The sequence below is a fragment of the Ambystoma mexicanum genome, chromosome 1p, assembly GCF_040938575.1.
Source record: "Ambystoma mexicanum isolate Mex_15411 chromosome 1p, UKY_AmexF1_1, whole genome shotgun sequence".
In the NCBI taxonomy this organism is placed as follows: Eukaryota; Metazoa; Chordata; class Amphibia; order Caudata; family Ambystomatidae; genus Ambystoma; species Ambystoma mexicanum.
This window is the reverse complement of record NC_090921.1, coordinates 34,394,633-34,648,040: the sequence shown is the minus strand read 5'-3', so window position 1 is coordinate 34,648,040 and position 253,408 is coordinate 34,394,633. Positions and strand designations below refer to the sequence as shown.

The 253,408-nt window shown below is 48.5% G+C and overlaps 2 protein-coding genes across 2 annotated transcripts; one reads left to right on the top strand and one right to left on the bottom strand.

The window, feature by feature from the left end:
* Positions 1-77,157: 77,157 nt before the first annotated feature.
* LOC138581320 (mucin-12-like) lies at positions 77,158-102,015 on the bottom strand. Its single transcript, XM_069652600.1, has 20 exons — positions 101,838-102,015; positions 93,521-94,180; positions 92,338-93,459; positions 91,539-92,198; positions 91,249-91,488; positions 89,886-90,965; positions 88,384-89,403; positions 87,405-88,244; positions 86,995-87,354; positions 86,183-86,944; positions 85,384-86,043; positions 85,094-85,333; positions 83,731-84,810; positions 82,229-83,248; positions 81,250-82,089; positions 80,840-81,199; positions 79,598-80,428; positions 78,887-79,306; positions 78,537-78,836; positions 77,158-78,125 (listed from the first exon to the last, which is right to left on the bottom strand). The coding sequence occupies exons 1-20, from the start codon at positions 102,013-102,015 to the stop codon at positions 77,158-77,160; spliced, it is 13,641 nt and encodes a 4,546-aa protein (XP_069508701.1).
* On the top strand, positions 96,012-242,484 carry LOC138565351 (uncharacterized). Its single transcript, XM_069642972.1, has 4 exons — positions 96,012-96,199; positions 115,568-116,520; positions 139,071-140,114; positions 239,735-242,484. Exons 2-4 carry the CDS (start codon positions 115,599-115,601, stop codon positions 240,370-240,372), a joined length of 2,604 nt encoding a protein of 867 aa, XP_069499073.1. The 5' UTR covers positions 96,012-96,199; positions 115,568-115,598; the 3' UTR covers positions 240,373-242,484.
* Positions 242,485-253,408: the final 10,924 nt, after the last annotated feature.

The window sequence follows — 253,408 nt, the reverse complement described above, 5'->3', positions numbered from 1 at the left end:
CTCTGATGCTCTGAAGTTCCTCTCCCTATCTCAGAATGCTTTCTCACCCAGAGAATACATTGAGGGGGAAAGGTTAGGGGATGTGCCTGCCTCACACTCTATCTGACTTGGCCTTCTTTCTCTGATGCTGTGAGGTTCCTCTCCCTATCTCAGAATGCTTTCTCACCCAGAGAATACATTGAGGGGGGAAGGTTAGGGGATGTGCCTGCCACACACTCTATCTGACTTGCCCTTCTTTCTCTGATGCTGTGAAGTTCCCCTCCCTATCTCAGAATGCTTTCTCACCCAGAGAATACATTGAGGGGGAAAGGTTAGGGGATGTGCCTGCCACACACTCTATCTGACTTGGCCTTCTTTCTCTGATGCTCTGAAGATCCTCTCCCTATCTCAGAATGCTTTCTCACCCAGAGAATACATTGAGGGGGAAAGGTTAGGGGATGTGCCTGCCTCACACTCTATCTGACTTGGCCTTCTTTCTCTGATGCTGTGAGGTTCCTCTCCCTATCTCAGAATGCTTTCTCACCCAGAGAATACATTGAGGGGGGAAGGTTAGGGGATGTGCCTGCCACACACTCTATCTGACTTGCCCTTCTTTCTCTGATGCTGTGAAGTTCCCCTCCCTATCTCAGAATGCTTTCTCACCCAGAGAATACATTGAGGGGGAAAGGTTAGGGGATGTGCCTGCCACACACTCTATCTGACTTGCCCTTCTTTCTCTGATGCTCTGAAGGTCCCCTCCCTATCTCAGAATTCTTTCTCACCCAGATAATACATTGAGGGGGAAGGTTAGGGGATGTGCCTGCCACACACTCTACCTGACTTGCCCTTCTTTCTCTGATGCTCTGAAGTTCCTCTCCCTATCTCACAATGCTTTCTCACACTGAGAATACATTGAGGGGGAAAGGTTAGGGGATGTGCCTGCCACACACTCTATCTGACTTGCCCTTCTTTCTCTGATGCTCTGAAGTTCCTCTCCCTATCTCAGAATGCTTTCTCATCTGGAGAATACATTGAGGGGGAAGGTTAGGGGATGTGCCTGCCACACACTCTACCTGACTTGCCCTTCTTTCTCTGATGCTCTGAAGTTCCTCTCCCTATCTCACAATGCTTTCTCACACTGAGAATACATTGAGGGGGAAAGGTTAGGGGATGTGCCTGCCCCACACTCTACCTGACTTGCCCTTCTTTCTCTGATGCTCTGAAGTTCCTCTCCCTATCTCAGAATGCTTTCTCATCTGGAGATTACATTGAGGGGGAAAGGTTAGGGGATGTGCCTGCCACACACTCTATCTGACTTGGCCTTCTTTCTCTGATGCTCTGAAGTTCCTCTCCCTATCTCAGAATGCTTTCTCATCTGGAGATTACATTGAGGGGGAAAGGTTAGGGGATGTGCCTGCCACACACTCTATCTGACTTGGCCTTCTTTCTCTGATGCTCTGAAGTTCCTCTCCCTATCTCAGAATGCTTTCTCACCCAGAGAATACATTGAGGGGGAAAGGTTAGGGGATGTGCCTGCCACACACTCTATCTGACTTGGCCTTCTTTCTCTGATGCTCTGAAGTTCCTCTCCCTATCTCAGAATGCTTTCTCATCTGGAGATTACATTGAGGGGGAAAGGTTAGGGGATGTGCCTGCCACACACTCTATCTGACTTGGCCTTCTTTCTCTGATGCTCTGAAGTTCCTCTCCCTATCTCAGAATGCGCTCAGAATGCTTTCTCACCCAGAGAATACATTGAGGGGGAAAGGTTAGGGGATGTGCCTGCCACACACTCTATCTGACTTGTCCTTCTTTCTCTGATGCTCTGAAGGTCCCCTCCCTATCTCAGAATTCTTTCTCACCCAGATAATACATTGAGGGGGAAGGTTAGGGGATGTGCCTGCCACACACTCTATCTGACTTGACCTTCTTTCTCTGATGCTCTGAAGTTCCTCTCCCTATCTCAGAATGCTTTCTCACCCAGAGAATACATTGAGGGGGGAAAGGTTAGGGGTGTGCCTGCTTCACACTCTATCTGACTTGGCCTTCTTTCTCTGATGCTCTGAAGTTCCTCTCCCTATCTCAGAATGCTTTCTCACCCAGAGAATACATTGAGGGGGAAAGGTTAGGGGATGTGCCTGCCACACACTCTATCTGACTTGGCCTTCTTTCTCTGATGCTCTGAAGTTCCTCTCCCTATCTCAGAATGCTTTCTCACCCAGAGAATACATTGAGGGGGAAAGGTTAGGGGATGTGCCTGCCTCACACTCTATCTGACTTGGCCTTCTTTCTCTGATGCTGTGAGGTTCCTCTCCCTATCTCAGAATGCTTTCTCACCCAGAGAATACATTGAGGGGGGAAGGTTAGGGGATGTGCCTGCCACACACTCTATCTGACTTGCCCTTCTTTCTCTGATGCTGTGAAGTTCCTCTCCCTATCTCAGAATGCTTTCTCACCCAGAGAATACATTGAGGGGGAAAGGTTAGGGGATGTGCCTGCCACACACTCTATCTGACTTGCCCTTCTTTCTCTGATGCTCTGAAGGTCCCCTCCCTATCTCAGAATTCTTTCTCACCCAGATAATACATTGAGGGGGAAGGTTAGGGGATGTGCCTGCCACACACTCTATCTGACTTGGCCTTCTTTCTCTGATGCTCTGAAGTTCCTCTCCCTATCTCAGAATGCTTTCTCACCTGGTGAACACATTGAGGGGGAAATGTTAGGGGATGTGCCTGCCACACACTCTATCTGACGTGCCCTTCTTTCTCTGATGCTGTGAAGTTCCTCTCCCTATCTCAGAATGCTTTCTCACCCAGAGAATACATTGAGGGGGAAAGGTTAGGGGATGTGCCTGCCACACACTCTATCTGACTTGCCCTTCTTTCTCTGATGCTCTGAAGGTCCCCTCCCTATCTCAGAATGCTTTCTCACCCAGAGAATACATTGAGGGGGAAAGGTTAGGGGATGTGCCTGCCACACACTCTATCTGACTTGCCCTTCTTTCTCTGATGCTCTGAAGTTCCTCTCCCTATCTCAGAATGCTTTCTCACCCAGATAATACATTGAGGGGGAAAGGTTAGGGGATGTGCCTGCCACACACTCTATCTGACTTGCCCTTCTTTCTCTGATGCTCTGAAGGTCCCCTCCCTATCTCAGAATGCTTTCTCACCCAGAGAATACATTGAGGGGGAAAGGTTAGGGGATGTGCCTGCCACACACTCTATCTGACTTGCCCTTCTTTCTCTGATGCTCTGAGGTTCCTCTCCCTATCTCAGAATGCTTTCTCACCCAGATAATACATTGAGTGGGAAAGGTTAGGGGATGTGCCTGCCACACACGCTATCTGACTTGGCCTTCTTTCTCTGATGCTCTGAAGTTCCCCTCCCTATCTCAGAATTCTTTCTCACCCAGATAATACATTGAGGGGGAAGGTTAGGGGATGTGCCTGCCACACACTCTATCTGACTTGGCCTTCTTTCTCTGATGCTCTGAAGTTCCTCTCCCTATCTCAGAATGCTTTCTCACCCAGAGAATACATTGAGGGGGAAAGGTTAGGGGGTGTGCCTGCCACACACTCTATCTGACTTGGCCTTCTTTCTCTGATGCTCTGAAGTTCCTCTCCCTATCTCAGAATGCTTTCTCACCCAGAGAATACATTGAGGGGGAAAGGTTAGGGGATGTGCCTGCCACACACTCTATCTGACTTGCCCTTCTTTCTCTGATGCTGTGAAGTTCCCCTCCCTATCTCAGAATGCTTTCTCACCCAGAGAATACATTGAGGGGGAAAGGTTAGGGGATGTGCCTGCCACACACTCTATCTGACTTGGCCTTCTTTCTCTGATGCTCTGAAGTTCCCCTCCCTATCTCAGAATGCTTTCTCACCCAGAGAATACATTGAGGGGGAAAGGTTAGGGGATGTGCCTGCCACACACTTATCTGACTTGGCCTTCTTTCTCTGATGCTGTGAAGTTCCCCTCCCTATCTCAGAATGCTTTCTCACCTGGAGAATACATTGAGGGGGAAAGGTTAGGGGATGTGCCTGCCACACACTCTATCTGACTTGGCCTTCTTTCTCTGATGCTCTGAAGTTCCTCTCCCTATCTCAGAATGCTTTCTCACCCAGAGAATACATTGAGGGGGGAAGGTTAGGGGATGTGCCTGCCACACACTCTATCTGACTTGCCCTTCTTTCTCTGATGCTCTGAAGTTCCTCTCCCTATCTCAGAATGCGTTCTCACCTGGTGAATACATTGAGGGGGGGAAAGGTTAGGGGATGTGCCTGCCACACATTCTATCTGACTTGGCCCTCTTTCTCTGATGCTCTGAAGTTCCTCTCCCTATCTCAGAATGCTTTCTCACCTGGTGAACACATTGAGGGGGAAAGGTTAGGGGATGTGCCTGCCACACACTCTATCTGACGTGCCCTTCTTTCTCTGATGCTGTGAAGTTCCTCTCCCTATCTCAGAATGCTTTCTCATCTGGAGAATACATTGAGGGGGGAAGGTTAGGGGATGTGCCTGCCACACACTCTATCTGACTTGCCCTTCTTTCTCTGATGCTGTGAAGTTCCTCTCCCTATCTCAGAATGCTTTCTCATCTGGAGAATACATTGAGGGGGAAAGGTTAGGGGATGTGCCTGCCACACACTCTATCTGACTTGGCCTTCTTTCTCTGATGCTGTGAAGTTCCTCTCCCTATCTCAGAATGCTTTCTCACCCAGAGAATACATTGAGGGGGGAAGGTTAGGGGATGTGCCTGCCACACACTCTATCTGACTTGGCCTTCTTTCTCTGATGTTCTGACGTTCCTCTCCCTATCTCAGAATGCTTTCTCACCTGGAGAATACATTGAGGGGGAAAGGTTAGGGGATGTGCCTGCCACACACTCTATATGACTTGGCCTTCTTTCTCTGATGCTCTGAAGTTCCTCTCCCTATCTCAGAATGCTTTCTCACCCAGAGAATACATTGAGGGGGGAAGGTTAGGGGATGTGCCTGCCACACACTCTTTCTGACTTGCCCTTCTTTCTCTGATGCTCTGAAGTTCCTCTCCCTATCTCAGAATGCTTTCTCACCCAGAGAATACATTGAGTGGGAAAGGTTAGGGGATGTGCCTGCCACACACTCTATCTGACTTGGCCTTCTTTCTCTGATGCTGTGAAGTTCCTCTCCCTATCTCAGAATGCTTTCTCACCCAGAGAATACATTGAGGGGGGAAGGTTAGGGGATGTGCTTGCCACACACTCTATCTGACTTGCCCTTCTTTCTCTGATGCTGTGAAGTTCCTCTCCCTATCTCAGAATGCTTTCTCACCCAGAGAATACATTGAGGGGGAAAGGTTAGGGGATGTGCCTGCCACACACTCTATCTGACTTGCCCTTCTTTCTCTGATGCTGTGAAGTTCCTCTCCCTATCTCAGAATGCTTTCTCACCCAGAGAATACATTGAGGGGGGAAGGTTAGGGGATGTGCCTGCCACACATTCTATCTGACTTGCCCTTCTTTCTCTGATGCTGTGAAGTTCCTCTCCCTATCTCAGAATGCTTTCTCACCCAGAGAATACATTGAGGGGGAAAGGTTAGGGGATGTGCCTGCCACACACTCTATCTGACTTGGCCTTCTTTCTCTGATGCTCTGAGGTTCCTCTCCCTATCTCAGAATGCTTTCTCACCTGGTGAACACATTGAGGGGGAAAGGTTAGGGGATGTGCCTGCCACACACTCTATCTGACTTGGCCTTCTTTCTCTGATGCTCTGACGTTCCTCTCCCTATCTCAGAATGCTTTCTCACCCAGAGAATACATTGAGGGGGGAAAGGTTAGGGGATGTGCCTGCCACACACTCTATCTGACTTGGCCTTCTTTCTCTGATGCTCTGAGGTTCCTCTCCCTATCTCAGAATGCTTTCTCACCCAGAGAATACATTGATGGGGAAAGGTTAGGGGATGTGCCTGCCACACACTCTATCTGACTTGCCCTTCTTTCTCTGATGCTCTGAAGTTCCTCTCCCTATCTCAGAATGCGTTCTCACCTGGTGAATACATTGAGGGGGGGAAAGGTTAGGGGATGTGCCTGCCACACATTCTATCTGACTTGGCCCTCTTTCTCTGATGCTCTGAAGTTCCTCTCCCTATCTCAGAATGCTTTCTCACCTGGTGAACACATTGAGGGGGAAAGGTTAGGGGATGTGCCTGCCACACACTCTATCTGACGTGCCCTTCTTTCTCTGATGCTGTGAAGTTCCTCTCCCTATCTCAGAATGCTTTCTCATCTGGAGAATACATTGAGGGGGGAAGGTTAGGGGATGTGCCTGCCACACACTCTATCTGACTTGCCCTTCTTTCTCTGATGCTGTGAAGTTCCTCTCCCTATCTCAGAATGCTTTCTCATCTGGAGAATACATTGAGGGGGAAAGGTTAGGGGATGTGCCTGCCACACACTCTATCTGACTTGGCCTTCTTTCTCTGATGCTGTGAAGTTCCTCTCCCTATCTCAGAATGCTTTCTCACCCAGAGAATACATTGAGGGGGGAAGGTTAGGGGATGTGCCTGCCACACACTCTATCTGACTTGGCCTTCTTTCTCTGATGTTCTGACGTTCCTCTCCCTATCTCAGAATGCTTTCTCACCTGGAGAATACATTGAGGGGGAAAGGTTAGGGGATGTGCCTGCCACACACTCTATATGACTTGGCCTTCTTTCTCTGATGCTCTGAAGTTCCTCTCCCTATCTCAGAATGCTTTCTCACCCAGAGAATACATTGAGGGGGGAAGGTTAGGGGATGTGCCTGCCACACACTCTATCTGACTTGCCCTTCTTTCTCTGATGCTCTGAAGTTCCTCTCCCTATCTCAGAATGCTTTCTCACCCAGAGAATACATTGAGTGGGAAAGGTTAGGGGATGTGCCTGCCACACACTCTATCTGACTTGGCCTTCTTTCTCTGATGCTGTGAAGTTCCTCTCCCTATCTCAGAATGCTTTCTCACCCAGAGAATACATTGAGGGGGGAAGGTTAGGGGATGTGCCTGCCACACACTCTATCTGACTTGCCCTTCTTTCTCTGATGCTGTGAAGTTCCTCTCCCTATCTCAGAATGCTTTCTCACCCAGAGAATACATTGAGGGGGAAAGGTTAGGGGATGTGCCTGCCACACACTCTATCTGACTTGCCCTTCTTTCTCTGACGCTGTGAAGTTCCTCTCCCTATCTCAGAATGCTTTCTCACCCAGAGAATACATTGAGGGGGGAAGGTTAGGGGATGTGCCTGCCACACACTCTATCTGACTTGGCCTTCTTTCTCTGATGCTCTGAAGTTCCTCTCCCTATCTCAGAATGCTTTCTCATCTGGAGAATACATTGAGGGGGAAAGTTTGGGGATGTGCCTGCCACACACTCTATCTGACTTGGCCTTCTTTCTCTGATGTTCTGACGTTCCTCTCCCTATCTCAGAATGCTTTCTCACCCAGAGAATACATTGAGGGGGAAAGGTTAGGGGATGTGCCTGCCACACACTCTATCTGACTTGGCCTTCTTTCTCTGATGCTCTGAGGTTCCTCTCCCTATCTCAGAATGCTTTCTCACCTGGTGAACACATTGAGGGGGAAAGGTTAGGGGATGTGCCTGCCACACACTCTATCTGACTTGGCCTTCTTTCTCTGATGCTCTGACGTTCCTCTCCCTATCTCAGAATGCTTTCTCACCCAGAGAATACATTGAGGGGGGAAAGGTTAGGGGATGTGCCTGCCACACACTCTATCTGACTTGGCCTTCTTTCTCTGATGCTCTGAGGTTCCTCTCCCTATCTCAGAATGCTTTCTCACCCAGAGAATACATTGATGGGGAAAGGTTAGGGGATGTGCCTGCCACACACTCTATCTGACTTGCCCTTCTTTCTCTGATGCTGTGAAGTTCCTCTCCCTATCTCAGAATGCTTTCTCACCCAGAGAATACATTGAGGGGGAAAGGTTAGGCGATGTGCCTGCCACACACTCTATCTGACTTGGCCTTCTTTCTCTGATGCTCTGAAGTTCCTCTCCCTATCTCAGTGTCATGATCCCTGCTTCCAAGGGGTCAGGACTTGCCCCACGACCTTGGAAGCAGGCCCATGACTCTGATCCCAGGAACCAGCCAGTCCCTATAGGGACCCTCTGGACCTTGTCCTGGCGCCAGTGGCGCCAGGCTCATTATGGTGACTGGTCCCGGCACAGGAAGCGCCGGGCTCATATTAGATAAGAGTGCTTGGTGGACCTACCTGTAGCAGACCATGCTGCTTACTTACCAGCTAACTGGTCTCCTGATCCTTCTCTGCCTGGAACTACCTTTTCTGTCTGGGTGGAGCAGGAGCCACTCCCTGGAAGCAGAACACAGGAACTCTTCTAGAAATCTGGAACTCTTTTCTTACCTGGGTGGGGCCGTGGAAGGAGACGCCTAAGCACTACAGAAGGCTATTTAAACCACACCCGATTGGTTTCACGTGCTTCGCGTTATTCTGCATCTGCAGCAGGACGCTCACCGTGTCAGCTCCAGGAAACCTCCAGCTCCAGATCCTGTTAACACGAAATAACCTGCTGGAATCCAACCTTCAGTCTTCTTCAGTCTTCTGCAGCTCCTGCAAAACAAAGGCACAGGTTAGGCTAAAGTAAAGGCAGCGAATCTACTTACCTAATCCACCGGCAGCATCCAAGGCGCCTTTTTCTGCCTTTCTCTTCCGGCATCCGACATCTGCAAAGAGAGAGAACATCGGTCAGTAATATTCAACTACAAGTTCTGCTTACCTGTGTTACGCCCGTTCCAACTCAGCTCGCGCTGCATTCCGGCACCTGCAAGGCAAGATACATCGGTTAGTAACGCTTAGTTACAAGACTGCTTACCCGTCGCTTTCAATCTGTTCGCGCTGCACCTCTGCACCTGCAAAGACAAAAGAGACATTACGGAGCATTCTCCAGCGCTAGTGCAGTCTTTCTACTTACGTGCCATTAGAAGGATAATCTTCATCGTCACAGCATCGGAAAAGGGAAAGACATAGACTTTACAGACTTAAGACTTTTGAAAGAGAAGAGAACAATGCAAAAGGAACTTTAATACTTACAAGGCACGCTCGTGCATTAACGGCGTCCTCGCTCTCAGCAAATCCTCTGCTATCAAGAGGCAGAGCTCGCATCCAGTGAAGCAACTGGATCCAGCGCCCCTGCACAAGACGCAGGATGGAGAGCCCGGCATTTACCTATATAAGGTAAGCGCAATATCAACCCAGTTCCACGGGGAAAGAAAGGGCGAGAGGGGCTAGGAACTTTCCGAACCTTCCAAACACTAATACCTTGGTTTACCCTTGCAGACATCTCGCTCTTCAGCTTAATCTGTCGGTGGGAAGGGGGCCCAGTCCGGGAGCAAAACGAACCCTGCGCCTAACACTGAAGACAGTATCCTCGCCAGATCAAGACCTGCGCCTCCGGGGGAACCAGGTGAGCGTTACAGAACGCGAAGCCTTACCACAAAATTCCCGCCCAGGCGCAATGGAAACCTCAGACACAGACCAGTTGGCCCAATTACTCGGGGAGTTGAGGGCGGAAGTACACGCTGCACGTCAGGAAACAAATGCCCTAAGGAGGGAGTTAGTGGTCTCCAAAGAGCGAACAGACGATTTGGCTAGACAATTGCTGCACGCCCAAGCTGGACAAACTCCTCTACCAACCCCAAGTGGGGGCCACGCTCCTCCAGCTTCCTCAAATCCGGTACAAATCAATCTACCAGGAAATATACCTTTGGCTCCGCCCGAACGCTTTTCAGGTGATTCAAAAAGGTTTGCTGTGTTCTTCAATCAATGTCGCTTGCACTTTTTGTGCAGACCCGCCGCTTTTCCAATGGACCAGGCTAAAGTGGCCTTCGTGCTCTCTTATCTCAGTGGCAGTGCCGCAGATTGGTCTGTTCCTTTAGTGTCTCAAGATGACCCCATTCTCCATAACTTCCAGGACTTCCAAGCCAGTATGGAGAAACTGTTCGCAAGGCACTATCAGGGACAGGCCTTGGATAATGAACTTCTTTCACTACGACAGGGCAATCAAGATCTTCTGACTTATATTGCATCATTTAACAGACTAGTGGTGGAAACCGGATGGCCGGAGGATAAGAGGATCACACTGTTTTACAGAGGTCTGCGTGGGGAATTAAAAGACGTTCTGGCTCAAGTGGTAAATCCTCCACAAGACTGTTCCGAATATATCGATCTGGTAGTGCAATTGGATCATCGACTACAGAATCGGAAAGCCGATCGATCCAGATTTGAAACCCGACCTTTTTCAAGGCCACAAAGTTCTACGAAAGGAACTGATTCCGTGGAACCCATGCAAATAGGGGGTGTAAAAGGACCTTTAACCCAAAAGGAGAGGGAAAGGAGGAGACAACTGCAATTATGCCTCTATTGCGGAAACTCAGGGCACTTTCTTCGAGATTGTCCAGTGAAGCCCAAGAAGAAGATAGTAGGGGCGTCTGATAAGGGTACCGAGAATTCTGAGCCGGGAAACGACCTCGCCCGGCAAGTGTAGAGGTCCGCTTGCCAAGCGTTAAAACCAGTTCTTTGACCTTGCATTTCATCATGCCCATGGTCCTCGTGAGTCCTGAACAACCTAATCGTATGCATGCCATTAAAGCATACATTGATAGTGGCGCAATCGGGAATTACTTGGACTGTGAGCTGGCCGCCAGGATGAATCTGTCTCTTTGTCCAAAGACGGTGAAAGACGTCATTACCACCGTGGATGGGACGGAAATAGCTTCCGGACCCGTAACTCACACCACCATGGAAGTAACATTAGTAAGCCAAGATGGGCATCAAGAGAAGATCGTGTTTGATGTGATCAAGGCCCCTCAGTTTCAAGTCATCTTGGGAGTTCCTTGGTTGGAGAAACACAATCCTCAAATTGATTGGCGAGCAAAGACAATCCGGTTTCCAGAATGCGCTTCTACCTGCTACCCTCAGCTCTCCGCCAAACTAGCTCCAACTGTTTCTGAGAGTCCGCAACTGCCTCCTGAATACCAGGAATTCCAAGATGTCTTTCGGAAAGACCAAGCTAATTCTTTGCCTCCTCACAGATCATACGACTGTCAGATAGACCTGATTCCCGGATCCACTCCTCCGTGCAGTCAGATTTATGCCCTTACTGAACCTGAAAATCTCCACCTAAGGCAATATTTGGACCAGTACCAGGCTAACGGATTCATCCGTCCTTCGAAGTCCCCGGCCTCCTCAGCTCTGTTCTTCGTGCCAAAAAAGGAGGGAGACTTAAGAACATGTATAGACTACCGTGCCCTGAACCAGATTACAGTTAAGAACAGGTATCCATTGCCATTGATCCCAGAACTACTTGACCAAGTCAAAAACGCCTGCATATATACTAAGTTAGACCTCAGAGGAGCCTACCATTTGGTGCGAATAAAGGAGGGCGATGAATGGAAGACGGCCTTTCGTACCAAGTATGGACTGTTCGAGTATCAAGTGATGCCCTTCGGGTTGTGTAACGCACCGGCCGCATTCCAGTTCTTTATGAATGACGTGCTCCGTGAACTCATTGATGTGTGTGTAGTTGTATACATTGACGGCATTCTGGTTTATTCGTCCTCTGAGGCAGAACACCGAAAACATGTAACCGCAGTACTGGAGAGGCTCCGCAAACACAAACTTTTTGCAAAATTAGAGAAGTGCGTCTTTCATGTTACTGAGGTCGAATTTCTGGGATTTATTTTGTCACCTAACGGAGTTCACATGGACTCGAGGAAAGTAGATGCAATAATCAAGTGGCCCTCACCATCATCTGTAAAAGGGGTTCAAAGTATGTTGGGCTTCGCCAACTTCTATCGCAGGTTTATTCCAGACTTTTCTCGGGTAGTCCAACCCATTACAGCTCTCCTCAGAAAAAACAAACGTTTTGAATGGTCTACCGAGGCAGAACAAGCCTTTCAGGAGCTAAAGACTAAATTTACCTCCGCCCCGATTTTAAAACATCCCCGCCCGGAACTACCTTACATCGTCGAGACCGATGCCTCCAGCCTTGCTATGGGAGCAGTGCTTTCACAAAGAGATCCAGAAACCAACCAGTTGCACCCCGTGGCGTTTTGGTCTCGTAAATTATCAGCCCCAGAAATCAATTACACCATTACCGATAAGGAACTGTTGGCTATTAAGTCCGCCTTTAAGGCCTGGCGGCATTATCTCTTAGGAGCCCGACACACAGTCACTGTCATTACTGACCATCGTAATCTACAGTATCTTAAATCAGCCAAAGCTCAATCCTCCAGACAACTTCCCTGGGCATTATTGTTTGCCGAATTTGATTTTATAATCACCTACCGACCAGGCAATAAGAATGGTAAAGCGGATGCCCTCTCTCGAATCGGAGTAGAGGAACACATGGTTAACCCTGAGCTCGTACCTATTATTCCTGAACAAACAATCCTGGGTTTGATCAACATGCAATCCATTGAAGAAATTGAAACCCAGGTTAAACAACTTGTAACTCCAACGGACATACAAAAATGGCAGCTTCAGGGGGAAGACTTCACAGTAAAGAACGACTTATTATACTTCAAGGAACAACTTTATCTACCCTGTACCAGCTTACAAAATCAAGTCATCTCTTGTTATCACGACTCCTTAATGGAAGGACACCCGGGTATGGCCAAGACCTCGGAAAAGGTCAAGCGTCACTTTTGGTGGCCATCTTGGAGAAAAGACATCAGAAACTTTGTCATGTCCTGTGGAGTGTGCGCCCAGAACAAGAGTCCTAAGGAAAAACCAGCAGGCCTCTTACATCCACTTGAAATCCCACCTCATCCCTGGCATACCCTTTCCATGGACTTTATCACCGACTTACCTCCCTGTTCCGGATACAATACAATCCTGGTAATCGTAGACTTATTTTCAAAAATGGCACATTTCATCCCACTAAAGGGGTTACCGTCAGCAGCAATCCTGGCTCGAGAATTTCTTGAAAACATCGTTCGGTTGCACGGCTTTCCTTCAGTTTTAATCTCAGACAGAGGAAGTCAATTCATCTCCCACTTCTGGCGGAGTTGCTGTCGGTTAGCTCAAATTGATGTAAGGCTTTCCACCAGTCACCACCCACAAACCGATGGTCAGACCGAAAGGACCAATCAGACTTTGGAACAGTACCTATGCTGCATGCTGCAACAGGCAGGAGGAACTTGGAAGGACATCCTTTGGATAGCCGAGTACGCTTACAATAACTCAGTCCACTCTGGAACCGGAAAGACCCCGTTTTTTCTTTTGTATGGTAATCATCCTCGAACCTCTAACCTGGATCCACCTCAGGATCTTGGAACACCAGCAGTTGACCACCTACATTCAACCATCACCCAAGCCTTCAAGGAAGCTACTACCCACCTTCAAAGGGCCAAGGAACAATACAAGAAAGGAGCAGATCAACATCGAAAGGAAGCCCCTCAATACCAAATAGGAGATCAAGTCTGGTTATCCACCAAATATTTACCCCTAAAGGGACCACGCACCTTTAACCCAAGATACCCGGGACCCAACTCTGTTACTGCCATAATAAATCCAGTAGCGGTCAAGTTGGATTTACCCCCTCGCATGAGAATGCACCCAGTCTTCCATGTTTCACTACTAAAACCAGTTCAACCAGAAACCCGATTGACTAAATCTCCTGAACCTATCCTAGTTGACGGAGAACTTGAGTTTGAAATCAAAAATATCCTGGATTCCAAGATCTCCAAATCAAAACTACACTACCTGATTGACTGGAAAGGCTACGGCCCCCAAGAAAGATCTTGGGAACCTGCAGAACATGTACACGCACCCCGACTAATCAAGAAATTTCATCGGACATTTCCTAACAAACCAAGACCTCCGGAGAAGTCAACCTTGGGAGGGGCCTTGAGGGGGGGTGCTGTCATGATCCCTGCTTCCAAGGGGTCAGGACTTGCCCCACGACCTTGGAAGCAGGCCCATGACTCTGATCCCAGGAACCAACCAGTCCCTATAGGGACCCTCTGGACCTTGTCCTGGCGCCAGTGGCGCCAGGCTCATGATGGTGACTGGTCCCGGCACAGGAAGCGCCGGGCTCATATTAGATAAGAGTGCTTGGTGGACCTACCTGTAGCAGACCATGCTGCTTACTTACCAGCTAACTGGTCTCCTGATCCTTCTCTGCCTGGAACTACTTTTTCTGTCTGGGTGGAGCAGGAGCCACTCCCTGGAAGCAGAACACAGGAACTCTTCTAGAAATCTGGAACTCTTTTCTTACCTGGGTGGGGCCGTGGAAGGAGACGCCTAAGCACTACAGAAGGCTATTTAAACCACACCCGATTGGTTTCACGTGCTTTGCGTTATTCTGCATCTGCAGCAGGACGCTCACCGTGTCAGCTCCAGGAAACCTCCAGCTCCAGATCCTGTGAACACGAAATAACCTGCTGGAATCCAACCTTCAGTCTTCTTCAGTCTTCTGCAGCTCCTGCAAAACAAAGGCACAGGTTAGGCTAAAGTAAAGGCAGCAAATCTACTTACCTAATCCACCGGCAGCATCCAAGGCGCCTTTTTCTGCCTTTCTCTTCCGGCATCCGACATCTGCAAAGAGAGAGAACATCGGTCAGTAATATTCAACTACAAGTTCTGCTTACCTGTGTTACGCCCGTTCCAACTCAGCTCGCGCTGCATTCCGGCACCTGCAAGGCAAGATACATCGGTTAGTAACGCTTAGTTACAAGACTGCTTACCCATCGCTTTCAATCTGTTCGCGCTGCACCTCTGCACCTGCAAAGACAAAAGAGACATTACGGAGCATTCTCCAGCGCTAGTGCAGTCTTTCTACTTACGTGCCATTAGAAGGATAATCTTCATCGTCACAGCATCGGAAAAGGGAAAGACATAGACTTTACAGACTTAAGACTTTTGAAAGAGAAGAGAACAATGCAAAAGGAACTTTAATACTTAAAAGGCACGCTCGTGCATTAACGGCGTCCTCGCTCTCAGCGTCAGTGTTGTGCCCTTTGGTCGCCCATAGACCACAGTAATTGTGTTGTGCCCTCTGGTCGCTCATGGACCACAGTAATTGTGTTGTGCCCTCTGGTCGCTCATAGACCACAGTAATTATGTTGTGCCCTCTGGTCGCCCATAGACCACAGTAATTGTGTTGTGCCCTTTGGTCGCCCATAGACCACAGTAATTGTGTTGTGCCCTCTGGTCGCTAATAGACCACAGTAATTATGTTGTGCCCTCTGGTCGCCCATAGACCACAGTAATTGTGTTGTGCCCTTTGGTCGCTCATAGACCACAGTAATTATGTTGTGCCCTCTGGTCGCCCATAGACCACAGTAATTGTGTTGTGCCCTTTGGTCGCTCATAGACCACAGTAATTGTGTTGTGCCCTCTGGTCGCTCATAGACCACAGTAATTGTGTTGTGCCCTCTGGTCGCTCTTAGACCACAGTAATTGTGGTTTGCCCTTTGGTCGCTCATAGACCACAGTAATTATGTTGTGCCCTCTGGTCGCCCATAGACCACAGTAATTGTGTTGTGCCCTTTGGTCGCTCATAGACCACAGTAATTATGTTGTGCCCTCTGGTCGCCCATAGACCACAGTAATTGTATTGTGCCCTCTGGTCGCTCATAGACCACAGTAATTGTGTTGTGCCCTCTGGTCGCTCATAGACCACAGTAATTGTGTTGTGCCCTCTGGACGCTCATAGACCACAGTAATTGTGTTGTGCCCTCTGGTCGCTCATAGACCACAGTAATTGTGTTGCCCATGTCCATATATACACCATACAGCCATCTGTCTGCGCCCTAGGATCACTGCAACTTAACACTTTATGCCTGACCTCACACACTAGATAACAACATAGCAGACCTAGCAGTTACTCTGCCTGCACTCTACCCAAAACTATAACTCCAGCCATCATTCTAGATACAGGATGCTCACACATTATACAATGCTCCTTATACTATCCTATCTAGTATACCTGACCTCCTCACTCGCCCCTTGGGAACGTCTCACCATGTCGCCTCCTACAGCAATCACAACACAACGATCCACTACACAATGTAACATAGCTGACAGAAACCTAAGACTACGAGCAAGACTACCCAGAATCTTTGATCCACTCATCAAATACGAAACTAATACCATTCGAACCAAAAAGGAACCCACTCGCAAACCATTCACCCATAACTACATTAAGTATAATAACTACCAAACAAACAAAGAAACAAATGCCCCTCCTAATGCCGCAATAAATACTGCTACACACCCTAACCACACACCGAAAATCAAAGGAGCCTTAATAAACGCTAGATCCTTAGTCGCCCACGCCATAGAAATATCTGAAATTATCTTGACAGAAGACTACGACTTCCTAGCCATTACAGAAACTTGGCTGCATGAGGCATCAGGCCCAGCACTATCCCTAGCTGTGCCCAACAATTATACTATCCTCAGATCGGATAGGCGCGGAGCTCGAGGTGGCGGACTAGCCATCATCGTCAAAACTAAACTTGGGATGAGACTCACCCCCTCACCAACCATTGAATCCTGTGAGATAATGTCCACCAAGACACCCACAGCTAACTCACAAACTCTTAACCTTCACTTGATATACAGACCTCCAGGTCCTATCAAGAACTTCATAGAAGACTTAACTACCATCCTATCAGAAAACCTCAAAGATACTACTCAATCAATACTACTAGGTGACCTCAATATTGGCTTTAATGATATCAACGACTTACAAGCCACAGCAGCTTCCAACACCCTAACAGAACTGGGTTACACACAAAGAGTGCTTGAGCCCACCCATATCAAAGGGAGAACCCTTGATTGGATTGCTGACCACAACTGCAATATAGCCAATCTCTCCATCTCACCCCAAATCTGGTCAGATCACCATCTAATTTCATTCTCCTTGGACACTACCACCCCCAAACTACAACAACCGTGTGCACCTCCTGCACTTACCAGAAACAAAAAAAACATGACATTAGACAAACTACTCCCCGGCATCATGCCCACTCTGGACGCCCTACCTGACAACCTTAACCCTAACAGCCTAGTGGAAGAATTTAACAACATCATGAACAAAACCCTTGACAACATCGCACCACTCAAGCTCAGAAACAGCAAGCCTAAGAGCCACCTGAACAACTGGTTCACCCCCCTCTTAAAAAATCTAAGATTAGAAAAAAGGAAATGGGAAAATACGTGGAAAACTAACCCCAGTCCAGAAAATAAACTGAAACTAGTCAACATCTCTTCTCATTATAAAAAAGAAATCATCCTAGCTAAACAAGAGACCTACAATAACAGAATCACACAAGCTAAATCAAATACTAAAGAACTGTTCGCCATACTCAGAGAACTGGAAAACCCAATAACACCTCAAGATAACTGTCTCAAAGACAAAAAGTGGTGCTCTGAAATCCAGCAAGCCCTCTCTAACAAAGTCCGAAACCTTCAAAAGAAAATAGAACTAAAACGCGAGACCTTAGCACCCAATATATTACCGCCTATTAAGACACCTCCTAACTCCAAACCCACTACGCAATTCCACTTTTCCAAAGTCTCCATACTAGAAGTAGAGAAAGCAATACTCGGTCTAAAACCGTCCAACTGCAAAGGAGACTTATGTCCAGCACAACTCATCAAAGATGCCGCACGAGATCTAGCACCATTTATCACTAAGTTAATTAATGCCTCCTTTACCACAGGCATTATCCCCAGTAACTTAAAAGAGTCCTGGGTGCTCCCACTCTTAAAAAAGGCTACTCTAGACCCCACTATACCCACTAATTATAGACCTATTACTACGGTTCCATTCCTCTTGAAGATACTGGACAAGGTGGCATACATCCAAATCCAGAACTTCCTGGAACAAAACCAATTATTAGGCTCCCGACAATCTGGCTTCCGCCCTCTTCACGGCACAGAAACTGCACTGATTGACCTGAAAGCCCAAATAGACAAAGTACGAGATTCTGGAAAACCAGCACTCCTCCTGCTACTAGACCTATCGGCCGCTTTTGATTTAGTGGACCATAAAGTCCTATGTAACCACCTAGATTCAGCAGCACACTTCTCCACTGAGGCTATAGCATGGATACAATCCTTCCTTAGTGACCGCACCATGAGGGTTTTCTCACCTACAGCAGCGGCAGACCCCATCCCTATTACCTGCGGTGTGCCACAGGGATCATGCGTTTCACCAACGCTTTATAACATATTCACTAAGCCCCTGTTTGATGATTTGGACCATCTGGGTATCACGTATACTAACTATGCTGACGATACCCAGATCCTCCTCCCACTCACAGGGGTTTACGAAAAAGATCTAGCTATGGTGAACAAAATATACAGTATCGTTCAGGCATGGATGGCAACCCATGGCCTATGCCTGAACGATGATAAAACTGAGCTTCTTATCCTAGGCACCGCACCCCTCATCAATAAACTAAGTACAAATTACTCTTCCTTCACCATAGATGGGAACTGCATACAAGTTGCCAAAGAAGTTAAAACATTAGGGATCTACCTTGATTCTACCTTATCTTTCTCCAAACAGGTAAACTCCCTAGCTTCCTCAACAGCCTACACATGTAAGCTCATTAGAGCAGGGAAACAATTCCTTTCTCAGCACAGTTGTCTAACACTAGCCAGAGCCCTTATCATTTCTAAACTAGATTATTGTAACGCACTATACATAGGAGCCACTAAATCCATCATCAACAAAATCCAGATACAGCAAAATAAGGCCCTCCGAGCGGCATTGAACATCCCCAGGAGAGAACACATTACAGCAATAAGAAGGAAACACAAATGGCTCTCCACCCATGAGAAAATCAGACTCAAAACTGCATCTCTCACACACAAATCTCTACATAACAAAGCCCCTCAATACCTAAAGGACAGGTTCACTAGATCACACCCCACAAGACAAACCAGACTTGCCTACACCAATCGCCTACAAGTACCACGCTTTAAACTGACCACCATAGGCGGAGCTAGCTTCCCAGTCAAAGCTGCTCAATTGTGGAACGAATTACCCACTACCGCAAGGCTAGAATGCTCTTTTTCCAAATTCAGGCAAATTGTAATCAACTGGCTAACGACAGTAACTGCTAATTGAACCTACGATAATGCTTACGCCTGTTTGCTACACAGCATCTGCACCATACGATTGTAAACCTGTATTGTAAACTTGCACCTGTAACTGGTATTCTCTGTAACTTGTATCTGTAACCTGTAACCTATGCTCTAAGCTGTACATATTCTTACTTTCTGCGCCCTTATACCCCAGGGTCCGGTGCGCATAATAAATACTAAACAAACAAACAAACAAGCAAACAAGCAAATCCTCTACTATCAAGAGGCAGAGCTCGCATCCAGTGAAGCAACTGGATCCAGCGCCCCTGCACAAGACGCAGGATGGAGAGCCCGGCATTTACCTATATAAGGTAAGCGCAATATCAACCCAGTTCCACGGGGAAAGAAAGGGCGAGAGGGGCTAGGAACTTTCCGAACCTTCCAAACACTAATACCTTGGTTTACCCTTGCAGACATCTCACTCTTCAGCTTAACCTGTCGGTGGGAAGGGGGCCCAGTCCGGGAGCAAAACGAACCCTGCGCCTAACACTGAAGACAGTATCCTCACCAGTTCAAGACCTGCGCCTCCGGGGGAACCAGGTGAGCGTTAAACTCAGAATGCTTTCTCACCCAGATAATACATTGAGTGGGAAAGGTTAGGGGATGTGCCTGCCACACACTCTATCTGACGTGCCCTTCTTTCTCTGATGCTGTGAAGTTCCTCTCCCTATCTCAGAATGCTTTCTCACCCGGAGAATACATTGAGGGGGAAAGGTTAGGGGATGTGCCTGCCACACACTCTATCTGACTTGCCCTTCTTTCTCTGATGCTCTGAAGTTCCTCTCCCTATCTCAGAATGCTTTCTCACCCAGATAATACATTGAGTGGGAAAGGTTAGGGGATGTGCCTGCCACACACGCTATCTGACTTGGCCTTCTTTCTCTGATGCTCTGAAGTTCCCCTCCCTATCTCAGAATGCTTTCTCACCCAGATAATACATTGAGGGGGAAGGTTAGGGGATGTGCCTGCCACACACGCTATCTGACTTGGCCTTCTTTCTCTGATGCTCTGAAGTTCCCCTCCCTATCTCAGAATGCTTTCTCACCCAGAGAATACATTGAGGGGGAAAGGTTAGGGGATGTGCCTGCCACACACTCTATCTGACTTGCCCTTCTTTCTCTGATGCTGTGAAGTTCCCCTCCCTATCTCAGAATGCTTTCTCACCCAGAGAATACATTGAGGGGGAAAGGTTAGGGGATGTGCCTGCCACACACTCTATCTGACTTGACCTTCTTTCTCTGATGCTCTGAAGTTCCCCTCCCTATCTCAGAATGCTTTCTCACCCAGAGAATACATTGAGGGGGAAAGGTTAGGGGATGTGCCTGCCACACACTCTATCTGACTTGGCCTTCTTTCTCTGATGCTGTGAAGTTCCCCTCCCTATCTCAGAATGCTTTCTCACCTGGAGAATACATTGAGGGGGAAAGGTTGGGGGATGTGCCTGCCACACACTCTATCTGACTTGGCCTTCTTTCTCTGATGCTCTGAAGTTCCTCTCCCTATCTCAGAATGCTTTCTCACCTGGTGAACACATTGAGTGGGAAAGGTTGGAGGATGTGCCTGCCCCACACTCTATCTGACTTGGCCTTCTTTCTCTGATGCTGTGAAGTTCCCCTCCCTATCTCAGAATGCTTTCTCACCTGGAGAATACATTGAGGGGGAAAGGTTAGGGGATGTGCCTGCCACACACTCTATCTGACTTGGCCTTCTTTCTCTGATGCTCTGAGGTTCCTCTCCCTATCTCAGAATGCTTTCTCACCTGGTGAACACATTGAGTGGGAAAGGTTGGGGGATGTGCCTGCCCCACACTCTATCTGACTTGCCCTTCTTTCTCTGATGCTCTGAAGTTTCTCTCCCTATCTCAGAATGCTTTCTCACCCAGAGAATACATTGAGGGGGAAAGGTTAGGGGATGTGCCTGCCACACACTCTATCTGACTTGCCCTTCTTTCTCTGATGCTCTGATGGTCCCCTCCCTATCTCAGAATGCTTTCTCACCCAGAGAATACATTGAGTGGGAAAGGTTGGGGGATGTGCCTGCCCCACACTCTATCTGACTTGCCCTTCTTTCTCTGATGCTCTGAAGTTCCCCTCCCTATCTCAGAATGCTTTCTCACCCAGAGAATACATTGAGGGGGAAAGGTTAGGGGATGTGCCTGCCACACACTCTATCTGACTTGGCCTTCTTTCTCTGATGCTCTGAAGTTCCTCTCCCTATCTCAGAATGCTTTCTCACCCAGAGAATACATTGAGTGGGAAAGGTTGGGGGATGTGCCTGCCCCACACTCTATCTGACTTGCCCTTCTTTCTCTGATGCTCTGAAGTTCCCCTCCCTATCTCAGAATGCTTTCTCACCCAGAGAATACATTGAGTGGGAAAGGTTGGGGGATGTGCCTGCCCCACACTCTATCTGACTTGGCCTTCTTTCTCTGATGCTCTGACGTTCCTCTCCCTATCTCAGAATGCTTTCTCACCCAGAGAATACATTGAGGGGGAAAGGTTAGGGGATGTGCCTGCCACACACTCTGTCTGACTTGCCCTTCTTTCTCTGATGCTGTGAGGTTCCTCTCCCTATCTCAGAATGCTTTCTCACCTGGAGAATACATTGAGTGGGAAAGGTTAGGGGATGTGCCTGCCACACACTCTATCTGACTTGGCCTTCTTTCTCTGATGTTCTGACGTTCCTCTCCCTATCTCAGAATGCTTTCTCACCCAGAGAATACATTGAGTGGGAAAGGTTGGGGGATGTGCCTGCCCCACACTCTATGTGACTTGGCCTTCTTTCTCTGATGCTCTGACGTTCCTCTCCCTATCTCAGAATGCTTTCTCACCCAGAGAATACATTGAGGGGGAAAGGTTAGGGGATGTGCCTGCCTCACACTCTATCTGACTTGCCCTTCTTTCTCTGATGTTCTGACGTTCCCCTCCCTATCTCAGAATGCTTTCTCACCCAGAGAATACATTGAGGGGGAAAGGTTAGGGGATGTGCCTGCCTCACACTCTATCTGACTTGGCCTTCTTTCTCTGATGCTCTGAAGTTCCTCTCCCTATCTCAGAATGCTTTCTCACCCAGAGAATACATTGAGGGGGAAAGGTTAGGGGGTGTGCCTGCCACACACTCTATCTGACTTGGCCTTCTTTCTCTGATGCTCTGACGTTCCTCTCCCTATCTCAGAATGCTTTCTCACCCAGAGAATACATTGAGGGGGAAAGGTTAGGGGGTGTGCCTGCCACACACTCTATCTGACTTGGCCTTCTTTCTCTGATGCTCTGACGTTCCTCTCCCTATCTCAGAATGCTTTCTCACCTGGAGAATACATTGAGGGGGAAAGGTTAGGGGATGTGCCTGCCACACACTCTATCTGACTTGGCCTTCTTTCTCTGATGCTCTGAAGTTCCTCTCCCTATCTCAGAATGCTTTCTCACCCAGAGAATACATTGAGGGGGGAAAGGTTAGGGGATGTGCCTGCCACACACTCTATCTGACTTGCCCTTCTTTCTCTGATGCTGTGAAGTTCCCCTCCCTATCTCAGAATGCTTTCTCACCTGGTGAACACATTGAGGGGGAAAGGTTAGGGGATGTGCCTGCCACACACTCTATCTGACTTGGCCTTCTTTCTCTGATGCTCTGAAGTTCCTCTCCCTATCTCAGAATGCTTTCTCACCTGGAGAATACATTGAGGGGGAAAGGTTAGGGGATGTGCCTGCCACACACTCTATCTGACTTGGCCTTCTTTCTCTGATGCTCTGAAGTTCCTCTCCCTATCTCAGAATGCTTTCTCACCTGGTGAACACATTGAGGGGGAAATGTTAGGGGATGTGCCTGCCACACACTCTATCTGACTTGGCCTTCTTTCTCTGATGCTCTGAAGTTCCTCTCCCTATCTCAGAATGCTTTCTCACCTGGTGAACACATTGAGGGGGAAAGGTTAGGGGATGTGCCTGCCACACACTCTATCTGACTTGGTCTTCTTTCTCTGATGCTCTGACGTTCCTCTCCCTATCTCAGAATGCTTTCTCACCTGGAGAATACATTGAGGGGGAAAGGTTAGGGGATGTGCCTGCCACACACTCTATCTGACTTGGCCTTCTTTCTCTGATGCTCTGAAGTTCCTCTCCCTATCTCAGAATGCTTTCTCACCTGGTGAACACATTGAGGGGGAAAGGTTAGGGGATGTGCCTGCCACACACTCTATCTGACTTGGCCTTCTTTCTCTGATGCTGTGAGGTTCCTCTCCCTATCTCAGAATGCTTTCTCACCTGGAGAATACATTGAGGGGGAAAGGTTAGGGGATGTGCCTGCCACACACTCTATCTGACTTGCCCTTCTTTCTCTGATGCTCTGAAGTTCCTCTCCCTATCTCAGAATGCTTTCTCATCTGGAGAATACATTGAGGGGGAAAGGTTAGGGGATGTGCCTGCCACACACTCTATCTGACTTGCCCTTCTTTCTCTGATGCTCTGAAGTTCCTCTCCCTATCTCAGAATGCTTTCTCACACTGAGAATACATTGAGGGGGGAAGGTAAGGGGATGTGCCTGCCTCACACTCTATCTGACTTGGCCTTCTTTCTCTGATGCTCTGAAGTTCCTCTCCCTATCTCACAATGCTTTCTCACACTGAGAATACATTGAGGGGGAAAGGTTAGGGGATGTACCTGCCCCACACTCTATCTGACTTGGCCTTCTTTCTCTGATGCTCTGACGTTCCTCTCCCTATCTCAGAATGCTTTCTCACCCAGAGAATACATTGAGGGGGAAAGGTTAGGGGATGTGCCTGCCTCACACTCTATCTGACTTGCCCTTCTTTCTCTGATGCTCTGAAGTTCCTCTCCCTACCTCAGAATGCTTTCTCACCCAGAGAATACATTGAGGGGGAAAGGTTAGGGGGTGTGCCTGCCACACACTCTATCTGACTTGGCCTTCTTTCTCTGATGCTCTGACGTTCCTCTCCCTATCTCAGAATGCTTTCTCACCCAGAGAATACATTGAGGGGGAAAGGTTAGGGGGTGTGCCTGCCACACACTCTATCTGACTTGGCCTTCTTTCTCTGATGCTCTGACGTTCCTCTCCCTATCTCAGAATGCTTTCTCACCTGGAGAATACATTGAGGGGGAAAGGTTAGGGGATGTGCCTGCCACACACTCTATCTGACTTGGCCTTCTTTCTCTGATGCTCTGAAGTTCCTCTCCCTATCTCAGAATGCTTTCTCACCCAGAGAATACATTGAGGGGGGAAAGGTTAGGGGATGTGCCTGCCACACACTCTATCTGACTTGCCCTTCTTTCTCTTATGCTGTGAAGTTCCCCTCCCTATCTCAGAATGCTTTCTCACCTGGTGAACACATTGAGGGGGAAAGGTTAGGGGATGTGCCTGCCACACACTCTATCTGACTTGGCCTTCTTTCTCTGATGCTCTGAAGTTCCTCTCCCTATCTCAGAATGCTTTCTCACCTGGAGAATACATTGAGGGGGAAAGGTTAGGGGATGTGCCTGCCACACACTCTATCTGACTTGGCCTTCTTTCTCTGATGCTCTGAAGTTCCTCTCCCTATCTCAGAATGCTTTCTCACCTGGTGAACACATTGAGGGGGAAAGGTTAGGGGATGTGCCTGCCACACACTCTATCTGACTTGGCCTTCTTTCTCTGATGCTCTGAAGTTCCTCTCCCTATCTCAGAATGCTTTCTCACCTGGTGAACACATTGAGGGGGAAAGGTTAGGGGATGTGCCTGCCACACACTCTATCTGACTTGGCCTTCTTTCTCTGATGCTCTGACGTTCCTCTCCCTATCTCAGAATGCTTTCTCACCTGGAGAATACATTGAGGGGGAAAGGTTAGGGGATGTGCCTGCCACACACTCTATCTGACTTGGCCTTCTTTCTCTGATGCTCTGAAGTTCCTCTCCCTATCTCAGAATGCTTTCTCACCTGGTGAACACATTGAGGGGGAAAGGTTAGGGGATGTGCCTGCCACACACTCTATCTGACTTGGCCTTCTTTCTCTGATGCTGTGAGGTTCCTCTCCCTATCTCAGAATGCTTTCTCACCTGGAGAATACATTGAGGGGGAAAGGTTAGGGGATGTGCCTGCCACACACTGTATCTGACTTGCCCTTCTTTCTCTGATGCTCTGAAGTTCCTCTCCCTATCTCAGAATGCTTTCTCACACTGAGAATACATTGAGGGGGAAAGGTTAGGGGATGTGCCTGCCTCACACTCTATCTGACTTGGCCTTCTTTCTCTGATGCTCTGAAGTTCCTCTCCCTATCTCACAATGCTTTCTCACACTGAGAATACATTGAGGGGGAAAGGTTAGGGGATGTGCCTGCCAAACACTCTACCTGACTTGGCCTTCTTTCTCTGATGCTCTGAAGTTCCTCTCCCTATCTCAGAATGCTTTCTCACCCAGAGAATACATTGAGGGGGGAAGGTTAGGTATAGTGGTGAGTGTAGGTGTTCACTCAGGACCAAGATAAGCAGTTACGAATCACACTAAAATGCAATTAATACTCACAGTGAAACCAGGGTGTGCAGTCCTGTGCATTTAAGAATTATATGGTGAGCGGGGCCATAGGCGACCAAGAAATGCAGTGCACAATGCAATTAAGAATTACGGGGCAATCAGCATGCATAGGGTCATATGTCACCAAGAGGAAACTAAAAGAAAGAAATAAAAGGGGCCATCATGTGTGATCACTGGTATGGGAACCAGGACAATGTGAAGCAGAGCTGGGCCAGTGGCCCTGCCAGGCCGGTACAGGGCAAACATGACCCACCCTTGACTTTGGCAGCCCTCTAAACCTGTTAAGATTTACAGGAGACGTATCGCTCATCTTGCCCTCATTTACAGGGGGCCACCTACTGGGCTCACTTCCACCAAACTGCATGCCTTACATCATAATGCTTAACACACCCTCAATTTGGAGGGTACCACACATCGTGGACTCATTTCCCCTTCACAGTAAACAACATGCCCCCTTTTGCTCCACCCTCCTTTGTCACCCAGTACATCACATACTCGTTTTCAAGGAATTCAATGGGATCACTCAGCAAAAGCATCTTAATATAGCCACCTAGAAGACTCATCAGGTTCAGCAGATGGATAAACTATATCTGTTGCAGCACCGCCTGTATTTTACCTTGGACTTTGGTGCCTTGTTGCACTTCGCTGCATGGTCGGAGCATTTATACAGCTTTGGGTGTTGCATACAGAGATCATTTATTTTGTAATAATATTGTAAAACCCCCTGTCACACAGTGCCCCACTGTTCATTTCTGGGTCACCTCCAATCACTGAAAGGTCCAGAGCAACAGACCATTAAAGATCGACAATAATTAATTTCTTATAAATACATCCTATTGATATTTATGCTATTTAATGAACTAATAATGCCACGACAGTTACTTCTGCTATGTACCTTGAGGGATTCACACCCCAGCTGATCCCCTGTGCCAAGTCACTTGGGTTCAACATCGACAGACAACTCACGTTCAGCACATAGCAAGGAAGATGCAAACCGCCTGATACCAACATTCCCTCCTTCAGAAAATCCCTTCATCACAGAAAACCACTGCAGATCCGCTGACCAATCCTTGGTCCTCTGCTACCTAGATGGTGGCAAAGCCCTTTTGGAAAGCCTTCCGGCGACTACCCTGGCACCCCTGAAATGTCTCCTGCATGCTGCAGCAAGATTCATTAAAGGACTCAGTAAATTCTAAAATTCTACCACATCACCCAACCCTCATCTAACGGTACTGGATCCCACTGCAAGCCTGTATCATCTTCAAATCCTGTTGCATCATCTACAAGGCTGTCAACCTGAAGTCCCCAAGCTACCTCATTGAGAAAGTCAGCATCTCCAGCGGCTTGTGATCCACCAGAAATAAGGAAATGTGCAGACTTGAATTAAGACAGCGGAGGACAGAAGGAACCAGAAGACAGGCCTTCTCTGTATACACCCCATGAATCTGGAACCTTCTCCCCGTCAATATAAGACTTCCCCCATCACTTCTAGAGTGTTGGAAAGAGCTCAAGACCTTCTTCTTCAAGGAATGGCTCCTCCTTAACACCAAGGTCCACACACTCTGCACTCCGCACCCTACCTGAGACATGGCGATCTGCTCCCCACTGCCTCCCACCCATGCTGCCAATTGCCCACCCTCCCCTATTTTTTCACTGCTTGCCCCATTGTGTTCTTCCCACTATGATTGTAAAGCACTCTGATGCTTCCCGAAGCCAGGTCTGTGCTCAATAAATACCCTAATAATAATAATAATAATAATAATAATAATAATAAAATGCATTAACATGCTTAAGGGTTCTGTGCACCATAAAAGCGCCCAGGACTGTCTCTGTGTATGAGGGAATGCTCTGATTACTTACTGGCAATCTTCATTACGCCTCGTCACTCTATCGCATCCCAGTCCTAAGAAGTGAAGATAGCCCACCTTCCCCAAAGAACTCCCTCTGAAATGTGTAATTGTGCCCCTCCCTCCCGTCCCTTAATGGGGTAGACTTACTCACAATCCTGTTACATACCAAAGAAGTCTGAGCTATCGAGCACCCAAAGAAGGAAGAGGTGGGTGCATTTGATGAGGAAGAGTGACTAGGTGCAGTGAAGATTACCAGTAAGTAATCTGAGCATGAACCCGACATCCTCTGTTCCTCACTCCAGCCCAAACAAGGGAAATGCAGCAAATACTAGTGATCTCCCAGAATACTCCCCTCAATAGGAGAGACACACATTTTCTGGGACACCCAATGTACCTTTCTTTTTCTATAAAATAGATCAGGGAGGATCCAGAAGCTCACATAACTCCAAAAGCAAAGTTATTATCAGCTCAACCTGCTGTAATGAATCCTGTGGTGTCGTGACTTCTCCACGAGGGGAGGTGATGCTGCTACCTGATAGTCACCCTGGGGGTGGTACTCAGCAGGAGGATCTCATGGGGAGGGATTCCCCTTCTGGGATACAGAGAGGAAGGACACAATGGTAGAATGCAGAATTTTGACCCTCAACTAAACCCTAATAATCCTACCTTAGACCCCAGTTCCTTTACAATTACCCCTATTTATGTCCATCTACCCCTCTCAATAATACTGAGACGAGGGAAAATGGAGACCACCCTCATAGACGATCATGGATAGAGACTGGCACTAGGAGGAGGCGCGAACAATGATGATCACCAACAAGGACATGATTGAGCAGTCTTGCTTTTTGTGGAATTCTGCAATAAAAACCAAAGAGGGACTTACCAACTTGTCTAGCCCTCCCTGAAGGAGCAGCGAGAGTGGACATGGTATGACAAAGGAAGAGGAAGCAGGCTGGGATGTTGGAGAGGGATCCGAGAGGTCCAAAGTCAGTCAGAGAACGAGGGACAGCACGGCCGTCAGGCGGACGGGGGCTCCAGGCGTTCCTAAAACCTAGGAGATTCTGGGAAAGAGAACTGGATGACTGGGAAGAAGTCAGAGAATGCAGAGTCGCCACAGCATAGAAGAGGTTCACGGAAGCCTCAGGGACCCAGCGGCTGTTAGCAGACTCCCAGGAGAAACCGGAACCTCCACGGACCACCCACAATGGTACGTGGGTTGCCAGAAAGGCATTGGGGATTGTGATGAATCCTACAAGTCCCTCACTGTGCCCCTGCCTAAAGTCTCCTCCCAGGTGGGCAAGGAAAGGCAGACGCTTCCTGATTCTGACCCTGGGGGTGGTGCTCACTAAACCCCCGCCTAAAGTCTCCTCCCAGGTGGGCAGGGAAAGGCAGACGCTTCCTGATCCTGACCCTGGGGGTGGTGCTCACTGTGCCCCTGCCTAAAGTCTCCTCCCAGGTGGCCAGGGAAAGGCAGATGCTTCCGGATCCCAATCCTGGGGGTGGTGCGCACTGTGCCCCTGCCTAAAGTCTCCTCCCAGGTGGCCAGGGAAAGGCAGACACTTCCTGATCCCAATCCTGGGGGTGGTGCGCACTATGCCCCTGCCTAAAGTTTCCTGCCAGGTGGGCAGGGAAAGGCAGACGCTTCCTGATCCCGATCCTGGGGGTGGTGCGCACTGTGTCCCTGCCTAAAGTCTCCTCCCAGGTGGGCAGGGAAAGGCAGACGCTTCCTGATCCTGACCCTGGGGGTGGTGCTCACTGTGCCCCTGCCTAAAGTCTCCTCCCAGGTGGCCAGGGAAAGGCAGATGCTTCCTGATCCCGAATCCTGGGGGTGGTGCTCACTAAACCCCCGCCTAAAGTCTCCTCCCAGGTGGCCAGGGAAAGGCAGACGCTTCCTGATCCCAATCCTGGGGGTGGTGCTCTGCGGGAGGATCATGGAGGAGTAGAAAAGGCCCAGGGGAGTGAGTGGACTCCGTGGGATGAGACACAGTATTTGTCTTCCTCTGGGGAGGATGGATTCACAATACCCAAGTATCTAATGGCTTGTTGTAATAACCATCTTGCTGTTGCGCAAGATAGATATGCATATAAATAGGGGAGAAATCAAAACCCTAAAAATGAAAACCTCCTTAACACCGAAAAGGGCCACTGAAAGGATATTTGGGAATAACATCAGCGTAAAGGAATTGGCTTTCCCAATTCAATCAAAGCCAATGTCTAACTCTTCTGCTGTCCCTTTTAAGAATATTATAAGGAACAAACTAAGGTTTAAAAGGAAAACAACGAAATTAGAAACTCTGATTTTATTGTTGGGGACTTCAAGTCTCACAATTCCCTAAGTACTGGGATGAAGAAGAGGGATGACGAGGGGCAAAGTTGCAGGAGTGGTCAGTTCATTAGAGCAGATGAGCCACACCTGAGGGAGACGGAGAGGCTTAAAAGGCCCCCTCAGATGCAGACCATAGAATTGGCATTGTTGGTGGAGAGTAGAAGAAGTCATCAGCAGAAGCTGGTTTTTGCTGGCAGCCCAGGGAGAAGCTGGAGGAGCGAGAAGACACCGGGACTATTGCTCGGTAGATATCAACTGCCGATTCTGAAATGGTCTGTGCCTCCAGAATTCTGAAATGCAGCGGTCACACAGTGGTAAGCGAGTTGGATGAAAGCTTTCCCCCTTGGGACCTGATCTGCAGAGGTGGTGCAGCGGGAAATGTGCAGCAGACTGTGTCAGGTAGCTGACATGCACCTGTAGACCTCGGGAGCAGGGGACATGTGAGAGTGGCATGGATGAAGGCAGACTTAACAAAGTGGTTTGCTGTTTCATTTGGAACCACAACAGCTGAAGTCCTGTGATCAGCAAGGGGAACAGGGTGCACGTCTGATTCAGTGAGTTCACTGCTTGTCAGTGACCCCGGAGCACTTTGTCCCCGCTCGCGTAGAGATTGCAGGCACACCCATGAGTAAATTGCACTCATGTAGAAGCAGCATTGATAGAAAGAAGCAGCAGTCACATGTGACTGAAAGTGAGTCACACGTTACTGATACATATCGAACTATTGTAAAGCAGCAGCAGCAGTATTCCTTTGTGAATAGAAGTGATTTCCAAGTTGGTTTCAAACATCAAACCATGGAAAAGCAGCAAAACCATTGCAAATCAAAGCTCAATGATTGTAATTTTGACAGTGTAAAGGCTGTGGTGGCAGATGAGCGAAGAGAAGGAAGATATTTAGGGAGAGAGAGTTGGAGGTATTGAGGCCCCAGAAGGCCTTGTGGACAATGCAGAGGGTTTTTAACTTAATCCTCGCAGCCACTGGGAGCAGGGGAGTTGCTAGGTCTGGAAAAGACCCGGGGCTAAGCTGATGTCGGTACTGTTGGGACTGGGGGCTAGCTAGTCTTTTGGCTGTAGCTCCTGAGATTCTATCCGGGGCTACAACCAAAAGATCAGGGGCTATAGCCCCCTTACCCCCCCTAGCAACGCCCCTGACTGGGAGCCAGTGCAGAGATTTCAGTCCTGGAGGGATACGATCCCTGGTCTTGAGGCCAAGGAAAAGTCTTGCCTGCCGAATGGCACCTCCCCAGGCAAAGCAGCTGCTGCATTGAGCAGGTGAGCCCACAGTCTCTGAAATGCTTGCCGAGCCTCTGTAAGGGAGAGGAAAGGAGCTACAACTCCTCCGAGCTCTGTCCGCTCTGTTCTTCACCGCCAGGGCTCGGGTACACCAGTTCACCGTCTTGCTCTCCTCCGGCCCGTGCCTGCAACGCCAACAAGCAGCACGGGCCGGGGAGGCGTCTAAATAGCACGCGACAGCATGCGTATGCGCATACTCCGAAATCCCATGTCATCATGGGAAACATAGTTTTCTGAGTCCTGTGGCCCAAAAATAGCCCTGCTGAGCTCTGCCAAGCCCCCTTTTCCTCAATTACCCCCTCCTCCAGGGCCCTTCCCAGGACTCAGCTTATCCAGATGAGCATGATAAACAGTCTTACCAAGCGTGGTGCATGCACTGACTCTGAAGGCTCCCAAGAATCGTCTCCTGGACCACAGCCCACCCAGGAAATCAAGTACCAGGGTTTCATGTAGCACCACTTGGAATCCAGGTGCACCTCAAACTCCTCCTGACCATCCCGCATCATGTCCGGAAACATCTGTGTAACCATATCAGGAGCTGCGGGTTTAACAAAGAAACATGAAACACAGGATGGACCCTCATATGTGAGGGCAGACGCAAACTAACCGCAGTCTCAGAAACACATTTTACAATTGTATAGGGACCAATAAAGCGAGGCAAAAATGTATGATACCCAAACAGCTTGATGTGTTGAATGGACAACCACACTCAATCCCACACCATATACTTGGGACTGACCCGTCTCTTCCAGTCGGCATGCCTCTTATAGGCCACCTTGGCTATGTCCAAATGTTGGCGTGCTCCCTCTCATATGCCTAGAAACTCCTGTGTACTTTTCAAAACTGCAGAAATCTTATTAAAAACGGGAACCTCCTCTGACAATATCTTACAATCGTGTCCATATTAAAAGCAGAAATGTGGAGACATTCCCAGAAAATCATGCTTGGCATTGTTATAACAAAATTCTGCCAGCCACAAAAACCGGATCCAAGATGACTTGCCATATGCCAGAAAACACCTCAAATATTGCTCCATCGTCTAATTAACTCTCTCGGTCTGCCCATCCATCTGCGGATGCTAGATGGTGGACAGGGCACAGTAAATTTCGAGCAATTTACAGAGAGCATGCCAAAACCGTGATGTAAACTAGGATCCCCGATCGGATACCATGGCTCTTGATAACCCGTGCAATCTCACCACCTGTTGCAAGAACGTCCTGCACTTGGAATACCTTCACAGGGAGTAACATGGGCTTGGTTAGTCAAGTAATCTACCATCACCAGAATGGTATCAAAATCCCCATCCTTGGCCAGTTCAGTAACAAAATCCATAGAACGGCATGCCCACGGTTCCGCAGGCATGGCTAGCAGTTGTAACATCCCTGCCTTCCTCAAATGGTCGACCTTGGACCACACACAGGTGTCACAGTTTGCTACATACTCTTGTGCATCGGAAGATAAGCCCTCCCACCAGAAGTACCGCTGCACCATGCTCCAGGTTTTCCTAACCCCGGCATGGGCCGCCATTCGGGACTTGTGGCACTAAAACAAAAGGGCTTCCTTCTCATCATCTCAGTGGGGAGAAAAAACGTTCCCTCCTGATAAGGTAATCGTTCCCGAATGCATCTTTCTCTGTTTACCTTCACTCATCCCTGCCACTCCTTTCTTGTGAAACTCCTGTGTACCTCACCGAGCACATCCTTAGTCACTGCCCCCACAATCTTCTCCACCGGAATAATACACTGCTCTTTCTGACATTGCCCGCCCATATTCTCCTGTCTGGACAGTGCATCTGCCTTTCCAGTACTCCTAACCGCACGATACATGACCACAAAGTCAAATTCCTGAAACAATTGGGACCACCATAACTGCCGGGAGCTCAAGGTTCTTGCTGATCTTAAATATTGAACATTTTTGTGATCCGTGATAACTACCACAGGATGCCGAGCCCCCATCAAATAGTGACGCCACTCCTGAAATGTCACTCTAATGGCTAGGAGCTCCTTATCCATAATAGCATAGTTCTGTTCACAACTTGTCAATTTGCGTGAAAAATAAGCCACGGGATGCATGATGCCCTCCTCATCAGACTTTGACAAAATTGCCCGATGGCCATATTTGAGGCATCCGTCTCTACTTGAAACGGTTTCTCAGGATCAGGATGACGTTGTCAAGACGTGGTCTTCCGGTGGATTATAATACCTCAGTCTCCAAGAACCAGTCAGAGACGTAAAAGCTTTCCCTGACCGGTTATTGGAGCCACAGGTGGACTGGAACAGCAACACCAAAGCTTCAGGCAGCGAAAAGAAAAGAAGTGTTTGTTACGTATAACGCTAGTCCCAATCCAACACTGGGGTTATGCATGCAACAGGACCTACCTAGCCAGAAACCCAGGGCGACAATGAGGGCGAGGAGGAAGAGGCCCCAAAGCAGGGAAGTCCTGCCTCCCAGGAAGGTGAGGTGCAGCTGACAAAGTTTCAGCAGTTGTCTCTTTGATAATGTCCACCCGAAAATCCAATGAGGAGCAGTTCAAACCAGAGTTCCTTAGAGTATCCAAAGATGAGCCGGTTCACCAAGTCCAAAGGAATGTCCAGGAGCAGTCCTTAAAGAAGGCCAGAAATCCAAAAAAACACTAGTACTGCCAATAATCAAAAGGGTTAAGCTGAAGCAATCCGAGTAACAAAGCCATGGTCAGGGAATACCAGACAGACTGAAGCCAAAACAGAAGGTCCGAAAATTGCAGCCAAAAAACACAGCTGAGAAGCAAGGAAGTACAAAAGGGCTGGGCTTTTATGCTGGGTTTCCTGGTTTCGTGCGCTCACGTGACCGAACAGCGATCACGTGAGCGGAAGCTGGTATGCAATAATAAAATCGCCTTTACAAAAATCACGGCAAAAATGCTGTGGTTTGACCTGGTAAAGGTGTACCCCATTATACCATTTAAGGGGAGCAGGGGTTGCGGGAGTGTCCCCCGCTCCTCTTAAATGGTATAATGGGTTTGGAAGTTCTGGGGGGGTGTCAGGTAAGGACAAAGGAAGTGAATATGGCAAGGGAAGTGTGCACAAAATCACACAGTGAATAGCTGTGAGTCAAACAACATGCACACAGGAACCATGTTGACGTAGCATCTTAAATATTGTTCAAGAGTGCCATTGAGTCTTTCGGTCTGTCCATTCGTTTGTGGGTGGAAGCCTGATGAGAGAGCCCGTGCTATCCCTAACTGATGACATAAGGCTCTCCAGAATTTAGAGGTGAATTGACCCCCCCTATCCGAAATGATTTTAGCAGGTAGACCGTGTAGGCGAAAAATATCTCGGATAAATACTTCCGCCATTTCAGATGCGGAAGGTAGACCCGGAAGAGGGGAGAAGTGGGCTAACTTGGTGAGGGAATCCACAGTAACCATTATGCAGGTGTGTTCTCGAGATGCTGGCAGTTCTACAATGAAATCCGTGGATATCTGCTCCCAGGGTCTTGAAGGTAACGGAATCTGCTCAAGAAGACCTATGGGTTTCTGGTATTGATGTTTGCTGCGAGCGCATGAGACACAGGACTGTACATGTCTTCTGACATCGGCAGAGATTTCAGGCCAAAAGAATGATCTTCTGACTAGATCTTCAGAGTTTTTTATGCCTCGATGCCCTGCCGTCTTATGGCCATGACACCATGATAAAATTTGACGGTGCAGATCGTGTAACGGAATGTATAATTTCTTGTCGACAAATACCAACCTATCCTTCTTTACAACCTTATACTTGGAGGTTATAAACTCAGGGAGCGGTAATCGTTCATTGGCAGCCTTGACTTGGGAGAGAAAGGTCACTGTGGCTCCGATAAATACTTGATCTGGGAAGAGCTTCTCCTTGACCGGAGACAGGGACCTTTGGTGTTCCATCGACGGGAAAGAGAGTCTGCAACCACATTCTGAACACCCAGGAAATAGGTAATTTCAAAGTCGTACTGAGCAGAAAGGTGAGCCCATCGTGCCTGTCGGGCATTGGTACACTCCATGTTCTTTAAAGATTTCAAATTCTTATGGTCCGTGCGTATGGTGAAAGGACCTACTCCTCCTTGAAGAAGATGCCTCCAGTCCTCACAAGCCAGTTTGATGGCTAGAAGCTCTCGCTCGATCACAGAATAATTCTTCTGACTGGGTTTTAGAGTCTTGGAGAGATATGCTACAGGGTGTTCCTCTCCTTCATGCTCTTGCAGTAGAACTGCTCCCACCGCATCAGCTGAAGCATCAGCTTCCACTATGAATCTATTGGTTTGATCAGGTTGCTTCAGTATGGGGGCTGAACAAAATGTTCCTTTTAAACATCTGAAAGCCTCTTCCGCTTCCACAGACCATCTGAAAGGTAATTGGTCTTTCTTGAGGAGAGAGGTGATGGGAACCACTGTAGAGGAAAAGTCCTTGATGAAGTTGCGATAGAAGTTGGCGAATCCCAAGAATCTCTGAACCTCCTTTATGGAAGAAGGAGAAGGCCAGTCGGTGATTGCAGAAACCTTCTTGGGATCCATCTGAACGCCGTCGCTGGAAAGTATAAACCCCAAATAAGGAACCGAGGATACTTGAAAAAGACATTTACTAGGTTTGACCAATAGATGATTATTTTGTAGGCGCCTGAGTACTTCATGTAGATGAGTGGAATGTTCTTGGACTGATTTGGAAAAGACTAGAATATCATCCAGGTAAATGATGACCGAATGGAATAGTTAGTCAGAAAAGGTCCGGTCCATAAACCGTTGAAAGACCGCAGGTGCATTTACCAAGCCAAAGGGCATTACCCTATATTCGTAGAGCCCGTACGGGGTTCTAAAAGCGGTCTTCCATTAATCTCAAGCACGGATGCGCAGGATATGATATGCGTTCCTCAGATCTAGCTTGGTAAAATTCACTGCCCCTTTGACTGCCTCAAGTATGTCTGATATTAGGGGCATGGGATATCTGTCTCTGATGGTGACCTTGCGATAGTCAATGCAAGGCCGAAGCTCCTCCGAATCTTTCTTCGAGATAAAGACTAGACAGGCCCCAGCTGGTGATTTGGAGTGTTGAATTAAGCCGTTCTTGAGCTTGGCATCCAGATACTGTCGAAGAACAGATTTCTCTTTGAGGGACAAGGAAAACATCCTACTAAATGGTACTAAAGCCTCGGGAATAAGGTCAATAGAACAGTCCTCCAGGTGGTGGGGGCCGGAGGGGGGATCATGTTCCACCTTCTCGACAAACACTTGGGAGTATTCCGAAAATTGAGGTGGAACCGAGTGTATGGTTCGAATAGGAGACTCTAAGGTCTGCAAAACCGCAGTCTGATATCTTTGAGAAGCCAAACACGACTGACTGCAGTAGGAGGAGAGAAAACTCAGGGTATTGGTGGCCCAATCGATTGTTGGATTGTGACGATGGAGCCAAGAGATGCCCAAAATTATGGGGAAGGGAGCTGCCCTTATGATATCAAATGACATCTCTTCACTGTGATCCTGAATAGCAACCTGGATGGCTTCAGTGGAGTGGGTGACTTGGGAGAGAAAGGTCACTGTGGCTCCGATAAATACTTGCCAGAACAGAGAGGAGCCAGAACAGAGAGGAGTGCCATCCACTCCTTCTACCTTGAGGGCCTCTTTATTCTGGACTTGTTGGATACCCATCTTGCTGGCCCATACTGTGTCCATAAAGCTTCCCGCTGCACCACAATCTAAGAGAGCCAGCGTGCCAACCGAATTCTGCCCCCAAGACAAATGCAGCGAAACCACCATTAAGCGAGCATCTTCATTCTGGCGGGAGGGGGTGATAGACAAGGTTACATGGGACCCTTATTCACTCCTCGAACCGTGGTCCCATTTAGGTTCGAGGCACCGAGTTTCCCAACCTTCTTTGTGGGACATCGGGACAATCACGAAGTAGATGAGAGGCAGATCCGCAATACATGCAGAGGCCGGTTTCACAGCGTCTCTTTCTTTCATCCGGAGTGAGCGGCGCTCTTATGGTGCCGATCTGCATGGGTTCCTTTTTAGAGGAACCTGGGGGAACAGTAGGAGTTCCTGAAGGACTGGGAAGACTGAAGGCCCCTCTGGCCTTGTTCTTTTCTTGCTTCCTTTCGTTGATGCGATGCTCAATCTGCAGAGTGACTGACAACAGTTCCGAGAAAGATGCCGGACGAGGAATTCTCACAAGTTCGTCCTTAAATTCCTTCTTTAGTCCTCTCCTGAAGATGTTAAATTGGGCTTGTTCCTGCCAATTAGCTTCTGTGACAAGTTGTTTAAACTTAGTGATGTACAATAATAGATCCATTTGCCCTTGATGGACCTCCAACAATTCTTCACAAGCCATATACCTGACTTCTGGCCTTTCAAAGGTCTGTTTAAACTTTTCAAGGAAGGCACTCCAATCCCTCAAAATCGGATCATCTGCTGTAACCAAGGGACTCGCCCAGGCTTAAGCGTTCCCTGACAAATTAGAAACCAAAAACCCGACCTTACTTCGATCGGTAAAAAAAGTAGTAGGCCGAAAGGCAAATTGTATGTTACATGCCTCAATGAATTCCTTAAGTTTCTTAGAAGAACCATCATACTTACCGGATGACAGTGGCACTGGAGGAAGATCCGTATTGCGGGATTCACGAGTCGCCACTAACTGTCGGAGTATGTTGTTTTCAGCCTTGATGTTCTGTAACTCCTGATTTAAATTTCGCACTTCCATATTCAAGGACTGCACAGCCGCTACCAGCTCTTGGACCTGTTCGGCAGTTGCCATTACAGGATCTTTCGGGCGTTGCAAGCTGTCAGGTAAATCGACTTCAATCTCTGAATAATTTGTCTCTCTTTCTCACCTGAAGAGGGTGTGGGGGAAGCTTTCTTCTTCTTCTTTTCTCTCACTGTTGATTTCTTTTTATGCAGGTATGGCCGACCGCGGAACGACGCCAGAATGGTTACCGGAAGAATATCCGGAAACCAGAGGCCCCGGATCCGCAGCCGCCTGAAGGGGAAAAAGCCACAAAGGCAAAAAACCCCGAAGAGCACTGGTATGTCGATGAAGTTCTTCCGGACACACAGGTAAGCAATAAATCCATGAACAAAACTGCTCCACTCCGTAACTGTGAAATGGAACGTGAGAGAGGAGGAAAGAGTGGAAATCCAGGTAAGTAAGGAAGGGCCGGGTATGAGCCAGACCAAGGAGCCAGAGAGCGCGAGCAAGGCCGAGAGAAGCCAAGAAATAATGAAAAGTCCCCGTAACACGGGGGTAGCGAAAGGGAGGCAAGAAAAGGGGGGAAAGGCAGAATGCCAGAAAGGGGGGCTAACTGAGAACAAGAGGAAAAACTCACAGGAGCGCTGGCAACGAAGGAGAAAGGCAAACAGTTGCAACGCGACCGCCGCCGGGAGGGAACTGCTGAAAAGCCGGCAGCGGCGGCCATGACAGAAGGAAAGACTAGACTGCTGAACACACTGCGGTACAACATGGTGGAGCAATTCTATGGCGGCTGCATCGCCATTGGTCCCATACCCCCTCACATAGAAGGGGCGCATGACAGTTGCCTACCAGAGGGCCTTTGAACCTGCAGGTTTGGGAATAGGGTGGGGGTTAGAGTAGCCAGAAGGGAATTTAGGAAATGTTTGGCTATCTTGATTTTCTGTGGGGCTCTGTTTCCTTCCTGTCCCCTACACTTCCTGCGGAGCAAGGTACTCAGAGTATGATGCAAGAAGAGAAGGGTCACTCGTTATATGGACAGAGATTGGAACACTTATTGGAAGTGAGGTGAAGATAGTGATTCCAAGGCAGAGGCAAGCTCTGTCCCCTAACCATCGCCAGGGATCATTGGGGGCGACTGCTATTTGGACCAGGCCCTGTGACTCACTGTCATGCGCCCAGGCTATTGGTGCATGTGGCACCAGTGGCGACTACACCGCCATTGATTGTTCCATCACGTTGCCATTACGTTCTGCGGTGGCGTTCTAGCCTTTTCCCAACATGGCTGCCGCTGGGAGGTACTTGTTCCAGGTACTCCCAGCAGATGGCGCGTTGCAACCGCTAGGATATTTTTCTCCTTTTCGGTTTACACGCTACCGGTAATTTCCTTTTTGTGCTCCACTTCGGAACGGCTTTTCTTGCACTTCCCGACCGGCTTCTATCCGGCCGTCTCCTCTTTGCGGGTCTCATCCCGGCTCATTCTCCGTTTTCTCACTTTCCTCTCTCTCACAGAAGTTCCCTCTTCGGTTCTTCCCCTTCTGTTTCTCCTATCAGCCTGTCTTACCTGCCTGCTCCCCGGCCTTTCTCTCTCTCTCGTTCTCGCCGCACTGCGGCTCTCTCCCTCAGCGGCACCTCCTTTCTCTCCAGCGCGTCTCCTTGTGGGTTACCTCCACCAGGACAGCGGTCAGGATCGCACCTCCCATGCTGCTGCCTATAGTGGGCTGCTTTCTCCTGCTGGATTTAGGAAACGTCATCTTGTCCGGAGGACCACTAACCACTGTGCAAATAAGGACTCCCACCAATCATGTCCGCCGGACTAGCATGTTTTTTTTTGCCTCTCGGGGTTTTTCCCTGTTTCAAGCCTTCTCCAGGAGAGGAGTCACAGGGCTGCAGCCTACAGACAGCCACTTTGGCTTCCTCCCGAGGTAGGCCCGTTCTTCATAAAACAGAAAAGGACTACCTTTCCCAGCGACGCCTGGTTCAGGACGACTCTTAGTCAAGTCCATCAGTTGAGGAGGGGGTGGAAGGTAGCTGGTCAGGGGAGGACAAGCAGGATTTGGACACTTGGCCAGCTGCATTGGAACCAGGCTCATTGCTGGAGGTAAAGGAACTCCTGAAGATGCCAGCTATGTTCCCTGCACTGGGAATGAGGAGTCACCTTGCCCTGGATTATGGCATAATAAAGAAAGTGACCTCTGGCTCTCCCTGCTTCCCCAAACTGCCTCAACACCGATTCGCGCACCTACAATATCGTCCTGGCTAAAGCAAGGTAACTACTAGAGTCATCATTGTTCTTGACGCTGGAACCTCTTTGCATCTCCGTGCTTGCTTGACGCTGATGCTGAAGCTCTACCATAACAACCAAGACGCACTGAGACTTCCGGCACCTCCATCTCAACACTGCTGCCTGTTCGCCATGTTTTTGGAGCTCCCACCAAACGCTGCTGAAATATCCCAACGCTTTGTTGAGGAAGCTAGGCCGCTCGTCACCGAAGTCCAGTCTCCACACCCATTTCCATCGAGTCTCACAGAGCTGCCGGCCAACAGAGCCTGTTGACACAGCATCTTCAGGTTGCAAGCCGTTGCTGAACTTCACTGCAATGTGGGAACTGGCAGCATCACTCCGACTCGACACATGCCTGGTGTTGTCGCGCCACCAAGAACAGAATAATATACTTTTGAAAGGTCCAGACCAGTTGCCATCTGTTGGGACCATAGAGACTGATAAGCCAACATTTTGCTACTTTTTCAAAGACACATCCTTTCTACAAGATGACATTGTTACAGTTTCTGGCCTATTCACCCAGAGTGTCTTTGCATCTACTACATCCCTCCATATAGGTGAGATTTTGTTACAGTTTTTCTAGGCAGTTAATTGCATATTGGTTTATTTTGTGAAAGTATACATGTATTAATACCTTGATTGTCTAAACAAAAAGGGTAGCCCCCAAGTGGACCATTTTAGAAATCTGATTTGGTCAAAGTAATAAACCAGGCATTAAATGAAGTTAACGGCTGTAGTGGGCTAGGACAAACATAAACATATAAATCTGACATGAGCTAAACAGGCATGTACACATTTTGCCCTTTTGTTTATAAAATCATATGTCCTACATGAACTGGGGGTATTTAAGTTCCCCAAACAAAAAAAGGAAACCAAAAGATGATTATGACAGCATATATGAAATTTGTTCTGTTATGTACAGCAATATATACCGTAAACTAGACATAAATAAATCACTGGAAGAAAATACAATTTCCACATGAAAGACGTATGTCAATGTTAATCTTAATGTTAAAGGACATTTGTACCGCGCACTATCACCACCGGAGTGGTCCCCTGGCGCTCTTTGGATAATATATATTTTATTAAAACACAATGCCTGGCTGTTCTTCCGTTTAGAACAAAGCTAAACTTAGACAGAAGAATTCAACAATTTGTACATTTTAGATCCATTTCAGGAAATTAATCTGAGAAGGAGGGGGGGTATTCAGGGAGGCTCAGGCATGGCTGGACGTTAGTAGGTAAGTTGATATCCGGCCTTTAGACACATCCCAGGTCTATGTCCCAATAATGAGCAAACCACGGCCTAAAAATATAGGGCGTGTAGGATGTTCAACATGGATGTTTCCGCATGACGGTGGAGTGGCCGCCTTCTTCAGGACCCCAAGGGAAGGTATGGAGCGTATGTGAGGTAATGAGTAGCTGTCCCACCAGATGAAGGTAGGCACTCAATCTGAATGGAGATAAAATGGTAGCTGCGCGATGATCCACGTCTGGGAGGCTAAGTCCCAGGAGGCATCTGAAATCAGACTCAAGAGGAAAGATGGCATACGTTGAATGTCCTCTGAGAGATGCGGTAGAGAGAAAGATGGGACACGTCACGGAGCAGAAGCGGTCAGGAGTAAAGCATGGCCACTCCGATAGTGCAGGCTGAACAGCTAACATGCTTGCGGCGTACAACGTATCACTGCAGTTGCATTTGTTCCAGACCGGATGCCATCTGTCAGGACCATAGAGACTGATAAGTCAACATTTTGCTCCTTTTTCAAAGACATATCCTTTATAAAAGGTGACATTGTTAGTTTCTTGCCTATTTACCAAGAGTGTCTTCGTTCTACTGCATTTTCTCCCTAGAGGTGAGCTTCTGTTACAGCTTTTCCATGCAGTCAATTGCATATTGGTTTATTTTGTGAAAGGCCAACAACCAAAAGACCTGCCTCCCATTGCACCCACCTGAGCCCCGACGTTGGGAGGGCTGGAGCTCACCCAGCAAAAATGAAGCAGTTACCCTCCGTGAAGTCTGCCCCCTCTGATCCAGGCGGATCAGCGTCTTCCACTGGATTCAGTGCAGCAAACTGTGCTGTGCTGCCTCACAGCCAAGATCAGCATCGCCGTCTTAATACCCCGTCCAGCGACCCCATCACCTGTAATCAGATGGTAATATTCACTTGTGTGTACGTCTTTTGCCACGAGGAGCCCTTCCAAAATGGCCACCGCCATTTGTTGACGGACATTGCCTAGCAACAAGGGCTGCGCTCCGATTGGCCTGCCGTGGAGATTTACGGCAGCCACAACACCGGATGGCGCCAGCCGGCCTTACTACGAAGGCCGTCTGCAAAGGCTACCTGCCTGTCCAAGCCTGTCGTTGCCTGAGCCACTGAGTTCCTGAGGACCAGCCACGCTATCGGTAAGAGGCAACACTGATTGCCATGTCCTGCTCCTAAATTCATCGATGCCTAAGTAAATACCCACACTGCGCTACCATTTGCACCCCATGCTCTCTATCTTAAAAACCTCCATTGCGCGCACCACTGCAATGGGAAAGTCGTGTCGGCTCACAAACTGTACCAAATCAAAAGGAGGACTATTTTTAGGGTAATGCAACTGTGTGTTGCCCAGTCTCGTATTCACACTAATAATAACACAGTTATATCGATTTGTAGAGAGTTTTTCAAAGAAAGGCCAATATGCCTAATTGCGCTTTCCGAATAGTCTCTTTTTGCACTTATGGTGTGCTAAAAGACACATGCTCTACCACCTTGGCTTTGGCATGTGTTGGCTGCCCCCCAAAATGAAGATAAACATTAATTTTATTAGGTTTTCTCTGGGTAGGCAGGTGCAGATACAGATAAGTTAAAATTGTGAAGAATTTTCTTCAGCGAAGGTCTCTCTTGAGGTAGGTCACCTCGGATCGAGAAGGGGTCCCTGGATACTTTTAACAGGGTAACCTCAAATGGAACAAACAAAAACTGTGCGGTACGTGTTCTGCACTAGGTTAGAGTCGTTCTCTTAGCCGAACGGTTTCTGTGGTGCAAACTGTGACAGGCACTAACGGATCGACACCCGCTCCTTTCATGCCGAAAGATTAACACTGCCTGACCCCAATCACCTGTCTATCCAGCGATTTAAACAATCCACAACGCAGAGTGCATACGCCACCCGTGTCCCTCAACTTCCACGCCCTCAAAGACTAACCAAACTATTTGTAAAGCCTGCACACATAAGCCCTTCCGACCTGTGCACGTCAACATCTGCACTGCATCCTTTCTTAATAGACTCGCCTACTCGCAGTTACACACAAGAACATACGATCGATCTATCACATTTACAGTCTACCGCTTTGTCAAACCTACTCAGTACCACGCCGTCACTGCTACTTATTCCTCCAAGTTGATCCGCACCATTCTTAAACGAAGGCAAGACTACTACACAGCCTACTTCATCTAAAACAAATTTAAAATATAGCTGCTGCACAGAAATCTCCATTCAAGTACACAAGGTACTTGCAGTTCCAAAATGGCAGACCGTTTCCTTACTGCCTACTACAGAGCCTCCTGAGGCTCTAGCACTCACCACCGATAGGCTGCCGTTCCTACCTGATCGCCCATTGGCCGCTGCCAGGCAAAGCCGGCCCTCACCTCTCAAGGCCCACAGTAACAAGGCCAGCACCTGTTAGATGCCTGCTTGTACCTGTGTCTGCCTTCTGCCATCTCCCCTGTCTGTCACACACCAGGTAATTTATGAACTCTCACTGCACTAACATTGCGGCATAACGCCTAGTTACATGTCCTTACTGCCTTCTACTACCACGCTTGCCTGCAGTACATTAGAAAACAGCATACAGAGCGAAATAAACTTTTCATAAACTTTGCTCATTACTGAATGGCTTTAAAATTGCCCATTGATTGCCTGCCTAGCAAACTTCATCTAGTATGTTTGAAACTGTCCTGATTAATGGTCACATGAGTGTTTTGCATTCAAAGTATCCTTGATTTTGCTCGACTGCTATTACTACTGCACTCAGAGTTAACTGCATTCAGATTGCTATCACCTGTTTGACTTCTTGGCCACACTAGCAACTACAATAGCAATTTGCACTCAGAGTATCCAAGACTCTGCTTGTCAAATTTAGATGCACTCTGAGGTAGGCATTTTAGTCGCCGCTGGGATTGTCAAATTTAGATGCACTCTGCTGTATGCATTTTAGTCGCTGCTGGGAATGTCAAATTTAGATGCACTCTGCTGTATGCATTTTAGTCGCTGCTGGGACTGTCAAATTTAGATGCACTCCACTATATGCATTTTAGTCGCTGCTGGGATTGTCAAATTTAGATGCACTTTGCTGTATGCATTTTAGTCGCTGCTGGGATTGTCAAATTTAGGTGCACTCTGCTGTATGCATTTTAGTCGCTGCCGGGATTGTCAAACTTAGTTGCCCCTTGCTATCTGCTTCCCAACATGTGCACCACCAAGACTTGCCTTATAAACACATTCTGTTCCCTACTCTGGACTCTTCTAACCATCACCACAACAACGGTCCACACTGAATCCACACCTTGCAACCTGCAAGGGGGAAACACGTGACTTAGAGCGAGGCTGCCTCGTCTTTATGACCTCAAAAACAAAAGAACTAGACCATCACGTTCTATATCAACTCTAACTGCTTCCCACCCTAACCCTTTTGCCCTAGCTGCAGAAAGGCGCCCTAAAATACAAACAGACTTTCTCCATAACAAGAAGAGACCCAACCTTCCCAATCCTAGACTCATCCAAGATAAAATCACAACCCCTACCTTATCAGGAGCCCTTATCGATGCGAGGTCCCTCATAGCACACAATATGGAAATTGCCGATATACTTGCCATGGACAACCTAGATCTTCTCGCTATCACTGAGACCTGGCTCCATGATGCCACAGGTCCCACACTCATGATTGCCATACCAGACAACTACAACATACTAAGAGTCGATTGCACCAACTCTAGGGGAGGTGGCTTGGCCATCATCGCCAAAACTAAGTTAGCTGTAAGACTTACCCGACACCCAGCTATTACATCTTGCGAACTTCTTTATGCTAAAATACCTATCTCCAATAACAGTACACTAACTGTCCTTCTGGTGTACAGACCACCATGTCCACTAGGCAACTTTGAGGATGACTTATCCAGCCTCCTCACTAATAACATCAAAGATTCCACCCAGCTCCTATTACTAGGTGACTTTAACTTGGGATTCAGTGATAATGAGGACAAACAGGCCCACTCCATCCAATCAATCTTAGTCGATCATGGCCTTACCCAAAATGTTTTAGCCCCTACACATACAAAAGGACACACATTAGACTGGATAGCCAACCGAAACTGTGCTACTACCATCTCTAATATTTTAACACAAACCTGTACCGATCACCACCTCATCTGCTTCTCATCCACTATAGAGCCTCCTAAATTAGATAACCCGCAAACAGTACCACCTATGCCAACTAGAAGTAAAAAAGAAATTACGGCTGAAAAACTTCTCCCACTCCTCCTACCAGCTCTCACTGCCAGCGATATTAACTCTGACCCTAATACGCTAGTTGAGGCATTCAACAACACTATGTCCAAAGCCTTGGACATAATTGCCCCTATCAAATTACGTAAAAGTAAACAAGAATCTCATCTCAACTCATGGTTCACCCCTCACCTCAAAGAACTGCGAATCCAAAAACGTAAACTCTTAGCTATCTGGAGGCATACACCCTCAGATGAGAATAAAACTCTACTCAACAACCTCGCTAAAAAATATAAGAAGGAAATAATCCAAACCAAAAAAGACACATTCAATGAGAGAATTACTAAAGCTAACTCTAACTCCAAAGAACTCTTTTCCATCCTCCAGGAAATGGAAACCCACAGACAATATCCCCAAGGACAAACAATGGTGTACCAGTATCCAAAATGCATTATCTAATAAAATCACAACCTTACAATCCAAAATTGCAAAGAAGAAAGCATCCTTGAGTTCCACTGGAACACATACTACCCATTTGACAGATACACCTACAACAGTTATACAGAGCAACTGAAAACCATTCAGATTTACCAACATATCCATTTTGGAAACTGAAAAGGTGATATCATCCTTGAAACCATCTAACTGCCAAGGCGACAGTTGCCCAGCACAGGTTATTAAGGACGCAGCTAGAGATTTAGCACCCTTTGTCTCTGAAATAATCAATGCCTCCTTTAGATCCAGTACTGTACCCACAAACCTCAATGAATCCTGGGTACTGCCTCCCCTTAAAAAACAGACCCTCAACCCAGCTATCCTTACCAATTATAGGCCCATTACGACGGTCCCATTTCTCCTTAAAATCATTGACAGAGTAGCATAACTCCAGATCCAAAACTATCTGGAGAGTAACCAACTATTAGGATCACGCCAATCCGGATTCAGACCATTACATGGCACTGAAACGGCCTTAATTGACTTTAAAACAGAAATCGACGAGTTGAAGGATAAAGGTAAAACAGCTATGCTCCTCCTCCTTGACTTATCGGCGGCTTTTGACCTGGTGGACCATGCAGTGTTATGCAACCACCTAGCGTCTGCCGCCTATTTCTCAAGCGAAGCTATAGCCTGGGTACAATCCTTCCTAGCCAACCGTACAATGAGAGTGTTCTCCCCCCTAGCCTCAGCGGACCCAATACAAATCACCCGCGGCGTCCTACAAGGTTCATGTGTCTCTCCCACAATGTACAACATCTTCACTAAGCCACTCTTCGACACACTTGACAGACTGAGGGTAACCTATACTAATTACGCGGACGACACGCAGCTCCTCATACCACTATCTGGCAACTTTGTCGAAGACACAGCTCTAGTAAACAAGATGTACCTCCTCATTCAGGCATGGATGGCCTCCCACGGCCTCTGCCTGAATGATGACAAAACACAGATACTGATCCTGGGTTCCGACTCTAACCTCAAAAAAAGTAGCCCTAATTATCTCGCCTTCAACATAGACGGCAATATAATCAAAGTGGCAACTGAGGTAAAAACACTGGGTTTCTACCTTGATTCCACTCTATCCCTCAAAAAACAAGTCAACTCCTTGGCCTCCTCCACAGCTTACACCTGTAAATTAATCAGGGCCTGCAGACCCTACCTCTCCAAAACCAATTGTATCACACGAGCCAACGCCCTAGTAATGTCTAAATTGGACTACTGCAATGCCCTATATGCAGGTGCCAATAAAACTATCATAAACAAAATGCAAATACTGCAGAATAATGCTCTTAGAGCTGCCTTGGACATACCCCGCAGAGTGCACATATCCAACATCAGGAAAGACCATCATTGGTTAAAAAATTGTGACAAAGTCCTCCTCAAGACGCTATCTCTCACCCATAAAGGACTGAACAATACTGCGCCCCCATACATCTCGGCTAGACTGACCAGAAAATCCTCTAGTCACCACACTAGAGCCTCCAACCACTTCCTACTTGAAACTCCAAGATTCAGACTAACAAAGGCGGGTGGAGCAAGCTTCCCTGTTAGAGCTGCCCGTGCCTGGAATGCTCTCCCTACTGCATTGAGAGCTAATCTACCCTACTCTAGATTTAGATGTAATGTGAAAAGTTCGCTCTGGACCAATGACGACCAACGAACTGATCCCCTGCTCTAGGCCCGGATCATTGCATATAATTACCTTGAACTTCTGAAACCGGACTATAGACTATCTCATTGCCCCTTGCGATGTGAGGTCGCCACATCTTGTACCTCTTGTATATATGTTTTGGAAATATGTTACTAGCACATGTAATGTATCCTCTGTATGTAACCTAATGTCATGCCCGCGCCACTGGCGCACGCTTTGGCAACCATCATGGACTACTTGGTACTCGTCTATCCTCCTAATACTCCTTGAACAACTCCTTTTCATGCCTTGGTCTTTTATTTCCATTTGCTCAACTTTGGTTCTTTCTTATTTTATTCAATTAACTACATTTACCATAATGCACCTGGCTGCAGTCCTCAATTCCTGGCTATTCTCATTCATCGTTATTGGGACCACAATCCCCAGAAGCCCTAGCGGCCAGCGCTGCTTCCACCTGCTCAGGACCAGAGAGGGAGGAGGCAGATTGTCTTCAGGTGTGCTGCTACAGGTGTTGTCAATTAGCCTGCCTTAGAACAGGGCAGGGCTGTATATAAGCAGCTGCCTGCAGGAGCACAGTGTGTTGCATCTTGAGTTCTCCCCGCTCCTGTTTGCCTTGACCCTTTACTTTGTATGCTGTTCCGTTTGCTGCATTATCCTGTTTTGTTCCAGTGCCCTTTCCAGGCTCCCTGCCTTGCAGCCGATCACGCTCCGCTGCCTTCTACCTACAGCCCTTGTCCTCTGGGCTTCCTGCCTTGCAGCCTATTACAGTCCTCTGCAGCCCTCTACAGTCAGCGGCCCTGCTCCTCTGGGCTCACTCCTTGCTGCCCTGCTCCTCTGGGCTCCTTGCCCTGCAGCCTGCCTCACTCCAGCTGCCTACAGTCCTTGTCCTCTGGGCTCCCTGCCCTGCAGCCTACCTCACTCCGGCTGCCTACAGTCCTAGTCCTCTGCAGCCCGCCTTGCAGCCTGCCTCACTCCGGCTGCCTACCGTCCTTGTCCTCTGGGCTCCCTGCTCTGCAGCCTGCTTCACTCCGGCTGCCTACAGTCCTAGTCCTCTGCTGCCCGCCTTGCAGCCTGCCTCACTCTGGCTGCCTACAATCCTTGTCCTCTGGGCTCCCTGCCCTGCAGCCTGCCTCACTCCGGCTGCCTACCGTCCTTGTCCTCTGGGCTCCCTGCCCTGCAGCCTGCCTCACTCCGGCTGCCTTCAGCCCTTGTCCTCTGGGCTTCCTACTGTGCAGCTTGCAACCTTCTGCTGTCTCCAAGCCCTTGTTCCCTGGGCTCCCTAACTTGCAGCCTGCACCTCTTTGCTGCCTACAGCCCTGCTCCTCTGGGCTCCCTACCTAGCGGCCCTATTCTTTTGGGCTCTCTGTCTGTCGCCTACTACTAATCTCTCTCTGTCCTGTTCTTCTGGACTCCCTGCCTTTCAGCCTACTACAGTTCTCCGCAGTCCAATACAGTTTGCCTGCACCTAGTGCCACTCTTGACTGCAGACCTGCTTCCTACTTTGCAGCCTTCTGTTTTCCTGACTGCTGCTCCTTGCTCTCTTCCTTGAGTCCTCTCTACTCCACCTTAGGTTAAATATTTCAGTCTAACTGCCTTTCCTTCATTTCCTTCTGCTAGTTTGCTCATTGACTTCCTTTTCGCTGGATATTTCTGTTCTTGTCTTCTCATGTGTCTTATGTAATCCCTTTGTACAGAGCTTGCCTGTTGGTTTCCGGCAGGCAACCTCTGCCCCTTCCTTTGTCGCGTTTTCAGTGTTACAGACACCCACTGCTGTTGTTCCCAGCCATGAGCATACAGCGTGGGCCTCTGTTATAGCAATCTGTGCAGAAGGCTGGAGTTTCCTAAGGTTCGTGGAAAACTCTTTCCCATTTCAGCATGCACCCCAAGAGGGAATCCAGTTTGTTTGTACCTTTGTATCTTTTGCCCCTTTTGGCTCACAGCTACTGTTTCCTACTCTTCTTTCTTGTTGAACTTCCTGCTGTGTGTGCTTATCTGCTACCTTACTTCAGCACAGCCACCCAAACCCTACCTGGGTACCCTGTGCCACTCTTGACAGAGTGCCATTCCTGACAGAATGCAAGACCTAAACGATTCTTGTTCCATAGGCAGGAAGGGCACACACAGACCAAAGATGCTTTCTTTTCGGTTCAGGAAACCTCTGCAAAAATCTAAAGTTTTCTTAAGGAATGCACACAAAAACCATAGTTTAAAAAACAGACTTGCCCTAGTAAACAAAGGTTTACAAGCACAGTACTACACTCACTGGCTCGCTGACCCTTCCATGTGTAACTACTATGACATTTGCAACTATGATCCGCAGTCTCTATCTATAGAAGAGCTACAGCAAGAAAATGAATTCCTGCAGATTTTGTTAGCCCAACCAGTGGAAAACACTCATGCGGTTTCTGGCATTTCTTCTGATACAACATTCGACATTCAGCCGGTACACAAACCTTGTATTCCTTTATCCCAGGCTACTCGGTCTCAGGACCAATGTCGTAACACTGCTACAGCCAAGGATATTGCACTCATTGTGGCAGACTCTCAACCAGAGTACGCTGTTGCCAAAGTGATATGCTCAAGATCAGCTTGGCAAGCTACACAACCTCCCCTGACTGCTGTAAACACTAATTTAACCGGACAAGGCATTCAGTATCCTGAGGTTAGTCCAGCTGGTCCTGGGTACAAAAGACCAATACTGACCATCGGTTGTCTTAATGCTTCCCCAGTAACTACTAACCATGATAACACTAAGGTCAGTCTTCCTATTGCAACACCCGAATTTTCTGCTGCACCAGATTCTGAAGCTGTAGAAAAGGCTAATGGAACATATCTGTTACAAGAACAACTCTTAAGCCTTAAAAGACAAACCGAAGACCTCTATGATGAATTTGTCTATCTGCATTATAAGAATCTAGCTAAGGGACGCAATTTACCAGACCATCTGACACTATGTCCAACACCCGACATTCTGTCTTTAGAGTTTAACAGATTAAGGCCGTTACTGGTAACACAGAAGAGGATACAGACTTATACAGAGCAGTTGGAAGACCTGAACTTGGCATATACATACCAGTTAAAGCTTGACACCGCTCATTCACTTACTAGCCACAGTAACACAGGCTGTCGTTCAGATAGTGAAGCATGGACTCCTCCAGTGGGCCAGATTGCTCACACGGCCATTACACCAAAGATCAAGTGTAATCATCTGACTGGACATTCTGCTGAGTCAAAGGATTGTTCCATTCTTGCCCTTGATGTCAGTCCTTTACTCCCACTTACAGCCTCTACTGAAGTGACCAGATCTGAGATGTATATTGCTTCTATGAACATTGGCACTCCTGACCAGGAGTCAGATCCTGAAACATACCCAGTACCTGTCTGGAATCCAACTTTGCCTACTGTCAATACCCCAGATCCATGTATCAACTTGGGCACACAAGACTTTACAGGCCAGCCTTCGGAAGGCTTACCCTTTCCTGGTCCTACATCCACCATGCTACTTGTTACAAGATCTGCTAGCCCTATCTCTGCTGCTCCCCCTGCTAGTACTCTTGAATCTGCTACTGATGCCTCAACTCAGATCACTCCTACTGCAGTCGAAGCACCCCCTTCCTCTCTGCCTGCAAGGACAGTACATGTTGCAAAGCCAGTTAAAAGTTCTCCTATTAAGGCTACAGCTCCGGTAGATCCTGTTGGTGCCTCTGCAGCACCTAAACTACCAGTCACGACGCCATCAGTCTCAGTTGCGTCCCTGTCGGCTGGTGCTCCTGTGACACCTATACTTCCAGCTGTTACAGCATCTGAACTTCCTACTGCCATTCCTGATCTTCCTGCAACTCATGGTGTTCCTGCAACATTTGTTACTCCTGAAGTCTCTGTCGCAAATCTGCATGTTGCCATTGCTGCTTCTGACTATTTGGACGACCGTCCTAGAGCAACCAATTCAGCTGAATCTCTGGTTCCACCTTTCAGCACTGTACCATTGCCAGTCCTAAGGAAGACCACTTCTTTCAAAGCAATATATGCCATGGAGTCTGCAGCACATCTCCACAGTTCCTCAGTTCATGAACGCACTGTTGGGTTTTTGGTCCCTAAGAAGTTGTCTTTTCTGAATTATACCTCAAAGGTTCGAAACATTGGTAATGTCTCCTCCCTTCAAGACTCTCACCTTGCAGCATTAAACAGTTTTTGGTGCTTCATGATGTGCCTTTTTGGTATAAGACTCTCTCGCGGTGTGACAGGACTTGGACGTGCTCTTCTTGTTGGTCAGTCTTCAGGGGGCCTGGAGAGGGGCATGGAGAGGGGCATACTGTCATGCCTGCGCCACTGGCGCACGCATTGGCAACCATCATGGACTACTTGGTACTCATCTATCCTCCTAATACTCCTTGAACAACTCCTTTTCATGCCTTGGTCTTTTATTTCCATTTGCTCAACTTTGGTTCTTTCTTATTTTATTCAATTAACTACATTTACCATAATGCACCTGGCTGCAGTCCTCAATTCCTGGCTATTCTCATTCATCGTTATTGGGACCACAATCCCCAGAAGCCCTAGCGGCCAGCGCTGCTTCCACCTGCTCAGGACCAGAGAGGGAGGAGGCAGATTGTCATCAGGTGTGCTGTCCCAGGTGCTGTCAATTAGCCTGCCTCAGAACAGGGCAGGGCTGTATATAAGCAGCTGCCTGCAGGAGCACAGTGTCTTGCATCTTGAGTTCTCCCCGCTCCTGTTTGCCTTGACCCTTTACTTTGTATGCTGTTCATGTTGCTGCATTATCCTGTTTTGTTCCAGTGCCCTTTCCGGGCTCCCTGCCTTGCAGCCGATCACGCTCCGCTGCCTTCTACCTACAGCCCTTGTCCTCTGGGCTTCCTGCCTTGCAGCCTATTACAGTCCTCTGCAGCCCTCTACAGTCAGCGGCCCTGCTCCTCTGGGCTCACTCCTTGCTGCCCTGCTCCTCTGGGCTCCTTGCCCTGCAGCCTGCCTCACTCCAGCTGCCTACAGTCCTTGTCCTCTGGGCTCCCTGCCCTGCAGCCTACCTCACTCCGGCTGCCTACAGTCCTAGTCCTCTGCAGCCCACCTTGCAGCCTGCCTCACTCCGGCTGCCTACCGTCCTTGTCCTCTGGGCTCCCAGCTCTGCAGCCTGCTTCACTCCGGCTGCCTACAGTCCTAGTCCTCTGCTGCCCGCCTTGCAGCCTGCCTCACTCCGGCTGCCTACAATCCTTGTCCTCTGCTGCCCGCCTTGCAGCCTGCCTCACTCCGGCTGCCTACAATCCTTGTCCTCTGGGCTCCCTGCCCTGCAGCCTGCCTCACTCCGGCTGCCTACCGTCCTTGTCCTCTGGGCTCCCTGCCCTGCAGCCTGCCTCACTCCGGCTGCCTTCAGCCCTTATCCTCTGGGCTTCCTACCGTGCAGCTTGCAACCTTCTGCTGTCTCCAAGCCCTTGTTCCCTGGGCTCCCTAACTTGCAGCCTGCACCTCTTCGCTGCCTACAGCCCTGCTACTCTGGGCTCCCTACCTAGCGGCCCTATTCTTTTGGGCTCTCTGTCTGTCGCCTACTACTAATCTCTCTCTGTCCTGTTCTTCTGGACTCCCTGCCTTTCAGCCTACTACAGTCCTCCGCAGTCCAATACAGTTTGCCTGCACCTAGTGCCACTCTTGACTGCAGACCTGCTTCCTACTTTGCAGCCTTCTGTTTTCCTGACTGCTGCTCCTTGCTCTCTACCTTGAGTCCTCTCTACTCCACCTTAGGTTATCTATTTCAGTCTAACTGCCTTTCCTTCATTTCCTTCTGCTAGATTGCTCATTGACTTCCTTTTCGCTGGATATTTCTGTTCTTGTCTTCTCATGTGTCTTATGTAATCCCTTTGTACAGAGCTTGCCTGTTGGTTTCCGGTAGGCAACCTCTGCCCCTTCCTTTGTCGCGTTTTCAGTGTTACAGACACCCACTGCTGTTGTTCCCAGCCATGAGCATACAGCGTGGGCCTCTGTTATAGCAATCTGTGCAGAAGGCTGGAGTTTCCTAAGGTTCGTGGAACACTCTTTCCCATTTCAGCATACACCCCAAGAGGAAATCCAGTTTGTTTGTACCTTTGTATCTTTTGCCCCTTTTGGCTCACAGCTACTGTTTCCTACTCTTCTTTCTTGTTGAACTTCCTGCTGTGTGTGCTTATCTGCTACCTTATCTCAGCACAGCCACCCAAACCCAACTTGGGTACCCTGTGCCACTCTTGACAGAGTCCCATTCCTGACACCTAAGCTTAAGTATTCTTGCTACTGCTGCGCCCGGCTACCCCTGGGTTTGGAGCGCATTATCAAATAAAAAACTAAACTAAACTAAACTATACATGTTTTAATACATTGATTGGACAGCCTTTTATTTTGGAGTAGGTGTACTATTGATGTTTGAGTTGTAAGTGTTCGCACATTCACAGCCACCTTAAGAGTTTAAGCTTCAACAACCCCAAAGATCAGGCAGCTAAGTCCCTTAATACTGCTCTCTTAACACTAGGGTTCTCCAACATCATCTCCAAACCCACGCACTCTCTAGATCGCACTTTGGACTGGGTAGCCCAACACAACTGCCCCCTCTCCATTACCGCTAATGCACAGGTACCGTGGTCAGACCACAATGTTATTCAATTCAACATTACCTCCACTCGGAAAACCCACCATACCACGCCCACTCGTCCACCAGCGATTACCAGAAGTTGTTGACGGCGGAGAGACTACTTCGACACCTTCAAGTCCCGGCCTTCAGGCCCCCCTTCTCCAATGATCCTGAGACCATAGCAATATCATACAACACTGCTATTAAACTAGCAGTGGACACCATTGCGCCCCTCAAAGCGCGGAAAGCCAAACCCACCATGCACAACAATGCGTGGTTCACTGATGGCCTCCTAGAACTTTGTTCCACAAAGCGTGCTGCACTTTCCCACTGGCAAACTATCTAGTCAGAAGCAGCGAAGCAGAACTTCCAACTCCACTCTAAAATATACAAAAAAGCTATCACCCAGGCCAAAGCCACATCTTTCAAAGGAAGGATCTTGACAGCCAAATTCAACACCAAAGAAATCTTCTCCATTTTTAGAGACCTTAAAACCCCCTCCACCCGCCCTCAGAACATCACCAAAGACAAAACCTGGTGCGATGAAATCCAAGCAGCTATGCTTAACAAACTGGATGCCCTACAAGCTAAAATCCAAGCTACTCAACTAACCATGACCAACCCCCCACTCATTGAACCACCTTAAGATCGAGAGTCCACCCCCTTATTCTCTTTCAAAGAAATTCAGGAACAAGATAGTTTAGTTTAGTTTAAATATTTGTAATGCGCGCCAGACCAGAGGGTATCAGGGCGCAATAAGCATCAAGAGGATTGTTCAGCTTTGGTTACATTGCTGTGCAGGTGCAGACAGTTATACAATTTATACAGGAAGAAACTTAAGTGCATAGGATTACATGTTATGAGAGAAGGCAGTTGTTTTTTATTTAAGATCAGTTGGTTTGGTCATGAATAATCATGACCTTTCAATATTTACAAAGAAAATACATTATATTCATTTCGATCAGATACATTAAAATAAAAAGGAAATAAATTCATTACATCCATTTCCATCAATTACATAAAAAAAGAAGAAAGAAAGTTCTCATTCCAGTTTTAAAAACCATAAAATAAAAACAATTTCATTAGTTACAAGTTTGATCAATTTTCCCTTTACAATCTTGTTTTCTTTGAAGAAGGTATTATTACCAATGTATTAAATTTAACAATATGTCACAAATGTGTCTTACATAGAGTGCCTGTAATGAGCCAGAGGTCGGTTTTTTATAAAATAAAGATGTTTTCCAAGTCTTATTGGTCACTAGGGCATTCTAGTCCTGTACTAGAGTTGGGAGGATTATGCAACTAACTATGATTTTCCCTTTCAGGCCTAGATGGTATAACAAGTTAAGTATTGCATACCTAACAGCTTTCTTTGTTGTATGAAAAAGCAGAAGCCACAAATTGTCACTTGTCATAATACATTGACCTTCAAGCAGGGGTTTAAGGTGCAAGATTATTTGTACACTTGTCATGATACATTCTGTGCATAGATGTTTAAGTGATTCGGTAACAGTATGACAAAATCGGCATTGAGCATCGTTGGGATCAATCAGTTTTCTTCTGCTTAGAATTTCTCTGGTAGCCCAAAGATTGACAGGGTAATTCATAGAATTTCGCAGAAAAGTGTCGCAAGCGGCTGGCGCAGAGTGTCCGCGTGCGATTGTCTGCGCCAGGCACGTGCGCTAAAACCGATTTCCGCGCACAGCGTATTCATGGATTTTAGGCTCCCAAACCAGCCGTGGCGCAGAGTATCGCAGCGACCCTGCAGCAGCGCCAGTAACGCCCCCAAGAACGCCCTCTCGCAAGGAAAAGCCATCAAAATCGCTAAATCATCGCAAAGGGCTGCGCTAACCCTGGACCAGTCTACAGGGCTGCCAAACAAGGAACGCAAAGCGGGTAACGTGCATATCAGGGGTACGCGTGAAGTCATACACGCGATTAGCCAGGGTACGTGTATTACAGGGGTACGCGTGAAGTTTTACACGCGATTAGCCAGGGCACGTGTATCACAGGGGTACGCAGGAATTATCACACACGATTTGGCTGGGTACGTGTATTACAGGGGTACACGGGAAGTTCTACACGCGATTCGGCTGGGTACGTGTATTACAGGGGTGCGCGGGAATTCTCACATGCGATTTGGCCAGGTACGTGTATTACAGGGGTGCGCGGGAATTATCACACACGATTTGGCTTGGTACGTGTATTACAGGGGTGCGTGGGAAGTTCTACACGTGATTGGCCAGGGTACGTGCATTACAGGGGTACGTGGGAATTATCACACGCGATTTGGCTGGGTACGTGTATTACAGGGGTACACGGGAAGTTCTACACGCGATTCGGCTGGGTACGTGTATTACAGGGGTGTGCGGGAATTCTCACATGCGATTTGGCCAGGTACGTGTATTACAGGGGTGTGCGGGAATTATCACACGCAATTAGGCTGGGTGGGTCCTCACAGGTGTTCCCTGTACACCCTCCACGGCCCCTGCAGGCAGCCCACAAAACAGGGGACTACCCTGCACACCTGCTCATGTCTCCCACCACCCCCACCCCCCACCATCCAAGGGGGAACCCTCCACCAGGCCCCCATCCATGTCTCCCACCACCCCCACCCCCCAGCAGTGCAGGGGCACCCTCCACCAGGCCCCCACTCATGTCCCCTATAACCCCCACCCCCCCCGCCACCAGGGGCACCCTCCACCAGGCCCCCACTCATGTCTCCCACCACCCCCCACCATCCAGGGCACCCTCCACCAGGCCCCCACCCATGTCTCCCACCACACCCACCCCCCAGCAGTGCAGGGGCACCCTCCACCAGGCCCCCACCCATGTCCCCTATCACCCCCACCCCCCCGCCACCAGGGGCACCCTCCACCAGGCCCCCATCCATGTCTCCCACCACCCCCACCCCCCAGCAGTGCAGGGGCACCCTCCACCAGGCCCCCACTCATGTCCCCTATCACCCCCACCCCCCCCGCCACCAGGGGCACCCTTCACAAGGCCCCCATCCATGTCTCCCACCACCCCCAGCCACCAGGGGCACCCTCCACCAGGCCCCCACTCATGTCTCCCACTACCCCCACCCCCCAGCAGTGCAGGGGCACCCTCCACCAGGCCCCCACTCATGTCCTCTATCACCCCCACCCCCCGCCACCAGGGGCACCCTTCACAAGGCCCCCATCCATGTCTCCCACCACCCCCACCCCCCAGCCACCAGGGGCACCCTCCACCAGGCGCCCACTCATGTCCCCTATCACCCCCACCCCCCCCCGCCACCAGGGGCACCCTTCACAAGGCCCCCATCCATGTCTCCCACCACCCCCACCCCCCAGCAGTGCAGGGGCACCCTCCACCAGGCCCCCACTCATGTCTCCCACCACCCCAGCATCCAGGGGCACCCTCCACCAGGCCCCCACCCATGTCTCCCACCACCCCCACCCCCCAGCCACCAGGGGCACCCTCCACCAGGACCCCACTCATGTCTCCCACCACCCCCACCCCCCAGCATCCAGGGGCACCCTCCACCAGGCCCCCACCCATGCCTCCCACCACCCCCACCCCCCAGCAGTGCAGGGGCAGCCTCCACCAGGCCCCCACTCATGTCCCCTATCACCCCCACCCCCCGCCACCAGGGGCACCCTCCACCAGGCCCCCATCCATGTCTCCCACCACCCCCACCCCCCAGCAGTGCACGGGCACCCTCCACCAGGCCCCCACTCATGTCCCCTATCACCCCCACCCCCCGCCACCAGGGGCACCCTCCACCAGGCCCCCACTCATGTCTCCCACCACCCCCACCCCCCAGCATCCAGGGGCACCCTCCACCAGGCCCCCACCCATGTCTCCCACCACACCCACCCCCCAGCAGTGCAGGGGCACCCACCACCAGGCCCCCACCCATGTCCCCTATCACCCCCACCCCGCCGCCACCAGGGGCACCCTCCACCAGGCCCCCATCCATGTCTCCCACCACCCCCACCCCCAGCAGTGCAGGGGCACCCTCCACCAGGCCCCCACTCATGTCCCCTATCACCCCCACCCCCCCGCCACCAGGGGCACCCTTCACAAGGCCCCCATCCATGTCTCCCACCACCCCCAGCCACCAGGGGCACCCTCCACCAGGCCCCCACTCATGTCTCCCACCACCCCCACCCCCCAGCAGTGCAGGGGCACCCTCCACCAGGCCCCCACTCATGTCCCCTATCACCCCCACCCCCCGCCACCAGGGGCACCCTTCACAAGGCTCCCATCCATGTCTCCCACCACCCCCACCCCCCAGCCACCAGGGGCACCCTCCACCAGGCGCCCACTCATGTCCCCTATCACCCCCACCCCCCCCCCCGCCACCAGGGGCACCCTTCACAAGGCCCCCATCCATGTCTCCCACCACCCCCACCCCCCAGCAGTGCAGGGGCACCCTCCACCAGGCCCCCACTCATGTCTCCCACCACCCCCACCCCCCAGCATCCAGGGGCACCCTCCACCAGGCCCCCACCCATGTCTCCCACCACCCCCACCCCCCAGCCACCAGGGGCACCCTCCACCAGGCCCCCACTCATGCCTCCCACCACCCCCACCCCCCAGCATCCAGGGGCACCCTCCACCAGGCCCCCACCCATGTCTCCCACCACCCCCACCCCCCAGCAGTGCAGGGGCAGCCTCCACCAGGACCCCACTCATGTCCCCTATCACCCCCACCCCCCCGCCACCAGGGGCACCCTCCACCAGGCCCCCATCCATGTCTCCCACCACCCCCACCCCCCAGCAGTGCAGGGGCACCCTCCACCAGGCCCCCACTCATGTCCCCTATCACCCCCACCCTCCCGCCACCAGGGGCACCCTCCACCAGGCCCCCACTCATGTCTCCCACCACCCCCACCCCCCAGCATCCAGGGGCACCCTCCACCAGGCCCCCACCCATGTCTCCCACCACACCCACCCCGCAGCAGTGCAGGGGCACCCTCCACCAGGCCCCCACCCATGTCCCCTATCACCCCCACCCCCCGCCACCAGGGGCACCCTCCACCAGGCCCCCACTCATGTCTCCCACCACCCCCACCCCCCAGCCACCAGGGGCACCCTCCACCAGGCGCCCACTCATGTCCCCTATCACCCCCACCCCCCCCGCCACCAGGGGCACCCTTCACAAGGCCCCCATCCATGTCTCCCACCACCCCCACCCCCCAGCAGTGCAGGGGCACCCTCCACCAGGCCCCCACTCATGTCTCCCACCACCCCCACCCCCCAGCATCCAGGGGCACCCTCCACCAGGCCCCCACCCATGTCTCCCACCACCCCCACCCCCCAGCCACCAGGGGCACCATCCACCAGGCCCCCACTCATGTCTCCCACCACCCCCACCCCCCAGCATCCAGGGGCACCCTCCACCAGGCCCCCACCCATGTCTCCCACCACCCCCACCCATGTCTCCCACCACCCCCACCCCCCAGCAGTGCAGGGGCAGCCCCCACCAGGACCCCACTCATGTCCCCTATCACCCCCACCCCCCTGCCACCAGGGGCACCCTCCACCAGGCCCCCATCCATGTCTCCCACCACCCCCACCCCCCAGCAGTGCAGGGGCACCCTCCACCAGGCCCCCACTCATGTCCCCTATCACCCCCACCCCCCCTGCCACCAGGGGCACCCTCCACCAGGCCCCCATCCATGTCTCCCACCACCCCCACCCCCCAGCAGTGCAGGGGCATCCTCCACCAGGACACCAACTTCCCTGGCACTGAAGCTGGTGCCCCTCTGCCTCCTTGGCCGGGGGTTGCCACTGGTGCCAGATGTTGTAGTGCCCGACATGGCAACCCCAGAGGCAGGAGTGGGTGGGCAACTGGGTCCTGGGGCTGGGCTGTGGGGCGACGGAAAAGCAGTCGGGAGCCTTTGGTTCCAGCAGGGGTGGTCACAGCAACAGCACCCCTGGCTGATGTGCAGGCAGCAAATGGCAGGGCACGTGGGCAGCAGGCAGTCAGGCAGCAGCAGATGGCAGGTGGGAGCGTGCTCAGGGCTCTGGGGGGCAGTAATTTGGCCTCCTGGGCAGGAGCGTGGTCTTTCGTGTGTGAACGCGTGGACAGCTTGATACGTAGTGAGTGATTTTGCACGTGAAAATCCCACACGTCTGCGTGTAAATCGATGAAAGGCCCTTAGCGCGTAAACGCGTATGCGCGTCTATGAAGTCACGTGCACGCGTAGGAAAAGGTTGCGTGACACGTCCGAGTGTCAAAGCGTGTTATTGGTGGAAATAGCGCTACACGCAGAAGTGTCAAAGCGTGTAATTGGTGCAAATGGACCTACACGCAGAAGTGTCAAAGCGTGTAATTGGTGCAAATGGACAACACGCAGAAGTGACAAAGCGTGTAATTGGTGCAAATGGACCTACACGCAGAAGTGACAAAGCGTGTAATTGGTGGGAATGGGCCTAGCACGTACACGCCGCGTAAGTGACGCTGTACGTGTGGGCCTGCATATAAGGTACGTGTAGAACACCAATTCCTTGTACTGCTTTTCGTGGAGAGCGAGTGGGTGAATTCTGTACTTCTTGTCGTTTCACACGCGATTTACTTCACTGCGTTTCAAGTTCGTACTCCCTGTTACCTCTGACAGCTTTTTCTATTTTTTCTCTTGTACTGGTTTACCTGGGCCTGTTCCCTCAAACAGTGTTCCCTTCTACTGTTGTCCTGTCTCCTCAGACAGCGTACATATCTTCTTTTGGCGGGGGTGTTGCCAACCAAACGCGCTCATTTTTCACGCTCTTTTACCTGGCAGACGGTGAGTCACGCACGTATCTAACATCTGTGCTTGCCCCGTGTGTAGCCTACCCCTTCAGAGGTCATTCTAGGCTGCGTGTGACACGCATACGTTCATTCTTGTGTTACTGGGTGCCACAGCGTAGTGCAGGTTTTTCTTTCTGCACACGTGGTCTAGGAGGGGTTGCGTGCACGTCATCTCCCTTTTTTGGGCCTCCTGTGCGTTGCGTGACCCGTCATCTTTCCCCAGGGGTTACATTCAGCCTTGCTAGAGCACTAGGGTACAATTACCATCTGGTACCCAACCCCTTTGACCCCCAATTGCCCAGGACAATAGTCTACATCCACTCCCATACGCACATTAACATCAGTGCCATGGCTGGGAGGCGAGGATTCCGTAAGGGTGGCAAAGGTGGAAGAGTCACAAGTGGTGGCCGTGGTGGATCCGGTAGGGGACGTGGTCGTAACTTGCAGGGTGAGCCTGTCCCCCCATGTGTGGAGGACCAGTCACGGGCACCCATAATCCCTCCCCCTCCCCCCCTCCCGTTTAGGCTGATGTGGCTGACACCATCCATGCTCAGCCCTTGTTGGACCAGCCCATTGTGGCACCAGACCTGGCTGACTCCATGGCTGACTTCCAGGTCAGCAGGGCTACGACACGTGCGCTGGTGCACGTTGATGCCATCATGCCACGTGGATCTGGGGCAGCAAGGTCATCTGCTGCACCAAGGAGGCAGGGCGGAGAGGCTGCAGGGACAGCTGCGGCTCCATCCACCCCAGCCCTCACACACCCAGCCAGGACAGTGTCGGTCCTAGTCCATGCTGCTGACATTCCCCCTGACACCATCACACTAGAGCCAATGCCTGCACCAACTCCCATGCTGAGTGTGCAATCCCACACTCCTGATACAGAGTCCACCAGGGCTCCTGCCCCTAGTGTCCAGAGCGGCGCAGGACACTCAGGATCACCACCACCTTCCAAGCGGAAGAGGAAGAGTGCTCGTCCGGCACAGGCTGATGCCCCATACACGGCTACACAGTCCGGCCCGTCCAGGAAGCCCAGCTTCACGGATGACGAACTGAATGCACTTGTCGAGTATGTGTCCGGACATGACAACGAGATGGTCATTGTTGCAGGATCCAAGACCACACCTGCACAACGCCAGGCACACTGGCAGACCGTTGCGGACATCGTAAGTGCCCTTGGAATCGTGAGGCGCACAGCCAATGATTGCTATAAGCGCTGGAATGACCTAAAGCGCAGGGCAAAGAGTAAGCTGGCCTCAAGTCATGCCGCAACTCTAGTGACTGGAGGTGGGTCTCCAGTAGTAGACATGGAACTCACTCCACATGAGTCAGTCGCTGGGACCTACGTCACGGAGGAACAGATCCAAGGCGTGGGAGATCTGGCTGATTACGAGGCATTGTCCGGTGAGTGCACATGCATGTGTGTGTCATCCATGTGCATGGTGTGTGTGTGAGGGCTTCTGTTTGTGTGCCAGGTGAGAGTGTGTGCGCCTGAGTCGTATGGGTCAGCCATGTGCTTCATGCAATACTTCCTGCGCAGCTGCATTTGGCCATAGCAGTATCCCTTCTGCCAACAGTAGACATCTAGCCCAACTGCACGCCAGTTGCCCTTAAAGTGTCACCTTGCCACAACATAGTTGCTTATTTTTCACTGTTCATTCAGTCAGATTGTTTGCATTCCCTCTCTTTTACTAGCCATGTCGCTGTCCACTAGTCACATGTCTGACATGGCTATGGTAAAGTGGAGTGACTTTGTTACCTGGATATCATATGTACACACATTGGACCATTTCAGACTGGCAGCTCCAGGTGAAAAATCTGACCTGTTAGAATTAGAAAAGCAATTACATGCGGGAACTGGACTGAATGAATAGGTGCTGCCCTCCTCTCCATCTTCACTCAATAGCAATGGTACATGCCATCTGTGTGATGGCATGTGTGTTTCACCTGGCAATCACAGGCCAATGTGTGATGCCACTGCCAGGCAGCATGCAGAAAATGTGTTCATCTTCCATCTTGGTGTCATCAGTGTGTGCAATTTGCCTGCACTTCATACGCAGTGAGGGTGCATGCATGGGAGGGTTTTAGTCATGTGGGACATGTGTCAATCAAGTACTGGTTCTCTTGCTTCTCAGCCCTCATTGTGTGCCATGGTGCTAATGCCTGTTTCCATTTCTTTGTTTTCATGTCTTTGCAGGGGAAGACGCACCTGATACTGCTGGGGTTGTGGAGATGGTGCAGACCCAGGAGGGGTCCGAGGGCCGACCAACCACCAGTGAGGGACGTGGTGTGGTGGTGGGGGAGAACCCACAAGTGCTGCAGGTCGTGCTCTCAAGGGGTGTCTCTGGCTGCACCTCCCCGGAGCTGTACTCAGGTGTTGATTCGGATGAGACCTACGTGCCGTCGCAGGTGAGTGTTCCAGGGAGGGATTCTGTTCTGTCTCACCCACCTGCACCAGGGTCAGAACCCTCCATGGGGATGTCAGTGTTGGCAGCTACGCCTTTGGTGGTTACGGATGCAGGGTCACACTCCGCGACATCTGATCCTGTTCCTGGGCCAGCAGATCAGAGGGGGAATGCAGTCCTGCAGCCTCAGGCAGTGCCGGCACAGCAAGGCGCAGTTCGCCTTGCCCCAGACAGGTGTGGTGCCCGCCGACGTGGTGGCCGTACGCCACCTGGCAATACCGCATGGGAGCAATCCATTTACGGTATGGCAACCCAACAGGCTGCATCATCCGAGATGATGGCTCAGGCCATGGATAGGGTGGCCACTTCCATTGTCCCCCCAGAAAGGCTGATGGAGCGACTAGAGCAGGCAACCGACTCCATCTGCCAGTCACACAGGGAGGACATGTTGGGGTCCAACAGGGACAGGCGAGCGGCACTGGCGACTCTGCAGGAGGCCATCTCCATTGAGTCCCAGGGCCACAGGGAAGCCCTGAGGCAGGAGCTCCTTCACCTCAGGACGACTCTTGTTGAGCTTGAGGCTTCAACACACCAAAGGACAGAACAGCAGCTGGAGCGTCTCACCCGTACGCTCTCAGCTGAGATGCAGGCAACGAGGGCGGAGGTCCGGGCATCCCGTGAGTTGTTGCATGGGGACCTCCGCACACTCATCCTCCAGAACCAGACCTACCACACCCGCATGCTTGCAGCCATGGAGGAGCAGACTAGGGCCTTGCGTGGGCTGCCTCCCATAGTGCAACCACCTCCGGATGCAGCTGCACAGGGTGATAATAGCGACAGCAGTGATACTCCCACAATAGGGTAGCCGTGTGGGCCATGAGCCCATGGAGGTGTTTTATTTTCCCAGGATCCACGCAGGTGGGTTCTGGTGTGCATCCTGTCCTCGGACCTCCTGGGTGGCCTCCCCAACCCCCCCGGGCCCATCAATGGCCATTTTTGATTATTTCTTATTTTTATTTTTATTTTGATTTCTTTTATTCCCAATTTTTTTGGGACGATTTGTTGGCTTCCGTGGTTACTGTGGGCATAGGCTGCATTGTGGCTGGGCACATGCAGGCTTGTAATGTATTTGGTTCAGATGCTTGGGTTTGAGTCACACACACCCCTCCTGCTTCCCGTTTCCATGGGCTTGCAAAGGGTGTGCCCAAGTGACAGTGAATTACACAGTGACGTTGGACTCCCATGAGCTGTGTGGGCAGTCTGTAGTCAATACTGTGTATACATTCCTGGTGCATATTGCTGTTGTGTTGTACACTGCATGTTGCATTGATGTGTAACTCATCTTCTGTGTCTACCTCACAATTTGCAGGTCCCTTCCTCATGTCTACACAAGGACCTCTAGTCTGGAGATGGGGTCCATGTTGGCAGCAGTGCACCTACAACTCTACATGGCGCCAACACTGCACAGTTGGTAGTGGTGGGAGTGCAGGCATTTCCAGGTGGTGAGACTACTAATATGTAACATTTGTGATGTCATGTTAATGGTAGTACGTGCTCAAGTATGTTGTTGGTCCAGCATTGCTGTGAGCATTTCAGGTGTTGCAGGTTTCTAATATGGACACTGTCCATAGTGACACTAATGTCATGTTGTGGGGATTACTTTGTTTACCTGCAAATAGCATGACATGGCACGGTGTGTCGTGTGGCGGTGCTGGGGTTGGGTTGGCTGACATGGCACTGTCCTCTTGTTGCATTTTGCAAGTGGGTATTCTTTTTAGCTGCTTGAATGTGTAACTCCACAAAACTGCATTGGTGGTGTCTGTGTGGGTAGGGATGCACACATTGTGACACTTCCAGGTGAACAATCTCAGGCTGATATGGTATTCACGGTTCATTCTCCAGACATTCAGGATCAGTGTCAGGTTGAGTCATCATTGATTGTCAGATGGAATGTGCCAGGGCAGTGTGCACTCCACAGGGGTGTGATTTCTATGTGAAGTAATTAGCCACTAGCTGTGTACGGGCTGCCTCCCCCCGTGCCCTTTCCCCTCCCATGCGCAGCGGCTGTGCATGTGGTTGGGGATGTGGGGCCACCACCATGTCCACGGCCAGGCCCCGGCGTGTTGCAACGTTGTGCAGGACACATGCTGCCACTATGATCCTGCACACTACTGGGGGAGCGTATAACAGCTGGCCGCCAGAACGGTCAAGGGAGCGAAAGCGTGACTTTAGCACTCCGAATGTGCGCTCCACTATGCCCCGGGTCGTAATGTGGGCTGTGTTATATCTTACCTCGGGTGGCGTGGTGGGGTTCCGAATTGGCGTCATCATGTGGGGGCTGAGAGGGTAGGCACTGTCCCCTGTGGAGGTGGTGATTGGTATCATTGGTGGGGTTGTGACCTTGCTCAGTATCCAACATGCATGCATGTGCAGTGGCATACATACTCACCAAGCAGCCATGTATCGCCAAGCCGCCCAGCTTCTAGGTCCCGGCTTAGGGTGGACATTCGGTAAATGAAGCTGTCGTGGGTGGACCCGGGATAGTTGGCATATACTGAGGTGATGATTCCCTTGGCATTACATGCTACCTGCACGTTGATGGAATGCCAGTGCTTGCGGTTCCTATAGATGTGCTCAGATGCCCTGGGGGGACGTAGAGCCACATGGGTGCAGTCGATGGCACCTAGCACTTTGGGGAATCGTGCCACACCGTAAAAATCCAGGGCGGCAGCATGCCTTTCTGCAGGTGTTCTGGGCAGGTATATGTGCCTGCGGACTGATGGGCGTGCAGTGATGATGTTCAAGACCTGGTGTAGGCAGCGTGACTGGGTGGCCTGTGACACCAAACCCACTATGGCACTTGTCCGCTGAAATGATCCAGTGGCTAAGAAGTGCAGTACATTGAGGACCTTCTCCAGGGGGCTGAGTGCTTGGGAGCACAGGGTGGGTGATGTGAGGTCATCCTCCCACTCACTCACCAGCTCCAGTATTATGTGTGGTGGAAACCTGTACCTCCCATACACCTGGTCATCAGGCATCCCGAAAAGGCTGGTTCTGGGTGTGAATATTCTGGCCCTGACTATCCTCCTCCTCCTCCTTTGGTAGCCCACTGCCACTGCTGCTAGGAACGGTATGTTCATCCTGGCGTCTGAGCTTGTTATTGTTAAAGTGCGCAAATTTATCTTTGCGCGTGTTCTAGGCGAGCGTGTGACCCGCGCACCCCTGGAATCCAGTTCCCAGTCCAATAGCGTGTGGAAATTCCCACGCACCACGGGATACAGGTGCGCTGACGTACTTGCGTGTGTAAGTGCCCGCGCACCCATGAAATACACGTACATAGGCCAATCGCGTGTACGCGCACTTTTGTCCAATTACACGCTGACGTGCAGTATTTCCACGTGTGCTCCGTCATCACGTGCTGAGTGGGGAACACCCGTGCGGGTCACGACACAGACGCGCTTACGCGCTGAGGGACTCTGGTCCAATAGAATCGCGTATGTGTGCTGACGCGCTTACGCGCTAAGGGCCTTTCCTCGGATTTCACGCTGACGTGCAGCATCTTCACGTGCCAAATCACTCCGTATCAAGCTGGCCACGCGAAAACACACGGAAGACCACGCTCCTGCCCAGAAGGCCGAGTTACTGCCCCCCAGTGCCCCGAGCAGCCTCCCACGTGCCATCTGCTGCTGCCTGCCTACCTGCCTGCCTGCCTGCCTGCTGCCACCGTGCCCTGCCATTTGGTGCCTGCACATCAGCCATCTGCAGGGGTCCAGTTGCTGTGTCCACCCCTGCTGGAACTGAAGACTCCCGACTGGGATTACATCGCTCCACAGCCCAGCCCCAGGACCCAGTTGCCCACCCATACCTGCCTCTGGGGTTGCCATGTCGGGCACTTCCACATCTGGCACCAGTGGCAACCCCAGGCCAGAGGGGCAGAGGGGCACCAGCTTCACTGCCACCGAAGTTGGTGTCCTGGTGGAGCATGTCCTGGGGCAGTATGATGCCCTCTTTGGATCGTCCCGCGCCAGCAAGGAAGGACGGGAGAGGATCTGGCCCGACTGTGTGGTTGCCATCAACGCGGAGGGGGTGGCAACCCGCAACGTCCTGAAGATCAAGAAGCGCTGGGAGGACTTGAGGTCCAGGACCCTTGTGAAGGCCCGGCGCCTCGTGGAGGGGGGCCGGGGCCGCATGAGTTCCATCCAGATGAGGGTCCTGGAACGCGTACGCCCAGCGCTCCACGCCCAGATCCTTGAGAGGGAGGCCCGTCTGGAGTTGAGCGGTAAGTGTCCAAGCATTACTGTGTGAGACAGGGCATGTTGCGGTGTGCTGGTTCTATGATACTTGCCTGTATGTGTGCCATAGGCCATGTATGCATGTATGTGTGCAGGGACATCATAGTAATGCATGTGCAACCAGTGATGTGTGACCCACATGGTTGTTGCATGTGTTCAAATGCCGCATGGGGAGCCCTATGCAGATTTTGAACATGAGAGCATGCCAGTCTCTGTACCTGGACATGGGTGGGGGTGAGGGATGGGTGCTGATGCCAGGTACATATATGGTAGCCATGTCTGTGTGCCTGACCTGCGTGTCTGTGACTTGTGCATGCCATGGATGCATGACACATGTGTGTGACAATGCACAGATTCAGTGAAGCAGCCAAATTACCCTTGTATCCGCTGTGTTTGGTGTGTTTGGGGCCAGATGGATGTGACTGAGGTGAAGTGTGTGCATGTGATAGGCATGAGCCATGATGCATGTGAGTTACATATCATTGAATGTTTCAAGAGTCCAATGGACATGCATGGAAATGTCCATGGCATGCACCATGCCTGTTACTGTGTGTGTTTTGCCTGGACTGACCCATGTGTTGTGGAGGGACATGATGGAAGTGTACTTTGACAGTGGTGCTCATCTGCTATTGCTTCCTGTCTAGGGGACCATTGTACAGTACCCTGATGCTTGTGTTCTTTGTCTCCCTCTACGCAGCGGCTAGTGAAGAAGAGGGCGGAGACGGCGCTGTGGAGCAAGGCGGCGGGGATGCCCCCACGGCTGCAGCGGAAGGGGTGGGTGAGCCCCCACAGGGGCCTGCTACGGTGGGAGACGGTGAGGAGCCATCCAGGTTGGTGGTTTGCACAGAGGAGGAGGAGGCCGCCACTGGGGCACACATGGGGCCTGGTGGGGGCATCCCTGCTGGTGCAAGTGGTGCAGTCCAGGGCCAGGGGCAGGAGGCAGCACAGGTCACCGTGGAGGGGCCTGTGCATGTCGCTGTCCCTGACCCTGTGAGTGCTCCACCATGCACCAGCAGGGATGCCCCGTCCCAGGCCCCTCCGCAGGTAGAGGGGATGTCCATGTCACCTGACTCCCCTCCACCTGCGGACGTGGGAACGCCTGGCCGTGTGGAGAAGGTCCTGATTGGGGTCGCGATGCGCACGGCTGTGATTCGTGATGCCGTGCATGCTTCCCGGGAGGAGCACGCACGTCATCACGAAGTGCACCGTGCCGACGTGGCCCAATTGGGATCGGCCATGTTCGGGGGTTTGCTGCATGTGTTGGCCAATCTGGCGGCCCTCTCCTCCTCTGTGCAGGCTATACACCAGTCGTTCTCCTTGCCGTCTTCCGGCCCAGATGCCACCAGGGCCCCCTGAGGACCTGCACCGACCAATGCAGCCAGCTCGGTGGGGATCCCATCCCTGCCACAGTTGGGAGTCGGAGGTCCAGCAGGGGTGGACAACACAGCAACTGGACCCCAGCAGATGGAAGATGTGACAGCATCATCGGGCAGGGCACGTGCACGACGGCGTCGGTGGTTTCCATCAGCCTGGATGCCGTTGTGCTGGCAGAGGCAGTGGCGTCGGAGGCAGCAGCAGGCTCGACGTGGGAGGCATCATGGCTCGGGGCCATCAAGATCAGAGGGGCAGGCATCGGCCGGAGGGCAGGGCAACCCTGGGATGGTGGTGTCTTCCGTGTGGGAGCAGTTGGTCCAGCGGATAGGTGCGGAGCGGCAGCGGGCAGAAGAGGAGCGGCTCACCATGGTCAGGGCGGAGTTCTCCATGCGTCGGGCGTTGAGGCGGGCTGAGTGCCTCGAGGAAGCTCTCAGGGAGTTTGAGCTGGACATGGGGTTATCCCTGCGAGACCTCGGCGCCAGGACAGAGTCCCGCCTCCAGGACATCGACATGGAGTTCGATGATGCCCTGGCCAGCAACATCACCGAGTGAGCCGCAGGACTTGCCCGCTGCCTTTGTATATAGTTATTTAGTTAGTTAGTGTTATGTTTCCTTTATTCATTTTTATTTTTTTGGACCGCTCGGACAATGGCCACTTTTTTGTAGATATTTTTTTCATTAGGTAGTAGTAGGTTTCATTTATGGTGTTGGGCTCATGGACCCTGGAATATTCGTGTATATAGTTTGCTTTTTGAAGAAACATTTTTTTTATTGATTATTGTGTTCACCATGAGGAAATGGTTTTTCATTATTTTCCTTCCACATGACATTGCTTTGGACAACATTTGTTTTTGGATTACTTTGTTTTTTTTATTTTTACATTTGTTCTGGGACATGGACCATTTATTTTGTTATCCACATTGTTGTATGTTTGATTTGTTTACTTATTTTTCATCTTTAATACATGTTTTTTTAACTTTCACTTGTGGTATTTTCTCATTGGTTTCATACATGTCATGATATGGGTTTTGACATTCACTTGCACCCGTTGTGTATGTGTGTGTGACGGACATGTGTTCATTTACATACTTGCCATTGGGGTTGTATCATGTAATTGCATTCACTATGTGGGTGGATGCAATCCTTGCCTGGGTGTTTGTGCTGGGTATGCTGCCCATTACTGCCATGATTGAGTATCGTCAGGACCTGGGGGCAGGGGGACATGTGTGGGTGCCTGGTGGAGGATGCCCCTGGATGGTGGGGGGTGGGGGTGGTGGGAGACATGAGTGGGGGCCTGGTGGAGGTTGCCCCTGGTGACTGGGGGGGTGGGGGTGATAGGGGACATGAGTGGGGGCCTAGTGGGGGCTGCCCCTGCACTGCTGGGGGGTGGGGGTGGTGGGAGACATGAGTGGGGGCCTGGTGGAGGCTGCCCCTGGTGACTGGGGGGTGGGGGTGGTGGGAGACATGAGTGGGGGCCTGGTGGAGGGCGCCCCTGGATGGTGGGTGGTGGGGGTGGTGGGAGACATGAGTGGGGGCCTGGTGGAGGGTGCCCCTGGATGGTGGGGGGTGGGGGTGGTGGGAGACATGAGTGGGGGCCTGGTGGAGGCTTCCCCTGGATGGTGGGGGGTGGGGGTGGTGGGAGACATGAGTGGGGGCCTGGTGGAGGGTGCCCCTGGTGACTGGGGGGGGTGGGGGTGATAGGGGACATGAGTGGGGGCCTGGTGAGGGCTGCCCCTGCACTGCTCGGGGGTGGGGGTGGTGGGAGACATGAGTGGGGGCCTGGTGGAGGGTGCCCCTGGTGACTGGGGGGGTGGGGGTGATAGGGGACATGAGTGGGGGCCTGGTGGGGGCTGCCCCTGCACTGCTGGGGGGTGGGGTGGTGGGAGACATGAGTGGGGGCCTGGTGGAGGGTGCCCCTGGTGGCGGGGGGGTGGGGGTGATAGGGGACATGAGTGGGTGCCTGGTGGAGGCTGCCCCTGCACTGCTGGGGGGTGGGGGTGGTGGGAGACATGGGTGGGGGCCTGGTGGAGGCTGCCCCTGCACTGCTGGGGGGTGGGGGTGGTGGGAGACATGAGTGGGGGCCTGGTGGAGGCTGCCCCTGGATGGTGGGGGGTGGGAGACATGAGCAGGTGTGCAGGGTAGTCCCCTGTTTTGTGGGTTGCCTGCAGGGGCCGTCGAGGGTGTACAGGGAACACCTGTGAGGACCCACCCAGCCTAATCGCGTGTGTAACTTCCCACGCACCCCTGTAATACACGTACCAAGCCAAATCGCGTGTGATAATTCCCGTGCACCCCTGAAATACACGCGCCCAGGCTATTCACGTGTGGAAATTCCCGCGCACCCCTGAAATACACGTACCCTGCTGTAATCGCGTGTGGGACTTCCCGCGCACCCCTGAAATACACGCGCCCAGGCTATTCGCGTGTGGAAATTCCCGCGCACCCCTGAAATACACGTACCCTGCTGTAATCGCGTGTGGGAACTCCTCGCGCACCCGTGAGATACACGCGCCCAGGCTACTCGCGTGTGGAACTTCCCGCGCACCCCTGAAATACACGTACCCTGCTGTAATCGCATGTGGGACTTCCCGCGCACCCCTGAAATACACGCGCCCAGGCTATTCGCGTGTGGAACTTCCCGCGCACCCCTGAAATACACGCGCCCAGGCTATTCGCGTGTGGAACTTCCCGCGCACCCCTGAAATACACGCGCCCAGGCTATTCGCGTGTGGAACTTCCCGCGCACCCCTGAAATACACGCGCCCAGGCTATTCGCGTGTGGAACTTCCCGCGCACCCCTGAAATACACGCGCCCAGGCTATTCGCGTGTGGAACTTCCCGCGCACCCCTGAAATACACGTACCCTGCTGTAATCGCGTGTGGGACTTCCCGCGCACCCCTGAAATACACGTACCCTGATGGAATCGCGTGTGGAACTTCCCGCGCACCCCTGAAATACACGTACCCTGATGGAATCGCGTGTGGAACTTCCCGCGCACCCCTGAAATCCACGTACCCGGCCAAATCGCGTGTGAGACTTCCTGCGCACCCCGGTATACACGCACACGTATTTTTTGTCAGCGTGTCCGTGTTTGTGGGTACCCCTTTGCACGTCATTTGTCCTGGAGGGCCACAGTATAGGACATTCATCATGGCAGTATATGGGTGCTATTTGTTGGCGCACCTTTTGGTGCACATTTCTTACAGCCGCAGAGACGCTACCGCCTGCTTTCTTGTGGCGGTCGTGTTTGTGCCTGTGCACTGGTTTGAGCCTGCGCTTTTTTGCCCTATTCTATTCCATGAATACGTGTTGTAGGCGAGCGTGTGGGCGTTCCGCGCACTTGTGCCCTGTACTTCCCCCATGACGCCCACGTTTTTGCAAGTTGTTCCCCATTCCGAGTGTTACGCCCGTGTTCCGCCTACTTTTGTTGCGTGCGCCGCGCTATGTGCGAATTTCGCTGTGGCCTGTGCGATTTTCGCTGTGACCTGGCGCACGCTGTTAGATGGCCTGTGCGCCAACGTGCGCGGCGCACTTTTTATCGCACATCCGCTGGTTTTCTCGCGCACGGACTTCCATGAATCGACGTGCGCTGCTTTTCGTGCGATTTTCGCACTTGCACTGCGATTTTCGCTATTCCACTGCGATTCGCACGTTTTTGCCCACTTGCGACGCGCTAATTATTCCATGAATCGGCCTGTGAGTCTCAAGCGCAGAAAGTCATCTTGAAGTCCTGAATTGGGAAATTTGACTAGATAACTTTCTGTGGTATTATAATGCTTTAAATCAAAGGGATTTTCATGGAATTTTTTATAGCCAAAACATGCAGCTCTAGTTTTCATCCAATTATGACTCCATCATTTCAATTTCATTTTATTGGGATTTCCTAGTAATAATTCTATAGAGATATCTGATCCGTCGAGGACCTTCTCCGCTCTTTGACGCCAACTCCTGGGAAATGGATCAGTAGAGTTATTTAGATAACCAGAGATAATCTTCAATAGACCTGTTGTTGTTACGCGATAAAGCGAGCAAAGCTTCCATTTTGCCATAGCATGAAGAGAGAGCAACCCCAGCTCATGTCTTACGATTGTATTGACTCAGACATTGGCTCCTTCTTTCAGGGCCCAGAAATGTTATGGCTGGCATTGTTTTGCTTCACAGCCGTAAGTCAGAATAGGAGTAACTTTTTGTTTATAATAGGTTATTAGGGGCACTATGGAGAATCTGCAAAATGTGGCCTTAATAATTTTGGCATGAGACACAGCTGTTTGCAATTTCTGGGCAAGTTGATGATGATAACTAATATCATTCCACTGATTGGAGAAACAGATTCCCAAATAGGTATATGATGGTACTGATGAAAATTTTAACTTTTGTTGGGGCCAAGATAGGGACCTCCAACAAAAACCTCGAGAAGCTGCAAGTAATTCAGAATAGCGCCCTGCGTGCTGCACAAGGCATTGCCAAGAGAGAGCACACCACTGCTGCCAGAAAAGCGTCCCATTGGCTCCCCATAAAGGAAAGGATTATATTCAAAGCACTAAGCATCACCCACAAGTGCGTCCACCTCTCTGCCCCAGCGTACCTATCCCAGAGAATCCACCCGGTCTCCTCCACAAGACCCACCAGGACACCCTATGCCTATATGCTCTCTGTACCGAGGGTAAAAAGAGCTAGAGCAGGTGGCGCCAGCTTCCCCTACCTTGCTGCTTTACACTGGAACACCCTTCCCACCTCTCTACGAGCTGAACCCTCACTGACTGCTTTCCGCAAAGCCATGAAAACTACCCTGTTCACCTAACCAACCCCACATGTTTAAACTCTAATGACTAACATGTATGATGTACTATGGTGTATGATGTATTATGTTGTATGATACTCCCTATTGATTAACACAGGATCCTGCCTTACTGTAACCCAAGGCACAACCTGTACCTGTAACTAAGTTCCCTTACAAGTAACAGCGCCACAATGCCCCTGGGCTGCCTGCGTGCTATATAAATGTAGAGGAGGCACTGGTGTAGGTGTCAGCGATAGGGAGGCCTGGGTTGGAGACCAGGATGTCCTTTTTAAACCTTTTCCTACCAGATTTAGTGAGGAGAGCAGGATAGTCAATGGAGAAGCAGTTAGAAAAGATAGGTGAGATAGAGAGCACCATGGGATAGGAGGGAGAGGGGGGGTGCAGGACAAGCACAAGCGGACAAAAAGAGAGCGGCAAGCCCTAGTTTACCACAAATTCAGAACACAGTGAACACAATAATGCATATCAGGTACCCAGTGGAGAGGCCACCTATGTTTGAAAATCCTGCGAGGGGAGAAAAACCCTAGTTTACCACAAATTCAGAACACAGTGAACACAGTAATGCATATCAGGTACCCAGTGGAGAGGCCACCTAAGTTTGAAATCCTGCGATGGGAGAAAAACCCTAGTTTACCACAATTTGCAAGGCATAGTGAAGTCAGGGCACCATGCGGAGGAGGTGACGGGTGTAAGTGCGGTAGGCCGAGGGAGCAGGTGGAGCTAACAAGGTGGACCGGCGCCAGGCGTCCCCTGCGGACACCTGCAGACACAGAGGGAGCCGCAGCCGTAGGAGCCGCCCTTTGCCTGAGGGGCCCTTAGCCGTGGGGGCTGCCGGGCAGGGGGGCTGCCCAGGAGGGTCGGTAGATAAGGGGGGGTGGACGGGCAGGGAGGCGGGCTGGAGGAGGGCACCAGGAAGAGGCTGCAAGAGGAGCGGGGAGGGAGAAACACAACCACGCGCTCGGAGCGCTAACAAAATGCTAACACAAACACAATTCCTCACTTGAGGCCCAGATGGACCGGCAGGATTTCTATCCTGCAACTGGGCTGCCCGGTGAGCTGCTCTCGACCCCAAGGATAGAGGGGCGAAAGGATAAAATTACATGCATAAGGTAGAGCGAGGGGAGCATAGAGAAGTTAAAGTCTGGTAGAAAGATGTTAGTTTTTGTCAAGTAGCCATGTGATGACGTGGCTTCTAAAGTTGTCGAATGTTTGAATAGATTTAATGTCCTGTGGAAGTGTGTTTCATAATTGGGCGGCTAGTTCCTGGAAACTGGTTCCGCCAGCTATTTTTAGGTTGTACCTGGGCAGCACCAGGCAAAAAGTGTTGGAAGATCTTGTGATTCTGGTTGACAATTTAATTGTGAATTTGTCCGTGAGATATGGTGGGGATCGGTGGTTCAAGGCTTTGTGGGTGAGGCAGATGGTTTTTTTGTCAATTTTTTCTTGTATGGACAGCCATTTACAAAGTTTTCTGGTCGCCGTACATGCTAGTCTTCTCCAAACTAGCGTCCGCATCCCCTACCATCATTTCATGCGGTGTACTTCAAGGATCATGCGTCTCACCCACACTCTACAGGATTTTTACAAGGCCCTTCTTCTACATCCTAGACACACTTAGACAAACTACACGGACGACACACAGATCCTCCTCCCACTGACAGGTGACTATGAGTCTGACTCCAAAGCCCTCAACACCATCTACTCGACTATCCAAGCCTGGATGACCCTCAACAGACTTTGTCTCAACAGTAACAAAACTGAGCTTCTCATAATTGGGTCTTGGGAAACTCTAAAGAACCGTGACTCCCAATTCAGTCATTTCTCCATTGATAAAAACATAATCCCAGTTTCAGATTCAGTCAAAACACTAGGAGTATACTTAGACTCAAAGCTATCTATGACTTGGCAAGTCAATGCCATAGCATCGGCCGCTGCATACCATGCTAAACTTCTGAATGCAGTCAGACCATTCTTATCTAAGGAAAACTGCCTGACCATCGCCAGAGCCATTACAGGGTCAAGACTCGATTATTGCAATGCCCTATTTCTAGGCACGTCAGCCAAAAACACAGAGAAACTGCAGGTTATTCAAAACAGCGCCCTACGTGCAGCACTAGGCATCCCCAAAAGGGAACACATCACTGCAGCCAGAAAACAGGCACACTGGTTAACCATTAAACAGCGCATCCTCATTAAGACCCTCGCACTTACCCACAAATGAGTCCTCCTAAATGCCCCTCCTTACTTACATAAAAAAATAGACCGATCCACGACCACCAGAACTCCATATTTCAACATGCTAATGGTGCCCAGGATCAAGCGAGTCAGAGCAGGTGGAACTAGTTTCCTCTACCTTACAGCCCAGCATTGGAACACCCTCCCCTCAGCACTCAGGGGAGAAAATTCACGCATTGCCTTCCGCAAAGCAGTAAAGACCCTACTCTTCACATGAATTCATCAGCACCCAGTTGCTACATCTTCTGTCTTGACAAAATGTATTCTGTATGCACTAGCACTCGATGGCCACATATACTGCTTGACAAAATGTATTCTGTATGCACCAGGACTCGATAGCCACATATACAGCTTGACAAAATGTATTCTGTATGTATGTAACTAATCCTGTACTGACTCCAACAGCCTCTCTGACGCCCCCTGTAACTAAGATTCCCATGTAACAGTGCATCGATGCCTCTGGGCTGGTTTCACCTGTGTGATTGGGCTCACTGAAGGCAAAGGAGGCTAATCTCTTGCCCTAGCAGGTTTCACCTTTGTGATTGGGCTCCCTGAAGGCAAAGGAGGCTAATCTCTTGACCGAGCTGGTTTCACGTGTGCGATTGGACTCACTGAAGGCAAAGGAGGCTAATCTCTTGACCGAGATGGTTTCACCTTTGTGATTGGGCTCACTGAAGCCAAAGGAGGCTAATCTCTTGACCGAGCTGGTTTCACCTGTGTGACTGGGCTCACTGAAGGCAAAGGAGGCTAATCTCTTGACCGAGCTGGTTTCACCTTTGTGATTGGGCTCACTGAAGGCAAAGGAGGCTAATCTCTTGACCAAGCTGGTTTGACCTGGGTCACTGGGCTCACTGAAGGCAAAGGAGGCTAATCTCTTGACCGAGCTGATTTCACCTGTGTGACTGGGCTCACTGAAGGGAATGAAGGCTAATCTGTTGACCGAGCTGGTTTCACCTGTGTGACTGAGCTCACTGGAGGCAAATCTCTTGACTGAGCTGGTTTACCCGTGTGACTGGGCTCACTGAAGGCAAAGGAGGCTAATCTCTTGACCGAGCCGGTTTCACCTGTGTGATTGGGCTCACTGAAGGCAAAGGAGGCTAATCTCTTGGCCGGGCTGGTTTCACCTTTGTGATTGGGCTCACTGAAGGCAAAGGAGGCTAATCTCTTGACCAAGCTGGTTTCACCTTTGTGATTGGGCTCACTGAAGGCAAAGGAGGCTAATCTCTCGACCGAGCTGTTTTCACCTGTGTGACTGGTCTCACTGAAGTCAACGGAGGCTAATCTCTCGACTGAGCTGGTTTCACCTGTGTGATTGGGCTCACTGAAGGCAAAGGGGGCTAATCTCTTGACCAAACTGATTTCACCTGTGTGACTGGGCTCACTGAAGGCAACGGAGGCTAATCTGTTGACCGAACTGGTTTCACCTGTGTGACTGAGCTCACTGGAGGCAAGTCTCTTGACTGAGCTGGTTTCACCTGTGTGACTGGGCTCACTGAAGGCAAAGGAGGCTAATCTCTTGACCGAGCTGGTTCCACCTGTGTGATTGGGCTCACTGAAGGCAAAGGAGGCTAATCTCTTGTCTGAGCTGGTTTCACGTTTGTGACTGGGCTCACTGAAGGCAAAGGAGGCTAATCTCTTGACCGAGCTGGTTTCACCTGTGCGATTGGGCTCACTGAAGGCAAAGCAGGCTAATCTCTTGACCGAGCTGGTTTCATCTGTGCGATTGGGCTCACTGAAGGCAAAGGAGGCTAATCTCTTGGCCGGGCTGGTTTCACCTTTATGATTGAGCTCACTGAAGGCAAAGGAGGCTAATCTCTTGACCGAGATGGTTTCACCTTTGTGATTGGGCTCACTGAAGGCAAAGGAGGCTAATGTCTTGACCGAGCTGGTTTCACCTGTGTGATTGAGCTCACTGAAAGGCAAAGGATGCTAATCTCTTGACCGAGCTGGTTTCGCCTGTGTGTCTGGGCTCACTGAAGGCAAAGGAGGCTGATCTCTTGACCGAACTGGGTTTGCCTGTGTGATTGGGCTCACTGAAGGCAAAGGAGGCTGATCTCTCGACTGAGCTGGTTTCACCTGTGTGATTGGGCTCACTGAAGGCAAAGGGGGCTAATCTATTGACTGAGCTGGTTTCACCTGTGTGATTGGGCTCACTGAAGGCAAAGGAGGCTAATCTCTTGACCAAGCTGATTTCACCTGTGTGACTGGGCTCACTGAAGGGAATGAAGGCTAATCTGTTGACCGAGCTGGTTTCACCTGTGTGATTGAGCTCACTGGAGGCAAATCTCTTGACTGAGCTGGTTTACCTGTGTGACTGGGCTCAATGAAGGCAAAGGAGGCTAATCTCTTGACCGAGCCGGTTTCACCTGTGTGATTGGGCTCACTGAAGGCAAAGGAGGCTAATCTCTTGACCGAGCTGGTTTCACCTGGGCGATTGGGCTCACTGAAGGCAAAGGAGGCTAATCTCTTGACCGAGCTGGTTTCACCTGTGCGATTGGACTCACTGAAGGCAAAGGAGGCTAATCTCTTGATCGAGCTGATTTCACCTGTGTGACTGGGCTCACTGAAGGGAATGAAGGCTAATCTGTTGACCGAGCTGGTTTCACCTGTGTGATTGAGCTCACTGGAGGCAAATCTCTTGACTGAGCTGGTTTACCTGTGTGACTGGGCTCACTGAAAGCAAAGGAGGCTAATCTCTTGACCGAGCCGGTTTCACCTGTGTGATTGGGCTCACTGAAGGCAAAGGTGACTAATCTCTTGTCTGAGCCGGTTTCACCTTTGTGACTGGGCTCACTGAAGGCAAAGGAGGCTAATCTCTTGACCGAGCTGGTTTCACCTGGGCGATTGGGCTCACTGAAGGCAAAGGAGGCTAATCTCTTGACCGAGCTGGTTTCACCTGTGCGATTGGGCTCACTGAAGGTAAAGGAGGCTAATCTCTTGACCGAGCTGGTTTCACCTGTGCGACTGGGCTCACTGAAGGCAAAGGAGGCTAATGTCTTGACCGAGCTGGTTTCACCTGTGTGACTGGGCTCACTGAAGGCAAAGGAGGCTAATCTCTTAACCGAGCTGGTTTCACCTGTGTGATTGAGCTCACAGAAAGGCAAAGGAGGCTAATCTCTTGATCGAGCTGGTTTCGCCTGTGTGTCTGGGCTCACTAAAGGCAAAGGAGGCTGATCTCTTGACCGAACTGGGTTTGCCTGTGTGATTGGGCTCACTGAAGGCAAAGGAGGCTGGTCTCTTGACCGAGCTGATTTCACCTGTGTGACTGGGCTCACTGAAGGGAATGAAGGCTAATCTGTTGACCGAGCTGGTTTCACCTGTGTGATTGAGCTCACTGGAGGCAAATCTCTTGACTGAGCTGGTTTACCCGTGTGACTGGGCTCACTGAAGGCAAAGGAGGCTAATCTCTTGACCGAGCCGGTTTCACCTGTGTGATTGGGCTCACTGAAGGCAAAGGAGGCTAATCTCTTGGCCGGGCTGGTTTCACCTTTGTGATTGGGCTCACTGAAGGCAAAGGAGGCTAATCTCTTGACCGAGCTGGTTTCACCTGTGTGACTGGGCTCACTGAAGGCAAAGGAGGCTAATCTCTCGACCGAGCTGGTTTCACCTGTGTGACTGGTCTCACTGAAGTCAACGGAGGCTAATCTCTCGACTGAGCTGGTTTCACCTGTGTGATTGGGCTCACTGAAGGCAAAGGGGGCTAATCTCTTGACCAAACTGATTTCACCTGTGTGACTGGGCTCACTGAAGGTAACGGAGGCTAATCTGTTGACCGAACTGGTTTCACCTGTGTGACTGAGCTCACTGGAGGCAAGTCTCTTGACTGAGCTGGTTTCACCTGTGTGACTGGGCTCACTGAAGGCAAAGGAGGCTAATCTCTTGTCTGAGCTGGTTTCACGTTTGTGACTGGGCTCACTGAAGGCAAAGGAGGCTAATCTCTTGACCGAGCTGGTTTCATCTGTGCGATTGGGCTCACTGAAGGCAAAGCAGGCTAATCTCTTGACCAAGCTGGTTTCACCTGTGTGACTGGGCTCATTGAAGGAAAAGGAGGCTAATCTCTTGGCCGGGCTGGTTTCACCTTTATGATTGGGCTCACTGAAGGCAAAGGAGGCTAATCTCTTGACCGAGATGGTTTCACCTTTGTGATTGGGCTCACTGAAGGCAAAGGAGGCTAATGTCTTGACCGAGCTGGTTTCACCTGTGTGATTGAGCTCACAGAAAGGCAAAGGATGCTAATCTCTTGACCGAGCTGGTTTCGCCTGTGTGTCTGGGCTCACTGAAGGCAAAGGAGTCTGATCTCTTGACCGAACTGGGTTTTCCTGTGTGATTGGGCTCACTGAAGGCAAAGGAGGCTGATCTCTCGACTGAGCTGGTTTCACCTGTGTGATTGGGCTCACTGAAGGCAAAGGGGGCTAATCTATTGACTGAGCTGGTTTCACCTGTGTGATTGGGCTCACTGAAGGCAAAGGAGGCTAATCTCTTGACCGAGCTGATTTCACCTGTGTGACTGGGCTCACTGAAGGGAATGAAGGCTAATCTGTTGACCGAGCTGGTTTCACCTGTGTGATTGAGCTCACTGGAGGCAAATCTCTTGACTGAGCTGGTTTACCTGTGTGACTGGGCTCACTGAAGGCAAAGGAGGCTAATCTCTTGACCGAGCCGGTTTCACCTGTGTGATTGGGCTCACTGAAGGCAAAGGAGGCTAATCTCTTGTCTGAGCTGGTTTCACCTTTGTGACTGGGCTCACTGAAGGCAAAGGAGGCTAATCTCTTGACCGAGCTGGTTTCACCTGGGCGATTGGGCTCACTGAAGGCAAAGGAGGCTAATCTCTTGACCAAGCTGGTTTCACCTGTGCGATTGGACTCACTGAAGGCAAAGGAGGCTAATCTCTTGACCGAGCTGATTTCACCTGTGTGACTGGGCTCACTGAAGGGAATGAAGGCTAATCTGTTGACCGAGCTGGTTTCACCTGTGTGATTGAGCTCACTGGAGGCAAATCTCTTGACTGAGCTGGTTTACCTGTGTGACTGGGCTCACTGAAGGCAAAGGAGGCTAATCTCTTGACCGAGCCGGTTTCACCTGTGTGATTGGGCTCACTGAAGGCAAAGGAGGCTAATCTCTTGTCTGAGCCGGTTTCACCTTTGTGACTGGGCTCACTGAAGGCAAAGGAGGCTAATCTCTTGACCGAGCTGGTTTCACCTGGGCGATTGGGCTCACTGAAGGCAAAGGAGGCTAATCTCTTGACCGAGCTGGTTTCACCTGTGCGATTGGGCTCACTGAAGGCAAAGGAGGCTAATCTCTTGACCGAGCTGGTTTCACCTGGGCGATTCGGCTCACTGAAGGCAAAGGAGGCTAATCTCTTGACCGAGCTGGTTTCACCTGTGCGATTGGGCTCACTGAAGGCAAAGGAGGCTAATCTCTTGACCGAGCTGGTTTCACCTGTGCGACTGGGCTCACTGAAGGCAAAGGAGGCTAATCTCTTGACCGAGCTGGTTTCACCTGTGTGACTGGGCTCACTGAAGGCAAAGGAGGCTAATCTCTCGACCGAACTGGTTTCACCTGTGTGACTGGGCTCACTGAAGTCAACGGAGGCTAATCTCTCGACTGAGCTGGTTTCACCTGTGTGATTGGGCTCACTGAAGGCAAAGGGGGCTAATCTCTTGACCAAATTGATTTCAACTGTGTGACTGGGCTCACTGAAGGCAACGGAGGCTAATCTGTTGACCGAACTGGTTTCACCTGTGTGATTGAGCTCAATGGAGGCAAAGGAGGCTAATCTCTTGACCGAGATGGTTTCACCTTTGTGATTGGGCTCACTGAAGGCAAAGGAGGCTAATCTCTTGACCGAGCTGGTTTCACCTGTGTGATTGAGCTCACAGAAAGGCAAAGGAGGCTAATCTCTTGACCGAGCTGGTTTCGCCTGTGTGTCTGGGCTCACTGAAGGCAAAGGAGGCTGATCTCATGACCGAACTGGGTTTGCCTGTGTGATTGGGCTCACTGAAGGCAAAGGAGGCTGGTCTCTTGACTGAGCTGGTTTCACCTTTGCGACTGGGCTCACTGAAGGCAAAGGAGGCTAATCTCTTGACCGAGCTGGCTTCACCTTTGTGATTGGGCTCACTGAAGCCAAAGGAGGCTAATCTCTTGACCGAGCTGGTTTCACCTGTGCGACTGGGCTCACTGAAGGCAAAGGAGGCTAATCTCTCGACCGAGCTGGTTTCACCTGTATGACTTGGCTCACTGAAGTCAACGGAGGCTAATCTCTCGACTGAGCTGGTGTCACCTGCGTGATTGGGCTCACTGAAGGCAAAGGGGGCTAATCTCTTGACCGAGGTGGTTTCACCTGTATGATTGGGCTCACTGAAGGCAAAGGAGGCTAATCTCCTGACTGAGCTGATTTCACCTGTGTGACTGGGCTCACTGAAGGCAAAGGAGGCTAATCTCTTGACCAAGATGGTTTGACCTGTGTGACTGGGCTCACTGAAGGCAAAGGAGGCTAATCGCTTGACCGAGTTGGTTTCACCTGTGTGACTGGGCTCACTGAAGGCAAAGGAGGCTAATCTCTTGACCGAGCTGGTTTCGCCTGTGTGATTGGGCTCACTGACGGCAAAGGAGGCTGATCTTTTGACCGAGCTGGTTTCGCCTTTGTGATTGGGCTCACCGAAGGCAAAGGAGGCTGATCTCTTGACCGAGCTGATTTCACCTGTGTGATTGGGCTCACTGAAGGCAAAGGAGGCTAATCTCTTGACCGAGCTGGTTTCACCTTTGTGATTGGGCTCACTGAAGGCAAAGGAGGCTGATCTCTTGACCGAGCTGGTTTCACCTGTGTGATTGAGCTCACAGAAAGGCAAAGGAGGCTGATCTCTTGGCCGAGCTGGTTTCACCTGTGTGATTGGGCTCACTGATGGCAAAGGAGGCAGACCTTTTGACCGAGCTGGCTTCACCTGTGTGTTTGGACTCACTGAAGGCAAATCAGGCTGATCTCTTGACCGAGCTGGTTTCACCTGTGTGACTGGGCTCACTGAAGCCAAAGGAGGCTAATCTCTTGACCGAGCTGGTTTCACCTGTGTGACTGGAGTCACTGTAGGCAAAGGAGGCTAATCTCTTGACCAAACTGGCTTCGCCTGTGTGACTGGGATCACTGAAGGCAAAGCAGGCTGATCTCTTGACCGTGCTGGTTTCGCCTGTTTGATTAGGCTCACTGGAGGCAAAGGAGGCAGACCTTTTGACCGAGCTGGCTTCACCTGTGTGTTTGGACTCACTGAAGGCAAATCAGGCTGATCTCTTGACCGAGCTGGTTTCACCTGTGTGATTGAGCTCACTGGAGGCAAAGGAGGCTAATCTCTTGACCGAGATGGTTTCACCTTTGTGATTGGGCTCACTGAAGGCAAAGGAGGCTAATCTCTTGACCGAGCTGGTTTCACCTGTGTGATTGAGCTCACAGAAAGGCAAAGGAGGCTAATCTCTTGACCGAGCTGGTTTCGCCTGTGTGTCTGGGCTCACTGAAGGCAAAGGAGGCTGATCTCATGACCGAACTGGGTTTGCCTGTGTGATTGGGCTCACTGAAGGCAAAGGAGGCTGGTCTCTTGACTGAGCTGGTTTCACCTTTGCGACTGGGCTCACTGAAGGCAAAGGAGGCTAATCTCTTGACCGAGCTGGCTTCACCTTTGTGATTGGGCTCACTGAAGCCAAAGGAGGCTAATCTCTTGACCGAGCTGGTTTCACCTGTGCGACTGGGCTCACTGAAGGCAAAGGAGGCTAATCTCTCGACCGAGCTGGTTTCACCTGTATGACTTGGCTCACTGAAGTCAACGGAGGCTAATCTCTCGACTGAGCTGGTGTCACCTGCGTGATTGGGCTCACTGAAGGCAAAGGGGGCTAATCTCTTGACCGAGGTGGTTTCACCTGTATGATTGGGCTCACTGAAGGCAAAGGAGGCTAATCTCCTGACTGAGCTGATTTCACCTGTGTGACTGGGCTCACTGAAGGCAAAGGAGGCTAATCTCTTGACCAAGATGGTTTGACCTGTGTGACTGGGCTCACTGAAGGCAAAGGAGGCTAATCGCTTGACCGAGTTGGTTTCACCTGTGTGACTGGGCTCACTGAAGGCAAAGGAGGCTAATCTCTTGACCGAGCTGGTTTCGCCTGTGTGATTGGGCTCACTGACGGCAAAGGAGGCTGATCTTTTGACCGAGCTGGTTTCGCCTTTGTGATTGGGCTCACCGAAGGCAAAGGAGGCTGATCTCTTGACCAAGCTGATTTCACCTGTGTGATTGGGCTCACTGAAGGCAAAGGAGGCTAATCTCTTGACCGAGCTGGTTTCACCTTTGTGATTGGGCTCACTGAAGGCAAAGGAGGCTGATCTCTTGACCGAGCTGGTTTCACCTGTGTGATTGAGCTCACAGAAAGGCAAAGGAGGCTGATCTCTTGGCCGAGCTGGTTTCACCTGTGTGATTGGGCTCACTGATGGCAAAGGAGGCAGACCTTTTGACCGAGCTGGCTTCACCTGTGTGTTTGGACTCACTGAAGGCAAATCAGGCTGATCTCTTGACCGAGCTGGTTTCACCTGTGTGACTGGGCTCACTGAAGCCAAAGGAGGCTAATCTCTTGACCGAGCTGGTTTCACCTGTGTGACTGGAGTCACTGTAGGCAAAGGAGGCTAATCTCTTGACCAAACTGGCTTCGCCTGTGTGACTGGGATCACTGAAGGCAAAGCAGGCTGATCTCTTGACCGTGCTGGTTTCGCCTGTTTGATTAGGCTCACTGGAGGCAAAGGAGGCAGACCTTTTGACCGAGCTGGCTTCACCTGTGTGTTTGGACTCACTGAAGGCAAATCAGGCTGATCTCTTGACCGAGCTGGTTTCACCTGTGTGACTGGGCTCACTGAAGCCAAAGGAGGCTAATCTCTTGACCGAGCTGGTTTCACCTGTGTGACTGGAGTCACTGTAGGCAAAGGAGGCTAATCTCTTGACCGAGCTGCTTTCACCTGTGTGATTGGGTTTACTGACGAAAAGGGAGGCTAATCTCTTGACCGAGCTGATTTCACCTGTGTGACTGGGCTCACTGAAGGGAATGAAGGCTAATCTGTTGACCGAGCTGGTTTCACCTGTGTGATTGAGCTCACTGGAGGCAAATCTCTTGACTGAGCTGGTTTACCTGTGTGACTGGGCTCACTGAAGGCAAAGGAGGCTAATCTCTTGACCGAGCCGGTTTCACCTGTGTGATTGGGCTCACTGAAGGCAAAGGAGGCTAATCTCTTGTCTGAGCCGGTTTCACCTTTGTGACTGGGCTCACTGAAGGCAAAGGAGGCTAATCTCTTGACCGAGCTGGTTTCACCTGGGCGATTGGGCTCACTGAAGGCAAAGGAGGCTAATCTCTTGACCGAGCTGGTTTCACCTGTGCGATTGGGCTCACTGAAGGCAAAGGAGGCTAATCTCTTGACCGAGCTGGTTTCACCTGTGCGACTGGGCTCACTGAAGGCAAAGGAGGCTAATCTCTTGACCGAGCTGGTTTCACCTGTGTGACTGGGCTCACTGAAGGCAAAGGAGGCTAATCTCTCGACCGAACTGGTTTCACCTGTGTGACTGGGCTCACTGAAGTCAACGGAGGCTAATCTCTCGACTGAGCTGGTTTCACCTGTGTGATTGGGCTCACTGAAGGCAAAGGGGGCTAATCTCTTGACCAAACTGGTTTCACCTGTGTGATTGAGCTCACTGGAGGCAAAGGAGGCTAATCTCTTGACCGAGATGGTTTCACCTTTGTGATTGGGCTCACTGAAGGCAAAGGAGGCTAATCTCTTGACCGAGCTGGTTTCACCTGTGTGATTGAGCTCACAGAAAGGCAAAGGAGGCTAATCTCTAGACCGAGCTGGTTTCGCCTGTGTGTCTGGGCTCACTGAAGGCAAAGGAGGCTGATCTCTTGACCGAACTGGGTTTGCCTGTGTGATTGGGCTCACTGAAGGCAAAGGAGGCTGGTCTCTTGACTGAGCTGGTTTCACCTTTGCGACTGGGCTCACTGAAGGCAAAGGAGGCTAATCTCTTGACCGAGCTGGCTTCACCTTTGTGATTGGGCTCACTGAAGCCAAAGGAGGCTAATCTCTTGACCGAGCTGGTTTCACCTGTGCGACTGGGCTCACTGAAGGCAAAGGAGGCTAATCTCTCGACCGAGCTGGTTTCACCTGTATGACCTGGCTCACTGAAGTCAACGGAGGCTAATCTCTCGACTGAGCTGGTGTCACCTGCGTGATTGGGCTCACTGAAGGCAAAGGGGGCTAATCTCTTGACCGAGGTGGTTTCACCTGTATGATTGGGCTCACTGAAGGCAAAGGAGGCTAATCTCCTGACTGAGCTGATTTCACCTGTGTGACTGGGCTCACTGAAGGCAAAGGAGGCTAATCTCTTGACCAAGCTGGTTTGACCTGTGTGTCTGGGCTCACTGAAGGCAAAGGAGTCTGATCTCTTGACCGAACTGGGTTTTCCTGTGTGATTGGGCTCACTGAAGGCAAAGGAGGCTGATCTCTCGACTGAGCTGGTTTCACCTGTGTGATTGGGCTCACTGAAGGCAAAGGGGGCTAATCTATTGACTGAGCTGGTTTCACCTGTGTGATTGGGCTCACTGAAGGCAAAGGAGGCTAATCTCTTGACCGAGCTGATTTCACCTGTGTGACTGGGCTCACTGAAGGGAATGAAGGCTAATCTGTTGACCGAGCTGGTTTCACCTGTGTGATTGAGCTCACTGGAGGCAAATCTCTTGACTGAGCTGGTTTACCTGTGTGACTGGGCTCACTGAAGGCAAAGGAGGCTAATCTCTTGACCGAGCCGGTTTCACCTGTGTGATTGGGCTCACTGAAGGCAAAGGAGGCTAATCTCTTGTCTGAGCTGGTTTCACCTTTGTGACTGGGCTCACTGAAGGCAAAGGAGGCTAATCTCTTGACCGAGCTGGTTTCACCTGGGCGATTGGGCTCACTGAAGGCAAAGGAGGCTAATCTCTTGACCAAGCTGGTTTCACCTGTGCGATTGGACTCACTGAAGGCAAAGGAGGCTAATCTCTTGACCGAGCTGATTTCACCTGTGTGACTGGGCTCACTGAAGGGAATGAAGGCTAATCTGTTGACCGAGCTGGTTTCACCTGTGTGATTGAGCTCACTGGAGGCAAATCTCTTGACTGAGCTGGTTTACCTGTGTGACTGGGCTCACTGAAGGCAAAGGAGGCTAATCTCTTGACCGAGCCGGTTTCACCTGTGTGATTGGGCTCACTGAAGGCAAAGGAGGCTAATCTCTTGTCAGAGCCGGTTTCACCTTTGTGACTGGGCTCACTGAAGGCAAAGGAGGCTAATCTCTTGACCGAGCTGGTTTCACCTGGGCGATTGGGCTCACTGAAGGCAAAGGAGGCTAATCTCTTGACCGAGCTGGTTTCACCTGTGCGATTGGGCTCACTGAAGGCAAAGGAGGCTAATCTCTTGACCGAGCTGGTTTCACCTGGGCGATTCGGCTCACTGAAGGCAAAGGAGGCTAATCTCTTGACCGAGCTGGTTTCACCTGTGCGATTGGGCTCACTGAAGGCAAAGGAGGCTAATCTCTTGACCGAGCTGGTTTCACCTGTGCGACTGGGCTCACTGAAGGCAAAGGAGGCTAATCTCTTGACCGAGCTGGTTTCACCTGTGTGACTGGGCTCACTGAAGGCAAAGGAGGCTAATCTCTCGACCGAACTGGTTTCACCTGTGTGACTGGGCTCACTGAAGTCAACGGAGGCTAATCTCTCGACTGAGCTGGTTTCACCTGTGTGATTGGGCTCACTGAAGGCAAAGGGGGCTAATCTCTTGACCAAATTGATTTCAACTGTGTGACTGGGCTCACTGAAGGCAACGGAGGCTAATCTGTTGACCGAACTGGTTTCACCTGTGTGATTGAGCTCAATGGAGGCAAAGGAGGCTAATCTCTTGACCGAGATGGTTTCACCTTTGTGATTGGGCTCACTGAAGGCAAAGGAGGCTAATCTCTTGACCGAGCTGGTTTCACCTGTGTGATTGAGCTCACAGAAAGGCAAAGGAGGCTAATCTCTTGACCGAGCTGGTGTCGCCTGTGTGTCTGGGCTCACTGAAGGCAAAGGAGGCTGATCTCATGACCGAACTGGGTTTGCCTGTGTGATTGGGCTCACTGAAGGCAAAGGAGGCTGGTCTCTTGACTGAGCTGGTTTCACCTTTGCGACTGGGCTCACTGAAGGCAAAGGAGGCTAATCTCTTGACCGAGCTGGCTTCACCTTTGTGATTGGGCTCACTGAAGCCAAAGGAGGCTAATCTCTTGACCGAGCTGGTTTCACCTGTGCGACTGGGCTCACTGAAGGCAAAGGAGGCTAATCTCTCGACCGAGCTGGTTTCACCTGTATGACTTGGCTCACTGAAGTCAACGGAGGCTAATCTCTCGACTGAGCTGGTGTCACCTGCGTGATTGGGCTCACTGAAGGCAAAGGGGGCTAATCTCTTGACCGAGGTGGTTTCACCTGTATGATTGGGCTCACTGAAGGCAAAGGAGGCTAATCTCCTGACTGAGCTGATTTCACCTGTGTGACTGGGCTCACTGAAGGCAAAGGAGGCTAATCTCTTGACCAAGATGGTTTGACCTGTGTGACTGGGCTCACTGAAGGCAAAGGAGGCTAATCGCTTGACCGAGTTGGTTTCACCTGTGTGACTGGGCTCACTGAAGGCAAAGGAGGCTAATCTCTTGACCGAGCTGGTTTCGCCTGTGTGATTGGGCTCACTGACGGCAAAGGAGGCTGATCTTTTGACCGAGCTGGTTTCGCCTTTGTGATTGGGCTCACCGAAGGCAAAGGAGGCTGATCTCTTGACCGAGCTGATTTCACCTGTGTGATTGGGCTCACTGAAGGCAAAGGAGGCTAATCTCTTGACCGAGCTGGTTTCACCTTTGTGATTGGGCTCACTGAAGGCAAAGGAGGCTGATCTCTTGACCGAGCTGGTTTCACCTGTGTGATTGAGCTCACAGAAAGGCAAAGGAGGCTGATCTCTTGGCCGAGCTGGTTTCACCTGTGTGATTGGGCTCACTGATGGCAAAGGAGGCAGACCTTTTGACCGAGCTGGCTTCACCTGTGTGTTTGGACTCACTGAAGGCAAATCAGGCTGATCTCTTGACCGAGCTGGTTTCACCTGTGTGACTGGGCTCACTGAAGCCAAAGGAGGCTAATCTCTTGACCGAGCTGGTTTCACCTGTGTGACTGGAGTCACTGTAGGCAAAGGAGGCTAATCTCTTGACCAAACTGGCTTCGCCTGTGTGACTGGGATCACTGAAGGCAAAGCAGGCTGATCTCTTGACCGTGCTGGTTTCGCCTGTTTGATTAGGCTCACTGGAGGCAAAGGAGGCAGACCTTTTGACCGAGCTGGCTTCACCTGTGTGTTTGGACTCACTGAAGGCAAATCAGGCTGATCTCTTGACCGAGCTGGTTTCACCTGTGTGATTGAGCTCACTGGAGGCAAAGGAGGCTAATCTCTTGACCGAGATGGTTTCACCTTTGTGATTGGGCTCACTGAAGGCAAAGGAGGCTAATCTCTTGACCGAGCTGGTTTCACCTGTGTGATTGAGCTCACAGAAAGGCAAAGGAGGCTAATCTCTTGACCGAGCTGGTTTCGCCTGTGTGTCTGGGCTCACTGAAGGCAAAGGAGGCTGATCTCATGACCGAACTGGGTTTGCCTGTGTGATTGGGCTCACTGAAGGCAAAGGAGGCTGGTCTCTTGACTGAGCTGGTTTCACCTTTGCGACTGGGCTCACTGAAGGCAAAGGAGGCTAATCTCTTGACCGAGCTGGCTTCACCTTTGTGATTGGGCTCACTGAAGCCAAAGGAGGCTAATCTCTTGACCGAGCTGGTTTCACCTGTGCGACTGGGCTCACTGAAGGCAAAGGAGGCTAATCTCTCGACCGAGCTGGTTTCACCTGTATGACTTGGCTCACTGAAGTCAACGGAGGCTAATCTCTCGACTGAGCTGGTGTCACCTGCGTGATTGGGCTCACTGAAGGCAAAGGGGGCTAATCTCTTGACCGAGGTGGTTTCACCTGTATGATTGGGCTCACTGAAGGCAAAGGAGGCTAATCTCCTGACTGAGCTGATTTCACCTGTGTGACTGGGCTCACTGAAGGCAAAGGAGGCTAATCTCTTGACCAAGATGGTTTGACCTGTGTGACTGGGCTCACTGAAGGCAAAGGAGGCTAATCGCTTGACCGAGTTGGTTTCACCTGTGTGACTGGGCTCACTGAAGGCAAAGGAGGCTAATCTCTTGACCGAGCTGGTTTCGCCTGTGTGATTGGGCTCACTGACGGCAAAGGAGGCTGATCTTTTGACCGAGCTGGTTTCGCCTTTGTGATTGGGCTCACCGAAGGCAAAGGAGGCTGATCTCTTGACCAAGCTGATTTCACCTGTGTGATTGGGCTCACTGAAGGCAAAGGAGGCTAATCTCTTGACCGAGCTGGTTTCACCTTTGTGATTGGGCTCACTGAAGGCAAAGGAGGCTGATCTCTTGACCGAGCTGGTTTCACCTGTGTGATTGAGCTCACAGAAAGGCAAAGGAGGCTGATCTCTTGGCCGAGCTGGTTTCACCTGTGTGATTGGGCTCACTGATGGCAAAGGAGGCAGACCTTTTGACCGAGCTGGCTTCACCTGTGTGTTTGGACTCACTGAAGGCAAATCAGGCTGATCTCTTGACCGAGCTGGTTTCACCTGTGTGACTGGGCTCACTGAAGCCAAAGGAGGCTAATCTCTTGACCGAGCTGGTTTCACCTGTGTGACTGGAGTCACTGTAGGCAAAGGAGGCTAATCTCTTGACCAAACTGGCTTCGCCTGTGTGACTGGGATCACTGAAGGCAAAGCAGGCTGATCTCTTGACCGTGCTGGTTTCGCCTGTTTGATTAGGCTCACTGGAGGCAAAGGAGGCAGACCTTTTGACCGAGCTGGCTTCACCTGTGTGTTTGGACTCACTGAAGGCAAATCAGGCTGATCTCTTGACCGAGCTGGTTTCACCTGTGTGACTGGGCTCACTGAAGCCAAAGGAGGCTAATCTCTTGACCGAGCTGGTTTCACCTGTGTGACTGGAGTCACTGTAGGCAAAGGAGGCTAATCTCTTGACCGAGCTGCTTTCACCTGTGTGATTGGGTTTACTGACGAAAAGGGAGGCTAATCTCTTGACCGAGCTGATTTCACCTGTGTGACTGGGCTCACTGAAGGGAATGAAGGCTAATCTGTTGACCGAGCTGGTTTCACCTGTGTGATTGAGCTCACTGGAGGCAAATCTCTTGACTGAGCTGGTTTACCTGTGTGACTGGGCTCACTGAAGGCAAAGGAGGCTAATCTCTTGACCGAGCCGGTTTCACCTGTGTGATTGGGCTCACTGAAGGCAAAGGAGGCTAATCTCTTGTCTGAGCCGGTTTCACCTTTGTGACTGGGCTCACTGAAGGCAAAGGAGGCTAATCTCTTGACCGAGCTGGTTTCACCTGGGCGATTGGGCTCACTGAAGGCAAAGGAGGCTAATCTCTTGACCGAGCTGGTTTCACCTGTGCGATTGGGCTCACTGAAGGCAAAGGAGGCTAATCTCTTGACCGAGCTGGTTTCACCTGTGCGACTGGGCTCACTGAAGGCAAAGGAGGCTAATCTCTTGACCGAGCTGGTTTCACCTGTGTGACTGGGCTCACTGAAGGCAAAGGAGGCTAATCTCTCGACCGAACTGGTTTCACCTGTGTGACTGGGCTCACTGAAGTCAACGGAGGCTAATCTCTCGACTGAGCTGGTTTCACCTGTGTGATTGGGCTCACTGAAGGCAAAGGGGGCTAATCTCTTGACCAAACTGGTTTCACCTGTGTGATTGAGCTCACTGGAGGCAAAGGAGGCTAATCTCTTGACCGAGATGGTTTCACCTTTGTGATTGGGCTCACTGAAGGCAAAGGAGGCTAATCTCTTGACCGAGCTGGTTTCACCTGTGTGATTGAGCTCACAGAAAGGCAAAGGAGGCTAATCTCTAGACCGAGCTGGTTTCGCCTGTGTGTCTGGGCTCACTGAAGGCAAAGGAGGCTGATCTCTTGACCGAACTGGGTTTGCCTGTGTGATTGGGCTCACTGAAGGCAAAGGAGGCTGGTCTCTTGACTGAGCTGGTTTCACCTTTGCGACTGGGCTCACTGAAGGCAAAGGAGGCTAATCTCTTGACCGAGCTGGCTTCACCTTTGTGATTGGGCTCACTGAAGCCAAAGGAGGCTAATCTCTTGACCGAGCTGGTTTCACCTGTGCGACTGGGCTCACTGAAGGCAAAGGAGGCTAATCTCTCGACCGAGCTGGTTTCACCTGTATGACCTGGCTCACTGAAGTCAACGGAGGCTAATCTCTCGACTGAGCTGGTGTCACCTGCGTGATTGGGCTCACTGAAGGCAAAGGGGGCTAATCTCTTGACCGAGGTGGTTTCACCTGTATGATTGGGCTCACTGAAGGCAAAGGAGGCTAATCTCCTGACTGAGCTGATTTCACCTGTGTGACTGGGCTCACTGAAGGCAAAGGAGGCTAATCTCTTGACCAAGCTGGTTTGACCTGTGTGACTGGGCTCACTGAAGGCAAAGGAGGCTAATCGCTTGACCGAGCTGGTTTCACCTGCGTGATTGGGCTCACTGAAGGCAAAGGAGGCTAATCTCTTGATCGAGCTGGGTCCACCTGTGTGATTGGGCTTACTGATGAAAAAGGAGGCTAATCTCTTCACCGAGCTGGTTTCACCTGTGTGACTGGGCTCACTGAAGGCAAAGGAGGCTAATCTCTTGACCGAGCTGGTTTCACCTGTATGACTTGGCTCACTGAAGTCAACGGAGGCTAATCTCTCGACTGAGCTGGTGTCACCTGAGTGATTGGGCTCACTGAAGGCAAAGGGGGCTAATCTCTTGACCGAGGTGGTTTCACCTGTATGATTGGGCTCACTGAAGGCAAAGGAGGCTAATCTCCTGACTGAGCTGATTTCACCTGTGTGACTGGGCTCACTGAAGGCAAAGGAGGCTGATCGTTTGACCGAGCTGGTTTCGCCTTTGTGATTGGGCTCACTGAAGGCAAAGGAGGCTGATCTCTTGACCGAGCTGGTTTCACCTGTGTGATTGGGCTCACTGAAGGCAAAGGAGGCTAATCTCTTGACCGAGCTGGTTTCACCTTTGTGATTGGGCTCACTGAAGGCAAAGGAGGCTGATCTCTTGACCGAGCTGGTTTCACCTGTGTGATTGAGCTCACAGAAAGGCAAAGGAGGCTAATCTCTTGGCCAAGCTGGTTTCACCTGTGTGATTGGGCTCACTGATGGCAAAGGAGGCTGATCTTTTGACCAAGCTGGTTTCACCTGTGTGATTGGGCTCACTGAAGGCAAAGGAGGCTGATCTCTTGACTGAGCTGGTTTCACCTTTGTGATTGGGCTCACTGAAGGCAAAGCAGGCTGATCTCTTGACCGTGCTGGTTTCGCCTGTGTGATTGGGCTCACTGAAGGCAAAGGAGGCTGATCTCTTGGCCGAGCTGGTTTCACCTGTGTGATTGGGCTCACTGATGGCAAAGGAGGCTGATCTCTTGACCGAGCTGGTTTCACCTGTGTGATTGGGCTCACTGAAGGCAAAGGAGGCTAATCTCTTGACCGAGCTGGTTTCACCTTTGTGATTGGGCTCACTGAAGGCAAAGGAGGCTGATCTCTTGACCGAGCTGGTTTCACCTGTGTGATTGAGCTCACAGAAAGTCAAAGGAGGCTGATCTTTTGACCGAGCTGGTTTCACCTGTGTGATTGGGTCACTGATGGCAAAGGAGGCAGATCTTTTGACCGAGCTGGTTTCACCTGTGTGACTGGGCTCACTGAAGCCAAAGGAGGCTAATCTCTTGACCGAGCTGGTTTCACCTGTGTGACTGGACTCACTGTAGGCAAAGGAGGCTAATCTCTTGACCGAGCTGGTTTCACCTGTGTGATTGGGTTTACTGACGAAAAGGGAGGCTAATCTCTTGGCCGAGCTGGTTTCACCTGTATGATTGGGCTCACTGAAGGCAAAGGAGGCTCATCTCTTGGCTGGGCTGGTTTCACCTGTGTGATTGGGCTCACTGAAGGCAAAGGAGGCTAATCTCTTGACCAAGCTGGTTTCGCCTGTGTGATTGGGCTCACTGAAGGCAAAGGAGGCTAATCTATTGGCTGGGCTTGTTTCACTTGTGCGGTTGGGCTCACTGAAGGCAAAGGAGGCTAATCTCTTGACCGAGCTGGTTTCACCTGTATGATTGGGCTCACTGAAGGCAAAGGAGGCTCATCTCTTGGCTGGGCTGGTTTCACCTGTGTGATTGGCCTCACTGGAGGTTGTTCCTAGATGTGGGAGCTGAGTGGGAGGTTGGGCCGTTGCTTATTTCATGTGTACACGGGACTCCCCATAGGACAGCTTTCTGTGAGGACAGCAAAGCAGGTGGGTTGTGAGGAGGTCCACCGCTCTGTTACCCCTTGAAGTAGGGTGGCCAACTCTTTGATAGTCTTTCGCGGGACAGACACTTGGGTAACGTTGGTTGACTTTCTACTTCTTTAACACAGCTCTATGCGTGTCAAGCTGTACCAATCAGGTAAATAGAGGCCTGCAGTCTCGCACGATGTCTCTGGGACCGGAAGTGAGCCGTGTCCCTCTCTGCGACATGTCTCTGGGACCAGAAGTGAGAAATGTCCCTCTCACATAGCTCTCAACTCACACACTTTTGGCGGGTGTCACCCGCCTTGTAAAGGGCTTACTCACCCGCCAAGCCTCCTGCACGCCCATTCATTTCAATGGGCGTCTCACCCGCCAAAAACAAAATCGGGTGATTTCACCCGCCTTTGCAACAGAAATGGTTGAGAGCTATGCTCTCAGCGCCACGGAAGTGAGCCGTGTCCCTCTTAGCGTCATGTCTCTGGGACCGGAAGTGAGCAGTGTCCCTCTCTGCGACATGTCTCTGGGACCAGAAGTGAGCACTGTCCCTCTCACATAGCTCTCAACTCACACACTTTTGGCGGGTGACACCCGCCTTGTAAAGGGCTTACTCACCCGCCAAGCCTCCTGCACGCCCATTCATTTCAATGGGCGTCTCACCCGCCAAAAACAAAATCGGGTGATTTCACCCGCCTTTGCAACAGAAATGGTTGAGAGCTATGCTCTCAGCGCCACGGAAGTGAGCCGTGTCCCTCTTAGGGTCATGTCTCTGGGACCGGAAGTGAGCAGTGTCCCTCTCTGCACCATGTCTCTGGGACCAGAAAAGAGTAATGTCCCTCTCAGCGCCACGAAAGTGAGGCGTGTCCCTCTCAGCGTCATATCTCTGGGACCGGAAGTGATCAGTATCCCTCAGCCATATCTCTGGGACCGGAAGTGAGCAGTGTCCCTCTCTGCGCCACGGAAGTGAGCCGTGTCCCTCTCAGCGTCATATCTCTGGGACCGGAAGTGATCAGTATCCCTCTCAGCCATAGCTCTGGGACCGGAAGTGAGCAGTGTCCCTCTCTGTGCCATGTCTCTGGGACCAGAAAAGAGCAGTGTCCCTCTCTGCGCCACGGAAGGGAGCCTTGTCCCTCTCAGCGTCATATCTCTGGGACCGGAAAAGAGCAGTGTCCCTCTCAGCGTCATGTCTCTGGGACCGGAAGTGAGCAGTGTCCCTCTCGGCGCCATGTCTCTGGGACCGGAAGTGAGCAGTGTCCCTCTCGGCGCCATGTCTCTGGGATCGGAAGTGAGCAGTGTCCCTCTCGGCGCATGTCGCTGGGATCGGAAGTGAGCAGTGTCCCTCTCGGCGCCATGTCTCGGGACCGGAAGTGAGCAGTGTCCATCTCAGCGCCACTTTATGGGCTTCCTGCGTCGCCGTTGCCATCACTGGCAGGAAACTGCAAGTCACAGCGCCCGCCCCCTTCCTCCGTCACTTCCTGTAATCGCAGCCATTCCACCGTCCCTTCAGCTGCTCCATATCCTACCAGTGCAGGAAAAGTAAGGTAAGCCCATGCCTTATCGCCCCCACCCCCACCCCGACCCCAGCCTTCCTCGGTGCATAACCCCTCCCGCACCGTCCTGCCACTCTGCCCCAGAACAATTCCCGACCCCCAGGAATTCTTTCACCCCTTCCAGCATGCACCAGTCAATGGGCTCGCGCTTCCCCAGCCCAGTTTATCCCTCTAGCTCTGTGTACACTACAGGTCCCAGAATGCAAGCATGGCACTGTGCAGAGCCGTGCTTCACATTGTTTCATTAGTTCTATCCGTCTGTATTCAGTGATCAGTGGTGATGGCGCTGCAAAGTCATTGCAAATTCAATCTGTCTTCTTTCAATCTTCCAATTGGTTAATTTAATCTTCAAAAGCCAACAGGTGCATATTTATTTTTGGTCGAAGTACGCATTGACTATGTCTTGTGGACCCAGGAGCAGTGCATAAGGTCTGTGGTGCCCCTTTTCTCCTGAGCACGTTTCCCTTTAGCTGTCTCATTGAGCCAAAGGTCCAGGGTAACAGTGCTGAGGATACCAGCAGTGTCTTTGGGTCCCAAGCAGGCTGGTTTATCAAACAGTGGCTTTGTGATTACTGTGCTTCAGTGAGTCCACATTACTGTTGTGTGTATTTGAATCTATTACTGCACATAAAACCCTCAGTTATCTAGGCACTAGTTACAGAAAGTGCATACACAGTACAAAGATGTGCAGGGAAGCAGGCTGGAGAAAAACGACCCATCGTGTTATGGGGAGCTGCATCAGCTAGCAAACAAGGTCAGGAAAGGTGCAACTATACATACTGGGAAAGCTACTCCTCGTGTTGCTGTGAGCTATCTCAGTTAGCATACAGGGTCATGATAGTACAATTATGCATATTAGGAAAAGCTACTCCTCGTGTTGCGGATGTATCAGAAGTGACAGTTTCTAAGGGTTGACTGATTGGAAATAGGAGTCAATCAAAGTATCAGATTCTGATTATATAATGGCATAGAAAACAGCTATGTCCCCTCCCCTTTTACCCACAAAAACCTGTTAAAATGTTCCTGTCCTCTGCACAGGACCTGCGTTCTGCACTCAGCCTAAGCATGTCACAAACCGGTAACCGAGCAGCCAACAGGCCGGCACGTCCTCCTTATATGAGTGCCCACTCACGCCAAGCATAACATGGCAGTTTCGCCAACTGGGCCACCCAGGCCAATTAAAGTCTTCCCAGCTCATTGGGCTCCCTCGCCCTGCATGGGGACCAAGTACCTGCCATCTCCTGTGCCCAGCTCTGCCCCGCTGGAGGGGGTGCAGAAAGACCATCTCCCCGGATCCCCGCTGTCTCAGAAGAGAGAGAAACTACTGTGATGCAAGATTTCTGTTAATTTTGTCTTCTACAATCCAGGTGGGGGAAAAGAAGACGAGGCATTTGGAGGATTCTCCCACTGAATCCTCTAGTCCAGATCAAGGCATGAAGTAGCTTTAAAAATTTGATTCGCAGTGTTTGCTAATTAAAATGTTTTTGATTAACAAACAGACCCATTTGATTAGCAATTTTGTACTAATATTGTTAATGTCACGTTATTTGTACCAATGATATAATATGTCCAACCATACCGCGGTTTTGCGTACCTTTGAAATACGACATTAGTGAGAGGAGTCGGCCCTTGCGAATTCTTTACACTTAAGCCAGACCTGTTCCTTTCTGTAAAATCGTGCATTTCACTACAAACAGGGTTTATGTTTGGCACACTGCTGCCACTCTGAGGCCAGCCATGCAGAGTGAAACTTTTATTTGACATTTACTGTAAATAAAGTAAATGTTAAAAGTTACATCATCAATTATCATATTTACTATGATATATTTCACTTTTCATACAACTTGCTGTAATGTCTACTTAATTATTCTTAACTTTCAATAAAAATCAATTAACTTAAAAAAAGTTGAAAACATCTCTTGTAAATGCTCCTTCATAAAATATGCTTGAGTGGGCAAAAAGACTTTGCGAGCCATAGATGAGTGTCTGTAAAATGTAAAAGGTTTGCTGCATGAATGGGCACAAATAGATATGATGATAAGGCTCTGAAAACCAGCTGTCTCCTGTAGGTGGTAATACATAATAGAATCATAAAGCAAAGCAAGCTCTAGAGGCGAACTATAATGTTTGGTATTGTAGTAGATCTGTAATGTACAGACTGGATGGAACTATTGTTCACTACTTTGCGTAGGCATTTAGTTTGCTTTGTGTATTCTTTCTCTAAGAGGGAAGAAAGACTAAGCAGAGTGGATTGCGTAACAGTCAGACAACTGGCCAAACTAGGTGGCATATTATAGTTTGTGGCTGGCTCACTTTCAGGGTACCTGGTATAAAGGACATGTTGATAATATAGAATGTCAAGGAGTATTGGTCTCATCATGGGTTGATCACCAGTTGCAAGATGTATGCAATCTGCAGGTTATAGAGCTAGGTTTGTCATCAAAAGCATATGATCATGTACATTTTCAAAACTTCTCTAGTCCACATGATGCATTTTACCAAACAAAATTAAATTTACTTGACACTATGAAATTCAGATATACTAACCTAATACTGTAAAGCATGGAGATGGTGCAGTGTTTTATGGTATCAATACTGTTATTATGCATTATGTAACCACTTACATTTTAGGGATGGAATTTCATGGCCATCTTTTTAAAAGATATAAAGTTGACACTGGTCTTTGCCAGACAGGATATCGAAAGCTTAATAAAAGTATCATCCTGATTACTTTTGGTTTGCAATTATTTGAAAAAGAAATCCTTGCCTAGCACTCCTACACATGCCTTTGGCACTTAAGGGTGGAGGAGACAATTACTGCTGCACTTTTCCTCCATTAGCACTTGAAGTGAACAGAGCGAAAAGGGGGAATGCAGGGTGAGCTATGCTTTCATTGAAGAGGGCAACATAAATAGCTAACTTTGCTACACAAGTGTTCATTTGATTAGCAAACCTACAGAATTGCATAGCAAATTGCTATGCGACGCTGCTTATTTCATGCCTTGCGGATAGGTAGTCACAAAGAAAGATGTAGTACTCCTTATCTCGGAAGATGAGGAAGCCAAGAGGAAATATTGGAACAGAGAAGAAATTGAAGCATTGGTGTGGGAAATCTAATGCTGCACTGAAGACATTTCATATGTGGCCATCAGTCTGTCAGGACAAACATTTATAGATTCTATACAGCAGAGGCTGTATTAGGGTTTTTTAAGAAACTGGGAAAGGCGAAGGAAAAGAGCAAAGACTGTGCTCCAGTCTTGGCGGACATGCAGAAGCAGGTTGAATGAACTCCTGTTTGACCTGGCTTATGACCGTGTTAGAGGGTCAGCCATGGCTATGGGGGCAGGTTTTCAGGCAAGAGGCACATTCACATACAAGACTGGACGGTTTGCTAAATGCTTTTGCACTCAAGATCCCCTTTGAAGGCAACACGTTCGGTGACTCCTTGGAAGACAAGGTGCATCCAGTGTTTCGTGCTGATAACATTAACCATTCTGATAAGCTGAGGATGAAACGTTCACCCCGTTCCTCTAGGCATAAGGCTTCAGGACTAGGAGGAACTAGCTACTCATCATTGGGAGTGGTGGTCTGCCGATGCTTGGGAAAATAAGATGGTTCAATTGGGATACGTGATAGACTTTGAAGCCCCTCCTGGGCAGTCAAGCATGATCATGACTCCAATGCCAAGAAGCAAACTGAAAAGGGAAGCCATGCTGAGTGCCGTTCAGTAACCTCTACAAAAGAGGGCTATTTTGAAAGTTTCCCGGGGTCAGCAGGGTCAGGAGTTCTACTCAATTGTCTTCCTGTTCCCAAAACCATCGGGGCAATTAAGGTTAATCCTGAACCTGTAGTCTCGGAATATATTTGTAGAGGGGAAAGCTTCAAGATGGAAACCCTTAAAAAATAATTCCTGTGGTATAAAAGGGGGACTGGCTTCTGTCCTTGGACTGCAGGATGCCTGTTGCCATGTAGCCATAAGGGCAGCCCAGGTTTGCGGTAGGTGAAAGGTATTTCCAAGTCCAGGTTCTCCCCTTTGGGTTGAAAACGCCCCCAGGTTCTCTACCAAACTGGCTGCCCCTTGGTGGCTCAGTGTCAAGACTTGAAGGGAAGGGTATTAACACCCACTCCCGAACCACAGATGCTGAATGAGTTCGTCCCTCCCACTGGTTCCTGATGTTGGAGGTACAGGTGACCACGTGGCAGCCATGGGGGGGGGGGGGGGGGATTCGGGAGATGTTGTGGATGGGAAGAGGGGAGTTAAGAAAACCGTAAAGCGGGTTAGGGTAACAAAATTGTATAGATAGGGGGAGTTTAAGGGAAAAACATCTTGATACTACATTTCCTAGTATTAACACACAAAACAGAAATCGGAATAAGCTTCTATTGAGCTAGTTAATTGATGGCCCATCAATATGTGGCCCTAACACTCTCCCTAAACCCTTCATGGTGCTTACTAGCCCTAGAAAGCGCTGTAGCACCGCCTACCTAAAAGAGATAGATAGAGGGAAACTCACCCTGCTCCTACAATGCATGGGATCATTTTAAGGGCATAGTACTAGCACTTGATTGTCTTGTTCAAAAACACCAATATTTGCAACATTAGTTAAAAATTGCAGTTGGGATTTTAGTCTCCCCAACACTGCATGCTTTGGTCAAACAGACCGTTTGCGCGGGACTAGGCGTCACACAATGTAGAATTTAATTTCCCTCCGCGAAGTGTGTCTGATCTTCTCAAAGCCAGTAATAATAAAACAATTAAGACTATAAATAACACTCTCAAATTGTTGTTATGATCCTTCAAAACTCTTTCTCTCTCCAGAGTCTACACAAGGATTGATTTTCTGAGAGTATACAATTTCACATAAAAACAATTAGACTGTCCACTTCATTAGTTAGCATTCCCAATTGATCAAGTCCACTGTGTGTCTCCCCTAGTCGGGGGACATCAGAGAGTCTGGTCGACCGGTTTCAATGATTGTTTCTTTCGTACATCATCTTCTTCAGGACCAATTACTTCTTTTATGAAGACCAAATCTGTGCGCCCATCAGAAAGTTTTGTGACATATTCTGAGTTGTTCGTTGTGTGTGCAATGGGAGTGCACACCTAACACTGTGGTTTGGGCAATTCTATTCACTGGATCAGTACTTCGGCCTCAAGGCTATTCCTGGTTATAAAGTAGTTGCCAGGCTTGGAAAGCAGTTTTTGATCCAGCAGCAACTGCCTTTTATGGTTGACGCTCATGGGATGTTTTTTTATGTAAATTCAGAATAGATAGGGTTCTGGGCGTTCAGGGTCTACTAACTACATGAAACACTGTGTGCAGTGAAACACAGTTTCTAGTTTGAGCGTGAACGTAACACGCTATCAAGACTACATGGTTAGCCCTAGAGGGCATTTCTATTGCTTGCTTCATGTTGTCCGTTTGTCCTAGATTCTACATTTTGCCTATCAGGCCATGAATTCTGTGTACCAGAACGCATTGCAATCAAAAATGCGCCGCAAGCACTTAACTGAGGTCTGGGACCCCTGTGAGGTTGCCTGGATGCTGCAAAATGATGCCTTGAATCACTGGAGCTTAACTCTGTCACTGCAGCGTAGCCCGGGTCCCTTCTCTCTGCTCTCCGGTACCTGCCATTGCTTCCTTGCTCCACACGCAGCGTCCGCCCGTGCCGTAATCCTTACTAATCCGCACCTGGCATGTGCGGACACCAGTCTTTATGCGAGCAACAGCTGCGTAGCATGCGTAGAGCCACGCACTCCCACTGACATCTGAGAACTGTAGTTTGCAGCTGGCCGTGCCGAACATTCCCGCTGCTTACACGTGCCCCCACCTCCTTTCTTGACACTTCTTATCATCTACAGGGTGTAAATATGTCTTCCCTTATCTGGGTGATTGTCTAGTCAAGGCAGCTAGAGGGGGTCAGTACATACCCACCTAAAGATGGTGTGCAAAGCCCTGGATGATTGGGGGGTTCCTGGTGAATTGGCATAAGTCTCAGCTTCTTCCCTCCCAATATCTGACCTTTACAGGGCGACAGGTTTGCACCAGACAAGAGATGGTGTTCCTCCCCAAGGGGAGAGCTCTGTGCCTCCAAGTGTCTCTGGCCAAGGTTCTACGAAAGGAGTAGGCTTTGGCAAAGGAGCTCCTAGTGGCAAAGGGTCACATGGCCTCCTGTGTTTCTGATTCCCTATGCTCGGCTTCATCTTAGGCCCCTATTCTCACATCTTTTTAATCATTGGTTTATGTCCTCCCAAGTCACAGGAATTGATGGAGGGTCTGGGCTAGTGGGTGTATCTGAGCCATCTCTGGAAGGGTTTACTTATAGACACTCCTTCAAAGATCACTCTTACTACAGATGCCAACAACCTGATTTGGGGGCCACCCTGGGGTCTTGGCCTATGTAGGGGAGATGGAATCAGGAGTAGAGCATCTGTTCCTCCAATTGGAGGGAATTGTCTGCAATTGACAGGGCCCTGAGAGTTTGCTGGGATTTTGAAGGATCAGGTGGTACTGACCAGGACAGACAATTTCACAGCCCTAGCATACATCAACAGGCAAGGGGGGTTTGGAGTCTGTTTCCCTGAACTCTGGTATGGGATGTAGGGTCCTGGGCAGAATCGCCTACGACCCATAGAGGCGGTCTGCATCAGGCGCATAGAGAATGTAGTGGCATACAGGCTCAGCAGGATTTTCAGGTTTTCTAAAGAACTGTACCTGTCAGGCAGAACCTTCTTGGCCATATTCCAAAGGATTGGGACCCCAAGATCAGGGAAAGCGGGTCTCAGGTAATCCTGGTAGTTCCCTACTGGCCAAGGAGGAGTTGGTTTCCATAGAACCCCGGACCCAAGTGGTGTGGAGGATCCTGGAATGGCCATGCCCTAGACAAGTAAATCCAGGAGCGGGGGAACATAGCATACTATGGCCAGCTTGTTTGGAAGTGGAAATGTGTAAGTTACTGGCCTTAGGCTTGTCTCAGCAAATGGCAGAGACCATTCTCCATTTAAGCGCCTGGCCACTGTGAAGGCATATGACAAGCACTAGGGACTTTTTTTAATGTTGTGCAAAGGCTGAGCTTTACCCACTGGTGTTTCCCTTCTCAAGTTATTACAGGATGGGTTTAAGAAAGAGCTGGCAGTTTCTACCCTTCGCGCTCAATGGGCTGCTAGAAAGCACTTAGGATAGGATCAGAGGGAAAACAGTAACAAGAAGGTTTGGAGGGTTGGTTTCCAAGTCTAGCTAGCCTCTGCAAGGCCTCCCTCTCATAACCGCGCTCCTCCATGGGTGTTGCGATTTCTGCAGTGTCCCCTCTTTGAACCAATTTTGCAGATCGTGATTAAGTATTGGACTCTTAAAATGGCCTTTCTCATTGCAATAACCTCAGCACGCCACCTAGAGGACAGAGGGGAACTTTTCTGTAACTCACTTTTCCTTCCCGTTAGGCCAGACACGTTGGTCTTGAAATGTGATCCCAAGTTTCTACCTAAGGTTTTGCTAAATTCAGAATGTGTTTCTTCCTGCATCCTAGTAGAATTCCAAGAATGCACGGCTTGGCATACCACTAATGTCCGAAGAGGGGTCCTTGAGTACCTTCACAGAACAGAGGCTGTCAGGAAGTCAGACAGTGTATTGGTAACTTTTGGGATTGGCGGGATAGCTGATGGGTTCGGGAAAGTGATCCAGATGCTGTATGAAGCTTCTAGACTTCTGGGTAGGTCCAGATGCGGGGTCGTTCCACCAGTGGTATGGCTGTCTCATGGGCTGGTGCTCAAGGGTTCTCCATGCAGGACATTTGCAGAGCGGCCACCGAGGCAGAGCTAATTCAATTCATGAAACACTACAGGTTAAATGTTCACAACCCCTGGGATGGCTTCTTTGGGGTTGCAGTACTCGCGGCTGGAATGGGGGGACTGCATTGATTAATAAAGTTGGTGGAGGGATGCAGCAACACCTGTTGTCAATGGGTGTTTTTGTCTCTTTTGTCCCTTCCAAAGCATGGTACTTGGCGTTCCTCACAGCAAAAGTACTGCGATAAGGAAGAGGGATTGTATTGTATTGCATGTGTTGTATATTGACTTATAAAGCCTGGCAAAGACTCGGAGGCGGCAAGGCGCTGAAGCAGTGATCTGTCAGAGAGGGAGACATCAAGAACAGAATCAAAACATTAATGTTTTCTGTTGACTACGGAAGATGGATAAAACCTGGATACTCCTGATATGCTGCAGAAGGGCATTCCATAGCATGGGTGCCAGCAATGAAAAGGTTCTGCGGCCCATCCGGGTACGCCGAAAGCGCGGAACAGTCAGCAAAAGCCGAATAGCCGAGCAAAGGTTTCTCTTTGGTAGATAGAGAGCCAGCATTGACTGAAGAAACAATGCCTCTGTAGCATGGATGGCCCGATGAACAATACATAACATTTTAAACTCAATCCGAGACTTAACCGGGAGCCAATGAAGGCGCTGCAGAGGGTCTCGAGAGTGAGCAAGTCTAGCGGCACTCAAGGCCAGCCTGGCTGTCGCATTTTGTAGAATTTCAAGTTGCCGAAGTAAAGCCGCCTGTTGACCCATAATGGCAGCCGTGGCAATTTTACTCCTAGTATTGCTAGGAAGGAATGGAAGCACCTTCCTCAATATCCTGAGTTTAACAAAGTCGCTGCAGCATACCGCAGAGAGCTGTGCCTCTCTGGGCCCGGCCAGCATAATCTTAATGCCCAGGCTTATCACTACACTGGCCAGTTGGGGATGAGGCCCGAGACAAGTAGGCCAGTAGTCAGGAGTCCAACCTGTGATTGCCTTTCTGTTAACCAGTATTTCTGACTTGCCACCGTTGTTTTAGCCAATTATCAGACATCCATTGGCAAACAGCAGAGAGACAGTCTTTCAAGAGAATCAGGAGACTCTCAGTCGGGGCATTTAGGAGTAAGAAGATTTGTGTGTCGTCCGGGATGTGGAGGTAATGCCCCTATTACGTATTACTCCTAGTCCTACTCTTCCTCTTCACCCACCCTGGTTGTGGAAGGTCCCATGATCCAGATTTGTAAAACTAATGGGGAGTGTGGGTAAAAGGGGATGTGATATAGAAAAAATAGAATAAAAGGGCTCCTGTGAGATGGAGCCTCGTGCCGTAAGTACGGTGATGAGGAAGAGTAGGAATAGGAGTAATGAAGATTACCGGTAAGTAATCTGGGCAGTACCTGCCAGTGAAACACACCTACAGCATTAACCTGTCTCTCCCCATCGCTCACACTACACATCTAATCCACACGTCATCGCCCATATGCCCCCTCGGTTTTCCTCACCTCTGTGACAGGACAACACGTGACTGTGCAAATAAAGGAAGGAGGCTTCGTGCACATTGGCGAGATAGAGACACAGTCTCCGGCACTGTGTTAACCTGGTTCTGGTCCTTCCTTTTGGACCAATCACAGACACTTTCTCTTCTGCCATTTAGGGCCACTCCAACAGTTCTTACTTGCGAGGTTCCTCGAGACTCTGCAACTTCTCCTCTACCCTTTAATGTCTGTCTGCCCTTTGGCCAGCCTCATTCACTCCCATGGATGTCGTTTATTCTTCCTTATATAGATGACACCCAGCTGATCCTTCAAGTTGATCAGAATCCCAAGGAGGCTGCCTCGTGTCTGAGGAGCGGATGAATGTGAACTTGCTCAAGTCCTGGTGGTGGGACCACCTGCAGCTCGCTCACTTTGGTGGGCCGAGTTCTGGCCTTCTTCTCTCAGAGCTTTACCCTTTCCAGTTGACTCGGAAAATAATTTAGGAGTAAACATTTCTGCCTCCCTCTTTCCTGATTTACAAGTCCTCATCATCAGCAGCTTTAAAAGCAGCCACACATCGATGCAAACGGACAAGTAATACATACATAGTTAAAACAAGCAATTTACACAAAAATGAGAAAAGACGCCATTCTTAAACTCTGGGGGCTCTCATATGCAAATGTCATGCAACCCTTCGTAACTAGGGGCCATATTAACACATTAAAATACATGTCTTATCACTAAGTACATTTGTGGTCCAAGTGCCAGATTTAGCAATTGATTAACAGCATTTTATTTGCTATAACCACAAAAACAGCAAGTTACACATTTAATTCATAAAACTTGCCCGACTAGGCAATGCTAAAATATAACCATTGAATCCCAAACCATTCTAATGATAGCAGCCGATGTAAAGTGCACAAAACGTATTCACGTCAGTGCTAGATGTAGTGAGGCCATTTTACACATAGATCGCTAAAGCAGATGCTTCATTGCATCCTTCAGGCCTTACGAGGACCTGTGGTTACCTCGTCGGTATTGGGAGTTTTGCACTTTTGTAATGCCACTCTGTTGGCTAAACCGAAATATCACTTGCGCAGGCTTCAAGTCTTGCGAAACTCAGTGGCCCGGCTGGTGGCTGGGCTGCCCAAGTATGCCCATGTCTCGTCAGTGGCCCATGATCTCCTTTGGCTACCGGTCAAGTGTAGATTTACGATTAAAGCTCTATGCTTGACACATCAAGCCCTGCATGGGCAGGGTGCTGTGTATCTTCAAGAGAGGTTCAAGCACTAGAGACCTACCAGGGACCTTCGATCATCAAATCGCCACCTCCTTTGTGTGCCCCAGTTTCGGAACGTAACCGTGGGCAGCAGTGCTTTCTCAGTGGCAGCTGCTGCCCTCCAAAAGCTTTCAAGGCCTTTCTCTTTCCTGTTTAAGTAAAAGCAGCAATGGGTGGATTGAAAATGAATAGCGCCAGGATACCCTCGGGTGATTGTACGCTTTATTAGCACATAGTAATGTAACATAACACACCTGTGAGGACCGCTCATTATTTAGCGGGGCACTGCACGTCCATATCACGAGGCACCTGGAACTTCCCAAGAGCTCTGTGTCATTATCCGAGTACCTAACCGCTCAAGATATAGCACTGGTGAACAAATGTTAGATGGCTTCCTCAGAAAATGCAAAAGTCCCTCTAGCTTCTGCAGCAGCCCCACGACCTATGGAGGGATTGCCACCTGCCTCAGCCCCAATACAGGAATTGAATATTGGGAGTCGATTTCTCACTAGACCCAAAATGGTCCTCCTGAGTCGAATGCCTAGAACCTTATTTTGCCACTACTAAAGAAACATAACATGGCCACATTTTCAGTGAAATTATTCCATGCAGGCATGTTCACAAGATATTTAAAAAACTTGCCCCAACCGATAAGTCCTATAACAAAGCCAAGAGGGCTACGGCCGAATACTTCAAACTCTAGGCCAATGCAGACTTTGAAAGCTTATACTCGCCCAGGCAAGGCAAGCAGCCAACAAACTAATCAGCGCCTTCCGTGACCCCCTGTGACACCTAGCGTCTGCATGCTTGTTAGTCGACGAAATAGATGCAGTACGATTGCAGCTAATAACTCGTCCCGGGAGGATAGCTCAGCGGCAACGTGCTCGCCTTGGCAACAAGACGACACAAAGCAACACAGGTTCGATCCCCGGCTCCGCGCTTAAAACACCTCTGGGTATTAAGTGTGTTATAAAGAGACATATTCCTGTAACAGCGCCTCAATGCCTCCGGGCTGTGTGAGCGCTTTAAAAATGCAAAATAAAAATTAAAAAAAATAGGCTTAAATACGGCAGCTACGGAGACACATCCGCACTCCAGAACGTAGGGGTTATAGAGGTAAAACTAGTGTACCCTGGGTAAAACAAGGAAGAGGGCAAGAGACGCCTGAATAAGTCCAGATCGTTTGATTACTGTGGTGCAACATTGCCACACAGCGGCCTTTGTCTTGCCAGAGGTTCTGAAGGCTCCAAGTGCAGTCAGTTCACCACTTTTCCACAACTCCAGCAAGAACGAGTGGTACACACAAACAAAAGGTGAGCCAAATGGCAACTGAACCAGATGGAGACTCTGGTGATGACCATGGAGTCTTCCTGATGTTGACTCTGGGTCAGAAAATACAGCCAGCTCAGATCAGATGTTGGACACTAAACATCAATTTCAGAGACGATCATGCCCGCCCTCATTGCTCAACATGAAGAGCAGACCTCAGTTTGCGTTGTTGAGAGCCACCAAAAGTGAAAATCTTTGTGAATGGCGTGGAAGAGGCGATTCCCCGAGCAGGCATTGGGCAAACAAACTTCCAACATTGGAACATTCAAGTGGCTGGTAAACTGGCTGTATATAACACCAGCGAACACTGCCACACTCCTCCGCTGTGATAGAATTTGTACTTGGTGTCCATTAGCTGGCAGATGTCCTCAGTGAATTTGACGAACTGTTTCATGGGATCGAATGCCTACATTCGCATGAGGTATACCTATATATTGATACAACTGTGTAGCCAACAGCTTTCAAACACCAGCACATAACCTTCTGTCTGCAACACAAATTGGAAGAGGAACTTCACAAGGCTGGGGAGGCAGATGTCATAGAGAGAGTCGCCAGATTGACGCCCTTGGTTGCACACAAGCTTAAGTAGCCAGACCAATTGTTCAACAGAGTGGTGAGAATGATATCTAATGCCCTCTGTTGATGACCTGCTGGATGACATCCAAGGCACCAGAAGCGTCTCCAAGCTAGACCTCAATTCCTGGAACCCCCAAACCCCCTGCACAAGGACTCTCGTTACATCACAACGTTGTGGTTGCATGTAGGCCTCCACTGGTACAAGCATTTGAGCTTTGGGTTGTCATCTGCAGCAGATGTTTTTCAGAACACGGTCGTAATGGTAATTGCTGGCATCCCAGGAGCAATCGATGTCGGCAATGATATCCTGACATTTGTGAAGACTGCCACTAAATCACTAGCGCCTCCGAACACTGCCTCAAGCTTAACCAAAGCAATTGCGATTTTCCCAAAGACAAGTTGGAATTTTGGGGATTTGTATTCCAGAAAGATGATGTCTCAGATGACCCTCAAAAGGTCAAGGACATAAAAGCTGTCCAGGCTCCATGAAACCAGTCAGAAAGGAGAAGTTTGCACATGATTAATTATTGTGGGAAATTCATCCCAAACCTTGTCCCCTCACATATATCACCCTGATGCTTAACACGAATGGCTGATCTCTGTGATTGTGACGACCGACAAGCCATGGCTTTCCAGGCAACTAAAGACTCTTTGGCACTGGACACAACTATGGCGCTCTTCGGCCCAAGACAACAGGCAGAGTTGACTGTCAATGCCAGGCCCCATGGCTTTGGCACAGTACTCACTAATCGTACGCAAGGTGGGGAGGTAGTCCCAGTGGCATTTGCGAGCAGGGCCCTAAAACCCCAGAAACAAGATATCTGCAGATCGAAAACTGTGCCATTGCCATGATGAAGGGGTGTCACCATTTCCATGTGTAGCTCTATGGAAGGCTCTTCATGGGGCTCATGGATCACAAACCCCTCATTCTGACATTCAATGGATCAGTGCTCCGTCCTCCACCCAGGAATGAGAAGTGGATCCAGTAACCAGAAGAGTTTGACTTTGGCATCAAATACTGCCCAGTATGAGGGTTTAGTAATGTGAGACGTCCAACTGTTTGATGATTTATCGGTTCCATGTGATAATGCCCCTGCAAAAATGTTGCCATACAAGAATGGTGCCTTTTTTATGCAGCAATATTACCCCATGGAACCTGCGAGGAACACCCCCGCAACCCCAATATTCGTTTAAAGGGGGTGGGGCCACCCCCGCATCCCTTGCTCCCATTTACCCCATAAATTATCCCTATATATATATATATATATATATAACGTCACCTATGCCGTTTCCCTGCGACTATATATAAGGCGACATTATTTATGGGGATAATATTACCTGATATCGATATCAAAACATGCCATTTTATTCCCTGCCTAACCAAAGCTTAACCAAACACTCTAACACAGGATAACTGGCCCTCGCACTAAGCAAGCTTTGTATATTATACAAAGAAAATATATGGAAATAAAACATAACATGAACAACATTCACACATTCTGAATAACCTTCTAATATCCTGGGTAATTTCCCTTCCCCAGGATTCAAGGTTAATTCTGGCAATGTTCAACCAAAGAAAGAAAGGTCTTGAATCAGCTCTTGATGTTTCAAAGTAAAGGTTGGTTAAGCAAAGTTCCAATTATAGCAAATCCCTTCTCAGTGAAATACCCACTTTCCACTTCCACCAAATAGCACCACTGGTAATCCCAACCACAATGCTTTGTCACCTCTTCAAGAAGACTTGCCACAGTTCTGAAGAAATGCGATATCCACAACTGTCAGTCATACACAGTTCTTGGTTAAGAGTATTTTCTCAGTTACAGCTTTAAAGTTCACAATGGTATATTTGTTGGGATAACTTCAGTGCTTCTGCTTTTACTTCAACAACTTCTACTTGATTCCCTGATTCGAGCGAAAGATCCTCTTCAAACTCCTCATCTGTATCTTTGCGCGATTCCTCTTGAGGTTCGCCCTTCTTCTAAGACTGCAGTTCTTCTTTTTGTTCGTGAAGAGATAAGGACGAGCTCTTCTGGAGGTCACCTTGCCTGGTTGGAAATCAAGCCAGGCAGGAGGCACTGCATGGAGCCAACTCCTAACAGGGAAAAAGCCTTATGGCATAAAAAACCCTGAGTGTAGTTCCGATGAATAAGTCTGAAGGATGTGGAACAGATGCAAGTCCACGGAACCACGGTCCAACTGATTAGGCAGGTAGGTCTTTGCTCCTGCTCTTGGACAGGATGGCAGTGAAGACCAGAGAGAAGGCAAGCAGGGAGGAGGGACAAACAGAAGGAAGGAGAGGATAAGGCGGAATCAGGCAGATGGAAATGTGAACGTTGTAAGGTCGCTGGGTGGGAGAAAGATACAAGGAAAACCGAGTAGCCAGTGGGAATATGGAGACACACTGCAAAACACGGCAGCGTCTTACCCAGAAGAGCGAGGGTTGAAACACGCTGAGCGGAGCACTGGTGCGGTAGAAATACAAACAGCGGCATTCTTTAGGGAACACTAGACTACTGATGTCGGATCAAGGGGTGCGTGGCGGAACCAGCCCCGCCGCCAGCGTCTCCAAAGGCTCTAGCGTTTGGTCATGACAGATTTACTATGCGAACAGTCACCTTTGTCTCCCAATACTCCACTTGGTTTTACCACCACAGCTTCAGCACTTCAGACTGCTACCACAGCTTCAGTTATTTGTATTTCTAGACAGCCTTCAACAAGATGTACTTTAAAGTACTACAATACTTTCAAGTAGGCAAGGCACTCTTCCTCTGAATAACTCACTTCAAAACGTTCAGCCTCTTTGTCTCTCTTATCTGTCTGCCACAATAACAACCTGAGTTTGCAGACTTTCCTCCATCTGTATTCCACAGTCTCTGGCACTATAGGTTGTCAACTTCAAGATAGTCTTTACAAGCAGCCAGTTTCCCTTCCACAATTATACCTGCACCTTTCTGCCAGTTATCAGCCCAAGTAATTACCCAGAAGCCTCAGTGCCACTGTCTTAGCTTCAGGTAATGCTTATACACCTGTCTCTCAGGTCAATAGAATCGTTATTAACTTCACAGTAACAGATTGCTTTTAACTCTGAGACAGGCTGGTTTCACTGTTAATAGGGGAGACTCTTGGCTTGGACAGTGCTTGTTCTCTTCAATAATATATACACTTTGACTTCTTATATATGAAAGGTATGTTGTGTTAGAATAAAGAATAGAGTTCAGTCTTTCTTTCGGAATCGCAGTTAGGCACACGCTACCACTTCTTAATGTATTTTTCGAAGTTTAACTATTAGTATTGAATTGTATTCCCATGTGAAAATGAAGCATAGAGTTCAGTCCCCCTTTGGGAATCACAATTCAACACACAAAACCATTCCTTGATGTAGCTTTCACAAGTTAAAGGTTTCAACAATTGTGTGATCAAAGTTATGTATTTGGTAATGGTCTTTGAAGTGTTCACTCTTCTTAAATAGTGACACGCGACCTCTCCTTCCGACAGTAATAGTCTTAGTCCTTAAAAGGTTGAACAATTGATTCTACACAAGTAAAAGTACTTTCATATTATACGCAAGTGATACAATTATATTGCTCAGGTACTTCAGCTTCAAGAAAGAATTTCCTCTCACTTTAAACCATACGCGAGTGAACAGGAAATTGGATACTGTTGCTAGCAATGCTTGCGCAAGGTATTGGAACGCTGTGCTTCACTCACTGGCTTCTTTAAGACTGGCTCTGCGGGTCACGCTGCTTCCACGACTTCTGCCACAACTTCTACTCCTTCTGCCTTCTTAGGGGACCACACCCTTCTTCTGTAAAGGTGTCTCTGGTCTGGCCACACATTTATGAAGCCCGTTTCGCTCCTGAGACCTACGGCTTGACAACTGTCCCTCGCCTCGGTCTCCAGCATGTTCACTGCGCAGCAACCATGGCAATCGGGCTCACATGGGGAAAGACAACTCTACTGCATGCCTTCCACTGCGCAGCCTCTGCACTTCAGAGTTTGGAGGAACAGGCCCCTTTATGAGCTGAGGAAATTTGCTGTCTACATGTTCCAGTGGCCCTCTTGTTCTCGCACTTCTCCTTGGATTGCCAGCCTCCTGCCTTCTCTTCCTTCTGCTACAGCTGGCATTGCAGTCGCAGTTCCAGCGCCTTCCAATAGCCTGCACCTGAGGGGGCCTTTTATTCCTCCCAGGTTCTCTCAGGTGTGGGCTGTTAGGCTTAGTTGCCCGACTACTGCTACAGCTTGCCTATTCAGCCCTCTTCCTTGTTCCAGAACGAATGGGATTATGGGGATATTAGTCCCTTTCAGAAAAGTGAGCTATTTTAACATTTGAGTTACTTTTAAGGGTAGATTTATTTCCCTTGAATTCATTAAAATATGGACTGTTAGAATTGGTTGTTACAGAGGAAGATATTGGACTTAAGGCATTTTCTCTAGAACCTTTTACATTAGACCTTAGGGAGTGAGCAGGGTGTTTATCCTGAGATACCTTGAAAGATCTTTCTGTTAATAAGGCTTGCAGAGATTTAATAGAGCTTTTACCCCGGGTCACCGATTTTAAATGTGGGTCAGATTGTCATAAATCTCCCCCGTCTCACCAGGGATCGCTTCTTGCTCTGTTCCGCGGGAGGATTCCTCTTGTGGACGGATCGGGTCTTGTATAGACTCGCTCGAGTCTAGTCCGGCTGCAGAGCGCGTTCAGAGTTCCGGGAAGGCCGTTGTTCCAGGATGTCCAGGGAAGTAGGTAGCGGTCGCTAAGAATAGGGATTCCAGGAGTCAAGTAGAGGGAAAGGAAGAAGGAAGGAGGAAGGGAACCAGGATCTTGGATAGAAGATTCGCCGAACAGCACACACACGTCGAGTCACTACCTAATGATAGCGTTGAGACGCGCGGGGCCGCGGGGGTGTGGCCAATTTATAGGACGTGCCGTGTGCGGCGTGAAAGCTGGTGTGAGGCTAGTCGCTTGTTGCGGCCATGTTGGGAGTAACAAGGAATACAAGCCCCGGCGCGATAAGGACCAAGAGGTCCAGAAGGGGCAAGTTATATGGGTCATGACACAGATACAGTATAATGACAAAATGCCATTACCTGTTTTGGCAATCCAGAAAGGCACTTCATTTCAGAGGACCAATACGGTGTGCCATCCCACGGGATGATCTCACTACCCTGGGCCCTGTCTCCTCACAGGTGATCCTCCCGCAATACACCACCTCCAAGGTCAGGATCAGGCAGCATCTGCCTTTCCCTGGCCACCAGTGAGGGGACTTTAGGAAAGGTTTCAGTGAGGGATTAGCAGGATTCTTCACACCAGGCACAGGTAATCAACAGAGTTCCAGGCATGCCACCTGACAGCCGATGAACTGAAAGCAGCCATATGCCTGGGGCAACATGTAAACTTGGTGACCATGGGCAACATCTCAAAAGCTTTTACCTGAAGGAACTCCTGTAGTCTTAATGTGGGCGACAAGTGCTACCCACAAGGAGGTGAAAGGGCTTCCTACAAGCCCAACAAAACCGCCTGGAAGTCGCACAACACCATGTGAAATGCCTGTTCCTACGACTATCCAGCTTTAAAGAAGCTCTTCCATTGAGAGGCATCAGGATTGTGGTGTCAGCTGTCTTTACAGCAAAGGTAGTCCAATTGGCACATGCAGGACATTAAGAGCAGAGCAAATCCAAGGGTCTCCTCAGGGAAAGGGTATGGTTCACGGGGATGCAGCATGCGGTTAAAGCAATGTATCAATGTGACTCCCCATCCAGTCAATGAAAAGGGGTGACGTGCTGTGGGAGCATGTAAGCAGAGACGTTGGACAACTACCTAACCTCCACTACTAGGATGCAGTCATTATTACCAGGGACTTCGCAGAATAAACGCAAAACCAACATGGGTCCAACTGTATGGCTGTAATGCCACTAACAAATGTAATATACCCCCGTGCCTAAAGCACTGCAAGAAAAGGGCAACCTGTCGGCCTATAGTTCCTTTGCACAATCGCCAAATTCTTTGTTCCGGTATATGTCGCTGCCAAGCGCCTACATGCCATAAGGTTGGCAGTATATTAAACCGTAGTTTCGTTATAAATCTCCTCAATTTGACATTACAAGTAGTAACAATATACACGAAGGGCCTTATGCCCTGGGTTACATATTCCACGTGTTTTTGTTTAGCTGTCCGTTCATCCTAAGTATGGGATCTATCCCATAGCGCAGCATTAGTTTCCATTGGACATAGTATTGTACCCATATTATGTTAATTATCGGTCCTTTTTTCCAGAAGGTCCCCGTCTGAAAAAAACAGAATTACAGGATGATTTCAGTTTTCCTTAAAGCCTCATATTTAACAAGGCTCACCTTCCAAATATAACAAATAGCGAGTTTTCGGTGCCTTACTCTTTCACTATCTTAATGTATAATCTACAACTTGCAGTTTTCCGCAGTGTAGTTTACCCTCCAATCTTTCTAGCCTGCTTTTCAGGAAAGATCTCTATTCCATAAAGCAGACCTGGTACTATGCTCTTTGTTGTGAGAAATTCTCTGTTGTATTTCACAATAGATGTTTTGCACTTGTTCCATTTATAACGCCTGTTGCGCAATACAAGGGACCCGCCATATTGAGATGGTGCTGATCTGTGAAAGAAAGGGGATGGGCTGTAGTGTACTGGCCCTTCCTAGGGATACTGGGCTGGCAATACTACTGTAAAGAAATATTTGTCCAGTTCTGCATGGACCATCGAGTTAGAGATTAGAAGTCGGGTGCATTTGGAGTGAGACCACATTAAAAACAATTATTCATTGGATGTGTTTAATGTTTGAAAATCCCTTCCGCCTCCTCCACCCGCTCTGTTGTATAAGCACTTATTTACAACATTACCGTATTTGTTAATGTTTTTTTAATTTCCCCTCTCCAGAGGCCTGCAACCTGCGCATCTAAACATGTAAATGGAGAGAAGAAAAGCCATGCCCGAGCTTCACTTTCATCCTGAGGACTCTGAAAGACTGGGGACTATGATTTGGGGAGGAACAATACGCGAAGACATTGGGAAACTGCAAAGGTCCGTGGCCTCAACTGAGGGCTCTTCCCAAAATCAACAAAGGATGGACGATTCTGTGCCGCCTACAGGGCATGTCCCCAACATGGCCACCATAGCCATGCTACAGCAGCTGCAGGCAAAAATGGATCACTTGCAGAACACTCTGGAGGACATGCCCCTGAAAGTTGCAGAGATTATGAAGCAAATCTGGCTAACGAAGGGTCCAGAGTACCTGAACAAATGTGTAATGTCTGTAAACATTGTATGTCCAGAAACTGGCAAAGATGGTGATGCACATGCAGGCCCTGCGCCGCCTCCTACAGACAGTGCCGCGCAGCCGAGCATGTGTCTTGATCAAGGGTTTATCGATGGGCATCGTCAACCGAACAAGGGCATACAACCTGTTATTACTGACCAGAAGAGGCAAAATAACCAGTGGCTACAACCAGCCGTTGGGGATTGGTATTGCAGAAAACAGAGCCCAGACATACAACCAAGCTTTATTAATGGGCAGAGCTCAAGGGAGACTCTGTGCCCTCAGCCAGTGCTTACTGATGGGCAAGACCAGCACCACAGCCTCAGAACTGATTTGTTGTGTCCTCAAGTGAAGATGCAAGAGGTGAACCAAGTCCAACCAGAAGCATTTGGTTGTGGCCGGGGCTCGGACCAGGTTTGCACATTGAATCCATGGTGTTCTTATGGGCAGGCCCCAGCGGAGCCATCAATATCCCGGGGATCAGACGGTCTTTCTGCAGATGAAGTTTCCCTGCAAGACTCTCTGGCGACGAGAAATGCAAACCCTGACTGGCCTCCGTTCAAAGCCCTCCCAGGTATGTTTCTATGACGCTAGATTGTAGTCCAGAATGGGATGCGCACTGAAGCTGCTATTCAAATCCTTGCATGTTAATATTGCGCCACTTTAGCAAAGCATTTACTGTTCAGTCTTTGAGATTTACAGACACAATGTCACCTGTGCTCAACTTCTTTGACAAAGTAATAGGATATGAAGCGGTCTGAGGTGCTTACGTAGGCAGGGCAATCTGCAGAGTGAAAGGGGAATCTGACGTTCAGACAGGCTCTGTGGAGGTAAACTGGGCAATGAAATGTACCGGGTACAGGGTCTGAACATCAGACAGGATGTTCAGTGCCAAAGTGAGCACGATGGGCATCTAAAGGTGGTACGGTGCACAATCCTGCTCTTGCTATGCAAGTGGCTGCTGTCATGTTAAGTTACTATGAGGGAGCATCATCACCAAGATACCTGGCCCGTAAGCGCTCTGTCTCTCCACATCTGTGTAAGTATCCATTAGTTTATTTCTTGTTCCTAATGACCTCCGTCCCTTCCATTCCCTCTGTTGACTGAAATGGTTTCCCATTTTCCCATTTTCTTGTAGTGTTTTGTTGTTTTTTGATTTTTTTGGGTATTGAAGCACAGGTGTGGCACGCGTTGATGCACCTCAACTTTCTGCAGGTGGGGCCCTTATTCAGGGGTCCTTCAGTGGGGCTGCAGATGGGGAGCCCAGTTGCAGGAAGGAATGATTATAAGTATGGGTGGAATGGAGAATAAACGTAGGAGGCTTCATCCGTCAATCGATCCGTTTGTTAGAAGTGATGGCATTTATTGAGCTTCAGACCGAGCTTCGAGAAGCAACGGGGTGCTTGACGGAGCTATGAATTTTAGGCATACTTATTAATATGCACATTCTTGTATGGGCTTCAGGTGTACTATTGCACTGTCTGCATTGCATACCTTATTCTGCTATATTGTTACATACATGTATTAAAATAAAATAGTGCAAGAAAATAGTAAAACTACTAAATGTAACTCTGCAATGCTAGTAATCTCCAACAAACATTGCCATTTGTGTGCAATAGTGAATGCACAGTGTACTGTAATGAGGTTCTCTTTCAATGCAATGTGATGTTTATCATGTGTATTCAGACCAGACAGTTTCATGCGTCTGCCGAAAAACCCAGACAGCCTAAAGCACTTGGAGGCCATGACATTGGCAGTTAGGAGCTACACAATCATCACTTAACATAACAGAGCAAAGGCATTGTTCGCTTACCAGTGGAATCGATCCATAGCCTCACCACACCACCTGCTGTCAAGTTCCATGGGGAGTTTAGATGTGTTCTGAGTCTTTTCAATTTGAGTTACAGAAGCAGGGTTTCTCTGGCCTGAATATTTGCTTAAAGGTATTTACTATTATTCAGTGCACTGTAATGCGCTTGTAAAACTGGCAATATAATTTGATGGTCGCTCAACCCATTGGGCCTCTCTTACAATTCCCCAGACAAGAAGGTAAAATGCTAAATACATCCAAGAAAGTTCCAAAATAGAAGTTATATTTTTTTATTTTAGTTTGTATTTGGTTTATTAAACCTTTACAAAAACAATTTTTATGAAAACATACATATTTCAGATCCATTTTATTCACAAGAAATGTATGCAACTCATTAAGATAGAATGAAAGCGTTCCAATATCTACAAACCATTTCGAAGTTTCGTAGTTAAAAACCAAGCGTAAATCTCTCCTATTCATTGTGCAAATTTACAAACATGCAAATATAGTTAAAGTGCAATCAAGATGTTAAGATGAACAGCAATCTGTCAAGAGTCAATTTACCACTTGATTAAAACCAAGTAAAAATAAAGCAATTTTAAAAAGACCGAATCATAGTAAACAGTTAGACAAAGGACATTCTTTTTTTAGTATTTCCTCATCAATCATTTAAAAAACTGAGCAAGTGCTATGATTAAAGATTTGTTTTCACCCCACATCATTCTTATCCAAAGTAAGTTCCTAGCAAATTCTAATTCATTACTAATGAATTTGCTAAGTATAGACATTCTAGACACTCTAAAATAGGGACATACTAAAACCAAATGTTTCTTTGGGTTCATCGCAATTAGGGAATCTACACTGTAACACAGGTTTAGTGCCCGCATCACATGACTAGTGCGCTACTCTTTGGAATTGGTTTAACTTGAAAAGCATGTAAGAGGTATGAGCTTTGGGACAGGGAAAAGAATTTAAGTAAGGGCAACAGAATTCTCTTTTTCTAGAAACTTGTGTGTACTCTGTGTACGTACTAAATTGGTTATAGTTTAAAGGACCGAAAACAAAGAGCTGACAAACAAAAGTTTTGAATCAAATGGATCGAAAGTCAAAGTTTCGACATCTGGTAAAAAACATGTAAAAAGTCATTCTGCCAAAAAAAAGTATCGAAGGTTAAACCACATAGTACTTGAAAACCTGATTGATAAAGGGTTAAAACAATAGGTAAAAACGACGAGTAAAGAACCTTGTTTAGACAGCATATACACAGGTGACCGTTGAAAACAAACTGTCAGTGCGTGAGAGAAAGTGAATAAGGAAACACCAGCTGACACGAAGATCAGATACGTGACTGAATCATCAGGTAAGCAAAGCGAATAAAATAAGAATAAAACACATATATTAGAGGCAGGTAACCATAATTAACCAGAACTTTCACTATTTCACATACACGATGAGTGCGAAAATTGAATATGTACAATCCCAAATGGGAGGAAAACAATTGGTGTACGAAGGCTACACATATAATCGAGAAATTACACGTAAAGAATCAATGTATTGGAAATGTACCAAGTACCGAAAACTGGAAGAGCAATTACAGATGGAGACAATATACGATGTACAGGAGAACACAACCGTTTGCCTGATAATACAGCGATAATGATTAAAAAGACGATAAATGAAATTAAAAAAATGCGGAAACAAATCGTAATGAGACGAGCAGCTCAATAGTCAAGAGGACATGTGGAAAAATACCGCTGCATGTAGCGGCTCAGATGACAAACACTAAACTGCTAAAGAGAAGCATTAATAGACAAAAACAGCAAAAAGAAAATCTGCCAATGGCACCACGTAGCTATACTGACATAAATGTACCAGAGATATTACAAAAACTGAAAATGGGGAACAGTTTCTGTTTGCGACATTGGAAATTAAAGAGGAAAAAATATTAATTTTTTGCTACTAATACAAATTTGGCACATCTAGGAAATTCGACAATATGGCATCGAGATGCAACATTTAAGTCATGTCCGGAACTCTTTGTCCAATTTTATCGCATACATGGTACTATTAGTGGAACAGTAATACCGTTAGTGTATGTGTTAATGCCAGGCAAAACCGAGGAACTATACAGAAGTGTATTTGCGAAAATCAAAGAAGCAATACCAGAAAAAATACCAAATACAATAATCGTGGACTTTGAACAGGGCCGACTAAAAGGTTTTAAAGCAATGTACCCGGACACTCATATACAAAGATGTTATTTTTCATTTTGGTCAAGCCATATGGCGAAAAATTCCAAAGCTAGGTCTACGTTCGAAATACATTGAAAATAGTGATTTTCTGCATCATATAAAACACATTTTTGCATTAGCCTTTGTACAGGAAGACAAAGTAATTACATATTACGAAACACTGATTGCCACTACATACTTCACAATAAATGAAGATGAACTAGCAGATTTGTTAGATTATTTGGAAAACACCTGGATAGGGCAATTTACAAGGAAAGGTACAAGGAAGAGAGCCAAATATCCCATTTTCATATGGGACTGTTACCGAGCGGTAAAAGAAAACTGGCCAAGAAAAAAACATATTCAAGAGGGATGGCACAGTAAAATAAACAAGCAATTCAATGTAAATAACCCAAATTTGTGGCATTTCCTAAAACAACTTAAAATGGAGCAAACAACACAGGAAATTAAAATCGCACTGACTATTTCTCTTGAAAATACTCATAAACAGAAAAAAAATACAGAGACTATGAAGAAAGAATAACGAGTATAGTAAACAATTTCGAAACAATAGAATCAATGAACTATTTAGATGCGTTATCATATAACTTGCAATGTTAAAAATTAAAAACTCACCTAAAGCACCGATTCTGCAATCTGAAAAATGTACCAAAATCCATATGGAACCAATCCAGGTCATCAAGAATCCATACTCCAAATCCAAAATCCATCCAAGAGTAGAAATAAAAACCATTCCAGGAAAAAAAAATAATCAACAAAAGGAAATCCATGAAAAAGTATCCGAGTAACAGGAATCCATAATCCACATGAAAAATCCATCCAAGGCGTAGAACAGAATCCATTCCACAATAATAAAAACAATCCAAAAAGCCACAAACGATGAGAAAAAAACCCGCTCCAACTTGAAGAAAAAAAACGAATCCATAAAAAAACGAGAGACCATCAGCATAGGAACCCGACCGCACGAACAAGAACTCGCAAAATGGCGCTGACGCATGAATGCGTAAATGTGACACATCATACGTTGGCCGCTGGACTAGAAACATAAACAAAAACAAAACGTGAATAACTTAATAAGTAAACCAATAGCACCATCTACATTTCAAAAAGTATAACAGTTTGAAAAAGCTATAATGTAAAATATATTTATTTATATCAATTGCATTAAAAAATTATGTTATTTTTATGTTCTTTTTTAAATTCATATATAATATTTTTAGTTTATACTAATTTATTTACAACATTAATAAAAATAAACAATCATAAGAATAAAGCATTAATACAAATACCAATAAGTGTCTGTATTATTACTAGATATAATGTTCGAAAATGATTCTCACAAATGACCATTCGAAACTAAGGTTATTAGGACATATGTATTCTCAACTATTGTATTCGATCCTTTTGTTTTCAAATTAATGGCTGGACACCACTAAATTTATTTAAATCGTTGAAATCCAATCCATATCATACAGTTTTTGTTTGACAGACCCAGGGCGAATAATTAGATCTTCAGTTGCTGAATCAAGATGACCTAATAACAGTTGCATTTTTCTGCAAAATGAACCAAAACAATTCAGGCCATTATCCATCATCATCTCATGAAGAGCCTTATATAATGAGGTAACAGGTGGATCTAAGACTTTAGCAAAATTACTGAGTATCCTCCAGTCATATCTGAAGGCTAACGAGATTAAGCCCAATTCGTGGCGCAACAAAGAATTGGAGTGGAGGAAACTAAGTGGAGTATCGTCTTCCATATACTGCCTTGTAAGATGTTTAGAAACAGTCTAATGTCAATCGGGCACATGTCCAAGCAATATAGGAGTACCGGCTCCACTTTATAAGAATAGAAATACGCCCTTGTAAGATGTTTAGAAACAGTCTAATGTCAATCGGGCACATGTCCAGGCCATATAGGAGTACCGGCTCCACTTTATAAGTATAGCAATCTATCAGCGATAAAATTGAAAATGTACAATATTTGCAATAGATCACTTTCATTTTTGACAAAAGAGGCCGTAGCTTCTCGTTTAGAATGCTTTTCCACATTGTAACAGAAGATATATTGCACACATTATATCCCAGATAGATCATATTCATAGGTTGTTCAATGTAGGTGCCATCTATAGACTATGTTTACGGTTTCAATTTTTTACCACCTGTAAAGATCATAATCTTCGATTTGATGGGATTGGGTCGCAGATTATGTTTGAGCGCAAAAGATGAAAACATTTGTAATTTATTCTTAAGCCCAAAGGGGGTAGTATCCAAAAGTATAATATCTGCGAATGCAATCCAGTGCATGCGCTTCAGACCATCATGCATCTAAATCACATGAATACAGATTAAACAATGTGGCTGCTAAATTGCACCCTTGTCTTAAGCCCACATATGGTGGTATAGAGTCAGGCAGGGCGCCTTACTGATTAATTCTTACCTATAACGAGGTATTGGCATGGAACATTGATATTAGAAGAATTATCCAAAGGGGTATGCCCAATTTGATTATTTTGTTCCACAGTACATTTCGAATCGCACTGTCGAAGGCTGCTGTCATTTGTAATGCGGCCATGTAAACTGGATTAGATCCTTTACTCTTAGTTTGTGCCAGGATATATGAAATAATAGTGGTGTTTAATGCAGTACCCATTTTTTTGCAAAACCCAATTTGGAACTTGGAAAAAGTGCCATGTGCTACAATACATTTTTCGAGTTCATACAGAATAAGAATGGAAAATATCTTTGCCGGGGCATCGGTTAAAGCGATGGGTCTGTATTTTTTTTGGAAGTGCACAATCACCCTTTTTTTTATCAATGGGGACAATTATAGAAAGCAACCAAGATTGAGGAATCATCCGCATCTTAAAAATATGTTCAAATTTCACCTTCAGAATAAGAGCCCAAAAACTAAGGTCGGATTTTTTTTTTTTAAATTTCTTTATTGGTTTTTTACCATAACAAACAACAAAAACAAACATACAGACAGTTATTACGCGGCATAACTGGCGCATTAGCACATTTCTTGGATTTCATTGTACTTCCGCAGCACCAGGGTCTTCTGGCGGCTCCATCATTCTTGTGCAGCCACTTTGTTGGGTCATCCCAGAGTTTTTGCCTGAATTGTCTCATCATGGGGCCTTGTACCGGGCTTCCTTGTTTTCCTCACTGGTCGTTGGACCCTATGGGATCGTCGCTGTCTCTTTCTTCCCTATTGTCGAATAGGTCCTGCATCAGGGTGTTCCACGCGGCCAGTTTTTGCGCTGTCTCCCCCTCTCCTCTTTTCACTGCTCTAATCCACACCGCGGTCTCTGCCAGTGCCCACTTTTGAAGGTCTGACCACCATGCTTCTATGTTCGGGCCCTCCCTTGACTTCCATGTCATTGCTATTCTCCTTTTTGCCAGTATAAGTATTAGGTCTTTCATTTTCGCTAGGTGCGACTCATGTCTGCTTCCTCTCGGGAAGAGTCCCAGCAAGTATTTTTCAGGGTGCTCCGCTTGTATTTGAAGTCCACTTTGCGCTATTTTGGTTCTGATCTTATCCCAGAAGGCTTGTATCACCGGGCAGGTCCAGAACATGTGTGTCATGTCAGCTCCCTCTGCCAGGCAGCGGGGGCACCTGTTTAGATGTTCCCTCCCCATCTTGTTCATTCTCTTGGGCGTGAGGTATGCTCGGTGCGTTACGTATAACTGTGCCTGCCTGAACCGTGCGTTCCTTGACACTTTTTTTGGGTATCGTAGCACCCTGGCCCATTCTTGGTCACTGAAGGGCCTCTGAAGTTCCTCTTCCCAGCCCCTCCTCGTGTGTGGTTCCTGTGAGTTTTCTGTTTTTAACAGTTGTTCATATAGCCTGGAAGTTGTATGGGTTCCTTCTGATATATCGTACCATGCGTCTAGCTTTGTCATATCCTCCTCCTCCTGGTTTGTCCGCTCTGGCCATCTTTTTTTGATGTTTCGTATCATGCCGTTGTAGAGGATGAATTGGCCTTCATGTATCTCGTATTCCTCCATCATTTCTTGAAAGTCTGCCCACCTTTCCCCTCTTGTCAGGTCTCCAATTTGTGCCACGCCTTTGGCTTCCCAGTGCGCTCGATATGCCACCAGCATGTTTGAATTCGCCCCCAAGAGGCCCGCCAGTGGGATCTGCGTCGAATACGGGTCTTTCTCCCCCTGGAGTCTCCATGCCCTCTTCCATAGTCCCACTGCGATGGTAAGCATGTTCGGGAGGGTCTTGAGCAGAGGTTTATCGAGCCACGGTATTTCTCTCAAGTAGTATCTTTTCAGTGCTGGCTGAAAGATAATTGTGTCAATTGTTTCGTCTTCCCCCAGCCACCTGACTGCGAACTGTAGCTGTCCTGCCAAATAATATTTCTCAAAGTCCGGTATTCTGATGCCACCTTCCTCATAGTCCTTCTGGAGTGTCCCCATTGCGATCTTGTTTCTTCCTCCCCCCCACAGGAAGGTTCGTGTTATTGTGTTTAATTTGTTGAAGAAGGTTTTGGGAATTGTGTATGGGATGTTCGTGAAATAATATAGTAGGCGCGGCAGCACAACCATTTTCAGGAGGGCCGCTCTCCCCATCATCCCCAGTGGTAGTGTTCCCCAGAAGGCCATCGACTTCTGTATCTTTTCCAGCGCCACCAATGTGTTGGTTCTGTGGGTATCGGCTGTATCATGATGCATCTCTATTCCCAGATATTTGAAGGAGTTTGGAGCCCACGCCAGGCCCAGGTCCGGGAGGCCACCCGGGGGGACCTGTTTTAGCCCTGCCAATGGGAAAACCAGGGATTTCTCTTTATTTATTGCTATGCCCGATAACCTGGTGTATGCCCCGATCGCCTCTAGGAGACATGGTAGGTTAGCGGCTGGGTTCTCCACAAATAGCAGCATGTCGTCCGCGTATAGCGAAACTTGGTGGAGGACCCCGTCTATGTCTATCCCGGTGTCCCTATATTCTGATCTGAGAAAGGCCGCAAACGGCTCCAGGGCCAGGATATATAACATTGGCGATAGTGGGCATCCCTGCTTGGTTCCCCTGTGTAACCTCCACTCCTTTGACGCAAATCGCCCTGTTTTCACCCTTGCTCTAGGATCATTGTATAGCAGCTTGATCCACCGGAGGAACCCCTCTCCTATGCCATAGTGAGCGAGCACACTGATCAGCCACTCCCAGCGGACCGAATCAAAAGCTTTGACAGCGTCCAGGGACACTATTGCGCTCTTGCCCTGTTTCCGGTTTGTCTCATCAATCACGTGGTGCAGTCTACGGAGGTTCCATGACGTGTTTCGCCCCGGGACATAGCCTGTTTGGTCCGGATGAATCAGAGTGGCCACTACCTGTTTCAGGCGGTTGGCTAATACTGCTGTCAGTATTTTGGCGTCCTGGTTGATAAGGGAAATCGGCCTGTAGGAGGCGCATTCCCTGGGTGATTTCCCTGGTTTTAGGATCGGGACGATTATTGATTGGGACATGCTAGTCGGCAGTTGTCCGCTCTCATATGCACCTTGATATGTGTCAGCTAGCTTCTGGGAGATGGTGCTCTTAAATGCCTTATAGAACTCGGCTGGGAGTCCATCCGGGCCCGGGGTCCTGCCAGTGGGGAGCTCCGCAATCACGCCCTCTATTTCTTCTACCGTGAGAGGTGTGCCCAGCAGCTGGGCTTGTTCTTCTGATAGTTTAGGCAGTCTTATTTCTGCCAGTGCGTCAGCAATATCTTCTGGGTCTATCTCTGGGTTTGGGGCATATAGTTGTTCATAGAATTGGGCAAATGAGGTATTAATCTGCTCTTGATTTCTGGTCTCTTTTCCCTTGTGGTCCACTAACACTGTAATGGGGTCTGTTTTGGTTTCCTGTCTGGTGAGCCACGCTAGGAGTCTACTGGGTTTATCCCCTTCCGCATGTAGTCGTTGTAGATACCTCCCATAATTCAGTCTCCCTAGCTTTTCCCAGAGCACCATACAGTCTGCTCTTAGCTTCACCAGCTCTCGGGGCTCACCCCCCTCTATCTCTGCCCGTCGCTCCCGTATTTCTATCTCCCTCTCGAGTTCACTGAGCTCCTTCATGGCCGCTCCCGTCAGCCCCCCCATCCTGCCTATTGCCGCCCCTCTTATCACCACCTTGAACGCGTCCCATAACGTGGCGCTACTTTCGACACTACCTTCGTTTTGCTCAAAGTAGTCCTCTATCGATTCTTGGAGGTGTTCCTCCAGTTCGCCCTCTCTCAGGGCCTCTGCTCGGAGCCGCCAGGTTGGTATCGGGGCTGACCTATGGGTATGTGCCCATGTCGCCATTATGGGGGCATGATCGGAGAGTGTACGTGCTTTAATGGTAATTTCTGTGAACTCTTGTAGTGATTCCCTACCCGTGAATATATAATCTATTCGTGTGAATGTTCCATGTGGTGCGCTATAATGTGTGTACCCTCTCCATGTACCTGTCTCCAGATGTCGACCAGCTGCAGTCCCTCGAGGGTCTTATGTAGTTCTTTGGCTGGGGGTGCCGGCTTCCTGTGCTTGTCATCCGACCTGTCCAGGAGCGGGTTCATGGTGCAATTAAAATCTCCGGCCCAGATAAACGTCGCCTCCCTGTACTGGGCCAGCCTGGGTGCCAGCCTCTTGAAGAATTCTGTTGCGTCGCAATTTGGTGCGTAGGTGTTAACCAGGCACACTTCTCTGTGTTCCAGCATGCCATGCACCAGTACCAGCCTCCCCTCCGGATCTGTCTCTTGCTTGAGCATCTGGAATGGGACCCCTGGGGCAATCCATGTTAGTACTCCCCGCGCGTAGTTCGAATACGTGGCACTGTATATCTGCCCTCCCCACTTCTTGTTCATCTTGATCTGTTTTTCCTTGGTAAGGTGTGTTTCCTGCAGCATTGCTATCTTAACCTTCATCCGGTTTAGCCATGCGTAGATCCTGAGTCTCTTGACATACGCATTAAGACCTCTCACATTCCAGGTTGCTATTGTCATGCCGTCCTGCCCCATGTCCTTTTCTTACGAACTGGCCTCATCGTCCCACCGCCGTGTCTTAGCGCTCTGCCCTCCTCCGCCACCGTATGGAAGTCCCTTGCGGTCCTTTTTTCAGGGCCCTCCTTCTTGATGCGACTGTGTTTATTGTCCCTTGTTTTGCGCTTCCTGTTGCACCTGTCACCTTGTGCTTGTGATTTCCCATGGTCTCTTGCGGTCTGTTTCTTGTTGCCTGCGCTGTATGCCGTCCATTCACACCTCATAACGTCTTTAACCCAAACAGTAACTGGTAAACTAACGCCCAGCCACCCTCCCCCTGCTCGGGCTCCGCCGCTTCTCTCATCGTGCTCCTTTGGCTGGGGCCGACTTGCAGCAGCGTGATGCCTTAAAACTGGCATCTAAACTTGTAGATTGTTCTCTCTACTGGGGCGTCTCCTCTCTCAGCCTACTGTGACTGGAGTGGGGTTGGTCGCTCCCTCGTTCATGTCTTCCGGCTTAGTTGTTGGTCGAATGTTTAGTATCTTGTGCTTGGCTGCCTTTTCCTTTTCTCCCCCCTTGTCAGGGTCTGTTTCCATTATTGTTGGCGCTTCTTTGTCTCAGCTGGGGGATGCCCCGTGTGTCCATCCATCTGTGGGCTTCATCGGTGGAATCAAAGAAGCATGTTTTGTCCTGGTGTATTACCTTGAGTTTGGCGGGGAACAATAGCATGTATCTCACCCCTGCACACCTGAGGCGTTCCTTTGTTGGGCCGAACTGTGCTCTCTGCTTTTGGACCATGGCTGTATAATCCGGATATATAGTAATCTTGGAGGAGTGTCTGGTAATCGTCCCTCCCCCCCTTGAAAATGCCAGTATTTTGTCCCTATCCTTAAAGTTCATGATCCTGGCAATTATCGCTCTCGGGGGGGCCCCGGGCTGAGGCCTTTTTGTTAGTGCTCTGTGTGCCCTCTCCACCACAAAGCCCTGAGACAGTGCTCCTGCCCCTATCTCTTGGAGCAGCATGTTCTCTATGTACTCCGTGGGGTCGTTGCCTTCCTCGCCCTCCGGAAGTCCAATAATGCGGACGTTGTTTCTCCTCGCCCTCCCCTCCTCATCCTCCGCTCTGCGCTCCAGGATCTTGACTCTTTGCAATACTTCTGACATTTGCGTTTGTGTTGTGGTGACCCCTGCCGTGTTTTGTTGCACTTGTTGTTCGATCTCTGCTACCCTCTCTGTCAGGTTCCGTGTGTCCTGGCGAAGGAGGCCCACGTCCACCATCACCGTGTCTAATTTGTTTTCAAGTGATGTCTTCAGGGCCCCTATTGCTGTGTCCATTTTATTCTCCAGAGATGCTGTCATGGCTGCTATTGCTTCCAGGATTGTGCCCTCGTTTGCATTTTCCGCCAGGTGGGGGGTATCAACTACGGCCTTCGCCGCATCCGCCTGCTTTTTGTGCTCGGACGTCTTAGTGAAAGTGTCCATGGTGCTTTGCTTAGCTTTCCCCTCCATTTTCTTGTTTGGCATTCTGTCTGTGTGTGCTCGCCCCACGTGTGGGCTGTCGGTGCTGCGTCCCTCCGGTTATTGTGTCTCGACTCCCGCTTCTCTCCTTACCGGTTCGCGTGATTGTCCTCTCTGCCCGTAACCTCCCGCTATATGTGGGCACCCCGTGGGTCAGTCGGGGGCCCAGGCGCTCGCCCCGTATTGCGTTGCAGTGTTCCAGGTACTTCGGTGGCTTCCTGTTCGAGCCTGTGTACCCCTGTGAAGGTGGTTTGGCCGTTGTAGTTAGCCCCGGGCCCTCCAGGCGCAGGCCAGCTCCCCGTCCCAGTGTGGGAGGTCTGGGGAGGCGATCCGCGTCCGCTCCGTTGCGGGGGTGCGCTATTGGCGCTGAAGGTTTCTCCGCTTGTGCCGCTCACCTCTGAGGACCAGGGCCGCCGCCGCTCTCACCGGGCGTGCCTGGCCTCGTGCACATCAGGTCCAGCAGTCCGCGGGTGCCCCAGCCTTCCTCGTTTTCCTCTCGCTTCTGTGGGTTCCGTCCGCTCCTCCGCTGGCTCGATCCCTCCCGGTGTTGCGCCTGCTCTCGGTTGCGCTTCTCACCCCTCGGGGCCCCTGCGTCCTTCTCACTCCTGGCAGCTGCGCACGTCGCACACCAGGTGATTCCTGTGTTCCCCTCCGAGGCTACCGCTGGGGTCGCTGAAGGATCAATTTCTCCCGATGCACGGGCGCCTCCCTCTCTTTACTCCGAGGCCGCGGCTCCGTCCGCCATGTTGGATTTCGCGGACCTTCCTTGTCGTCGGACGTTCGTCTGGATCGGCGCTCCGATTTCGCCCCAAATCTCACTCAGCAGTGGACGGATGTTTCTCCTACTGTACCCTGCTTTCGGGTCGTTGCAGCGTTCGCCTGAATGTCACCAAGCCGGATTATTACGCGGATCGTGACGGGAGCTCGGTCTCAAGGCAACCTCACTCCATGGGCTCAAGCCACGCCCCCCCAACTAAGGTCGGATTTATGCACGCATGCTGGTATAACATACGGACCTGCGGTTTAAGTGAAATGGCCCACTGAATATCGATTTAATTTTTTATTCAAGTCTTCCCATAATTGATTTTGATATTTTTGGATGTGATATCCCCACATAAAGCACAGGTATTTGAAACGTCCTTGCCAAATGTTCTTTCCACACTTCTGCAGAGATTGAAGAATCGAAAGCCCAACTTTGCTGAGAATTCGTCTGCTTAATCCTAGACCAAATGGATTTTGTATCAGGTTTACAAATATGTTTTATCATTTTTTGATTTTCTAAGTTATGCTTTTCAATTTTAGATTGTTTCACTCTATTTTTAGATAATTGCAAAATGTATTTCTTATATTTATACTGTGCTGATTAATTGCTACTTTTCCTCAAACACATTAGTTCTCTATTTTTAAGTTCCAGATTCAATAAGAATGTATGGCCATGATGAACAGGCTTTTGTTTGCTAGCCAGATATTTTAATTTGAGAGAGTTGATATTGCTTACTAATTTTGTCTGTGACACTAAAATTACTTTTTTTTGGTGACCGCTTCCCCAACCTTTGTCAGTTCTTGCGAAACCATATTGGGTAATTTGATGACACAAATGTGAGTTCCAACGCAAGGAAATTGGTGGACGATCTACTTACAGCAACCTCAAGGCTGCTTACTAAACTTTATCAAGGAGATGTTCTTTTTTAACTGGATCAGTAAGTGATCACTCAAATTAGTGTCATGAACAAACACAGGTTCACTAAGAATACCAATTATTTTGGAAACACAAAAAAAATGAATCAGTGAACAAGCTGAGCCACGCTTCCATGTATATTTTGGGGATTCGTCTGCCACTTTAGCAAAGAAAAGATACCATTCAGAAAAGTAAGTAGCCCATCTTTTGCCTCTTTGCTTTGACAATGTCTCACCATTATTCTGGAACCTAGAAGAGACCACATGGAAGCCCTCAAATCAACTGGAGTTAAAATCCCCTCCCATAATTATCTCGTAATTTGAAATATACATGAAAAAGCATTTTCAAAAATTGTGTCCAACTGATTGAAGATGTTCTCCTTGGTGATTTTAACAGGGTTCCAGTACAAACGTACAAATAATTTCTTTTATGCATGGCTCAATTACCAACAAATGTTCAGAACAATATCTAAGTCTAGATTCTGTGTTTGAGGCATTATCAATAGCAATCGCAAGTCCTCCAGAAGGTCTCCCTGCAGAGGCTAAAGAAGCAAGGGAATCATAAAGAGTATAACCATCTCGGTAGAGTTAATCAACCTTCATTGTTTCTTGAATGAGTAACATCCGTTTTATTCGAGGGAAGAAGTAAGGAAAACCACGTTAGAAAATTATTCAATCCGCAAGGATTCCAAGAATAAAAAATAAACTCATTAGCTCTGGTCGAGCTAGGCAGAGCTTACTACCGGTGTGGGTGCGAAAATACTTTTAATGAGAGGTTCCACCCACGTCCAATCCTTTATAGTGCCTGCCAAATACAGAAATTGTGAAATGGCATCCTTACTTGGTGCCTGCTCACTGACACCAACCGTGGTTTGACTTTCCTCTATAACTTAGCTTCCTGGTCATTGTTAAAAAATTGTATGGACAACCCTAATTGGGAAAAGTCTGATCTATGTGCCCAAATACATTTTAATATGATCGTAGAATTCACCTGACAGATCAGATCATCCGATTGTTGTTGTGTTGGGCTAATGTAATCCAGTAAAAGTCCCCCGAATTTAAGATTCTTAAAGAAGGAATTTGGTTAATTATATCCGATAAAAAGGAACGGTTAAGCTGGGCATTTCCCAGAACCTTTGGGTTACTCTCCCAGCCTGTAGTATTCAGGGTCTGCTGCAATTTATCACAAGTACCAGACGCCAACTCAGATTGATTGGTATGAGTTTGGGTGATGCCTCTGGGTAAACTTAAAGATGTTTTATTTGAGACCACAGGGAAAGGAGCAGCACACGTCACAGGGATACAATTTGTTGGAGGCGGTAAGGATTCAACAGAGGTTGGCTCCTATCGGGTGTAGACAACCTCATGCCAGAACTCTTTATCCTACCAGCAATTGTCAAAAATGTAGACAATGAAGCCTGCTTTTTATCACCCAACTCATCCGAATATAAAGAAGAAAGATTTATCTCATCTATAGATTCAAAAAGTGCCTTTTTATTTATGTTAGGGCTGGTGTACCTATTTTCCTAGAATCCTTGTTTTTTTCATAGTATTTATGTTTCCTATGGGTTTACGACCAACTTCCTTAATCTGCTTAGACTCTCCTTTGACCTTTTAACTGCCATGGGTTCCCCCCCACCAGTGCCAAGGCCTTTTTTGGTGATTTCAGTATTTCACCATGCAAAGCCTTCTAACATTTTCTCCTTCATTAACCCCTTAAGTGCGGTAATCCCAAGGACGAGATACCTCGTCCTTGGCACTTAAAGGGTGAAACTGTAAATGAGATTGACTTTCGCTCAGTTGCTGTAAGTCCATTAGCTCATCATACCTACTAATTGCACAAAGGCTTTTGATATACTTGTGCCCGTTCATTTTAGTCAGAGGCAAGTTCTTGAATTTCTTTATTTGAGACTCATTTAACTTCTTCCTATTTGCTTTTCTCTTATCTGCTTTCAGTTTGAGTTGTTTGTTACTACTAGAACGAAAAGCTGTAGAGTTACCAGTAGACCCTTCAGCTATGCTATGATAGTTTATTTATATAGCCAAAAACTAACAAAAAATAGTAATGGGCTCTGCTCTATGAGAACGAACATGGCAAAATTGGCCAGTTCTATGGGAAGGTACCCACTCTAGAGTCCGCAGCCACACTTTAGCTCACTGTACCTTTCACAGATGGGAAATACCCATTTGCATATCAGTCTTTGTCCCGCCCACATGGGCAGTCAATGCTATGGCAATTCCCTTCTGAACAAGAGTACCAACAGCAACCCCATACACGTGTTTCAGCCTTGTTGGGCATCATCAGTGAGGTGGAGCTGTGGCTCTCTGAGCACAGTGAGCAAGGGGTCCACGTCTGGATGACCTTAGGAAACTTAGAACAGAGTCCCTTCATCTTGAGCATACAGAGGTCTGGGGGCACCGAGGACAGCCAAACAGCACACTTCGATGCACTTCTATTGCACGAGCCCGCAGCAATTATAGGGCTGATGGGAGGTGATAGGTGGGGCCAAAAAGAAACTTTTGAACGTGGTTTGAAGCTGGATTGGAAGTAATTCCGCTGTGTTTCCACAGAACAGAGTCACTTCACCTTTGGCATACAGTGGTCTGGGGGCAGCGAGGACAGCCAAACAGCACACTTCGGTGCACTTATTACCAAAATAGAAGTTGGACAATCAGTAAAGAAAACACCTGTGATCTCCTGGAAGAGTGTGTACCAATGGGACTTTCCAAGATTGTGATGCTCAGCTCAAAGAAATTTCTGAGTAGGATTCCAAATTCTGTGTTGGTCATGGCAGACTGGCAGCTGCGATGCTGCCAAAGCTGTTTTGTGGTGGGCACAGTGGGATGCCGTATCATTTGTGGTTTCCACGAGGAGTTAAGCATGGATGTTCCCCAATCCTAATCATGCTCTAGGTGATGTCCTGCTTTTCTCTGTCTGGCATGCTGTGCTGCATTGTGTGCTGTATGCAATTTAGTGTAACTTTTTTCATTCTTTGAGATGTTTTCTGCTTGGAATATCCTGCTAGAACTGGGACATTGTGGGCCTCATTACAGGTCGGGCTGTCCGGAAATAACAGTGGCGGTGAACCCGTCGCCACTGTTAATTCCGGACCACCCGATCCCGACTCCTGCAGGCGGGAGGTGATGTTCCCGCCAGGTCTGACCTGGCGGGTTTAACACCGCCCGCCTGCAGGGGGACGTGCAAACACCAGCACCATCACGAGATGGTGCTGGTGTTTCCACTTCCCCATTCCCATTGAGTCCTATAGGACTCAATGGGAATGGGGATTTACCGAATTCCGCCTCCGGAATTCCCGGGACACCAGGGTCGTAATGCCCTGGTATTTCCCGGAGTCATGGAGGCGGAATGGTAATACGATTCCGCGGTAACCAGGCGGTTTTACCGCCTCAGTTACCTCCGGACTCGTAATGAGGTCCTGTGTGACCTTATTCAACATATAGGGAATCATTTAGACCTGGGGATCACCAGGAGGTAGACGCGAGTATGCTGCATCCGATCCCTAGAGTGGAACCTAGGTGCAAATAGCGCCATGACTGCCACCATACTCGGAATGAGGCCCACTGTGTCTGTGACGATTCACTAAGTGTTTTCACTTCTCCCCAGGGGGGAGCCCCTTCCCATGAGGCTAGGGTGGTGAGGCCGCTACCCAATAAGTCCCCTTGGGGGTGGCACTCAGAGGGAGGATCTCATGGAAGGGGACCTCCCCTTTGGGGATAAGGACGAACACCTAGGTAGGATCAACCACAACACCCCAACTCCGACCCCCCCTAAACCTCTAACCAGTGCATTATCAGAACCCCCTTCCCAGTCCCTCCCATATGTTTTACATACAGTTCCCCTATTATGACTGAGAAGATGACTGACAAAATACTGAGTACTGACCAGAGAACTACAGAGATGCAGTGTAATGCACAAACAATGATCAAAAGGAACTGCAGTGGTATAGACATCCGCAGAGCCATGGTTACTCATTCTCCATAAAAAGTAAGGAAGGACTACGAGAAAGGGAGAAGCAGCCACCCAGAGTGCAGGTCTGTGAAGCCCTGGAAGTTGGAAGGAGACGCAGAGCCGAACAGGGAGGAACAAAGAGCAGTCTGCTCCCTGATTTGAGAAAGCCAGCAATCTCCTTCCCCTGACGTCTGAACTGAGGTTTGACAAACCGGGACTTGAGGGCATGAAGCGGAGCAGAAGCCACCGGTCCCAGCGGTAATATTAGGACTGCCTTGACTTCTGTTGGCACTTCGGAAGTGATCACTGCCCCTTCCCATTCATGGATCTCCTTTCCAGAATTCTCCTTGGAAGACATTTTAGCGGAAGCTAAGCGCCTTAAATCATCTTCCCCTTAAGATCCTATTCCTTTAAGAACTATACAGGAAATTCTGCTGTCTATTCTTCCCTGGCTCACTCTGGTGGTTAATTATTCTTGCCAGAATGGTGGTATACCACCTGCACTGACACAGGCCACGTTGATTCCGGTTTTGAAGACGCCTTCTCTTGAAACCCTGGTATTATCTAACTATCACCCCATTTCTCGTCTTTCCTTTTCTATGAAGCTTTTAGAATCGCTAGTCTCGCCTCTTTCCTCTTTTCTTGAATCTTCTTCCTTCTTTGATTGTTTTCAATCTGGTTTTCGGCTGGTTGGGGAACAGAGTGTTTTGGTATTGATCCTGGATGACCTTACTATGATTGCAGATCATGGTGGAGTGGGAGCACTGATTCTACGCAACCTCTCGGACGCATTTGATACCGTCAACCACGCCATCCTGCTATCTCGTATGGCTGCAGCTGGTTTGTCGGGTTCTGTCCTATCTTGGTTCGCTTCTTTTCTTGAAGATCGATGTCAGTCTCTTTTGCTTTCTTCTTTTCTTTCATCTGTTCCTTCACTTTCCTGTGGTGTCCCTCAAGGATCTGCTCTGCCCCTGATTCTCTTTAATATCTACATGCAGCTATTGCTGGCTCTTATCTGCTCCTGCGGCCTCCGATGCTACACTTATGCCGACGACAGCCAGAGCCTGGTCCATGTAGATCTTGCCCAGGGCAAGTCATCTGAGGCGCTATGTGATTGGGTGATGGTGGGTGCTATCTCTGACTCTATTATTTTTTCCTCCCTCTTTGGCCTTCTTTAGGGGATTTTCCTCGGCCGGTGAAGGAGGTAAAAAATCTGGGTATGGTATTTTCTTCCTCTCTTTTGATGGCTTCACAGATTAATGCAGTATGCAACATTAGCTATTTTACCTTGAGGGCCCCGCGCAAAGTATTGCCTTTTTTTCCAGACTTTATTTGGCGGCTGGCCGTCGCTTCTTTGATTAGCAGCCATATTGACTATTGTAATGCGCTCTACCTGGCTCAACCATGTGGATTAATCCACCGGCTCCAATTTCTCCAAAACATGGCGTCCTGGATTGCCATTGGCATCCCTTTTGGGGCACACAGCCTGGTGCTCGGAGCCTTGCATTGGCTCCTGGTGGCTGCCCGCATTAAGTTTAAATCCCTGTTTCTAGTCCATCGTGCATATCATCAAGGCACAGACTACATTCATGAGAAATGTGTACATTATATTCCTGAGAGACCTTTGAGATCCAGCTCGGCTCGCTGTCTGGTGACCCCTAGATATTGCTGAGTGAGACTTGGAGGCTGTGCTTTTTCATTAGCCGCAAGCACCCTTTGGAATGAGCTGCCCTTTGTCTGAGAAGTATTGAGGGTCACCTCTTATTTCATAGGTCCCTCAAAACATTGCAGTCCAGTTTGTGAGTTAAAGCCTTTCCTCCTGTTACCTTAACACATCCTTGCGCCAAGATGCCTATGGTGAACCAGTGCGTTACAGGTTAGATAAAAAGAATAACAAGGAAATATCTTCCGAATCACAGTACTTGGCCGGCAAGTTTACTGAGTCTGGGAGATGTGGGGAGAAGAGAAATATTGGTCTGGGACCCTCATCCAAACCAGGACAAAGATGGATGTCATCTTCCTTGTTGCTGTACTTGGCAAGCAAGGAGACCAAGTGGGCTATACTGGGGAAACCTGGGTCAAGGATCATATTTGTGTAAGAACTGTTGAGAAAGAAAGAAACAGTGAAACCAAGAGGAGTCATTCTCCTGGTAGTGCTATATCCACTGGGAAAAGACAATAAGCCTAGTGAAAGGAGTCATTCCCCCAGGTAGGAGAAAAGCCACAGTAAAGAGAAGGGAGTCATTCTCTTGACATTAAGAGAACTGAATACAGAGCCTTTAGGCCAGCAGACGGGAGTCATTCCCTCTGGAGTGAAGGAACAGTGAATCTTCTGCTACAGAGCATTCTACGATTGGCAGTCCTTTGTGAAATATGGGGACCAGAGGAAGGGACTCATTCCTCCTAGTTAAGAACTTGCAAACAGAACTGTGCCACCCAGTTGAGGAAAAGGGAGTCATTCTCCTGGACCACAAGCATTGACGCAACCTTCTAGTTTAGTTCTAAGTGTAAGGGACAGAAGTGGAGATTTTGACACAGGACAATAGACATTCTGACAGACCCCTTTGGCATTTTAGTTGAGACAGGGAAATCCCCATAGAGCTAAGGAAAGTTAGGTTATCTCTTTATATAATTTAATAAAAGTCTATAAAAATCACTATGCCATGTGAGAAACCTAGCTATTACCCAAGGTTCTGTCATCCAGGTGGCCAGAACACGACCATCGCTATAGGATCCAGTTCCTGGGGGTGGACCTGTGACTGAGGATCACCTGGATGGGGGTCCTTGGAGAGTGGAAGTGGGACACTGACGGGTGAGACGCGGTATCCCCCTTCTTCCAATACCTTTTCCCCATCCTGCCACATAGGACATTCGAAAACACTGCCCCCCCTTTTCTGATACAAACACTTTTGCACAATACAAAAGACAACGGACTAACACCAGAGCCATTTACCTGACATGTCCCAATGTAAAGTCAGGCAATTGACAATAATCACACACACCTGTCAGTCCTTTCCCTTCCCCACAGGGATAAAAGATGGAGCACGAAAGCACACTACGAGCAAGGCAGTGCGCATGCCATGAGAGTTAATTCAGCACAGTAGTTAAAGAGGCAGAGCAAGACAGCACATACCGAGAAGGCGACAAGGACAGAAGCGACCTCACCCTTCCCAACCAAGGCCCGTGAATCCTCTGCAGAAGGAATCGTAAGACCACGAGCAGTAGCCAGCTTGTGTTGCAGCAGATGTCAATGGTACACAAGACCCTCCTGCACTGATAACCAAGCCGGGGAGAGACGCTTGTCTCTGTGGTACCAACCTTGACTCCAGATACAAAGAAAGCCAAAGCGGTTCATCACAGCCGGTGAGTCGAGGAATTAAACGATAAGAAGCCTAACTGTGTTGAAGGAAAGTCGGCAAGTGGCATAGTGAAAAAGTTCAAAGAACTGTAAAATTGTGAAGGGAAAACCAGCTGCAGAGGGGACTGGCACCAAGTGGGTGCTGACTCGAGAAACTTTGGTTGATCCTGTGTTGAGTGAAACTACTGATACAAGAAGGTCATAGGAGAGCCGCCAAGACAGGTCAGGAGGTCTAGCAACATCGCTGTACAGTCAAATGTCTTTCACAGATAAACTGTTAAGAAAGCAAGAGAAGTGAATCCCGCATCAAGAAAGAGAAAACCTTTGAAAAGTACCGGGGCGTGAATCCCGTGAAATGAAATACGAAATGGCAAGAGTGAACCCGAAGAAGGAATGCCGATAAAGAGGGGCAAAGTCTAACGTCCCAAGAAACTGTGTGTTGATAAAGGTGAACCTGGCAGAAGGATGTCCACAGGAACTGTTTAAAAGTTGTGATGCAGAGGAAAGCCATAGTGAACTCTGCAGAGGGAGGTTGAGATTCGAAAAAGTTCTGCACCAGGAAGAGGGGGACCCAAGTGTGAAAAATCAGCACCCTAAGTACCAAAAAGCGAACTAACTTTTATTTGTTATTGCTGAGACATCAGGCCCTCGAAGGCAAGAGACTTTTGAGAGTAAAGAGACCCTGATGGCTGAAACAGAACTGTCGACTCGTGCTGGGAAGGCTCGAGTGCGTGCTGTGCTCAGGATACCCACCTTATCCCGTGCTCAAAATGTGGGGAAGTGAGACCCCTGGCAATCACATCCTGACCTATTATTTGTGAACACTTCTTTCTTGAAAACCCTATCCCACACTTTTTATATAGTTAGTTGTAATGATTTGGCAATAGTTTTTATTAGTATAAGCAATTTATTTTCATTTTTAAGGTCGAAGCTTTCTCCCATCTTAGATTTAGGTTTAGATTAGGCGTATTTCCAACTTGTATACAGTTTAATAAAGACCCTCGAACTGTGATTACTTGTCTGTCTTTACTGTTGCCAGCATGAGTTCCTTACAGCCACCTGTGTGTGCTAGTCTCTTCCTTCTGCTCCCTTACATGTCTCATATTCGGGCTCCCTTTAAGTGACACAGAGGGGACGTGTCATGTTTGTGCTTATGTCAAATAGTTTTGGACTATGTAATTTTCATCATTTGCACTCACTATTGCACACCGCTGCCTTCTATTTCTGCGTAGCAGGCAGCGTTTACAATAGACTCCTAGTGAATCTTCCATTTTTGCCAGTGTAACAAGCAGGCGGATTCCATAGAATTTATGCCAGCATGAAGATGTAATGCTGGCATAAATCTGGTTCATTTCTATGGCATAGGGACAGGCAGGCAGAATCGTAATCTTGATTTTATGAAGCATTTCATGTTGTATTCTTGCCCTTCTCGTTTCTGAGTTTTACCTAATTAAATAGTACTTAATAAGTGGGCAGGAGATGGCTACAGATCAGGACTACGATTTTGGTGGAATTAGGTGCTCACACTGAGCGTGATCTTCACTAGTTGAAATGTATTTCATTTAATGACATGTTTCTTCTTTTCTCTTCAGAGTCTGTGTGTCAGAGGCCTGCATTCAAAGAAAGGATTAAAGAAGAGACATCTTTTGAAGATTTCCAGGACTCCGAGGAGAAAGCGTGGGTGGACAAGAGGGCGGAGTCCAGAGACTTGTTGCTGAAGCCGCATGGCAGGCACTTGGTAGAGGAAGTGATTATTAAAGAGCAGGAAGAGACCACTGCCAGAAGCTCCCAGGACTTTAGGGAGGAGCTATTTTTCAGAGCCACGCCCTGTTCAGAGAATGACATGAGTTTCAGAAAGCAAGGTGCTTCTGTTTCCATGGTGACGGAGGTGAAGCCATGCATTGAACCCCACAAGTGCTTTGGTGAGGTGCCCTTTCCCAGAGCCAGATCATGTGAGAACGAGGAGCCGAGTGCAGAACTGCATGATGGTTTGGGTGGGGAGCCATTAATCCGAGCTCATCAGAACACAATGCGGGGTCCATGCATAAGAGACTATTCTTCACCCAACGACCCCCATAGTAGGGAAGAGGGTCTTACATCTGTAAGAGCACATCAGAATACAATGCAGGGTCCATGCATAAGAGACTATTCTTCACCCAACGACCCCCATAGTAGGGCAGAGGGTTTTCCATCTGTGAGAGCACCTGAGAGTTTACACGAGGAGCTTTGTGAAATAGCCAAAGGTATTTTGGAGGCAGGGCCATCTGTTGGAGACCACCACCCAACGAAAAGGAGGTGGACAATTCAAAAACAAGATGTGACTGCCTCCTTGGTGCAGGAGGGTGTGCAGTGTGATGAACCCCTAAAGGTATTCAGGAAGAGATCATGTCTACTATCGGAGGAGAATGAAACGACTAGAGAAGATGATGACTCCTCTAGAATACACGTCCATGACTCTGAGGGTAGAGAAAGGGTCAAAGGGAAGGAGCCATTGGTTGGAGATCACTATGAAGAAGCAACTGAGAAGATTGAAGAAGATGCACCATCTTGCAGTGAACATGAGGACAGCAAAGCAAGGTACTGGACTGAGGAAGAGGCGGGAATGGGGGAAGGAAGAACCAAAACCTCCTTTGCAGGTGAGTATCCATGTGTTAGTTGGAAGTTCTAAAATATTTATAAACCGTTCTATTCACATTGAATTCCACAACAGCCTAATTGCCTGTGCGATACCTAGTGACATTTCTGTGAACATGTCAGATTACTGTATCTGTTACACTAGAGATTTCTTTTAATAAATCAATATGTTTAGTTTTGCTTGAGCTGGTTTTGGGTGCTGTAGAACAATAGGCCTTTTTGTCCAATGTCCCAGTCGTGGGGGATGCATGTCCAACGTCCCAACCGTGGGAAGAGGTTTAGACTGCACAATTCTATTAGTTAAGAGCGCAGAGTGGTTTTAAGGCGATCGCCACCATTTTGTATTTTCCATTGTAGCTGCCATTTTAGTTTAACTATGCAAAGCACGTGTTTTTATTGAAAGGAGTGTTATAGGTTGAAAGGCTGTGTAGCAACATTGTTGCAGAGTAGAAGGTAAACCCAGAAGGGGTCAAGAAGGTGCACACAATAGAGTAAAGAATGGGCATACCATGTATTTAGGTGCCTTTTGTTAGTTGATGATAGGCCAGTATAAGTGGTCAGTAGTAGGTCTCTACTTAACATTTAACATAAACAGGAACAGCATATGGTGAGTAGGCAGTGTAATGAAGGCATGGTATCAAACAGTGAAGACCGACACAAGTGATCACAGTTCAAGGGTATTTATTGAACTTCAAAGGGTTGGATGAGCGCCTGTCGAACCCTAAATCTAAGGATGGCAGCAAGCTACAACCATCAAAGTAAAATAACGTAGTCCTAGTGGAGTCTTGGCAAAATAAAAAGGGCCTATACTAATAAACCTATTGCCAATCCTTACTTATAATACAAATGGTGTGTGAAAATGATGTATACAAAAGAAAGAGTGTTCAGAAAATAATAGGTCAGAATGACTGAGTATATGTGTTCCCTTCCCCAAGTTTTTAGCACGGGACCAGGTGGCACACTTGAGCTTCGGACACACTCTGGCTTCTCTGCCTTGAAGATGCAGTTCAGGACATAAGGCAGGGCTTTCTGCAACAAACTCTTTTCGCCAAAATAAAGTCTCTTGTTTGCAGGATGCCTGGACATATGCAAAACAAAACAAAGTTCTTTCTCTTCCTCAGGTTTTTTTCAAAGTTTGCAAGTATAAGCGTTCACATTTTCCAGTGGGTCTGCCTCTTCCGGGCTTCAACCCCGGGTCTCCCTCATCCGGGCTCGGACCCCCTCAAACACATGTTCCCAATAGGTCTCCCTCAGCCGGGGTCAGACCTTTCTTTCACAATTGGTTTCCCTCGATCGGGGTCGGACCACAGATCTCCCTCGTTCGGGCTCGGACCCCTTTAGCACAATGTTCACAATTGGTCTCCGGGTTCTCCAGGTTCTCTCCAGCTTGATTGATCTCCCTCTGGCTTATCTGCTCCCTCCAACATCCCCAGCTCGCTCAGAGTGTGTTCCTGTGCTCTGCTTTTTATACTGGTAGGGATGTTTAACGCGTTTCAGGTGTGGGTGGTTGAAAAGGGAGGCCTGACTCTGCCTGTCCTCGTTAATGGGACAAGATGGAGACTTTCCATAGGGATCCACGGTACATTGGTTCCAATGGGTAATCTTCATAGCTCTGTTCCTCTTCATCCCAGTGGTTTTTGAAATTGGGGAAGGCAAGACAGCATAAGAGTCACAATATCCAGCTAGGGTCGGGAAAGAATAGGATGTTTGGTAATTAGGGAAAAGGGAATACCGTGTCTCACCCGTGAGCCTCCCAATGGTCCCTCGACCCAGGTGATCCTCCTGCACTGGTCCACCCACAGCGTCTGGATCCAAAGGCCATGGCCGTGCCCTGGCCACCTGAGCAGAGGATCCGGGGGAAAAAGAAGCGAGAATACCTACTGGTTTCTCACCGCTGCGATAGCCAGAGTTCAGCCATTTTGAAGTAAGCCACGATGTAAGTGCAGCATTGAACAAAGACTATGTCATGAGCATGGGTCATGCCCCTAGATTAGCCTCTTAAGAATTCGTGGACCACGGCTTATCATGCTTGGTCTGTAACAAGGAAAAAACCATGTCTAGGCTATATGGCAGAAGACACTTCCTCATTACCTAAGATGGCGGCCTACTGGTCCTATGGGAAGTGATAGTGATGGTCTAGTGATTCACACTCGCTGCATATATAAGCCCCTTCCCGCTCCTGCTCCGCGCTGCTCCGCGCTTCGCGTCGTCTGCTTCGCAGTGTACGCTTACCGCGGTGCCAGTTCCAGTCACAGTTTTCCTCAGCCCATTCTTGAAATATCCTTCACCGTAGTTTCCATTGTTCCCTCTGAAGTTAGCCTTGTATCTTCCCAGTCACTACCACAGTATTACATAGTGTTCGTTTTTCAGTCAGCATTATCGACAGTTGCCTTCACTGTTGCCGCGCTCATTCCTGTCAGCGGAATATTTTCGTTGAATCTCCGTCAGCTGTTGAAGTTCGTTGTCTTGTCAACCTACATTTATCGCAAGTATTGGCTGTTAATGTTTATTGTGCGTACTTGTTTTAGCGATCATTAGATTGACAGTGTGCATTTTCCAGTCAGTTGAATTACCTAGTTTTTTGTGTCAGCTATAAGAAGTTGTTCCCCTGTCATTCAGCCTTTTACACACACTGTAGGGTTCTGCAATCCTGTGACAAAGTTTTGAGTTATCATATATTGGGTGCTACAATTGTTCCAGTCAGCGGAACTAACTAGGGTCATATTAGTTAGCTGTTGGAAGTTGTCTCGCTCTAGTTAGCATACCGCACATTCCGCACGAAGCTAGTGTTTCATGTAAAAAAGGCAAGAACATTATTGAGAGTGTAAAGGTGTAGTTCACCTTGGTTGTTAATGTCCAGAGGGGAATCACAATACATTTACTCAGCAGTTGACATTGTCTGGTCACTTGTTCACACACACATATAGGCGTTCCTCATTTTTTGGTTTAGGAAGGAGGAGTTCCTTGTCTTGCACGTTCTATTGTTAATGGAACGGCTCCAATTGTGCTATTCTTGTCAGGGATAGTTTCTATATCCTTCCTTCTCCTAATAGCTCTCTCTCTCTCATATCATGCACACTAGTGGTCCTTACTCCCTTCAGAAAATTACATTTGATCTCCATTCTTCAGAACAAGTGCCCCTGCGTAGAAGCAGGATGGAGAGCTCACCAACAAATAACAAAAGGTAAAGACCCTGGAGAGTTAGAGAGGTAATTACTGAATTGGTGCATTTGACAAGCATATTGAGGATTGCTGAATGTTTTTTCTTAGATAACCTGACTACATAGAATTACAACGCACACTAAGAATAGTACAACCAGATTTTCTAGAGAAGTGCTCCCACAGAGTTTATGAGGTAAGCGTGACAGACTATTAGATAAGCATTTTAAAGTTGGTGCACAGTTCTGTCAAGTTAAGAAATATGTTTCCTTCCCCCAGCGAGAGTGCAGATGGCCAAGGTTGCCACTGACATGCAAGTGCCGAGCTAAGATCAAGGGGTGTGATCTACAGCCAAAAAGCAGCTTGCAGGAGCCGAAGCCGAGATACATTTTAATTAGTGTGAGTATGTGTGTTAGATTAGCTAAACACCTTCAAAGCCAAATCCGCTGATAACAGCGCATATTAACCTAGTGATGTTGAAGTAGGACTCCCAAGTTAGGCAATCAATCAACTACTCATGGCGCTTAAGCAAACAACCACCACAAACGGAGGGACCAAAGAGAAACCCGGGCTCAGCGGAAGAGAAACCTTTTAGACTTTGCTTAAAAGGGAGAAAATCCATGGTAGTTCTTAGATGGTAGGGCAAAGAGTTCCAAAGCTTGGGCCCTGGCACTGAGAAGGCTTGGCCACCCAGCCTCTTCTTCCTGTATTTGGGTACATGCAGAAAAGCTGCGTTCGCGGATCTCAAGAGACTGGGCTGGAATATATCTAAGCAGTTTTTCCTGAATGGCCAAACATCTTTTGCCATTCAGTGTACGATGCATAACGCACAAAGCTTTAAATTTGACCCTGGCTTCATTCAGCAACCAGTGGAGAGATTGTCGAGCCATCGTTACTCCTGCTCCAACCGGAATATGTGTGAGCAGGCGCACTGCTGCATTTTTCAGCACTTGCAAACGCTGTATGAGGAAGGATTATGTTCTCGAACTACACGGACGACACTCAATGTGTTATCCCGTTCTCCGGATGTCACTCGTGGGTCGAACTTGAGATAAACAGAGTCTTTGACCTCATTGATAAGTGGATGCTTTATAATAACTTGGCTTTAAACAAAAGTAAAACTGAACTCATGATAGTGGGTAGTTCAGCCGCCCTTATCAAGCTGGATAGAAAATTTGGCTCCTTCAGACTAGGGTATGAACATAATATTTCTGTCCCAAAACTCAAGATTTTGGGGGTGATTCTCGATCAGTCACTATCTATGAGTCCTCATGTCACTAGCGTAGTTGCTGCATCAGCGTACTACGTTAAAGTTCTTTATCATCTCACGCCTCTCATTACGCAGGCTAGTGCAAAAACAATCGCCAGAGCCATCATTGGGGCCAAGGATTATTGTGGTAGCCTACTGGTCGACCTTGGCAAGCGAGATGCTCATAGGCTTCAGATTATTCAAAACAGGGCAGTAAGAGTTGTGACTCTAAGAGATCACGTTACGGATGCTAGACGGTCGCTTCATTGGCTTCCTATTGAAGCACCTGTCAAGTTTAGGATTCTAACCATAACATTCAAATGTAGACAAGGCCTAATGCTAATGCCGTCATATCGGCAGGACTTCATCATTGATAAAGTCAATGGCAGAGCTTGTTAATAGTCCCTAGGAGTAGAACTTCAAAAGCCGAAAAGGGGACTTTCCATTTGGTGGCCCCTAAACTTTGGAATCAGCTACCGACTACTTTAAGATTCCAAAGTTCTCTGTTGGCCTTTAAGAAAGATCTAAAAACGCATCTGTTTGAATAACTCTAGCATTTTATCCCTCCTTCAGTACGCTTCTTGAGTTTCCATCATAGTGAGATAAATGTTCTGTGTAATTTGTCTTTGTTCCAATTGTCTGCGCCTTTATGGCCCAAGATCCATAGTGCACAATACAAATACTGTAATGTAATGGATGGTTATGTCAGATAGATGGCGTTGCAATAATCAATGCTTCCATTTACACATCATGCCACTATCTGGGTACAATTTATCAGGGACAAAAGGGAGAACTTTCTTCAGCTGTTTAAGTTTAACAAACCCAGTCCACGTACTGTATTGACCTTGGTCTCCATAGACAAAGATTCTGGTATCTTGATGCCAAAATTACAGACTATTTTGGCTGGTTCTGGCAAAGGACCAAACGATGATGGCCAGAAGTCATCGGACCATCTCCTCGCCGCCTCTGGCAGACTGGTAATCAGGACCTCTGTCTTCCCACCATTCAACTTGAGCCAGTTTGCCACCATCCACCCCCGGACAGATGTCTAAACCATTTTATAATCTTCTGCTTGCATCTGCCTGTTTCGGGCCCAATCTGAACAGAATTTGGGTGTCATCTGCATAAGAGAAGACCCTAAAGCCAAACGAGTGAATGAGAGCCATCAAAGGGCGAATATACAAGTTAAAAAGTAAAGGGGATGAGTGATACGGGTAGAGGGAGACTGTTTGGGACCGTGAAACCAAGATGCTAGGATCGATGCGGTTCCCATCAGGGGGCGAAAGCCTATTTGACAGCTGCCTAGGATATTTTGTCCTTTGAGAAATGTCCTCAGTTGAGGAGTCACCACTGTTTCTAACACCTTCATAAGGAAGGGTAGAAGTGAGATTGGCCGATAATTTGCTAGAAATGGGAAGTTGACCCCAGATCAGCGATGTATTCACCGATGTGGCCCGAGTATCATAAAAATCCTCTGGTGCCAATTTTAGCAGATAGAGTGGAGTGGCATCAAGAGGGGGTGCAGATTTTAGCCCTGCTACCATCTTATTCATTTCCTCCTTATTTGTTCAAGCGAAAATGGAGAAACGAGCAGCTGTTTCTGCTTTTCTAAGTGGTATCAGGGTCTCATTTTCTGAGAACACAAGATTGCTATCTTCGATATTCCCCTTCCCTGTGATGCCTCTCCTGATCTCTTCAATTTTACTAATGAAGAAACCTGAGCGATCCACACCTAGCGGTTGCAAGCTGACCAACTCCGAATTGCTGCTCTGGTCTGTCGGATTGTTTATTATTTCACCGCCGTTTGAATAGAGTCGGCAAAATAAAGTGATTTAGCCACTTTCAAGGCCTTTATGTGAGGCTGTGGGTTGCTCCTTATTGTCTTCAGAGTTGGACATCATAATGTTTTCTCCACTTAGGCTCTGCCTGTCGAGTCGCTAGGCGTAGCACACAAAGTGCTGGTGTGTACCAGGGGTCGCAACATGATGGCGCCCTGCCATCAGATGAAATGGCACCAATTCGTCTGCCATTGCCTCCATAGTGCTGACCAGCCTAGCTATATCCAGCAATATAGGGCCCACCTCATGGGGATCCACGGCCTGCTGCTGAACAACTTTAGAAAAGACCAGAGCAGGATCAACTCTTGCCCAATTACATCTCAAAGTTGGTATACTGTAGTTAACAAATTATTTCGGTGATCCGACTGTCAGGATCCTAAAAGGAACAATATGGTGGTCTGACCATGTAAGAGGATGGCTTGGGTAGAAATTCACAAGCGAAGGGGAAGAAAATATGAGATCCAAAGTATGGCCTTTAATGTGAGTTGGGCCTATAACTTGCTGTATCAGATGCAATTGCTTCATGGCTCTAAGGAAAACCCTGTTTGCATTGATAGGTCCCTCTTCTGCCCATAAATGAAAGTCTCCTAGAGCAATTTGGTTCTTATACTGCAGCGCTAGATTAGATACATCATTCAAAAAAGCTCTAGTAAACGTAGCAAGATTCGTCGAGGGCGGGCTGTATCCTAATACAAGGTGACATACCCAGGTCGCATTTACTACAATTTTAACTACTAATGTTCCATCTCTGCCTCCAGTAAACTGAGCAGCAGTAAACATTCATATTGCGAGTTATAAATGAAGCCACTGCTCCGCCAGGATGCTTAGCACCTCAGTCTGCCTGGAGTATAGCATAGCCAGGTGGTAAAGTCTGTATAACATCCGGACCTGTGGAGTCAGAAAAACAAGTTTCTGTGACAAGCACAAGGTCGGGGCAGTGATCTTCCAACAGGGAAAACATCTCTAATTTATGCGCCACCATGGAGCGCGCATTAATCAAACACCCATTCAGCCCCCAATGAGCAGTGGTCGGTCTAGTGAACTTCAGGTAGTACGTTCACTTTACCAAATAAATAAGCAAAAATTACTTCCTTGGAGTGGTGCATGGATATGTTTTTTATAAAGGCATCTGGATCCGTACACAGATAGGGAGGATAGCATTCCAGGACAGACATCTTCCAGGATGGGAGTCATACAAGGTGTTGCCAATGAGCGAATTTACGAGATGAAAGTGACCATCTGGGGGTTGCAGATGTGCCTGGTCTAATGAAGGAGCCTTTGTTTTACCAAGGAGATGTCTCCGGGAGGTGCACGTCAAACACTGTCCGAGTTGCCTTTATCCATCGCATGAGTAGCCAATTGTAATTTACTACCTGATTAGAAGTAGCCAGTCCCAGCATAGAGTAGTGCATACTGACGACACCATGAAGTCATTGTTTAGGGTTTGTACTTCCTGATTAGAAGAAGCCAATGAAGTAGTGATATTATTAAGGGCATGGCTACCTGCAAAGTCGTAATGAGGCCCTACTTGTTTGAGCTTTTCTAATAGGGCTGTGTGATGTATACCTATTACATTTCTCAGTGAGCTATGCAGGTGCTTTGTTATTAAGACAGTTGTGTGTGATGTTCAAGGTTTTAAGTTTGATACGGTCATTGATGGACAGCCAGTTGATAGCTCTTCTTTGGTCGCATATGTGGAGACCTTTGGGAATGCCTAATGTAGTTCTGAGGGCATTACTTTGCAAGGTTGGAAGTTTATGGGTGTTGTGTTTGCTCATGCCTAGATAGAGTGCGTTGCAATAGTCTAGTTTTGATAGGATAAGGGCTGGTGCTAAGGTGATGCAACTGTCGGTGGACAGAAAAGGTTTGCATGCGTGAATTAACTTGCAAGTTTAGCTGGTTGCTGAGGCTGTGGCATTAACTTGCTTGTTAAGGTTGAGAGCTGAGTCTAGGTAGAATCCTAACGTTTTGACTTCATTGGCTACATTGATTTTGATACCATGAATGGTAAAGGATTTGTGTAGGTGGGAGAGTTTGTTTAGTTTGCTAATGGATCCACTGATTAATAGCTCGGTTTTATCATCATTAAGACATAAACCATGTGTGGCCATCCATGTTTGAATAATTTGGTAGATTTTATTTATGTGAAGGGTATCTTGGTTGTCTCCTTGGATTGGCATGAGGATCTGGGTGTCGTCGGCATAGTTAGTATATTTGTATTTGTATTTATTTGTTTATATAGCGCTTTACACCAAAATGCTGCACAATTGAACAACTTGATACATAAAACAATATAACGATAGAAGCAAATTACAATTATGAATCAGTTAACCAACAGAACAGTAAGAAGAGCAATTAAACTGAAGGGAATAGGGAGAGTAGTGCAGTAGGACAGTGAGGGAGAGGGAGGAGTGAGGAGGAGAAGGAGGAGGGAAGGGGAAAGGGCGAGAGTGGGGTGGTTGGGGAGAGGAGGGAGATAATCAAGGGCAAAAGATAAAGGAAGGAGGGGAGCAAGAAGGGGAAGGGGTTTGAAGGCGGGGGGTGGAGAAGGAGAGATTTAAGGGAGGTGCGGAATGAGGAGAAGGTAGGAATAGAGCGGATTGAGAGAGGTAAGGAGTTCCAGTGCAGGGGAGCTAGGAGCTGGAAGTTGCAGAAACAGGAGGAGGCACAAGGGGACGGAGGTACAGTGAGAAAGAAGTGGTCAGCTAAACGAAGGGAGTGGGAGGGAGTGTTGTGGGATGTTTTTACCCATGCATCCGAGCCCTACCACAAAAACTGTGCCTTACTGGCATTGAAAACATCATGATAGCCAGAACTTCCCAGAAAATGCACAGGGAAATGCATGAAGAACAGGCTGCCACCCATTTTTGCCTATGTTGTGAGCACAGGAGGGCACTGCCTAAAACCACCATTGGGCTACACACACAGTAGCCTGAAACCATTGGGAATGGCAATGCTGATTGCCAAAAAAAGCAACTCAGAACTGTGGGGAATTCATTTTCTTAATCCCAAAAATGGTTGCATTACCAGTACTCACCACTATCAAAAAGCTGGCGTTTTAAAACCACCAGACTTTTGTGTAAAACTGAACAAATGAAACAAAACCAGACCAAGGTTAAGAGGTGGATACAATGTAAAACTATATTCTGAAATGACTTGAAGGAAATAATTATTTAATGTATAGGTAAAAATTGTCAGTTCGATTTGAATGTAGAAAACTGGGAACAAAAAGTGACATTTAGCTGAAACCTAGCTTAATGAAACTGGATTCTGCCCGACAACTACCCCCGACAGGAGTTGAAACTGGATCAACAGCTGTGTTCCCTGCTAGGCCTGGCTGCATCCTGAGGTCACATGGCCCTGTTGATTGAAAGGGGAGTGGCAGCTGGGGACTACAGGGAGTTGAACAAAGGCCTGTCCTAGACTCAGGCAAATGTTATATTGGGGGGGGCGTAAAGTGGCTTCCTCTTAGGGGAAACTGGGAGGGGCAGTGCCTCTGCTAGCAGCTGAGCTTGGGGGAAGTGGATAAACCAGTTATTCCACCCTGTGATGTGGGAAGCCACACCCCTTTTTGACCAGGGCATAATTTTAAAAAGATAGATAACTCATAGTGCGGACTTGTCAGAATTATATAAGTAATATAATTATTTTTGTGATTTTTCTGTGAACATTTTGAGAGGCGTTAGGACCCTGTGGTGTATTCTGGGGGGTTGCTAGCGGAAAATACGGTCTCACTCCAAATGTCTGCATGTTAAAAATCTGACACTTCATCAATTAATGTCCATACTCCTTGCACACATGTGTGTAATATTGGGTAAATGTCCGATATTGCAAAACCAGTTAAAAAGCGCAAAATGTTGTCATTTTTGAATGCAAGCCCCCAGGAAGATCAGAGGCGGACAAGCATGGACCATAAGGAATATATAATGTGCACATGTAATTTCAACAAATTGTATATCTGGGAAGGATGTATTTGAATCAAATATAGATTTGTGGGCAAACTGACCAGGGGAGGATCCTCTGACCCATAAACAGACTTCATCATTCTGACAATCCATTTCCTTTCCCCAATCATGGGAGAGGGGAGAATTGGGCCAATGACAAGTAGAGAGGGGCAGGCTTAGCTAGGCCCAGGCACACACCCATTTTCAAAACATATAAAAAGAGACTGCTGGGACAGGTAGAGACATTCAATTCCATTTGCTGCGGAGCATGCTGACAGACAACTTCACATCCAGAGATCCAGACTTCAAATCCATCAATCTCCAAAGACCAGAACTTTACTTCAGAACTTAAAGCAAGGGCCTAAACCCACAAACTGAGAACTCTTCTCAGCAGGCCTCCGCAACATTAAAATCATATGCGAACTATTCCACAGCCAGGCGAGCTGTTTGAATTCTTTTGCCAAGAACAATTGCCAGAGACCAGACCAGAGATCCAGAGTGACCCAGACCGCTGTGAGCAGAACCAGAGAGCTGACCCAGATCACTGTGAAGTGCCGAGACCAGAACCGGAGTCCAGTCCAAAACCTGACCAGATCCGTGGCAAGGCCTATTTCAAATTTATATTGTGAGTACCTAGCAGAACTGTGCAGAACCAATCCCTTAGTTAAAATAATCTAATCCAAACTATTTTAACCTAAGTAGAGCTGCCTCCTAGAAATCATATCATCTGTCATTTTTAAAGCTGCACAACTGTCACCTGTAAATTCTGCAGCTGAAAGCTGTCACCTGTCATTTTGAGCTTACTTTAAATCCGAAAAACTACCTTTGTTTAATCGTCCGTATCTCTGGAACCGTTTGGGCTAGGAACGAAATGTAACTTTCAGAATCTAAGCTTTCCAACGAACCTAAAACCGACTTCCTACTCCTTATACTTTTTCCGCAATCACGATTCACGCACTCGCGAAATTTACAGCGATTTGCGGTTTTGGCTCAATTTCTCCACTTGTCAAAATAGCAGCTCCATTCTTTCTTTTGTTAAAATCTGTTTGCAACTTGGTAATAACTCATAGAGCATTGCTAAAGTGAGCCTGAACTAATACCAACACGCATCGCCCACTCACCCTGAATCTCTAGAGGGAATTAAAATCAGTTGGCACATTTTCCCATCCATTGCCATCACATTTAAAAGCATTTTGGGCCGGTGTTTCAAACTCCTACCTGTTTCCTTTAAGCTTGCTGGGGTGGGAATTGAATTTCGTATTGTATTTGATTGCATTCCTGAGAACTGTGTGTAGGGGAGGGGGGTGAATTGCCAGAGAAAAAGTGATTATCTTATCTTTTGCTAAACTCATATCAAGTATTTCTGTACTGCATTTTATTCCTCATTGCTTTTCCCTTGAAATCATAAAAGTATTTTTGCTACTTGATCCATCCTATACTAACTCCTCATTGATTATAAAGAAGTGTGCTAGTGTCAGATTACCCATTGTTGATTAACATTATATTTATAAGGGTGATATCGATTATTAATTCATTATAAAAGCGTGGTATCTATATTTTGTCTTATTTCTCAAATAAACCTTTTAAACTTGCAAAACAGAACTACTTCTTGGCTCAGTGGGGTCAGGGGGATTCTAAGAGAGGGGTGTTATATAGGGGTAGTCATCCAGAACTCATGAACTGGACATAAAGATATATCAATAAGGGTTTCCATTCAGTATCCCAGACTAGGCATTGACTTAGCTGTAGTGTTGAATTGAATCCTCTTACAAAGTGGGGGCTCGAGCCGGGATATTCTGGGTTAGATTTACCATTTGTGCAGATTAATACAGTGTGCCAACTGACCAGATACACATATCCGGTTAGATCACCACGCTGTTTTACACTGTGAAAGCACCCTTCAAAGGAACGCTCTAAGGAAACGGTCTGTTTTGCAAAATAAAATACAAACTTCTGTAAGTCAGGAAGGAACTCAAATTCCAGAATAACGACCTTGGTAGATATGAAAATATGAAAATAGCCAGAGAGCACTTCTTACATAAGCTATTTGTGAGAGGTGAGTGGACTCATCAGGACCAAACTCATCAGGACCAATCGCGCAACAGGTCACTGAAATAGGGTCAGATATATGGGGAGATCAGAGTCCCCTACATGTGGCCCTGAGTGAACTATATATGGCCCCTAAAGCCAAAGATGAACATAATAAGATTGCCAGGATAGTGGCATATTTGTATCTATATATGGGAGCCATGCAGGACAAATGTGCTGAAGGCCAAGATCTGGCAAATAGGCAACAGATGGTGTTAGAGAAGGCCCAATCTGATCTGGACTCTTCTGAGCAGAGGCTGCTCAGGAGCCAGGAGTCAGAAAAGGACAGCAGACAGTACATCACTAAAATAAAGGAGGATATGGATGTGCTGCAACAGGAAAAGGCGGACCAGGATACCAGATTTCTGGCCTTGCAGAAGGAGTACCAAGAAGGTTTGGACTCCCTACTGCAGAGCCAGAAAAAGCTGGAGCAACAATTAGATTTCAATAGGGCATGTGCCGAGCAGGTAGTCACCCTGCAAAGCCACCTAGATAGGGAGAAGGCAGAGAGCAATAAACTGATTTTGAAAGACCTGGATACCCAGGCAGAGTTTGACCAGGAGCGCCAGAAAGCTGGTGCCTTCCAAAGGCAAAGGGACAACCTGGCGGCACAGATGCAGGCTCTTAGTCAGGAAAGGGATACCTTAGGCCAGGAAGTCTGCCACTTAAAAAGGAAAATGGAAGAAAATCACCTGGCCCTCCACGGACTGGGTGATCTCCAAAAAGAACACCAGAACTTGTTAGAGCACACCAGGAGGGTGGAGGATGCTCTGGCAAGAAAGGAGCAGGCCAGTAGGGATGGGACTGAGGAGGTAACCCTCCTGCAGCAGAGACTGGCCCAGTACTCCAGGACCAATCAGGAAGCACAGAGAGAAAATGAGGCTCTCTGTCAGCACAATGATAGGCTCCAGCAACAGGTAGCGATGCAGGAGAGACTGATATAGTCTAGTAAGGCCTTAACTGAGGAACTGAAAGTGCAGGCTCTTGCATTGCAACAGGGAGCAGGGGCTGATAGAGACGAGGTGCGCTGGGAAAGGGAAACGCCTGAGCATAACCTCAGGAGCCATGGTACCAGAGGCCTTCATCTCTCCCAGTCCCTGGACTGTGCCACCCCCATGTCCCCTCGCGCACATGAGCCCAGGGCCACGGAGATGGCAGATTACTATCCAGCTAGAAGTATGGGGCTCATAGGCCAGTACCTCCCAGGAATGGATGGGCGGGCATCCGGATATGGGCACCCAAGCACAGTGCAATTTAGTGGGGAACCCCCGGAGAGTAGGCCCATTAAGGGCATCCTGAAAACCTCTGCCCAGTTAGGTCAGTGGGGGGGGGGTACCCATCAAATCCTGGCTGGCAGCAAGGAGGGATCTGAAGACTCCTCTGAGCATTACAGGACACAGGAGACCAGGTCCCCACATTCTGCCAGCCATTCCCAGGCTCGCAGAATCCGGGAAAACCTGGAAGATCAGACGGGCACCTCTGGGAGCAGCGCTTCTGAGTCGGAGAATGAATGGACCAGGGTTACCCGAACCAAAAAGTCCAATAAGGCAAAAAAGGGCCTTGCTTAAGGACCCATTGAAACAAATAAAGGCAATAAGGAGTGTCATCACGCCTTATCATAAGAACGCCAAGTATTCTGTTTGGGAACACTTGGAGCTCTATGAGCAAATGATGGAGACTTTCCATTTGAAGGACAGCCAAAGCTGTATTCAATATGTAAAGTGGACCTTCTCACCAGAATACTCCAGTTTCTTTGTGGGGCTGGAGGATCAAAACCATTCAAGGTGGTCCACGTACAGGGCGGCCATCTTGAAACATTTTTCTGTGCACAGAAATCCTCAAGAGGCTCGCAAGGCAGCCTACAATTTGCAATGTGGGGAGGATCAGGCCCCACAAGAGTTTGTGCAAGAATTAAAGCGTGCTTTTGCGCAGACCACCAGAAGGGTACGCACGGATAGCAGAGAATTTATCAATACGTTTTTCCATGCCTTACCCAAATACATAATGACCCAGCTCGTGAGAGATTTTCATGAGAAAAGATCTTTAGACTGGGTCATTGAACAGGCTACCCGGATCTATGAGGTGCAGAAGCCTATCGAAAATAAAAATAACGCGCCGAAAAACCCCAAAACCAACAGCACCCCTGCTGCTGCCAAGGTGGCAGAGGTAAAGGTTGCCCCCGTTTTAGATTTGGAGATGGGGGGGCCTAAAAACCTGCCTGCACCAAGTAATTCACAGCCCAGAAGGCCCTCGGGCCAGTCACAGACAGGGAGTCGTGGAGGTAGTCCCACAAATGGGGTCCCCCGCTCCCCTGACTATGTAAGTCCCCGCTATAAGGGAAACCGACCAATCCTGGGTTATGTGTGGACTCCTCCAGCCCAAGGGGGGGGATCCAGCCAGGCACCTAACCCAGGGAACTTCCCTCCCAACTTCCCACAGGAGGGCAGAAATTCTCCAAATCCTGGGCAGAACTTTTTCCCCAGGTATCCACCCAATTTCCCGCCCCAAAATCATCCATCCTTCTTTCCCCAATTCCCTGAGCCCAGACAACCTAATCCGGGAGAGGGGAGGCCAAGGGTGGAGGGGTACCAAAATCTTCCCAACCAGGGGTACTACCAGAGAAGGGATAGCTACCCTTCCCGGGATCAGCCCAGGGGAGAAAATAGAGCCCCGTATCAGCCTGAGCGGGTTTCCCAGTTAGAGCGCCAGGTCCAAAATATGGCACGGGATCTGGGTCACATACTAAGGGCTCAACAGAACCCTCAGATGAGCATGCCACCGCAGAATGCCCCAAACTCTGGACCTGGTGCTCCAGAATAATGACGGGGGCAGCACCCCAATAACACACCGGTTCCCAGGGAGGAGGCACAAGGGGAAGGGGGGTGTAAAGCCTTGGAGGAAGCTCCCTTCCCAACTTGTAAACAGCCCCTGGAAAACCAGGAACCGGAAACAAAATCTCCTGCCCCTGAAAGCCTGCCTCCCAAGGAGCAGAGGGGGGGTAGGAGAAACAAAGGACCCAAACAGACCCACTTTGTGGAGGAGGTACAGCCTCCTGGACCTGGAAGCACCCGATTCCAAACATCTCCTGCCAAGCAGGTGTAGGCTCAAAATCTCCATTGGCAACAAGAGCATAGTCCATAATTGTTGGGTCGTGCGAGACGTCACTGCCGCCTTTTACTTAGGCAGTGACATTCTCAATCGCTTTGCCATCAGGTTGGACTTAATAAACTTCAAAGCTTGGTCCCGATTAGCGGATAATCCCATGGGCTTTGATGATCCAGAAAAAGCATTTAGGTCAGCTCAATTGCTACCTTATGCAGTTGAAATTCAGCTTAAAGAGGAAGTCACCATCCCAGAAAGGACCCGACAATTCTCCCTGGAAGTGAAAGTTAAAAGAGGACAAAAATTGCAAAACCCTGATGCTTATATTCATCTAAATGCTTCTCTCCAACAGCAAGGGTTAGGGGTAAACCCAACACCATTAGTCAACATAGAAAATGACACCATTCCAATAGAGGTGGATAACAGCGACTTACAGAGTATTACTCTAGCCGCAGGCTCCACTTTTGGAATGCCGGTTGATGACCGACATTTCTCCATTGATTTAGGACATGAACTGTTAGGACCAATCCCCAAGGACTGTTTTGACAGTGACAGTGAGGACAATACAACACCAGACAGGATTTTCACCCGGCATGGGGGGAACTTCCTGGTGTACACTTCTTGCCCTTATGGTAAGGAAGATGTGACTTGTGACTTCAGGAGGGATGAGGTGATTTTCCAGGTCCATGAGGGCTGCCTTTCCCACCTGAAGCCTCCAGTCCAAATCAGCACTCTGACAAGGGACTTCTCCACCCAGCCGGAGGAGGCCGCTGAGATAGCCAAACCAGAAGTCTTTCCAGGCTTCAGGCAGATGGTGGAAGAGAGAGTCAACCTAGCTAATGCCTGTGTGACTCTGGAACAGAAGCAAAAGTTGAAACAAGTTTTCTTGGATTTCCAAGATCTCTTTGCGGTAGACTCATATGACTGTGGTCGCACCGACATCCACACCACAACAATTCCCACGGACCCTGGAATGACTCCAGTGTTTGTGAAGCAATATCGCTTGCCTCTCGCATCCATGGAGTCCCTTACTGAAATAATTAAGAACCTTGAGTCCCAGGGAATAATCCGTCCAGTCCACAGCACTTTCAATAATCCGGTGCTGGGAATATTGAAGCCAAACGGCCAGTGGAGACTCTGCGCCGACCTTAGGGAGCTCAACAAACGGGTCCATACTTCCCGATGGCCTCTGCCCTACATTGACCAAGGGCTGGCCCAGATTCAGGGGTCACAGGTATTCACAGCAATAGACCTGACCAATGGATACTGGACTGTGCCTGTCAGTAGGGAGGACCAATACAAACTGCCTTTTACCTTTGGGGGCCAGCAGTACACATGGACCCAGACTCCCTTCGGATACCTCAACTCTGGCAATGAATTCAACATTTTACTACATAAGGCCATGCCCGACCTGGGTGCAAGGGGTAACCTGGCTTATGTAGATGATGTCCTCATCAAAAGTTCATCTCTGGAGGAACACATAGCGGAGATCCGTTATGTTCTGACCCAGTTGAGGGCCGCCGGAGCAAAACTTTCCTTTCAGAAAGCACAGTGGTGTAGAACCCGTGTTAATTTCTTGGGGCATGAGATTACTCCTCAGGGTCTCTGTCCCCAAGAAAAGAAAGTGGAAGCACTCCAGAAACTGAAAGACCCCACAACTTTCCGGGAACTAAGGAGCCTCCTTGGACTGACTAATTACAGCAGAAAGTTCATTGAAGGCTACGCAGAGATCACTAGACCCCTGATTCATCTCTTGAAGGGAGGGGGTCAAGTGGGAATGGGGTCCAGAACAATCCGAGGCGGTAAGACAACTCAAAAGAAGCCTCTCACAAGCACCTTACCTAGCTTACCCTGTCCGTAACAAGGAGTTCTTCCTGGAGACGGGGTTCTCTAATACGTGCTTGACGGCAGTATTATACCAAAAGCATGACAAGGTCAATAAAGTAATCTCCTATGCGAGCAAAACTTTATCCTCTGTGGAGGAAAAATTCAATGATTGTGAGAAGGCACTCCTGGCAACGGTGTGGGCATTGAAGAATTACCGCCCGTTTATCCAGGGGGAACACATCATAGTGGAGACTCCACACCAGCCTCTGCAATATCTCCAAAGTGACAGAATCCGGCCCGAAAATGTGAGTAATTCCCGAATTACTTCCTGGATTCTGTCAATGCAAGGCTTTCCTGTGGAGGTCAGATATGGCCAAAACAAGAAGAGTCCCCTCGCGCAAGGTCTGGCCGACTTGCATGATTGTGCCAGAGAAAACTGTCTCGAGGACGAAAGTCTAAAAATCAAGGACAACATGGAGGCATACCTTAATTCCCCACACAAAGTCTTTGAAGAAGACAAGTGTGAGGGAATGCCCACTGTCTATGTGGATGGATGCTCTTACCATGATGACAACGAAGGGGAGAAAGAACTGGTGGCTGGCGTAGGGAATGCATGGGTGAAGGAGTTTCCAGACCCCTCCGCTGGATACAAAATTGGTCCCCGAAGTAGTCAGGTGGCAGAATTGATGGTTGTGCATCAGGCCATCCTCACTGCTGTCCAACATCAACTCCACGAACTGGTCATAATCACAGATTCAGATTATGTACGGAACGGGTTCGTGGAGCACCTGGTTAATTGGAAAACCAGAGGCATGTTATGTGCTAATAACAAACCCCTGAAACATGGGAAGTTAATCCAAAACATAGATGATCTGGTCACATCGAATGGGATGACCATCTACTGGAAAAAGATCAAGGGTCATTCCAAAGTAGAGGGACCAGACAAAACTGGAAGTGACTTAGCTGATCAGCTGGCCAAAACCGGGGCCGTCCAAGGGGATCTAATAGAAATAGAGTCCCTGTTGGGGGAAATCCAGGTCACCGCTATCACTAGGTCCCAGACAAATGCTCACAATGATCTTTCAACTGCCCAATGGAGCAAGGAGACCCCTGATGCTGATTTGATTACAGCTCAGAAGGGGGATCCAATTATTGGTAAGTTTTACCAACACCTTGAGGACCCTGAGAACTTTCCCCTGACGGATACCGATTACATTGGGAAAGAGGACCTAAGAGTGTTGATGAAATGCCCAAAAATGTTCCGGATCCAAGACGGTTTGCTGGTAAGGAAATCCAAAGCTGGCCACGATCAGTGGGTGGTTCCTACCTCATTCCGAAGCCTGATGTTAAGTCACGCCCATGATGCGGCCACCGCCGGTCATAGGGGGTTTCACACAACACTGGAAATCTTAAGAGAGGTTGCATACTGGCCACACATGGGGCAGGACCTCGACCAATACTTGAAGGGGTGTCTTGTGTGTGCACAATTTCAGTCATCATCCCTCACACACCGTGCGCCTCTCCAAAAGAGGGGGATGACACTGCCATGGTCAGATTTGCAAATCGACTTTGTAGGCCCTGTGATTCGCTCGTCTAGAGGAAACAAGTACATGTTGACCGTTACATGCTTGTTTACCAAGTGGGTGGAATGTCTCCCAGCCCCAAACTGCAAGGCAGAAACAGCAGCTGCCCTGATGATTAACCACATCTTTTCCCGTTTTGGTATACCTCAAAGGATTGAGTCAGACAGAGGTAGCCACTTCACCAGTGAAGTAATGATATGATATGGTATTTGTAACGCGCCTATACACAAGTGTTTCAAGGCGCGACGAGGCAGGGAGGGAGGGAAACAAGGGGAAAACAGACAAACGATCCTACTAGGCCAGGTGTCATTCAGATCGCGCAAGTGCAGAGGTAAGGGGAAAAGGAGGAAGTGCAGGGGGGAGGAGGTGGGGGGGAAGTGCAGTACAAGGTAAGTAGCGTAAAAAATAAATAAATAAATAAATAAATAAAAATAAAATAATAATAAATAATAAATAGAAAGGGCCAGCTGGTGACAAGTGCGAGGTAAGTGCAGAGCAAGTGCTGGGAAAGGGGCTGTAGGGATACAGTGACAGTCCCACAGTGCAGGGGGAGCCGGGGAGGCAGTGCAGGTGGAGAGTAATGACAAAGATGTGGGAGATACTGGGGGTCAAAAGAAAGCTATATATTGCTTACAGGCCAGCTTCTTCTGGAGCAGTGGAGAGATATAACCGAACCATTGTCAGCATCTTAAAAAAGTTTGTGGCAGATTCTGGGCCAAGTTGGGATATCCGATTACCTCTGGTCCTAATGGCCATCAGATCTACCCCTTCATCTGCAACCAAAATGTCACCATTTGAGTTGATGACTGGACGCAAGAATAGTGCTTCCCCAGCATTTGCTCTACAGAACCCAAGAGCAAACGTTGATAAATGCCTCCACAACTCATGAGTATGTGGAGAATTTAAGGAAACACCTTCAGCATGCTTTTGCCTATGCTCAGCGGAATCTAGAAAGATCAGCCGAGAGCATGAAGACCCACTATGATTTAAAAACTACCCGAAAGGAATATAAGGTGGGTGATCGGGTCTATCTATACAATTTCCAAACGAACCAGGCCAAACAGCGAAAATTCTTGCCTACATGGAAGGGACCGTTTGAAATTATAGACAAGATCTCCCCTGTGGCCTACAAGATCCGCATCCCCAAAGGCAGTTTGGCGGAAGGGGAAGACAAGTGGGTACATATAAATCAGCTAAAGGGTTGCCATCCCAGGCACACTCTGCAACAACTGGAGGAGTCCTCTGCAATACAAGAGGGGGCCGCTCCAGAGTAAGTCAGTTCAAACTCTAAAATATTCCACATATCAAAAATATAGTAACGTAATGCAAATGTGCCCTGTTATATATTGTTTTTAAAATCAGACTGCAAAATGCATTTGGATGTATAAAATGTACATGTTCGCCACACCATTAATAGTGGTGGAAAAATGTCTAGGAATGTGTATTGCCGCTTTGCTTTATCATCCTAGGAGAGATGAAACCATGGAGACTGACCAAGGAGGACGACCGGGGACCGGGAGCAGAGACCCGAGGGGCCCAGGGTACCGCCCAATCCTCCCATCAGGACCAGCAAGGAGAACTGATTGATCGACTGGAGGGAGGAAAAGATGCTGAACTGTGCCATCCATGGAATTGGAAGAAGAGGAGGCGAACATCCCAGATCTTGCGAGTTCCATCAGCGAAAGGACAGAATGGCCATCGCAAGAGGGGGGGCTTGTGGGATGTTTTTACCCATGCATCCGAGCCCTACCACAAAAACTGTGCCTTACTGGCATTGAAAACATCATGATGGCCAGAACTTCCTAGAAAATGCACAGGGAAATGCACGAAGAATAGGCTGCCACCCATTTTTGCCTATGTTGTGAGCACAGGAGTGCACTGCCTAAAACCACCATTGGGCTACACACACAGTAGCCTGAAACCATTGGGAATGGCAATGCTGATTGCCAAAAAAAGCAACTCAAAACTGTGGGGAATTCATTTTCTTAATCCCAAAAATGGTTGCATTACCAGTACTCACCACTATCAGAAAGCTGGCGTTTTAAAACCACCAGATTTTTGTGTAAAACTGAACAATTGAAACAAAACCAGACCAAGGAAAGACTTGCTAAGAGGTGGATACAATGTAAAACTATATTCTGAAATGACTTGAAGGAAGTAATTATTTAATGTATAGGTAAAAATTGTCAGTTTGATTTGAATGTAGAAAACTGGGAACAAAAAGTGACATTTAGCTGAAACCTGGCTTAATGAAACTGGATTCTGCCTGACAACTACCCCCGACAGGAGTTGAAACTGGATAAACAGCTGTGTTCCCTGCCAGGCCTGGCTGCATCCTGAGGTCACATGGCCCTGTTGATTGAAAGGGGAGTGGCAGCTGGGGACTACAGGGAGTTGAACAGAGGCCTGTCCTGGACTCAGGCAAATGTTATATTGGGGGGCCGTAAAGTGGCTTCCTCTTAGGGGAAACTGGGATGGGCAGCTGAGCTTGGGAGAAGTGGATAAACCAGGTATTCCACCTGTGATGTGGGAAGCCACACCCCTTTTTGACCAGGGCATAATTTAAAAAAGATAGATAACTCATAGTGCAGACTTGTCAGAATTATATAAGTAATATCATTATTTTTGTGATTTTTCTGTGAACATTTTGAGAGGCGTTAGGACCCTGTGCTGTATTCTGGGGGGTTGCTAGCGGAAAATAGGGTCTCACTCCAAATGTCTGCATGTTAAAAATCTGACACTTCATCAATTAATGTCCATACTCCTTGCGCGCATGTGTGTAATTTTGGGTAAATGTCCGATATTGCAAAACCAGTTAAAAAGCGCAAAATGTTGTCATTTTTGAATGCAAGCCCCCAGGAAGATCAGAGGCGGACAAGCATGGACCATAAGGAATATATAATGTGCACATGTAATTTCAACAAATTGTATATCTGGGAAGGATGTATTTGAATCAAATATAGATGTGTGGGCAAACTGACCAGGGGAGGATCCTCTTAACCATAAACAGACTTCATCATGCTGACAATCCATTTCCTTCCCCCAATCATGGGAGAGGGGAGAATTGGGCCAATGACAAGTAGAGAGGGGCAGGCTTAGCTAGGCCCAGGCACACACCCATTTTCAAAACACATAAAAAGAGACTGCTGGGACAGGTAGAGACATTCAATTCCATTTGCTGCGGAGCATGCTGACAGACGACTTCACATCCAGAGATCCAGACTTCAAATCCATCAATCTCCAAAGACCAGAACTTTACTTCAGAACTTAAAGCAAGGGCCTAAACCCACAAACTGAGAACTCTTCTCAGCAGGCCTCCGCAACCTTAAAATCATTTGCAAACTATTCCACAGCCGGGCGAGCTGTTTGAATTCTTTTGCCAAGAACAATTGCCAGAGACCAGACCAGAGATCCAGAGTGACCCAGACCGCTGTGAGCAGAACCAGAGAGCTGACCCAGATCACTGTGAAGTGCCGAGACCAGAACCGGAGTCCAGTCCAAAACCTGACCAGATCCGTGGCGAGGCCTATTTCAAATTTATATTGTGAGTACCTAGCAGAACTGTGCAGAACCAATCCCTTAGGTTAAAATAGTTTGGATTAGATTATTTTAACTAAGTAGAACTGCCTCCTAGAAATCGTATTATCTGTCATTTTTAAAGCTGCACAACTGTCGCCTGTCAATTCTGCAGCTGCAAGCTGTCACCTGTCATTTTGAGTTTACTTTAAATCCGAAAAACTACCTTTATTTAATCGTCCGTATCTCTGGAACCGTTTGGGCTAGGAACGAAATGTAACTTTCAGAATCTAAGCTTTCCAACGAACCTAAAACCGACTTCCTACTCCTTATACTTTTTCCGCAATCACGATTCACGCACTCGCAAAATTTTCCGCGATTTGCAATTTTGGCTCAATTTCTCCACTTGTCAAAATAGCAGCTCCATTCTTTCTTTTGTTAAAATCCGTTTGCAACTTGGTAATAACTCATAGAGCATTGCTAAAGTGAGCCTGAACTAATACCAACACGCATCGCCCACTCACCCTGAATCTCTAGAGGGAATTAAAATCAGTTGGCACATTTTCCCATCCATTGCCATCACATTTAAAAGCATTTTGGGCCGGTGTATCAAACTCCTACCTGTTTCCTCTAAGCTTGCTGGGGTGGGAATTGAATTTCGTATTGTATTTGATTGCATTCCTGAGAACTGTGTGTGTTACTTCCATCTCCTTCCATTTCTTACATTGCATAGGGGAGGGGGGTGAATTGCCAGAGAAAAAGTGATTATCTTATCTTTTGCTAAACTCATATCAAGTATTTCTGTACTGCATTTTATTCCTCATTGCTTTTCCCTTGAAATCATAAAAGTCTTTTCGCTGCCTTATCCATCCTACACCCACTCCTCATTGATTATAAAGAAGTGTGCTAGTGTCAGATTACCCATTGTTGATTAACATTATATTTATAAGGGCGATATCGATTATTAATTTATTATAAAAGCGTGGTATCTATATTTTGTTTTATTTCTCAAATAAACCTTTTAAACTTGCAAAACAGAACTACTTCTTGGCTCAGTGGGGTCAGGGGGATTCTAAGAGAGGGGTGTTATATAGGGGTAGTCATCCAGAACTCATGAACTGGACATAAAGATATATCAATAAGGGTTTCCATTCAGTATCCCAGACTAGGCATTGACTTAGCTGTAGTGTTGAATTGAATCCTCTGACAGTGTAGAAAGAGAGGAGGGAGGAGAGATAAGGGGGAGCAAGACCATGGAAATGTTTGAAGACAAGGCAGAGAAAGTGACATTTAAGTTGAGAGGGAAATGGAAGCCAGCCAAGGGAGGAGAGGGAAGCAGAGATGGAGTGACAGGAAGTAAGGAGACAGAGGGTACGGACAAAAGAATGGTAGATAGATTTGATGGGTGAGATGAGAAGTATGTAGTCCAAAGAGTAAGGAGGAGCAGTAGAAGAGGCGAGAGAAGATAAGGGAGGAGATTAAAAGTTTAGTAGCATGGAAGGTGAGAGAGGGGCGGACTTTGCGAATATTGAAGAGGTGCTAGTGGCAGGCATGAGAAGTGAGAGAGATATGGTGGGAGAAAGAGAGAGAGAGGAGTCAAAGTGAATGCCTAAGTTACAAGCATGGAGAGAAATAGGGAGATTAGTAGGAGGAAAGTGAATGAAAGGCGGAGGAAAGGGAGGGGGAAGAGAGTTGGAGAAGAATACAACTTCAGTCTTGTCAGTGTTGAGGGAGAGAAATCGGGAAGACATCCAGTTCTTTATGGCGGTAAAACAGGAAGAGAGTTTCAGGTGGAGTTCGGTTGAGAAGGAAGAGAAAGAAAGGAAGAGTTGAATGTCGTCGGCATAGAAATGGTGGAAAATGCCAAACGAGGAGATGACAGGGGCAAGGAGGGAGGTGTTGAGTGAGAAAAGGAAAGGTCCAAGCACCGAACCTTGAGGTACGCCGTACTCAAGAGGCTAGGTTGGAGAGGAACGGCCACCCCAGGAAACAGTGAAAGAGTGGGAGGAGAGGTAAAAGGATAGCCAGTTAAGAACAGGGCCTTTGAATCCAAAGGAAGAAAGAGTGTTGAGAAGAAGGGGGTGATCGACAGTGTCGAAGGCAGCAGAGAGGTCAAGAAGAATGAGGACTGCGGATTGCTTAGAGTGTCGAGCAGAGAGAAGGGAGTTAAGGATGTAGGTAAGAGCAGTTTCAGGAGAGTGTTTAGGATGGAAGCCCACTTGGGAGGGGTGTAGGAGAGAGAGATTGGTGACAAAGGTTGAGAGCTGGGAGTAGGCGAGGCGCTCGAGAAGCTTAGAGAGGAATGGAAGAAGAGAGATAGGGCGGAAGTGAGAGGTGAGAAGGGGATTGGCAGAAGGTTTCTTCAAAATAGGGATGATAGTGGCGTGCTTGAAAGCAGAGGGTAAGGTGGCTGATGAAAGGCAGGTGTTGAATAAGGAAGTTAGGGGTATAAGCAGAGGGTAGATCTTAGGGATAAGAAGGGATGGGAGAGGGTCAGTAAGGGCGGATGTGGGGTGGGCTTTATATGGGTATATGAGACACCCAGTTTGTCCACGATATCAAAGAGGAGGTTTGTAAAAATATTATACAAAGTAGGGGAGAGGCATGACCCCTGAGGAACACCACAAGTGATGGGAACTGGGTCAGCGGTTGAGATGGGCGAGAAGACTCTTATAGTTCCATTGTCCAAGAAAGAATTTATCCATGCCGTAACCTTGGTAGAGAAGTTGGCAGCCGATTTATGATGGTTATGATATGATATTTTATTTCTATCGCGCTCGTACACAAGTGTTTCAGAGCGCGACAAGGCAAGGGAGGCGAACAGGGGAGAACAAAACAGCGATCTTAGTAGGCCGAGTGAGATTGAGAATGTGCAAGTGCATGGGAGAGGGGGAGGGGAAAAGTGCATGGAAGGGGGAGAAGTGGAAAGTGCAAAGCACAGGAGAAACAGATAAATAACAATAAATGAATAATAAAGGCAACAAACAGTTTTAGTGCAGCCAGCAATTTGCAAGTGCTAGGTTTAAGGCAGCAGACAGGGTAGGTCTGCTAAGTGTAGCAAGAAAAAGGGGGGGCTGTATGGGTACAGATACAGACCCCAGTGCAAGGGGTGGCCCGGAGGCCGTGCGGGAGGGTGGCAGGGTGAGCAGGTACCTGGGCCCGGAGGACAGATGGTGGCCAGGTGAACGGTGCCAAGAGAGAACAGATCAGCAGGAGAGAAGGGGAGCAAAGGGAGAAGAAAAGAGGATGGTCTTGAGGTTCTTCCGGAACCGGAGATGGTTCTCCTCAAGTTTTAGAGTGGCAGGGAGGCTGTTCCAGAGGGAGGCCGCAGCCGAAGACAGAGATCTACCCCCAGCTCGTTTCTTAGAAAAACGACTGACCCTGAGGGAGTTGCAGGTAGAGGATTGAAGAGCTCAAGAGGGAAGGTATTTGCGGAGGGATAGCTGAAGGTATTTTGGACCCAGGCCCCAGAAAGCCTTGTGGACAATGCAGAGGGTTTTGACTTTAATCCTTGCATCCACTGGGAGCCAATGGAGAGATTTCAGGGCTGGAGAGATACGATCCCAGGGCTTGAGGCCAAGGACAAGTCTCGCAGTCCTGTTCTGGATTAGTTGCAGAGGGCAGAGAGTAGAGGTGAAAATGCTCACGCCCGCCGTCTCCGCGTCCCTGCAAGTTCCATAAGCAAGCGGTTCCTGACTTCTTCGGCGCAGCTTCGTCCTCCGAAACAAAATAAGCCACACCTGCCGTGGGCCCCTCATAAACCGTTGGTAAACAAGATCAGCTGGCCCCACGCACGCACAGCAGTAAACTACCCAGCCTCCCAAGTACTGCTGGGAATTGTAGTCTTTGCTGTCTTTTCAGTGCTTTAGCCCTTTTCTGAGCCCATGATACACACGCTTGTCCTTATTCCTGACACAGAGAGAGGGAGTCGCAGAGGTCACGGAAGAGTACAGAGGAGGAGCAAGGAGAGTCTAAATGTATATTGAGGTCACCGAGGAGGAGGAGTTGAGTGGTAGAGGCCAGGAGGGAGGAGGAGAAGTCTGCCCACTCAGGGAGAAATGAGGTGATTTAACCAGGAGGCCGGTAGATGGTAACCACAGTAAGAGAATGGGTAGGCGAGAGAGAAAGCCTACAAACAAGGCATTCAAAAGAGGAGTAGGTCTGAGTGGGAATGATAGAGGCAGGAATCCACTCAGGAAAGATCAGGGCTACCACCCCTCCCCCCCCCCCCCCACCGGACCGGGAGGATCTGGGTGCTGAGAGGATTTTGTAGCCATCAGGGAGGAGAGTGTCAAAGCTTGTGACAGAGCTAGCTGTGAACCATGCCTCAGTAAGACCAAGGACATCAAGGTCTAGTTCTTCAAGGAGGTGGCATATGTCAGAGGAGTGTTTGACAGCAGAGCGAGAGTTGAGAATGGGAATATGAAGAAGGTTGCCAGCCTTAATGACCTTCCGTGGAGGGGTACAGATCAGAGGTACACCCTGCGGAGGAGAAAGCCCTAGGAGGGGCAGATGAGGAGGAGCAGAGAGAGGGCAAGGTAGCTAAGGGGGGGAGGAGGGGACAAAGTACTTTGTGATCTACCAGGTCAAATGTGGCTGATAGATCTAGGAGTAGCAGAATAGAGATGTTTCCTTTGTCTTTGCGCTCATCTAGTTGGTTTTTGAGATCAAGCAGGGCTGTCTCGGTACCATGTCTCTATCTAAATCCAGATTGTCTAGTGCCCTGTAAGTTATTGATCGCCAGGTACGATTTAATCTGTAGATAGGCAGCTTGATCTAAGATTTTAAGGAGGAATGGAACTGTCGTTATGGGTCTGTAGTTTGTAGGGACGTTAGGGTCTAGGTTAGGTTTTTTCGATAGGGGTAGTATCCAGGCATCTTTGAGGTTGGTGGGCACCGAGCATGATTTAAATGATGAGTTAATAAAGGAGGTGACGAAAGGGGCTAGTTCTTGAGCAGCTTCCTTAATAATAGTGGCTGGACAGGAGTCGCCAAGACAGCGAGAAGGTTTAAGAGATGTAATGATGTTCTTAGCTTCTTCAATGGAGACAGCTCTAAAGTTAAATTGGTTGTGAGGTTTCGTTTGGTTGACAGCGAGTTCCTGTAGGATGGCTTCTTGAGTGGAAAGTGCAATGTTGTGGAGAGAGGATCGTTTGGCAGAAATGTTGTCTTGTAACATGGTGATTCTCTGAGGATAGTGAAGATTTCCATAGTGTTAGAATTAGCGTTTTTGATTCTATCGTTAAAGGTCTGTTTTTTAGTCTCAATGATTTGTTGCTTGTACTTATTGGTGAGGGTGATGAGATTTTTGTTATGAGGGGAGTTTTTTTTCCAGTGGGCTTCTGCTTGTCTTTTTTCTTTGGGCAGTGATTTTAAACTTGGGGTAAACCAAGTGTTAAGGTGGGCAGGAGGTTTAGATTTACTAAGTTTCAGTGGCGCAATAACGTCTATAGCTGAGTTGATAGTGTTGTTGTATAGGTCAACCAGATCATTGGGGTTGTTAAGATTAACGTGATTAGGGATAGTCTGAATCAAAGGCAGGAGATTCGTGACTGTTATGTTTTTATTTTACAGCGTGTGAGGGCTGGAGGTACCGGTGGTTTAGATGTATTAGGTCGAGGTAAGTCTGAGATGGTCAGCAAGATCAAATGATGGTCAGTCAATAGGCAAGGTTCAATAGCTGTTATGATGGAGGTGCAGTTGATGTCTGTCACCCAGTCCAAAATACGACCTTTGATATGTGTAGGGCCGATATTTCGGATGGTGAGGCCTGATTCCAGTATTGTGTTGGCAATGATTGAGGCATTGCAATCTTTGGGGTCATTATACCCTAGGTTGAAGTCACCCAGTAGAATGATTTGTGTCCCCGGTTTAGTGTTGGTGTTAAGGAGGGTGGTTATATCTTCTTCAAAAGAGCCTAGTAAGCCTAGGGGTCTCTAGATATGCTGCACAGTGATAGTACATGAGGCAGAGCTTCCTAGTTTGAGGGAGAGTAGTTCTGCTGAAGGTATGGACATATGATATATTTCTTTGATAAGAAATATAAGCTGTAACTTTGTTGGGCGTGGTGAGCAAGTTGTTAGTTCAGTTCCAAAGTACCATCTAGCGCTCCTGGATGCATTGCATGTAACACATCTTGTTTTTCTTGCAAGATGTACACTCTTATTGCCACTTGGATTATTGGTTATCGATCAGGTTGTGGGTTTACCCTACAGTTTGGTGACTTCGATGTGATTTGAATACCTCCGGAGACGACCAGAGTTCCCCTGCCACACATCCGAGGTGCATCGTCCGACTGCAGCGAGCAGTCGCTATGCACGACAAGAGGAGGTGAGCAGGTACTGTAGTTCTCTGAAGGTCTGCCTGTTCCCTGGGGGGTGGAGCGGAGTGCCCAGCTGTGCAGGCAATTAAAGGGCGATGCTGTGCTAGAGGAGCTTGAAGGACACCTACGAACGTGAGTGTACTCTTGCAAGAACAACGGGAGGTACCCAGGGTGATTGTATAATGCATGAGGGGTTTGTAAGAAGCAGCGCTGCCAAAGGAGCGACGGTCCAGTGTATTAAAAGAAGCTGTGCTAAGTAACTGACAGTACTATATATTAGAAAGGAACTGTAACCCCTTTTCCCAGTAAGGAGGGGCAAGGAATATGGGGCAGTCCGGTATATTGTGAAGGAGCCGGACTTGAGTAACTGACAGTCCTATATATTGAGGGGTTGGTGGCGAGAGGTGCGATGTGATGGCCTAGGTGTTGAGGAGGAGAAATTCCTTGAAGAGGTGTATCTTGAATAAGACGGGAACATGACTACTCCCCTAATACATGTGTAAGTGCTTCCCCAATACAAGTAAAACCTCATGAAGGACCACCGAGAGTGGGTTAAGGCTACAGAGGGCAAATTGTCTAAGGCTTGGCCCGAGGAAGGCATGGACAATAAAACTAGCCTGGAACACATGTATACCCATTTATCAGCAACATATAAAGGGAAGCAATTGAGAAACAGACAGAGAATATTCAAGCTCTGGAAACTGTTTGAGGACGTTGAAAATGCCAGAGACAACACCAGAGAGGGAATAAACCAAACACATATGGTAATACCACACCCACCGTCCCTAGTCAGACATCCACAGCCATAGTAACATAGAAATGCCCACTGCCCCTCCACCTTATGGGTGCTTTCCTTAATAGGCGGCTGGGGGATATATGAACCCCCAGTATGCTGCTTCCCAAAGCACGTGCCAAACCAAGATAGGGGATGGCAGCACTGCATAAAACAGGAACAAGCGATTGCTTAATAATGAAAGTGGAAAATAGGGCATGTAGAGAGTTAGAAGCATCGCTGACAAGGACAGAAGAGGAGCTGGTGTGAGCTAGATAAGGTAGAGGGGCAGACTGCAGCTGCTGGGCACAGATCAAATTGATATTGCACCTATTATGGACATCATGCTAAAGATGGGAGAAGGAGATAGGATTGAGCCTAGCTATAGTGTGGGTTACGACTCAGTAGCTACCGAACAAGTGTATCACCAGCATTTGAGGATGTGTGGAAAACCGAGGAGGAAGAACGGGTAGAACCGAGGGAAAAAAGACTGTGGACTTTCAAGACTGAGGGCACGACTAGGCAGGGTGGCAGTGGTGAATGGTAAAAAGGGTGTGGAGGCAGACTTTGACAGGAACGAGCAGTGCAGCACCCGTTGCTACAGAAAGTTCTAGGGAGAACACAATATGCCCCATGGTCGCACATGGACAGGAATAATTTAATGACAACGTTACCCTTGCTCACAGCAGGGGCAGGTAAATGGATATATGCTTTAGAAAAGGAAACAGCGAGGCTCACATTGACTGCGGCAGACATGAAAAGCTTGTTTACTGCACTGCAAGGAGAACAGGCAGATAAAATATGGAGGCAGATAGGGTACGCGTAGGTGCAGTTAGATAATGCCAATTATGACAGCTCACCATTTAACATTTGTAGGGTGCATGTGTGGAAAACGTTAAGGTACGCATACCCAGATACACCTGATATAAATGCAATCCTGGCATGCAAAATTAAGGCCGGGGGAGGTTCCCCCACTGTACATTCAACAAAGCCAAGAAATGTGGAGGGCAGAAACAGAGCAACCATGGGACAAAACTATAGCCATCTTTTATCGCATGCTGTGAAATGGACTCTCCAAAGAAGTGCAGAATGATTTAGAGAAAGTTGTACAAAAGGATGGGCTGTTACACTCACCTGGTCTCTGCGGAGGCGTTGGGGCACGGTTGCAGCCCTCCCTGAACTTGAATCACCCCCTTCAGGCCTCTCCCTCAGTAGAAAAGCTGAGAGCGGTGGTACGTGTTGATACTGCTCCTGCGTGGAGATAAGAGTGTGTAAGCGTGTCAATCTGTGATTGTTGTACCTCTCTAACCCTTCACCCCAAAGTACGGTTTCTGAGAGTATATACCGGACCATAAAGCTCGCCTGTAAATTATGGAAGATAAGCTCTCCGTCCAGCTACTTCTGGCAGGGGCACGTCGAATGGGATCTAGTTCCTTCACTTATCCCTGATAAGGATTACTCCAGTCCAACTGCGACTATGCTTCTCCTAATGGTTGGTAGGGATGTAACGGTATAACGGTATACCGTTACAGATACCGTGAACCACTCAATTGAACAATAATAACCGTCACATTGTTTATACCGGTATACCGTTCATACCGTGAAGTGTGCTTTTCAATCTGATTTGGAAAGGCTGCAGTAAGCAAGTGCTGCGCAGTCTTGGTCTTGCACTGTTGGATGTTCCATCTGCCAAGTAGTTTCAGTTGGAGCAGTTTTTGATGCCATTCCATAAACCACACGTGCCTGACACAAAATCAATATGTTAGCAATAGGAAGAATAAATACAGTGCCAAGAAAGGGAAACGGTTTACTTTGGGTTGGCGGCTTTGGGGTTTATATATTTATAATGGATGTTTGCTAAAAATATGACAATGGGGGATTTCCCTGGTTCTATCATTGAATTTACATATAATAAGTCACGCTGCGAAATTCACCCATCTCTGTGGGTATTCCCTGCTGCCATACCAAAGGGTAACATGTCCGTGATTACATGAACACCTTTTGGCCCGCAAGGAAACTAATGGCTGTAACATAAAAAGAGTGTGCGTGTGTGTGTGTATATGCGCACAAGTTTATACTACCATCAGCCTCCGTTGATCTGTGGCATGCAGGTTATAAAGATGGCAACATGTTCATCTTCACCAGTAGCCAGTGGGGGAGCTAAAAGCCAAAATGACCACTTAAGAAAAGCTATTCAGTTTGCTTTGCCAGTCGCAGCAGGCCCCCCCGCCCCTCCTGCTCTCCACACGTGTGTTTGTGTTTGGTGGAAGCAAGGGGTGGCATTTCAGTGGAATGTATGTTGAAAAGCCCAATTCTGGCCCTGGGTGCCTGGTTTTGTTTGTGATGATAAATCTGACAATTTATGACCTTTTAGAAAATATTTAAGATTGGTTAACTCCACCTGCTATACTGCGATAACCATGATATACCGTCATTTGGCTAGAAGGTTATAATACCGTCATAAAACTAATACCGTGACACCCCTAATGGTTGGTAAGTCTTTCTTGAGCTCTTGTGATGTTAATGTCTTTATATGTTGCTCCTATTTATGCTCACAATAATGTCGCTCTTCTGTTTTATTCCCTTAGATGGAAATGTGGCCTGAATGCAGCCGTGAGACGCGGGACGCGGCCGGATGGAAGATGGATGCTACCGCAATGTTCGACAGCAGGTAAGTGATGGTTTGAGGAAAGTGCAAAGTATGGCGAAGCACAACCTTAAACTGACTGTTTTTTCGATATCTAACCTTGTCTTCTGCTTTTCCTTGCAGGCGCTGCTGTCGACGATGGAGCGTGTCGTGCTGAGGTACCAAGATGATGATTTCGGCATTCCGGAAATGGGAAAAGATGAATACTTGGTTCTGCGAAGAGATGTACATGTAATAACAGCTTCCCCCAGTTGGTAAGTATGCTGGCAGGAAGCAGGATGTCCAGGAAGCAGGATCTTCAAAGGTAAGTCTGACCTCAGGTGACGGTGAGCGTTATGCTGCTTGCAAGTGCAGAATAACGCGAAGCGTCTGTCTTGAAGATATGGGCAGCTTATATGGCTGAGATCGTGGGCACGCCCATTAGGGCCGGCTTACCAGCCACACCCTGCCACTCCTAGAGCGTGAGCATGTGCTAAGGCAATCCATTAGCAGCCACACCCAAGAATGCACGTGGGACTGCTTAATGGATGGAATGTTCAAGGTTAATGCATCTGAAGTGCTATGTCCATAATAAAAGCTTTCTGGTGTTAAATGAAATGGATGTTCTTGTTTACTTGTGTTCATGAGCCTGGTGCCAAAGGCGCCAGGACAGTGTCCACCCAGTTCTCCTGTGCATGCAACCCCTGCATGCCTGTGCCCCTGACTTCATGACCATGACATGGGCTGAGATACAAGTGATCATAGTACACCATTGTAAGCAGAGGCAAGAAAAGGAGAAAGAGACCGCCAATCAAGTGCAGGCAGAAGCGAAGCTAGTGCAAAAATAGTTGGCTAAGTTGAGTATGGAAGGGGCAATGATTAGTAGTAGTGCCGAAGAGCAGCAGGAGCAGAGAATGATGCAGCAGGATTAGACACAGATGCAGACACAGGTGTGGAACGAAGGGTATGCACAGGAAGGGAGAGACATGGGGAGTTTTCAGAGGGGAAGAGGAGGTTATTAACGGGGAAGAGGTGGGGGGTATAGTGGAGGATATGGAGGGGAGTATGGAGGCAGGTATGGGCATGGAGTTGGAGGAGGGTTTGGAGGAGTGATGCCTAGATTTGGAGGGCAACATTGGCCGTGTGGGAAGCTAGGACATATTGTGCAAGAATGTAGAGCTAGACCCCCTACCCCATACAATTATCCCAGTGCCCAAGCACCTTTATTTCCATGCCAGCCACAGTCTCAACCACAGTATCAAGCTACAACATACCTTCCAGGGCCTGCCCAAGTTAACATGCAACCACAGCAAATGCAGCAACAACAATATCAGACACCAGGAGTACCTCTTGCATATGGGCAACAGCAGCCCATGGTTGCACAGGCCCCAGTGCAACAAGGCCCTGCACAACAGACACCCACACAATCATGGGATAAAGATCCCCTGCCACAAGGGACGGTGGCGCATTACACAGGAGCCAGTGTTTTAGGAGAAATGCTTTTCCTTTTTCTAGGCACCAACACATACCCTCCCTAGGACAGCCCACAGAGAGCTGTGATGTGCCTGATTGTGTCAGTTACTGCCGACCCAGAAGAGGAACCCCAGGTTAGGAGTGAAGATAGGAAACACAAATTTTACTTGTATGGTTAGCCATGCATCAGAGAAGGTATGTTTCCCCTGTCAGTAGAGTAATGAACATGCAGGGTTTCTCTGGGGTGATTGCAGAGGTTTATTTTACGGAAGATCTACCTATCACGTAGGTACACAAAAATTGGTATCACCTTTATTGTATTCCACCGATGCCCCAATCAACCTTTTAGGAAGGGATATTTTGAGCAAATGACCATTTCATTTACGGATCAAGGTATCCTATGCTCTGCACCTGGCATGTGTCTTGCTCGAATTGTGGTTATCATACAAGCATTGTGTAGTGAGAATGCGACGAGAGGATGCCCCTGCATCCAGATTCCTTTCCTTATGGAGTGATGGCAGTGTTAGGATGGGTGCCAGGAATTGAAAAACAAATATTGTGAATGCCAGCTCAGTTTGTTTAGACCTGCATGTACTAAAGAGTATCAAGTACTATTCCTGATACTATTCTTACATTGTGCTTAGATGAAGTCTTGGTGAAAAAGAACATGCTGATCTTGCATGGCACAGATGGAGAAGGGGATGAGTGGCGCCCAGTTCTATGCAATGATCCCACATTGCCACTGAGGGGGGTGTCTGATGAACTACTGCTTGAGAATGCCAAAGACGTAGGAGAAATGATATTTGAAATGTATATTCCATGTCACATAGTAATACAAAATAGAGAAGTGCTACACACTATACTAATGGCAAAAGCACTATCCACACATTTCAGAAAGATTTGGCCAAGTTACTGTGATGATTCTAGTGAGATCATCACTGTGACCCCGGCATGTGCCTCCTCTCATGTGGTCAGGGGAAGGCAGTCGCTACCTGATCCTGACCCTGGGGATGGTACTATGTGGGGGGGGGGATTACATGAGAGGGGACTCGTATCAGGGGGAATTGACAACTTCTTTAACCCAAGATTCTCCTGTCATTCCTAAAGCACTGATGACATATTGTAAAATAGAACAAACCGATTTAACTGCTATGCAATCCAAAATAATTGAACATCAAATTTCCAAAACCATTATGGACTTCAGGATCCATAATGGCCTTGGCACTCGGACGATGAAGAGGGGCCCAGAGTTAGTAAGGATAAACAATGCCATTAACCAGAATGTGCGCTCTAGTTGTCATAGACTACAACAGCTGAGCCGGACATTTAGACTCAGGAATGAGTTGCAGCTGGAAGAAGGTAGAGAGAAGGGTTGCTGAAGGAGTAGCTGAGGCAGAGGCAGACATGATTGCTGGGTTGTTCCCAGAAGCAGACCGAAGAACAACAGCTGATGCCAATGGAAGATGTGAAGGTCTGTGGTCTGGCAGAGTAAGCGCTGCGTGAAGCGGTATTGGGGGAAAAAGGGCCCAGCCAAGAGAGAGGGTGTGCCAGTGTGCAGGAGGAAGGATAGCTCGGGAGGATAGCTCAGGGGCAACGCACCCGCCTTGGAAGCAAGACGATGCAGAGCAACACATTTCTGATCACCGGGTCAGCGCTTAGAAATCTATGGGTAGTAAGCGTGTTATGAATAACCAATTACAATAACAATTACAGGAGGACTGCTGAAGCTGTCGGATCTCCAGGAAGAAGCTGTACAGACCGCATGAGTTAGGCGGGAGCCAACCGGAAAGCAGAAAGAAGATGGAAGGTCCATCACAGCACCTGCAAGGGAAAAGGAGACACAAAAGAAGACTGTGAGTTGGCCTAAAATTAAAGGTATCCCTGGGGCACTACTTATCGTACATTTAGCAGAAACCACTACTTTTGAATATCGAATACATAAAGCAATACAAGGACACAATTCTCCTTATATGGGACGCCGATTGTGGGAAACCTGTAACTCGCATTGCCAACAGCCAAGACGCTGTAAAGGAGCAGAAGAAAGATAACAAGGGTGCAACTTCCCTTTTTGGGGACTCCAGTTGGGGGAAAAATATAACCCACATTGCCAACAGCCAAGAGGTTGAAAAGGAGGACTACTAAGACAGCAAGGGCGCAACCCCCCCCTTATCTGTTATACCAACTGGTGGAAACCTGTAACCCGCATTACCAAGAGTCAGGAGACTATAACGAGAGGCAGACATTCATCAACACTTCCCACAAAGGATACTGGTGTGGAGGATCTTGGAACAAATATTGCCACAAAGCATAAGTGTAGTTGTAGGCGAGTAAACCATTAAACCAGGAAAGGGTCCAATAGTAGTTAGTCCTGGCAGGCGAGTGGACCAGGAAAGAAGATATTGTTTTGTGGCAAGTGCTCTAATGAAAAGAGAGTGTGGCATTTCTAGAAGTAGATTCTGTGGTATCCTGACAAAAGCATTCCATTTGAAGATGGGTGATGCTGATAATTGCTTTGATTTAGGAACGTATGTCTTCAAAGAAAGACATTTTTGCTTTACCACGAAGAATAGTGGGAAAGACACCCATTGCTGTGATTAGTGAAACAAGTATTTATGAAAAGAGATATTTACTTTAACAAGTGGAAGTTTGTATTTGAGGGGAAAGATTGTCTTAAACTGAACAGTACTTTGTTTTATTGGAACTTCTCCAAAGGTATTTCTGCATTGATCCAGGGAAAGGGAATCCAACCCTGGTTACAAGGAGTACTTTCAAAAAAACCTATACGTTTAAATTCTTATTTTATTGGGTTGAATAGACTGCCAAATATTCCATGTGTAATTGTGTTGTATGTATTAGTGTGAAGGTCAGAGACTTTTTGGAAACAATATCATCTTTCTTCAGTTTAGTTTGCTAGGTAGGGACGTCTTCATTAGGATAGGGAAAGTTTTTATCTCACCCTTTTCATTTAATAAAATGCCAGACCTTGAGCAAAATTTACCTGTGTTGTCTCGGAATTCTGACTCCTCACAGATCCCAACCATTTATAGACAAATACCCACGTGATGTAAGATTACTAAAAAGCATAGGGGCAGTGCAAATAAAATTGGAACCTGGAGCAATACTACCACGTGACCAGGTAAGCAGATACAGGGATCAATGACACAATAATGGCATTATGGCCAGAAGACAACTAGACATCATAACACCATCCAAGTCTCCATGTAACACAGCTATGTACCATGTCAAGAAAGCAAAGGGGTCAAGTTGGAGATGAATTCAATCTTCACGCCCTCTGAATAATATTGTAAAGCAGAGTTCCCAGTGGTCCCCAATCCCACAGCTATTCTTTGTAATATTCCCATGGAAGTGACACATTTTACAGTAATTGGTCTAAAAAATGATGCGTCCTTTTCCATCCCATTACACCCAGACTTGCAGTATCTTTCAGCGTTTACTTATAGAGGGAAAAGATTCCAACACACCAGATTACCTCAAGGATACTGTGAATCACCAAGTATCTTTAACAGGGTGGTGCAAATGGACCTGGGGAATCTACAAGTACAAAGCATAGTGATCTAATATGTAGATGACCCGTTAGTCTGCATCACAGCAGCAGAGAAATGCAGGCAAAATTCAGTAACACTTTTAGCACAACTTGAAGAAAAGGGGGTACAAGGCACAATACTGTCAGAAAGAGGTAGTGTCCCTGGGGCGGATAATTCTGTTAGAAGAGCGGAGAGTGATACCAGAAAGGGTGGCTGCTGTGTAAAGCACATCCCAGCCAAACACTGTGAAGGAAATGCATCAATTCCTAGGCCTGTGCACCTATTGCAGGGCTTGGATATGTGACTACTCTAGTTATACCAAGCCCTTGCTACAAGATTTGAAAGAAGCACAAAAGCTAAAAGGACCCATGAAATGGACAGAAACATGACTAAATGTTTCCTAGAGTTAAAAGAAGGAAATAAGCAATGCTCCCGTGCTAGCTACACCAGGTTACCAGAAAACAATTGTTCCTGTTCTCACATTCTAATGGTCAAGTGATGACTGCTGTTCTAACTCGGGTAGCTGTTTTACTGTTGTGCCATGTGTAGTTACCACTTACCAGATTGCACAGACCAAAATTTCTTGTACTCAAGAAGGCAATAACCTACAATTAGAAAAATAGTTGGAATATAATCATCTCTTTACAGGCCCTTTATTCACATGGGATATAAACATGCACACAATTCTGTAAATGAATAGAGTTTGTTCTACATAGCCATATACATAAGTAGAGATGGACAGGTTACATCACTGTTAGTGTAGTCGCAGGAGAAAATGTCCTCTCGGGCACCACAACACTACCCAGTCCCAAGGCAGGTAGGCAGAGAGATCACACATGCTAACAGGGGTTGGAGCGTCCTCCCTCTCAGCGAGACTTCATCACTTGGGATTTCCATTTCTATTCGACTACCCGGATACCTCTTCTCTTATGGGGAACAGCACTCCCTGCCCACCTCAGGTTGCCAACTGTCCCTGGCCGAAGGACAGACAGCAAGCATGGGGGCACAGAGTAGAACTGTTTTCCCTACCAGTTAATAGTGGAAAAACCCAGTTAGTCTCCTGCATGCTCGTTCCCAGCACCCCTTATCACTGCACCCGCACAACTCTGACTCCCTTCTTGGCACGTCCTTGATTGAACAGTACGCCAGCTATCCTCCATAATGAGCTCATCTGCTTCCAGATATACACATCGCAACGTGACAGAATTCATGTCTGCTAATTGAGTTTACAGAAACGTAGACTTCCATTGCGGTAATGGAAGTGAATGTCCAAAATGGCCACACACCGGCGCCATGTTTTTTGGCTCATTCACGCCACCCTTTGGACATTCAATTCCCTTATCCCAATGGATGAAAAGCCGGTCCCCGCCATCGAAGAAGCATACCTAATAAATTCGGTATACAGGAAATACAACAACAAATAATGAGAATAGCAAAAATCCAAACAAAAATATAATGCAATGACCTGGAATCCATGAAAATATCTGATCCCACCAGCTCCCGTTCTGATCTTGCGTGACTTGGGAATTCAAATCTTTCAAACCACCAATGTGTTTTTCGATGGAATGCGAGTGATCCTCTAAATTAAAGCAACACATCCCTTCAATGGCATTTCAACCCAAATTGTGTTTCAGAAACAGATAATCAATAGCAGCCCTGTTCTGCAAAATAGCTTTACTAAAATGTTTGTTGTCTAACAGCAGCTCAGTCAAAGCTTGAGAGGTTTCATTCAGTCCTTTCACTACCACGTAAGCCAGCTTGATTAAGGATTTATAGCCCCCAGCAGCTAATCCAAATACCCCCACCAAAGAAATGGCCAGCGCTAACACTTCAGTTTCAGACATCGATCGCTCATTAGTAACAGAATAAATACTAAATAAATACATAGATAAAAGCGATAAACCATGGTAGTGCAGCCAGTAAGTGGCAGGTGATAGTTTAGTCAGAAAAGGTGTATCTGATAAGTGCAAAAGAAAAGTGGGAGTGGGGCTGTAGAGGTACAGATGGTGTCCGGACATTTCATCGAAAAAAATTAGTCGACAGGACATTTGGTCGACGTAATTTCGTCGAAAACCAAATGGTCGCATTTTTTTTAATTTATATATATATTTTTAAGGTTGTAGTTTAGGGAACAAAAGGTTTTTTTTAGAAAAAAAGGAGGTTGGGGGACCCCCCCCCCCAAAAAAGGGGGTACAAATAAAACAAATAAAAATTCGACCCTTTGGTTTTCAACCAAATTGGTTCGACCATTTGTCCAGTCGACCAATTTTTTTCGATCAAATGTCTGGTAACCGGTACAGATACAGAGCCCCAGTGCAGGGGATGGCCTGGAGACAGTGCAGGAGGGTGGCAGGGTGATGAGGTACCTGGGCCCGAATGACAGAAGGTGTCCAGGTGCACGACGCCAAGAGAGAAAACAGATCAACAGGGGAGGAGAGGGCAAAGGCAGAAGCAAAGAGGAAAGTCTTAAGGTGCTTCCGGAACCGGAGATGGTTCTCCTCAAGTTTCAACGTGGCCGGGAGGCTGTTCCAAAGGGAGGCCTCAGCCGAGGAGAGAGATCTACCCCCAGCTCGTTTATTTGCAAAACCACTAACCCTTAGGGCGTTAGAAGTAGAAGAGCGAAGGGCTCGGGAGGGGGGGTATTTATGGTAGGACTGTTGAAGGTATTTTGGACCCAGGCCCCAGAAAGCCTTGTGGACAATGCAGAATGTAATCCTTGCATCCACTGGGAGCCAATGAAGGTATTTCAGGGCTGGAGAGATACGATCCCAGGGCTTGAGGCAAGGACATATCTTGCAGTCCTGTTCTGGGATAGTTATAAAGGGCGGAGAATGGAGGCAGGTAGATTTAGAAAAGGCTGTTACATTAATCCAGCCTGGAGAGAACCAGAGCTTGGGAGACAGTGAGCTTTTGAGGGAAGGAGATGAAAGGCAGATTACCTCTAAGGAGGTGCAGTAAAAAGTTTGACTTTTTGGAGAAATCGGAGATGTGTGAGGAGAAGGAAAGCGTGGAGTTGAAGATAACCCTGAGGTTCTTGACCTCGCAGGTGGGGTAGGAGGAGGTAGGAGGAGGGCCAAAGGAGGCCAGCCAGAGGGTTCTCTCCTTTGTTCCGCACTTTCCACTCCCCCCACCCCCCTTCATGCATGCATGTACCCCTTTTTACTTGCGCTTTCTTAATGTCACTGGTCCTACTAAGATCGCTGTTTTCTTGTATTTTTTTTCTCCCTTGTTCCCCTCCCTTTTTGCCTGGTCGCACTCTGAACTCTTGTGTACGAGCGCAATATAAATAAAATATCATTTAATTTCTCTCAATCCCGAAGCCTCGGGATAATGTGAAAAATCCATTCAACCCCTGTCTCTTTCCAATAGTCTTGAATCAGCTTTCCTTTAAAATGTGACCCATTGTCACTCTGAATCTGTAAAGAAATTCCATAGTACAATGCCACTAGATCTAACAATTTAATCGTATTCAATTGGGTAGCTCTCTTGCATGGCATTACCATTAAATATCCAGATTATGTGTCTACAATTGCGCGCTGTTACTCACCACTGTGCCGGCAGGCCGAGTACGTTTCTCAAGATTTAGTACTTCAGCCACTGCTGGGAATAACTCTCCTTAGGTATAACCCAGACCAGACCTCATCAAGCTGAGGAAACTCTTCTTGGTAAGAGACCTTTCTGCTGTGTAAGTGAATGCAGTCTGAGCGGTAGATTACCCAAAAGAGCGGGAACACCCACACTGCTACACCAGGCTGCAAAGAAAACGCAAACAATTAATACCAAAACAACAAGGCACGAGTATTAACCTATTGGTACTGTAAATACCTGGATGGCGCTAGTTGGTTCAATAAGGGATGAGCCTAAGAAAAAAAGGGGATAGGATACTATTATCTCTATTCTTAACACTAATGGCTAAACTATGGAAACCTATAAATAAGTATGTATTACCCTCCAATGGGTAAAGGCAATACTCGAATGTTGGACCAATGAGTTGGAAAAAAACGAAAGGAAAAAAATAATACACAGGAAGGTTAGTATGGGATGTCTCCCCGGGCGGAACGAAGGCCGCAACTAGATACAGGGTGGTACAATGGGCTGCAAAGCATTCGGAGAATGCGCTGGTATTGGCCCTCATTCTGAGTATGGAGGTAGTCATGGTGCTATTTGCGCCATGACTACCTCCCATACCGGTACCGACTCCGACTTCGTTCAATGGGGACTTACCGGTTTAGTCTGACCTTTGCGGGACCGGTAAGTCCCCATTGAAAAATCCATTCCCCATTCCAATTTGAGCCCCCATTAGGCTCAATGGGAATGGGGAAGGAGATAATAACAGTACCGCAATTTGCTGTACCGTTATTAGCTCTGAAGTCCCTTAACGGGTCCCGTCCATAACGCCTGGTCAGACCAGGCGTTAAAGGAGGGACCCGCTAAGGGACCTCGGAATAGGGTGCAAAGGGTTTACCGGCACCGGTGTCCTTACCGGTGCCGGTAATCCCTTTGTGACCAACTCGGAATGAGGCCCATTGTTCCAATTATCCAAAGTTCAAAGTCAACAAATCAGTGGGCGTAAAGGAGGTAGATGTCAAGGGTTCCCAACGCTGTACTGGTTCACAGGGATGTGTTTTGGGCTTATCGGGTAGCTGGATCTTGTGGCATGCAGCTCAGTCCCAGGAAAGCAAAGCGGCTGCACAGGGACAGGGAGGCAACCAGTGGAAACTCGGCCGAGCCCCGCTGAAGAGAAAGGAAGCTCCATGTTCGGATTACAGTCCGCGTTCGGAGTAGATGTAAAGAAGGCCGTGTAAAGGAATACACACGCTCCGCACTGTAGTCAACCAGAAATATGGTCCACAGTACAAAAAAGATAGGAGACGGAGGATCGGTTCAGCGACAGCAGTTCAGGACAAAGGCAAAGGCAAGTCTGTTTAGAATTCCGAGGTCAGAGGCGAAATTAAACAGCAAGGTAAATGATCTGGGTCGAAGTAACACTACTTAGAAGCGCCGCCGCAAAGGCTTTGGGTTCTTTTATTACGGCAAGGAGTGGGGCTTGAAATCCACGCCGACTTGGAGCTCCGCGTTGCGGTCAGCTGATGAATCACATGACGCGACTGACGTTTGGACACCGACACTCATTTCCTAGGCAACCTCCAACGTTGCCAGAAAGGAGAAGCCCGATGTTTATAGAAAGACACATTCCTTAACATGAGGATGCTGCAAGAGGCGAGGAACGGAGCGAGCCCTGGATGTAACAGCATCCACCCCCAAAGACAGCGGCAACTCCCTGGTGGCATGGTAGGCACATAAGAGGTCAGGTGAATGTATGTAGGCCAAACGTTCACAGGTGCGGTCCTCAGGGCCGTAACCCTTCCAGTCGACCAGATAGAAAAGCAAACCCCTGGGTATCTTAACGTCCAGAATACGTGACACCTCTAACTCTTCCTCCCCATCAACCAGAACAGGCACTGGGCGTGCAGGAAGACTGGTACATAATCCAGACAGGGTTTCAATAAAGAGACGTGGAACATCGGGTGAACACGCCATGAAACAGGTAATGACAAATGAACAGCCACAGGATTAACCAGGGATTCTATCCTCTTAAGGACCCACAAAATGGGGTAAAAGCGATCTTTGTCCAGGAATGCGCAGATGGTGCGTTGACAACCACACCAACATCCCCGCGCGATATACAGGAGCTGGGGTGCGATGGGCATCTGCATGCTTCTGTCAATTACGACTTCAACAGCTTGTTTGTATCTTACATTCCGAAACCCCTCCTCCTCCTCACCTGTATCTTCGGGCGTAGATTCCTGTTTTCAGCCTTTTTTCTTCTGACCTTTAGGTTTCTTTTTTGTGTAGAGATACGGCCCTCCTCGGAGGGAAGCCACTCTGACCCCTTACTAGAAACGGAATGCAGAGGACCCCCTTCTGAGAACGCCTAATGAGAGGAAAAAAAGTTGGAAACTTAAAAAAGCCTCTCTACTGATGGGGTAATGGAGACTCTTTGTAGCAAAAAGTCCAAAGTAAGTGGCAGTCTCTGTATTCAGGTGTAGAGGATTGCGGATATTCTTTGTCCCACGTAGATCTACAGAGATGGAGACCGGATTGGGAAACCAACTCACAGCTACTTCAATGGGATGAAAAACACCAGCCCACGTCCTGACCGCAGGTAAGGACTCCAAAAGAGGTTCCGTCCAAGAGGGTAACCGGAACCACAAAAGAGGGAAAAAAGAAAGACAACAGAGGAAGGATCGAAAGTGCAGCTGCGAAGAAGGCTGAACGCTAAGGCAACCGAAGCAAAGAAGAGAAAGAATTCATAGAGAGATACCATACCAGACCTATATACTTTACTATATACACAGGAGTAAAAAGGAAAGGGGGAAGATATAAGGCAAAAAGGGATAGCCAAGAGAGGAAAGGGAATCAGAAAGGCGGACTCAGCCAAGGCGGAGCCACAGGCAAGATGAGACAGAAAAGACAGAAAAAAGGAACTACGAGCAAAATCCCAAAAGTGAAAGTAAGACAAAGGAACTCAAGGCAGAAGGAAGCGGGACAAGACCCACAGTGGAACTAAGTGGTCCTGAAAGGTAGCAAAGGAGGAGATAAACGAGTAGACAAAAGCACGGACAAAAGCACTAGCCTCTGAACCCAGTGCGAAGCGAAGGGGTTGCAACGCAAAAAGCTGACAGGTGGGCGGGGTTAAATGCAGAACCAAAAACAGGAAGTAAGAAAAGGCTAGAACGTGGAAACAGGAAATAGGCAAGGTAGAATGGAACAATCTAATGGTGGCTAAGTTTGCAGTAGCCCCAAAGACGCCATGCAGGCAGGCGTGAGTAGCGCATGACAGTATGCCCCCTTCCAAGGGGCACTCCTCCAGGTTTGCCCGGGAAGTTCCGATGAAACCTTTGCACGAGTTTGGGTGCATGTATACGGGAAACGGGCTCCCAGGAATCTTTCGGCCGAGGGTATCCTTTCCAATGTACAAGATACTCGAGTCGACCCCTTTTGTACCTGGAATCTCAAATGTTAGATACTTCATACTCCTCTGGTGTCTGGTCTTCTACAGGGTGAGCTTGTGGTATGGGACGTTGGAAGATTCTTCTTGGTACCTCTTTAGCAGGGAGGTATGAAACACTGGATGTATGCTCTTCATATGTTTCAGCAACTGTAGGCGGTAAGCGACTCGGTTGATCCTGTCGAGTACGGTGTATGGGCCCAGATATCTTGGCAAGAGTTTGGACGGATGTAACCAACGGGGAAGGTATTTAGTGGATAGCCATACCTTAGTTCCCTTCTTCCACAAGGGAGAAGGAAGCCGATGTGGATTGCGTTGAGACCCATAGCGAAGTTGACTATCCCGAAGACTTTCAATGGCAATCTTTTGAGCCTCGGAAATGTTGGATAGAACAGTATCCACAGAAGGTATTGAAGAAGCAGGGGCATTGGAAAGTGGTAAAAAAGAGGGATGAAATCCATAGGAACAGTAAAAAGGGCTAAGCTTGGTCGCGCTATGGCGAGAGTTGTTATAAGCAAATTCTGCCATGGGCAACAGAGCAGCCCAATTGTCTTGCTGATGATTGATATAATATCTCGGGTACTGCTCTGATTGGGCGTTTAATCTCTCGGTCTCAGTACATTGCCCTCTCTATACCTAATCTCTCACAGAGTTCTTTCCAAAAGCGAGAAATGTACTGAGACCCCTGATCAGAAATTATCTTCTCTGGCAATCAATGTAAACGAAAGACATCTTTGTTAAATATAGAGGCCATCTCGGCCACAGTAGGAAGACCCGCCAGGGGGGAAATGTGAGCTATTTTAGTGAAACTGTCTACAGTAACCATAACACAGGAGCATCCATCAGATGGTGGAAGATCCACTATGAAGTCAGTGGAGAGTACGCTCCATGGTCTGTTAGGTGGGGGTCTTGATGTAGGAATCCAACTGGTTTCTGGGTGTTGTACTTAGCCTTGTTGCAAACAGGACAGGACAGCACATATCCATTAACCTCTTTGGTTAACTCAGGCCACCAAAAATGTCTATTGATCAGATCAATGGTATTCAAAACCCCCCGATGACCAGCCACAGGATCTTCATGGCACCATTTGAGAGCGTTCCTTCAGGATTTATGGTCTGGCAAATACAACCGATGGTTGATGAAATACAAATCGTCTTATTTGTGGAGTATGTCTTGTGGTCTTGTCGTAGGTGGTAGTGGTGAAGATCTTGTACTTTCGCAGACTTCTTCGAGAAAGGAGGTTACAGAACTTATGATTCTTTGTTGAGGAAGAATGAGGTCAGACTGGTGGTCGAGGAAACAACCGGGTATGGGTACCCTGGAGAGAGCATCCGCTAGCAGGTTCTTGGATCCCTGCAGGTAGGTTAAAATGAAATCATATTGGGAGAAAAAGTGTGCCCACCTAGCCTGGCGTGAGTTGATGCACTCCATCTGTTGAATCACTTTGAGGTTCTTATGGTCTGTCCTGAGGATGAAGGGGTGAGCAGCACCCTGTAGGACAGGGGTGCACAACTGATTTTGACAGAGGGCCGAAAGTACCTTACATGAGGGCTATAGTGGGCCGAAAAGTAAAAGTGGGCGGGGCGGTAGGCGGGACATGTCAGGAGGCTTTTTCAACCCCCAATTTGTATTAAACACATGGAAAAAGATGTTTTTGAGGGGTAACGATTTTTATTGCATTTCAAACTTACATTTTGTACTACACATTTTCCATTGCTATCATTTATTTCGATTTAGTTATTGTATATCGTCTATTTAATTAAATTATATATATTTTATTGACCCTTGATTGGACATTCCGTTATTTTGGACTGCTATAGTTTGCTGTTTGGGTTACCCAAGAGGAGTATGGCCTTCGTTGAGTCAGGTTTCCTCAAAAAAGCAAAGGATGTACATCTCCTAACTGTGCCTGTTTTAGCTTTATTATTGAGTTCACTCTTGGAGTGCAACACTATGCCCCATGGCTCCCATCCCCAACCAAACACTATGCCCCATGGTCCCCTCACCCCAACCAAACACTATGCCCCATGGCTCCCATCCCCAACCAAACACTATGCCCCATGGCCCCCTCACCCCCAACCAAACACTATGCCCCATGGGCCCCCTCACCCCCAACCAAACACTATGCCCCATGGGCCCCCTCACCCCCAACCAAACACTATGCCCATTGGGCCCCTCACCCCCAACCAAACACTATGCCCCATGACCCCCACCCCAACCAAACACTATGCCCCATGGCCCCCACCCCCAACCAAACACTATGCCCCCTGTCCCTCACCCCCCAAGCAAACACTATGCCCCCTGTCCCTCACCCCAACCAAACACTATGCCCCATGGCCCCCTAACCCCCAACCAAACACTATGCCCCATGGGCCCCTCACCCCCAACCAAACACTATGCCCCATGGCCCCCACCCCAACCAAACACTATGCCCCATGGCCCCCACCCCCAACCAAACACTATGCCCCCTGTCCCTCACCCCCAACCAAACACTATGCCCCATGGCCCCCTCACCCCCAACCAAACACTATGCCCCATGGGCCCCTCACCCCCAACCAAACACTATGCCCCATGGCCCCCACCCCAACCAAACACTATGCCCCATGGCCCCCACCCCCAACCAAACACTATGCCCCCTGTCCCTCACCCACCAAGCAAACACTATGCCCCCTGTCCCTCACCCACCAAGCAAACACTATGCCCCCTGTCCCTCACCCACCAAGCAAACACTATGCCCCCTGTCCTTCACCCACCAAGCAAACACTATGCCCCCTGTCCCTCACCCCAACCAAACACTATGCCCCCTGTCCCTCACCCCCCAACCAAACACTATGCCCCCTATCCCTCACCCCCAACCAAACACTATGCCCCATGGCCCCCTCACCCAAACCAAACACTATGCCCCATGGCCCCCTCACCCCCAACCAAACACTATACCCCAAACACACTCTCAAGCATGCACCCATACAGACCTGAACCCCCCCGCCCCCAACGCAGCACACACATTCTCAAGCATGCACCCATACAGACCCGAACCCCCCACCCCCCAACTCAGCACACACACATGCACCCTTACAGACCCGAACCCCCACCCTCCAACTCAGCACACACACATGCACCCATACAGACCCGAACCCCCCACCCCCCAACTCAGCACACACACATGCACCCATACAGACTCGAACCCCCCACCCCCCAACTCAGCACACACACATGCACCTGTACAGACCCGAACCCCCCACCCCCCAACTCAGCACACACACATGCACCCTTACAGACCCGAACCCCCCACCCCCCAACTCAGCACACACACATGCACCCTTACAGACCCGGACCCCCACCCCCGAACTCAGCACACACACATGCACCCATACAGACCCGAACCCCCCACCCCCCAACTCAGCACACACACACATGCACCCATACAGACCTGAACCCCCACCCCCCAAATCAGCACACACAGACCCGAACCCCCCCAACCCCAACTCAGCACACACACAAACATGCACCCATACAGACCCGAATCCCCACCCCCCCAACTCAGCACACAAAAAACATTCAAATCAAAACATTCATACACATCCGACACCCACCCCCACCCCCGCATCTCAACATACACACAAAATACATTCAAATACAAACATTCACACACATCAGACACACCCCCCACCTCCGCATCTCAACATACACATAAAATGCATTCAAATTCCAACATTCATACACATCCGACACCCCCCCCACCCCCGCATCTCAACACACACACAAAATGCATTCAAATCAAAACATTCATATACATCCGACACCCCCCACCCCCGCATCTCAACATACACATAAAATGCATTCAAATTCCAACATTCACACACATCAGACACACCCCCCACCCCCGCATCTCAACACACACACAAAATGCATTCAAATTCCAACATTCATACACATCCGACACCCCCCCACCCCCGCATCTCAACATACACATAAAATGCATTCAAATCAAAACATTCATATACATCCGACACCCCCCCACCCCCGCATCTCAACATACACATAAAATGCATTCAAATTCCAACATTCATACACATCCGACACCCCCCCCACCCCCGCATCTCAACATACACATAAAATGCATTCAAATTCCAACATTCATACACATCCGACACCCCCCCACCCCCGCATCTCAACACACACACAAAATGCATTCAAATTCCAACATTCATACACATCCGACACCCCCCATCCCCCCATTGCAACATACACACACAAACATAAAGTAAAACAGACCCGACACACAAACGCAAACAGACCACTTACCGGAGACGTGCTGGAAGGCAGGCAGGTAAGCGGCAGGTAAGCAGGAACGCTGGAATCGTACTACGGCTGGCGTGGTCCAAGGCTGAAATGCCTTCCGGCATCAAGCCTTATGGACCACGCCAGCCGTAGTGCTGGCCCTCCATTGGGTCAGCACACACACACTACGTGGCTCGTAGGAGCAACGTGGTGCATGTGTGTTGAGCCAATGACGGACAGTGTTTTGTCCGGCCCGGAAGACAACAACGACTTTCCTAATCAAGGGCGGCCGCGGGCCGCCCTCCATTAGGAAAGTCTTTGTGCCTCGCGGGCCGGACAAAAGAGCATGGCGGGCCGCAACTGGCCCGCGGGCCGTATGTTGTGCACCCATGCTGTAGGAGATGGCCCCATTCTTCACAAGCCACTTTCATGGCGAGCAACTCTTTTTCTATGACTGAATAATTAGTCTGGCTGGAAGAAAGAGTCTTGGAAACATACGCCACTGGATGTTCGATACCACCCTGTTCCTGTAGCAATGCAGCGCCTACTGCTGCTGCAGAGGCATCAGCTTCTACGATAAATGGTAGTCCTTGGTCAGGCTGATGAAGTATCGTAGCGGAACAAAAGGCTTTTTTCAATAGATGAAATGCATTGTTGGCTTCCTTGGACTAAATAAAAAGGGGCTGTAGGCTTCTTCAAGAGTCTGGTAATAGGTAGCACCTTCTCTGAGAATCCGGGAATAAATGTACGGTAAAAATATTTCAGTCCTAAGAACATTTGAACGTCTTTTACTGAGGTCGGTGCTGGCCATTGTAGGATAGCTTCTACCTTTCTTTTATCCATTTCAACACCAGCTTTGGACAGAATGTATCCCAGATAGGGTACGGTAGAGACTTGAAAGACACATTTGTCGGGATTAACCAACAGGCGATTTTCCTTCAGGCGATGAAGAACTTGTTGAAGATGCACCTTATGAAGATGTCTGGAGGCAGAGTACACCAATATGTACTTACTATACACACAGGAGTAAAAAGGAAAGGGGGAAGATATAAGGCAAAAAAGGATAGCCAAGAGAGGAAAGGGAATCAAAAAGGCAGACTCAGCCGAGGCGGAGCCGCGGGCAAGATGAGACAGAAAAGACAGAAAAAAGGAACTAGGAGCAAAATCCCAAAAATGAAAGTAAGACCAAGGAACTCCACGCAGAAGGAAGCGGGACAAGACCCGCAGTGGAACTAAGTGGGACAGAAAGGTAGCAAAAGAGGAGATAAACGAGTAGACAAAAGCACTAGCGTCTGAACCCAGCCGAAGCGAAGGGGTTGCAACACAAAGAGCCAACAGGTGGGCGGGTTTAAATGCAGAACCAAGAACAAGAAGTAAGAAAAGGCTAGAACGTGGAAACAGGAAATAAGCAAGGTAGAATGGAACCATCTAATGGCAAAGGAGTTTCCAGCGGCCCCAAAGACGCCATGCAGGCAGGCGTGAGTAGCGCATGACAGCTTCTTAGCCCCTTGCTTGAGCGCGGAACAGAGGAGACTGTATATCTCGGTGTAACTGGTCCAAGTCAACTAGTAACTGGTAACTGGTGGTACGGCGAGAGCCACAGGATTGTCAACCGGCAAGGTAGGATCTAGACGTAGAGAACGCAGATGATAGCCATAGAGAGCATAGAATGGAGAGACCTTAGTAGCTGAGTGCATAGAATTGTTATATGTGAACTCAGCCTGTGGCAATTCCATCAACCAAGACTGCTGGAATTGAAGACTCAAACAACCAAGGTATTGCTGGATAGTGGAATTGGTACGCTCAGTCTGGCCGTCCGCCTGTGGGTGATGAGAAGAAGAGAACCGGTCACAGATAAGCAAAGCAGCAGTAAAATCCTTTCAGAACCGAGAGGCGAATTGGGACCCTTTGGCACAAACTATGATGGAAGGTAGACCAAACCGCTTGAAGATGTTAGTCAAGAAAAGGTCGGCCAAAGCGGGTGCAGTAGGAAGACCCGAGCATAGAATGGTGTTGAACCCCTTAATCTTAGGCAATACAACCACAAAGACTATCGCTGCCATCTGCCATGGTTTATAGGGAACAGGAAGAGGTTGTAATAAGCCCATCAGTTTGGCCCTGGAGGTTTTACATTGTGCGCAAATGGCACAGGAGGCTACATAGTCGATTACATCCCGAGACATGGATGGCCAACATGAACATCGTCGTGAGGACTTGATTGTCTTCTGCTGGCCAGGGTGCTCAGCTACTACAGAATCATGGGCCCATTGTAGAGCATGAGTGCGTGCCTGCCCGGGAGGAATGAATACTCTTCCTGGATAAAAGGTAGACTATGTAAAACATCCAGATTGAGATTTGCTACTTCGGTTGGATTTGACAACACCCATTCTTCAAGGAGAGAACGTAACGAAGGTTGGACTGAACAACCACAAACCACATTGTTCTGAAGAAGCGGAAATGGTTCATTGCGTGGCCGTTGTTCATCCATGTGTAAACGGGATAAGGCGTCCACCTAGACCTGTAGCCGTGCAGGTGGGTATGTTATAGTAAATTGGAACTGGGAGAAAAACAAATGCCAGCGAGGCTGTCGCACAGGGAGGCATTTCATTGATTTGAATGCTAAGAGAATCCTATTGTCGGAGTACACCGTAACCTGATGCCTGGCTCCTAAAAGATGATGCCTCCATTCGACAAAGTCTTCTTTTATCGCCAGCAGTTCTCTCTCTGTGATTGTGTAGTTCTTTTCATATGCAGTAAGTTTTCGGGAAAAGTAGGCAACTGGATGTATGTCCCCAGATTGTGAGCAAGACTGGGAAAGTACAGCATCAATAGCAAATCCCAAGGCATCAGCCTGCACAAAGAACGGCTGGTGAGGATTAGGATGTTGTAACACTGGCGCTGTAGTAAAGGCGACTTTTAATTGCTCAGATGCCCCTTGGGCCTCCTCAGACCAAGTAAAAGGTACCTTCACGCTGGTTAGTGCAGTAAGAGGAGCAGATGTAGATGAGAAAGAATGTATAAATCGCATGTAGAAGTTTGCGAATTCTAAAAAGGATTGTAAGGCTTTGACTGTTTTAGGAACAGGCCAGTCTAGTACCGCTTTTACTTTAGTTGAGCTCATTCGAATACTGTGATTGGTAAAGTCAAACCCTAGGAACTCGACTTCTGTAGCATGAAACACAAATTATTCTGCTTTCACAAACAGTTGGTTATCCCTGAGGGGTTGTAATATGGAAGAAAATTGTTGAATGTGCTCAGTCATGGTGGGGGAATAGATCAATATATCATCCAGATGTCCTTGGATCAGAGACCATCTGCAAGATCTGCGGCAAGGAGTCCGAGGGTTCCATTGGCACTGTCTTTTCTTGAGCCTTCTAATTCTGTTACTCACCACCGTGCAGGCAGGCTGGTGCGTTGCTCAGAATTCAATGCGAGTAAGCTTCTCAAGATTTAGTACTTCAGCCACCGCTGGGAATAACTCCCCTAAGGGATAACCCAGACTGGACCTCCTCAAGCTGAGGAAACTCGTCTTGGTAGACCTTTCTGCTGTGTAAGTGAATACAGACAGAGCGGTAGATTACCCAAAAGAGCGGGAACACCCACGCTGCTACACCAGGCTGCAAAGAAAACTCAAACAATTAATACCATACCAACAAGGCACGAGTATTAACCTATTGGTACTGTTAATACCTGGATGGTGCTAGTTGGTTCAATAAGGGCTGAGCCTAAGAAAAAGGGGATAGGATACTATTATCTCTATTCTTAACACTAATGGCTAAACTATGGATACCTATAAGTAAGTATGTCTTACCCTCCAATGTGTAAAGGCAGTACACGAATGTTGGACCAATGAGTTGGAAAAACGAGAAGACAGAATTATAAACAGGAAGGTTAGTATGGGATGTCTCCCCGGGCAGAACGAGGGTCGCAACTAAATATGGAGTGGTGCATTGGGCTGCAAAGCGTTCGGAGAATGCACTGCTATTGTTCCAATTATCCAAAGTTTAAAGTCAACACATCAGTGGGCGTAAAGGAGGTAGATTTCAAGGGTCCCCAACACTGTAATGGTTCATGGGGATGCAATTTAGACTTACCGGGTAGCTGGATCTTGTGGCGTGCAGCTAAGTCTCAGGAAAGCGAAGTGGCTGCAGAGGGACACAGAGGCAACCATCGGAAACGTGGCCGAGCCACGCTGAAGAGAAAAAAAGCTCTGTGTTCAGTTGACAGTCGGCGTTCAGCGAAGATGTAAAGAAGGATGTGTAACGGAATACACACGCTCCGCACTGTATTCAACCGGAAATTGGGTCCACAGTACAAAAATGATAGGAGGCGGAGGATCGGTTCAGCGTTCCAGGTCGGCAACAGTAGTTCAGGACAAAGCCAAAGTGAGAGGCGAAGGCAAGTCGGTTTGGAATTCCGAGATCAGATGCAAAATGAAAGAGCAAGGTAAATGATCTGGGTCGAAGTAACGCTAATTAGAAGCGCTGCCGCAAAGGCTTTGGGTTCTTTTATCACGGCAAGGTGTGGAGCTTGAAAGTCCGCGTTGGCTTAGTGGTCCGCGTCACGGTCAGCTGATGAATCACGTGACGCGACTGATGTTTGGACACCAACACTTGCGTTTCCTAGGCAACCTCCAATGTTGCCAGGAAGGAGAAGCCCGATTTTTATAGAAAAAGACACGCTCCTTAACATGAGGATGCCGCAAGAGGCAAGGAATGGAGCGAGCCCTGGATGTAACATGCACAGATATTGATGTCGTCTGCTAATTGGCATGGGACCGATATAATTGATCTGACAGATTTGTCCAGGTAATTTTCCTCATTTCAATGTAACCTGAATGATATGCGGGATTGTTTGTGATGTTGGCGCACGCGGCATTGTAAAATCACAGTTTTCACAATCCCTAACTTAAGGCTAATTCTTTGATCTTGTGCCCACCTGATAGTAGCCTTTTCTCTGAGATGCCCACTTAGCAAGCCCTTCCAGATCATCTTTCTCAGATCTCGTGTCCATGACTGAAATTTTGGCATGGTTATCTGCAACAGAACTGGACCAACATCCCAATGAGTCGGTTGCACAATGGGCATCTACATGATACAGTCACTGTACTATGCACCAACATCTCAGCAATGTCCTGCCACAAATCTCTCCCACATCTCTTTAGCACAAATCTTCCATCAGTTCTTTTGCAATGTTGGCAGCCAAACAGCTGGTCTATTCTCCACTGACCAGGAGTCTGTGTATACATAACAACAACTGGCGCCTCCTGCTTCAATGACTAATACACTGCATACAATTCTGCGAACTGACTACTCTTCCCTTTCCCTGAGGTGGTCATTATTTTCTTCATTTTGTGATTATATACCACAGCTTTCCAGTATCGCTCAGTCGCCACATATATGTCAGAAGCATCCGTGACCCACGCATGCTCAGTCTGTTCACTCGTCAACTCTCCATATAGGACTTTCCATTTTATGGGAGTCTCCCTACCTCAGCCTCCTCCGAAGGTTCCAAATCAATCAACGGAACACCAGCCACTTGCTCATGCAATTTTGCAATTCCCCTTTTTCCCATTTTGGCACGATCTTGAATGTACCATTTCCATTTAATGATGCTTGCCTCTTGGGCATGCCCTATTTGATGTGTTTAGGTGAGCTCAGTACCCACTGCATGATCGGAATTTCTGGTTGGATCAATACATCGTGGCCCACCTTCATTTGCTGTGTATCCACCAGAGCCCAATAACATGCCAATAGATGTTTTTCAAAAGGAGTGTAACAGTCACCTACGTCGGGAAATGTACGACTCCAGAACCCCAAAGGAACACGCTTTCGGTCCTGTTCCTGCAATAGACAATTGGCATAGTTTTCTTGTACCGACACATTTAACTCCGCTTCCGTTGCCCTCAATGGCCATAAATCCAGCACTCTCTGTACGGTATCTTTTGCTAACTGAACTGCTTTCTCCTGTTCCTGTCCCCACTCACAGTTAGACTTCTTCTGTGTCACCTTGTAAAGGGGCGAAAGAATATGCCTCAAATGTGGTATATGCTGTCTCCAGAACCCAAATAGACCTTTGAACTGTTGAACTTGTTCCACCTCACTGACGAGGCCCAACCAGGCCGAAACACATGTCTGGGGTTGCTGTAGGTACTCATGTTCAGAAGAGAATTGCCAGGCATTTCGGTGCTGGACTGCCCTTGGGCAGGACAAAGACTGATATGTAGTGGACATTTCTCTTCTGTGAAAGGATGTGAGCTTAAGACTCTGGTTGAGACTATAAACCGGGATATAGGCCGGTAGTAGAGAAACTCCCAGAACAGCTTTCCTGCTCTCACCTTCCTCTGTGATGGAGCCTTCCCCTCTGCCCCTCAGCAACCTCTACCTTGCGCCGGACAAACTACAAGATGCGCACCGCTGTGGGTTAAGGAAAATGGGACATTGTTTTCAGACTTGTGCTGACTGAGGCGAGTGACTGCAATCTTGGCTGCAATTAACACAATACGATCGTGCTTGTATTTCCTGGACTGCCGTTATCATCATGCTGCGCTTCGTGCGTTTTTAATCTGGCATTTCATTTAATTCTTGCTTTGTACTGCCTAATTTCAACATGTGGCAAGGCCTACCAAGATGGCCGTTCCTTGCTCTGTGTGCTATTGTTTGGCCATTGCTTCCTGTTTATTCTGTGCCAGCTCACCACCTAAGGCCACAACGGGGCCCTGTCTACATCTGTCCACCACGGTACGCCGCAGTGCCGCTCCGTGATTATGTCACCCCCCCTCTTGCCCCTGAGCGTGCCTGTGTACCCCCTCTTGCCCCCGAGTGTGCTTGCGTACCCCCTCTTGCCCCCGAGTGTGCTTGCGTGCCCCCTCTTCCCCCTGAGTGTGCCTGCGTACCCCCTCTTGCCCCCTAGTGTGCCTGTGTACCCCCTCTTGCCCCCGAGTGTGCCTGCATACCCCCTCTTGCCCCCTAGTGTGCCTATGTACCCCCTCTTGCCCCCTAGTTTGCCTCTTTACCCCCTCTTGCCTCCGAGTGTGCCTGCATAACCCCTCTTGCACCTGAGAGTTGCCTGTGTACCTCCTATTGCCCCCTAGTGTACCTGTGCACCCCCTCTTGCCCCTTAGTTTGCCTGCGTACCCCCTCTTGCCCCTGAGTGGGCCTGTGTACCCCTCTTGCCCCCGAGTGTGCCTGTGTACCCCTCTTGCCCCCGAGTGTGCCTGTGTACCCCCTCTTGCCCCTGAGTGCACCTGCGTACCCCCTCTTGCCTCTGAGTGTGCCTGTGTACCCCCTCTTGCCCCCTAGTTTGCCTGTTTACCCCCCTTGCCCCTAGTGTGCCTGTGTACCCCGTCTTGCCCTGAGTGTGCCTGTGTTACCCCCTCTGCCCCCGAGTTTGCCTGTTTACCCCCTCCTTTCCCGAGTGTGCCTGTGTACCCCCTCTTGCCCCTGAGAGTTGCCTGTGTACCCCCTCTTGCCCCGAGTGTTCCTGTTTTACCCCCTCTTGCCCCTGAATGTGTTTGTGTACCCCATCCTGCCCCTGAGTCCCTCTGTTTTACCTCCCACCCCCCTTTCTGACTAAATCCCCCAGGGCACCCTCCTCTCCACCCCTCCCTTCTTAATTGACCCCTCCTCTGACCCCTCCTCACCACTTGACCCCCTTTTTCTCAATGTCCACCTCCCACCTTCCCCCTGCCCTCCTCGAGGTTCCCTCTCCCCTCTCCTGCTTTGCATCCTTGCCCTCTCCCCTCTTCTCCCTGCCCTCCTTTCTGTAAATCTCCGGCGCTACCCCAATTGCCGCCAGGCATAGTAATTGTAGTCTTCTTTCTTTTGCAGCCTCTTCCCCTCCCCTCCTTCCTCTCCCTCCCTTGTCTTGTGCAAGTTTGGCACTACCCAAATTGTCTTTAGGCATAGTAATTGTAGAGCCTGCCTTCTATAGTCATTTTGCCCTCCCTTCCCCACTCTCACTGTTTCCTTAATTTAGCACTTACTCTTTTTGCCGTCCTCTGTTAAGAGCTTGTCTGTCCCCACCTTTCCTCCCTGTCTTCATCTCCCTCTCCCTCCCCAGCACTACCTTGATCAGTCGCTGACCCATTAAGATAGTCAATTGTTTTGTACCTCTCCTCTTCCCTTCTCCCCTACTCCCTCCTCCCCTCTACCCCCTCCTCATGTCACTCTTGCACTGCAACAATTGTCACCAGGCATAGTAGTGCTACTGCTAGTATTGTTCTCCTTCTTTTTCCTTCCTTGCCTCTCCCTTGATGTCCCATGCACTTGTTCTATCTGTTATTATTTGATAGTTATTTTCACATTCTGTATTGTTTCAAGGACCATTAGGAATGTAACTGTATTTTCCCATGTTCCCTCCCTCCTTGAAGTGCTTTGAAGCCCACTGTGCATAGGCGCTATAAAAATAATCAATCAATCAAACCCCCTTGTTTGAGCTTGTTCTTGTTTGAGCTTCTTTTCTTATCCATAGGTGTGGAGAACTCCAGGATCTTTTGTTTAGCCATTGGCACCATCTCACGGTGCCCATTATGCCACTGAATCCTCTGAAAGATCACAGTCTCTGCAGGACCTTTGGGTTTTGTCTCATTAATTTCCAACCCTTCCTTTCTCAATCCCTCAATCATGAGGTCTATGTGCATCCACACGCTCTGCTCATCCTTTCCCTGTATCAGAATATCATCAACATAGTGCGAGATTTGCACATCAGGTTTGCACAGAATCTTAAGTGTTCTGCCACCAGCCGGTGACAGATGTTCAGACTATGCATGTATCCCATGGGCAAACGTTGAAACGTATACTCGTATTCCAAGAGAAGGCAAACTGCTCTTGGTATTGTTCCGCAATCGGAACTGTGAAGAATGCATTTGCCAGATCGATTACTGCATACCAGGTTCCTTCGAACGCACATTCTCAATCAAGGTAACCCCATCTGAAACTGCGGGGCCCAACGGAGGAGTGTACTTATTCAACTCTCGAAAAATCCACAGTCATCCTATATAGCTCCCGACCGGCTTTTTACCAGGTCAGACAGGATTGTTCCAAATCGTAGTCACAGGTCGTAGTACAACTGCTTCAACATATCCTTTAATGGTATATTAAATCTCCTTCTGCCAGCAGGCACTTGTTGTGGCTAAGGGAACCTGTACAGGGGGCATTTTCAATGTTCCTACAAGGACGTGAGTACACGTCAAGGCACTCCACCCCCCCCCCAAATTGATACGTTTTACCTTCCAACCCTAGGGTGAACCCTTCAAGAATATCGAAACCAATGATTTATTCTGGTATGGGGACAATCAATACTTGATCATTGTTCTGTTTCAAATTACTATTTTTCATGTCAACTCTGATTTGGACTGCGGGGGTCTCTTTACCTCGTAATCCAGTAATGGTGAAATGCTTACCATTAAACCTTGAAGGATTCCCGTGAATCAATGAGGCCTCCGCCCATTCTCAATTAAGGCGCAATGTGTATTTCCCGATTGCCAAAAAATGTCACTTTCACATGAGACCGTCTGTCTACCTTAAGTCGAGCATCTGTTACTGTAGTTTGACCATAATCCTATTCGTATTTTGAATGCGCATGTTAGTGTTAGTTTCCAACACAGCGCTCACAACCTTTCGTAACCGAGCATAAGTCAGCTGATATGCTAAAGGTGTCCCCATGGACTCTTCATCCGCCTCCTCCTCAGGCAAACCTTTCCCTTGTTTGATTTATTCATATCTTGCCTCTTCACTTGCTTGTACCGCTCCTTTCCCTCATTTCTCAGGTTTCGATTCCATCAATGTCCTCTCGCGGCACTCCATCCTTTAGTAGCGCCAAAAACATATCCTTCCTGGACATGCAGGAATCTTGGCTATCAAATCTCCTTTTTGCATCAGCCTTATCCCATTCCCATAGGTCGGCCAACTCTCTGATCACATCCACTACCTCATCACCACCAGTAGCAGTTTGAATAATAATATTTTGGGCTGATAGCGGTAACGCTACTACCCCCATATGTTCGGGCGGCTCAACATGGATGGCTTCTTTCATGGCATGTTCTATATGCTTCTGAATCGCCTCCCTCAATGTATACATTTTTTTCTTTTCACTAGGCCAGTCCGAGGTGATCGGATACTTGCGATTACACCCTTGTGCAGGTAACTGTAATAACGACACTTGCGGTTCTCTCCCATCCTGATCATGACTGGACCCTGCACGAAAAACCTCCTGAATATGTTTCCTGTGACAATGGCAGAAACCTTGCAGCATATTTCGCATCTACAAGAAAACCCACCGCACCTCCATCAAATAATCGGACCATCCATGTCAACAGAGCCTCACCAGCCCTCTCTTTCAATCGGTTCATTATCTCCTCAACCTCCTGATGAGAGTGATCTTCTTACATTGTCAAACCCACTAACACACCTGTGGGATTATTCGGATTCGACCCAGCTCACCTACGCGTGACTGGTTTAACCATCACTTATTTCCTACCAGGGTCTAATTTAGAGGGCACTTACCTTTCTGACCCACTCCCTGAGCTGGTACTATCGTAAATATCTCTGTCTCATTGGTCGGGGGCCCAACCCAACCCCTGCGGAGGCAATTACTTTTGGCCACCCTCCCCCTTCTCTTTTGATATTTATATCGAGCGACGCTTACAGCAGCTCGCTCGTCTACTGCTTATTATATATCAGCCTTGTCATGATACAACTTCATTTGAAGCTGCTGCATCAACACAGTCTGTTTCTCAGCAGCCAACTCTTTTTCCGATCTTAACACATGCGCCTGCAACTCCACATTCTGTTGGTGTATCCTTCTAAACGCATGCAGCAAAATCCACCCTTGTCTACCTAAGGCGGAACACTCCTTCCCCTTTTCCACGGTCACCTGTTGCAGGCCCCCCACCACCTCTGCCAGACTTTCATCCCCCAAACTCGTATCCCAGGTCCCACTGAAACCTGCGCCACACGCCCACGTTGTGCCAGTTTATCATATGGACTCTTTGTCCACCCTGGGATTGTCACTTCAGGACAGTCTCTAGCTCTCTAGCTGCGGTGCTTCCTTCTTTCCCAAATAGGGAACTCATGGTATCAATGATTGTTTCACGTCCCTATCAACAATACCTCAAAACACACTCACTTTACTTCTTACCTTGCACAAAAAAGAATTGCCTGTCTGAGTCCAAGTTGGTCGGGTTCTTTGGCATCAACAACAGCACAAAGACCCTACTCACAGCAGCACATTCTTTTGTTTTTGTGTCATGTGTAGTTACCCTAGAGACCACTTACGAGATTACACCAAAAGTTGTTGTACTCAGGGAGGCAATAACATACATTTACATTGAGCGCTCGCTGCTTCGATCTGAGCGTGATCTGCAGGTCGCAGGTTCGAATCCCGGCAAGGCCAACTCCGCCTTTCATCCTTCCGAGGTCGATAAATGAGTACCAATTTCAGTTGGGTGATATTGTATGTAAATATGTTCTCTGTAAAGCGCTTTGGATTAAGGCGCTATATAAATAACACATCATTATCATAATCGGCTCTTTACAGGCCCTTTTTTCACATAGGATATAAACATGTGCACAATTCTGTAAGGAAGATTTGGTTATACATAGACATATACATAAGTAGAAATGGACAAGTTACATCACCGTTAGTGTAGTCGCAAGGGAAAACTTAATCTCGGCCACCACGACAATAGTCCCAAGACAGATAGGCAGAGAGATCACACGTGCTAACGGGGCCTGGAGCGGAGCATCCTCCCTCTCAGTGAGACTTCATCTCCAGGGGTTTCCAATTCTATTCTACTACCCGGATACCTCTTCTTTTATTGGGAACCAAAATCCCCACCCGCCTCAGATTGCCAACCATCCTCAGCCGAAGGACAGACAGCAAACATGGTGGCACAGAGCGGAAGAATCCAGTTAATAGTGGAAAAACCCAGTTTATTTCCTGCACACTCGTTCCCAGCACCCCTTATCACTGCACCTGAACAACTCCGACTCCCTTCTTGGTGCGTCCTTGATTGAACAATATGCCAACTATCCTCCATAATGAGCTCATCTGCTTCCAAATATACACACTGCAACCGTGGCAGCACTCATGTCTGCTAATTGAGCTCACAGAAACGTAGACTTCCATTGCAGTAATGGAAGTGAATGTCCAAAATGGCTGTGCACTATCGCCATGTTTCATAGCTCATACAGTAACCTGAATGGGGCACAAGCCATTAGCATATATCACAGTGGGATCTTACATCCAGTTATACAAGGTCATACTTCCCCTGCGCACAAGCTTTAGCAGCAGCAGCAGCAGCATTTCCAATACAAAAGTCATCTACTATCACTATGGGCTGTCCAGTAACATGTGTGGAGCACGCAGTTTTCGCTAGATTGAAAAAGTCCAAATCAATACTCATTACACAAAGCTTCAGGCTATGAGGTCATACTTTACAACTCCTCCATTCAATCAGTTAGATGCTACACTGATAACCCTGCAACTTTCATAGCAGGCCCTGTAAAGCCAGATGATTTCCATGGCTGTGCGACATATGAGGGAGAGGTAGATGCACATAGTCACTCATGCTGCAGAGATCGCTGATCTCTTCTCAAACAACAACCTTGATGCCCTGTTCATCACTGAAACATAGTTTACCCCATTCACCCCACATTTTTTCCAATGTCCTCCTAGCCCAAGGCTACTGCATTCAACATGCCGACCAGTCCCGAAGGGCAGGACACGGAGTGGCAATCATCCACAGGAACAATTGACCATGCTCCATTATCCCTTCTCCCAGAACAAGCTCTTTTGAATAATTCACCTGCTGGTTCCCTCGATCTCACAAGGAATCCATCACCTTCCACCTCATCTACAGATCACCTCACTGCAATGTCATTGCAGACATCTCCAACTTACTCTCCCCTGCCAAATTAGCACCTTCAAATAATGTCTTTCTCTCTGATTTTAATGTCCATGAGTCACAGGCTGACAACCACACGAAGCACGCTTTTCGCACTGACTGCTTCCATGGGCCTTAAGCAAATTGTGCTCTCCAACATACAAAAAAGGCGACACCCTACACTTAGTCTTCACATCATCCCCCAGTATCATCTGGGGAAGACCCTATTCCACTTCACTGGTCTGACTATGCCGCTATCCATTTATCAGTCACTCACTCGACTACAGCTCACAAATTTCAGGCTAAATGCGCCCTCACTCAACACCGCTTATTCAAAACTTTCTGGGTCAATGAACTAAAAGCAAACTTTGCACACTTCCCCACCACAGGGAATGCCTCGGGCTTCCCTGAATTATTCAGCAACTCTGGTATGAAATTGGTGGACACTCATGCCCTCCTAAAAACCAGCTGGGCTAAGGCCAAACCATCAGTTCCATGGTACACCGCCAAGCTAGTTTACAGCAATTACTGAATCAGAGCCCTAAAGTAAAAATGGCGCAAAGACCATAATTCGGGAGACGCCAATCTCAAATCTCTGTACGCAAACTGCAGAATTCTGATTGTCGAGGCCAAAGCTGCTTACTACTTTGCCACCAAAGCCCTCTTTGAAGTAGTAAAAGCTTTGTACCAAACCATCACCCGACCCGAGGTACTAGCAACTCAGGAAAAATGCGACAGAAGCAACACATTTTATATTGAAAAAATAGACAAAATCCGAGAGACTATCGAATCAAGCTCTCACAACTTTAGCATCCACTGCACCCCGGCATGCACACTGCCCATCTTGATCGAATTCCCTCCTCTTCCCCCCGGGTCTACTCGAAATTATTGCCTTCCTCAAACCTACTTCTTACTCTGATGATAAAATTCCAGCCTCCATCATTAAACAATTGATGGGCCTGGGGCTCAATGCGCTCCTCAGCATCATCAATGCCTTCCCTCGCAGAAGGATCATTCCTGGACACCTGTAACGCTCACCTGGTTCCCTCGGAGGCGCGGGTCTTGGCTGGGCGGTGAAACCGTCTTCAATGTTAGGCGTAGGGTTCGTTTGGCTCCCTGGGTTGGCCCCCTTCTCACCGAAAGCTTGACTTGGAGGGTGAGATGTCTACAAGTGGAAAAATCTGGGGATTAGTAGCTGGAAGGTTGGATGAAGTCTCTACCCCCACACTCTCTCCTCCCGTGGTACTCGGTTGCTAACCGTGCTCACCTTAAATAGGTGAATGCCGGGCTCTCCATCCTGCGTCTTGTGCAGGGGCTCTAGGTCCAGTTACTTCACTGGATTTGGGATCAGTCTCTTGATTGCAGAGGGTAAGTAGAGAGCGATGCCGCCGTTAATTGCACGAGCGTATTTTGCATATATCAAAGTCCTTAATGTTCTCTTTTAACGTCCCTTTTCTGCAGGGTTCACTGAGAAGAAATGATGGCGAAAGAATGCCAAAGCTCGTGGAGGCACGTAAGTAGAATGAATGCCACAGTACTTTAATGCGCACCTTAATGTCTTTTCCTTTCAGATGGAGAATGATGAAGGCGCCGGAGATGATGCCCAGGTTTGTGCCGAAGAGTGAACAAGATGATGGAGCATATGAAGGCACGTAAGTAGAAAGTCTGTTCTAGGCCTTTAAACGCACCTTAATGTCTCTCTTTTGCCTTGCAGGTGGCGGAGTGCGGTGCGAGCTAACTTTGGAGCGTACGTCGCACAGGTAAGCCGTTCAGAAACAGAACGTTACTAACCAATGTTCTTTTGTCTTTGCAGGGCTCGATGGTGGAGAAAGAATGCGGCAAATACCTTAAACACTCCAGTGGATCGGGTAAGTTGAAGCGCTGACCTTGACTTTGCTAATCTGTGTTTTTGTTGTTTTGCAGATGCTGCTGAAGACTGAAGATTGGATTCTCATCAGGTAAATCCGGAGATTTCGCGTTCACAGGAGCCGGAATGGAAGATTCCCTGGAGCTGACAGGGTGAGCGTCCTGCTGCTGATGCAGAATAACGCGAAGCACGTTGCACCAATCGGGTGTGGTTTAAATAGTGCACAGGAGTGCTTAGGCGTCTTCTTCCACAGCCTCGCCCAGGTAAGAAAAAGAGTTCCAGTTTCCAGAAGAGTTCCAGTCCTAGGGAGTGGTGCCAGTCCCACCCAGAGGAAAAGTAGTTCCTACCAGAAGAGGATGAAGACATCATCTTGTCGGTAAGGAAGCAGCAAGGTCTGTTGCAGGTAGGTCCACCCAAGCACTTCTGTATTTGCTATGAGCCTGGCGCTTCTTGTACCGGGACCAGTCCCCACAATGAGCCTGGCACCACCGGTGCCAGTACAAGGCCCAAAAGGTCCCTAAAGGGACTTGCTGGCGTCTGCAATGAATGTTGTGAGCCTGCTTCCAAGGGCGTTGGGCTGCTCCTGACTTCTTGGAAGCAGTGGTCATGACAGCACCCCCCCTCAAGGCCCCTCCCAAGTTCGTCTTCTCCGGGAGTCTTGGTTTGTCGGGAAAAGTTCGATGAAACTTCTTGACCAAACGGGGTGCATGCACATGTTCCGATGGTTCCCAAGACCGTTCCTGGGGGCCATAACCTTTCCAGTCAATCAGATAGTATAGCTTTGATTTGGAAATCTTGGAGTCTAGGATGTTCTGAATTTCGAACTCCAGTTCTCCATCCACTAGGATAGGGTCTGGAGATTTTGTCAAACGGGTTCCAGGTTGCATGGGTTTTAGTAAGGAAACGTGGAAGACGGGATGAACTTTCATATGAGTAGGTAGGCCCAATTTAACTGCCACTGGATTTATTATGGCAGTGATTGGGTAAGGTCCCAGGTATCGTGGATTGAAAGTACGTGGTCCTTTTAAGGGTAAATGTTTGGTGGACAGCCAGACTTGATCTCCCACTTGATATTGGGGAGCTTGCTTTCAATTTTGGTCTGCACCCTTCTTGTAATGTTCCTTGGCTTGCTGAAGATGAGAAGTGGCTTCCTTAAAGGCTTGAGTGATTGTAGAGTGGAGGTGATCTACAGCAGGTGTTCCAAGAGTCTGAGGTGGATCGAGATTTGAGGTGCGAGGGTGGATTCCATACAAGAGAAAAAAAGGGGTTTTTCCAGTTCCAGAATGGACTGAATTATTATAAGCGTACTCCGCAATCCAGAGGATTTCTTTCCAAGTGCCTTCTGCTTGCTGCAACATGCAGCGTAGATATTGTTCCAGAGTTTGGTTGGTCCTCTCGGTCTGCCCGTCGGTCTGGGGATGATGGCTCGTTGAAAGCCTTACGTCAATTTGGGCTAAGCGACAGCAACTCCGCCAGAAGTGGGAAATAAACTGACTTCCTCTATCCGAGATTAGAACTGAAGGAAAGCCGTGCAACCGAACGATGTTCTCGAGGAATTCCCGGGCTAGAATTGAAGCTGTGGGTAACCCCTTCAATGGAATAAAATGAGCCATTTTAGAAAATAGGTCCACAATTACTAAGATCGTATTATATCCGGAGCATGATGGTAAATCCGTGATGAAATCCATGGAGAGAGTATGCCACGGGTGAGGAGGAATGTCTATTGGATGTAAGAGGCCTGATGGTTTCTCCTTCTGACTTTTGTTTTGAGCGCACACACCACAGGAGATTACAAAATCTTTAATGTCCTTCCTCCAAGATGGCCACCAGAAATGTCTTTTTACTTTTTCAGACGTTTTAGCAATGCCGGGATGCCCTTCCATTAAGGAGTCATGGTAACATGAGATGACCTGTGATTGTAAATCCGTACATGGCAGATATAATCTACCTTGAAAGTATGGTAAGTCTTTTTCTGTTGTAAAATCTTTCCCCTTGAGTTTCCAATCTTTTATTTCTGCTGGAGTTATAAGTTTTTTAACTTTCGTTTCAATATCTTCAAGGGATTGTGTGTTAATTAAACCCAGGATTCTTTGTTCCGGAATTATTGGTACTGGTTCAGGACTAGTCGTGAGTTCATCTACTCCCACTCGGGAGAGGGCATCTGCTTTTCCATTCTTGTTGCCTGGTCGGTAAGTAATTACAAAGTCGAATTCGGCGAAAAATAAAGCCCAACGGAGTTGTCTAGAGGATTGAGCTTTGGCTGATTTCAAGTATTGTAAATTGCGATGATCCGTAATGACGGTGACTGTGTGTCGGGCTCCCAGGAGATAGTGCCGCCAGGCCTTAAAGGCGGACTTAATAGCTAAAAGTTCTTTATCGGTAATGGTATAGTTGATTTCGGGAGCCGAAAATTTGCGGGACCAAAAGGCCACAGGGTGCAACTGGTTTGTTTCTGGGTCCCTCTGCGAAAGCACTGCTCCCATCGCGAGACTGGAGGCATCGGTCTCAACAATATAGGGAAGTTCCGGGCGGGGATGTTTTAAAATCGGAGCTGAGATGAATTTAGTTTTCAGTTCTTGAAAGGCTTGTTCGGCCTCCGTAGACCATTCGAAACGTTTGTTTTTTCTGAGAAGGGCTGTAATGGGTTGCACTATTCGAGAGAAGTCTGGAATAAACCTACGATAAAAGTTGGCGAAGCCCAACATGCTTTGGACTCCTTTTACTGAGGTTGGTGAGGGCCACTTAAGAATAGCGTCCACTTTTCTTGAGTCCATGTGAACTCCGTTAGGTGACAAAATGAATCCCAAAAATTCGACCTCCGTAACGTGAAAAACGCATTTCTCCAGCTTGGCAAAAAGTCTGTGTTGACGGAGCCTCTCCAGTACCGCTGTGATGTCTTTTCGATGATCAGCCTCAGAGGCCGAGTAGACCAGAATATCATCAATATAGACAACTACACACACATCAATGAGTTCTCTGAGGACGTCATTCATAAAGCACTGAAAAGCGGCCGGTGCATTGCATAATCCAGAGGGCATTACTTGATACTCGAATAATCCATACTTAGTACGAAAGGCCGTCTTCCATTCGTCGCCCTCTTTTATTCGTACCAAATGGTAAGCTCCTCTGAGGTCCAACTTAGTATAAATACAGGCACTTTTAACTTGGTCTAGTAGTTCTGGGATCAATGGTAACGGATATCTGTTCTTGATTGTTATCTGATTCAGGGCACGGTAATCTATACATGTTCTCAGGTCTCCCTCCTTTTTTGGAAAGAAGTACAGAGCTGAAGAGGCTGGGGACTTTGAAGGACGGATAAATCCATTAGCCAGGTATTGGTCCAAATATTGCCTTAGGTGAAGATTTTCTGGTTCGGTAAGGGCATAAATTCGGCTGCACGGAGGAGTGGATCCCGGAATCAGGTCTATCTGACAGTCGTATGACCTGTGAGGAGGCAGGGTGTTAGCTTGATCTTTCCGAAAGACATCATGATATTCCCGGTATTCAGGAGGCAATTGTGGAGTCTCAGAGGAGGTTGCTGCCAGCTTGTTGGGAGGCTGAGGATAACAGGTGGGAGAGCATTCTGGAAACCGAATTGTCTTCGCTCGCCAGTCGATTTGAGGATTGTGCTTCTCCAACCAAGGGATTCCCAGAATAACTTGAAACTGCGGGGCCTTGATCACGTCAAACACGATCTTCTCTTGATGTCCATCTTGGCCTACCAACGTCACTTCCAAGGTGGTGTGAGTTACTGGTCCGGAAGCTATTTCCGTACCGTCCACGGTGGTAATGACGTCTCTCACCGTCTTAGGACAAAGAGGTAGATTCATCCTGGCGGCCATTTCACAATCCACGTAATTGCCGATCGCGCCACTATCAATGTATGCTTTTATGGCATGCATACGATTAGGCTGCTCTGGACTCACGAGGACCATAGACATGACGAAATGCGAGGTCAAAGAACTGGTTTTAACGCTCGGCAAGCGGACCTCTACACTTGTCGGGCGAGGTCGTTTTCCGAATCAGAACCTTCGGCACCTTTATCGGATGCTCCTACCATCTTCTTCTTTGGTTTCACCGGGCAATCTCGAAGAAAGTGTCCTGAATTTCCGCAGTAGAGGCATAATTGCAATTGTCTTCTCCTTTCCCGTTCCTTTTGGGTTAGGGGTCCTTTCACGACCCCAATTTGCATGGGTTCCACGGAATCATTTCCTTTAGCGGAGCTCTGTGGTCTTGAAAAAACACGAGATTCAAATCTGGAACGATCGGCCTTCCGATTCTGTAGCCTGTGATCTAGTTGAACCACCAGATCGATATATCCAGAACAGTCTTGTGGCGGATTTACCACCTGGGCCAGAACGTCTTTAAATTCCCCTCGCAGGCCTCTGTAGAAAAGCGTGATTCTCTTATCTTCCGGCCATCCGGTTTCCACCACTAGTCTGTTAAATGACGCAATGTAAGCCAAGAGGTCTTGATTACCCTGTTGTAGTGAAAGAAGTTCATTATCCAAGGCCTGACCCTGGGAGTGTCGTGCGAACATTCTCTCCATACTAGCTTGAAAGTCTTGGAGGTTATGAAGAACAGGGTCATCCTGAGTCACTAAAGGTATAGACCAATCTGCGGCACTGCCACTAAGATATGAGAGCACGAAGGCCACCTTGGCCTGGTCCGTTGGGAATGCGGCGGGTCTACACAAAAAGTGCAAGCGACACTGATTGAAGAATACAGCGAATCTCTTCGGATCACCAGAAAAACGCTCGGGCGGGGCCAAAGGTACATTTCCTGGTAGATTCATCTGCACCGGATTAGTGGAAGTCGTTGGAGAATGGCTCCCTCCCGAGGCGGACAGAGGAGTTTGTCCCGCTTGGGCTTGTAACAACTGTCTGGCAAGATCATCAGTTTGCTCCTTAGAAACAACTAACTCTCTCCTTAAGGCATTCGTTTCCTGGCGTGCTGTGTGTACTTCTGCCCTCAACTCCCCAAGCAACTGGGCCAATTGGTCTGTGTCTGAGGTTTCCATTGCGCCTGGGCGGGAAATATGCGGTAAGGCTTCGCGTTCTGTAACGCTCACCTGGTTCCCTCGGAGGCGCGGATCTTGGCTGGGCGGTGAAACCGTCTTCAATGTTAGGCGTAGGGTTCGTTTGGCTCCCTGGTTTGGCCCCCTTCTCACCGAAAGCTTGACTTGGAGGGTGAGATGTCTACAAGTGGAAAAATCAGGGGATTAGTAGCTGGAAGGTTGGATGAAGTCTCTACCCCCACACTCTCTCCTCCCGTGGTACTCGGTTGCTAACCGTGCTCACCTTAAATAGGTGAATGCCGGGCTCTCCATCCTGCGTCTTGTGCAGGGGCTCTGGGTCCAGTTACTTCACTGGATTTGGGATCAGCCTCTTGATTGCAGAGGGTAAGTAGAGAGCAATGCCGCCGTTAATTGCACGAGCGTATTTTGCATATATCAAAGTCCTTAATGTTCTCTTTTAACGTCCCTTTTCTGAAGGGTTCACTGAGAAGAAATGATGGCGAAAGAATGCCAAAGTTCGTGGAGGCACGTAAGTAGAATGAATGCCACAGTACTTTAATGCGCACCTTAATGTCTTTTCCTTTCAGATGGAGAATGATGAAGGCGCCGGAGATGATGCCCAGGTTTGTGCCGAAGAGTGAACAAGATGATGGAGCATATGAAGGCACGTAAGTAGAAAGTCTGTTCTAGGCCTTTAAACGCACCTTAATGTCTCTCTTTTGCCTTGCAGGTGGCGGAGTGCGGTGCGAGCTGACTTTGGAGCGTACGTCGCACAGGTAAGCCGTTCAGAAACAGAACGTTACTAACCAATGTTCTTTTGTCTTTGCAGGGCTCGATGTCGGAGAAAGAATGCGGCAAATACCTTAAACACTCCGGTGGATCGGGTAAGTTGAAGCGCTGACCTTGACTTTGCTAATCTGTGTTTTTGTTGTTTTGCAGATGCTGCTGAAGACTGAAGATTGGATTCTCATCAGGTAAATCCGGAGATTTCGCGTTCACAGGAGCCGGAATGGAAGATTCCCTGGAGCTGACACGGTGAGCGTCCTGCTGCTGATGCAGAATAACACGAAGCACGTTGCACCAATCGGGTGTGGTTTAAATAGTGCACAGGAGTGCTTAGGCGTCTTCTTCCACAGCCTCGCCCAGGTAAGAAAAAGAGTTCCAGTTTCCAGAAGAGTTCCAGTCCTAGGGAGTGGTGCCAGCCCCACCCAGAGGAAAAGTAGTTCCTGCCAGAAGAGGATGAAGACATCGGGCCTCATTACACGGACGGCGGTAAGGGTTAACGGTCACCGTTAATGGCAACGGTGACCGTTAACCCTTACCGCCGTACTACGAGGTCCCTTAGCGGGTTGGTGCTCTAACGCCTGCTTTTTGCAGGCGTTAAAAACCAACCCGCTAAGGGACCTCGGAGCTAATTACGGCACCGCAAAATTGCGGTGCCGTAATTAGCGCCTTCCCCATTCCCATAGAGCCCTATGGGGCAGAAATGGGAATGGGGAAGGGCAATGGCGGAAGGGGGATTTACCGCCCCACCGACCTTGGGATGGGGCGGTAAATCCCCTTACCGCCAAGGCGGTGCCGGTAATTTACCGGCATGGTCCAGGGTGCTAATAGCACCCTGGATCACCGCCTTCCGTGTAATGAGGCCCATCATCTTGTCGGTAAGGAAGCAGCAAGGTCTGCTGCAGGTAGGTCCACCCAAGCACTTCTGTATTTGCTATGAGCCCGGCGCTTCTTGTGCCGGGACCAGTCCCCACAATGAGCCTGGCACCACCGGTGCCAGGACAAGGCCCAAAAGGTCCCTAAAGGGACTTGCTGGCGTCTGCAATGAATGTTGTGAGCCTGCTTCCAAGGGCGTTGGGCTGCTCCTGACTCCTTGGAAGCAGTGGTCATGACAACACCCTCAAGACTGGTCTCATATGTCCTCAAACCTAGATCCAGATGACATGGCCAACTACAGGCCCATTATGAACCTCCCGTTTATTGTCAAAATCTTGGAAAAAGTAGTTGCGAAACAACTACTCTCCAGAATTTAACCACTCCACCTCCTAAATGACTATCAGTCTGGGTTTGGTCCAAAGTGTAGCATTGAGATAGCCACAAATCGGGTGGCTATCTCAATGCTACACTTTGGACCAAACCCAGACTGAATCATGGATAAGGGTGACTCATTCCTCCTCATCCCCCTTGACCTCTCAGCTGCATTCGACACCATTGACCACCACATCCTTCTCTCCCTCCTTGCTGACTGGATGGGATTCTTTGGCATTGTGCTGAATTAGTTTACCTCCTACCACTCAGGCAGACACCAAGCTTTCCAGATGAAGTTGTTGCATTCTAACTGACTCCAGATCGCCTGCAGAGTACCCCAAGGCTCGATCCTCCATGATAAAAATAATGGTGTCCATTGTTGTCCTTTTACTCGTTATCTTCTGCTCCTGTTAACTCATTTAAGTTGCACTTAATCATTGTATCATGGATGTACTTAACCCAAAAGAAGGAGTGAAGCCACACCCATCCGGAAAAATATACACACACAAGTGAACTCATGGAACCCCATGCTTGATAGTAAAAGAGTTAGGATCCCCAATGATGCTGGTACTCCAGGCATGCTTTTATATCCTCCGACCTGATCTAGAAAATGTATGTGTATTGGGCAGATTGCGGAGGAGATGTTTCATAATGTGTACATAATGTGTACATTTAGCAGTATGCTCAAAGTGGAGGTAGCCTACATGATGTTTCCCAGATGTGGATACTTAAAGATGAATATGACAGAGAAAGGGAAGAAAGGCTGGTGTGTTTCTTCTCTGAACTGGAACCACTGTCCTGGAAGTATGCTGAGCTGTACCGAAATGCAGACCGAAGAGAAGTACGGAAGCCATCCTGCAATGAAGAAACGAAACATCAAGGCAAGGTGCCAACCCATTGGCTCAACCCCGAACCCAGAAATGTAGCTGAAGACCCGGGGAGAAGGCAAGCCCCAGTAATACCAAAGAAAATCAGATTGATAGTAACTACAGGACCTCTCATACTTGTCCCAGTAATACCGAACATTATAAGACGATGACAATAACTACGGGACCCTTCATACTCCTCCAAGTAGTGCCGAAGATTAGAAGAGTGATAACTGCGGGACCCCCTCATACTCGTCTCAGTAGTAAGAAAAACTGTAAGAAGGGTGAGCCTAAATACGGACTCCTCATACTTGTCCTTGTACTAACGAAAACTATAAGGAGTATGAGCCGAACTACGGGACGACTCCTACTCGTCTCAATAGTATCAAGAAACAAGTCTGAAAATATCTACTTGTCCCAGTAATACTGAAGTTGTTAAAGAGAAGTGAACCTAAACCCTAGCTACATTACACAGATCTTAGGGGGGAAGCCAAGAAGCTAGGAGACGTATGATTTAGTCTCATCGAGGAGGAAGAGAGACTGTTCATTGACAGGAGTAAGACAAAGAAGAAGTTAGGGGTGAATAACCCTGTGGAAAAAACATTGAGGTGACTGTAAAGTATTCCGAATAGGATGTGGACAAGTCCCATAAAAACTGGTAAAGAACGCTATTTGAACATTTCATTTTGAAGTAGAACATTTTCATGCAGAAGTAATCCTATTCCAGGAGAATTCAGTCATTCTCCTGTCTTCAGTTGTTTAGTAATAGTGGTAGGGTCAGGACAGGTTCATTTTGTGACTGAGGACAACACCGTGGTTTTAGTGGTGTTAGGTAGGGCAACCCTTGGGTTAGGGAAAGTCAGGCCTTTTCTCTTTATTTTCAATCAACACAGTTAAAACATGGTGATCCCTGGTCTGTCTCATCCTTCTGACCCACCACACCTCCCAAGAGTAAGTTTGCAGGTGAGATTGTGTGTTTTCTTGATGAAGCTGGGGTCATAAACATGGATATATGTGATTTACTACGATGATACACAATCATTTAAAATCAAGTGTGCAGCAGATGGCTTTATATTCCAATAAAGAGAAGCCCTGGACTTAGAGAGTGCATTCTCATGACATCATCTGTGTCTCATATGAAGCTTTACTTGAGTCGTTTGCGCAAGATCAAACCATTTTGACCAATGGGGGAAGCCAAGATTAATATCCAGACATGGCTCCCAAATCACCAATTGGTTCTTCAGCACATCGCATCCCTTTCCTCTTCCTGCAAACATTTCTGATTTATTGTAGTACTTCATAATGGTGTTCAGTTTATTTCTGAACATTGCCTCTTTTGTCAGGTCAGACAAAGAACCTGCAGAAGGTAGAGAAAGGTAAGTGCTCAAGATCATACAATTTATGTCAAATGTAGGAAATGGGATTTAGAATGATGGCGTTATATGACAAGAATACTTGGGGTTGGGGGCATGATATTAAACAAGCCCTGATCCCCCCCAAAACACCATAAAAATGGACTTCAAATGATCCTGATTCACAATAACTGGCCAGTGCAGGCCTTCTAACAAGCCTGATGCTGCAGAATGTTAATAATGGGCACTGTCAGGAATCTGAGGGCATCCTCACTTCCTTCCCCAAAATATCCTCCCCACAGGTGGTCAGGGAAAGGCTGTCACATTCGGATCTTGACCCTGGCGGTGGATATGCGAGGGAGGATCACCTGGGTGGAAGAGACTTGGGGAAAGGGAATGAGGCACCCTTGGGTGAGACATGGTTCCCCCATTTCCCTTTCAACAAGAATCAAATGTCCCCCATGCTTTTATGGGATATTCCCAATCCCTTCCCTATTGTGTTACACAACGATCTCCCAATGTGTAATATGGAATAAAGCCTACTTATGGAACCAACACAAGTGACTAAGGATCCGTGATTATTACACTGGCATCGAGTCAGTCTTTCTTCAAGTAAAGAAAAAGAACCTGCGTGGCAAAAGAGAAATAAAAAATGACATTCGCCTCGCAGGTAAGTTCCAGTTACTTTATTACAGAGTACTCTGGTTACATTAAGTTAGCTTAGTATGAACAGATACTAGGAACAGACAGTGGCTCCCATCACCCAGACAAGAGCTCACCAACTGCCTAGACTTAGAACCCTCATCACAAACATTCCCTCACTCACACCATAACATTCCATCTCTCATCACATGCTTCTACATTCACCTCCAAGCACAACACAACACGTCTCCCTTTCTGTTGTAAGGCGCCTGCTAGATGGAATGTGAACAGGCAGATGGAATGTGGGCTCCTTGTTAGAGACTGAATGTTTAGATCCAGCAATGTCAGTTGGTGGTTGAGGGACTGAAGGAAATGTGGTGGTCTGCTTATGCTGTATATCATAAAAAATAAATGTGCATCAAATCTCACCTGGCGTGTGTGTAGAAGCTTCTTTCCAGTATACCACTGTGTTACTGAGACGTGGAAGAGCCCACATAGGGACTTACATTCATCCTTTATTAACGCAGACATACACAAACACCACTCTGGTACTGGGATGAGGACAAGGGATGCCAAGTACCAAGACCGCTGTGAAATCAATGTGAATGGCCTGCACCTGAAGCCAAAGAATCTGTATAAATGACCCGCTCAGGTGAGGATAATGGAGGAAGGAGATTGACATCGCCTGTGGAGTGCTTGCAGACGAAGAAGCCGGTGGTGAAGGCAGGGAGATGCGTGTGCATGCACCAAGGTGCTGCAAAGTTGCTGCAGCCGAAGCAGATTGTGGTTGGCGTTTTGTCGGAAAGTCTGTGGTGGCAGGGTCAGGCTGCTGACCTCCTGGCCTGGAGTCAAGAGGACTCCCTCTCCTGTAGCCCGAGGTGTCGGAGACCCTGGAAGAGGGGCTTTCCGAGCCGGGAACCGCAGCAGCCACGAAGAACAGACCAAAGCGGAGAAGGGCACAGGAAGACAGCTACGGGGTGTAAGGAAGGCATGGCATCAAAGTAAGACGGACACAAGGAATCACAGTTCAAGGGTGTTTATTAAACTGTAAACATGGGTGAGATAAACGCCTAATCTAAACCTAAATCTAAGATGGGAGCAAGCTACAACCATCATATAATAATAATACCGTCCTGGTGGAGTCTAGTCACATAAAAAGGGCCTATACTAAAAAAATAACTATTGCCAATCCTTACCGCTATGCTACAAAAGAGTGTGGGATAATATTCACAAGAAAAGAAAGTGTTCACCAAATGATAAGGCAGGATGTTATGGCTGGGGTCTCCCTTCCCCACGTTTTTTCCACGGGACAATGCGGGACTCTCAAGCACAGCACACTCCTGGGCTTCTCCGGCACAAGCTTACAGTTCCTTTTCTCAGTGTCAGGGCCTTCTGTGCCCACGTCTCTTCTTATGCAAAGTCTCTTGCTTCAGATGGCCTGATACGCCAAGACAACAAAATAAAAGTTCCTTCTGTTAACCTTTACATCGGGGGATTACCATTGGATCCCCCCCTCACCCGGGGTCCGATCCTTTTCTCAGATCACTTGCCAATTTAAACAGTCTTCCAGGGCGATCTCGTCTCGCTGGATCACTCTGTGCTTTATACCATCACAGCTCACACAGCGTTCCCCTCAGCCGAGCACAAACGCCAGTTCCACAATTCCCTCAGTCGGGTTCACACTTTCCACAGTTCAGAATTTCAAATCTCATCAAAAAAGCAGGAGTTCCCTTCCCCTGACTTTCTCTTGGCATCCCTCCATTGGGTTCACCTTTGCTACAGTTCATATTTCAACAGAAAGTCCTTGTAGACCCCTTAGGTTCTTCCTTTACCTGAGTCCGGGTCCCAGCCCCCAGTCAGGCTTTCCCTTAAGTCCCCAGTCAGGCTTCACACAGTTCCATTTAAACAAAGTTCTAGGGCGTGTTAGGGTTCACCCCAATTGACAGGTACCCCTCAGTCGGGTTCACATCTGCTTCCACACTCGTACGGCGTTCCCCTCAGCCGAGCGCAAATGCCTTTTGCCCAGTTGTCAAAACTTCTGCAATGTGTCAAAGACTTTCGATTGCTCAAGGGATTTGGCTTTACCCTTGTAGGACCACCTTATACTGGCCTCCCCTATGGCCTTTTGGTACTTGTAGTTTTTTTACTCACACTGTAATCTATCGATGCCGTTACTAAAGGACCCGCAAACTACGAGTTCTGCTTGCAGGTGACTTTTCGCCCGCCAGGTCTGACCTGGCGGGCTTACCGGCACACGCGAGCAGAGCATGTCAGATGCACCGGCAACATTCAGGAATGGTGCTGGTGCATCCGGCTTCCCTATTCCCATTGAGCCTTATGGGGCTCAAATGGGAATGGGGACGAATATTTACTGGCACCCGCCAATGGGCAAATACCGGGTCCGGCAAGGCTGTAAAGACCTGGTAATTGGCCATTCACGGGCAGCAGAAAAAAAAATTATACCGGCAACAGCTGTGCCGGTTTTACCGGCACGTCTACCACCTGTATCATAATGAGGCCCAGTCTCTTATTTCAGGAGAGGGGTACCAAACAGAGACCTTTGACTGTGCGCCCACATGGCACCTGACCACTCTATCTCTGGTACCCAGTTTGTTCACAAAAGACCTCTTGTCTATTTATCTTCTTAATGTTGCCCCTGCAACCTTGAGCCTAACGCAGTCCGGTCGTCTCATGTTCTTCTGACTCACTGGCTGTGCTGAACTCGTTGGCTTACTTTGTCGCTAGAGTCAAGGACGGCACCACAATGGCAACCACATCTCTCCGCCCTGGCTATCAGTGTGGGAGGGTGCCATGTACCACTGATATCCGTCACACCATTTGTCAGCTGCGATTTTTGGTCTTATGTTTCTTTCATCTGAGGCTTCACAGGTCTGAGTTGAGAACGGCAAGGGCAACTCCCTCCTTAATGTCCTTTCAGGTCTCGCTGCTTTTCTCCTCCATTTGAATGTCCATCCTGGAATGGCTATTTCCTTGTGCATTCTGCCTAGGCCTTTTATCCTTATGGAGAGGGGAAAGGGTAATCAGTTGTGTGTAGTTGTCGGCAATTGCCTGACCCTTATGTTGGGACATCCCCTCATCCAAGTGATCCTCCCTGGTCCACCCCCAGGAACTGGATCCTATAGCGATGGCTTTGTCCTGGCCACCTGGATGACAGATCCCAGGGGACTAGTAAGTGAGACACCTTCAGGTTCCTCACACCGGTGAGACAAGTGAGGCTGAATGACTCCGGGATGCTGTGGTATGAGCCACGTTGTGAAGGAAGGTCGTACCGCTCCCGACTGAGCGAGCGACAGCAGAGGCAATGTGATTACAGTACAAAAATATAAAACACAGATGTTTGATGACTACGATAATGTGCAGATGAATGAATGGAGCAGTTTGTGAATACCAAACAGTATTCAAATTGGGAAGGCCGCGTAAGGGCCAGAAAAGTAGTAAACTTAAAACTGAATAAGAAGCACGTGAGCACGGTGCAAATTCCCAGCAGGAGAGACAACTGGGAATTTGCAGTTCGTGTTTTCATATGAATGAACTGCAATTTTGAATACCAAACTGAAGGAAAGTAATAATGAGTGAATGCCACATGAGTAGAAAGCAGCGAAAAGCGCTCCCTGATGCAAAGGAACTGTGAATCTTGGAAATTCAATAAAGCAAGCATTGATAATGAATCTAAAGAGCTGTGAATTGTACAAGCTGAAGAAAAGCAAGCATTGGCAAGAGCCATGAGGAAAAGAGGAACTGTACACATTGAAAGTTGAAAACTGTGGCCGTCCTATGAGAAAGTATGTTAATCCAACAAGTTACTGGTGAAAAACGAGTGTTGAAAAGGACTGCAAGAATATAGGTCAATACCACTGTTGAGCTGAAGCAGTGGTGGTGTAACGGTGGAAACGAAACCAATCAGGTGTGTCGGTTGCGTGACCTGTAATGGGTGGACTGTGTAGTCAAACAACTGCGCCTCGACTGAATACACCCCACTAAATCGAAGCCACTTGACTCATCTACATGTTTATGGTTCAATATCCAGGGACACTTGTACAGTGTGAACTTAAACAGTTGACCTTTGTAATATTGATGAAAGAGACAAACACCCGACAGCTGGGAAGAAGCCTGAGGAATTGTGTTGTTGTGAAAACAGTGAGAGACTCGAAGGCTTGGGAAGGGAACCCCTTTTGGTTTGAAACAGAAATATTTGGAATGCTTGGGAAGGGAGATCCCCTTTCCGATTAAGAGCTGGAAGAAGCCCTGAACTTTTGTTTGAACACATTTTCATTTGATGCGGACATTCCTGCACAGTTTGAACAAATAGATGCGAGGGTATGCTTTTTTAGTGTTGAATTTAAGAACAACGGTTCAGCTAGGGCTCATTATGATTAAATTCTATCATGCAAGCAATATCTAACCTTAATGTCTATTTCAATGGAACCATCGTGGTTCAGGGTCCTCAGCCCAACCTTCTTCTCTTTGACAGGCTCCTCCCTCGCCTCTCTAACCTCTCCCTCCGGCCAGACTCCTTTGCCCTCTGTGCCTTCCCCCTCTGGCCAGGCTCCCTTGCCCTCTGTGCCTTCCTCCTCCTCTGTACAGGCACCCTCACTCTGCCATACAGTCCTGGCGCCTTATCGGCCTTGGCTCCTTCGCCATCCTCCACTTTCCTTCTGGCCCTCTCGACACCCTCAGGTGGGACCACTGTCCCCTGTGCACCCCGAGGAAGACATTCAAAGATGGCAAGCTGTTCCACATTGCTACTCTCAACACTCGCTCTGCCATCAAACACTCGTCTGACATCGGCAACCTCCTCAAACTCATGGATCTTGATGTGCTCGCCATCACAGAGACTTGGTTCAAGGAGAACTCTGTCACGAGCTTTGACACATTCCTCCCTGAAGGCTACAAAATCCTCTCTGTGCCTGGGCCTAAGAAGACAGGTGGGGGAGTGGCGCTTATCTTCCCAGAATGGACACCTGTGTCGATCATCCCTACTCAGGCCTACTCCTTCAAGTGCCTAGTTTGCAGACTCTCACTCTCCCCTAAATTTTCTCTCATTATAGCCACCTTCTTTCAGCCACCAGGGCAGTCTACTCTCATCCTCTCGGAATTGGCTGACCTGGTCTCCTCTCTACTCTCCTCCTCCTCCTCTCAACTCCTTCTAATGGGTGATCTCAACATCTGTCTGGACTCTCCTCAGGACCTTTCTGCAACCTATGCGACTCTCTCTCCCTATCTATCCTATCCTCTGGCTCCACACACACCACAGGACACACCTTGGATGTTCTCATCTCTACTGACATCCCTCTCTCTATCCCTCTCACTACCTCTCACTCTTGGACCGACCACTCTCTTCTCACAATACACATGACACTCTCCTCTCTGCTTGCAGCAAGACACCCAGCACCACCACTCAGCTTCAAAGTCACCTGACCCATGAAAAAGGTGACAATTGCTGCCTTTGCTCCACCTACTCTTCTCCTCCAATCCCTGCGGCTGACTCTCACCCTGACACAGCCCACGCCATTGCCATGAGGTCCGACTGAAGCCTTCCAAAAAGTGCAACTCTTGGTACAACTGCTATCTGGCTGCCCTTAAACGCAAATGTAGGGCAGCTGACCGGAAATGGAACTCATCGGGTGGACCATCTGACAAACTGGCCTCCTTCAAAGGCAATATCGACTCTGCATCCGCTTTTAAAAAAGTCTTTATTCAAGCCGGCATCTCCGTGGCATCATGCAACATGGCCGAACTTTTCAAAGTCTGCAAGGAGCTGGCCAATCCTGCAGCCACTTCTTCTCCTGTCACACCCACCCAGGACCTTTGCTCGGCCCTGGCTGCACACTTCATCACAAAAACCCAACACATCCTTTCCTCCCTCTCTTCCACTCCATATAATATACCAACACGGGAGCCTCCCTTGGCCCCCATCCTCTTACCCTCTCCTCTCTCTCACCCATCACACCTAATGAGGTCACTAGATAAGTGTGGTCTAAGAAGGCTTCATCCAAACAGGTGAACCTCTGCCCCTCTAAAACTATTAAGGAAACAGTGACTCCCTCGCCCCAGCCTTGGCTGATCTCTGCAATCTCTCCTTCTCCACTGGAGTTTTCCCAACTGCCCTTAAGCACTCCCTTGTGCACCCTCTGCTCAAGATGCCCTCTGGCGACCCCTCCATTCCAGCAAACTATCGCCCTATCTCCATCCCTCCTTTCTTGGGCAAACTCCTAGAGAAGTTGGCTATCACTCAGCTGACCCTACCACACTGAATCTATTGGTTGCTTCCACAACCATCAATCTGGCTTTAGATCATCCAGAGGCACAGAAACTACTCTTCTGGACACTCGTGAAGACCTGATCTCAAATCTTGACACTAACACTCCCTCTGTCCTCATTCTCCATGACCTCTCCTCTGCCTTTGACATGGTTAGCCACAACATCCTGATCGCACGTCTCTGTGACACCCTGGGAATAACAGGTCAGGCTCTGGCGTGGTTAATCTCGTTTCACTCTGACCGCCCATCCCAGGCGGAACTTGGAGCCTTTCTCTCGACTATTGCTCTCTCAACCTGTGGCATTCCCCAGGGATCTAACCTCTCCCCCTGGTTCTTCAACGTCTATATGGCAGCCTTGGCACATGTGATTGCCACTTTCACCTCTAACTTCCAGTGTTATGCAGACAACACACAACTATCTTTCAGGCTACCCTCAGCCGCCTCCTCCTCCTCGCTCATATCTGATACTGTACGCTATTCAGTCATGATGTGCTGCAAACAACCTCTGCCTCAACACCAGTAAGACTGAGATCGTTTGCATTGGGACCCCTGTTCTCTCTTTCCCACTTTTACTCTGGCCGGCCTCCCTTGGCCCTGCGCCCGCACCCATCTGCAAGGCAAAAACCTTGGGGTCATCTTCGACTCCACTCTCTCCTTCTCCTCTAACATCTCTGACATCTCTAAAAAGTCTAAGTATCAGCCAAACCTCCTCAGAGGTACGCTATCTTTTCCTTTTCTCACTTTTCCCAACGGCTCACTGCCCAGAGCCCTGGTTCTCTCTAGGCTGGACAATTGCAACAGCCTCTTCCTCAACCTCCCTTCTTCTGCCCTGTGCCCTCTGCAACTCACCCAGAACAGAACCGCAAGACTTCTCCTAGGCCTCAAGCCCAGGGATCGCATCTCTCTGGTGCTGAATTCCCTTCCTTGGCTCCCCGTGGCTGCAAGGATCAAATTCAAGACCCTCTGCATTATCCACAAGTCTTTCTGGGGCCTGCGACCTACCTAACTGCAACGCTGCTTACCTAAATATTGTCCATCACGAGCCCTCTGCTCATCTACCTCCAACCTTCTGCGAGTGAGCCAATTCTCCAAGCAGAGATTTGTAGGGAGATCCTTATCCTCAGCAGGTGCCTCCCTCTGGAACAGCCTCCCTACCACCACCTCCGTCATGAGCCTGATCTTCTTAAGTTCCCGGAAACTCCTCAAATCCTAACTCTTCTCCTCTTCCTTATCTCTCCCTCTACCCTGCTAACCAAGCTCTCTGCTCTTTCCCACTCTCCCTCCTCTTCACTACAGCATGCTGACTGGCTGCCAGGTGTACCTCAGAGTGTCACCGGTACCGGGCACCCCCGCCAGTCCTCTCTAGCACTTGCCTCACGGCCCTACACCCACCCACCTTCACGGCACTTCAAAATAACCCGAGAGTGGCTCTCTCTGCACTTACCCCAGTCTCCACCAACAGGGTGCACTTGGACCTCTCCCTCCATGTTAGTGTCTAGTTAGTGTCTATGCATTTGCACAATACAAATGCAACGTGTCTGAAGATCGTCTGTCTATTCTCCCCTGTCTTCTCCCCTTAATCGCACTCGTAAAACTGCAGAATCGCCGTCAGGCCTATTTGCTGTGTCTCAACTGTTAAATGTATTTTACGCACTTACACTGCCTGTGCAGACTATTATCGTCTCAGAATTTCAAGGTCTCTGAGAAACTGTTGTTTTTCCCCCATGTTCCAACCCTCCTTGATCGCTTTGAACCACTTTCCTGTGCATAGGCGCTATATAAATAAACAATGCAATACAATACCTTTAGCATGTGACCTTTGCTTTGAACAGCCCCATCAATGAGTTGCATAAAGCTGTACTGTAGTGCACAGAGACATACTTGTATATCAGATTATGCTGAGTGCATCATAGTTGAGGTGCTTGATTACATTTATAATCCCAGGTTTTACCTGGGGTCTGCAAAGCAATGCACCCATCTCCTCCCCATGCTGTGAATGGAAATTGTGGCTCATATCAAGTAGCATTCTATCCAATGTAATGCTAAGACTGGACCTTCTGAAAATCACAGGCTCTAGGTATATGTGCATGTTAAAAGGATCTGTCCCTTTCCCATGAGGAGATGAGGACCACTCTCAGCCTGGGGTGGCATGCCTATGAGGCTTTACGCCAGAGCAAGGTCCACCTCAGAGGGGGGGTAGGGGTAGGGGTAGGTGTAGGGTTAGGAGTTGGTAGGGCCGAATTTCCTGTCCCTTCAAATCACCCCATTCCCAGTTTCTTGCCTAGCTTCTTTCCCTTTGTCTCACAGAACCGCTGAAAGCAGCCGTCTTAAGGGTGGGACAACCAGTGGGACAACCATTGAATAGACAAGATCTATGGTACCGGCCCAAAATGTCAATTAGAAAATGCTGAAAGCGCGTTTACTGTGCAATTGACAGCAAAATAAAATCTGAATGGGGATCCACCAGGGGGCGCTGAGATGTTCTAAAGCATCTCCGCTCGTCTCCCCAGCAGGGCACTAATCGAGGGACCTGAGCCCCCCCCCCGACACCCCCGGAGCGGGACATACACCCGCCCCCCCCCCCCAGTACGAAGGTGCAGAGCACCCCCAGCTCAAACCCGAGCCTCGGGGGTGCAACGGAGCCGGAGTTACAGCCCCGCGAATCTAGAGGGCGTGAAGCCCCTCCCCCCTGCGGCTCTGTGGCTCCGCGGTTCGCAGCGTCGAGCCCGGGCCCAGGGAAGGCCTACAGAGACCCAGGCGACCGAGGCCGCGGACACCCGCCTCGGCCTGACAACTGTCGGCGGCGGCGCAACGGCCCGAGAGGAGGTCCCAGGAGCCGGAGAAGGAGGCACTGCAGCAGATCGTGGAGCACTCCCAACGGGGAGGCAAGAACGAAACAGCACCCCAGGAGTGCGCGGACTCCTACGAGCCAGTGCGGGGCGCACAAACAAGACCCTACCCCAGGCCGATTGACGCGGGAGAGCCCCCCCGAGGTAAGGAGGCCCAACCCGGGGCTGGGCACCCGCCGGGGGAAACAAGACTCATTAGGGGGAAGAAGGAGAGAAACCAGGTGTGGCCCACACAAGCCCCGGAAGCACCCCGAGTCGGAGTGGTGCGCTGGGCCCAACTGAGAGCATCTACCCCCCGCAAGCGCTGTATAAAGACGGTCCGAGGGGCCCGGGATCCCTTCCCCGCCCCCTCCCCGGCTAGCTACACCACCCCAGGCCACGGCCCCAACTGCAGTGAACTACAAGGGGAAAATCCGAGAAGGGGAGACTCCCACCCACACTAAGGGACTTGATAGCGGCGCTGATCCCCCCATAACCGAACCTCCACCCTCGGCCCCAGGCCAACCAGGGGCCCCCGCCTCCCCCAGGATGCAAAGGGGCTAACCAGGCCCCGCTGGCCACGAACTCCCGGTGGCGGCCCCCGGGAGCAAGTGGGCCCAAAGAAGGCCTATGAACTGGAGGGAATCGCTACAGAGGTTCCGGCGCCCGCTCCCAGAGTCCCCCACAGCCCCTGGAATGGCGGCCCAAACGCAACAAGAAGCAACAGATGCAGACGTGGTCTCCAGGGGAATGGCGGCCCTTCTTGATGAAATTAGAGGATTCCGCGCAGATATTACCCATAGGCTGGACACCCTAGACAAAAAGGTGGACAATCTAGATGACAGGGTGCAGGCATTGGAGAATAATACTACCTCGAATGGCATCTTCGAGACGCAATTTGACATGCGCCTATCGGTACTGGAGAGAAGAGAAGAGAAATGTTCTCTAAAAATGGATGATTTGGAAAATAGGGAACAGCGCTGCAACCTACGCTTCTTAGGCTTCCCGGAACAAGATGGCGAAACCCAGGCAGACATTGTCAAGGCCGTTAACGCGGTGGTGGGAGTGCTCTTTGACGGGGCTAATACCAACGAGCCCACTATTGACAGGGCCCACACAGCGGGGCCAGCCTCCAGAGGCCCCAGGTCCGTCTTAGTCCGCTTCCACTATTTCTCAGAGAAAAGCAGGATCCTCGAGCTTGCTCGCAAGAAGGGCCCGGTGGAATGGGAAGGGGCCCAGATCTCGGTATATCAAGACTTATCGGCCTTCACTCTGGCGAGACGCCGCCTTTGTTCCCCTCTGACAAAAATGCTCCAAGCCAAGGGAGTTCGATACAGGTGGGGGTATCCTTTTTCACTTTCTTTTGAGTTCGAGGGATATAAATATGCCCTGGTCACCGAGGATGACATCCATAGAGTGACGGGTGAACTCCTAGATGGCTCGGGTTTGGAACCAGGGGACCACGATCGGGAGCGCACCCCGAAGGGTCCAAAAGGGAACAATGCTCCGAAGGAGAGGCGCAGAGTACGAGGCCAAAGGAAATTCAGGAGAGTGGCCCCAACGTCGCCGGACCTTCAGAATGGCTGAAACGAACCATTGGTGTCCGACGAATAATTCATTCAAGAACGTTGCAAGGGGGGATGTTGTTATGATTCACGTTTTGTATTGTTCCCGAAGAAGGGGGGGGGGGCTCATAAGGGTGTTTATGAAGAGGTAACGAGCCCGGAGGAGGGAGACATGGTTGACCGGTTGTGTGACTTTGGGACGATGCCTCAACACAACCAGGCGATCTGGGGGGAGGGGGGGGGGAGAGAAGAGGGGAAGTTGGGTTGTTGGGGAAATAGTTATAGTACGCCAAGGCTCGGGGACTTGACCACACAATTTGAGAACTACGACACTTGCATCCTTGAAATTGGAGCTATGAGCTTCAAATCGCGTCCCAATGGATAATTCACTCCAATCCTTGTCAGTGGGGTTTTTAAATGTACTGGGGCTCAACTCACCCACCAAGAGGTCGCTACTTATGCGTGAATTTAAGAGGATGAGTCTACAATTCCTCTTTGTGCAGGAGACCCACTGGGTTCGGGGGAAGGAGCCCAAACTCAAGGCCAAAAACATAGAACAGGTGTTCTCTGCCTCTACCCAGACTAAGAAGAGGGGAGTGGCTCTACTGGTGTCCCCCGGGGCTCACTTTGGTTTTAAAGCGTCTAAAGCTGACCCTGAGGGCCGATACCTCATGGTAAAGGGGGACGTGCGGGGACGTTTGTTCACCTTGGTCTGCACATACGCCCCAAACGAGTCGCAGGACACTTTCTGGGAAAGTATGAAGGCGACAATAGTGGCTTTTGCGGAAGGCACCCTCCTGGTGGGTGGGGATTTTAATATGGTGCTGTGCCCCGAGAGGGATAGGAAATCCGTGAACCCTTGCCCTAACTTCCGTCTTCACAAAAAAATGGCATCAACCTTTCAGAAAGTGAATGAGGAATTGGGGTTGTGCGACACGAGTATACCCAAGGAAGGTCTAAACCCCGGCTTCACTTTTTACTCAAAGCCCCACGATGTTTTCTCGCGAATAGATTACATTCTGGTGGACTCATCCATGCAGGGGGAGGTCGCCGGCGCAGGGGTGGAAACCGTCCCCTGGACGGACCATGATATGGTTAAGATTAGGATTGGCCTCCCCCCTGCCCCGGCGGTCGGTTCCCGTTGGAGTTGTAACGACCTCCTCCTGCATGACAAGGAGACACGCCAAACCCTCCTGACAGCCATAGAAGACTATTTCTCCCTCAACGACAACGGGGAGGTGGGCACCATGGGAGTGTGGGAGGCGTTTAAGGCAACTATCAGAGGTACCCTGATTGGCATTGGTGCGGGGAAAAAAAGGGAGAGGGAACGGGAAGAGAAAGATCTGAAAACCAAGATAGAGGCCATACAACCGGGTGGTAAACTGAAAACACAGATGTTTCCCGGGCACTGGGAGGAACTGCAGAGGCTGCGCACCAGGCTGGCCGACCTGCAAGTAGGGCAAATGGAAAGGAAGCTCTCATTTTTGAAACAAAAATATATGGAAAAAGGGGAAAAGGCCGATAAGATTCTGGCCTGGAGACTCCGCGAATTTAGGAATAGCAGGAGAGTGAACTCAATCCACTCCGCGGATGGTAATTCTACTGCAAGGGATTCCAAGATAGCGGAACAATTTAGGCTTTATTATGAAAAATTATATTGCTCAGAATACAAGGGAGATGGGTTGGACATTGATAGGTTTCTAGATTCCCTCCCTGTCCCGGGCCTGCTACCAGACACAGCCGACACCCTGGAAACCCCCATTTCCCCGGAAGAAGTAATCGACGCAATCACCTCCTTAAAGAGCGGCACTGCCCCGGGAGATGACGGCTTCTCAGTTAAATTTTATAAGACCTATAGATCCACGCTCGCCCCCTTTCTGGCCAAGATGTTCAACTTTGCACTTAGCCACGGGTCTCTCCCGCCCACGATGATGTCGGCCCTAATAGTGGTCTTACCTAAAAAGGGCAAAGACCCAGCTTTATGCCAATCATATCGCCCCATTTCGCTCCTAAACACTGATGTTAAAATACTGGCCAAACTTCTGGCGAACAGATTGGCAAAACTCCTCCCTACCCTGGTACATGGGGATCAAGTGGGTTTCATCCCGGGGCGTCAAGGGTCAGATAACATAAGAAAAACCCTCGACCTTATGCACGAGGCATCCGAATAGGGAGTGGAGGGATACCTCCTCTCACTCGACTCAGAAAAGGCCTTCGACCGCATCGAATGGCCTTACATGATCAAGGTTCTTCGGAAGATGGGATTGGGAGTTAATTTTTGCGGGTGGGTCGCAGCACTGTACAACTCGCCCTCGGCGAGAGTACTGGTTAACGGGGGTACATCTGAGCCTTTTTCCCTTTACAGGGGCAGCCGGCAAGGATGTCCCCTGTCGCCCCTCTTATATGCCCTGGCCATGGAACCCCTCGCCATAGCGGTTAGGAACGACCCGGAAGTCATGGGAATACGGTGTGGTGAGGGTGAATTTAAGCTCTCCCTATTCGCAGACGACATACTTGGTTACCTGACCAACATTCAACAATCCCTACCGAGACGTTTGATCTCATACACTCTTTTGGCTCCTTTTCGGGGCTGAGAATAAACACATCCAAATCGAGCATCATGCCCATGGGCCCGGGGGAACAAGATATCGGGAACAATTCCGACATTCAGAGGGTTAGAATCGAGCGAGAATCCACAAGATATTTGGGCACCACCATCCCCAGAGACCTGTCAAAACTATACCAGTGCAATTTCCCTGGAATCCTCGCCCAGGTCAGTAGCGATCTCAAAAGATGGGCTCCCCTTACACTCTCCTGGCTCGGACGCATGGTTACGGTTAAGATGAATATCCTACCACGCCTCCTTTATCTCTTTTCTGCACTCCCCATTGTGGTTCCCGGGGCCTTTTTCGAGGTGCTCCAGTCCCGTGTCCTACACTTCATCTGGAATGGCAAAAGACCCAGGATCAAAGCGTCCACCCTGACTCTCCCAAAATCCCATGGTGGCTTTGGACTCCCCGATTTTAGGCTTTACTACAAAGCAGCCCAGCTTAGGGTGTTGCTGGAGCACATGAGGGACGACATGCGTACGTACTGGGCGTATGTCGAAGATACCCACGCTCACCCAAAAAAGGTCAGAGACTACCTCTGGGCCTCCCCCAGGTCTCTCCCCCTACAGCTCAGAACACATCCCACCTTAGCTGTCCTTTGGGCGCTGTGGAAACCCAGTAAAGCCAACAAAATGTTAACTACATGGCCTTCTCCGCTGTCATCGCTCTGGGGCCCGCCCATCGACTTGGACATGAGGGGCTTCCGGGACACCCAGGCCTGGTCCGACATGGGCCTGGAAAGAGTCTCCCAGCGTTTACGAGAAGAGGGCTTAATTGAACACGCCATCCTAGCGGAAGCTCTGGTGGATAGGCCCCCCTCAGTTTTCGAATTCCTGCGGTTGAAAGGGATACTTACCCAACCACGGTGGTCCGAGCTGCTCAGTCGCCCCCTCACCCCATTCGAACTTATTTTGGCCAAAAGTACATCACGTAAGGGCTCGCTGTCTAGGTTCTACAATGTACTGATTACATCGGACCTGGAGGGCAGACAACCCTTCAAGCACATATGGGAAGAGAGGATGGGAATGTCACTGGATGATCACACCTGGAGGGCGGTCTTTAAGTGCATCTTCACAGGCTCCCTATACACAGCAGCTATGGAACATAACTTTAAAATCCTTCACTCATGGCATCGCCCCCCGGCTTTGTTGTCTAAAATGTTCCGGGACGTCTCCCCTTTCTGCCCTAGAGGGTGCCGCCAGCGGGGAACTTGGTTTCATATGTGGTGGAGCTGCCCGCCCATACAAGTTTACTGGACGGAACTACCTAGCTGGATCAAAGATATAGAGGGTTATGGTCCATCATTGCACCCGCTGGAAATTCTATTGGGCTCCCCCTTGCCCAAGTCTGAGGTGAATGCCTTCCCCAAGGTCATTGGCGCCATGTTGCGGGCAGGGAGGTTGGCGCTCGCGCAAAAATGGAAGAGTGCCCTGGCTCCCTCTAAAGAGGAATGGCTCTGCAAACTCAGGGTGATTTTCAGCTACGATAAACTCACCGCAATAGCAAACGATACTATGTCTGATTTTATCCAAGTTTGGACAGCAGTGCTGCTGCACGATGACTGTATTTCAATGCGATTGTAATGGGGCAATTGAACAAATGTTTGCATTGCATAGGCCCCCACACTCCTCAGAGGTTTGGTCTTACCTTGGCCTAACCGCTCCGTGGTTTTACCCCACTGTTTCAAGGATCACTTTATACTAATGTGTGCTATGCAAGTGTTCTCCCTTAAGCTTAAAGTATTAGCATCTTCTTTGAACTTGGCAGGTTAATTGTTGGGGGGGGGGAGTCGGGAGGGGGTAAGAGGGGTTGGGAGTTTGGGTAGCGGGGGGGGAACTTTTCAGAAAATGTTACTGACAATATGATTTTCATCTTGTTTAACTTCTTTTTGCTACTTAGATAGGCCGTATGGCCCTCCCTGTTGTGTATGTTGTCAATAAACAAAAAGTTAAAAAAAAAAAAAATCTGAATACCATTACTCCGAACAAGGGGAGCGGAGGGTGCTGGGATGCCCCCTCATGGATAGAGGGGGGACAATAAAGTAAAAAAACAAAAAGGACTCTGCTGCGTCCGAAGTGGAAGAGAACTGACGCTGCAGGGATAGAGGGGAGTTGCCGCTGAAAGGTAAGTAGGGAGGGAAAGGGGGAGCGGGTATTGGGGATGCAGGCAAAAGTGATCTATGCGATCACTGCGCCTCGCTGTTTCTGTATTTTACATTTTCCTTGTCTGCATTTTGGCCATGCAGTGAGATTTTGGGTTCGGTTATTTGCCTTGTCTCTATTAACAGATCTCTGAATTATGGAATTCATCTCACCTGGCATTTCTGCAGATTTATATTCTATGTGCGCCATCAGCGCCATCTTGGGGTATTTATTCCCTGTAGCAGTACCCTGGCCTTGTAATGAGGGGACAGGAACCCCTCTCAGGCAGGGGTGGGAGGCCTAACAGGGAGAAATCTTGAGCCAGTCCTACTCCTGAGGTAGATGGTGGTAGGTGTGAGAGCTCTGATTCCTGCCCCGTCTTCCAGTGCCAGTCTGTTTATATACAGTCCAAAATTGTCTCGCACCATGCCTCCTACAGCAAATGCTCGCCAGACTTTTTCCGTTTCTTACAGTGTCAGCAAAGCTTTATTGAGCCAAGAGCCACAGCAGAAGAGAGCAATACACCCTCCAATGCCACCAGCGCCCCAGAAACTACAGGAGACTGAGGCACACATTAGCAACAGCAACCCTCCGGACTTCTGCACTGCCGGCAACCCAGGGAGACAACGAGCGCACTGGCAGGACAAGTACTACCAGGTGACAATCAAAGCTATACAACGATCCCCAGCTCCAGAAGAAGCAAACCTCTGCTCCCTAGACCATCGGGAATAAAGCCGCAGATACATCCCCCTACCTAGACCACCATTGGTGTTCTGCGGCAGATCTGAGTGGAAGACGTGGGTAGGGTTTAGCTCGCTATTTGTAATCTTGGCAGCATACGATGCATCCCAGGCGTGGAAGACCTGGTCAGATTGGCCAGGGACTGAGAGAACCTAGAAAGTGTGGCAGATATTATTAGGGACCACAGGAAGCATACAATGTGGGTTATTCAGGTGAGGTCAGAGAAGGAGGTGGGTGACTAAGGTAATAGCAGAAGGGAGGAGCAGACAGTGGAGGTGATTTCTGGAAATGGTGCGGTATTGACTAGTGAGTGGACATGTTATTGCAGTATGAGTGTGTGTGTATTAATGTAAATGGGTTCGAATAAATAGTATAGGGAGTGACTGGGAAGTTTACTGAGTGAAAGACGGATGTCTGAGTAATAGTATAGAGTAGGGCATAATACAGCGGAGGAGGGAGGAGTAGAGCGGTGAAGGGAGGACTAGAGCGGAGGACATAATACTAGAGTGGTGGAGGAAGGAGTAGTGGAGCAGGAGCAAGTAGTAACAGCAGAGAGTACGTAGCAACATCTAAGGTTGGACGCAAGGATCACACGGAATATGAGCCGTCTGACGGGCCAGGAGAATGGTGGGAGGAGTGAGTTCAGGCAGATGGAGTTGAAGGAGGGCGTTTGCAAGGCACTATTCCCTGTCCCTATAGGAAACAAACTATTGGTTAGAGTAGGGAAAGTTAGGATGTCCCAGAGGGAGATTAGTAAGATAAGGCCAAGAGCATTTAGGTTATCATTTTAGCTAATTTCCTCTGAATAAGGATGTCTGGGCTAGGGAGTAGGGAGAAGGGGCCAGAGCCCCATCGATATTTCAACAAAAGCCCTTGAACCTTCTCTGAGGATTGGAGTAAAGCTTGTGCCCAGAGAAATGAAGGAATCAGAAGGGTATATAATCATAAGTAAATAAATCTCGAGGATTCACAAGGATGTGTTATGATGTACAAGAATATCGAGGATTCACAAGACAGTACAATCACATACAAGAAGAATTATAATTATAGAGAATCAAAGGGAGTAAGTCATGCAAGCAACAGTGTGATGTGTACAAGCACAGATGACCACAAACCATCATGGGCTCCGAAGTGGCCCATCAGGTGTGGGGAGGAGGAAGGGATCAGAAGGCCGTCGAACAAGGTCACTGTGCTAGCATTTCTGCTTCTGGCATGAACTACTTTGCAAATCGACGCTCAAGCGGAGCATGTACTATTTATAATCTGTATTTCTGAGGCTTGTGGAATCTGCTTAGATCACATGCTGTGCATAGGCCGACATCTAGTGGAAGCTGCGGAGTATTACAGTTTGTTTTTCGAAAGTCGAAAATGGGCGTCGACACAGGCGTGCCAGTAATACTATCCCTAGTGTGACGTCCACTGTACCCAAGATCCCTCACGCGTGTAGGATCCTCAGATTGTTTTTTTCCGCCATACTGGTCGGAAGCATCTTGCGGAGTTCCCTGGCCTTAGCCATACTTTTGCTGTTATTATAATTATAATTCTTATTCATTCCCTTCCCCACCCCAACGTCGACCCTCAACCTCGACGACGGCTGGAGAAGTCATTGACCGTCGACTGCTGCACGACGGATCTGGGCCTCGGAAGGCCGCTGGCCTCGGCCCGGGCCTAGTAGGCCGCTGGCCTCGGCCCTTACAAGTAGGGAGAGTGGGGGGTGGTACATACTCTTCACTCTTGATATATATAGTTACATTTTATATATTCCTACACTTAGCAGCCCGCTGCCTTAAGGTGCGTATGGAGGGTACCCCTTTTCAATTCTGCCCCAAGTGCAATCGCAAATACCCTTGGGTCGACAGGCACGCCACGTGCAATCTCTGCTTGCCGAGGGATCACCCCGAAGCGAACTGCAGAGCGTGTAGTAGGTTTAAACCTAAGACACTTAAGGACCGTTCGACAAAGCGTTGGGCCCACCACGCCAGGCAGGAGGCCATGGCAGCGGAGGGCGCCTTCAGCGATGGCAGCGACGCCGTACTTTCGGACGGCGAGGGCATTATGGCGTCGAAAGACAGCCGGCGAGCGCAGGTCCCCGACCTCGGAAGGTCGTCCGGCAGGGCGGCTATGGGGAAGACCCCCGGCGACGCAAGCGCTACACACCTAACACACACTAAACACACTAAGACCAACCGGACCTCGACGACGTCGACTTCCCGGAAAGAGGCACAAAAAGAACGGTCCGACTCGGTGTCCTCTGGGCGCTCTCGATCGAGATCACCTCACGACGCAAGGCAATCATCCACTCTTGCCAAGAGTGCCTCGCTACACACATTAACGGAAGTTCGATCATCGGGAGACGAAGACGACTTCCACCCCCAAGCCGCGCTCCAAGATACCGAGACCGCGGTTAACACCAGTGAGGCCCCACGCCCGAAGCACACAGATACCTCTCCAGACCCTCGGCGCCAGGCGTCGAAAGTCTCTGGGGCCCCCAAGGGACAGGGAAAACATTTTTCCACGCACGGGGAGGGGGGGAAACAGCGGAAAGCACAGCCTTCCACCCCTGTAAAGCCATCCTCTCACCCTAGGCAGACAAGTAAACACAAGTCTACCCTTGAAAAGTCCCATAAATTATCACCTGCTAAAGTAATACCCTGTTCCAGGGAATGGTCCAGTGAAGACATAGACAGGGTTATGTCTAGGATGTCTTCCTTGGCTGATTTTTATGATAAGAACCCAGAACACTTTCTTTCATATAACCCTCAAGGGGCCACACCCTCAGGCTCCTCCGATCCTATCCCGCTAGGTAAAAAGCCCCGGGTCGAAAGACCTGAACCATTTGAGGTTCAGCCTTACTCCACTCCATATTCTACTCCACTCCCCAGTTACCAGGGACAAGTTTTCCCTGAAGAAGACCAAGAGTTTGAAATTATGGAAGAACAAACCGGGACAGATTACTATGCAGAGGATGAGGACCTGGAGGAGGGAGAAGATGAGCAGGAAATTTACAGAGTAGATTCCCCAGTACAAAGCGAAGCCCCAGTTACTGACTCTCCAGTTGATAACCAGCCCCTCCTTAACGAGGTTCTCGCTCGAGCAGCGGAACACTTCCACATCGACACCCACGGTGTACAGGAGGAAAGGGACTTCGCGGAGGAGTTTGTAGGAGAGAGAAGACCGGTCGCTCAGACCATCCCTATCCTCAAATCCATCCAACGAAGAATAGATCCTTCCCTGGTGAATCCGAACCTCACCAGAGCTGTCAACCCCAGAATTGAGAAGATTTTCCGGGCAGCCCAGTCTGACCCTCTGTATATAAGGGGACATCTTAAACCAGATTCCCTAGTGGTTACCAACACTAGAAAAAGGGCTGGCACGCCCTTATCTTCATCAGAAGCTCCTCCCGACAAGGAGAGCAAAAAACTTTACGGGTTTGGCAGGAAGGTAGCCTCAACGTCCGCCTACCAGGCAAGGATTGCGAATTCCACCACCCTGTTGGCTAGTTACAATTGCCATCAATGGGAAGAAGTCGCGGCGCTCATTGCCTCTGCTCCAGAACCGTTAAAGGGCCAGCTGGCTCGGATCTCGGCAGAGGGGAGAGCCGTGTCTGGTTGCATTTTAAAAGCAACTTTCGACGCCGCTGACAACGCAGGAAGATTGATAGCAGAAGGTACTGTTATCAAGAGACATGCGTGGTTACAGCAGTCGGGATTCAAGACAGAAACCCAGGCTTCTTTAATAGACAAGCCAGTGGAACCCGACCTATTGTTTGGGAAGGCGGTCGAAGACGCACTTAAAAATGCCAAAGATGAATATGAGACTCTCAAATCCCTTGGCCAGCTTACCAACAAACCCCCTAACCAGAGGGGGAACAGTAATTTTCGTCGCCCACGCGGCCAAAATTCACAAAGAGGCAACTATGCCCAGGGACAGGGTACACAATGGAATAACAACCAGCAGTCTACCTAGAGTTACGGCAGGGGTAACAAGAGAGGTCGTGGAAGAGGCAGAGGCAGCCCCAACAAGGGAGGTGGCACGCCTCCACCAAAACAGTGACGCTCAGTTCAGGGTCCCTTGCCACGCAACCCCAGTAGGGGGACGCATTTCCACCTTCACCCAGGCTTGGGAAGGGATCACCTCAGACAGATGGGTGCTGTCAACAGTATCCACAGGATATTGTATAGAACTACTGCAGCGTCCCCGGAACCATCCTCCACGACAAAGAGTGCACTCCCTAGAGCATCAAAGGATCCTTCTCGAGGAGATCGCCATTCTGCTAGAAAAGGACGCGATAGAACTCGTCCCAGGACACCAGGTAAACAAGGGTATCTATTCAACTTACTTCCTTGTGCCAAAGAAAGATTTGACGATGCGCCCAGTATTGGACTTACGGCCTGCCAACAAGTATGTCAAGCCCCAAAAATTCCGTATGACCACGCTACAAGAGGTAATCCCCCTCCTAAAAAAGGGGGATTACATGGCAACCTTGGATATGAAAGATGCTTATTTTCATATTTCCATGCTCCCAGCGCACAGAAAGTACTTGCGCTTCAAGGTAGACAGTCGCCACTACCAATTCAAGGTACTGCCCTTCGGGATAGCTTCAGCACCAAGGGTATTCACCAAGGTACTGGCGGTGGCGGCTGCACACCTACGCAGGGAAGCAATCCCGGTGTACCCTTATCTGGACGACTGGCTCATAACGGGGGAAACCCCAGGAATTTGCAGGTCAAACATTCAGAGGACTATCGACCTCCTCCACGAATTAGGCTTCTCCATCAACGAGAAAAAGTCAAGTCTGGTGCCAAGCACCTCAAAACAGTTTCTAGGAGCTATCCTAGATACTCAGAAAGGATTGACCTTCCCTTCGGAAGAAAGAATTCGGAATATACTTCTGCAAATTCCGCATTATCAGTCAGGTCAACAGATAACAGTACGCAAAGCTATGCGGTTACTGGGCATGATGGCGTCATGCATTTACCTGGTCCCCCACGCGCGTCTGCGCATGCGTCCCATGCAGGAATGGTTGGCGAAACAGTGGTCTCAGGCAAGTGGTCATTGGGACGATCTAGTGGTCGTTTCGCCAACACTCGTACAGAGCCTACACTGGTGGACAAGAGAGAATCTCGCAAAGGGGAAACCCTTTTACGATCCCGAAGTACAAGCCGTGGTGACTACAGATGCATGCCTGACTGGGTGGGGAGCTCACCATCTCCACCACACAGCTCAGGGTCTCTGGTCTCACTCAGTAGCCAAGAACCACATCAATCTGCTAGAGCTTCTGGCAGTATTCCGAGCGCTAAAGGCGTTCGAGCCCCATCTACTGAACTTGTCGGTGCAGATCAGGACGGACAGCACGACAGCCATGTTCTATCTGAACAAGCAAGGGGGGACTTGTTCGCCAAATCTGTCCAAGCTTGCCCAAAAAATATGGATATGGGCACTCAGACGGAACATCTTCCTGTCATCGCAACATGTTCCAGGGGAGCTCAATTCCCTAGCGGATACTCTAAGCAGAGACTCCCTCCCAGAAGAACACGAATGGGTCCTTCACAGAGACGTAGTAGAAGATCTCTTCTCTCAGTGGGGTTTCCCCACTATAGACCTATTCGCCACAAGCGAAAACAAACAATGCCCAGGATTTGCATCCAGGTTCCCCCAGCCGGACTCCCAAGGGAATGCCCTGTGGATGAACTGGTCAGGGATGTTTGCGTACGCTTTTCCACCAACTCCTCTCATCAGGAAGGTGGTGTACAAGATGAACAAGGAATCGATGACGCTCATCCTAGTTGCTCCCATGTGGGCGAGACAACCATGGTTTCCACACCTACGCAGGATGGCGGTGTGCGAACCCATCAGACTCCCAGCCTGGTACAACCTACTGTCCCAGCAACAAGGTCAAACAGTGCATCAGGAACCCAACTCTATGAACCTAGCAGCATGGCTCCTGAAGTCATAGAGTTTGGACATCTCAAATTACCACAAAGGTGTATGGACATTCTAAAAGAGTCCAGGAAACCAAATACAAGGCACTGTTACTTTGATAAGTGGAAAAGATTCGTTATCTGGTGCCAGAATAAACAAATCAACCCAGTTGATTGCACTCCTTCCAACGTTGTGACATACATGCTCCACCTGCTGGATGCAGGGTTGGTTTTTAACTCGCTGAAAGTACACCTGGCAGCCCTCTCGGCTTACACCACATCCCATAACAAGGTCTCGTGGTGGAAAGTACCAGTGGTTAAAGCCTTCATGGAAGGAGTAAAGAGACTTCACCCTCCTATTTCGAACCCACCGCCAGGATGGGACCTCAACATGGTGCTAGCTAAGCTCATGGGACCCCCATTCGAACCCATGCATAAAAGTAGTCTCAAACACCTGACTTATAAAACGGCCTTCTTAGTAGCCATTACCTCCATAAGAAGAGTCAGTGAAATTCAGGCTCTGTCAGTGCAGGATCCTTTCTTTACTATCCACAAGGACAAACTGGTTTTACGCACACACCCTAGGTTCTCACCTAAATTCATATCCAAGTTCCATGTAAACCAGTCCATCGAGCTTCCGGCTTTCTTCCAGAACCCGCAAAGCTCGGCTGAGGTGAAACTACACACCCTAGATGTGCGTAGGGCGGTCCTATACTATGTAAATAAAACCAGACCGCTAAGGAAAACAGATCAACTGTTTGTCTCCGTAGCTACAGGCAGAGAGGGGGATCGCGTCTCTAAGGGCGCTATCTCGAAGTGGATTATCAACTGTATACAGCTGTGTTGCTCTCTTTCTGATAAGACTCTGCCTTTTACGCCAAGGGCCCACTCTACTAGAGGCATTGGTGCCACTCTGGCTTTCATTGCAAATGTTCCCCTCGACACCATTTGCAAAGCGGCTACTTGGAGCTCTATTCACACTTTTACTCAGCATTACTGCATTGACACTCATTCCAAGACAGATACACAAGTGGGACAAGCGGTTCTAAGACACCTGTTTGCTCATGATCCTTCTCACATCCCACCTCCTTCTTCTGGTACTGCTCGCTAATCTATGCACAGCATGTGATCTAAGCAGATTCCACAAGCCTCAGAAGGGATACATTACTCACCGTAATCGTATTTCTGATGCTTGTATCTGCTTAGATTCACATGCGACCCACCCTTCCTCCCCTCCGAGAGAAGGCGCATGATTGCTTGTAGTCTTACCTTTCTGTCTATCTGCTTGGATTATCTGTACTCACGCTACTCCTCATGCTTCCTCATGTCAGAAAAAATACAATCTGAGGATCCTACACGCGTGAGGGATCTTGGGTACAGTGGACGTCACACTAGGGATAGTATTACTGGCACGCCTGTGTCGACGCCCATTTTCGACTTTCGAAAAACAAACTGTAATACTCCGCAGCTTCCACTAGATGTCGGCCTATGCACAGCATGTGAATCTAAGCAGATACAAGCATCAGAAATACGATTACGGTGAGTAATGTATCCCATATAAAGGGAGACAAAGCTAAAGTGTAGATGCTAGAGGTACAGGAAAACAATTTATCACATCGGGGACCAGTCACAATTAAAATCAAATTTTAATAATAAATCATAGAAGTTAAAACAACCAATTAAATGAAGTGGTCCACAGTACAAAACATACAATATTCAATATAAAAAACAAACTAAAACAGAAGTTACGTGACAAACTAGTTCGGCTAGTTACAAAACCAGTGTGTTGAAAGAGCACAAGGGGTACCTATTAAACAAATTGTATAGTACCCTACTTCCGTTGGAATCAATGTGTCCTAAATTTAGATCTCTGGTTACAATACAGAGAGGTATCTCGACATGTTTCTGTTCCTAAAACAAGTATGGAACATTCATCAGGAGGAAGATATTAACGTAACCCAGTAACAGTTAAAATATAGCACATAACAGTGAACATTCTCTAGCATCTGTGAAGATAAAACAGAAAGGCAAATAGTCAGCTCATGAGTAGCAAGATACTATGAAGAGTTCAAAATCTATGAACAGAGGCATACATAAAGAGGAAACAAATACCTCAAATGACGCCTGTGGGTGCTCGCTACTCTGAATAGTAGGAGGTAGAAGATCATATGGTCAATCCTACAGGAGATAATAAATACCTTATAAGCGTAATGTGTCGCTTACCGAAAAGCAGAAATTGTGTTAAACACACAACAGAATGGGAGACCAAAATGCAGATATCAAGTACTGTGAGGCAGACGTCACTAGGATACATCAGAAATACGAGGATACGTAGGGGTGGATCACCGAGCAAAATGGTGAAATCATTTCATAACCGGTAAAGTAATATGAGTTAGAGAAATGCTATGCTCAAAGTGCAAATACAGAAGCACAACAGTGCTCGAAATTACTATGAGGGCCGTGCATTGCTCCGAAAAGTAAAGAGGAATGAGAAGGTCAATTATGTCCCGAATCCGAAGATAACACCCAGGGAAGTGCTACTGTGAGGTATAAAGCAACACTGGCATACCTTCGGAGACAGTTCAGCAGGAATCCTACGTTCGACACTGGAAGAAAATAGAGATATACGAGCGGAGCTAGCATAAATATTCACTAGTAACACCTCTCACTTAAACTCGTTCATGAGTGCTTTAAAAATAAATAAATATCGCTTACCCTGAACAAAATCACCGCCAGAGGACAAGTGCTCTGTACTCAACTGGAACAACTCCTCGAATGAATCAGGAGGCTCGCCACCGCCGATGCTAACAGGTAGTCATAGTTACCCGGTAGTCCTACCTCTACGTTTAGTGGAATACGGCATGAGCCTGGAAAAACAAGGAACACGACGGCGGCCATCTTGGGATGTAGAGTGAGTGCCTACGAGGCAGTGGCCCAAAGCGTGAACAGAGGTGGAGGGGAGTGACAGAAAATCTGCACAGAGGTGTACTAAACATCTATAAGTCTAGATGGAAAACGTGCAAACGTCACTGTGATAGAAAAAGACCAGAGCGTAAAAGTGGTTAAATATTCTGCCAATCAATAGATTCATTGAGACCAATCACATCACTGTGCAAAGTATATATCATTTTTTGCTCCATCCTCAACAGTTTCTTTTCACAAGCTGAAAAATTAGTTCCTTTAAGGGCTATTAGTACAGTCCATTTAAAGTCTTCATGATTGTGCTTTAGCAAGTTGAAGTGTTTCACCATGGGAGCATTTTCAGTTCTATTCTTCAGACAGCTTCGATGTTCCATGATTCTGGTTTTTACTTTACGAGTGGTCTTGCCCACATAGTGTAGTCCACAAGTACAGGTGATCATATACACCACAAACTCAGTGTTACAATTTGTCAAGTTCTTTTGGGTCCAGAGTTTTGAAAGGCCAACATCAATCATTTTCGTTTTAGAAGTCAATTTGCAGACACCGCATGTGCCACAGGGGTAATGCCCGATGGCATCAGGAAAACCCCATAGAGTGGTAAGTCTAGGTTCAGGAATGTTGGGACTTTTAAGTTTGCTGTTGCTAACTCTGTTGCCGATAGTGGTGCTTCTTTTATACGCAAAGATAGGCAGTGGCATAGCTAGAGGAGTGGTTTCAAAGATTTTCCAATTTTTCTTGATGATGTTGGTGATTTCAAAACTCTGATTTATTATTAAAATTTGATTTTAATTGTGACTGGTCCCCGATGTGATACATTTTTTCCTGTACCTCTAGCATCTACACTTTAGCTTTGTCTCCCTTTATATATACAGGTTATAGTCCACCTGGACATAGACAAAGTATACATAGCTAACTGTTCTTAGCTATTAGTATACCAGGCTTCCTCCATATATAAACTATTTATAATCTGGCCATCCAATGTGGCTATCTGCTGCTAATGCCAGTTGTAGTTCAATCCTAAAACACACTGGAATATAAGTGAACAGGAGCCATTGTGCACCACTTAACCACAAGGGTGCCTGGCATTATGTAAACGCTACAAAATGTAGATTGTGTGCTATGTTCGGGATTCAGTGTATTATCATGTTTACATCTTTTGCACAAGTGGGTCTCTTCACAGCCATGGGAACAGCTTTTAGTTCCACAAGGGAAGGAGTCCTTGGGCAGCTCCATGTTCTCCACTGTGCATTTTGCTTTTCTCCCATGCTTAGGTTCTAAGATTCTTTTTACTTCTATATTCATCTGACAGTCGCGTCGACCAATGAATTCACCCTGATTCCTCTAGCACAGGGTGTCCAACTCATGGCCTCGAGGGGCAGAATCTTCGGTTTTCAGGCTATCCCTCAATTATCCTTAGAAAAAAAGTGCATACATTAAGAATCATTATATGCTAATTATCTCATGAATATTAATGAGGGGTATCCTGAAAATCTGACATGTTACCAGTCCTCGAGGCCTGGAGTTACACAACCATGCTGGCTTGTTGTTGGGAAAACTGTCTGTAATTTTCAGAATATATGATGGTAGAAAATAATAATGGGAACTTCTTTCCACAGAAATTGGCGACATTTCCAAAGCTGAGAACCCAAAAAGAAATCTGACAGAAGACAAACAAAGTCCACCTATCAAGCTGGTGAAGAAGTCAGCAGACTCTGAAAACCCCCAAATGCCCTGCACGTGTACAGAATGTGGGGAGAGCTTTACGGACCAGGCAACTTTCCTGAGGCACCAGAGTTTCCACTTGAGAGCCCATAAATGCACGTACTGCGAGAAGAGCTTTTTCCAGCGCTCACAATGCATGACTCATATGAAGGGCCACAGGGTGGAGAAAAGGTTTTCCTCTGTTATCTGTGACAAGTGCTGCACAGAGTGTGGCAAGCATTTTAAACTTAAGTCAAACCTGAGGGCACATCAAAGGATACATTCCGGGGAGAAACCCTATGAGTGCACGGAATGTGGTAAACATTTTAATCAATTGACAAACCTGAGAATGCATCAGAGGATACATTCTGGGGAGAAGCCCTATGCCTGCACAGAATGTGGTAAATGTTTTACTCAGAAGGTTTCCCTTAGGTGCCATCAGAGGATACATTCTAGAGAGAAACTCTATGAGTACCCTGAATATGGTCAACATTTTAATCATATGTCAAACTTGAAATTACATCAGAGGAAACATTCTGGTGAGAAGCTCTAGGAGTATACTGAATGTGGGAAGCACTTTACTCCAACTTCAAACTTAAAAACACATTTCTTGAGAGAGATTTCTCACAGGTGGTGGTGGAAGAGAGCAGAGGAGCATGGAGTGAAGAGAAGATTAGAGGATGTGGTGAATCAGAACCGGCTGACGACTAAACTGCGCCTATAGAAAGTGTAACTTCTCTGCTGCGATATGGACAGAGCGGCAAAGGATCCTGCAACTAACCCTTTCCTTCACACCACTTCATGACACCTGGATATACAAACACCCGGTCACTTTGTCTACTTAGTTTTATCATTATCCTGACACTTTCTACTTTAGCATTGCACATAAAAGGCTTTTCAACGTCTTAAAACCTTCTGTTTGTATCTGAGTCTCGTCTCGGAGAACGTTGTAGTATACCGATAATTACAGACATATTTGGCTGGTATGCCACAGTGGGTGTGTCAGATCCTCCAAGCTCCCTGGCTTGCAAACATGTTCACCGGCACTACCAGCCTTTTTGAGGCACTAAGTTCTTACAGTGGTTAATGCAGCAGAACGTTCATTAGTGTAGCAAGCGCCCCAGTCGGCAGCCCAGCGCTGTATCAGTGCAAGCATGGAAAGCACTGCGTTGAAGTATCTGCCACCACAATGCCATGGACAGGTGTGACGATTCAGCCAATCTGTTGAGTCACAAGCAAGGGCGTAGCTCAACAAAGATCAGCGCTGGACTTGGGCACTCATGAGGCAGTGGGGACCGTGATGAGAGGTGGTGTCTGTAGTGAGCAATGGAAGTGGGGCAAAGGGTGTCTGGTAGCAAGCCAGGAAATGGGGGCATGAGAGTGAGTGGTAGAAATGTGTGGGAGGGCGAATGAACAGTGGCAATGGGGTTGTGATGTGCACAGCATCCCCATTTCACATGGCATGGTGAAGCAGAAAGCAAGTCAACAAGTGCTTGGGAAATGAAAATCGTGGCACACATCTTCTGGAGCTCCAAATTGGAAGGATACTAGTTAAAGAACCCCTATTTGGTCATATCATGAAAAGTCAAAGATCTGTAGTTTGGCCATTTCATGCACAACGGTTGCCTACTACTATGCCAACTAGATAGCTTGTGTTCACACCAACCCTTTCCCTTCTCCTTTGTACCTATTGTAATGGTTTTGGCCTTATGCCAGTGCCTTGTGCTTCCAAATGCACCAAAAATAAAAAATAAATATTATTTTAGACTGTGCAATTCCAAGCTTGGATTGTTCCCCGGCCTGGTATCCCGTGGCCTCCCATTTGCCAGCTCCATTCTGGATTAGCCAGGATCCTCTGTATCATCATTTCTGCATTATATGGGGATTGTGGTGGGTCAGAAGAAGCAGTCGGACACATATTGGACATTTCTTCAGTATTTATTCAAAATAATAAAGTAAACGCCTATCTTACCCTGTTGCTACAGGGATGTTCCCTACCTACCTAACCAAACTAACTAAAGGGGCTTGTCTGTGGTCAGGAAGAACAACGCAAAAATGCTCTCTGTCCAAAATGTAATCTACCTGACCCTACCACTAATACTAATAACTAAAGTTTGCCAAAAGAATGTCACTCTCATGGCTGTTTATCTTTATTACATTTCCTACGCACCTTAGGCCCATAGAACAAACAACACAAACAGCATCAAACGACACGAAGACAATAGCAAACAGGAATTAGCAATCATCAAAAAAGGAAAGTAAGATGCAAGGCTATAGGTCATAATCAAAATAAGCAGGAAACAAAACAGAAAACGATACTTCTTAAACTAAAAGGAGAAACCAGGGTCAGTCTAAAACAATTCTTAAAGTAGAAACCAGTGGCACATTGTTCATCATCTTATAGCGGTTCAGAAAGGCCTGCAGGTTCTTCTTACCCCAACCAATAATGATGCAGTCTGGGTAACCATTCACACCATTCAGGGATTTGCATCCACCGCAAGAGTTTCAAATCTTGCCGTCTTATACATCCCTGACCCACTTTTTCATGGAGCCTGGACAAGACCTTAATCTGTAATGACTGCCTGGTCCCAATCCTTTCTTAGTTGGCCACATTAGTAATGATTACATTTCTGTGGTCCATAATAAACGATCTTTGGCTGCTTCCCTTTGGCTGTCTGTTTCGAAGCTTTCTTCAGGGTTCTCTTACTTCATAAATGTTTATCGGATATGAAAAAGCCACTCCCTAGAAATAAGTCTTATTTATGAGCTCCTATAGCTCCTGCCAACCACTCCGAGGTCTGGTCTTCCAGATGGTGCACTGCTTATCAGTATTCTCAATACTTTATTTAATGGTTTGTTTGTTTGTTTTATTTGCTTATATAGTGCACCGAACCTGAGGGTATCTGGGCGCTTTACTTGTAGAGCAACATGGTTACAGAAATAATGTGAAATACAATGATATTTACAGTAATAGACAGGATAATGTACAGAAAGATACAATAAAGAGATCTACAGTGATATTTACAGTAATAGGCATAATAGTATACAGAGATATGCAAAGTAAAGAGCACTCCAGTATGTACAATGTTCCTACGATACATAGCTTAGAATAGTAAAGCACTAAGCCACAAACACAGGGGCAAGGCAAACTTAAACTAAGGTTTCCTGAAGGATAGTGTCTTACAGTCCTTCCTCTAACTTTGAGTGTTTCACTCTCTTTCCACTCGACCCTTCTGGGGTTTGCTATATATCTATCATGGTTGAGGCACCACCACTCCTAGGATCTCATTAAGGGATTCCCCCCACTCTTCAACAGTTAACCTTGGTCACTTCTTCCGTCCTTCACAGGACACTCTTTACGGCTTTCTCAAAGCCTCATGCTATATATCTCCACGTACTTTCCTTGGTTTCTCATGATATATACATATTTCAATGTCCCAGCATCAATATCGTAGTATTCCCAACTTCCCTCCCTTAAGGTATGTTTCCCCAGCTACCTCTCCCCTCTCCATTCTACCCTGCTACCTTTGTTCATCGTGGGTGGCGTTTCAGGGATTAGCGCTTGCACTGGTCTGCTGGTTCGGTTCCTCGTCTCCGGGCTTCGCAACCACCCTGCTCTCAGCATATCTGTAGCTTGCTGCGTTCGGTGAATGCTTGCTGGTAGGAGGTTTCAGGTCTCCAGCTTCCTCTGGTGTCGGTATTGCTAGACAGACCCCAGACTGACCACGGTGCTTCCATGGTCACACCACCATGTCGGATGGTCCTCCAAGCTCCGTTGTGACAGCAGCTTTTCTGCTATTCAGTTTGCCAGGTCCCTGGCATCTCGTTCTGGCGTTCTCTGCTTCTACGATTGTTGCAGGCTCTGCAGCTCCACTCTGCTCCACCCCTCCAAGGCGTAGCTTTGTCAGAGGGATTCCCCTGCGTATGGTCTCTCTCCTCTTCTCTAATCGACTCGTCCTTCTTACATACTAGTTCGCTCTTAAAATCGCATTGCCTAGAGCCAAACAAAAGGAGGGCATGTTATTCATTACTGGAGGGAGTCCCACATATGCAGATAAGGTGACTTGCATAGGGAGTTACTTGTAGGAATGAGAGTCCTTATGCCCTAAGGGGGGAGTAACTCCTAGTGAGGTCCCACTTACCCAGATCCCTAGGGAGGGTCTTGCGGAACAGGCTCACCTCCTTAGCCTCAAAAGAGCTGCCTCCCTTCTCAGGAGAAAGGGAGAATACTCTCGATTCGTCACAGGGGCCATGGCTTACATTATTTCTCAAAGGCCATGTCATGTCAGTAATGAACGCTCATTCATTACAGATCAGAGGGATGCTAGATGCTGATGATGTGGCTGTTCGTACCATCATCCTCGGTAATCTTTGATTGCCATTAAATCTTGTGGGAATTTGCCCAACACTCTGTAAACATTAAATAACTTAGTTAGCACTATAACTTAATGGCCCTAAATATACATTGCAATTTAGTAAGCAGCATTAATTGAGGAAACCCTTTTAAAGAGCTGGTACCATTTACCTTTAATACTGATGTGTAAATGTGATAACCTCAACATGATGATTCTCCCGACATTCTTATTCCTGCTGCGAGGAGTCATGAATGAGACACGGACACAGTGATCTAATAGTTTTGGCTATAAACATTTATTAAAAATAAAAGGGGGTAGGAAAAGACCTCACTATCCCTACTCTAGGGGGTATTGCCCTACCTCCACCAAAGGTAAAGGTCTGTCCAGTGTCAAAGTGTCCAAATCAAAATGCCCTGTGTCCAAAATCCTATCCTCGCCGTCACATTCTATAAAAAACAACTCTAATATGGGAAGGATAATGTCTTTGGCTTAGTAAGTGCCCAAACGTTCAAGTTCAAATGAATTGTATATCTCCAAATCAAAGGTTCCCAATGGATAAATGTCACAGTTCCAGGAAAAAAACTCCTTTCCCCAGGTTTCTCCTCAAGACACCTCAAATCCCCAAGGGAATGAGCCTTCCTTAGGGCTCTCTGATCAATACGTGTATACACAAACCAACTTGGATGTATGTCTCAACTTTGTAGGATACCTGGTGCACTCCCCTGCCAGGTTATTTTCCACTTTGCTTAACTTTGCTTTCAGTCTTGATTTTTGCCTGATTCTCCTGCCAGGACTTCTTTATGTGATTTTTTTATTTTATTTATTGTATGGGTTATTTATAAGGCAAATACAACAGATGATGTTTCAAGGCGCCACAAGAAAGGGGAGCGGGAAACAAGGGAGACGATAAGAATAATGGTCCTACTAGGCCTTGTGACATTCCGATCGTGTAATTGTAGTAATAAGAACTTAAGGGAGAGGGTGAGGGGAGTGTCGGTCTGGGCAATGCGAAGTGCACAGGTCGGAAAGGAAGTAAATAGGAGTGAGTAAAAGTGAAGAAGGAGGAGGGGTGGAAGAACGGGTGGGGCAAGGGAAAAGGGGCTAGGCGAGGGCTAAGGGGGCCAGGAGACCAGGTGACAGGGTGGGAGGGTCCCTATGCTAAGTGCTAGGAGAGGGAATAGGAGGGGAGGCTGGTGCCCTGTAGAACTCATAGAGAACCAGGCTGCCAGTCACTGCGGCAGACGTGGGTGTTAGCAGGGGAGGGGGAGAGGGAAGGAGTAAGAGAAAAGGAGGGTCTTAGGGAGCTTCTAGAACTTGACGAGGTCTGGCTCAAGCCTGAGAGAGGCAGGGAGGCCATCCCAGTGGAAAGCCACTGCAGAGGAGAGAAATCTACCCCCTACTCTCTGCTTAGAGAAGTGTCTAAACAGCAGAGAGTTGGAGCTAGAGACCCGAGGTATTTAGAGAGAGCGTGTTGGATGTAGTGGGACCCCAGGCTCCAGAAAGCCTTGTGGATGATGACGAGGGTCTTGAACTTGATGCTAGCAGCAACCAGGAGCAAGTGGAGGGATTTTAGGGCTGGAGAGATGCGGTCCCTGGGCTTGAGGCCAAGGATAAGTCTTGCGGTCCTATTCTGGAATAGTTGTAAAGGTTGAAGGGAGGCTAAAGGAAGATTGAGGAAGAGGCTGTTGCAGCAGTCCAGCCTATAGAGGACCAGAGCCTTTGGAGACACTGAGTTTCTTGGGGAAGGTGAGGAAAGGGGGAATGCCTCCAAGGGGGCGCAGCGGATATTGGGCCTTCTTGGCAAGGTCCGCAATGTGAGGGGAGGAGTCAAAGATGACACCAAGGTTTTTTGCATCACAGGAGGGTGAGGGGACCCAAAGAGAGCCAGCGGGTAGAGGGGAAGGAGGGATCGGAATCCCAATGAGAAGGATCTATGTTTTACTGGCATTAAGGCAGAGATCATTGGCAGCACACCATGCCTGAATAGCAGTCAGACAGCCAGGGATGCGAGAGGAGGAAGAGGATGACGTAGAGGGAAGCTTGAAGGATTGCTGCATGTCGTTAGCAAAACACTTGAAGTGAGGAGCAAAGGAGGAGATCAGGTGAACCAGAGGTGCAAGGTAGATGTTGAAGAGCAAAGGCAACAGGATAGAGCCTTGAGGGACGCGCGCAGGTGGAGAGTGTGACGGGGAGAGAAAAGGACCCAAACAACCTTGGAAGGTTGTTTGAGGAGGAAAGAGGTCAACCAGTTCAGAGCTAGGCCCATGATGCAAAGGGTGTCACAGAGCCGATTTGTGAGGGTGGCCTGATTAACTGTGTCAAAGGCAGAGGAAAGATCCAGAAGGATAAGAACAGATAGAGAGTTGGAATTGAGATTTGAGGGCAAGTCTTCAGGGGTGTTCTGTAGAGCAATTTCCGTGCCTCTGGTAGCACTGAAGCCAGACTGGTGGTCATGGAGGCAACCCACAGATTCAGCGTGCCGGATCAGCTGGGAGATGGCCAGTTTCTCCAGGAGTTTTCCCAGGAAGGGAGTAATGGCGATAGGACAGTAGTTAGCCGTGCAGGAGGGGTCAGCAGAAGGCTTTTTGAGGAGGGGATGAACAAGGGAATGCTTGAGTGGTAGCGGGAAGGAGCCAGTGGCAAAGGAGTGTTTACAGAAATCGGCCAAGGCTGGCGCAAGGGAGTCGATGTTGTCCTTGATAGTTCTGGAGGAGCAGGGGAGCACCTGTTTGGAAGAGACTTTCATAGAGAGGTCTTTTCTAGAGACCCCATCCAGTGCTAAGGGAGAGAAGGAGGAGAGTAGTAGGGAAGGGGCAGGGGCAAGGGAGGTCTGAGAGCTGGGGAGGGAGAAGGTATGTGGTAGATGCGAGTTTTGGTTAGAAAGTAGGAGGTAAGGGAAGTACAGAGGATAAGGGATTGGCGAGTTCCTTGCAGATTTTAAACAGTTTGCCTGTGTTGTTAGAGGCCCCAGAGATGCAGGCTTGGATATAGGCCCTCTTCTTCGAGTGGATGGAGAGTCTGTAATGCCTATGGAGCAGGCGGCAGGCCAGTTTGTCAGAAGATGTGCCAAATGCCTGCCACTTCGGCTCAGCAACTCTGCACTTGCATTTCAGAGCTGCTAAGTCGGAATCAACAAGGTGTTGCGCTTTGAGGCAGGCTTCATGCGAATCCTCATGACAGGGGCAAGGATGTCCAGGGTGTTGGTGATAGAGAGATGAAGATTAGCAAGGGCAGAGTCAGAGTGGGAGTCAGTGGCAGGAGTGGGAGGGGGAATGAAAGTGGCAGCAAAAGGAGCAACTGACACTCGCTTCATCAGTCCAAGGACAGAGAAGGAGACTGGCAGAGCAGGCAGAGGCTTAGCCAGGGGACCTATGAGAAAGTGGTATCAGGTAATATTATCCTCACCAAAAATATGGCGTATATATGGTTGTCGGGAACGGCCATAGGCGATATTTTTAGTGGGGATAATATTTGGGGTTTTTGGGAGCGGGGGTGTCCCCGCTCCCTTTAAAATAATATGTGGTTGTAAGGGTGTCCCCCGCAGGTTCCGTGCCTTAATATCGCCGCAGAAATATGGCAGTATTTTTGTATGGCAATATTTTTGCAGGGATATTAACACATGGAACCAAGAAAGTCACAGATGTTGCGGAAGAGACCAGTGGACGAATCAGGAGAGTCCAGGTGAATATTGGAGGAGAAGGAGCTTAGAGGTGGAGGAAATTAGAGAAGAGCTGAGATTACTCCAAAAGGAAGAGGGAGACTGGAGCAGGGGTCCTGTATATAGTGGCAAGAGTCAGCGAGAGTGTTGGAGAGACAGCAAGCCTGCAGACGAGGGATTCAAAAGAAGAGTAGGTCTGAGTGGGAATGAAAATAGCAGGGACCCATTCAAGGAAGATCAAGGCCACTCTGCCTCCAGACCGGTTAGGCCTGGGTTTAGAGAGAATCTTGTATTCCGCAGGCAGGAGTGTGTCAAAAGCAGTAACAGAGCTGGTAGTGAACCACACGTCAGTGAGAGCAAGAACGTCAATGTCAAAGTCTTCAAAAAGGAGACAGATATCAGAGGAGTGTTTAACAGCAGAGCGATAATTGAGGGTAGCTAGGTGAAGCTGGCTGCCGCCTTTGAAGGGCTTCCGACCAGAAAAGTGATGGGTGGAAGGTTTCAAATGAATCTAAACCACTGGCAATTGCTCTGGGCAACCTTCCACACCACCGTTTTTTAGCCCGTCTGCGCCATTGCAAAAGGGGACCAGCCATGTGCAAATCAGTCAGCAGCTGCCGCCACCGAAGGTAGCAGCCCAGCCCGAACTGCTAGGCCAGGTCCCCTCTGCACAGAAAACCAAGCAACCCCAGACACGTTTCGGCCTTGTTGGACCTCCTCAGTGAGGTGCAGCCTGGTTCCCTGTGGCGCAGCGAGCAAGGGACCCACGTCTGGGCATACCCTCTCTCACAAGTAGAAAAAACTGACCACAAAAGTGATGGGTGGAAGGTTTCGAATTAATCTAAACCACTGGCAATTGTTCTGGGCAACCTTCCACACCACCGTTTTTTAGCCCGTCTGCGCCATTGCAAAAGGGGACCAGCCATGTGCAAATCAGTCAGCAGCTGCCGCCACCGAAGGTAGCAGCCCAGCCCGAACTGCTAGGCCAGGTCCCCTCTGCACAGAAAACCAAGCAACCCCAGATATGTTTCGGCCTTGTTGGACCTCCTCAGTGAGGTGCAGCCTGGTTCCCTGTGGCGCAGCGAGCAAGGGACCCACGTCTGGGCATACCCTCTCTCACAAGGAGAAAAAACTGACCACAAAAGTGATGGGTGGAAGGTTTCGAATGAATCTAAACCACTGGCAATTGCTCTGGGCAACCTTCCACACCACCGTTTTTTAGCCCGTCTGCGCCATTGCAAAAGGGGACCAGCCATGTGCAAATCAGTCAGCAGCTGTCGCCACCGAAGGTAGCAGCCCAGCCCGAACTACTAGGCCAGGTCCCCTCTGCACAGAAAACCAAGCAACCCCAGACATGTTTCTGCCTTGTTGGACCTCCTCAGTGAGGTACAGCCTGGTTCCCTGTGGCGCAGCGAGCAAGGGACCCACGTCTGGGCATACCCTCTCTCACAAGGAGAAAAAACTGACCACAAAAGTGATGGGTGGAAGGTTTCGAATGAATCTAAACCACTGGCAATTGCTCTGGGCAACCTTCCACACCACCGTTTTTTAGCCCGTCTGCGCCATTGCAAAAGGGGACCAGCCATGTGCAAATCAGTCAGCAGCTGCCGCCACCGAAGGTAGCAGCCCAGCCCGAACTGCTAGGCCAGGTCCCCTCTGCACAGAAAACCAAGCAACCCCAGACATGTTTCAGCCTTGTTGGACCTCCTCAGTGAGGTACAGCCTGGTTCCCTGTGGCGCAGCGAGCAAGAGACCCACGTCTGGGCATACCCTCTCTCACAAGGAGAAAAAACTGACCACAAAAGTGATGGGTGGAAGGTTTCGAATGAATCTAAACCACTGGCAATTGCTCTGGGCAACCTTCCACACCACCGTTTTTTAGCCCGTCTGTGCCATTGCAAAAGGGGACCAGCCATGTGCAACTCAGTCAGCAGCTGCCGCCACCGAAGGTAGCGGCCCAGCCCGAACTGCTAGGCCAGGTCCCCTCTGCACAGAAAACCAAGCAACCCCAGACATGTTTCGGCCTTGTTGGACCTCCTCAGTGAGGTGCAGCCTGGTTCCCTGTGGCGCAGCGAGCAAGGGACCCACGTCTGGGCATACCCTCTCTCACAAGGAGAAAAAAACGACCACAAAAGTGATGGGTGGAAGGTTTCGAATGAATCTAAACCACTGGCAATTGCTCTGGGCAACCTTCCACACCACCGTTTTTTAGCCCGTCTGCGCCATTGCAAAAGGGGACCAGCCATGTGCAAATCAGTCAGCAGCTGCCGCCACCGAAGGTAGCAGCCCAGCCCGAACTGCTAGGCCAGGTCCCCTCTGCACAGAAAACCAAGCAACCCCAGACATGTTTCAGCCTTGTTGGACCTCCTCAGTGAGGTACAGCCTGGTTCCCTGTGGCGCAGCGAGCAAGGGACCCACGTCTGGGCATACCCTCTCTCACAAGGAGAAAAAACTGACCACAAAAGTGATGGGTGGAAGGTTTCGAATGAATCTAAACCACTGGCAATTGCTCTGGGCAACCTTCCACACCACCGTTTTTTAGCCCGTCTGCACCATTGCAAAAGGGGACCAGCCATGTGCAACTCAGTCAGCAGCTGCCGCCACCGAAGGTAGCAGCCCAGCCCAAACTGCTAGGCCAGGTCCCCTCTGCACAGAAAACCAAGCAACCCCAGACATGTTTCGGCCTTGTTGGACCTTCTCAGTGAGGTGCAGCCTGGTTCCCTGTGGCGCAGCGAGCAAGGGACCCACGTCTGGGCATACCCTCTCTCACAAGGAGAAAAGACTGACCACAAAAGTGATGGGTGGAAGGTTTCGAATGAATCTAAACCACTGGCAATTGCTCTGGGCAACCTTCCACACCACCGTTTTTTTAGCCCGTCTGCGCCATTGCAAAAGGGGACCAGCCATGTGCAAATCAGTCAGCAGCTGTGGCCACCGAAGGTAGCAGCCCAGCCCGAACTGCTAGGCCAGGTCCCCTCTGCACAGAAAACCAAGCAACCCCAGACATGTTTCGGCCTTGTTGGACCTCCTCAGTGAGGTGCAGCCTGGTTCCCTGTGGCGCAGCGAGCAAGGGACCCACGTCTGGGCATAACCTCTCTCACAAGGAGAAAAAACTGACCACAAAAGTGATGGGTGGAAGGTTTCAAATTAATCTAAACCACTGGCAATTGCTCTGGGCAACCTTCCACACCACCGTTTTTTAGCCCGTCTGCCCCATTGCAAAAGGGGACCAGCCATGTGCAAATCAGTCAGCAGCTGCTGCCACCGAAGGTAGCAGCCCAGCCCGAACTGCTAGGCCAGGTCCCCTCTGCACAGAAAACCAAGCAACCCCAGACATGTTTCGGCCTTGTTGGACCTCCTCAGTGAGGTGCAGCCTAGTTCCCTGTGGCGCAGCGAGCAAGGGACCCACGTCTGGGCATACCCTCTCTCACAAGGAGAAAAAACTGACCACAAAAGTGATGGGTGGAAGGTTTCGAATGAATCTAAACCACTGGCAATTGCTCTGGGCAACCTTCCACACCACCGTTTTTTTAGCCCGTCTGCGCCATTGCAAAAGGGGACCAGCCATGTCCAAATCAGTCAGCAGCTGCGGCCACCGAAGGTAGCAGCCCAGCCCGAACTGCTAGGCCAGGTCCCCTCTGCACAGAAAACCAAGCAACCCCAGATATGTGTCGGCCTTGTTGGACCTCCTCAGTGAGGTGCAGCCTGGTTCCCTGTGGCGCAGCGAGCAAGGGACCCACGTCTGGGCATACCCTCTCTCACAAGGAGAAAAAACTGACCACAAAAGTGATGGGTGGAAGGTTTTGAATGAATCTAAACCACTGGCAATTTATTCAGGGCAACCTTCCACACCACCGTTTTTTAGCCCGTCTGCGCCATTGCAAAAGGGGACCAGCCATGTGCAAATCAGTCAGCAGCTGCCGCCACCGAAGGTAGCAGCCCAGCCCGAACTGCTAGGCCAGGTCCCCTCTGCACAGAAAACCAAGCAACCCCAGACATGTTTCAGCCTTGTTGGACCTCCTCAGTGAGGTACAGCCTGGTTCCCTGTGGCGCAGCGAGCAAGGGACCCACGTCTGGGCATACCCTCTCTCACAAGGAGAAAAAACTGACCACAAAAGGGATGGGTGGAAGGTTTCGAATGAATCTAAACCACTGGCAATTGCTCTGGGCAACCTTCCACACCACCGTTTTTTAGCCCGTCTGCGCCATTGCAAAAGGGGACCAGCCATGTGCAAATCAGTCAGCAGCTGCCGCCACCGAAGGTAGCAGCCCAGCCCGAACGGCTAGGCCAGGTCTCCTCTGCACAGAAAACCAAGCAACCCCAGACATGTTTTGGCCTTGTTGGACCTCCTCAGTGAGGTGCAGCCTGGTTCCCTGTGGCGCAGCGAGCAAGGGACCCACGTCTAGGCATACCCTCTTTCACAAGGAGAAAAAACTGACCACAAAAGTGATGGGTGGAAGGTTTCGAATGAATCTAAACCACTGGCAATTGCTCTGGGCAACCTTCCACACCACCGATTTTTAGCCTGTCTGCCCCATTGCAAAAGGGGACCAGCCATGTGCAAATCAGTCACCAGCTGCCGCCACCGAAGGTAGCAGCCCAGCCCGAACTGCTAGGCCAGGTCCCCTCTGCACAGAAAACCAAGCAACCCCAGACATGTTTCGGCCTTGTTGGACCTCCTCAGTGAGGTGCAGCCTGGTTCCCTGTGGCGCAGCGAGCAAGGGACCCACGTCTGGGCATACCCTCTCTCACAAGGAGAAAAAACTGACCACAAAAGTGATGGGTGGAAGGTTTTGAATGAATCTAAACCACTGGCAATTGCTCTGGGCAACCTTCCAGACCACCGTTTTTTAGCCCGTCTGCGCCATTGCAAAAGGGGACCAGCCATGTGCAAATCAGTCAGCAGCTGCCGCCACCGAAGGTAGCAGCCCAGCCCGAACTGCTAGGCTAGGTCCCCTCTGCACAGAAAACCAAGCAACCCCAGACATGTTTCGGCCTTGTTGGACCTCCTCAGTGAGGTGCAGCCTGGTTCCCTGTGGCGCAGCGAGCAAGGGACCCACGTCTGGGCATACCCTCTCTCACAAGGAGAAAAAACTGACCACAAAAGTGATGGGTGGAAGGTTTCGAATGAATCTAAACCACTGGCAATTGCTCTGGGCAACCTTCCACACCACCGTTTTTTAGCCCGTCTGCGCCATTGCAAAAGGGGACCAGCCATGTGCAAATCAGTCAGCAGCTGCCGCCACCGAAGGTAGCAGGCCAGGTCCCCTCTGCACAGAAAACCAAGCAACCCCAGACATGTTTCGGCCTTGTTGGACCTCCTCAGTGAGGTGCAGCCTGGTTCCCTGTGGCGCAGCGAGCAAGGGACCCAAGGTCTTCCGAGCAGGGGTACAGGAAAGTGGTACGCCCGTCGGTGGTGGAAAAGGGGTAAGCAGGGAGGCAGGAGAGGGGAGGAAGTTGATGATAGATGGAAGACGCCTATCAAGAAGGAGTAGGTTGGGCTGAGAGCCCTGGGCCACGGCAGTGCCATTCAAATAGACATTAATGATGCACCTAGAAAATGAGAAGGCTGCCA

Coding starts and splice junctions, on each gene's coding strand:
- LOC138581320 (XM_069652600.1), bottom strand. CDS start 102,015: ATGTTCGGCACGGCCAGCTGCAAACTACAGTTCTCAGATGTCAGTGGG. Junction 88,245..88,383: donor ACCAGCCTCCTTTGCCTTCA/GTGAGCCCAATC, acceptor TCAATCACACAG/GTGAAACCAGCTCGGTCAAG. Junction 86,044..86,182: donor ACCAGCCTCCTTTGCCTTCA/GTGAGCCCAATC, acceptor TCAATCACACAG/GTGAAACCAGCTCGGTCAAG.
- LOC138565351 (XM_069642972.1), top strand. CDS start 115,599: ATGGAGAGAAGAAAAGCCATGCCCGAGCTTCACTTTCATCCTGAGGAC. Junction 116,521..139,070: donor TCCGTTCAAAGCCCTCCCAG/GTATGTTTCTAT, acceptor TTTTCTCTTCAG/AGTCTGTGTGTCAGAGGCCT. Junction 140,115..239,734: donor AACCAAAACCTCCTTTGCAG/GTGAGTATCCAT, acceptor TTCTTTCCACAG/AAATTGGCGACATTTCCAAA.